Raw genomic sequence first — 288,358 nt, forward strand, 5'->3', positions numbered from 1 at the left:
AAGTTTGGTCATTTCAGAAATGTGATACCCTCTGAATAATCTGATAAGAACAATTGAATTTGCTGTTAACATTAAAAAAAAGCCCTAAAGCCCTCCTGTAAGCTGTTTTTCCCTTGCCTGACACATTGTGGTGATTATATGTCTTTTTGGCCACTCATAACGTACAGGACTGAGACTCCCCCCCGCATCCTTCTGTGCCTTTTCCTGTATTACTTTCATGCTGCTTTTGGCCGTTACCGTCTAGACACATGTGAGATGATGCATTCAAGACTTAACAAATATGCCTTTATGATTTCTCACCTAATATTCTACAGTTCAGTCTAAGGCCTTGGGCAAGATGAAAGTGTTTATACTGTAATGTTTTCATCAAGTGGTATCAACTTGAACTTTTAGGCAAATGTGAAGAAACGCTATGCTTAACTGTATAATTGTGGGGGGTTTTAGCCATTAGAATTGAAGCCGACGTCAGCCAGCTGACCTATTTGTTTTACCCAAAGAGAAAGATGTTTCCAAAAATATTTTTTGCTGTAGACAGTGTAAAGATAAAAAGGAATTATATAATTTATTACATGAAATAAATTTTTAATAAATCATTGAGTGTACATTATATTATTTTACCTAATTTCTACAGATAAAACCTGCAAGTACAGATAACTAACACAAAATCACTTGTCCATTTTTTATTCAGTCACTATCACCTTGTCTAGATTATCAACAAGAAAAGTCATACTTATAATGAAAATCATGAGTCATGGGGGGTGGGGGATGGTAAAGTTTCTTTTTTTAAAGAGTAAGGAGATGACATTCCAGCAGACTTTTCGTAAAGGATCTATTAACTATAGAAGGTTGGATGCTTAGAAGTTAATCTTTTCTTAAAAAAACCACTTTGTCTTTTATTTGAAAATAAAGTAGATTAAAATCTTCAGCAGATATTATTTCTAAATTGTGCTATTTGAATTTTGCAGGTAGTTCTCATTGCATTTGGAGTTAGATTTCTGCACTGGTGCTTAGTATAACCGTGTGAGCTCACACACTTCATCTCTCTGAATCTTGGTCTCATTGTAAGTGAAATTGGTACAACCTTATAGGATTGAGGACTAAATGAGATGATAGTACGTGTAAAATGATTAACTCAGTGCCTGAAACATAGCACTTACTGTTAATAACTGCTATAATGCTCTGCACACAGCTGTACTGTACCAAGGGGTGCTAGATTTTAATCAAAATATAGTCACTGTCTAGTTTAGTAGAACTTTCAGGAGAATTTTTTTGAGAGGGAGTCATCAATGAGTTTTGTCTATTCTCCAATGGAAATTAAAGTTGGTTTTAGATGACCATCTTTTTTTATTTTCAGTTTTTCAATTTTGGTTTCTATGAGTTACCTTTTGTTTTGCATTTATATTTGAGAATATTCTAAAGAAAACCATGTTTAAAGTGCATTAACTATTTTATGTACCTGAAATGTCAGGCCGCAGCCCAGGAGGGATGTACAGAAAAGGTTTGTGCCTCAATGACTTACACATCGGTTGCATTATCTGACCAAAGTTTTTGGTGTAATCAGATCTGCAAGCATGGCAGTAGTTCATTATATTTAGCCCTGTTTTTAGATGACTACAGTGGAATGACTGATCATGGCTCCCAAACTTACATTGAGCAGACCTCCGTCCTGAATTCCACACTTGTGTGAAACTGCCTGATCATTCCTGGATGTCTTAGTAGACATCTCAACTTCTACACGATCCCTTGGTCTCCCCCCTAAAAACCTGTTCCACCCACAGCCTTCCCCATTTGAGTTTATCATACTTCTGTTCTATCATCTGCTTAGGCCAAAAACCTTGGACTCATCCTCAACTTCTCCTTCACATTCTACATCAATCCATCAAGAAATCATGTTGGATATACCTTAAAAACTTATCCAGAATCAAACCACTGCTCAGCTCCCGCTCTGCCACCAACCAGGTCTGAACTACCAATGTTTCTTGTCTGGGTTACTGCAGTAGCTCCCAATCCCCACCTTGCTTTCAAACGCTGCAGGCACTTCTCTGCCTTAGAGCCTTGACTGCAGCTGTTCCCTCTGCCTGCGAATGTCTCAACCCAGATGCTTGGCTGGCTCCCTCACCTCCTTCATGTTTTTAATCCAAGTTTCCCTTTTCAACGAGGTCTGCTAAGACTATACTTTTAAATACTGTAGTTATCTCCCCCACTTTAACATTGTCCTCAATTCTACTGTGCATAAGAATCACGTGGGGTTCTTAGTAAAATGCAGATTTGAGTTGAGTAGGTCTGGAGTGAGGCCAGCATTTCTAGCAAACCCCTGTGTGATACTGTTGGCCCATGGACCACACTGAGGAGCAAAAGTCCAGCACCTTGTGTAATTCACGTATTTCTGTGTCCTATTGTTTGTCTCTCTCTTCTGTAGAGCATACGCTTCACCAGAGCAGGATCTTAGTTCTGTCCACTCACGTCTCAGGCACCTAGACACCTGGCACATGACCGACACTCGACTCTTTGTTGTGTGAATGTTCAATAGGCATTATTAAATATTCACGTAACTGTGAAATCCCATCTTGTCTGAAACTATTCAGTGGTTTCCATTGCTTTTAGAACAGAGCTCTAAATATTCTATTCCATGTGGCTCTGCTCTTCCTTCTAGAAAAGACCTGCTACCCGCTGCAGGGAGTGTGCTTAGCGGACAGCCTCCCTGCTGTTAGCTCCTTCAAGGTTGGCTCAAAACTCGGTGTTTGAGCCACAGTCAAGTTCTTTGGTTTCAGAGCAAGGTGGTGCTATAGGGGCCTGGCTCTCTCCACCCCATGCGACTCCTCTAACAGGCAGTCTTTGCTTCAGGGCTCCCCTGGGGGCTGGCTGAACTTTGTGGGGTCTGCATCACAGACTGATGGCTCCCCCTGCCCCAGCCTGCTTTTACCCCCTTTTTATAGGGCCTTACTCCCCCATAAACCTTTGTTCTCTTTTTTTTAGCTTTAAAAAATTTTAAGTTAGAGTCGACATACAATATTATATCAGTTTCAGGTGTACAACATTAGACATTTATATACCTTAAGAAGTAATCATCACGAGAAGTCTAGTAACCATCTGTCACCATACACAGTTATTACAATATTATTGACTATATTCCCTATGGTGTACTTTCCATCCTTTTGACTTATTAAAAAGCTGAGTGTTATTCCACACTCCCCCCTCCAAAACATTTGGTCATAGAGGCAGAAAGTACTTATAGTTAGAATGCTGTCAGAAAAAAACACACAAAGCAAAAACAAACCTCTCTTTGGAGAAGTGAACTGGAAATGTGCCGTCCAGAGCTCCTAGGATACTTGGTCTAATGGAACTCCCCCTTTGAAGCTGTCTCCAGTAAGGAAACTGGTGGCTCTGAAAATGACTACCCAGAGTCACATGGCTAATTTCAGGTTAGAGCCTGGAGCCACCAATGGACCAATGACAAGGCAAGGGCTGATCTGAAGCAGGTTGAGAAACCCCTGGCAAGGTAAAAAGTTGGTCCAGAAAACATTTCACACCTTTTAGGTAAACTTTCTTTGTTTCCCTGTAAGATGCATCCATTTCTCATTGTTCCTTCAGCTTCCCATGCCTGCTCTCACTGCATCCAATTTATCCCCTATTTGTCATTGCCAGTGACTCAAACCTTCCAGGGGGTTGGGGTGGGGTGGGGTAGGGTGTTGAGGGGTCAGGGGTGGGAGATAGGAACCTTTTGCACAGCAACCCCTGCTAATTTTTCTTGAAGGCCGATAAAAATACTCCAGTTTTCATCTACTAATTATAAGTAAATGGACCTTTTCACATTAGGAAATTCAGCATTTTTTGTCTGCCTTTATGATCATTGTCTATTTTCCATTTATTCCCATCTATTTGCATTAAGTGTATTTTTGAGCCAACTTGGTTTATGCTGTTCCCCAGGAAAAAAAAAGAAAACCCCACAACCAACCAAACTGCTTCTATAGCCATCCCCATGGAGCCCAGCGTTTCCTAGGCATGAAATTGACTGATGCACACAAAGGCAGCAGGTGCGGGGCCACATGCCACTTGCCGCCTTTTTTTTAGTGTGTGTTTATAATCAGTAAATGGCTGTGGATGTTTAAATGGTTCCCTAATACTGATGGAGAGCGGATGCCATTATAACATGAACTTGTATTGCCACGCAGATGGTGGAAATAAACATCCAATTCTGCACACAGTTTTGTTTGTCTCACTTTTCAAAGATCGGCTGAGTGTCAGGCCTGCACGGTGCCAGCGGGGGGACTTGGGCGGGGCAGGGGCCTAGGAGAGCAGCCCTGCTGTCAGATTCCAGATTGACTTTTGTGTTGAGAGCCCCCAGGGCAGCAGGTCTCCAGTAAGGGGGGAGGGAGAGTTACTGTGGCAGTGGACCCTGCCCAGAGGAACCAGCCAGCAGTTCCAGATACCCCTTCACACTCAAGATGCGCCTCACACCCTTGACGCTCCCTGTTGCAAAACTATTCCAAACCTAACCACACCTCCTGGGACTCCCTGCGCCTTGCTCTGCATCTTTCACTTTTTTAGACACCTTGAGAAATGGGGTTGGTGCTACACAGTTGTGATGGCACCAGATTTGATGGCACCCCCCTGCCTCCCCTGCCTGTCCCTCGGATTGCCTCCTTTTGAGGAACCATTGATCTACTTACATTTTCCTCAGCACACCGGAGGACTTTAGTAACTATAGGGTGTCCCAGAAAAATGTGTACACACCGTAACAGCTGAGAGCTCGATTTTGAAAATGAAATGTATTTTGAGAAACACTGCCTTTATAATTATTCCAAGTGTGACACCCTATATTTGTTGAACAAATGGACAACTAACTTGTTCACACTATAGAAATAACCAATAGGGTTTAATGTCAGCCTATTTCAGACATATTTGTTTTAACAAGTTCCGAATGAAGATAGAAATGAATCTGGGCATGTCTGGGGAAGGGAAGTCCTCCTAGCACCTTAAGGTTCCCCAGGGACAGAGGTGGTGTTGCAGGGACCACACCTTGGGAAGTAGGCCAAGCCTGGGAAGGCTGTGAGCCATTTCTCTGGGACAGTGGTCCTGGCCCCAAGTTTGAATACTTAAGGGGTGATTCTAGTCTTCAGGGCCAAAGAAACTGCTACATGAGCGGGGGGGCCTGGGGCTTACGACAAAGGCCATGCCTAGCAGGTTTGGTCTGTTTTATTAATGAATCATGGAAAAGCAAGGCAGAACTGCCCCCTGCCCCAGTTGGCTCGTTTCCCTTATCCCAGCCTTCTTTCTCTGAATCCAGCCATGCAGTAATCCTTCCCGTTTCTATAGAGTGCTTTCCGGATTACAAAATGCTTTCACATACATTATCTCGTTTTCATCTGCTGACAGTCTTTGGAGCCAGGCAGGGCGTGATGATGATTCCTACTTTGCAGTTAAGCCTCAGGGAAGTTGGGTGATTTAGATGGCTTATCTGGCCCCATTCCAGGGGAAGGATCAGAAACCCAGGCGCTCAGGGCTCTGATGCCGGCCTTGGAGCTTTCTTGGAAACTTTGGAATAAGTATTAAGATCCTACACTTTGGGGCAGGGATGGGTAAGCTTATTTTTTTATTTTATTTTATTTTTTTTTTGGTAAAGGGCCAGGTAGTAAATATTTTAGGCTTTGCAAACCATTCGGCCTCTTTTGCAGCTACTCGAAAGCAGCCACAGACAGTATGTAGATGAATGGACGTGGCTGTGTTCCAATAACACTTTATTTATGGACACTGACATTTGAATTTCATGTAACTTTCATGAGTTGTGAACTGTTCGTTTCCTTTTGATGTTCCCCCCCCCCAATCATTTAAAAGTGTAAAAACTATTCTTAGTTCATGGGCCCTCCAAAAACAGGAGGCTGGTTGGATCTTGCTCATAGGCTGTTATGTGCTGACCCTCTTTTAGAGCTGGTTGCCATTTATTAAGTGTGTAACTTGGGGCAGGTTACCTAGGTAAGCCTCAGTGTCTGAAAGACAGGAGAGTAATGGCGATTTCTTCCTTCAGGGGCTCGAGGAGGGAATGCAATGACTGCACAGCGTCTGGCATAATGTTTGTTATCCAGTTGGCCCTCAGTAGCTGGGAGGTGTCATGATTTGATGATTGCTAAGTTTGGCGAATGGTGTGTCCTCATAAAACACACAGAAAGGAGACTCTGATCTCTTTAAAACAACCTCAGCCTTTTCTGCACCTGGTGCTAATGAAAAATTGTGTGTTGAAGGGAAATCTAGACATACCTATGGGACAGGATTACGTTTTGTTTTTTTTTTCAAACCAAAGATAAGTCTTTAAAAAATTATAACTTGTCAGTGACTGAAAGGCCCAAACAAAATGAAAACAGGCTGCATGTTCGACCAGCTCACAGGAACTCAGGATAAGGAGTGTCCACTTGCTGGCCTTAGTTTCCTCATCTGTAAAATGGGGATAATAGTCTCTACCTCGTAGGACCGAGGAGAAGATGAATAGGGTAATGGTTGTCTAGTGTTTAGCATGTTGGGAGCCCAATTCCAGAGCATGTGAAGAACTCCCTCCAAGCTCAGGTTCTGAAGAGACCAGTGTTGGGTTTAATTGGGGGGGGGGGGGAAGGGGGGGCAGAAGGTTGTCTATTAGCCAGAAATGCACCTTTTATACCTGAGGACTAAGAGACTGTGGACTTTGGAAACTCCCCTCCTGCCACCCAGAGGGTTCAGCCCAGGCCTGGGGTCACGGTCTGTGGGCTCTGGCATCACCAGAGGAGGCTGGGCTGGAGGCAGGTGGGAACTGCCTGTGAGCACAGAAGGCTGCTGAGGAACTGAGTTCAGGAAAAAGTCCTGATCTGTCCACTTAGCATGTATGAGCCTGGCCTAGATTTGCCCAAATCTGGCTCCCTGCTCTCCCCTTTCAGAAGCAGAAGCTTGTGACTTGGCACCTGTTTTTGGAACCCTCTATAGACCAACCTTCTTGGATGATTCTACACCTTTGAGCCGGGTGTGGGGGTTGGGGGTGGGGGCGGGGATTCGGTCCAGAGGAGAGAGCAGGGCCCTTGGGACCCAAGAGGCCGGTTGGGGTGTCTGCCTCTCTGGCCTGAAGTTCCCCATTCGTCAGCTGGACTCTGCACCTGCCCAGAGGACTGCTGACGCTCCCACTGACCATGGCTGCAAGGTGACATTTTGCATCCTGAGGTGGTGGATGAGGTGGACCATCACTGATGAAGCAGATGACATCCTGGGGTGAAGTGCATCTCTGTCCTTGGCCGTCCCCGCTCTGTCAGACAGCCTTACTGTTGGTCAGTCACCCTTCCGGGCGCAGGGACAGCTCTGGCAGTGATGTGGGGGCCTTCTGTATGGGATGGAGGGGGGAAGCCAGGGACTGAACTGTGGCTGCTCTGCTTCCCTGAGCCAGCCTCCTACCTTCAGACTCCCACTCACTCAGCAGCAGTCACAGCCTAGTACAGGCAGGGCTGGCACAAATTACAGGTCCACTGGCCTTCAGGTCAGTGGGACTCCCCAGGGCATGGTTGAAAAGGACTGCGGCTGTTGGACCGTTTATCTAACAAAGATTTACTGAGCACTGGCCAGAGAAGGCCAGTTTCTCCCCAACTTTAATGGAATAATGGCCCCCTTTCAATGGATTAAATTTCCCGGCTTGCCTTGGAGTTAGGTGTAGCCACCTAGTAAGTTCAGGCCAATGAGATGGGAGTAGAGTTATTGTGTGGGATTTCTGGAAAGTTTCCTTAAAGAGAAGCAATACATATTTTTGTGCTTCTTTGTTCCTAATGCTGGATTCAGATATGATGGCTGGAGCTCAAGCATCTATCTTGGACCATGAGGTGGACATGCGTATTGCGGTGGAGGTGCTAGAAATAGTTCGGGTCTCTGACGGCAGCTCCACGAAACTTTCCTGGGCTGCACACCTCCAAACATTTTTTACGAGAGGCAGAAACACTGCTACTTTTTAAACCACTGTTGTCATGAGTTCATGTGTTGCATACAGCCAAATCCAGTCTACACTGATGCAAGTCCCCACCGTGTGCCAGATATTCCTCTGGGTGACAGTGACATAGCAATTAGGATGGTACACATGGCTCCAAGAAGTGTCAAGGGATGGTTCATGGATCAGTAAACATAGGAAGGGTCTCAGGAGGTGCCCTGGGCGCCCATGGCTGTTCCACCCAGACACTGCCCAGGCCATCTGCAGCTTGGGACAGCTAGGCTCTGGGCAGCTGAGAAGATGACTGGAGAACTATTTCCCAGAAAAGGGGAACAATGGGAAATGTGGTTTATTAGGGGGGAAAGGTGGGGAGGAATCTGGAGCTAAAGGAAGGGTTTGATTTTCAGTAAGAAGTCTTCCCTCTTGCCTCTCATTCTTCCACTTGCTCTGACTGAGAACAAAGCACTTTTTATACATTGAACAAACGCTTTGTCCCCAACAGTTTCTTGGGAAACCCCTCTCCAAACTCCTCCTGGCTGTGACCTTACAACACAATGGCAGAGGAAGGGCCCTTTGCCCTGAGCATTTCCCTGCTTAGAAATGGGAGGCATGAGCAGAGATTCAATCTCAGCCTGACTTTGCTCCATTACAGAGCTGGACTCTGCTATCGTTGTCCCAAAACCCCAAACCTCTGAAACCTAAAAGTTTAAAACAATCTGACTTGACAAGCTGTGCAAGGCTCTTTCTAGTCTTCATTGATCCTACTTTGTATAATCATTCCTCCATTTTGCTGCAGAAATATCAATGTGTTTGTGTACAGGAGGCTGGTCATGATGATCCCTTACAGAATTATTAGACAGTCTGGGCACACATGTAGAAGAAAGGAGTGACCACCCAGGACTATCATGGGTCCACTACGAACAATTCATGCCAAACCCATGTCATGTCTTTTGGTGATGGGTTAATATAAACCTGGAAAATGCTAAAGACCTGGTGGACCTTGACCTTTCAAGATATTTATCAGAGACACTCCCAATAGCCTGTTGGACAAGAGGGAGAAACACAGTCTGGCTATATAGCACACGTAAGTCTGTGCCATATTCATCGGTTGTAGCCAAAGAATGTTGAATACCGGCCTGTTTGAGGGGAAGGTGTTAAGAGCGGAGTCCTGGGCCCAAACATCTCTCTGTTGCCTTTTAGAGACAGATAGCAGCCTTCCCTGCACGGGAACTATTATTCTGGCCCCGGTCTCCAGACCTCTGAATATAGTGTTAAAGGTTTTGGGTTTATTTTTTGTAGAAGCACCTTAAAACCAACAACAAATGTAGGACAGTTTTTTATTTGCATTTATTCTTATATTTTCTCCCAATGGTGAAATGTTTCATCAAAATTCAAACAGTTTGGTGCTCATTTCACGGTTCATTAATACTGAAGTCCCTGCAGAATCTGGCCCATGGAAAAGGAAGCCACTTGGTCAACAGGCATCCTTTTCTGCTGTTGTTCTTTCAAATATATATATATATATATATATTTTTTGCTTATTACCAACTACGTGCCAGGCGTTGTGCTAGACACGAGCGAGTCACAAGGTCAGAAGGAAACGAGATTTTTCAGAACAAGCAAAGAGGTGTTTTCCTGATATACTGGAGCTGTGGAAGCATTTTAACAAAAGTCTGCGCTCTCCAGCCATCCTCAAAGGTTCACAAGCTTCCCTACTCTTTGTGCTGGGGTTTTATTTTTGAAATAAAAGCTGATCTCAAGGGAGAGGCCATAAAAACAAAATTGCAGTCCAGGCATTTTTCTTTAAAACAAGGAAGAATGTTCAGAAGGGAACTTCTGAATGATTTGGCCAACCTCGGAAAGCAAGTACCCTATCCCCCCCATCCCCCATTGCTCCAACAGCTAAAAAAACAGATGAAAAAACCAGACGCGGCTGCTGGCTCCGGCCCTGTCTCAGCCGGTCCCTGGCCCCGCTGCCCCGTGCCCCGTGTGCGGCGGGACCAGCTGGTACACCCGGTCCCTGCACAGCACCGGGAGGGACGCGTGTGCTTGCACGGAGTGACCAGAACGTGGATCACAGCGGTGACAAGCCAGGAGCCACCGTCTCCCCGAGTCTCCGACTGCAGCTGTATTTGGTTACTTCCCAGTACCAGAAACCTTGTCTTCTAAAAATGACAGGCCAAATGGAAAGGGGAGCCTCTCCTCTTTGCACCTAGCCCACCCCCCTCTGGATCAGACGGCAGCTCTGTCAGCCAGGGGCGGGCTGGACCGAGTAATCCAAATGCGGGGTCTAGTCAAAGTTAGGGTTGCCCTGAGCTGCCCGGAGTGTGGACTCACATGGTTTTGTGCCAGTGGCTGACGCCGCCTGAGAGAAATAAGCACTGTGTTCTACACGATCTCTGGCTCTCCATCCTGCCTACCCATTAGGAGTGTCAGGGGAGCTTTAAAAAATATCAATGCTGCCAGCCAGGCGTGGCTCAGCCGTTGAGCATTGACCTGGGATCCAGGAGATAGCGGTTCGATTCCTGGTCAGGGCACATGCAGGGCTGTGGGCTCCATCCCCAGTCGGGGCGTGCAGGAGGCAGCTGATCAAAGAGGACTCTCATCATCGATGTTTCTCTCTCCCTCTCCCTTCCTCTCTCTGAAATCAATAAAGATATATTTTAAATAAAATAAAAAAATCAATGCTGGGTCCCACTCCAGACCAAGTGACCCAAATCTCTAGCTTCTTAGCATCTTCCCAGGTGTTTCTGAACCACTGGGTAGCGAGAGCTTGGGGTTCAACATCAGGGAGATCTGGATTCAAAGCTTGATTTTACTGCTGCCTCTTGAGGGGGTCCTCGAAGAAGCTTCTTCATGTCTTTGAGGTTGTTTCTCAGCTGTAAAGTGGAGGAAAATTGAAGCTACCTTTGCAGGTGGAAAGGACTAGGAGAGACAAAACATGTGAGTGCCGGACTCACAGTGAGCGCCCGGTAAATGGTTGTGGTTGATGCTATCCTCAGGGTTGCAATGGTCACCAGGTGCTTGTGGATCTTGGGCTGGAATTCTGTCTCAGTGCAGCCTCCTCGGTGTTCCGTGGGCTGTGTTTGAAGGTACCAGGCCCCATCCTTTCTCCTTCCTCTGCTCTGCCCAGGGATGTGTGGGTTTCAGTCTCAGACTCCACGGGGACATTAGCTCTCCTTCTAGCACCTCTCATGTTGAAGGCTAGAGTGAAAAAGTGAAAATCCAGCTCACAGGGTGTAATTGGCCCCTGTGGTGTCACACATCCACCCTTGACTCTACCAGTGAGAGTGTGAGGCTCTGGTTGGCTGGGTCACATGGTCCACCAGAGTAGTGGTGGAGAGCAAACTGGAGAGCATGGGCTGGAACTGGAGAGGGAGTGGTTTCCCCGAGAGAAACCATGGATGGGGTTTAGCCGACGCTGGGCAAACACAGTAGATGCCTGCCTCCTGCAACCTGCCTCACTCAGCGTCAACTGTAACTGCATAGAAATAAGTCAGACTACAGCAAGCTGAAAGGTGGAATAGGGCAAGAAAGAACCAGGGTACCATGCCCCTTGTCTACTCTGTTGGTTGGTGTATTGCTTGCTAATTCTTTTTTTAAATATATCTTTATTGATTTCAGAGAGAGGAAAGAAGAGGGAGAGAGATAGAAACATCAACGATGAGAGAGTCACTAATCGTCTGCCTCCTGCACGCCCCTGACTGGGGATCGAGCCGGCAACTGGGCATGTGCCCTGACCGGGAATCGAACTCCGACCTCCTGGATCCTAGGTCAGCGCTCAACCGCTGAGCCACGCCCGGCCGAGCTGCTTGCTAATTCTTTACACAGCTACAATACAGTCCTGGCTGCTCCCTGAACAGATTCTAATCTCTCTCTCTTTGCTCATGCTCTTCCATCTGCCTAGTGTCATGCTTTTCCGCCTTTATCTGCACCCATCCAAGTTCTATTGATCTTTCAAGATCCCACTTCAAATTCTTCTCCTCCAGAAAGCCTTTCACGAGACCCTTGCGCCGTCACCTCCTCCCCAAGGCCAAGAGAAATGCATCCAGATTCCCAGCACTATTTGCCTGTTGGATTGCACTCATCACTTCCTAGGTTGCACTACTATTCTGATCCACACTATGGTTTCTACCACTAGCCTGTGATCTTCTTGAGGGCCAGGTTTATTCCCCCAGTCCCTGCATTGTTATCACAGTTAATTTGCTGTGTCAATTTGCCTAGGACGTGGTGCCCAGATATTTGGTCAAATATTATTCTGGATGTTTTTCTGAGGTGTTTTTGGATGAGATTAACATTCAAATCAGGTGATACTGAATAAAGCAGATTGTCCTTCACAGGGTAGGTGGGCCTCATCCAATCAGTTGAAGACCTGAATAGAACAAAAAACTTGCCTCCCCTGAGCAAGAGGGAATTCTGCCAGCGGACAGCTTTCAGGCTTGACCTGCAACATTAACTCTTCCTGGGTCTGCAGCCTGCTGGCCCACCGTTCAGATTTTGGACTTGTCAGCCTCCCTAATCACAATAGTGATTTCCTTACAATAAATCTCTCCCTTTATATACATACATCCTATCAGTTCTGTTTCTCTGGAGAACCCTGGCTAGTACAATTACCTAGCAGAGTACCTAGAAAAAAGTAAGAGCTCTGTGTTTGTGAATACATGAATGAATAAAAATGGATGGATCCTACATGGCCCTTAGGCACCATGCATCTAAGGAAAAACCTTTTCAACTTCAACTGAGGTTAATGGGACTATACCTGGAAGCACACTGGTAAAGGGCCAACCTCTCCACAAATGTTTGTCATTGTAATTGTTACTTCTTCCACCACTTATCACCACCACTGTGGCTTCTGGCTCTAGGGATTGTGCCAGTGCTGGCCTTAAAGTGTCAGCAGCTCTTGCCCTCATGGACTATCAGATACTCTGTTCCAAATAACTACCCTTCTCCTCTTTCCCCAACTGCCTAGTACTGAGTTGATCAACTGGTGTTTAATTTCCAGTCTCCTTCTTACATCTGGGGCACGCTGTCTGAAGCTGTGGTTCAATTTGATGAAAGGAAGCCAGGGTGGAGTGGCGGGGAGGGGACTGTTCACTGTCATCCCCTTTTCTGCCTCATGAGCAAATCATGTGGCCACGAAGAACCAAACTATGTCAGCAGGTAGAGGGGGCCTCTTTTGCCAATATGTCTGGTGGTAGGAGAAAACCTACCACCACGCCAGACTCATGATGCCGCCAGGATGTGTTACTGTGTCTGCTAAAAGCCTTTTCTGACACGATGGAGACAGTGAAGAGATCTGTGGGTGCCGGGGCGGGCTGGGGGACATGAGTAGGCAGAGCACAGAGGGTTATTATGGCAGTGAATAGATGATATTATGATGATGGATACATGTCATTATACATTTGTCCAAAGCCACCGAGTGTACAACACCAAGAGTGAGCCCTAAGGTAAACAAGGGACTTCAGGTGACCATGTGTCAACGTAGGTTTATCCTTGGTGAACATGTACCAGTCCGGTGAGTGAGGCTGCTAATGCGGGGGGCTCTGCATGTGGGGGTAGAGGGTATGTGGGAAATCTCTGTGCCTTCCCCTCAGTTTTATCGTATACCTCAAACTGCTCTAAACAAAATAAAATCTTTTAAAAAAAAAGCTTTCGCTTAATGAGAACAGTTTCGGAAACCAACGACAAGCCCCAGATGAAAAATCACCCCGATTTACTGCAAGTCAAACAGCTTGGCTCGGATGAGGGGCTGGCACCATGTCTGCAGAACAGCTGTGAGATCAGTCCGGGTGTGGGTTTATTAGCCGTGAGTCGAGCTTGGAAGGGTATTTTGGGGGAAAGGGGTCTTGGGCAGGGGACGCACACTGCTGACAGCACACACGGTGGCCGGGGGCGTTTAACTGCCTCAGCTGTGCCTCATCCGTGGCCAGTTCGACGGAGCCTCGGTAGATAAGAAACGACAAGCCAGGGCCAGGGCCAGCCGGCCTGCTGCCAGCCTGATGTGGGGCCGGGGTGGCTTTCACTTGTCTGATGGCCGCTGCAGCCTCTTAGAACTTCTGAGTTGGAAGAGGCGCAGGGAGGTCACGGAACCCAGTGGTTGTCAGATTAGAGGGGACCGTGAGTCTCCCCGAGGAGAGTGTCAGGAGGGCAGCAACCACGCAGATGCATAAGCTGCCAGGGGCGCCTACCAAGCGCCAGCCCCTGTCCCTGCCCTCCAGGAGCTCCGGCCCTCCCAGGGCAGTGTGAGGGAGTGCCAGGCCTTCTGCGAAGACGGTTTTCCTTCCCAGGCAGTTAGTAGTTAGTTCCCTGGTTGAACTTTGATGCCATTTCACTTTTTCTTCATGCATTCCTTCATTCTGCTTACAGAGATAATATTTGCATTTGTGTACATGCCCTCATAGGAAGTGTAAATACAGACGGGAGAAAGAAGACTGTGCAACTCCACCAACCAGAAGCAGCTCCTGGAACATCCTGACTTTGGACAGTGGCGTCTTCCAGGCCTTTCTCACGTATACACTCATGTTGACACCTGTGTGTCACTCAACAGAGTGAGACTTTTTCCATTTCCCAATTTGCATTTTTTATTCAACAATGTCACAGAAACATTTAAAATGACTGCTTAGGATTGTGTGGCATGGCTGTATCAATACGTAGTCTCCACCATCCACATGGATGCGGGTTTAGGTTGCTGCCGCCTTTTGCTCCAAGAGGCCCCTCCGAGGTGATTCTCCTGGGACCTTCCACACTCTGACACCCTCCTGCCCCTCGGAGTCACAATGCCCAGTCACTAGCTCCCAGTCCTGTGCAGACCAGGTTCTTAGCTGGTGTTTGGGGAATGACCTGAGCAAACACTTTTGTATCTTCATGCTGTTCTCCTCAGGGAAAGATCCCAGAACTAGAATTTTAAGATCAAAGGGAAGAGACATTTTATTTTAGTCACATATTGCCAGATTGCCCCTAGACGGTTCCATACTCATTGTCAGAGCTCCTCCTAACCTCTGCCAAAGCTGGGGTTTCACTTTTTTTAACCTTTCCCAATCTAATGGGCTCGATGCTTTATACTTTAAGCACCATTTATCATTTTAGGTTAAAATGATTTGTCTACCTTATTGCTTCTCCTCACTAATAGCTGGCCAAGGGTCTGGAGCGAGGTTAGTGTTACTATACATGCAGTGTCGTTGCTCAAGAATATGTATAAAGCTCATCAGCATGCTGGGCACCGTCGGACAGGAAGAGGAATATGGCAGCGTGTGACTCGGTGTGGGGGGGGCACCTACCTTGGGGGGGAAACAAGCAATGCTGTGGGAGGGAGAGAGGTAGGAAAGTGAGGGTTGTCCCACGTGGTGGATCGCAGAGGATGTGTCCTGGGAGAAGCCAGGAGGTCTAGGGGTGAACAGGAGGACTCAGGGGACATCCCAGAGTTGGCATCCTTGCCGTCGCCTTGGAGGAGAGCTTCAGTGTGGAAGGAAGGGACTGTGTGTGTGGCAACCACAGGTCTTAAACTACAGCTGAGAGCCACCTATAAGAGGAGCCTGCAGAGTGCTTGTTCAAAATGCATTTCCCCGAGTTCATCTCAAAGCTATGGAGGCAGAACCCCTAGAGGCTGGGCAGGTCTTGACACAGCTACCAGAAAATTCCTTTATGCACCCAAGCTCAGGAGCCATCACTCGAGGTGACACCCACCTCACAGGTGTCAGAGTGGAACAGTCCGAGGAAGAAGATTTGGGAGTTACATAAAAGCACATCACCAGCTTCTGTGGCTCCCATGTCACTTGCACCCCCATGTCAGCCCATTGCCCTGGGGTCAGGCAGATGGTAGAGGAGCTCTGCCCCCCTCCCTGGTTCTTGTGTAACCTCACGGTGGGTGAGCATCCTTTGTCTGAGGGATTTAGAGGACTGGCCACGTGCAGGTGCTAATGTGTCTCCCCACAACCTCTCACCATGACACCCTGGGAGCCTCGGTGTGGCTGTGTTGTCAACAAGCCGGGAAATTCTCTTGGGCTTTCTCAGGATACTCAGGGGAGCGGGGGGCTCTGTCCACCTCTTCTGTGGCCTGAGGGAAGAGCACACTCTTACCCCTCTGTCTGTCCCCAGAGCCACGATTCCCTTCCTGGGTAGGGGCAGGGGCAGGTCTCCCCAGGGGAGTTGGCCAGGGCAGAGCATGGGGGCAGTAACAGCTGCTGGAACCTTCCCAGGTAGCTGCCTGTAGAACTGAGGAATGAGCCTCTCAAATGAGCATACTGTGGAAAATTCAATTTCTGCTTGTTGCCTCCTGCAGCTCTCCACTGGCCGGCTGCAGAGGTAAAGCCAGGAAGAGCTATGGAAATGTCAGAAAGCAATTGACGCAGCTAAATCATGGCTGTCATCGCCGGGGCGTCCATACGTCCCGATCGCGCTTTCCCGACAGTCTTGGCTCGGGACCCAACTCCTGCTGGAGGAAGGGGTGGGGGGTGCAGGGGGAGCTGTGCTTTCAGAGAGGCTGCCAGATGGCAGTGAGAGGCCCGGTGCACACATGTCACGCCGACTGACAGCGTTGAGAATTATGCAGACGGAGAAGGAGCCCGTTAGCTACAGTGGATGGCGCTTCTGCAATTCACTGAATGCCGACGCGCAGAGTAATGCACCTTGATAACTGACCGTGAACTCTTACGAAAGGTCTGATATGCCGAGACCGGGGCGCCGTGATGGCTGGTACAGTCAGCGTATCAGCATAATGTTCGCTGGGGGCCATCTTTCCCTGGAACCAAATAAAGCAGTTGCTCTTTCAAGTTCGCTGACTTAAGGCCAGATGAGTGAGGAACAGAAACAGGGCCAACGGCTTTGCCTGTGAACTTCCTACCCCTTCTTGCTCCTGCCGAGAAAACATTCTTCCTGTCCTTTAAATGCCAAGGAATCTACCCCCACCTTCAAGAAGTCCTCCTGGATTTACTGAGCTCAACTGGCCAATACCCTGTCCTTAGAATGCACTTTAAAAGACCCAGTCTCCAGCGCTAGATCTCTAGCTTCTTCTACAAACTGCATGCCCTTGGACAACCATCAGGGCTGTTGGGAAGATGGAATGAGTTAATATGCAAAGAGCATAGAACTGTGCCTGGAATAGAGTAGGCTAATTTACTATAACTAGTATAATATACATAACACATATTATGTGCAAAATATAATATTGCATATATACAACATAATGTATGTATATATAATATAATAATAATAATTATTAGTTCAACAAATATTCAGTATAAGTGCCTGCTATGTGCCAAGCATGGTGCTGGCTGCTGGAGATGAGGGAATAAACATAGAACACAGTAAAATGCCTCCCCTTCCCATCGATGTGTCACACACCTGGGACAGGAGCGGGAGGCACATGCCACTGGCTCTCACATAAAGCTGAACAAAACCCTTTCCAAGCAGAGGAGGTGGGATGAGGCTCAGGAGAAGTCAGAGAAGATGGAAAGACAACTCCCCACAGATGACAGAGTAGGAGACTAGAACCCAAGTCTTTGCAACATTATTGAGAAGCTAAGTCAGGCCTCAGACTATCAACCTCCAGACTTTTTCTTGAGGAAACCATAAATGTCCTTATGGTTTAATCCAACGTTAAATAGCAGGGTGTCTGATACTTGCGGCAGAGCATATTTTAGCTGATGGACATAGTGTGACTCAGGGCTTAGTCAGCAAAGCAGAAAGGACATCAGCTACTTTTAACAGAGATTGTTTAATACAGGAAATTGAACAGGGTATTGAAAAGGCAAAAAAGGAACACTCAGGTATAAAATAGGTAGAACTAAGGGGAGTAGGAAGAGGTGGGAGTTACTGGAAATTAGCGTGGAGGGGGAGCTCTGCAGAACTGGCATCCGGGCTGCATCTGGAAGGGTAGAAAAGACTGGACCAAGCTGCGGCCGCCCGGTTGCAGGCTCTTGCCGAAGCTACGCAGATGGAACAGGAAGAAAATCGGAAGGAACAAGCTCCTTCTCCCTCTCCCCTGCCTTCCAGTTTCCTTCAACCAGTGAATGTGGCAGAAGCCACAACAGGCATACTCTAGAGCCCAGGCCTCAGGAGGCCTTGTGGCTCCCACCTCATCTTCTTGGAATTGCCCCGAGACCACCATGGGACAAAGAACCTGTGAGGAAAGACCACATGGAGAGTGACACCCAGACCAGACAGCCCACTGCCCAGCCCACCCGCCAGCTGAGTATGAGTGCATCAGGGAGCCCAGATGAGTCCATTTAAAGAACCAATCAGCCAACCAACGCACGGAATCACGAGAGCTAAATGTTGGGGTTTACCACGCAGCAATCCACAGCTGAAAAAACGCGCAAGGAAGAGACCAGTGGAGGAAGGCAGGGCACCCCGCAGCAGGACGTGAGGGTGCTGGGCAGGCGGGAGGGCTGTGGGGAGGGGCAAGGGGCAGGGATGGATGTGAGAAGAAAGGCCTGCGCCTGGCTGGGCTCTGACCTCTTCTCAGTGAGTCTTACCCGGGCCACAGGTGGTAGGGGCTGCTTTGGTTTGGAAGCTCCTGCTCCCTCTCCCTTGCTCTCCCTGCCTCCCCTTGGCAGTGCGGCTGGGAGGCTCGTGTGGGCCCCTTTCCTGCAGTGCTGTGTGCTGACCCCTATCCAGCTAATTCTGTGCTCTCACTCAAAAGACCTGAGAATCCTCTACATTGTCAGCTTCTGCTGCGTCCTCAGAGCAGCCCTGGATCCTGAAGGAGGTGCCCTGTAGGCTCTCTTAATATACATTGAGTTTTCCTACGTAGCACTCATCTCAATTTGTAATTATGTATTTATTTGTGTGTTTCAAATTCCAGGCTCAGCAAGACCTAAAGAACTTATGCTCTGAGACTCTACAAGATGTGATGAGTGACATCAGAACTCCCCAGGCCCTTACTTTTCCTGTCAGTTTTTCTAGACCATTGGTTCTCAAAGTGTGGCCCCCGATCAGCATCCCTTGGCGTCATCTGGGAACTTGTCGGGGATGTGACTTCTCAGGCCCAAGCCCCGTCCTGAATTGCAAACTCTGGAGGCGGTCCTCAGCACTCTGGGGTTTAATGAGCTGTCCTGGAGATTTTGATGACTCACTGAATTTTGAGAACCGCTGGTCTAGGAGAAAGGTGAGCTGGGAAGGGAGCAACGAATGAGGAGATGGGACCTGGAAAAAAGGCAGCCCTATGCCAGCTCCCTACTCTGCTTGGTTTGGCCCAATCAGGGCATGGAGTCAGAAATGCCAGATTCATTTGGAGAGGATGGTCCGAATGCACAGGAACTTTGCCCAGAGAGAGAGAAAAAGAAAGAGAGAGAGAGAGACAGACACAAACATGCCCCCATTTAAAAGTGCAGAAACAGAGCTTTAGCCAGATTAGGTAACCTCCTAGATTCACACAGCTAGGGGGTGGCAGGGGCCCTACTACTTGACCTCAAGTCTATCTGTCCCTTAGCTCTGCTAGCCAGCCTGCTCCGTTGCCAGTCTGTCATTATTGGGAAATGCATTTCACACTTTTCTTAGAGACGCAGTAAAGTGAGCATCTCTGCAGAGAAATACCCAGCACAGCAGCGCTGGCTCTGAAGGTAAGACTGTCAGGGGCTCGTGGGCAGCTGGCGGCTCAGCTGTGGACTCTCACGTATGGCTGTGCTTCCCTTTCCTCTCAGTCCTTTGCTCCAAGTGCTGAGAGTGAGGCCTGGGGGATAAACAGCAGCCAGCAATGCATCTCCCCGAGTTTATTTACTAAAGCAACATTTTTTATTACCAGGACATGTTCGCAGCGAAAATATGACAGCCTACATTTTATGTCGCCATTGATCTTTAATCCCAGCCTGCCTTGAGGTTTCCTATAAAATCAGGGCTTCCTGGCCCCAAATGTGATTCCAGCACTGGAATGAATGACGGCCCGGGCTGCTCTTTTCTCATCTGAAAAGGCTGAAATTGCTTTGTGTAAATGGGTGGAAAATGCTGATATTTGGATTCTATAAATAGCTCGCCTCCTGAGCGAGCCAGCGCAGGGTTTCATCTGCGGAGTCTCCTTGGAGTGTTTGGGGCCTTATCACTTTTATCCAGGGTGCGGCATATAAATCAACCCCCCACTGAGTGCCAATTTGGAACATTTGGGCACATCTGCGGGTCAGGAAGGAGGGATGCTGCTGGAGGAACAGGACCTGGCCCGAGCGAGCGGCGGGGGCCTGGAGATGGGCACGAACCTCCCTTTAGGGGAGAGAGAGCGGCACAGCCTTCTCCCCACTTCCATTTGCAGCCTGCGCCTGCCTGCGTGGGAGAAGTTCTATCTATAGCGCGCTATTTTTAGCTCCATCATCTGAAGAACCTGACAGCCAGTTAATGACTGGGACCCATCGTGTCTGCCGCGCTGTGCAATGCACACCCCAGGAGCAGATGTGCGGAGGCTCAAGGTTGTTGCATCTGCAAATGCCCTTCCTTCCCTCGGAGGTGGGCTGTTTGAGGCGCTGTGCCCCCCACTTCCTGAGAACCCTCCTGTGTCAGGGAGGGGGCATCTTATTCATTTCTGGTGCAGTAAATGACATCTTCCAAACCCAGGATCCCATTCCTGTTAACACAGCCTGGACAGATGGAGGGGACCTGGGGTGGCAGCCCCGGGAGCTGGGAAGGGAATCTCATTTCACCTTGGGGAGATCAGAAACCCTGGAAGAAGGCCAGTGGACAGCCAACCTAGTTAGGGAGCTGTAATTTTCCCCAAAGAGGGAAAACCCTGTTTCAGAGATTTCATGCCCTTCAGAAGCTGTAGTCTGCAGTGGCTCTAGTCCCTGAGTCTATAGATCAGGTGCCACATGCTCAGAGAGGTCCAGGGACCTGCCCAGGAGCACACAGCATGCCTCTCCTCTCCCCACACCTTCTGCAGCCCCTGCGTCTAGAACCAAGTTACAAGTCAGTGGGCCTACTTGTACTCAGTGAATGAACACAGGGATACGTTAGCGTTTGCGCATTCATTCATTCATTCTCTCCCTCACCCTACAGTCAGGGGCCACAAGGTGGGCCAGCCACTGAGCACAGCAGATCAGACTCAGAACAAGGAGTGGATGGGAACACCGGCATCAGGGCCCCAGCCAGGGACCCTAGGTACAGTCATAGGTGGACTGAGGGATAGTAGAGCAGATGTGTCCCGTGAGGGCTCCCCTGGGGCTTTGGCCACCTGTCAGGCCTGGATAGCATGGACAGCTGACACACAGCAGGCAGCATGTGCCAGGGCATTGTTCTGAGCACATTACTTGAATGGGTCTGGTTCTCACTGCAACCCCAGGGGATGGTATCCTATTACTGGCCCTGTCTTACACATGGAGAAAGGGAAGATAGGTAACTTGTCCTCAGTAAGTGGGGGATCTGCGATTCAAACCTGGGCTGACTCCATGGTTTGCGCCCCTAACCATTCATCTATATCTACTCCAGCTCAGGCCCATCTGACTCGCCCCACTTAAATCGGGCCAGACGTGAGGTGCTTGCAGTTCTGAACAAGCTCTCTCTCTCTCAGGTGCCTCTGGAACAGCGCCATCCAATCAGTGCCTAGCAATGAAGGAATGTCCCATGTCTGTGCTGTCCCCTACCAGAGCCACTGCCCCAGGTGGCCACTGACTAATTGATATGTGGCCAGTGTGACAGAGGAACTAAATTTTTTATTTTATTTAATTTTAATTAATTTCAATTTCAATGACAATAGGGCTACCACATTGGACAGAGTAGCTCACACCTTAACCTACTGGGGAGCTTTTAAAGATAAATGCTAGGATAGATGCCCTGAGGTGTTGATTGAAGTGGTCCAGGGGAGGGCCTGGCATCATCATTTCAAAAGATCTTCAGGTGATTCTGATGTGCAAGTTAGGGAACCACTGGGCAGTGATATCCTGTCATTCTAGCCTCTAGTAAATGCACCCCCCCCCTTTTTTTTTATTGTGGCAGGTACTGTAGGTGACTCATTCAACACCATTCCCAAACCTTTTATCCCCTACTTTTCTCTACTATAGAGGCTAGAAAGCTAAATACTTAATTTCTCTAATGGCCATGCAGCTGGGAGAGGCCATGTGACACTGTTCTGGCCAAAGAAACATAAGCAGAATTCTGCTGGTGTTGCTCTTTTCCCCTTCTTCCTGCCTAGAGTACAGTTAGATGCCCGGAGCTGTGGCAGCCATGTTACAACCACAAGGTAAGACCAGGAGAGTAGCAGACAACCATCTTGACATCCTTGTGCTGCTGAATCAAACCCAGTAGCCTTCCTCTGGACTCCTTGTTTTGGGAAAACATACAATCTTTTTGCTTAAGCCACTCTAGTTATGTTTTCTGTCCCTTACAGCCTAAAGCATTGCTAATACTGCTATCTTTTAATTTCCTTAGCATTGAAATTGCTCTAAAGGCTAAACATGTTGATGTATGTGAGAACATTTTGAAAACTGTAAAGCACTCAGCAAATGGACAGTGTTTACAGTTGGTTTGGAAACATTGCCGATCTCCACTGCAGGCAAGAACTCCAAACTGAAGGGCTTGAAGTGCACGCTATTCCAGGGCCAGGTGGAGAGGCTAGGAAACGTTCCCAGTGTGACTTTGGTGAAGTTAGGGACAGAGTCTAAGGTGAGAATAAAGTGACTAACTTGTCCTGCTTGTCTAGGGCTTCCAGGTTTCAGCACCGAGAGTCCTGTGTCCCAGGAAACTCTTCAGTCCTGGGCAAACCAGGAGAGTTGCTCACGCTGCCTGGGAGCATGGGACACAGAGACCTCTCTTCCATGAAACATCTGCTCTTTGATTAGGTTGCTGACTACTTCGCAGGCCTGGCCACTTGCTGGACAACCCATCAGCTGATGCACACTGTTCCGGAGCATCCTCCACTCAGCATTTCAGTTCTGGTGGCTGAAAATGCATTAGTGGCTCTTAGACATGCTCGTACACTTCTCTCAAAGGCTTCACATCTTCTTTCTCTAAGAAAAAAAGAATCTGACACTCCAGGGGGACAGGGCTGGCCTGAGGACCGAGTGTCCAGCACCTCACACGATGCCCAGTGCAGAGCCAGCCTCCCAAACACATGCTGCTTGAGTCAAGTGCTAGGCTGGTCTTTCTCCCCACCCGCAGCTGTTGTGTCCACGTTTTGGCCACCCCAGCCCTGCCTCTCCTAATCCCACCCCTGCTGACTTCTCACCCCTTTCACTTGAATGGCGAATTCTGGCTGCAAAGAAAGCTCATGAGTATTATCTCTTCCGCTTCTTCTAATAACCCTGGGAGGTGGCTCTTCACTTCATCTCCATTATATAGATGAGAAGACTGAGGCTCTGGGAAAAGAAGTGAACTTGCCAGTTTCTCTCCAATTTCTGTCTGCTCTTGCTGAGGTGTGAGAGGTGGCTCTGGACAGGGCTCTGGAATCTGACAGATCTGGGTTTGAATCCTGCCTCATCTTCTCTGCTGTGCAATTTTGGGCATTTCATCCCCCTGAGCCTCACCCCTTGGTGGTCCAGAGAAGTAGTCAGATAGTATGTGTGGAGTTCCCAAGACAGCGCCTGGCAGCCCATAGGGGATCAGTAAGTACCCTTTCTTCCTTTCTCCTTCCCCCCTCACCATCCCTTCCATCATGTTTAAATTTTAACAAGCTTCTAAAGGACTAAAAGTCCTCAATAGCAATAGCTGACAGCCATGTGCAAGGCACAGTTCCAAGCATTTGTTAATTCTCCTAGCCCTAGAGGTCTATACGATCTTCATTCCCATCCACAGATGAGGAAACTGAGGCACAAGAAGGCTAAGCAATTTGTTTATAGCTTTAGAAAAATACTGATACCTGGGTTCTACCTGCAGAGACTGACTTAGTTGGTGTGCTCCATGTTTTGCTCCATCACTTGTGAAGAGGTGAGCAAGCTGCTAACCTCTGTGAGCTTCAGTTTCCTCATCTGTAACACGGGTACAGTAATATGCCTGCCTCTTCTGATGGTAGTGAGGAATTAATTAATTAATTAGTTAATTCATGTTGAATACTTAGAATAGTGTCTAAGTGTTAGCCACTATTATGCTATTCAAACTACTTTCATGATGATCTTTGGAAAAATTCCTAGGGCAGGGTTATAGTGTCTAGCTGTTTATTGGTTGAAACCTACAACTAGAATATTTGCCTTGAACGAACCTTTCAGAGGAGATACTGTAGAAACTTCTACAAAGAGAGGGAGCCAGAACTTGAACTCGCTTCCAGAAGAAGCTGAAGAAGCTGCTTTAATGTCAACTTGCTAATAACTGTGTAGATAGTAGATTTCAGTCTGGAACTTGCTTTCAATGCAACCTGGTGGGAAATGTGTGGAGTAGAGAACTTTGGCCTATACCTACCTTTGGTTCAGGGGTTTTTATTCCTTTTTAGGGCCAGGGCCCCTTTAGCAGTCTGGGGAAGCTTATAGATACCATCGAAGGAAGGGTAATGGTTCTAAATGCATAAGACAAAATACTAGTATCACAGAGGAAATGAATTACATTGAAGTATAGTTATCAAAATATCAATAAACAAATTTATTCTAATAATGTATGCACTTCTTTATTAACACCTTAAATAGCAAGGTCTAAGCAGTCGGTAGTGATAAACAGAAGAGATATTTTAGGATACTTGTTAACAATTGTAATGTGGTATTAAAAAAACCTATCAGTGATTTCTAGGAGTGACGCAGTCATAAGCACTCTTAGCTTATACTACTGTGGTTTGTTGCCTCATTTATAATTAAAGACAATACTAAATTTCAGTAAATGGTTCATGAAAATAAAGATGTTATTTTTTTTTCTTACCCAAGTTCTCATACCTTTTGAAATCCATGACCCTCAGGTTAAAAACCCCTATTGGAAGGCTGCTAATTAGCTGCCCAGCTAATTGGGTGTGACTAAATGGGCTTCGGACAGACTGCAATGTCACATAAAGGAAAGAAAATGTGCCAAAAGAGGATTTTTTTCCAGTTACCATTGCTATACAACTTCAAAACTTACTGGCTTAGAACAATGATTTATGGATCTCCTCATGGTTCTGTATGTTACATATTTGACCAGGGCTCAGCTGGGCGATTTTCTGCTGGTGTCACTGTGGTTTTCCGTGTGTCTATATTTACTTGGGAACATGGCTACATCTGGAGCTTCCAAGTTGGCCTCTCACCCTATGTATTAGTCTGCTCTGGCTGCCAGAACAAGATATCCTAGACTAAGTGGCTTAAACACAGAAATTTATTTTCCTCACAGTTTTGGAAACTGGAAAGTCCAAGAAGTTTCTGGCAGCATTGTTTCCCTGTGAGGGCTTGTAGACAGCCACCTTCTTGCTCTGCGCTCACCTGGCCTTTCCTTGGTGCATGTGCCTGGAGAGCTCTGGTCTCTCTTCATCTTCTGGTAAGGACACTAATCCTATCAGATCAGGGTCCCACCCTTGTGACCTCATTTAACCTTATTTCCTAAAGGCCCTATCTTCACATACAGTCACACTAGAGATTAGGACTTCAATATGAGTTTTGGGAGGCAAGCAATTCAGTCCAGAGCATCCTCCCAGACCTCTCTCCATGTGCAAGCTCTGATCTTGCCTTCAGCTAGCCTGTGCTTCCTTACAGTGTGGCATCTGGGCTCCAGAGACACAAAGAAGAACCTTTCTGTCCTCTTCAGGCCTGGGGTTGGACGTTCAGAAATTGCTTCCACAGCCTTCTGCTTATCAAAACAAGTCACAGGCCAGTCCAGATTCCAGGGGAGGGAAGACAGACCCACCTCCTGATGTGAGGAGCAGCACATCAGGGAGGGGAGAAATGATTGGGGACTGTAGCTGGAGTGTGTTCACTGCAGAGACCTACCAGGACCAGTGACTGCTCATACCCAGCGAGGAAGGAAGGGGCGAGTCAAAGCTGCCACGGAGATTTTCTGGTCCAGGACTTGCTTTTTATGTTCCCACAGCAGGCTTCTCCCAGAGTTCCTAATAGGATCCAGCTGAATCACCAAAAGCTATTCCTGAGGCTTGAGAAGTGTTAACCTAAGTGAAAAAAATGTGCCAATTTTATTAATACTCATTAACAGACTTAATTATGCAGTGTGTCCTATACTGTTGATAACTAAGGGGTTGTTACTTTACAAATACGAATTAAGGGAACACTTCTTTCATTATCTCAAAATGTCTGGCTACCACTATCTAAGCAGAGGATACTCTCCACTCTGGGAGCTTTGGCTGAGTCCCACCCTTATCCCAAGGCAGAATCAGGTTGCCCTCCCTGGGCTCCTGTAACTCCCACTCTTGTTTGTTTGTTTGTTTGTTTTTACCAGATTTATTGAGATATAATTCACACACTATCCATCCATTGCCTGTTCTAGCAACACTGGATTGGAATGATCTTTTATGTGCGCCTTTGCCAGGTCACTGGCTCTCCCCTTGGCTGCACATTAGACTCCTCTGGAGGATTTTAAAAATTACTGCCACCTGGGCCCCACCCCAGGGGTTCCGATTTAATGGGCCTGAATGGGTTGGCATTTTTAAAGGCTCCTCACAGGGACCACGCAGGCATGGTTTTCTGGGAAGCTTCCACCTAGAGCACCTGGAGGTTTCAGAGTCTCAGGCAATGGGCTCATCAACATTGTCGGTGAGAACTGGGCACCAAAGTGCACTCAGGACATGTCCTGGATTACTCATGAACCCCGGCCTCCCTCCACCTTACCCTCAAAAGGATCTTTCCCAAGAAGAGGACTCTGGTAGGTGATGGCTTGACTTGTATTTAATTTTACACTTAAGTATAATAACTAAAGCAAGAATAAAACTCATATAATAACTAAAGCAAGAATAAAACTCATATCCACTACAATGACTGGGAGCAGGCTGAGGGTCACAGAATACTGGCAATTTTGCTTCTGGGCTTGTCCTGCTCTGACCAAGTTCAAGGTCACTCCACCCCTAGGCTAGCTCCTGGAGCATGTTCCCAGCCTCCACCCCTCCATGCCCCAGCTGCCTTGAGGTTCCTATCAGTGCCAGTGGCCTGCCCCCCCAACCCCGCCCCTACCCCCAGCCCCCATGCCTCTTGCCTCAGCCTGTCTGATTGGTTTGTTTAGGGAGATTAAGACCCAAACCTGGCTTAACTCAGACCAGCACCAACTTGTTACTACTCTGTGCTCCTAAGCTTCAAACCAGCCTGAACAAATTCTGGTAAGCCATGGTTAAAGGGACACCCCCATCCCCTCCATGAAAACATTCCTGTCACACTTCTTGGCAGGTGCATGCCTGGAAGAAGTCCGTATTTGATTATTTATATCTCTGTTTGGTTTAGCTTAATAGGATTTAGAAGGCTCTGAGGGAAAGCAGCGCTTGAAGAGAGCAGCAGGTGGCGGGCGGGGGAGGGGCATGTTACGGGACAACAAGGGATGGGCCCTTTTCTGCCTTTGACAGAATCCTGATGGTCCTGGTGGATCAGGCAACAGGCTGCAAGCCGAAGAATTCCTGTGGGAAAGGGGCAAGCCTGGCCTCGCAGCAGGAAGTGTTCTTAATACAACAGGCATCCCTGCTGCTAAACCCTAAACCGCGGAGTAACAGTAACAGGGGGCGTTCACAACAGCATGTATCAGTGTCCTAAGCACTTGCTGTTTCCCACCCAGGATCTCAGCCACTTTCACTGTACAGATGACAAGACCAAAGACCAGAGAGGTTATCCGACGTGCCTGAGGCCACACAGCAGGGGCCCCAGGATGAGAGTGAAGCCTGAGTCTGTCCCAAGCACCCCCGCTTTTAGGAGCTCTGCAGAAAGGCAGCTGGGAACCAGCCAGAAGAAGGGATTCAGCACTTTTCAGCCTGGCTGCACATTACCATCAGCTGGGGAGCTTTTCAAACAGCCCTGGCGCCCAGACCCCACCCCAAGCGGCGGAGTTAATTGAATTGAGCTGAGGCCTGGGTATCAGCACCTTTTTAAAGCTCCCCAGGTGAACTGATGTGCAGCCAGGGCTGGGAACTCCGGCTGGATGGCGTGGGGCTGGGATTCGGTCCTGAGGTGACCTAGATTGAGGCAAGACTCCGAGGCGGAGGAAAGCCAGCCAGCACGTCTGGGGCGCCTGGAAAGAGTGACAGGTTGTCACTACTTTATGCCTCACTGTTTTTCTTGATAAGTGACTCTGCATTCGAGATGGACTTTAAGAACTTTAAACACCAAGTTTCACAGTAAAGCACAAAGAGGGCGAATCATCGAAAATGTCTTCACTTCCCAGAACTAATCTCACTGACATTTGACACAAATGCCACTAACCAGTTCTCACCCTGCCCTAGAGCCAGGTTAACTCATACCTACTGTTGAACAAAATTATTTATTTAAAAAATTGTGGCAAAGTACACATCACATAAAATTTACTATTTTAACCATTTTTAAGGTCAGTGGCATTAAGTACGTTCACATTACTGTACAACCGTGATCACCATCCATCTACAGGGCATTTTTTCACCTTATAAAACTGAAACTCTGTGCCCATTAAATAAGAACTGCCCATCCCCCCAGCCCCTGTAACCACCATTGTATTTTCTTTCTCTATGAATTTGACTACAACCCGGACTGAATTTTATAACAGCTTAATTGTGCCTATATCAGCTCAAATTTAAATAACAATCACTACCTTTGCATGAGCAATGAATTACACAGCAGCACATCAGTACGTTGTATGGCATCCCCTTCATTGCACAGGCCCTTACGCTGCGTGGCAGGGATGATGCTATGTGCTCATGCTGGAGGCCACCTTTTCTAGCCTCTGACCATTAGGTGGGGCGGTGCTACTGGGCCTGGCCAATGGAAATGGGCAGGGTGATGCATGTCATTCCCAGGCCTGGCCCTAACCCCCCCTGAGCTGCCTGCCACACCCTCATCCCCACAGAAGCCATGTGTTTAATGTGGCAGTGTCAGAAACGGGGGAGGAGCCTGAATCCTTGAGTCCCTGCTTGGAGCAGAGCCACCAAGAATTGGAGACTGACCTGCATTGAACTGGCACGTGAGCAAGAAATCAAACGGGGCTATTGGGCGCATTTGTTACTGCAGTGGAGCCCATCCCAGCCTGACTGATACACGGGTTCAGTAACTTACCGCAGTCTCACAGCTAATAGTCACTGGAGCCGGGATCCAACCCTAGCTCTTTCTGATACCACACTTTGTGATCTTCCACACTGTGCTCTGCTGCTATTGTGTTCCCCTATATTTGCTCCCGAACTATTTATTAGAGGTAAAATACGTGGTCTTAAAAAAAGACAGGGCTTCCTTCTGTGAAAAGAAGCGAGGCATTTTCATCTCTCCACACACAACCTGCCTTCTCTACATCACACCACACCCCAAAAGAAAAAGAAAAAGAAAACAGATTTCTTCAACTGAGCCCCATCCCTCCAGTTGATAAAAATCCTGGCAGCTCCTAACGCTCAAGTCAGGCAGACGCTAAAAGCTGCTCTTCTTCAAGAGACGCTTCTCTGGCAATTTATTTTCTGTCACTGCTTGTGTTTTTGCCTATGAAGGATGATATTTTGTTCACCTTTGGTGCCTTTACCCCATTGTATTCTGCAGTAAATGTCCCCAAACAATGCCTGCACTATCCATTAGGTAGGGCTGCCTTGACTGGCTGTCACCCAGCAAGCCTGGGTTTCCCAGTCGTCGGTCTAAACATAATGTCATTTCTTTTTAGCATATCACCCACCACTATCTTCTGTCGAGTGAGTGTGTGTGCATTAAAAAAAAATGTTCCAACACAGTATTTTTTCTCTACTCTGTATCAATACAGCACTCGTCAGAGAGAGCAAGCCCGGGGCTTGATAACCCTTCGAAAACTTTGAAGAGAAAGGTGTGGGATAATTGACCAAGAGGTAGCACATAAATCTGGGAACTTGGAAACAGAAAAGCAAAGCTGCGTATAGAACAGCAACAGCACTAAGAAGGAAAATGCCAGAAAACTTCACATTCTGAACTGAACAGGACAACAAGGCAAGTATTTTTTGACCAACCACTGAAATAGAGGGGGAGCGGTGGCCAGATTATGCAAATAAACACATGCGATGGCCGAGAGCCTCTTAGATGCTCGGTGCTGTGGTGTGTACGCTCCAAACTGATTTGCTGTGTGACTTTGGGTGCGGTGTCACCCTCTCTGAGCCTTACTTTCCTCACCTGTAAAATGGAACCAATAACAGCTACCCTCAGGATTCTTGGCGGCATTAGTGAATGGCGTGTGAAGCGCCTGACACATAGTAGGTGCTCTCCCTTCATTCAGATCACCTTTTCTGTGGGATTATGTGTTGCAAAGTCTGGCCTCTTGAAAGTGTGGAACAGCCCAAGGCACCGGGGGCCTTGCTCAGGAGATGAAGTAGGAGGTTTGGGAGGGCTGGAGGAGAAGTGGCACCCTAGGGAGAAGCAGAGGGTCTGGAAGAAACCTTCCCTTTCCTTGAACTTCGCCCTGTGTGGGCGCCACCAGCTTTCTGTTTTAGTGAGCAGTCCCCACTGAGAAGGTACCTTCTATTTTCTCCCCAACCATCCCCTCTTCTCTGATTTACTGATGTGTGGATTTTTTTTCCTAGAGGCACCCAACCTCTAAGTCAATTAGAGTCTTCAAGTATTTTGGGGGCACCTACCACATACATTGGGTGGCAGGTAGCAGCGGGAGACACATATAGGACTTAAATGGGACCAGAGTCTTAGGCAGAAGGAAAGGCTCTAATGGAATTTTAAGAGCTGGGCGGGGCACTTCTGGAAGCAGGAGGAGTTTTCCAGGGACTTGGATTGTACTATATCATTCTTTTATTCAATAGGTATTTTTGAGCACCTATTATGTCCTGGTCCCTATACAGGGGACTAGAGAGGTAGATGAAGAAGACTCAGTTCCAGTCTTGCATCTCCTGGTCCACTAGGCAAAGTGTTAAACACGATGCAATGTAGCAGGTGCTGTGAGTGCAAGAACAGGGTGCCATGGGCGCGGAGGGGGTCAGCCAACTCAGACCTGTGGGGGTAAGGGAAGGCTTCCTGGAGGAGGTAGCATTTGACTTAGGTCTTGAAGGAGGTATGGATGTTAAAGAGGGGGATGAGACAAAGGAGAAAGACATTTCAGGCAGAAAATACAGTGCACACAAGAGCATGGACCAGCTCGATAAGACCCATGCAATAATAAAACAGTATCACCCAAAATAGTAGCAGCCGGCATTTCCTGAATGCTCGCTGTAAGGTAAAGCACTTCAGACAAATCATCTCATTTAACCTCACAGTGGTCCTTGGAGACAGCTGGTATTCATTTTCCCACTCTCCAAATGAGGAAACTGAGTCATGGGGAAGTTGGGTGATTTGTCTACATTTACAGTCTGTTGGCTCAGAACTTACCCTGCCTTTTCTACTCCCAGAGCAAAACTCTTAAAGCCCCTTCCATGCGTCCTCTGAATCTTCATCTGGAGCGCTGAAGCCAAGAGCAGCGTCCCTGAGTCATCTTTCTACATAGTTGCTGTTTTCTCTTTAATGTGGAAATCGGGCCGTCTCAGACCCAGCAGTCCGGGTGTGCATCCGACCCGTGGACTCCCTCCCTGCCCTCTCACTGCCCAGTGTGCCGGCCATCCATCTTCACAAAGCACCAAGTCAGAGAAAAGTTCTGGGAAAAACAAAATCGATGGCCGATGTCACCCCCAGGCCTTTAATGAAATTGCAGCGATGCTTGACTTGCGATGCCTCCCGCTGCCCAGCCCGGCTCCCCGAGCACTTCGCCACCCTATCGATTCCCTGGCTGCTGGAGCCGGGAGGGAGCCCATCGGAGCACTCGCTGGAGTCTGTTAACTTGCTTTCCATCGCCGCTTGCCTGTTCACTTGTTGACTTAACTTGTCTCATTTGAAAATAAATAATATAGTAAAGCTAAAAAGAAAAAAGAAAAAAAAGAAGTGTGTTGGCTCAGTTGCTCCCGAATTCCTTCCCTCTTTCTCTCTGCTCTGTATGAGAGGGAGCCAACACACTCTGTTCCATGGTTGAGTAAAAAATCCTGTTTAGTTCAGAATGTGGCAAGTTTTCTCGCATTTTTCTTCTTGGTACTGTTGCTGCTCTATTATCTGCTTTATGACTTTTATTCACATCTCTAATACCACGTTTAGGAATCTATCCCAAGTTAAAAACCATCTCTGCTTATTTACTTATATGAAAATTTGAAAACAGCCTGTCCGAGGCAGCTTTGCTGTGTAGCAGACAATCATAGCATCTCACAATTACAAATATATCTCACAAAATCCTGCAACAATTACAATACAGCGTGATACATGTGCTTCATAACAAAGGTTAGGGCAAGTAAAAACAAGAATCCAGATAAGAGAGGGACCACTCTGCCTGGAGGAGTCAGGGAAGTCCCAAAGAAAAGGTGATATTTAAGTTGGGTCCTGAAGGATGGATAGGAGTTTACCAGGTAGAGCAGAGGAGGGTCCAGGCAGAAAGAAGATGTATAAATGTGGGGGAGGCCTGAAAGAGCACATTTAAAGAGCAGCAAGGAGCTTGATGTGGCAGGAACTTAGATTGTGCGTGTTGGGGGAGGGAGGGAAGGTGAAAGGGGAGAAGTCAATTGGGGTCAGAAGGGTTTTGGTACCATCCTGAGACTGAGACAAAGGAGGATCAATTTGGATTTACAAGCGGAACTGTGGAAGGATTCATTCTGTTTCAGGATGGTCATGAGGCCTCCTGGAGGCAGAGGGACAGTCAGGAGGCTCTGGAGAGAGGCCAGCTGAGGTTTGCTGAGGTTTGGTCCTAGGCAAAGGTGGGAAAGGGTGAGAGAGGTGTGAAAAGCAGGACTGCCAAGGTGAGGATAAACGACTGAATTCCTAGATTTGCAATTTTTTGAGACAAAAGAGAACAAATAATTAGAATACAATTGCACTCAAGAATTTGAGGGGTGCATATATTCTTTCAAATCAGTGTTTCTGGTTTCTTCGGACATATACCTAGACATGGGCTTGCTGGGTCAAAAGGCAGCTCCATCTTTAATTTTTTGAGGAAACTGCACACTGCCTTCCACAGTGGCTGCACCAGTCTGCGTTCCCATCAGCAGTGCACCAGGGCTCCCCTTTCTCCACACCCTCGCCAGCACTTGTTTGCTGATTCATTGATGGCAGCCAATCTAACAGGTGGGAGAGTGATATCTCATTATAGTTTGAATTTGCATCTCTCTGGTGATTAGTGACATTGAGCATCTTTTCGTATGTCTATTGGGGAAGTATGTCCTCTTTGGGGAAGTGTCTATTTGTTATTTACAATAGCAAAGATACAGAAGCAACCCAAGTGCCCATCAGCCGACTAGTACATAAAAAGCAGTGGTGCATACATACAATGGAATATTACTCGGCCATAAAAAAGAATGAATTTTTACCATTTGCAACAGCATGGATGGATGGACCTAGAGGGTAGTATGCTAAGTGAAATAAGTCAGAGAAAGACAAATACTATATGATTTCACTTTTATGGTGTAAGAAGGAAATAATCTTTTCTGTCAAAAGAATTAGAATCGGCCCAACTGAATAGACACCCACCTCAGCACCCTCCAGTTTACCGTGGCAGCCTCCATTCTGCACTCAGTCCATAGGTGCCCAGCTGCCCAACACAAGGGTCCGCTCTGCAGGCGCCTTTTCCACATTAGCTTGGGGGTTTAGCTTGTGAAGCCCCCCTAACCAATAGGCCATGATACAGTGGCACTGGCCTTAGGGATGAAAGCCGAAGGGACCCCCCTCCGGTGTGCTTGCCCGTCTGACTGGGTAGCTCGCACCCTTCTGCAGAAGTAAAGCTTGCCTTGCCCAGTTACTTTCCATTTCTTATGTCTTTATTTGCGGCAGGGTCGAAACTTATTCCCAACACATGGAATCTAAAAGCAATTTAAACAAACAAACAAAACAGAAACAGACTCATAAGTACAGAGGGAAGACTGCTGGCTGCCAGAGGGGAGGGGAGCTTTTGGGGACTGGGTGAAAAAGGTGAAGGGACCGAGAAGTACAGATTGGTGGTTACGAAATAGTCATGGGGATGTAAAGTACAGCATAAGAAATATAGTCAATAATATTATAATAACCATGTATGGTGCCAGGTGGGTACTGGAAGTATTAGGGGGGTCACTTTGTAAAGTACATGATTGTCTAACCACTATGCTATACACGTGAAACTAATATAAAATAATATTGAATGTGAATGGTAATTGAAAAATTTAAAAATAAATTTAAAAAAAGAATGTGAGAGGTAGCAATGAGGAAGACAGTAGAAATGGAAATTTGGGAAATTATTGCCTCAAGCAGAAGGAATGCCAGAAGAAAACCTTCACACCTGGTGCCAGCCTTATCCAATGAAAGGAAAACCCCTGGTCCCCTCTGGAATACGTCCAGGAAACAGTCCACACCCAAGACCCTAAATGGGCAGGTAGATGTCCACGTGTTTCTAGTATCTACCTTGTTCTAGCCTTTCCTCCATTAGTTTTGCTTCATAGTTAAAGTTGAAGAAATTAAAGTTCATAAAATACCACCTTTGAATTTGCTACAGATGAGGGAGTTGGTGGACAAACTCAAAATATGGATTTTCTGTGAACATCTGCAGTAACCCCTCCCTGAAATGGATGGATAATTTTGGACACAGGGAATTGGCTGTGCACTGGCGTACACACACGTGTGCACGCATACACACGGAGCACTCTACCCCACCCACCCTGCATACACTTTTGCCTTCCTTTAAAGGCTGACCATTTGCAAAGCTGATCTGAATGCCCATGAAAACAGTCCCATAGCTTACTGTGACATTCTTCATATAACAAGAGAAAAAGAGAGGGTTGGGGTTGGCTTGTGGGGCTGCAAGCTGTGTCCGGTAATAAGTCCCTCCGTTTATAGGTTAATTCTGCCAAAAATATCCTTACAGAGGCTGCCCCTTCAGGCATGTCAGAGGGAGGGGAATTTATTACCCACGGCACTGCTGTCACCGGGAATACAGGTAAGTAACTGCACTGCAAATGTGGTGTGAAGGGGACAGGCTTCTGTTGAAAGTTGCAAGCTGGGGGGATGCAAAGGGAAGCTCAAGGCCTAGGAGACAGGGGAGAGAAAAGACCTCCCGGCTTATGTGTTTGGACATTTCCCATTTGAGGACACTGTCATGGTGCCTTGGGGAATTCAGACATTCATCCCGGGGTAAGCCCGGGAAAGAGAGATGGCTGCACGTTTTGGAGCCTGTTTCCAAACAGCACTGTCATTACTGAGAGCTTTAAAGGAGCGGTAGCCCGGTGACAAAGGGGATTAAAATGCCAAGAGTGTGACCGTTGAGTAAAAGCTGGTAATTAACCTCCATGACCCCTATTATCCACTGGTTTTCTCAGAATTAGATGCCAACCTCAGATGAAGTTTTGACCCTACAGTACAGGCTCATAGTTTATGGTGACAATTAACATTCTGGGCCCAAGTGCCTTGGCAAAGCTTGAGAAATGTCTTTTCCTAACTTGTGCTCCACTTTTTTACCCTAAATACCCATCTTTGGGGACCTCTCCCTGCAGCTTCATCTTGTGGGGACCCCATAATTTTTTAGGGTAAATGCTAAACTATTGCAATGATACCAAAAAATACAGAGCCAGTAAAACTTTAGTGACAAAAACGAGTGGTGGGCTGGATTTAGCCTGTGGGTGGTAGTTTTCCTTACCTGGATCTGGAGCAGTCCAGTCCAGTGGAAATATAACATGAATCACATATATAATTTTTAAATTTCCAGTAGCCACATTTTAAAAAGTACAATGAAGCAGGTCAAGTTCATCTTTGTATTACATTATATTTAACACATATCTAAAATTTTATCATTTCAACATGTAATCAAAATAAATATTAGTGAGATATTTTACATTTTTCTTTGGTACTGCATCTTTGCTGTCCAGAGTGTATTCCATACTTACAGAGATCTCAGTTTGGATGAGCCACATTTCACGTGCTTGGTGGCACATGTGGCCAGTGGCTCTCCTGTTAGTGCCACCCTAGAGGGTTGCTCTTGTCCCTTGGTTAATGCTGGCTCATTGAAGGGGTGCCCGTGCCCAATTTTTGTAGAGTCAAGACTCCAAAGTCACATATGTCACTTTCCTTAACTTAATATTGGTAAGAATCCAGTTATGTGGACACACCCAGCTGCAAAGGAGAGTGGGGAACGTAGTCTCCAGCTGGGTGGCCACGTGCCAGCTAACACTTGGCAGGAAGAGTTTTGTCACTTCGCTAAGGGGAGACAGGGGAGAAAAGGAATTGTTTGATATCAACTGTCGCCACACCGGTTAGGTTTCACCTAACTGTTCGACAGTCCTCGCTCTGATTCTGAAATCATGCTTTGGCCTAGGATGGTTCTGAAAGTCAGTCTGTTGGGATGGGAGTGAAGGGGGGTTTCTGTTCAGATCCTGTCTTTCTCTCCTTGACACCGTCCATCCCTCTGCCATTCTTCTGAGACCCCCTCCATCCCTTGCACCAGCACTCCATCTGCATTAGTGTCTTAGGGCTGCTATAACAAAGGACCACAAACTTGGTGACTTCAGCAACAGAAGTTTATTCTCTCATAGCTCTGGAGGCCAGAAGTCTGAAATTAAGGTGCCAGCAGAGCCATGCTCCCTCCAAAGTCCTAGGGGAGAGTCCTTCCCTGCCTCTCCAGCTTCTGGCCTAGCTCCTGGCCCTCCTTGGCTTGTAGACCCATCGTTCCAATCTCTGAGTCCACCTTCAACATCATCTCTGTGTCCTCAACTCTGTGTATAAGGATGCCAGTCATTGGATTTAGGAAGATTTCTTCTCAAGGTCCTTAATTCATCACACCTGCAAAGACCCTATTTCCAGATAAGGTCACATTCTGAGGTGCCAGGTGAACATGGAGTTTGGGACACTGTTGAATCCACCGCACTATTTTACTAAGACTCTGAATCATGGTTAGGCACTTTCCAAGCACTTTTCCTCCATGTCCCCGAATTTCTGCTGTCCTAAACCCCTTGCATGTAGGAAACCCAGCGCCAGAGAACAGCTCAGGAAGCTTCTTGAGAGCCGCTCAAATGGCAGGAGGACCCAGGAAAGACTGGAGGAGGGCATGCAGGGCACAAGGCCCCTCAGCACTGCAGGTGGCAGAAGGGAGTGAGGGACAGGGAGGGTAGAAGCAAACCTGACACTTGGCATATGTCCACTAGGATTAAGTAAGGGTACCCATCATGCCTCACGGGGAGCAAATATATAAAACACGTTGCATCCTGACATAAAATAACAATGAAAACGACTAGAGAACAGGATCACCCTGTCTAGTTTTTGTACCCAAAATAAATAAGTCCTTGAGCATTTCCTGACAGTTGCTGATTACCTAGCAAAATGTCTTTATCCCTGACTTGTGCAATGTTGATTTCTACAGATGTGGAGATAAAAATCACATCTGAAAATTGCTCTTATTCCACCATGAACAGACAAACGGGAAGTTGGCAACCTAGGCAGTTTTGCAGGTTTTTTTTTTTTTTTAAATACCTGTTGTGGGTTTTTTTTTGCTTTCTGACTTCCTTGCAATTCTTTGAAAATAGACTTCTAGCTTTTCCTGAGTTTCCTTTGCAGGTTTTTCAGCTATGAAGGGGGAAGAGTGGTGACAGTAACTGAAATGAGGCCTTCCCCTCTCTCTCCAAGTCCTGTTGGTTTTGTCTCCCATCTCTATCCACTTCTCTCCACCATCCTTTACAAGTCTCACCTGGACTATTGCAACCATTCTAATTGGCCAAACCGCAGCTTCTTGCCTCCCTACAATCCACTTTCTCTATGGAGGCTAGAATGACCGTTTTGAAACCCAAACCTGATGGTTTTACCTTCTTGCTACTAAGCTATGCTGTGTTCCTGTCACCCTTAGAATAATAACAAATATGTATATGGCACTGAACGTGTGTCAAGCACTGTTCTAAAAAATTTTATACACACCAGTATTAATTAATTTAATCCTCTCATGATATCCTCATATTTCACATGAGCAAACAGAGAGATTAAGTAACACAGCTAATAAGTGATAGAGTGGGGACTTGAACCCAAGGAGACAGGCTTCAGAGTCTGTCCTCTTACCTGCTGCTTTGGACAGTGGCCGAGTGGCCTTTGAATTTCTCTATGATGGCCCCGCCACTTCGCCAGCCTCCTCACTTCCTGCATTCCAGTAACACTGGCCTGCTTCTGCTTCCTTGTATCTCTCCTGCTCTCACTCACCACAGGGCCTTTGCACACACTCTTATCTGTTGAGCACACTCCTCCTTTATGTCAGCGAAAGTAACTCTTCCCAGACCTCGATTCAAGAATGCCATGCATGATCTCCCCCAGTAGATCAAGTCTCCCTAGAACGGCTTGCAGGGCACTGAGAGCTTCTGCACACCACATGCCCCAGCTCTGTCTCTCGTTGGTTAGGGGGATTAGTAGATAATGCCCCTGCCTCCCCTCCCCTCTCCTCACCTCCCCCAACCTAGGCGTCAGCTTCATGAGGGCAGAGTTCTGCTCTCTGGGGTCCCTCCAGGGCCCAGCATGGGGTCTGGCTCACAATATTTGCAGAATAAGACAATGGCTGAAGAGGATGTTGATGAATCAATGATATCTGACATCAGGTTTAGAAACAGTTACTTCCTGCTGAGGATTACAGAAAAGCTAGTGAGAGCTGGAGGGGACTAAAAGTATGGTTTTGTTGCATTGGTTCTAGTTCTTAGTGTGACCTTCCCACGGCCATGAGGGTAGGAGCAGGGAGCGAGCAGGCTGTTGTGGAGAGAGCCTGGGTCTTAGGAGCAGAAAGACCTCGAGAGGAAGCCTTTGCTCAGGGCTGATGTTCTGCCGTATTTCTGTGTATTTCAGATGCTCTATTTTTCCTTCAGATTTTAATGTTTTTGAAAGCACAATCGATCTTACAACAGAGCTGTACACTTAATGAAGTGTGTTTTTTGTTGGTCCCTGTAAAACACTTATGAAATCAATGGTGAGTCCCACAGTCAATGGCATTTTGGAATTGAGGTAATTCTATTTGTGGCCTTGGGTAAAGTCTTTGCTTTTCTGAGTCCTAATTTCCTTATCTATAAAAGGGCAGGGTTGTCGTAAATATTGGAGATGAATATAATGGCCTCAGTACAGTGACTGGTAGCTCTAATTCATCAACAGCAAGTCTATTATGGGTTTCATAAAATATGTGTCAGATTAGTGTTTTGCTAGAATAATCCATATCCTCGCATGGTCAGTCACACATTTGGCTACTCACAATTTTAAAATGGAAATGAGAGCGATTTTAGGGGCTCTTTCTTCTTTACATTTTAATTAATGCTGTATCAAACCTCTTTCTAGCCTCTCTGCTTTGTGAGGCAAGCCTTCCTCGCTAACTGCCCCAGGGGGAGGCGCTGTTCAACTGGTCACCAGGGTGTGCTCTTAAAGCTCAGATTTTTCCTTTCCCTCGCTTCCTAAAGACTCTACAAATAATCTACACAGGACCTTGCTTCTACCTTCCATTAAAAATTGTATGGAATCTGACTCTTCTACAAGGCGCATCTTTTTAAAAGTCAGGGCAATTACTTGCTCTATTTCTAATCCGATGCTCTTTCCAGTTTATTCTTGGTGCGCATTAGTCAGTGTAGCTATATTTCAGTAAAGGATTCTATTTGCTCTAAACCAATAACTGGAGTTTAATCTCGGGAAAGTCATCTACAGTCTTCATTGACGTCACTGTTGTTCATCAGCTTGAGCCAGGACCCAAGAAATGATATAAATTAAGCCTGTAGATGATTCTGTGAAAAATTATGCCTTTGTGAAGGCCTTGCCTTTACCCTTAAAAATATCACAAGACCAATAAATAGCACTTTTTAACCATATTTAACTTGGCAGACGCGTGTGTACTAAGAATAATCGAGAAAACGTATATTTGGATTAAAAACAGAAAAAGCAACTGCTGAGTGAGGGCAGAGCAGGATTATAAAGTGGACTGAGCATACTTTTCAAGTAAAGAAACCCAAATCCCCTTTCTGCCGATTGGGGGAGTCAGCCATGGGGAAAGACAGAGTTCAGAGCATAACTTTCTCATTGACCAACTTTTGTGGATGTTAGCAAATCATTTTTTCTGTCTACTTATGCTGCTATGATGAGGTTTTACATTATTTGCCATAGAACACATCCCTCATCTTTTAAGAGTTGATTTAAAAGTTTTGGAAGTAGGAAAAAAACATTGAGAGCTAAGTTGGGCAAATAAAGTAAGTTAATGAATATATGTGTGTGTGTGTGTGTGTGTGTGTGTGTGAGAGAGGGAGAGAGAGAGAGAGAGAGAGAGAGATTTTCCTAACTGACAATAAAGCAATGAAACTAACTGTAGTGGGTTGAATGGTGTCCCCTCCCCAAAAGATCTGTCTGTGTTCTAATCTGAGGTACCCATGAAGGTGACCTTGTTTAAGAAGAGGGTCTTTACAGAGGTAACCAAATTAAGGATGTCAAAATGAGATTATCCTGGATTATCCAAGAGGACCTTGACTCCAATGACAGATATCTTCTAAGACAGAGGCGAAGAGAGAGTTACGACAGCTAAGAGGAAAAGGCCATCTGAAGATAAAGGCAGAGATTGGAGAGATGCAGCCATGAGCCAAGGCCCATGGAACCACAGGAGCTGGGGCGAGCAACAGAACATTCTCCCTCGCTGCCTTCGGAGGGTGCACAGCTTGTCACGCACTGATTTCAGGTTTCTGTCCTATAGAACTAGGAGGATAAATCCCTTTTAAGCTGGCATATTTGTGGTAATTTGTTTTAGCAGCTCCAGAAAGTTAAAACACTGGTGTTCTTTGTTGGCTTAAAAACTTGGTTTTAAGGCAATTCTCAAAGAGAAAGGAACTTCAGAACTAATTTGAGCAGTGACAGTAACATTGAAATAAATGTCTATTTTCTTTTAAAGTCTACTTAAAGTAATGTCTCCCTACCTGTATCAATCAGGGTCCAACTAGGAAAATTCCCTTACAGAAGGGAATTTATTGAAGGAATTTGTTACTGCATCGATAGAGAAGCCAAGAAGTAGAAAGGGGACAGGGAGGAAGCCCAGAGGTGAGAGCCCCAGGAAGCCCTGGCTGCCCCGGGGGAGGTGGTGCACCGGGGTCAGGGTCGCCTACAAGGAGCTGGAGCTGTGGTGGGCTGATGTGGGGGGGATGCCACCTGAGGTGGAGGTGGAGGGAGGGAAGAAATGCCCCAGCTTCTCCTGCCTCTGCCCTCCCATCCCCCTCAGTCCCTCTCATTGGCTGAGCTAGAGCTAGACAATCATTAGGGTTTACTTAGGTGAGGGCCGGGCCAGCGGGGTGTGGAAAGGCAGAGAGCCCCAGGCAGAGGGAATAGTTGGGGCAGACGCTCAGGTAGAAAAAAGCACAGCTTGTGGCCTGAGCCCTGGGCAGTAACAACACACCAAAGGTGGTCCCAATGAAACATTTCTCTGGCAGGAAGTCGTTCAAATCCTGTGGGGTCAATTCCTGCATTGCCACCCCTGGCTGCTGAGAGGCACCGTAGTATAAAACCATGGACATGGACAGTAAAGAAGAATCGAAGCCAGTCAACAGTTTATGGGGAACATTGCGTATAAATGAAAGCTCAGAGTAAATAATCTAATAAACGCAATTGTAAGCAATTCAGGCACACTTGGAAGATGAGATGAGCCTTTTACCAAATTTAATGATTTCAAATTACTAAAACACTCCAGGGTACCCCCATGAGTTAGTGGTGGCTGTGACTTTCAGGTGTCCTTTTCATGACGGACAATAGGGCCAGTTTTTATTGGGTCAACGGAGATAACCCCAATGACCCCACAAGGCTTTATTGAGTAGAAACCCAGCAAGACCCACCAGATTCAAATCTCTACCCAGAAGAGGAATCCTCCCCCATCTAAACACAGGACATTCTGAGCTGAGAACATGGCTGAGCTGAGAACTTTACCAGAAAAGGTGACAGAGAGAATTAGATTCATTAATTTATTTCAGAGCTGAGCCCTGCTGCCTTTAAATACATCTGATTTCTTGTGAAGAAATTTCCTCTATACTTTGAAAAATGGAAATGTAGATGTTAGCACTAGAATGGCTTTTTGTTTGTTTGCTTCTAGTTTTAAAAATTGTGGTAAGAGCGGCATACAAGGGTATAGTTTGATGCTTGTGTGCACTACGTGGTGTCCACCCTGTAAGTCTAGTTACCGCCCATCACCAACAGCTGATCTCCTTCACCCATTCTGTCGTCTCTCAACCTCTCCTCCCTTCCGGTAACCACCAGTCTGTTCTCTGTACCTGTGAGTTTGTTCTTGCTTTGCTTTGTTTGCCTGTTTTATTTTTAGATTTCCTAGAAGAGCATCTTTGAGGCAATCCAATTTTGCATGCGATCTAATTCTCTTCTACCTCCGTGCTCTATGGAAAGCTTGAACCACTGAAAGTTCCCACAGCATAGTGTTACCACTCATTCATTCATTCATTCATTCATTCATTCATTCATTCATTCATTCATGTAACCCTTTATAGAGCCTAGAGAGGTTACGTGATTAAGGTCACAGAGCCAGTTAGTAACAATCTATTCTTTCCGGCTGAAGCATCACTCCCTATGGGGAACCCAGCCGTCAAGCTGTATGACCGAGGCCCTCGCCTTAGAGCAAAGATCCAAATGACTGCAGGGGCCTCGAGCATCTGCTTCTCCCAACTTCCCTTCCTCGAGTTTTTCCTCCCCATCAGTGCCCACTCCAGGAGCTCCAGCTCCCAGTCTGCCTGGGACTCTTCCTCAGTCACACTATGGGGATGCTGGGGCAGACACTGGTTCTTCCTTCCTTCTTTTATTTATTCGTCCAATGATATCTGAGAGCCTCTGATGTATCAGGGATCGTGCTAGGCGAGGGGACTAGAACAGTAAACCAAACATCAGGGTCTCTGCCCTTGGCCCCCCCACAGCCACGTGCTGTCTCAATGCCTTCCGCTCACCCACTCATTCCCCAGGACTTACTGAGTGATGTTTCCCTAGTATTTATCTGTTCAGGGCCAGGAGCTTTGATAGGCCTTCTCTGCAGAAGAGAACAAGACAGACAAGGTTTCTGCCTTCATGGGGGTCACATTCTAATGAAAAAGTCAGTGTTAAATTAAGCAGCTGATGAATAGGGACAGTGTCAAGTAGTGGGAACTGCTTACAAAGAAAAACCTTTGTGAGCCATGGAGGGTGATGGAGGTTCCACTTTAGAGGGGCTGGGCAGGGAAGGCCTTGCTGAAAATGAGACACCCAGGAAAGATCTCAGTGACGTGATAGGTGAGCCATTGCTCAGTGGAGATGCACAATGCGTCAGTTATTATCCCTCCTGAGGGAAGAATTGACAAAGAAGGAATGTGTCATCTCAGTCCCTGTGCTATCCTAGTGGGGGATGGATTTATCACTAAGGTGGGGCGTCTTCCCAGTGCCTCCCAGCCTGCCCTTCTGGGCTCATGAAGTTGTGTCTGAAGTTGCCCCATGTCGTCTCCAGCTGGAGACTGCAGTTGGGGGGCTGTGGGAGCCAGCTGGACTAGTCAAAGTCAGAGTGACAGAAAGGAGACGAGCCACATGAGATCACATCCCTCCTGCCTCCCGGCAGTCCTTCATCTATGTAGGAGAGGGGAGCCTCATTTCCCAGAGCTGCTTGATCAGAAGCTAATTATCCCCGGAGCCATGAGCTTGAGTGGTGGGGTTCCTGCCACCTGGGGCTGGGAAATGGGTCAGCAGTCAGGACAGAATGTGCTGCCGTCACATACACGTCAGGACCGGTCACTCAGCTTTGGTACAGAAACGTTTTTCCAACTGAGCACCTATGCCTGACACCTTATTAAAAAAAGGAATTGTGGACACAATGTCCTAGACAGGAGGCTGGCAGTGTGGCCCTACTACTCTCCCAGAGGGCACTGCCTCTATCCAAACCTGGTGGCAACTCTAAGCATGTGACAGCACTGGAAGCTGCCTCCTTGTATCTCCTCTTTGCATCCAGGACATGTAGGTCTTCCTGCCGCTCCTACCTTCCTGCCCATTCATCCCTGAAGCCCAGAGCTTCACACATTGAAAAGCTCGGGGGTTGTGTGGTCTGCTGCTCCGGCTCTGAGACAGGAGACCCAGAGGCATGTGGTTGATTTTTCTGACGCCCAACAGCTGGTTCAGGGCCGGGCCAGGCCCCAGGGTCTTCCCCCTGCTCAGTGTCACCTCCATCACCTCTCTGTTTGGCCCTTTGCTTTCTTCTCCATCGAGCTTCGGAAATGGTGGCGAAAGTTCCATCAAGGGCCTGCTCTCGCTCAGCCGGGGCCTCCCGTTCCAAGGAGAACTTGGCAGATTTGACCTGAATCTCCAGCCTGTGAAAGGCCGGAGCCCTGCCGGTGATTTCTGCAAATTCGCGGGGCTTGGCTGTCAGGGTCCCTCGGCCGTGGGCCCCTGCTCTGAGCACCGAGTCTCTGTGTCACCCGTTGTGGGCCTGACATGAGAGACTCCATTGTTGGTTTTTATAAAAATAAATAAATAAAATAAAATAAATAAATCAATCACTCATCCGGAGCATGTAAGCTTTTGATAGTTTTTCCAAAGATTGGGGAGTCACGAGGACGGATCACGTAGGTAGCAGAGCCTCCCGCATCCCTCTGTCTCTGTCAGACCTTCTCCATGTTTTCTGTCCCACTTTCACTCCCAGGAAAACAGATTCTGTTCCTTTCTACAAGGCCTTTGCCAACCTTTAGAGTCGCACCCTCACAGTTTTTCTAAGCCAGCCACTGTTCTCCTTGGTAAACAAACAGGTCCCCACTTCCTAACACAGCAACGATCTCTCCCAAACCCCTCTCTAGCCCCAGTCTCCTGTCTGCATCTCAGACGCACATCTCTGCCTGGCTCCTGGGCACGTCTGCCCGGCTGTTCCCCAGGCAACCCAGCCCTGGGCCCGCAGCTCCGGAACCCTCCTCCTCCCCGCCCCGCCATGTGCGCTCCCTGCCAACAGTGTCATCGGTCTCAAATTCACCTACATGAGGGTTCAAGGACAGCATAGGGTTGGGGATGGGCTTTCAGATCAGAAAACTCAGTTTTGAATTCTGAACCTGCCACCGCCTGTGCGCCCTAAGGCAAATTACCTAACCTCCCTGAGCCTCAGACTCTTGCGCTGCGTGTTGCGGATACTAACACCTTCTTGGCAGAGGCATTTTGAGTCTCCCGTAAGATAAACTCACATAAAGGGCTTGGCACAAGGAGGCGTTAGAAAAGTGTTGGCTATTATTCTTGCTGTTGTTATTATCAGAGGCTTTGCTCACTGCACTTCCTCCGTGCAGAACGGCCTCTCCTCCTATCTGTCTGATCAGATCCTACCCACTGGCCATGGCCCAGCTCCAATGACAGTGGCCCTGGAAGCCTGTCCCCTGAAGCCTTGCACTCCCCCTTCGGTGCATTCATGGCCCTCTGGGTTATTAACTCCTGTTAAGCAGTGAATTTATAAGAAGAAATTATTGCTACTAGTCTCTTGGGTCCAGAAAGACCCGAAGATCTTCTTTAACAACTTTTACTGAGTTCCTCTAATTTTCTGTCAACTGCTCAAGCCCAAATGGCTTTCTTTTCAATAGCGATTGTCATATAATTTCTTTAGTTATTTAACGGTTGTTTAAGTGCTGGCTCTTTGAGGGCAGGGCTTAAGTGCCAGGAATCTCGGTAGCCTCAGTCTTTCACCCAGGATTTGCCATGTTCAAGGAATTCGTAGATATATATTAAAAATACTCAATAACTGATGGTTGCCAAAGGGGAAGAGGGAGAGGGTGAAGAAGGTAAAGGGGAATAAGAGGTAGAAATGACCACTTACAAGCCAAATAAATCATGAGAATGTAGTGTACAGCTTAGAGAATATAGGAACTAATACTGTAATAACTTTGTATGGTGACAGATGGCTACTAGACTTTTAGTGGTGATCAGACCATAAGGCATATAAATGTTAAATCACTATGTTGTACACCTGAAGCTAATGTAATATTGCTGTCAACTATACTTTAATAAAAAATAAACATAAAATGCTCAGTAGATATTTATTGAATCAACCAATGAACTATGAGAAATGGAATTCAAGAAGCAGCAGTTATCAGCTCCTGTTAAACAGTGAACTTCAAGAAAGAAGTCACTGCTGATATTCTCTTGGGCCCAGAAAGTCCTGGAGATCTTCTCCAACAGCTTTTCCCAAGCTCCTCTTCGTTCATGTCAACTGGCAGAGCCCAAAGGTCTTTCTCGCCAAGCTTAGCAGACCTGGGCAATCACGGCTCAGATGTCTCTTCCTGAAAGGCCTGGATGCCCAGCGGCCAGGGGTCAGTCCCCAGCTGTCAGCTCCTCTGGATCCTTCTCCGTTTGTAAGCTGAAGTCCCTCTTCTCCCAGGAGCCCCTGGACTGTGACCGAGCAAGTTGGTGGTACAGGGCCAGCTGTTCCTGTCCACTGTGGGACTTCTCCACTGGGCAGCCTCTGCTTCAGAGCCCCCTGCGGGCTGGCTGAACTCTGTGGGGTCTGCATCACAGACTGATGGCTCCCTGCCCTGGCCTACTCCTCCCCTTTATCTGTTACAGGTGTTAGTCCCTGATAAGCTTTTGTACTTCCAATTCCAGCTAAGCCCCTGCTTCCCAACGATCCTAAGCAGCACACCACTGCAGACCAGTGTCCCGGGGAGCCTAGGGAGAGCTGGAAGGAAGGCTGACCCCCCCTTTCCAGGAGCCGTGCGCACTACGGCCGGTGAAGGAGTACAGAACCTCGAGCTGACCTGACAGCCCCAGTTTTGGCCAAACTCCGGCCAGTGAAAGCCTTATCCAGTGGCCTGCCCATACATCAGAAAGGACACTAAGGGTCCTTTGGTTTTTATGGGGAAATCCAGCTGTAATTACATTGTCTAAAATATTATAGTAGAATCGATCAGAGGGAATGCTATTCGGGTGGCAAATTTCCTGATTTCCCAAATGAGTCTAAAAATGAGACATTATTGATGAATCCTATTATTCCTTTCAGAGGATAAAAGATAAAAATAAATAGTGTTGTCTTAGGCTGTACACCCCGAGGACTCATCCTGGAACGGGGAGGGGTGCGGAGGGTGGCTGGGGGCAGTTTTTCCAGCTGGCCCTTCTTTGGTCTGGAGGCTTCCTGGAGCATTTGTGATCTCCAAGTGTGACTGTGTCTTTTCTTCTCCCTGCCCTTGTCACCCTTCAGCAAGTCTCTCGGGCTCCTGGGGATTCTTGCCCTGAGCCAGGCGTCATGTGCATCAAGGGGCAATTTGTGGAGGACTTCCATTCTGCCACTGGCCCTTCTGCACTCAGCAGGTGCTTCCTGGGATATTTGGACAAGTTTATCTTGTAGGTCATTTGTGGCCTGAACATCATCAAGACCCAGCCCTAACAGCGTGCAGAATAGTCATATTTAACGTTGCTTTTAGACAACAGTCCAAATCAGAGACATGCTTTCACTGACAGACACTTGGATCATTTCTACATCATGGCTGCTGTGCATGATGCTGCAGTGAACACGGGGGTGCACATACCTCCTTGAGATCCTGATTTGATTTTCTTTGGCTATATACCCAGTAGTGCGACTGATGGATCATATGGTAGTTACGTTTTTAATTTTTTGAGAAACCTCCGTACTATTTCCCATAGTTGCTGCACCAATTTACATCGTCACCAACAATGCACAAAGGCAAAATAAAAATATATGTCATTAAATACCTTGGGGCAAGTTGGAGGAAGAAATGGCAGGGCTCCTGCTTTCTAGAATCTGTGGACAGCACTGGTACATTTTTTTTCCAGTGCATCCCAAACCCTCCCACCATACCCTCCAGATGGCGACGGAGTAGGACAACTCCGTCTGTAGCGGCCTTTGGCACTTTGACATTGGCTGCCCGATCTTGGGAGGACACTTGACCTATCCACACCTCAGTTTCTTTCTTCTGTGACAGGGCAATTGCGAGGCTACAATAGAGATAATGGGGGTGAGAGGCCTTGTTAACTGTGAACCTGCTGTAAATGTCAGATCTCATCATGGTCCCCTTCTCCTGCCACAGAAGGGAAATATCCTTGAGAGAGAAACACTCCGGGCCTTTTTTTAAACAGAGGGCAAGCCTTTGTCTGACCTGAGCTAAGACGCGACTGAGGACAAACTTGGGATTTACAGCCGCCTCTTCCCGAAACAACTGCTCCTGTGGGCCAGTGGTCAGGCCAGCGGACACACCCCCTTGCCCTTCCTTAAATGACAGGTCACCTGCTCTCCCACAGAATCTGCAGGAGCCACATCAGTTCTAAACTCCAATATCATTCTAATGACTGGGAACAAGGAGTTGTGAAGTTTGTTTAAGAGATGAATATTTGTCCTAGCGCAGTGGTGGCCTGCTCTTGTCCTGGTGTAAGGGGAGGTGGAGCTATGTGCACTGGTGTCTCCACCATCTTGCCCCTGCCTGGGCTCCTGAGCTTCTGCCCAGTCGCCTGCGGGCTGCTGATCCAAGGGGACAGGATGTGCACTGGGATTTGCTGTGTGAGAATCAGGGCAGGCTGAGGGCAGCAGGAATCCACAGCTGGACCACATCTGCCCTGTCTGGCACTGTATCCTCAGAGTCTAGCACAGCGCCTGACTCTGTGGAGCCACTCAATAACATTTGTTGAACAATTAAACTAATCTTTCCAGTTTTCAGATAAATGCACAGATTCTATCTCTTGGGGTTGCAGAAGAACTAAGACACTTCCAAGGTACTAGCAGGCTACTGTAACATAGAAAAGTCTTATTTCCTTGGGTACATCTTAAGCTTCTTGAGGAGAATATATATAAATATCTGTATCTATATCCATATCTATATTGACCTGTATCCATATCCATACCTATAGCTATGTTTATATTTATATCTATCAATATTTATACCCATATTTATATCTCCCTGTATCCAAATCTATACCTATCTATACCCATATCCATGTCATTGTCTACACTTATGCCTGTCCATGCCTATATCCATATCTGTATCTACAGTGACTTGCAGCTCTCAATGACCAGGTAGGGACCCACCAGCTAAGCACTTTATTAACTACTTGCACAGCTTACAAACGGTCTTCACATTCTTCAACCCATTTCATCCCCCAAGCAGCCCAGCATGACGTGCATTATCCTCTCTCATTTGCAGAAGAGGAAATCAAGGCGCCTGGAAGACATGACCTGCCAAAGTGATCAATGATGAAACTGGGATTCAGGTCAGACCCTTTGATCCTGTATTCCATGACCCCCTTGCTACACCAGTGTTTCTTACTACTAGATTCTGAAGAGCTCAGGAAGGGAGACATGGGCCAGGGTGGGGTAGGATTGGGGGCTGAAGATAAGTTTTGGATACTTTTTTTTTTTTTTCAGAGCAACTCTTCCTGTAAGACATAGGTGGGGTTAAGAGGGGAGACCCTTAGCCAGGCCTGTAGGTAGCAGTGGAAGCCTGAGTCCATTTTCTGATTTCAGGGACTCTCTGAAATCCCCCCCCCCCCTTGGTTTTTAGTTTATTTCTGAGAGTGATGTCCAAACACAAATGTCCTTGGGAAGAGCAGTCAATGAATGAACAGCCATTGGGATTAAATGTGGATGCGTTTCCCATACTTCTCTCAGAACATATTTTGATGTGGGCTGGGGTGGTCTGAGCAGAGGGTGTAAGAGCACAGAATAACTCAGGTGCTATAGAATGGAAAAATCATGAGCCCCAAATATCTTTAATTTAGCCTTGATTAAAATTAGGTTGAGGCCAGAGGCCACAGGTTTCAGTAGCGGGAATCTTGAGAGAATATATTTCTTTTGAGAACACAAAGCATTGAATTACTCGTTGTTTATGGATAAGGGAAGAGCTAGAGGATATTTACAGACCCATTATTATAAATTTAAGTTAAATCTGTGTTCCTTGTGTAACTTGTTTTAAAGTAGAATTTCTGTTTGCTAAGAAGAGCCAAGAGATTTCCCATAAAATTATTATGTTGACTTGTGAATGTGAGACCATGAAAGTTTGTTATGTAGAAAACTGTCCTTATGTTAGGGGACTGACTTTACTCAGACCCACTGTCTGTGACTCACAGATGTATTTCCAATCAATTCAACCCAACTAAAAGATTGAGCTCCTAGAACTAGGGACATAGCTAAAGGCATTCTGTCTTATAAATATAAAGTGATGGATTAGTCAGGGTTCTCCAGAGAAACAGAACCACTAATATATTAGCCGACACAGTTGTAGAGGCTGAGAGATCCCATCATCTGCCACCTGTAAGTAGAGGCCCAGGAAAACTGGCCTTGTAATTCAGCCTAGTCCAAGGGCCTAAGCATCAGGGAGGAGGTGGGTAGGGAAGGTCCAGTATGATGGTGCCAGTCCTGGTTTGAGTCCAAAGGCCTGAGAAACAGGAGCACCAGTGTCTGAGGACAGGAGATGACAGATGTTTAGTTCAAGCTGAGAGGGAGTTCACCCTGGGTTGCTCCAGTTGGATAATGTGTTCATCACTACACTAGTCACTGTGGCTGGAAGGGTGGAACATTCTGGAATGCTTTAGCTTAGATCATGTGCAATGGGAGATGGAAGCATTTATCAAATGAGCCACATGAATTGAATATGGAGGAGTCATTCTCTCCCAAGCACACTTGTGTCCTGTTGTCATGAGAGGGGGCAGCTGAGGCTGGGTGACAAATATCCTGGAAGTGTCCATTACACTGCTGGTGCGGAGGAGGTGGCAAAGGTCACCAGAAACCATGGCTGGGGGCTTGAGGGCCTTTCAGCTGATTTAGGAAACTGTGTGAGGTATCCATCGGTGGCCCTTCAAGAACATGATTGAAAATCAAGAGGCCACCTTGAGGCCCATTCAGAGCCAGCTCCAGACTTGTGGCACCCACTGAGTTTATGAAGAAAGGAAATGATGGGAAGCCAGAAGTGGCATCTGCCTTTGACCAGCAACCAACCACAAGAGTGGCATATTGGGGTGACGTGGTCAAAGAGGGATTGGCAAATTCTCTTATAAAAAGATGGACAAGAAGGTTTTTGTTTTTTATTTATTTATAATTTTCCCCCAGGGAATCCAATTTGTAGCCATTTAAACTGAGTGCCTTTGAGGTTTGGATGAATCGTGTTTCTTGCGCTGTTACTGAGCATCAGAGCCAGAAGTGTCAGATAATAGTGAAAGCTTTCCAAAGCTTAGAGTTCTCGTGAGAAGACCAGCTGCAGGGTAGAAGTCGAGCTTGGTTGGAAAATAGGGGAGGGGGATTAGAAGCATGATGAGGTCTCTGAGATTTTTACGCCATGTACAGTTTAGTTTGAAGATTATTTTTTATAATCCCCAAACGGCAGTGTTCCTAGATTCACCCTCTTCTATGAGATTTCTGTTATTTCTTGCTGATTGAATCTGAGAAATATTTTCTCTTTAATGTTTGTATGTCCAAAATGCCATTCATTCATTCATTCATTCATTCATTCATTCATTCATTCACGCATGCTTTCAGCCAACCAACACTACATTGAGGGCTTACTGAGGGGAATCAGTGTTTCATCTAGGGTATGGACATTTCCCATCTACCCCCTCCCACTTCTTCCTTACCATCCCATCGGTCATCTAGCTGCCAACCCAGCCGCACATGGATGCCTCCTAGACATTTCAGAACCAACATCTCCAATGCCAAATTTTTGATATCTCTCTCCCAGCCAAACCCTTTCCTCTTCCAGGCTTTTTCATCTCCCAAATTGGTGTCTCTATCCACCCACTAGCTCAAGCTAAAACCTGGGAGGCATTCTTCACCTTTCATTTGACTTCAAAGCTAAATCCAACCCGGCACCTAGTAGACTCTCAATGAATATTGACTAAACTGACATGTGGTTAAATGAGCTGGGGAATGAATGAACAATGCTTTGAGCTGCCACTCCAGCCGGCACCATTTCAGTCCCTATAGGGATGACTATGTGCTCGTGTTCTGGAGAAGCTTGAGAAAGTCACTGAACAAGGATTTTTACATCTCGAAAAACTCCTGCTATTTTTTGGAAACAGATTGTGTTTCTCTGATTGTCTATTAAGTTGGGTGTTTTTTTTAACGGCTGAAGATTTTGGAACCAAACCAAAGTAATCTGCATTTCCATTTTTATATCTTGATTTATAAACTGCACCTTATAATTTACAAGCACTCAGTGTCTCTAACAGAGCCGAAACAAATACCAACCCTGCCAACTATGCTACCCAAGTCTTCTCTCGGCACTCTTCCTATTAGGAACTTTCTAGTTTTTCAGGTTAGAGAGGATGGATTGGAGTCCGCCCTGGCTTGGGGAGGGTAAGGACAGTAATAATGATATGTTATATTTATACAGGGAAGAGAGAGGAGAGAGGAAGGTCTCACTGTCTCCTTACTCCCACTTTACAGATGAGGAAACAGAGGCTGAGCTGGGAGCCACGTGGCTGAGAAAGTTTGCCGATGAGTGGTGGAGCCAGCCCTAGAATCTGTATCTCTGGAATTCCTCACACTAAGGGTCTTTCCAGGACACCAGGCCTGGGCCTCTCCACCTAGGCACTCATGACATTTTGGGTTGCACCATTATTTGTTTGCATTGCAGGATGTTTCACAGCATCCCTGGCCTCTACACTAGGTGCCAGTAGCACCTATCCCTCTGTGACAACCTAAAATGTCTCCAGACATTGCCAAGTGTCACCCCTGATTGAGAACCACTAGGCTAGACTGTGTCCTTGATTATAAAGGAGGCACAAAGGTTAAGAAAACTCATCTCCTTTCACAGCCCCTCCCCCCACCCCTGCTGATTCCCTCCAATCACAGGGGTTAACTGAGAACTGCCCCTTTCACAGTATCACTCAGAATTCTGAGCAAATACCCAGTACCTCCTGTGTGGCACTGGGTGCTCCACATTCTTGATCACATTTAACCCCCAAAGTGGGTACAACTATCTCCGTTTTACAGAGGAGACTGCGGCTTAAAGAGATCATAGCTTGCCTGTGATCACACGTTAGTGAGTGACATGCTGGGGTGCTAACCCAAACCTGTCCAGTACTGGGGACAAAGAGTTTACCTTCCCCAGCCTTCCTCCTCTCTCTACTCCAACACAGTAAGAACCAGATTTTCTTTCTTGGGTCAGCAGGAAGGGACTGCATTACAGAGGTCTTGCCCCCTCCTCCCTCGTAGCCGATCCCCCTAAAGGCAGGTGTGTTTCAGGCCTGCAGGACACACATCCATGATTGTGGGCCCAAGTGCTGTCCCCTGTCGCCCTACCCAGGTTGTGGCCTGCGTTCTCAGCCCCAGCACTGGGCCTTGCTCAATAAAGCATGTGTGGAACACAGCACTGGGAATGCCTCAGCAGCAAGAAAGATCCTCCTGGCTGTGTTCTGGGGAAGCCAAAAACACCCTGAGCTCAATTTTCCCATCTATTAAATGGGAGACCTACTTCTCAGGGAAGATGTGATGATTACATGATGATAAATGCAGACAGACTGCTTCACATCCATGCTAGGCGCTGGATAAACGCTTCCTGCAATGAATGGCCAACTACCTCTATGAGGTTGCCTGTGACAAACTCCCTTTCAATTCCTGAACCCCTTTAGTCCGTCTGTGACCCCCGTGTAGTGGGTGCAGTTACTTCTTTAGGGCTATCTGCCCAGCTAGATTTCAAGTTCCCTGAGGACAGGGGCCTGTCCCTTTGTCCTCTCCCACAACAGCCAGCCTCGGACGTGCTCAGAGTGATTGCTGAAGAAGGGATGGTAATGATGATTGCTATGGTAATAACCTTTTGCATCGGGTGCTGCCTTCTCTGGGTGTATCTTAATGTAGGAAACGGTTTGCCTTGGTTAGCAGCCTGGGGACGGCGCCCTGGGATTCCCTGTTCTGAGCCTCTCCGGCTCTGAGCCATCATTTTGGTTCTGCTTTGGCCATTTTCTTTGATTTCCCCAGCTGACACTAGCTTGTCGAAATGAGATCCAAGCTCAGCGTAGCAAACATGCGGAATGGGAGAGGGGCTCAGTAGGGCCTGCTTACAGCCATTGGCTCCTGAACCACCAAGCAGTTACCGGTGCTTTCGTGCCTCAGTTTCCTCACCAGTAAATTAAGGATACTAACAGGGCCTGCCTCAGTGGGTGAGGAGGAGATTAAATGAACAGTGCTGAGAATGTATCACGCCCTCAATCTGTATTAACAAAGCACCCCCGTCCTTTAACTGCGGTGGGTGGGGTGTGCCGGGAGCACGCTGAGCGCGGGGAAACTTTCCCTGGCTCTCTAGCTGCAGGCAGCGGCGGGCCCAGGTAGCGGGGCGCACGCCCTTTCCTCCGTTCCTGCAGCCGGGAGCCGGGCTGGCTCCGGGAACCCCACGGTGCCTGGGGACAGGGTCAGAGCCCCCCGCCCGCGCCCGCCGACGGCGAGCGAAGCGGTCCTCGCCGGGCTCCGGCAGCGTCCGTTTCAGGGCTTCCTTTAGCATTTATTGAGGCCGCTCCAGTTCTGCCCCCTCCAAGCGCCCGGGACGAAATCTCCCCGTTCAGCCACCAAGCCAGCTCCCCGGGCCCTACTTTTCCCCGCTCACGTTCTAGCGGGGGGGCGGTGGAGGGACTGCGGGTATCTGAACCCCACGGCTCCGCGGGCCCCCCGGGGGTCTCCGTCCGAGGCCGGCCCCTCCCCCAGGGTCGCCCAACTTTTTCTCGTCCCGCCGCTCTCGGGGAGGGTCCGGAGGGCTGGCGGCCCCGGGGCGCGGCGGGGGCGGGGCGCGGGCCCCTCTCCCGCGGGGCGGGCACCCGCCCCGCATCCTCCATTGGCCAGAGCGGGCTGCGGGCGCGAGTGCTGATGTCAGGCGGGCGCGAGTGCGGCGGGCGCAGCGGCGGCGGCCGCCCAGCAGCCCGGGCTCGGGTGGGGGGGCGCCGAGTGGGGGTGGCGGCCAGCATGCTGCTCGGCTGCGGCTCGGCCTCCCACACCCGCGGCGCCCTCGTCCTCGGCAGCGGCGGCGGCGGAGCAGCGCGCGGCGCCCGGGTCTGCGGCGGCGCCGGGTCCGAGCGCGCGGCGCGGCGGCGGGGCGCGGGGCGGGGGGCCGGGCATGGCGCTGCGGAGGGGCGGCGGCGGGGCGCCGGGGCTGCTGCTGCTGCTGCTGGGCGCCGCGTGCTGGGTCCCGCCGAGCGCGCAGGTGAGGCGGCTGGCGCGCTGCCCCACCACTTGCAGCTGCACCAAGGAGTCCATCATCTGCGTGGGCTCTTCCTGGGTGCCCAGGGTCGTGCCGGGCGACATCAGCTCCCTGTGAGTGAGTGGGACCCCTCCGGCCCCCGCCCGCCCCGCCCTGCGCCCGCGGCCGCCGGGGAGTTGCTTCTGGGGTTGGGACGGCGCCCCCCGACCCCACTCCTCACCCCGTTTCTTTATGTTTGGGTGGGGGCGCGCTGTGGGACGTGGGTGGAGTCTGGGGCCCCGGGGAGGAGGGAGGGAACCGAGACGCAGAGTCTGAGAGGCCCGGCAAGTCCCGGCAACAGTGCTTCTCCAAGTGTGGCCCGCGGGCCACCTGCGTCGGACCCTCCTGGGGAGCTTGTGCCAATGCAGGTTCCCGGGCCCGCGCCCAGTGAAGCAGGGGCTCTGGAGGGGAGCCTTGGAGTCTGCATTGGGCGTTCCCAGGTGATTCTGAGATGCATTAAAGTTTGAGAGGATGTGTGTATGTTTTTTGGGGGGTTTTTGGGGGGGGGGGTTGGTTATGGGCGTGTATGTGCAGTGAGCGAGGCTGGAGTGAGTACACCCGGGAAGGGGCGAGGCCTCACTGTCCCGCCTCAGGTCTGGGGCTGTGGTTCGCACCGTGGCCTCACCCCACCCTCTCCACAGTTCAGGTTGGGTAGAACCTGGTAAAGTCATAGGGCCTCTGGAAGTGGGGGCTGTCCCTGGTGGCCTGGAAGAGCGCTGACCCCGTGGGGCACCCAGCCTAGTGGTCAAGTGCGGGAAGTCAGCCTGACTTCTTGCCCTGCGTCCACAAGGGCTTCTCGCCCCCTCTCCACACCAGTATTATATTGGCTGCGTTTTCAGTGCTGGAGGAACGGATGGGAAAAGGCTCCTCATCATTAATCCACCTGCTAAGAGATGCTTTCAACCTGCCCGCACACAGCGACTCCAGCCACGTGACCAGCTCTTGTAATGGCTGTGAGGCTACTGGGCTATTATCTTTACTGTTGGGAAACGTTTCCCGCTGAAATGACTCCCTCCTTCTAGGCCAGGGTGCTAGGGGAAGCCCACTCGATGGCAGAGGCAGGGAATTCCCGGGCGCAGCTGCTATGCTCAGGGTACTTCCTCTTGCACTACACTGGCCTGCCTCCTGCCCCTGGCAAGACGCAGAGGCCAGGACCCAGGAGTGAAGGGCTTCCTGTTTGCATTTATAGAAAGTTAGGAGTCTGGCTGGCAGGCGAAGAGGGCCTTTTTGGTTCCTAATATTGCTAAATCGGGGGACGCAGAGGATTCCAGAAATTAGAATTCCCCTTGTTAAATCCTTTAGACCAGCAGCTGCTTAATTTATCTGCATGCTAACTGAGGTAATTCTGAAATCACGTGTTGAGGTCCTGCTGAGGGCAGAAAGGATGGGGGACCTGGTGCAGTAATAGAGCCAAGCTTCCTGCACCCAGGTTGACCGTTAAATCTGGCAGATGGCATTGCCTCCCACTGCACATTCAAGTTCAGGTGTCTCTGAGTTTTCCCCAAGGCTTTCACAAGTGCATTTAATCAGAAGTGCTCTGAGTGTCTTTCAGAGATGGGCTCCCAAGGGGAATGCTTAATCCTACCCTGGAGTTTCGTCGGCCAACATTAACGCTGTGTCTACACAAACAGAATCATGGGCAGAGGTGGAGTAATCATCCATTTGCAGCCAGGGCTTCCTGTAGTAGAGAGGAAGCAGGGGTGGGAATTGATTTAAACTGGTGGAGAGAACGTCTGTGGAAGGAGCTAGACTGATGGTAAAGGTTTCTGTTATTCAGACTAGTTTTCATATTGATCCAGTTCATTGAAACATGAACTTGACTCCTCTGGTTCCTGCCCCGAGAAGCCCCTGGCCAGCTGTTTAAGGCTCATCCGGGAGTGGAGGCGTTTGAAGTACAGGGGGAGTGTAAGGCTGATTGCCCATCCTGCCCAGCACTTCTCAGACTACCCAGGCCTCGTTTTGTCCCTCTTTTGCCTGTAGGAGCCTGGTAAATGGAACGTTCTCCGAGATCAAGGACCGAATGTTTTCCCATCTGCCTTCCTTGCAGCTGCTGTGAGTATAGGAAGTTCTCCCTGAAAATGGGGGGCCTGGGGGTATGGTCCTGGGGGGGGGGAGTGATCTCTGCGTCTTGGATATCAGTTCTTCCTAAAATACTCAAGCTCGTGAGTAAATCATGGCTGGCACTTCGTGGTAACTTGGAGTGTGGTGTTCCCACCAAGCTGGGTCTGACGGCTCTTTGCCCTTTCCTTCTCCTGGCACATGTTCTCCTTAAGGACCTTATGGTGGATCCCAACCCCACATCTGGCAACTGAGAATGTGGTTCTGTTGAATTTTGACCAGAGCTTCACCTAAATGAACTGTTCCCCTCACTTTAAGAGAAAGCCTACAGTTTAAACTCAGCGTTACTCTGGAAATAGCAGTATTTCTAGTTGAGTGAGTGCATAAACTGCTGGGAAGCATACTCTGCATTTACGTGCAACATTTTACTTAATCATCCTATTATCCCCACAAGGAGGGTATTTTTATTTCCCCATTTGACAGATGAGAAAATTGAGGCTCAGAGAAGTTAAGTAAGTTGCTCGAAATCACAGCCAGAATTCTAAGCCATATGCGTAACTGCTCTGCATCCCGGCCCCTCTTGGCGAGTCCTATGTTGTGCTCTGTTGCCCAGGTCAGTTCAGGTTTGAAAAGAAATGTCCAGAAAGCAGCTTTTAAAAGTAAATCAGCCTGGCCGGGCATGGTTCAGTGGTTGAGCATCGACCTAGGATCCAGGCTATTGGGGTTCGATTCCCGGTCAGGGCACATGCCCCCGGTTGCGGGCTCGATCAATGACTCTCTCATCATTGATGTTTCTATCTCTCTCTCTCACTCTCCTTTCCTCTCTCTGAAATCAATAAAGATATATTTAAAAAAAAAAAAGTAAATCAATGACAGGCAAAGTCATGAGTACATAGCTCACTCTCTGTATCTGTATTGGTTTCTTAAATTTGAGATGAGATAAAAATTAAGCAAAATATGAAGAAATGGAACAGAAATCACTACTCATCCCAAGTAAACTTAATATTGATCTTTTTGTTCTTGTTATGCACTGATAACATTAAATTCTGATATTTCTTAGGAATTCTAGTTGTATTAAAATATACTTTCCATATGATGGGAATATAGCTTTAGGTATTTTACCTAATAGACTTCAGTGGTAACTATATAAACTATATAAACTTTTACCAAGTAGACTTAGGTGGTGACTCATAAAAGAACTATTGGTGATAAAGAGTCTTCTGAAGGTTTCCTAAACTTTTAAAAATCATTCCTCATGGAAATGTATGATATAGTAGAAAGGTTTAAAATTTTTTTTTGGTCTCAGCTGTGTGACTTTGGTAAAGTCACTTAACTTCTCTGGGCTTAGATTTCTCTAAAAATGGAGCTGGATTAGCTCCTTTTAGATCTGTAATTCCATGACTGCTTGTGCATCACAGAGCATTCCCTGGCTGTTTAGTTGTGCTGGCGTTAGAATGTTTTGAAATAACAGCCCTCAGGTCAGATTTACTGAGACCCACAGGGGAGAAAGGGTAGAGTAAAGGGGATGACCAGAAGACCTGGCCAAAGGGGTTCCACTTGCCATTTTCTGTCAGCATCTGTGAGTTGGGTTGTGCATCTAATGGGCAAGTCTTAGGTTGAGAAGAGCCCATATTTGCCCATGGATCAGAACATAGGAGAAGAAACAGAAATAGCTTCACTGTGGGACTCCAGTTTTATATCTCTGTATTGAAACCTGTCCCTTATTTTCAGATTGCTGAATTCTAACTCATTTACGGTCATCCGGGATGATGCTTTTGCTGGACTTTTTCATCTCGAATACCTGTAAGTGCTGTGCTTTGTGTGTTTGCTGAGCATTTGGTACATCAGTGGAATTGCTGTATTGCTTTCTAAGCCGAACAGCATCTCTTGGACAGAAATTAGGGGTGGAGAAAACAAGAAAACCCCATTCTCTTTTCAGCACTGACCTTTTATAGTTTACTTGTGTATACACATGCTGGGACAGGAGGAGCCTGGGGACAAAGGGGGGAAAGGAAACAAAGAAGGCAAGATATTCATTCATTTTCTGCTGACATTTAATTTGTCATGTAGTAAGCACAATTGGAAATTGTGTTGGATATTTTTACCTCTCATAACTAGGCATGGATTTGCTGATCAACCAGAAATGAAGCTGAAGGATTCTGAGGGTTACTTATTTTTAAATAAAGTGTCCCTATATGGGAATACAACTTCATGTTTTTAATTCAGCTGCCCTATGTCCTGCTTACAGTATCTCGTGTTCACTGCTGACGAGGGTCTAATTTTCTTTCTTCTCTTTTCAAAAAAGATTATTTTCCCCTTTTCAGATGTGCAGTTTTTCCCCAGCAATGAGCTTTGCCCTCCCTCTGGTTCCTGCCCTTTCTTGTCTTTTTTCTGCTTCAGTTCTTTCACCCTTGCCTTTTGTAACTTGTAATAATATCAATCCGGCTATCAGATGGGATTTCCTTAGGACGGGGGGAAAGCCTTGTCTCTGCTTTCGTATCTGAGGTGAACAGGTAGATGTTTGGATTCCAAATGCATCCTGCAGCTGAGGAAGCTCTGCTCTGAGTTTATGGCCTCAGGAAGGATGTTTCTGGAATTCTCGCTCCCGAGTGCATATCATACGTGTGCGCTCGTGACGCTGTGATAATATACACTGAACGTGAAAGATGGGGAGCACTGAAGCACTGAGTCCATCTGGGTTCCCTCAGGGCACGTGAACAGGCCACGCAGGGAATGAAGGTGAAGCCACCTGTGTTCTCTTCTGAGCAGCTCATCTCACTGTCGAGGGGATCGAGGAGGGGGTGAGCTCCGTTTACACTGAAGTCTATCACCGAATAGACCCCTGGTTTTTAAAAAGCAGGCATCGGGAAGGTCTCAGGGCAGGAATCAAGAACGATTTCACTAACCCACGGCCTGGTGTCGCGCAGCCCCTCCCTTGGACCCTCATCACGGCCCTCTCCCACCTGGAGAAGTGTGACGCCTGAGCCCGGCGGCAGGTCTCTGCGGCCCGAGGGCCTGGGCGTGGTGCAGGTGTTTCTCACTAAAGCGCGGCTGGAGTTCTACTAACGCGGGATCCTGCTCGAGCCCTAAGATGCCTCGGCGCGGAGGAGGGAGCCTGGCCACACTCAGTGTCATTCTCCTTCCTGCCTCCCGGCGCCTCTGAGACCTAGAGAGGACCCTGCCCGCCACCCATTTGTTCAGACGTTAGACCGTGTAGGACACGATGAACTCAGAGTTTGCCAGAAGCCAAGCTTAATGGATTTCTCCCTCAGCAAAAACTTTGATAAGGAGACGTGGAATAACGGGCTCCCCTCAAGGGACAAGGTTATCAAGGAAGCCGGCACAGGCAGGCTGGGAGCGTGAGGCGGCCGCGGCCTGCGCGCCTCCCGGCTTGGGAGCTGTGGACGTTCCTGCCGGGCCCAGTGCTTCCTTCTTTTCCCCCACGATGCTTCTCCCCGTGTTGTCCACCCTGAATTTCAAGACATCCACGCTGCTGCCGCAGAGAGCGCAGACATACACTCATGGCCACGCTTGTAGATTTTATTCCAGAAACATACCAATATCACTTTTGAGAGCTGTCAAGCTGAGAAAACTCAGTTTAATTATCCTGCTGTTCTCCTTAGGTTCATCGAAGGGAACAAAATAGAAACCATTTCAAGAAATGCCTTCCGTGGCCTCCGTGACCTGACCCACCTGTAAGTCCTATGAGAAGTGTTGTCAGTCCTTTAAGGTGTAAAATAAGATTCGCTTCCTGGTGTTTCTCTTTCTCTTGACTGTTTGTCCGTGTAACAGCATCTGAGTGAAACTAATTTCCAGGTTGCCCTAGAGGTTTCTGTATTGTCGATCAGTCACCAGCCCAAGGTAATAAAGATGCGCTGGTCTTGGTCGTATTTTCCATCATTCTGGATTGTCGTCATGGACCACGCCTGTCACGTAGGGAGCCCTGCGAGCTGCGAGGGGCCTCTGTGAGTGGTGGAGAGGTGGGAAGGAGGCTGACACGTTTTGTACACCTACTCTGTGCCAGGCACAGGTCTGGGTGCTTAGTGAGCCTTCTTCTCGTACCTTTCACGATGATCTGTGAGTCCCTATTTTACAGATTTTAGGAGCTGAGGCTTACACGACTCCTAGAAGAATGTTGAATGGAGGATCAGAATTAGGACAAAATGGAATAGAGACATTTTCTGTGGTACCTTGAATTTGAATGCAAATAGCTTTTTCTTTTATGTTGGATTAATCGGCAGCTTAAGCTAAGCTCTCTGGGATTTTTAATAGCTTTCTGGAGAAAAAAATTTAAACAAATTGATTTGAATTGGCATATCAGAATGAAGCAAGTGCTCACACTTAGCAAATGTAGAAAACTGGAAAAAATAGGGCCTGCGTTTATGAAAATGTAAAAATCGTCATTGTCTTGGTAGGAGCCATTTACTAGCCAGGAACCAGGTCCCATGTGTGTGATAGATATTTGGTATTTGAGGAAGATGACATGTCTCATCTCACAGTCAGCTGTGCGGTAAAAAGAGAAGTAAGGACACTGGAGGGCTTTGAGTGGGGTGTCGGGCAGGAGCGGTCATACCCTTAGCATGTGTCACCCTGACTGATACAGCATCTGAAGAGATAATAGTTTACATCCAACCCTGATGTAGGCAAAGGTGTCTGTCACCTGGCTCAGCGAGCACTGGATTCTGGAATCCTACCAAGCAGAAGCTCTGCCTGGGTTCAAGCTCACAGAGTAAGGAGAGGAGGGGGCAGAAGCGGGAGGCCCAAACATCTGGCTGAGCACAGCCACCCTGGAGAGCACCCACTCTTTTTGGCATTATTGCTCTAGGTTTACTTTTCTTCCTGTAAAAGCCTTGATTTTTTTTTTTTTTCAAATTAAACCTAGATTCTGAATCCTCCCATTCCTGTAGAGGCTAAGACAATGGGCTTGGAGTCACATAGACTTGGGTTCAGATCTCAGGGCCATCACTTGTTACTGTTGCTTAGCTTTGCTGAGCCTGTTTCCTCATACTTAATATGGGGACGATGGTTCTGAGCCCAGAGGATTGCCGCACGTAGTGGTTAATGCTTGCTTGCAGAGCACCCAGCACACCAGCCGGGGAAATGCTCAAGGTATGGTGGCATTGTTATCATTATCAGCGACATCCCTTCCTCCACTCATTAAGCAGTTTCCATTTTCTCCATGGACTGCTGGTAGCCTTGGCAGTTTCGGTGGCCAGACAGGGTCTGCTATGCAGACAGCTGTGGACATCTGGAGAGGAACAGCTATGGCCAGATAAACCCAGTTCCCAGAAGTCAGGAATGAGGGACTTTGTTTTAAGCAAAAACTCTGGGCAGATTGTGAACCTATAGCAAAGTCCATGTGACTGAGTTAGCCTAGATGTCAACTTTCATTTGACCAGTTGGCTGTAGTCTCACCTGAAAACAGGTGAGAACATGCAGGTATTGTACATGTATATTTGCATGGCTTTGCGCATGTGTCCCCATGGGTGTATGGACTTCTCTACGTGTGTGTACATATGAGTTTGTGTGTGCATGCTTGTGCATCTGCACACAGAACTATGTGTGTATATTAAATGTGCATATGTGTAAGAGGCACCTCCTTCTCTGTGTGCATGCAGAGGGAATAAAGCAGTCCTCTGCTTGGGTCCAGAGTGCATCGGATACATTAGTACACTCATCCCAGCATGTATTGCCACATGACAGTCAAGCCCCCAAAGGGCCCCGTCTCCCCAGCTCTCCAGCCTCATTTCCCTAAATGTCCTCAGAACACTGACTCTCAGGGGGCTCCCAGGCATACCCAACTCATCCTATTCCTGGGCTTTCCCTCACATCCTTTCTCTTGCCCTGGATGCTGTTTCTTCTGCCTGTGATCTCCTGGAATCTGCTTTTTCTTCAAAGTTCAGGTTAAGTTCTATCTCCCACATGGAGCCATTCTGATCTCCCCTTCATTCCTCTGTAGCCCTCCCGATTGGCTCCACACACCCAGCACTTTACTGTGGGCTAAGGCCATGCTGGTTGGTGCTGTTTCATGGGTAATAGTTTTATCTCCCCAGCAGCACTGAAAGAGCCCCAAGGGGAGGGCCCATCAGGATCTCCCATTAGCTCTGCTCTTCTCCCAGCATCTAGCACAGGGCTCAGCCAGCAGGACATTCTTTCTGATTCACCAGTTGACCAGTGGGTTCCTTATTGAGCCAGAATTCTCATATAGACTACTTCTGGGCAAGTCAGGTGACTTTTAAAGTGGACTCCTCCAGCCCTAGCCAGTTTTGCTCAGTGGTTAGAGCATCAGCCTGCAGACTAAAGGGTCCTGGGTTCAATTTCTGGCCAAGGGCACATACCTTGGTTGCAGGCTCAATCCCTGGCCCAGGTCAGGGTGTGTGCAGGAGGCAACCAATTGATGTCTCTCTCTCACATCGATGTTTCTTTTTCTCTCTCTATCCCTTCCACTCTCTCTGAAAAGCAATGGAAAAAATATCCTTGGGTAAGAATTAAAAAAAAAAAATTAAAGTGGACTCCTCCAGGCTGGAGAAGTATATAGTCATTAAAACATTTAATACATTGTTAAGAATGAACTGATCCTTCCATCTCCCACCCCTTTTTTGTAAACTTCTAAGTAAAGATCACACATCAGCTCTCTAAAGTTCACTCCTGTGATGAAGGAAATCACTATCTGGAGTTTACTTGTTTAAGTATCTGATTTTTATCTTTTATGAACTTTCCCAGCACCTGCAGGGTCACATTTATATGTAAAGAAACATGGTCAGGTTTCAGAGCCCTGAGGAGCAGTGCCAACCTGTAAGTAAAATCTAGGACAGTTGTTTTCGGCAGGCCCGGAAAGCCCAAGGGACAGGTTGCTGTTAAGTAGTTTTAGAAATGAAGTAAGTGCCATGAATTTGTAGATAAAATGAAATGGAGAATGAGATGTTATGCGCTGAGTGTGTGTGGGGTGGATGGTCCATCTAAATAATTCAGCTTCTGAAATCCAAATTGAGCATTTGGAATGGTTGCTGAACAGTCTGCTTTTTTGGCCTTGACCATCTGTATATTCTTATCACTTTAATATGATACATTTCAAGTAACTAAAAAAAAAAAAAAAAACTAGCTGAAAAAAAAAAAAGAACCTTTAATTAGCTAAAAATTTTTGTACTTTACTTTTCAGATCAAATAACTATCAACCAGAAAAAATAATCCAAACAAATATGTTCTTTTTTCAGAAAGCTATTCTAGAGTATGTTCAGTCTGATTACATATTTGGTCTATTTTCCAACATCTTTAAGAATGTACAGATAAATCACTTAGGAAAGAAAGGTTTAAAAATAGATGAAATGGTAGTTTAGTCCATTTGTGGTCATCTAGATGGGAAGGGGTGTCCCCATATTCTGTTAGTATCTTGAAGCAGGAATGGTTGGTTACAACTGGGCTCAAAGTTTTCTACTCAAGTTGAGTCTAAGGAAGAACGCTCATTTCTTTAATTCTTCTCTTTGGGATGGGTCATTATGATGCTATAAAAGGCTAATTTCTTATATATATTTCATATATGTATGTATATATATCCATCTCTACATATTTGGTGATGAATTGCCTACATGTTTCTCATTTATAGTTTTGCTATTTGTACTCATGTGTAAAAGAAAAAAAAAGTAGCCATCAGTTTCTTATCATATCAGAGCACAATGCCTGGGGGAAATCACAGGCTCGATGTACATCATTTCAGCACCCAGCATCTTTCAACATCAGCAGCCCAGCCCTGTGGACATTCATCTTTAGCAGGATGGTGACAGGGCACTGCAAAATCCTGACTCATCCGAGGAAGAGTTGATGGTGCTCATTTGAGTTCGCTTCTGGGAAATGGGGTGGGCTAGGACGTTTTAGAAAGTGCTTCAACACTAAGAGCAAAAATGCAGCATGGTTTCTGGTCAACCTTCATTAGAGAAAATGACACTGATCACCATTATTCATTTCCTGAATGGGGTTCATTGAGGTTTTATATTATTGCCAGGGTTAGAGTTGAGGGTGTTTAGGTAAAAGCATATTTACTAAGTGCTTTCTTAGAGTCACAAGTGATAGAATTTGCTTAAATGGACCACTAGGGAACTTCTTGGCACAAGACTCTACATCTTTTTTATTTTTTATTTTTATCATTGTCATTTTAGTGCATCATTCGTTCATTCAACAAAGATTTACTGAGCACCTACTGTGTGCCAGGCACCGTTCTATGAGCTGAGGATACAGATGCGGACAAACAGAAATCTTTCCTCATGTTGCTTACATACAGGAAAAATGCATAGTCAATACACAAGTAGATAAATAAAATGCATAGTGAGCCAAGTCATGGTTGTGCAGTGAAGAGCAGAGCAGGGGAGGGAGATGCGTGGAGGTCAGGGAAGGTGGTGAGAGTTGAGGACAGATGCAAGGAGGTGATGGAGTGAGCCGCGGGGTATCTGGGGGAAGAGCATTCTAGGCAGATGGACAGCAAGTGCAGAGATCTTGAGCTGGGACTGGGCTCCTCCTGCCTGAAGAATAACAGAGGCCAGTGCAGCTGGATCTGGGCGATTTAGATGTGGCCCTGTTGGTAGGCGGGAGTGGAGGTAAACTAGACAACAGGGGGTCTTACACACCATCAGAAGGACTTTGGCTTTTATCCTGAGAAGCACGAGTACTCCCTGAGGTTTACAAATGTATACCAAGAGCTTAGTAAATACTTGTTTTAAAAACAAAACACAAGACTTACTAGTACTCCAGCATTTATAATGTTATTTTTGTATAATTAAACTCATCTCTTTATCTCAGTATCGATGACCAAAACCAGAAATTGAACCACACTGTGCTGAAGACGTTTAGAGCTCTGTTTGAAATCATTACTTTATTTAAGGGACTTCAGAGTAATAGGCCATGAAGATAATAACCACATTAAAATGTTACTTTTTATTCTAGCTCTTTGGCCAATAACCACATAAAAGCACTCCCAAGAGATGTCTTCAGTGATTTAGACTCCCTGATTGAACTGTAAGTGATGAAAATAAAATTGATGTCTGCTTGTCATTGCGCCCCAGTTAATCGTGTCTTTAAATTCTCTCTCCCCCTTTGCTGCATTTCTTTTATGTTGTAGCTAAAAAATCTTTGAGAGTCGTGCCCACTGGGAAGCAGCATAGAGTCTGTATTGGGTTGGATTGTGCCATTTTAAAATATAGGTACTTCGTAGCATTAGGCTCTTTCCTGGAGATAGTGTATCCATCTGTTTTACCTTCTAGTGTTTGTCACTTTTTACTGGATATAGCTTAATAAGATCTTAGCGTTTCAACTGTGTTTGTGAAAACCAGCTTCCTGTGATGACCTGTTTTTGTTTGTGCGAACCTGTGTTGGGTGGTGGTCTTCCGTTGTTGTTCCCCTTTGTCCAGCGTGGCCTGGTGACAGTTTTGGGAGCGTTTGGAGAAATGGTGGTATGTTAGCTCTGAAAGCTTTCTCTAGGCCGTACAGTTAAAACCGTAGGCACCGAAGACTATTAAATAAAGTCAGTGATGAGAAGAAGAAATAGGATGTATGAAATACAAAATTTTTTTTACATTACATTTTTTGGGGGTATTAAGTATATCAAGATGTTAATAATTCTGGAGTCTCATGTTTACTGCCCAGACATTTCAGGCATGCCCGTTTCCCTGTGTCTGTATTTCATTTTAATTTTTAGAGATCTAAGGGGCAATAGGTTTGAATGCGACTGCAAAGCCAAGTGGTTGTATCTGTGGTTGAAGATGACAAACTCCACTGTGTCCGACGTGCTGTGCGTCGGTCCCCCGGAATATCAGGAGAAGAAGCTGAACGACGTCACCAGCTTTGACTACGAATGCACAACCACAGGTACTCAGACCCTCCGTCACCGAAGACGGTTATTTAGGAAAATCCCTTTGTTTTCTTTCAGATTGTCAACAGGGAGTGGAGAAAAGTAGGTGTAAGCATTTTCTGTCAAAAGTATTTTAGGCAAAATTTAAGCTCTAAAAGATATGTATTGATGTGGTAAGGAAAATATCTCAACAGTTTAGATTTTTGTTAATTTCACTGGCTTTAATTTTGATATTTTGTTTGTTTTTTTTTTTGGTCTTTACAAAATTTAAATTTTTCTAAAGATTTTTTTTAAAAGAGTGAGTTTGACATAAAAAAATTTTCAGATCAGTTTGGGTTTCCACAGAAAGCCAGTGCAGAGAGGCCTAAATTACTGTTCTCTTGATTGAATTATATGAATTTTATTGAAAACTTAAGTAATAAATACCAGACTTTAAAATCTATAAATTGGGTTCATAGTTCCATATAAGAGGTGATAACTAGGGAAATTATAACCATTGGCAGAGTAGAAATGTAAGTTTACAGTTGTCAAAAGAAAAAATTCACATTGAGGGAAAAAAAGTTTGATTCCATGTTTCAGGCTATAAAGATAAAATTAAAATACAAACTGCCCTGACTCTCTACACATCTTGTAGAGAGCAGGTGAGTGTCTCCATGTGAAAGCTTAGAGGGAGTTGCTGCAGCTTCTAACGCCAGATTTTAAAGGAGAGAGGATCAGTCCACAGTGTGAAACCTGCTTATCAACTTAGGAAAATAAGCATTTAGGCTGAGATTTGATATCTACAGGGCTTCAAGGCATATCGGTGGGAGCAGCAAGAATGAGAACTCAGAAAATAGTTACAGAGACTCAAAAGACAAAAGAACTTTAAGAATGAAAGATCACATTTAGGCTGGCCCTGCTGCCTAAATGAACAAACACAAAGTAAAAATTATGTCTTTGTAAATAAGGGGCCCTACAAGTCCTGTTCTTTTCTGAGAGCAAACCTGAAATCGTATGGAAATGACCTCGTCTTTCATCACTGAACAGGAGCTTATTCGGCTGTGTCACTGGCAGGTGCCCGTTAGCCAGTGAGGCCACTCGCAGGCTATTTGCTGTACTGGGGAGCAGTGCAATAAATCAGAGGCCTGGTCAATGACATTTGCTCCAAGAGGTGGCATGCAAAGCCATTGGGTATGAAATTCTAAACCAAAGCTCCTTGGGGCTCCTCTCTACCTCTTCTCCAGTTTTTCTGGAGAGTTCTTTAAACCCCCAGGTAAAGTTAGCAGCTTTTCCATTGTTCTAGTCACGCCTGGCCATGATGTGTGAAAGGTTTGCCAAACTCCGAGATAAATGACATGGGCTGTAGAGGACCTTGGGGAACTGGGAATAACTTACCTGAGACAAGTGATTTCTCACCTTAGAGCCCTGTGGGTGGTTCTGAAAATGACCCAGGCTCTGAGAATTGTCCTGGGCATGGAGGGGGCTTGGAACCCAGGTAGCCAGGTCCTGAAATTTGTCTTAAACCCAGAATCCATGGGGCAGTGTGAGCCCCTCACACATTTTAGGGCGTTCTCTCTCTTACATATGTCTTTTCGAAAAAGCTTCCTGTTAAAGTTTAGAAAGTCAGCACTCCCTGGTAACAAGGAGAAGATGATTCTGTCTTTGTTATTGTTTTATCCCTTTAAGACTCATGAGCAAATTGACTCTTGCTCCCAGTTTCTTCTATCATGAAAAAAGTGGCACAGCCAAGTTGTGACCTATCCCCAAATACTGTCCCTGCCTCATAAGAATATAGGTCAATAGAATGTAGTTTTTTGGGTTCCCATCTCCTGCTCAGAGCGAGCATCGTCCTCTGGCGTTTCATTAAAGGCTGGGGTGGGAATCTGTGAGGAAGAGGGAAAGCCCATTCCCAGAGACAGGGCACTGTTATCACATCCTCAGCAAAGATTTCGGAAGAAGCACCTTTTCTTAGTGCATTATTCCCCTCTTAGCTCAGATTTTCAGGAAAAGGGTAAGTTTTTCAGGTGGAAGAGGGGAGGTAGACACTGCTTTTCCAGGGACAGGAAGGTCCTGTTACCATCCTGTTCTGGGCACAGGGGTGTAATTAACACCACGGAGCAGCGCCTGGACTGTTTTAGCTCTCTAGATTCATCAGTCCTTCCAGAACCCTCCACCTCAAGTCTATTTTTAACCACCTCGGAAATCCCTGTTACCTGCTCATGATTCCCTGTGTTAGGTGGATAATTCACTGAATTCCTTAGAGGGAGTGAATTCTGCATCCTAATGGTCCTGTTAGCCTCCCTATTTCGGGGCTGATGAAAATGCAGAGAGAAATAATGCATTAATGTGCAGTTTCTCTCCCAATAGGCTAGGCATCATGTATAATTTATTTTCTGCAAGTGCTATAAATAGCTGTGTAAAAATCTGTTGATTCCAGTGGGAGCCGTGCGGAATTGGAAGAGTCCCACTGACATCATGAACCGAATCCAGTGTGAGCGGACATGGCAGGCTTCTGCAGGGATACCAGTAATACTTGCACACTAGTAAATTGGTGTCAGATCAGTCTGCGCATTCTCTGAGAGCTTTCCATATGAATGTGCGTTTGTCATTTGTGAAAGATAAATTAAGATGAGATGGAAGGAGATACTTAAATTTGAGCTCCCTCCCCCCAGGCACGTACGCAAGTACATAGGCATCGATCATTTTCTAAATATGGTTTTATTGATTTCAGAGAGAGAGGAAGGGAGATGGAGAGAGAGAAACATCAGTATGAGAGTCATTGATCGGCTGCCTCCCGCACGCCCCCGACTGGGGATCGAGCCCGCAACCCCGGCATGTGCCCAGACCGGGAATTGAACCTCCATCTCCTGGATCCTAGGTCCACGCTCAACCACTTAGCCACACCAGCCGGGCTGCATGGATCATTTTCTTCCACCAGCTCCTTCCTCTTTTTCTTCTCTGCCTCCTTTTTTTATGGGGTGGGACCCCTGGGCCACTTCTTGCTGTCGGGGTACAGAGGCAGCCTGCTCTTTGCTTCTCCCTCTTCTCCCTACACCTGCAAGCATCATTTGTTCAGCCCCATCTCCCCCCCACCACACTTTTCAGAATGAGCCAGCCCTTCCACACTCATTAAGCCGGCAGCATTTATTAAGCACCTACTGTACATGGGGAGGGACACCTCTGAAAGTTAGCATGCATTGAGCAGTTCTAAGTGAGTATGAATCACAATATACAATGAGGAAACTGAGCAGAGATGTTTAGTAACTTCCCCAAGGACACTCAGCAGGAAGGTGGAGTCTCAGCTCTGGTATCTTACCTCAGATGTCTTTAAAATGGACACTCCCCCAAGAGACAACTCAGTGGTGGCTAGGACAGAGGAGGAGGACTGTCCTTTCTCGGGCCTTAATTTTATATTTATTAAGCAGCTACTATGTGCTAAGCCCTAGGGCAGGCATTTCCACCAACATTACCCAATGTTTCCCTCTGCCATTAAGCTTGGGAGGTAAATGTCATTGTCCCCATATTGTAGATAGGTAAACTGGGGTCTTGTGAGGGGAAGTGTGCACCCAGGGTCTCCAGCGCAGGCAGTGGTTTCAGGTGGTCTGACTCCAGGCACAGTGCTCTTCCCAGTACCTCACATTGCCCTCACTCAGCCCTGCCCCTCTTTCCTGCCCCTGACTGCCACCTCCCCTTCCCGTTATCACACTTCCCACTCCAACACTTGCTCAGCTGTTCCATCTCCTTTCCTGCCTCCATTCCTTCAGCACTGTTTCTCTTTGCTCACTACCAAGTGGCCTGTCCCTTTATTGCATTTCTTGTGTAACAGCTTCATGAGGCTTCCAAGTCAGGGTTATTTCTGAGTGGCTGCCATGGGCTCATGCCACGGGGGGCTCTGAGAAGTGTGAGACCTAGGTCTGACCGTAGGAAGCACTTTGTTCAGGAGGCACACCATGCTGTGTGTCCATGGCCAGACGTGCACCCTCTCTGGGCTTCTGGCTCTGTAAAATGACTCAAGGCTCTAAGATTGCTCCCATTCTCCAAACTGACTCCCCTGTCGCTGTGTTGAAGATTCAGCCATGGATAACAAGATGTAGACAACAGTGCCTGATTGTGTGTCCAGTGGAGTAGGAGGAGTCCCGTGGGTTGGACCAGTCAGGGAAGGCTTTGCAGAGGAGGTGGGGCTTGAGTGGCACCCATATGACCGTGTGGGGAGTAGATGGGCAAAGCCAGGATTTTCTCATAGGGGTGACTTTCCTTAGCCAGGCGTCCACCATCATGTCACCCTGGGTGCATTTAAGCTGCCAGGAAGCAGGGCTCTCTGGCCAAAGAAACACCTTTCCTTAAACTTCATTAGTGTCTTTTTCCCCCTTTCTTTGTTGGTTCTCCAGCTACCACAGACACTAACTATCCCAGCATCCGAGGGCATCCTCACCCTGTTTCTTGATAAAATTGTGCATTTCCTACTGAGATTTAATACAGTGAGTCAGTTGTAGCTCAGGGGAGCCGTGTAGACGAGGAGTGTTAATCTCCCACTAAATGTAAGAGTCAAGCACATGCTCAAATTGGACAGGTTCTCTGTTGCTTGAAAATGCAATAGAGCTATAAGTGCTTGCTGAGCTGCAGGAGTCCAGCCCCCAGGCACAGCCGTTGCTCACTGCGCCATGTCCGGGAACTGGTGAATGTGCTTAACTTCCCCATAAGAGGCCTTTATAAACCTCTGAGACCACATCGAAGGTTTGGTTTGGTTTCCAAATACGCAGTGTGCCGTTTGGGAGCTGACTTTCCATTGAGAACCTGCCGTGCAGCTTCCCCGCCAGGGTGATGCAGGCCTGGGGATGTGCTACCGGGCGGATAAAAGGAGCCCACTGTCAGGCAAGCTTGCGGACCACCACAGCCAGCAGAACCGAACGGGTTTCTGTACTCCCCGGGCTCTCCTGAGAGGGCTGGAAATACAGCTTTTCCTGAATGAGGTTCTCCCCGCTGGCCTTGTTCACGGAGGAGTTTCCACGGTGGAGTCAGGAGCGCTGCTCTGTGGCACCCTTTCTGCTTGCTTTTTGAAAGCCAGGTCTCACCAAATGTGTTCAAAACATGGAGATCCATTAGCCAAACCCATGAGATGTTTATCTGGAAGCCATATTAGAAGCTGTGCATCCAGTCTGCTAACCCTGTGCACAGAGCCTCCTGGAATCCCCCGGAGTCATACGCGCTCTGATGTTTGCGTTGCCTCTCTCCTGCCCTCCCCTTCCTCTTTGTGGCGCTGATGGGAAGAAGGAAAGACGGGCTGGCTGATGATTCCCACAGGAGATCTCACAGGGCTTTCTCTTTAAACACCGTCCCCAGATTTTGTGGTTCATCAGACACTGCCCTACCAGTCGGTTTCTGTGGATACGTTCAACTCCAAGAATGACGTGTATGTGGCCATCGCTCAGCCCAGCATGGAGAACTGCATGGTGCTGGAGTGGGACCACATCGAAATGAATTTCCGGAGCTATGACAACATCACAGGTGTGTTGTATTGGCCTCATTTCAGTGAGAGAAGCAGCGTCCTCTGCTGCACCAAGGGGCCGCTTGGCTCCCTCACTCAGTTAGGTGTGGGGGACACACTGTGGCCCGCCCCCGTCTGTCTCTTTGATTCTTTCACGATATGGCCCATTGTTGGCGAGAACAGAAGCCTCAGGTGGTGAGCCTGTTTATTGTTGGTGATCCCCTTGAAAAGGGAGGGGGTGATGGGTTGCATGTGGTGGGAGGCATTTTCCTGGAGTGGTGAGAGGCCACCTCAAGAACCCCTTGATCTTGAGCAGTTACCGCAGCCAAGACTGCACTAGCGTAGCTGCTAAATGACTCCTTTGACTTCTGTTAAGTGGATTGTTAAATAATATGCTAATGAACACATGCACACACATATATGCATGCACGGACACACATGCACACACATGTACAGATACACATGCAGGCACACATGTCTGCATGTACATGTGATCATGCACAAATGCACGTAAACACACGTACCTCCTCTAGCTGTTCTTCCTGCCCCCTTGCCAGGTCCTGGTGATCACTGCTTCCCTTTAATAAGTACAAACAAAATAAGGATGCACGGCTCTTTAAATCCAGGCCTCTGGGACAAGACTTAATTAATGCTTCATTCAGTGCTGGCAGGGGATCCCAGTGTCTTAGTGCTACTAAAAATGGATGGTCTATTTGCTTTTTAAATAAGTGGATAAAGTTAAAAAAATAATCTTTCAGACTTCTCATTTATCAAGTGCAACCTGATAGTAATACTAACTTTATAAGCAGCACCACAATGGCCCAGCGGTTACCCCGCAGGAGAATTTCCTTTAGCGGTTCCCGATTGGGAGTTAGAGCAGCATTTTGCTGTAGCAATGAGAAACGTATCTGGGTAGAATTGCCGGATGGGGAGGTTCCTAGGAATCTCTCCGGCACCAAGTAGCTTCCCAGCAGGTGCAGGGATGGAGAGAGGCAGGGAAAGCGTCGTAATGAGCCTCATCTAGCAGCCCTGAGAGGTCTGTGAGATGCACATGCAGATGCCACCAAGAGGCCATTTCAGATGAGCTGCGTTGCTGTTGGGCCATCTGGCCACCTGGTGCTGAGCTCACATTCCTGAGAGCAGCCTGGCTCATCTAAGTGCACGTTCAGCACAGAGCAGCAAAGGTGAACCTGTCAGGGAAGCCGAGGCCTTCGGACCCCAAACCCAGTCCACAGTAAAGGCAAAGGGAGGCGAGAGAGGGACTCGCTGCCCACGTGTCTTTGCTTCCCTCTCTTTCCTGACTGGGAAGGTAGGTGAAGGGTGAATGAGCCGGCCCCTCTGCCTTCTCCCCATGATAGGAGGTGGGAGCAGAGTGAAGCTTGGCTCTAGTGCTGGGAGTTCCAATGTCAGTGCTTGTTGCCAGTGCTGGTTGTGGGCCTGCGAGGTGCCAGGCGCTGGTTTGTCTCATTGGAAACTCACAGCAGCTGCTGGGGCTATTACTGTGGGTTGCATGCCCTTAGGTAGAGAACAAAAGCCCTCAGTTCAAGGGGGAGCTGGCATCAAGACTACAAAGAGCTCAGGTTCTACTCCTGACCCTGCCATGTGCTAGGAAGTCACGGTGGCCCCTGAGGCTCAGTTTCCTCATCTGCAAAATGGGCAGATGTACCACATGTGGATGCTGTGAGGATTCGATGAGTGCCAGGCACAGTGCAGGCAGTTCTTCATGCCGGCTTCCTTTTCACACCCTTACAGATGAGGCTCAGGCACCCTGAGTCACTCCACTGTGACTTCTGAGGCAGAGCCCAGTGCCTGTCACTGTTGCATCCCATCCCTTCCTTCTCCCAGGTTGACCTTGGTAGGAAGGGATGGCACTGCCCTCCACCTACAGCTAGTGGCATGCCTGAGTTCAAGTCATTCATTCATTCACTCACAGAGATTTCTTGAGCACTTACTCTGAGCCAGATACAATCTTGGTGCTGGGGCCATAGCAATAAATAAACCAGATGAAAACCTGTACCTTCAAGGAGTTTACATTCTAACAGGAGAAAGAGACAATAAAAAAGACAAACATTTGTAACACATATAACACTTAGATAGCAGCATGCTAAGAAGTGAAACAAAGGTGGGGAAGGGAGCTTTGGAGTGCTGAATATGGGATGATTGAAATTTTAGGTAGTGTCTGGAAAAGGCCTCATTAAGAAGGTGTTATTTGAGGTAGACCTGTTGGACATGAGGGCTTGATTGACATGGAGAGCTTGGGGAAGAGCATTTCAGACAGAGGGAACAGCAAGTGCAAAGGTCCAGAGGTGGGAGGGTATCTTCCCTGTTTGGGTAATTCAGGGGGCCAGTTTGGCATGAGCAAAATGATCCAGGGGAGAGTTGCAGGAGACAAAGTCAGAGAGGTATGACGGGCTGATTACGGGGCCTTGCAGGCCCCACAAAGGCCTTGGGCATTTACCCCGAGAGCTCTGCAGATCCTTGCAGGCTTGGTGCAGAGGTGGGAGGGCTGCACAGGAAGAGGCTGGTGCCCAGCACAGAGTGCTGGGTTGTGTCCAGCTGGGTTGAGTAGCCTGTGGGAGGAGGAACAGAGATGGAAAGAGAGTGAGGAGTTGAGAGGCTGTTGCAAGAATTTCAGGTAGGCACCGATGTCCTGGACCCAGTGGAGGCCACCTAGGTGGTGGTTAGGAAGTGGTCAGTGAGATCAGAGAGGGTGTGGTCATGGCCAGAGCCAGGGCTGGACCTTGCTAGTTCCCTGAGGTTCCTCAGCCCCTCATTCTCAAAGTCTGAATCTCCTGAGAGGTGGGCAGCCAGGCATGAAGCCCACTGGGATTCTCTTCATAGCCAAGCCCAAGAAATGACTCCCAACAGTGGTAGTTAAGTTTACAAGCTCCAACATTATACTGGTGTTTGATAAAGTGGCTCTAGATCTTTCTACCTGATGATCTGGGCCAAGTTAGTTAACTTCCATGATCTTCTTTTGTTTGTAAAATGGGAATTTCATGAATTCCCATTCCATCTGTAAAATGGGGCCATTGTAGTATTGGGCCCATGGGAATTGAATGGGCGTGATGTATATAACACTTAACACAGAGCCTGGGTAAATTCTCAGTGAATGTTGGGTTATTGGTTGGAGGTAAAAATGGGTATTGGATTACCATTCCTCCTACCACCACTAGGGGAAGCTACCTGCTTCAGATTGTTTACACTTTTTCACAAAAGCACACAGATGTATATACCAGAGTCCCAAAATACCTGCCTATTGTGTATTGCCCGTTTTATGTCACTTACTGATTTCTGATCACATCTTACAATTCAACCACCTCACTTGCTTATATTTCTCCCTTTACCTGGGTCTCCAGGCTCAAATGCAGCCTCCTACAGGAAGCATTCCTTGATGACCTGAATGGAATGAAGTATCTTTCTTCTCTACCCCTTAGTACATGAATTTCCATTAAACACAAATCACATTCATTGTCACAATTTTTCACTCAAAGGAAGGCAACTAACATTTATGTACTCAGTGATTTATAAGCCTTTTCTCTTGTAAACCACATAACTTCATAACACGTACTGCTGTGCTGTCTCCATTTTACAGTGACGAAAAACGGGTAGGCCTCCTTTCCCCATAGACCCTAACTCTTTGACTTCGATGAAAACCTCTCCACAGCATTTATAAGCATAGGGAATGGCAGGGACCAGCAGGGAAGGGCCTGGGGGAGGCAGGGGAAGGGGGTGTTTGCAGAAGTAGGTGGACTACTTAGTGCAGAAAGGGGTGTGGCCAGCTGGACTCTAACCTGCCTGAAGGAAGCCTTGCAGCACCGGTGCGCTGGGCAGACGGCAGATGGATAAGCAAGGGGACAGCCACAGAACCACTTGTCTTGAAGAAACTGAGGAATGCGTGGGCTAGTCTCCCATCACGGGGCACGCATGCCTCATTTGTCATCTTGTTTGATCACGGGGTGATCCCGGAGTCGGCGAGGGCTGGGCAGGATTTTCTCGATCCATGCCTGGTAGGACTGGAGCTCCGACGAGGGGAAGGGGCACCTGCTTCCTCCCTTGGGACCCCAGTGGGCATGATGCAGAAGGGACAACTCCAGCTCTCCACCTTCTTCTAGCGGGAGAGGGCAACCCATGGTCATGTTCACCCCAAGGTTTTACTCCTCATATTTCTTTCCTACATCTCTTCTCTGTTCTCCTGGGTTTGTTTGTTTACCTTCTGATTATATACAAAGCATGGTCCAGTCTCTAATCTCCCTTTCCTACGTTAAGCTACACACACACAGACACACACACACGCACAATGATCTCTGCTGCTACTGACAATTCCTTGGGCTAAAGTGTTCACCTGGACAGAGGCATCATGGAGCATTTCTGAAGAATGAGTTCTTTCCATCTCACATGCCCCGCGGCTGAGACGGCCAGGCCTGGGGGATGCTCTGGGCAGCAGGGCCTCCACGCCAGGCGGTTCAGGAGGGAGACCAGAAGCATGCACGCTCGAGTCGTGCTGGCAGGGGGGGAGTCCGTGCAGCTTTCGAGGAGCAGTGTGGTAGTTGAAAGCCAGAAGCCTTGAAAATGTATGCAGTGTTTGACTCAGCAAACATGTAAGAACACTGCCAGATGGTTTTCCAAAAACGAGTTCTCTACAAGGAACCATGTTACTTACAATAATGAAAAGCTAGAAATAACTGCAGTGTCCAACAATAGGGGATTAGTTAAACAAACTGTGGTGCATTCATGCAGTGGAATCTGTGTAGTATTTAAAAATCTAGTTATAGAAGATAAAATAACATAGGGAAATGTTCACAATATAGTGGTCAAGTGAAAAAACATAGGTTATAAGAAGCCTATGTATATATACTATAAATTCAAATTTATTTTTTAAAAATGTGTTTGACTATGAGCATAGATTGATGATTAAAGAAATATATCAAGATATTAAGTATTGTTTCAGCATTTGCAGTACAAGTGATTTTGATTTTCTTCTTTGTGCTTTTTGGTATGTTGTTGGTGGAGGGTAGACTGGAGCCAGACTACCTAGGCCTCCTTTGGCTCTGGAAATCAGAAGAGGCCAAATGTCTTCAAGAGCCCTTATTAAAGTTTGTTTCTCCTGCTCATGAGACCTCACTCCTCCCCTTTAATACCCGCCCCCCATCCAAGAGAAGAATCCCATTTACTTGCCTCATTCTGCCCTATGAAGTTGGGAAGTGCTTTTTTTTTTTTTTTTTTTTAATATATCTTTATTGATTTCAGAGAGAGGAAGGGAGAGGGTGAGAGAGAGAGAAACATCAGTGATGAGAGTGCCATTGATCGGCTGCCTCCTGCAGGCCCCCGACTGGGGATCGAGCCCATAATCTGGGCATGTGCCCTGACCGGGAATCAAACTGTGATCTCCTGGATCCTAGGTCGATGCTCAGCTGCTGAGCCCTGCCCGGCTGGGCATTGCTTTTTGAATAGCATGAAGATAATGCATTTGGTGTGTTAGTGAATTTCCTGACTTGTACACCTGCCTCTAAATTCTCGGGGACCCAGGTGACCAGCATTTACATATTTCTATGGAGCCACCATTTATAAAAAGGGTTAAAAAAATTTTTTTATTTATGGGAAAATAGACATAGCATAAAATTTACCATCTTAATAATTTTTAAGTGTACTGTTGTGTTAAGTATGTTCACATTACTGTACAACCAAACTCCAGAACCCTTTTCATCTTGAAAAACTGAAAATCTATACCCATTTAACAACAACTCCCCATTTTCCCCCTCCTCCCAGACCCAGGCAGCTGCCCTTTACTTTATGTCTCTATGAATCCGACTACTCCAGGCACCTCATATAAGTGGATATATACAGTATTTGTTTATTTGGGAACTGGCTTATTTCACTTGGCTAATGTCCTCAGCATTCATCTGTGTTGTATCATGTATCAGCACTTCTTTCCTTTTTAAGGCTGAATAATATTCCGTTGTATGGATAGGCCGCATTTGTTTATCCAGTCATCCATCAGTGGACACTTGGGTTGCTTCCACCTCTTAGCTATTGCGAATAGCACTGCTATGGACATGGGTGTACACAGATCTCTTCAAGACCCTGCTTTGAATTCTTTTGGCTAAGGATCTAGAGGTGCAATTTCTGGGTCATATGGTAATCCCACATTTAATTTTCCAATGGTTTAATTCTTCAGTGGTTTCCATAGGCGCTGCCCCATTATACATTGCCCACCAGCAGTTCCTGGGGTCCCGGTGTCACTGTGGAGGAGCATCCTAACCGTGGCTGCCCTAATGCTCTCTCCTTTCTTCCGGAGCATAGGTCAGTCCATCGTGGGCTGCAAGGCCATCCTCATCGACGACCAGGTCTTCGTGGTGGTGGCCCAGCTCTTTGGCGGCTCTCACATTTACAAATACGACGAGAGCTGGACCAAGTTTGTGAAATTCCAAGACATCGAGGTCTCTCGCATTTCCAAGCCCAACGACATTGAGCTGTTTCAGATCGAGGACGAGACGTTCTTCGTCATCGCGGACAGCTCGAAAGCCGGCCTGTCCACGGTGTACAAGTGGAACAGCAAGGGCTTCTACTCGTACCAGTCTCTGCACGAGTGGTTCAGGGACACGGACGCCGAGTTTGTCGACATAGACGGCAAGTCGCACCTGATCCTGTCCAGCCGCTCGCAGGTCCCCATCATCCTGCAGTGGAATAAGAGCTCTAAGAAGTTCGTCCCCCACGGCGACATCCCCAACATGGAAGACGTGCTGGCCGTGAAGAGCTTCCGAATGCAGAACGCCCTCTACCTGTCGCTCACCCGCTTCATCGGGGACTCCCGGGTCATGAGGTGGAACAGTAAGCAGTTCGTGGAGGTGCAGGCTCTCCCGTCCCGGGGGGCCATGACCCTGCAGCCCTTCTCTTTTAAGGAGAACCACTACCTGGCCCTGGGGAGCGACTACACGTTCTCGCAGATCTACCAGTGGGATAAAGAGAAGCAGCTGTTCAAGAAGTTTAAGGAGATCTACGTGCAGGCCCCGCGCTCCTTCACCGCCGTCTCCACGGACAGGAGAGATTTCTTTTTTGCGTCCAGTTTCAAAGGGAAAACGAAGATTTTTGAGCACATAGTCGTTGACTTAAGCCTGTGAAGGTGTGCTAGGTGAATGTACAAGACACGCAGCACTGGCTCGCACGCGAGAGGACCGAGAAAATACATTTCAAAAGAAGCCAGGTACAGAGGCCTGACGTTAAAACGGCCTTGGGGAAACAGTTAGACGGTTTCGAACTTTTAGAACTCACATTTTAATCAGGGATTGCACTTATTGGCTAACTGCATGACATGTCCATCTTCCCATTTCAAATGACATCGTAAAGCCTGTAATTCCTGACAAAGAGGACAGTAGTGACTTACCATCTAGAAAGCAATGCGCTTTTTTTTTTTTTTTTAATGAAGGAGAAAATCGGATAAGATGGGGCAGCTCTTATAATGAAATTTTTTAAAAGACCAAACAAACTATGGGCCCTTATCCCATTTTAGCAATCTTTCTGGTAAGGACTCTTAAAGCCAAGGTCAGCTGAAAAGATTTGCTGATGGTAAGTTGAAAAATCGGGTAACACTCAGCATTGCTATTTTGAGCCATCCCAGTTTCCTGACCCCCCCCCCCCCACTGGCAGAACCCTGGCTATTCCATTGGCTCATATGGATGCTTGTCATGAGCGTGTCAGCCAAATAATGTTTGACACACTGCTTCCTCTGCTACAAAGAAAATATTCTGCTGACACATGTCTAGGCCCAGCAATGGGCTGTGGGCCCAGGAGGGAGACAAAGGAGTTTCTCTTCTTCTGATGGTTCAGAGCTGACCCTCGTGGCGGCCGGAGCAGCGATGCCTGTTGGATGCCCTTCTGTGACTCATCCACTTCTCTGAACCCATCCTTGGAGCGTTCGGGTCACCAGCAGACAGCCCAAAGACTGAATGGTGCTTTTTACTCTGTCCTTTCGAGCAATAGAACAGGTGTCACCATCTGATGAGAATTTCTGCAGTAAGTCTGGAGCCAAGGAGGACTTGACACACACCTCGATGCACTTTGAAACCTGGAGATGGCCCTTGGGTTGATGCATGCCTTTGCCCTCTGGGCGACTTAATATTTCAAGTAATTGAATAGCAACCTACCTACCTGCCCACTGCCTACCTCCCTGCTCATGTAACAGCCTGCTTTGTTGATTTGCTGATATTGCCGCTGCCAGCGTAGCGCTTTCAAAGGCGCTGTAGCACCAAACTGTAGAAGCCGGGGTTCTCAGGACCGCGCACTCCTCCCTCTCCCTGTTCCTTGCTCCCTCGGGCCATGTGCTGCAAGGGGCCTCATCCTGCACAGGATGTGGGGGGGATCACTGACCAGTAGGGACCAGCTTTGGAGCCAGACACTCGGAATCCCTCGGACCGGGTCTGCACTGAGGGGCCCAGATGGCCTGTTCCAAATGGGCCCCTCTGGTGTGGACCATCAGGAAGAGTGTGGGGGTGGGAGGGTTTGGTTTTGTCGAAGGTCCAGGTGGATGCTCTGCCTGGTTAGCTGGTTTTCTTCAGAGTATGGAATGAATGCTTTGAGGAGTGGCTCTCAAAGAGGAACCCCACAACCTCTCTTCTAGCCATGAACGTAGCATAATCATTGTACTGTATTATTTCTTTTTAATGATTTTTGTTTGCCAAGTCTTGAGTAGGTAGATGTTTTGCCACAAATATGAATGTTTGTTGTTTCTAGACTTTAAGCAACGTGGATCGAGGCAATAAATAGCACTTAGAGAACAACGCGTTGATGTCACAGCAGCTCTCTTGGGTACATTCTGGGACAGGCTGAGGGCTTCCAGCCTAGGACACCAGGGACTTCAGTGAACTAGCTGGTCCACAGTGGTGGTGTTGTTACTTAAGACGTCCTACTAAGCACCAAGTGAACCGGGGGAAAGTGGTGTTTTCATTTTTTAAGCACAGATGGCTTTCTCACCCATGTTTGTTTGCCTTCCTGGTTATTTGAGCTGATTGAAATGCCCAGATCCCTGCATTGGAGGCTGAAAGTGGGACAGCTCCACCATTCCTCGGGCTGTCAAGATGGGCAAACTATTCTTTCTGGTACGTGGATCCCCTCCGATAAGGCTGGGTGGGAAAACAGCACTTGGCAAGTAGCCGAGTAGGAGACATTTAGACAGCCCCAGCACTGGGCCAGATCAGAATGATGCTCCTGATTCAGACGCTCGCAGAGAAGGTGACTGGGCCGTTACAGTGCTGCCTCTATGGAGCGGCGCACCAGCTTCCCAGCCTCACCTCCAAGGATGAAATCAGGGCTGACCACGTGCAGCCACCACCCTGGTAACCACTGTCCAGAATCTGGGAACCCAAGGATCACAGGGTGCCAGCTGGGCACGCGGGGCTTGCTGAGTCCAGGGGAGACAGGATGAAAGAAAAATCTAAAGCTTATGATGAAGGTGGGGGTTAGAGGGTGAGAGGGCGGGGAAGCCACCCAGCTGCAATCAGGATTTCTTCTCTTTTTCGTTTTAAAAACTTTTAGACAAGATCCGAGTCTGCAGCCTGTAGAATCCCCACCCTGAGGGAGGAGGTATTTGTTCTGGCCGACTTGCTTAAGGAGTGTAGATGTTATTGGCACGAGGTGATGGAAGCTTTGCTTCACTAATCTTACTGCTCCATCCCAAGGGTCGCTCAAGTTTTAAACAATTTCTGCCAGAAGATTTCTTCCAGTAATAATGTAAGAGAAGAAAACCAAGTAACAACAGAAGTCCAAAGCAGAGAGTCCTGGGAGACCATCCCCGTGTAGATAGCTTTAGGAGGGGCTGGGTTCTTCCTCCATTCCTTCCATCACCCACTGGTTGATCATCTCAGCTGCTTTCTTCTTTACAGTCTTGGTGGCTAGGTTCCTAGTCCCTCCGCATAGCCATGTGGCCAAGACACACAGTCTTCAAGTGAGAACTTGTCCCCAAACTCTGAGGAATCAGGAATAGATCTCTTATGAAGACTCTAAAAATAAGCCTTCGGTGTGAGTGGCGCTGTGTTCTTGGCCAGTGGATAATAGACTTCCTTGCATTTCAGCAAAGCTTTATATTTTTTCAATGTACATTTATGTTTATCTCATTTGTTCATAAACAGTTCTTCAGTTTATTGGAGGGCAGATATTATTCCATTTTCCATGAGAAGGAAATAGACACAAATTCGAAGTCATTTGTCTGCGCTAGATTAGTGAGTAGTTTGTGGCAAAACTAGACCTTTCCCTCTGACCAGCAGGCTTTGTATTTTCTTTCCATGGCTCTGCCATGCCCTCCAAATGAAAATGTTTTAATCATGATTTTGAAGATAGCAGCGCCTTGAGAGAATAAAAAAATGCAACAAAACGTGCACAGCCAGAATGAAAAGAGTGCTGGCTAGGCACCATCCAATCAGCCGGGCCATTTAACAATTAACCACCACAGAACTGCCGTTACACTCGAGGCCCCACTCTTGAAAGTCTTCCAGAAGTTTCAGATAATTTTCTGTTCTAAAGAGGGTTTCGAGTTGCCTCTCCCCCCACACAGCTACGGGAAGGATGCTGAGGTTGAGACGCATCTGGTTCTTGTCACAATGGCCACAAGATAAACAAGAACAGTTCCGGGAGGGAAAAACTGAAAACCTGAGTGCAGGAGTGATGATGAATTGCTCCGGGCCACAGTCAGCCTTCGGGGAGCACACGGGAAATGGCAGGGTTGCATTTTCTTCCCCACAGAGTGAGAGGCTGTGTATTTTTAGGAAAGAAATCAGCGTGGGATGCTGGAGGTTTGGCTGCCAGGAACACTCACGATGGAAATTTCTCCACCGGGGTGTAATGAAAGAGAGATGAAGGTCTGCGGGAGGGAGCCTATTTGCATGCTTCGTAAAGAAAATCTCTCGAGCCGGCTTCCTGATTCCTCTGCACAAGTTTCAGCCCCTCACCCTCGGCTTTAGAAGAGTTCTGTAATTAGGCAGTGAGCGGAGATCCTGTTCAATAGCACCCTGGAATAGAATGCAGTGATCCAGCTCCTGACACCGTGAGTAAGATGGTCCAGACTTGGGGGAAAGGGAAAGGAAATGGGCAGAAAAGCAGGGCAGATGGCTGTGGGGAAAACTCTTTGGGGAAAGTGGAAACGAACTGGAAGAAAAGAAAAAGTCATAATGATTTCCTTTGCCTCAGCCAGGCAAGTAGACAGTGGAAAGACCAGGCACATGAACAGCATCCCAATTATTAACGAAGAGAACCAATTATAACGCTAATTAGAATAATTATCTGGGAAAGCTACTGAAATCCAAACAGAGACACTCTTATCCTTCCACGATTCCATTGCCTGTATCAGAACCCTCCTTTTTTCTAGTAGTAGACTCATTCCCATCACGCCCTTTGACTATCAGGAATGAATAAGACCTGTGATAAAATACGCCAGTATGCCATTTGGTACCATTTTAATGTATTTTAAATGCATAACTTAGGCAAAATAAGAATAGTTTATATGTATATGAAAGCAAATTTTGCAGTATGCAAGCTATGATGAATGCATTTAAGGCTGAACACATATTTAGCTTTTTGGTAAATAGAGTTAAATGATATGCCTCTTAATTCACTATATTCTGTAAACCTATCAATAAAAAGTAGCTCCTGCCTATTCTGGCTTTGATCTCTGGTCTGCTTGAATACGGATACGTCCACCTGAGCCGTAGAGTTGAAGGGATGCCCACTCCTGGCTGCTGAGGAAGAGTGGGTTGTGCCCATGTATCTTATGGCTCGCTACCTGTTTAAATGGAAGATGGGCACCACAAGGGCCCTGTGGGTCTTCTACTTGCAAACTCAAAAGTCACAAAACGTCACTGAAGAACTTTCCAGTTGCATTTTTACCTGATCTGTGGAAGCAGAATTTGACGGACTCACCAAAAACTAGGAATCTTTGGGTGTCTCCCGATTCTGCAGGTAAGGAAATGAGATCACAAGATCTCACTGGTTAGATTAAACCATGAACAACTAGCGGGCAGGATTTTTGACTCGCTCTCTGCGTGTCTGGGGGATAACCAGGCACACAGTAGGCGTTCAGTAAAACTTTGCTGCACACCTCTATGTCTTTAATCTAAGGTCCATTTAGTTTAGTTGGACAAATGAAGGGTCAAACACTCAAATTACATATGACCTCATCCCTACTGTGTGCCAAGGACTTTGATGTGCTGTGCTCATCAGAGTTCTTGCCCTCCTGGGACTTACAATCCAGTGAAGAGGAAAAGTCATAATCGCCCAAGGCTATAGTCACAGCACAAGGTCCAGGTAACATTCTGTGTCACAAAGCGGTGTGTGGCTAAGTGTGCAATGAATGAAACAGGGGTGATAGCAAATATTTAACTACGGGTATGGCATGTGCACTGAATTTGGTTTTTATTGCTGTGTAACAAATGACCACAAATGTAGTGGCTTAAAACAAAACATGTTCGTGAGCTCACCGTTCTGGTGGGCGAGGGGTCCTGGTGCAGCTCAGCTGGGCCCTCTGCTCAGGGTCTCACAGGCTGCAGTCAGGGTGTCGACCGGCTCATTCTCATTTGGATCCTCAACCAGGGAGAGATCAGCTTCCAAGCTCATTCGGGTAGTTGGTAGAATTCATTTCCTTGTGACTATAGGGCTGAGGGCCTTGATTGTCTTGTTTTACGGCAGTGAAATTTTTTTTTAATTTACTTTTAATTGTAGTTGGTATACAATATTATATTAGTTCAGGTTTACAACACAGTGATTCAACATTTATATATTTACAAAATGATCACAATAATTCTGGTACCCATCTGTCACGGTACATAGTTATGAAATTATTGGCTCTATACTTTACATCTCCATGACTTATTTTATACCTGGAAGTTTGTCCTTCTTAATTGAGGGCCTCCTTTTCTTGCTGGCTATTGGTCAGGGGGCCTCTTTCAGCTTCTGGAGACTACCCACCCACAGCTCCATGCCAGTGGCCTTCTCCATAAGTCCTCTTACAACATAACTGTGGGCTTCTTCAAGGTCATCGGAGTCGTTAGTATGACATCCCATCACCTTTGCCCTAGTCTGTTGTTTCGAAGCAGGTCACAGGTTCTGCTTTCACTCAACAGATGGAATTATAAGGAAGCCCAGCTGGCGTGGCTCAGTGGTTGAGCATCGACCTAGGATCCAGGACATGGCAGTTTGATTCCTGGTCAGGGCACATGCCCGGGTTGCGGGCTCAGCCCCTGTGCAGGAGGCAGCTGGTCGGTGATGACTCTCTCATCATCGATGTTTCAGCTCTCTCTCCCTCTTCCTTCCTCTCTCTGAAATCAATAAAGATATATTTAAAAAAAAAAAAAAAAGGAAACCGTGGTCTCTCTCTGCTCTGCTCTCTGTCATGTGAGGATATAAGGGGAAGGTTGCCATCTGCAAGCCAGGAAGTGGACTCTCATCAGACACTGAACCTGCCAGCACCTTGGTCTTGGACTTCCAGCCTCCAGAACTCTGAGAAATAAATTTCTGTTGTTTATAAGTCACCCAATCTGTGGTATTCTGTGATAACAGCCTGAACTGACCAAGACACAAGCCCCTATTCTTTAAAGACTCCACCTATTGAGAAATGGGGGAATGCCAAAATAGCACCTTTATTATTGATAAGGGTTATTTTGGAGACTATGACTTATTACCTGCAGCAACTGGGTTTCCTAACACTGAACCCGGAACACAGACAGACATGCCTGGTCGCAGACTTACAGTATGGAGGAGCAGGGGACACACTTGTGCTCTGCGTGCAGACCCGGAGGTGGAGGGGGAGACTTCCTCTAGCATGTCCAGGTTCTCTGTCCTAACTCACCAGTCACATTAGGACATCCCATTGGCTCAGGTGGAGAGAGGAGCATGCAGGTTGGCACTGGGATTATGTTCTTGGGGTCTCCTCCACGTGGAAGGAGATATCAAGAGTAGGAAGGAAGACTTTTTTCCCTTGAACATCAACAACTCAGGTGAAGGCAATGTGTCTTTATATTTGAACAGGTCTGGGGAGCCCAAGCTTCCTATTTCTTAATGTCTATTGGTAAGTTGTCCACAGAGACCAGAGAAATGCATCTCAACTACTTGGAAAAGACCTTTTTGGGATGAAAGAGACCAGATGACAAGGGAAATTTGCCAGCACTGAGAGAGGACCTGTTTTGCAGGTGACAGGGGTTGATAGAATTCAGCTCTGTTCTTTTCCACAACCCCTTTCTAGATTTTTATTTGCTATTTTATCTTTTCACATTGAATATAATGAACTATAATGTCATTTCAGGATCCTGAAGAAGAAACAGGTCAACTTTAAATTTCTTTCAGTAACACAGAAAATCAGGAGAATCTTCTGGCATTTCTTATTTTCAGCAAAGTGGAGTGCCTGCTCTACTTACTAAAAATGACACTTTCTCCTGCCCCCTCCAATCTGCATTTACGTTCTGCAAGGACTGCTGAGGTAGCTTTTCCCCCTTATGTTTACTGCCAGTGTATTTGCATCTCGGTCACAATAACTAACCCAGTAAAACCCTCCAATGAATAGGTTCCAGAATGGCTCTTCCTAAGCATGGAAGTAAGGACAATGGCTTATAGTCATGATGGCTCAGAGGAAGAAAATAGTGGACATTTGCAAAGAAAAAATAAATCAAAGAAAGGTTCACTGAACTTCTGTTAGGAAATTAAAGATGAAATTGATGTGGGATTTCTATAACCAATAGAAATGGGTGTGGAAAGAGGCCACAGCAGGAGGAAACTCATTCCAGAGGCTGTACATGAGTCCATCACCACTGTTTCCCTAGCACCCAATATGTGGCCTAGCCCAAGAGGGTTCCCCAATTACTATTCTCTGAAAGGATGTGATTGAATGAATGGTTGGCACTAGGTAGGGGGTGTTACATCTCTTAATTCGCTTATTCTCACAACTATTCCATGAAGCGGGCACTCTCATATCCCCATTTCACAGATGAGGAAATGGAGGTGCAAAGAGGTTGAGGGATTCCCTGGGTCATGCAGCTAAAGACCAGCAAAGCCAGGAAACTGTGGCTCAGAGCAGTCAGGTAACTTGCTCAAGTTCGTGGAATGGGTAAGACCTGGGATAGGAACACATCTAGTGGAACTCCAGAAGATGGTGGAAAATGTAGGATGCCCTACATTTTGATTTGTTAAATTTGATTTCAGATAAATAACAAAAATTTAAAGCATAAGGATGTCCTAGCTATTGCATGGGATATACTTATGCTAAAAATTATTCCTCTTTTTCTAATATTCAAATGTTAACAGATACAGCATCCTGTATTTTTATTTGCTAAACCTGGAGACTCTAATCCAGAACCCGCACTTAGTACATGTGAAGAAAAGGAAGCCGGCGAGGGCTAAGCAAGTTGTTCAAAGTCAATTAGCAAGTGAGTAGCTCAGTAGGAATTTGAACAGAGCTATCTGACTCTCAAGTTGAGACCAAATAATGCTTTCGACAGGCCAGGCTAAGAAATAAAGTCAAGTTATACATTGACTTCCACACTATCCAAACAGGTAAAAAAATAAGCTTCTGTACTTGTCCTCTGATTAACCTAATATTTTTTATGGACTCGACCCCACTGGGTAATGAGTAGATGAAATGTAGGCCAATCCAGTAAACTCAGTCTAATGGAACAATTTAAATACTCTCCTTAGATCATCCAGGCTGTGTTAAGTTAAACGTACCATTTTTCAGATTCCCTCCCTCTGGGTATCTCCTTCAGGAGACTTTTCAGGGTCCTCGTGGCAGATGGAGTGGGGTAAGATTTTTTAGATATTCCCTGGCCTTTACCCTGCCCTGGTTTGGTATCTGGCCTTGGGGCCACTAAGGTCTGGCTGATCCTATATAATCTCCTGAGGGAGATTTCCTTGGGTAGGTTTCCTCATCTGAAAAATTGTGGTTGTAATGATACCGACCTCACAAGCTGAATTCAAAGATTAAATGAGATAATAAATGGAAAGCACTTCAAGCAAAGCCCCACATTTAGCAACTGCTCAATACGTCACATGTTGCTGTGTTGGCCAGGCCCATCACTGGATCTTGGCCATGTGCCCCAGTCCTAAGCATTTACCTGCAGTGGCCTTTTTGTTCCCCTTGCAGTCCACTCTGCCAGCCCTCTCAGCACCTGCGATCACCTCACCAGGGCGCACAAATGGTGGGATCCCCCAGGGCCAGAAGTGCTGCTTTGCCAGGGCTGTTGTCCCTCGCCTTGTGCCATGTAGGAAGAGGCCTCTTGGTGCTCCCCCTAGACCCTGGCAGCCTCTGCAGTGGCTCTGTAGAACCCTTGGCCCTCCCCTCAACCTCTGCAGCACCCCCGCTCCCCCTCCAGGGCCTTGCCCCTGTTTCTCTCCTCTTCCTTCCACAATTCCCAAAGTAGAAGGCATGGGCTTCTTTCTCCTCTGTCTCATGGTAAAACTATGGTCCAGTTGGCCAATGAAACCAGAGGAATTTAGAAAATTCTTCCCTTTTGACAGCGCCTAGTGGTCAAGACTATTGTCTTGCTAGAGAGGTCAAGGAAGGCAGTTTAGAGATTCAGGTTGATGAATGGTCTCTTTCTTCAGGGTGGACCGTGCCCTTGCCTTCCCTGGGGCAACTGTGAGTTATTATTATCCCCAGGAGAAGCACTCCGGCAGGTCCACTAGGTGGGGATGTTGTAGAAGGGAATAGAGCCTCAGATGCCTGAATGTCCCAAGGTCCTTCCTGCCTGGGGGCACCCGAGAGGGTGACCTGGCTGACGGGGCTCTGAGGGCACCTCTGGGATTCCAGCCTGGGGCCAGGGCTCTGGATTTTTGCTTTCTCATGACGACCCCATGAGCAGTGCAAGTCCAGACTGGGGGTTTCTCAGAGCATGTACACCCCTGAGAACTGGCAGCGTGAATCTAATTTAGGGGCCACATCACAAGGTGCCAAGACTCACTTCCAGTTGGCGCACTATGCTCGTGCTTCCCCAGGCTCGGCCAGTTGAATCAGCCACCAGGAGCAGCAAAGGTGAGTGAGGGAATAGCTATAAAAGGAAATAAATGTTTCTACCTATTAAACGAGAATGTGCCTGACTGAAGAGTCATCAAGAGTGGAGAGCATGTTCTGAAAAGCCTGCTTTCTAATAATATTGTGTAGGTTGGGGGCTGTTCAAAGGGACAGAGAGGCTCAATCAGGCCTCAGTAGAAGACCAAGGAGTGGGCATGTGGTGTACATGACAATGATGTAAATGCAGAAAGCAAGCTAGGGTTTCGATTATGAGCCACAAATTAAAATTCAATTATGTAGATGACACAGGCTGTATTTTCCAGATTTGGCCGCTGCAATACCTCCCATCCAAGGTTGGATTGGGGTGGGCTTACGGCTTACTTGCACCCAATAAAACGCAGCAGAAGTGGTGCTGTGACTTTCAAGGCTGAATCATAAAAGATGAGCTAGGTTTCTCTGTTGCATGACAAATGACTACACACGTCGTGGTTTGTCACGATACTATCATCGCACGCTGTGGGTCTCATGTTCGGTATGGCTTAGCTGGGTCTCTCAAGGATGAAATCAAGGTAGTGAATGAGCCATGTCCTTTGCAGGAGGCTCAAGTGGGGAAGGATACACTTCTGAGCTTCCTTGGATTTTTGGCAGAATTTACTTCCTTGTGACTGTAGACTTCACGGCAGTTGACTTCAAGGCAAGTGCATTAGTTTGCTAGAGCTGCTATAACAAAATACCACAGATCAGGTGGCTTAAACAACAAAAATTTATTTTCTCACAGTTCTGGGGGCTAGAAGCTTGAGATCAAGGTGCCCACAGGTTTGGTTCCTTCTGAGGTCTGGCTTGCAGATGGAGGCCTTCTTGCTGTCCTTGTCCTCACATGGTCCTTTCTCTGTGTACACGCATCTCTGATGTTTGTCTGTATGTCCTAATTTCTTGTTCTTGTAAGGTCACCCACCAGTTGGATTGGCTGAGAGGCCACTGTAATGGTCTTCTTTTAACTTAATCATCTCTTTAAAGGCACTATCTCCAAATAGTCACATTCTAAGGGTTAGGGCTTTGACATAGGAATTTAGAGGAGATACAGTTCACCCCATAACAGCAAGCAATGGACAGAGGAAGTCTCTGCCTCTTGGAGCCTCTCACTTCAGGAAAGGTCTAGACCTTCTTTCATTCAGGATCATGAACTCAAAGTTCAATGATTAGAGACATTAACTGCATCTGAAAAATCTTCACATGTTTGCCATTTACATAATCATGGGAGTGGCAGCTCATTGCCCTACCATAGTCTATTGGTTAGAATTAGGTCACACTTCCTGCCAATCTCAAGGGGAGGGAATTCCACAGAGTGCAGATATTAGGGGACAAGAATCATGGGGCTTCTCTAGGGACCATCCACCACAAAAGGTGTTACAGCTTCTGTCTGGTTGCTGGGGCACCCACCTGGAGCTCTGTGCCATGCTGTGAGGAAGCTCAAAGTACTCCACGTAGGGAGACCCCCTAGAGAAACCCTGAGCCTACATGAAGAGAAAGACAGATGTCCCGCACCCCAGCTGCTGCAGCCTCCCTCTCTTGCAGCTCTAGCCCCCATATGACTGCACTGCAGGAGAGACCCCAAGCCAAAGCCACCTAGTCATGCACTTTCCAAATTCCTGGCCAATGGAAACAATGTGAGAGGGTGAAATAATCATTGTTTTAAGCTACTACATGTTGGGGCCATTGTTTATGCAGCAATAGTAACTGGAATAGCAGGCATTCCAAATGGGAAAGAGTTCATGTATAACTCTCTGAGATCAACATCATACAGGATATATCTATTCAGCCACCCTCCCTGGCCTCCTGCATCCTGGCCTCCTAGCCTCTCTGTCCCCTGGACCCCCCCATGTAAATTCCACAATAACAGGGCTTTGTTTTTTAAAAATTTATCTTTATTGTTGAAAGTATTACAGATGTCCCACTTTTTCCCCCCAGTTGACCCTTTCCACCTCGCTCCCACCCCCTCCCCAGGCCTTCACCCAGTTATTGACTGTGTCCATGGGTTATGCATATATGCATATAACTTCTTTGTTTAATCCCCCCCCCTTCCCTTTTCTCTCTGAAATATGATTGTCTGTTGCATGCGTCAATGTCTCTGGATCTATTTAGTTCGTCAGATTCTTTTGTTCATTAGCTTCTTCTTAAAGAAGACCCTTCAACATTTCCTGTAGTGCTGGTCTGGTGGAGATGAACTCCTTTAGCTTTTTCTTATCTGTGAAGCTCTTTATCTGACCTTCAGTTCTAAATGATAGCTTTGCTGGGTAGAGCAATCTTGGTTGAAGTTCCATGTTTTTCATCACTTTGAATATTTCTTGCCACTCCCTTCTGGCCTGCAAGGTTTCTGTTGAGAAATCAGCTGACAGTCATATGGGTGCTCCCTTGTAGGTAACTAACTGCTTTTCTCTTGCCGCTTTTAAGATTCTCTCTTTGTCTTTAACCTTTGGCATTTTAATGATGATGTGTCTTGCTGTGGGCCTCTTTGGGTTCCTCTTGTTTGGGACCCTCTGTGCTTCCTGGACTTGTAAGTCTATTTCTTTCCCCAGGTAGGGGAAGTTTTCTGTAATTATTTTTTCAAATAGGTTTTCAATTTCTTGCTCTTTTTCTTCCTTCTGGCACCCTAATAATACGAATGTTGGGCCTCTGGAAGTTGTCCCAAAGGCTCCTTATACTATCTTCATACTTCCGGATTCTTTTTTCTTTTTGCTCTTCTGGTTGGGTGTTTTTTGTTTCCTCATGTTCCAAATTGCTGATTTGATTCTCAGCATCCTCTACTCTACTGTTGATACCCTGTAAATTATTCTTCATTTCAGTTCCTGTAGCCTTCCTTTCAAATTGGTACTTTATTATGTCATTGATTTTCTCAGTTGTTTTTGTAATACTCTTACTAATACGGTTGAGCATCCTTATAAACAAAATTCTGAACTCTGAATCTGTTAGCTTGCTTGGTTCTCTTTCATTTAGTTCCTCTTCTAGAGATTCCTTCTGTTCTTTCCTTTGTGACATGTTTCTTTGCCTCCACATTTTGGCTGCTTCCAGGTGTTTGTTTCTATGTATTAGGTAGAGCTGCTATGTCTCCTGGAATTTGTAGAATGGCTCTGTGTAGTAGGTGTCCTGTAGGGCCCAGTGGCTCAGCCTCCCCAGTCCCCTGAGCTGGGCCTTCTAGGTGCTCCCCTGTGTGGGCTGTGTGCACTGTCCTGTTGTAGCTGAGCCTTGGTTGCTGTTTGTGTCACTGGGAGGAACTGACCCCCAGGCCAATCAGCTGTGAGGACCAGCTGCAACTACAGCCAAAGAACTGCTGTGCTGGGGACACCCCTATGGAGCAGGATTTACTTCAGTGGAGCCTTGGTGTTCACCAAGTGAGCCCCTTGAGTGTCACTCATGGATGTGGTAGGGTTGTAATCCAGCGTGGTCGAGTCTGACCACCAGGTGCACTGCCTCTGGGGCCTCCCGGGAGGTGCAAAGTCAGCCTGTGCCAGTGCCTTGCCCAGGGCCCCCCAGCATGAGCTACACAGCAAACCGTAGGTGGCTGCTCCTTGTGCTGGGCTTGGAGGAGCCCAGGAGAGGCCAAGCTATGAGCCAGTGCAGCTGCCGCTAGTGCCAGGCCTGGGGCCGCTTATCAAGGCGTATGGGGCCCGCTGCTGCTTGTTTGAGAGATTTTAGGAAAGTCCTAAGCATGGGGCTCGAGAGGCCACGTGCACAGAAAAGCCCCTGGAAATGGCCCGGATGAGCTGCAGGTGGGGGGGCGGGGCCTCCGGGAATCACGGGGCGGGGCCAAGGATGTGAGTCAGGTGCTGGCGACTCAAACATGGCGCCTGCCTGCCGGCTGTGCGGGGAGGACTCGCCACAGGAGCCATGGCCTCCGCCAGCCCTTCTGCCTGGGAGGAAGCCGCCCTCCGCCTCTCACCCGGATCTCAGGCAGGTTAGTTCCCCTCCCCCGAGTGTCCCGGGTCCTTTCAGGCTGCTCCCGGCGCTGGGCTCAGAGGGAGCGCATCCGAGTGAGCCCGCGCCAGGCCGTTTAAGAGGAGCTGCTGGGGCTCCCCCAGCCTCCGCGACCCTCAGGGACAGTCCCCCCTGGTTTCACAGCCCGGAGTTGTGGGGACGTCTCTTCCCGGCCTGGAGCCCGGCCTGGGGGCCTGCTGTGGGGCTGGGACCCCTCCCTCCTCCGGGAAATCTCCGCCGCCGAGATTCCCTCCCGGGTTTAACCTGTGGCACCGGGTGTGGGCCGCGGCCTAGTCTCTGCGATTCAGCCCCGACCCGCCCGCATCTCCACCCCTCCCACCAGTCTCTGTGCTGCTTCAGTCCCCTGGTTGTGGGGCTTCTGTTCATCCAGATTCAGGAGGCTCTGAGTGATGGTGGTTCTGTGCTTTAGTTGTAATTTTGATGCGGTTGTGGAGGCGGCGGGTATGCGGTTACCTCCGCCACCATCTTGTTTCCTCTCCAGGGCTTTGACTCTTCTATCAGTGTCTGCAAGGGTTGGGTCCTCAATGTGCACGCTATTATTTTAACTATCCACGGCTGCTCTAACAGCTGGAGGGAGACCAGAGTAGAAAAAACAAGCGTTCCAGGAAGGCCAGAAGGTCAGAAAACCACACAGAAATAGAGCCGAGCTGGACCCTGGCGAGCGCACAGTTCAATGCCACGTTTAATCCTTGAGGAAACGGGGCCCAGAGTAAAGGACTCCAATGACACCGGGGTTAACGGTAGAGCCCTGCCTGGAGCCAGGTCCCTGAGCCTCCCAGGGTCCTGACCGCTAGGTCACATCCACACAAAGGTGCCCACATCCACACTGCTCCCATGGTCTTCCGCAGGAGCTTTGCCTGAACTCGTACACATTGCAAGATGTTTTATTTTTATAGACTGCTCCTATTATTTCTCCATTAAGATACAGTTAGGGCATTATATTGATTTTTAAAAACTGTGTGGATGTAGGTTTTTATGAATGAGTTTCATCTCAGGAGAGTCATGGGATTGTCTTGGCTGGGTCCCCCGGCAAGTGGGACCTGAGCCACAGGCTTTGTTGGAAGGGGTTGCTGTTGGGGAGTGTGATCCATGGAGCAGGAGTGAGGATCAGGAGGAAGAAGTGGGGTGGCTGGTGCGATGAGGGCTGCCTCCCGATCCCACTAGGACAGTCTAAGTGGCCGTGTGGACTGGGTTTCTGAGCTGCCTGCAGAGGGATGAAAGGGAAGAATTGATCCTTTAGCTCTCATCTCCTTCTGGCCATAGTTGGCCTTGCAGACATTCACTGTTGCCCACTTCTGGATTGGATAGCCTCTGGGGGTGCCCTGTAGGGTGGCATCAGGATGTACATTCTCCCAAGGCAGGACAGAGGTGCGTGTCCCACACAGCATGTTCTGTCACCCCTGCGTAAAGCTGGGCAGGGTCTGCCTGGAGCTGGTCCCAGCAGAAGTGGCTGGAATTAGAGGTGAGGCCCAAGGACTTTAAGGGGCAGTCATGAATGGTCTGCCTGACCCCAGTCCTCAGTTCTTTCCAGTGCAGACAGGTGTCTGCAGTTCAGACAAGGGAGGCAGCTCAGAGCCTCTGCAATGAGCCTGTGGCATTTCTGACTAATCACATGGCCTGGATTTCTCATCTAGGAAACTCCATCTGCAGCATCAAAGTCAGAGGAGAAGTTCAATGGGCTTTTCTATTGGGAAAGAACTGAACCAAAATTCATTCACCTCTGGGAATGAATTCTTAGTTGCCCAGGGTTTCCCACTTCCTCGGTGCTGCAGTGGGTGTCAAATGTATTCCCCCATGGGCCCTGAATATATGGAGGTTAGAGCGGGACCTGGGAGCTTTGCCTGTCAGGGAAGATGCCACCGAAAATGAGCGGTTATCATTTGCTGAGAATGTAATGTTTCCAGGCACCAGGCTAAGCACATTAGACCCATTTTCTCACTTAATTCTCACCGCAAATCTTTCAGGTAAATATTATTTCCATCTTCTAAAGGAAAAGGCCTGGCTCAAAACCTTTCCACAATATCCCACTGTCTACACCAGCACCGTCCAATAGAAATGTAACACAAACTACAAATGCTCGCTACGGCTGGACTTTCCCACTTCCTAGTAGCCACATTTTAAAAAGTACCAAAAAACAGGTGAAATTAATTAAAACATCTTAACACAATATATCTAAGGTGTTATCATTGCATCATCTAACATTATGTAATCAATATAAAAAATATTCATGAGATTTCTTCTGTGTGTGCATGTGGCGAAAATTTAAAGCCCAGTGTGCAGTATTTCACACTTCTGGTGCATCTCAGTCCGACTAGCCTTCTTGCCAGCGCTCTAGGTCTGCATGTGGCCAATAGCTTCCATCCTGGACAGCACCGGCCTAGGAAACGTGCATGTGGCCGATAGCTTCCATCCTGGACAGCACCGGCCTAGGAAACGTGCTCAGCTGGGTATTTGAAAAAGTACAGGGGAGTCGGGCTGTCATATGACTGAGGGATCACCAGTTGTTCTCAGTGGGCAGAGATGCTGAGGTCCTGCAAGACCCTTGACAACCATGCAATGACCAGGACAGTCCCAAAGAGGGTGAAGAACTGTCCTGCCCGAACGCCAATATGCTTCTATTGAGAATCACTCCTTTGATTTATGGAAAGTGCTCAAAGCAGTGCATGGCTCATAGGAAGCACTCAATGCAAGTTTATCATTATTATTATTGTTAGGCAGTCAAGTCCAGACTTCATCTGGCATATAGTTGTTATAGCTACTATTCTACTATATAGGTTGTGTGTGTGTGTGTGTGTGTGTGTGTGTTGGGGCTCTTTATGTTTCATTTCATCGGTACTCAGATTTGCCATTGGAGTAGGAGATAAGTATTATTAGTCCCATTGTACAGATGAGAAAACTAAGGCCAGAGGAGTTGAACTGCTTGCATAAGTTCACACAGCTAGTGAGGGCCGAGCCATGACTTCGTCTGTCTTGGTTAGAGATTATTTATAACTCTGGGAGCCAAACCAATACCAAGGCCATAGGCATCATGGTGGAAGCAGACCCATCTCCCATTTCCAAAGAGCTGCCAAGCCCTTCCATGGGTGACACACCAGAAAACAATTCTCCCCGCCCTAGGCCTCAGGCTCACCGCACAGTTTCCCTCCTGTCCTAGAAACGAGCTTGGAGCAGCCGACAGAGAGAAACATACCGTGCAATTGCAGCCTCAACAATGACAACTGATGAGGCACAATAGCAGGATCTGGCCTGTAATCAGCCTCAAGCTATACTCAGCTATTTAGGCGTCCATTCTGCTGGCTCTGAGAGAGTGCGGGAGAGGCACACACCCCTCAACTTCCGCGCACCACGCGGAAGAAGGACCCCTTTGTGACAGCAGCACAAATTACAGCCCCAGCAATCTGGAGTCTCAGCCAGAGCAGATTCTTCCCTCCCCCAAAAGAAAAATCTGTTTCAGGCTTAATTATAGTCTGTCATTACCCACAATCTTGTAATGATCCAAAGTCCCTAGCAAAATGATAATAATAATAAAAAAGATAGAGAGAGAGAGAGAGAAGGAGAGAGAATCAATTCAAATATCAGCTGAAAAGACTCAGACAAGTGCTGGGAAGGTTGGTGATGGTGGCATTCTTCAGAAATAATTGTGGAATGAGGATCGGAGCTTCAGAATGGCAAATAGTCATTGTGGCTCTATTGTTAATTTAGCAGGCCCAAGGGCTCAGTGTTAACTTTACTCACTTTCTGAAGCTTTAATCTTGTTGCTCCAAAATTCACCCGGTAAAATGTAGGAGCAGCTCCCAAGATAAACCGATGCCCAAAATCGAATGACCTAGATTTAATAGGATAATGCTTCTTACTTAGATCCTGAGAGGATGCACTGAACAGGCTAGAAGTGTTCAGTGATAGTTATTGGCATGTTAGCAAGAAGATGCTGAGGTCTATCAGAAGACACCTTTTAAATCAAGTTTTCTTTGTCACTTTCTATGGACTGGACTGTAATTTCCTTTCAGGTACAGCCAACCACTGGGGGCTCCCTCTTGTGGCCATATCAGGAATGGAACTGTATCAATCCCCCCCCCCCCCCCCAATTCACCCCCAAAAGCAAAACTGAGAAGACCAAGCTGGTGGGTCTGGGATTGGATACTAGAGAGGCAGGTTTTTGGAGAGTCTCAGATATTATGCTAAATCTTCCTGGAGCCTGGATGTCCTTCTGAATTCATGAAATTTTGTGAAATGATGTGAATGGCAGGAGAAATTTCTTCTCCTGTTTAAATTCTTCCTTAGGTATTTTTCGTAAGTTATTGTGGAAATAATTATTTTATATTGTATATAAAATATATGTATTTATATTGTATGGAACATGGTATTTTCCATTTATTGCTCTGTGAGAATTCTTCGAGCATCAAAGAAACATTTTAAACTTTGTATTTCCACAGGAAGGTTTTTGATGTGATTCTGGGATAAACACCAATGCATTGGACGTAAAGTTTGGTTTGGAACATGGAGCTGACAGAGACAGTTGAGTGAGTTCCCAGCGAGGTCCCCTTCACTGGAAAGGCTGCTGGGTCACAAAACTTGGCCACCATTTCATGCAGCTCCTCATTTTCGTACCATTGCTCTCTGGTTCCAGGAATGAAATGATGGCATGACTTACCCATCAGCCCTGTTCCCTGATTTTGAAACCACAGGGAGTCTTCTAGGTAGTGGGAACAAGGTTAGGAAAGAAATGAGTTAGGAATCATTATGCTGCAAATAACAGAAAAGTCAACTCAAACCAACTTAAACAGTACATGGAATTTATAGGTGCAGATAAATGAGAAGACTGGGTAGGCTTCAAGTAAGGCTTGATCCAGTAGATCAGAACCATCGCCAAGGATCCCATTTCTCCCTATCACTCCTCTTTGTCTTCGAAGGTGTAGCCAGCACTATCTGTGCTTTTCCCATTTCCCCTCAGCCCTTCTTGAAGCTCACTTGTAAACATTCTCCATATACTTTAAGGAGTCCCTACATCTTTCTTACTGAGGGAATTCTCTGTCCCCAGAAGTATACTCAACACACTGGAAATACCAGAGAGTTAATACCTCCAAACTGACCATCAATTTTAAAAATAAATGGAAGTTAGTGAATAAATAGCTAGCCTACTAACTCCTAGTGGGATGATTATGGTATGTGCTTCACTCCATGTCTCAAAGTCCCCCAAGGAGCTGAGACCCCCGATGCCCACAATGGTCTTATCAACCCACCCTTTATTGGTTTCCATCCTTTCCCTGTGTCACATCCCTACTACTTCAAAGTGCTTTTTGGGGTTACCTCCCCCCAAATCACTTGTACCCAAATCCTTGTCTCAGGATCTTTCTGGGGTAACCTTGCTTCCAGAAAGGGGGCAATGGACATTGGACAGCAGACCACAGAGGTCACCCTATTGAGAAATCCAGAGGACATACCCCACTCAGAGAAGCCAGAAGAGCTCCTTTCTGGATGTGGTCCTTTGAGGGAAGGAAAGCAGTGAGCAAAGTAGATTAGAATCTGCCTCCAGATTGCCAGAGGTTTCACCATGACCAGTGTATAGGATGTGGAACCCATTAGATTCTGTAGAGTATGGTGGGGGGTGAATGGCAGGAGACAGGATAGGAAAAGGGAAGACATTCCTTTTTATTCACAGGGAATTAGACACAACCACCGAGCAACCAAAGCAGACTGTTTTCAAATGCTGTCCCTCCCCACCCCCATGGCCTGATCTGAGGTTTACTCCGGACTCACAGATCTCCCACACCAACACACCACCCCTCAAATGTAGACCAGCAGTGTGCAATAGAAATATAACGCTAGCTCCAAATGCAAGTCGCATATGCAACTTACAATTTGCTAGTATTCACATCAAACGAGTGAAATGAAACGGGAAATTAGTTTCAGTGATATATTTTACTAAACCCAATGATCACAGATAGCATCCTTTCAACAGGTAATCAATATAAAAATTATTAATGTGATAGTTGCATCATTTAAAAAAAATGCTAAAAGCCTTCAAAAGCTAGTGTGCATTTGCACAGGGCATATTTCAGTGTAGATTAGCCATATTTCAAGCGCTTTGTGGTTACATGGAGCTGGTGGCTACCGTGCTGGGCAGCACAGTTTGGAACATAGCTTGTTGCTGTGTAAGTTCATAATGCTTTCATGTGCTGATTTCCATTTGGTCAACATTCCTAAGAGGCAGACCCCTTGGTATTATCATCCCCACACTGATATGACCTTAGGGGGGGAGGTATTATCAGGGGATGTTTAGCTATTTTATACCCCTTGGGGGTAGCAGGGGTGGGGCTTGAGCTAGATTTTAGTTCTGTGTGCCTTCCATCATATGACGTGTATTTCACCTGGATTCATATCATCTTTTTTATCCCCTTCAGTTTCTAGTAGCTGCTAGACAAGGCGACATCTCCTGGAATAGCTGACAGGGAAGTGGTGAGGGATCCCTTGGTGGAATTCAAGGAATTTTCATCCCTCTGGGTTCTGAGTTGTGTGGGGATACACCCATGTGGAAGTGGGGGCATGGAGCCCACAGAGTCCCATGGCTCCTCCAGGCCTGTGAGTCTCAAATCACAGATGGCTGATTGGTGGGTACAGGAGTTGCACCTGCAGGTCACCTTCGGGAGCAAACTGTCACAAGCAGTCGTGCCTGAGGCTGACCTAGTTTGACAGTGGGCCGCACACAGGCGCTCTCCTTTTCAAAGATTTGTTCCAGGTGTTGTTTTCTCACAAACCATTCTATTTGCCACTAAAAATACTCCTCCAAAACAGATGTGCAACTGACCGTGACTCTCAGCAACAGCAGCCCAGCCCAGGAGCTAGGGAGCACTGAAGCCTCCCCTTGGGCCTCTGGCTCAGGGGCCACATGGGAGCAGGGCTCCACCTTCCTGCCCTAAGACAGGCAGCGCTGGTCACTCCCATCGCCCCCAAACAAATCCCTCTCCAAGATATGTGCCCGCCCGCGAACAAGGGCCTTTCACTCTCCCTGGCTGGCTATGAACAGTATACATGGAACTCTTCAGTTGCGACAGAGAAAACTCCATTCAAATGGAGTTAATCTCTCTCTCTTTCTCTCTTTCTCTCTCTCTCTCTCTCTCTCTCTCTCTCTCTCTCTCTCTCTCTCACACACACACACACACACACACACACACACTCGCGCGCGCGTGTTGCCTCAATGAGCAAAAATTCAAGGGATAGCTTCAGGCACAGTTGGATCCAGGTGTTCAGTGGCTCACCAGAATCTGGGCTTTTCCTGCTCTTCTTTTGGTTCTGTTCCTTCTGTGTTGGCTTCACTCTCAAGCAGGTTTTCTCCTCAACATGTCAAGACGGCTGCCAGTAGCCTCAGGCTTCCACACTCTTACTCTGAGTTCAACCCAAAGAGCGTTGCTTTTCTCTGATAATTTGTAAACAGTTTTATTGGGGTATGATTGATATATAGTAAACTGTCTGTATTTAGAGCGTACAATGTGATAAATGTTGATGCCCGTATACACCCATGTAGCCATCACCACAGTCAGGAGAGTGAGTATATCCATGACCAAAACCTTCCTTTCCAATTCCCCCTGCTCACTCCTTTTCTTCCATCCCAAGGAACTACTGATCTGCTCTCTGTCATGTTATATTGCTGCATATTCTAGAGTTGTACGCACATGGAGTCGTCCAGTATGTATGGGGGGGTCCTGGATTTTCTAGTTTAATTAGCCCTCGTTATGACTTCCTATTGAGGTGGCTGACGGTCTTCTTGTCCTGAATTTCTTGGTAATGCACATTAAACGGTACCCTTGCTGTGTGTTCATAGGTCTTGCCTTTAGAAATACCAGGTCCTGTGAGCCAGGGGGTGGTGGCGGAGGCCTGGCGTAGGTGTGAGTGTGGGGTGTGTACGGTGAAGAACTGAACTAACAGATTACCAAAATAATTCGCATGAATAGCCTGAAATGGCCTAGAGCCGGTTCAGTCCACAGATTCAGCCTGGAGAAGGGAGTCCGAGGCTGTCAGCAGCCTTTAAACAAAACAGGACAGCTTTAGAAGTCACTTTGAAAGTCTTTACATATGTTAATAGAGGGTCACCCAGGGGGTGAGTTGGGACCATCAGGCCTGGGGCAAGTTCAGAGAAATCCTTGTTATGGGGTCAGGCTGGGTTAACTAGGTTTTCCGTCATCTCACAAGAAGCACTCCGCTTCTCCCAGCAAAGGGAGAAATGACTCAGCACAGGTCCAATTAATGTGGTAGAAGACACATGAACACTTTGAGGTTTATATTTTTGCCTCTCAACATTCTAACAATTGCGCCCCAATTTTTTCAGAGCCACCTCTAGAGTCTCAGACATTCATTAAGCTTCCTGTCATCTTAGGGGAAGATGAAAGCAGAAACGGTTTTCCTCTATTTTTAAATTAAATGCATTGGGGTGACATTGGTTAATAACATCATATAGGTTTCAGGCATACAATTCTATGATACAGAATCTGTAAATAGCATTGTGTGCTCACCACTCAAAGTCTACTCTCCCCCGTGACCATATATTTGACCCCCTTTACTGCCCTGCACCCCATTTTTCTCTGTTTTGGGAGGGGGTGATGTCGTGTAACTGAAGTTTCTAGAAGAATTTTATCTTTGTTTCTTCAAAATGCCTCCTTCAAATGTAATCTAGGTATGACGCTCCCCCCTCCTTTCCTTTCCACCAGGGGGATTTGATTTAACTGTCTCTCATGCCCGGAAGAAGTTACCTCGCCACTGCGGAGCCATGGGCCTCCCAGGGCTGACGGAGACCTGGGACAGCCCTTCAGTCATGCAGGCAGTGGGAGCGGAGGTTGACTCCAATGGCCCTCCAACCAGAGGCTCCAGCAGCGGTCCTTAGTCTTTGCCCAGCTGCCACCCACTTGCCAGTCCTTTCCGTGGACTGGGCAACAGTAGGAAGGGGGACAAGTTCTGCCAATGGGGACGTGAGCCCTTTGCTGGAAGGCCGGGCGGATCTCACGGAGTGTCACAGAAGTATCAGTTACACCTCCAGTGACCACAACTATCTCCTAACAGAAATTCTCAAATCCAATCTCCTTATAAGAAGTTGTTACAAAAAGACAAATACTCTATGAGTCCACCAATTTGGGGTGTCTGAAGTAGTGAAATTTATAGGAACAGGAAGTCGAATGGTGGTCACCCCGGGAATGGGGAGTTATTATTGTTTTGGGGAATAGAGTTTTAGTTACAAGATGAGATGGGATGGGGGTTGGGGTGGGGGGCTGAGTAGCAGAGCACAGAGGACTTTTAGGGCAGTGAAAATGCTGTGTTGGACACTGTAGTGACAGGTACATATCATTACACATTTCTCCAAGCCCATAGAATGTACAGCACCAAAGAGGGAACAGTGCTATAAACTATGGTCTTTGGGTGACAATGATGTGTCAATGTAGGTTCATCAGTTGTAAGAAATGGACCTTCTGGTGAAGGAATGTTGATGATGGGGGAGGCTATGCATATGTGGGAACAGGAGGTGTAGAGGGAATCTCTGTACCTTCCTCTGAATTTTACTGTAAACCTAAAACTGCTCTAAAAAGTCTTCATTCACCCACCCCCGAAGTTCTGGAAATCTGTCTCACAGCAATGTGAACACCCCTAGCACTACTGTACTAAAAAAGTGGTTACGATGGTAAACTTTATGTTATGTGTTTTTACTACAATAGAAAATACTCTTAAAAAGCCATTTAAATTTCACCAACTTCCAAACCCGGTGGCCCCAGACAGCTTTTAACAGAGTATGCATACCTATAGATAAAGCCAGATGTTCAAGGGGTGGACACATGTACACACCACACTTGGATGTGAACACAGATGCCCCATAATACGGTTAGGAGGGTGGAACTGTGATCTTCTTAAGCCCAATGGAGAAAAATTGTCGGGTACCCTGGGAATCAGTGGTCCTGAACCCTAAGTGATGAGAAAGGGGAGGCTCTAAGCCAACAGTGGTCTAGTTGAGCTGAACGACTGAAACAGAGGGAAATGGGCACCCCCGGAGGAGAGGATTGTTGCAAAGGGAGAAAGGAAAGACCTTGCCCTTCATGGAAGCTCTTTGTCCTCCAGTGTCCAGGAGCCACATCTGAATACAGCGCCGACCCTCTGTGCCTGGCCCTTAAGTGGCACCTCTTCCCGAAAGGCTTCAAAGAGCTTTACCAAGTACTGTTCCAAACACAATGCTGCCTCTCCAATAACACTGTGTGGTATAAACAGCCACAAAAACGATAGAAAATGAAACATTTAAACACAGCCACCATCGCAGGTGCATTTGGGATGGGAAATGTACTTGGTCGGAGAAATCATTATCAACGAGCCTTTCCCTCCTTTTCTCCCCTTTAAGCCACCATAAAAACCAGGGTAAGTTACCATGAAAAGCTATAATAATGCTAATTTTGTTCCCATTTCCTGGCTTTTTCCACTAGACTTGAGGCTGTTTAATATGACTTTAAAATTTTCTTCCATTAATAATAACCTTTCTTCTTGGCCTCTGCTCTTTTGAAGTTGTATTATTATTTCCCTCTGTGACTGACTGCAGCATATTTGCTGTTCAAAATCAACTCCCAGTGCATGAAAGCACATTCCCAAGGGCCACGCTGTCCACCTGAAGTTTAAACACTTCCAGAGATGAGTGGGGAGGCATCATTCTGAATGAACATTCGGGGCAGCTCGCCCTGAAACCTCCCCGGGAACAGGCAGATCTGGAGCACGGGGGTGCATCTGAATGAGGAGGCGTGCGTCTGATCTGTCACTCACTGCCTGTAGTCCTGGTGACTGCAGGCAGGAGTGTTACCCACACATGCGGTAATCACCCAGCACGCGCAGCAATTTCCGGCACACTCTTGCCCCCGGTCCCTTTCCTTCCTCCCCAGCATGGGCACAGCTGCTTTTTCTCCAGAAGGGGTCCCTGAGCGTCCATAGGTGCTGAGCTGGGGTGTCAAGGGAGCCTGAGTTCTTGAAGGCTGGAGCTGAGAAGCACGGGTCACACTCTACTCAGAACCGAGAGTTAGGTCAAGTTCCCGTGGCAACGTAGGCCTGGTCCTTCTTATCGGAGGCCCCAAGGGGCTGTTATATGTGCCTCAGACCCATCCTCAAATTGTGAAACAAGTTTGTCACTTTAATAAACACAGCTTGCATAGCGGAACAAACCTGTTTAGTGAATCAATGAGTAAATGAGTCAATAAAAAAATAAAGGAATGGTTTGCATTAAGCCCCACTGTAACCCTAGGAGGTAAACACTATCGGTATCCCCATTTTATAGATGAGAAAACTAAGGATTGGAGGAGGTAAGCCCTTGCCTGGATCTCAGACCAGGTTTATGGCAGAGCTGAGATCCAAATATTTCTCGTCTTCCAAAGCCTGAGGTGCTCCACCTCCCTTCCAGCCTTGTGCCCATTGGCCACACTTCTACCTGTAAGCCCACTTGGTTGGGGGCCGTCTTGAAGTATTTTTACAATGTGGCCACCAGGAAATGAAAACAGTGAAGGGCATGGATGTAGCGCATACTCTGTGCCAGGCGCTGCTCTCAGTCCTTTGTGTCTGTTAATTAATTAAATCTTCACAACACTCCTCTCAGGTAGGGTTAGAATCTGCCTCTACAGATGAGACTGAAGATAAATATATTCCTTGTCAGCAAGTGGCACAGACTGGACTCAGACCTGGGCAGTGTGGCTGCGGAGGTCGTGCTCACAGCTTTGCGCTGTCCCCTGGAATGAGGGCGATGCGCCTGCACATCCCCCTCTGCCTCGTGGGGCCGAGGAATGTTGGGACCATCCTTGTCTCCCCATTAGGAGGAACACGCTCCCTTCTTGTCTCCCCAGGTGGAGAGAGACCACCCAGAAGAGTGGTCCTGACATGCCCTGGTGCCTCTCTGATCCTTGGCATAACCCATTGACCCTGTCACCTATCCTTCTGCTCATAGCCACTTCTGCCACCCTCTCTGTGGACATGCAGGTTTCTAAAGCAACCATCCACCTCAGCCAAGAGCCCCGGGGTGTCTGTACCTGGGTCCCTGACAGCATCTTGGGGGCAAGGCCATGTCTGTCTCATCCTTCTGCCTACTCCCCCTTCCTCCAGACGGTGTTGGGTCCTAACTGCACAACTGACTGTTTTTGCTTGGAGGTGGGGCTTGCCTGCTACCACGGCAGTTGACAGAGACAGAGCCCCCATTTGGTGACTTTGGTGTAGGCAGGAATGAGAGCTGTCTACAGGGCCCCCTCTCCCAGGCCGTGAATCGCACAAAAAGTATTTGGTTTTTGTGTCTGTGGAATGTGTGAGCTCCCTGAGACCAGGAATCACATCCTATTTATCTCTTAACCTCAGAACATAGCACAGATTCTGGCCCATTGAGGTGTTCTGTTGATGACAGTTAATAAGTGAATAAATGAATATAGGCACTCAATCTATTTTGATTACATTGGATAAGGGGTCCCCCTACCCCCGCCCCCCAGGTGATGACTTGGAAAGAAACAGTTTGGAAGTTCCTTCCTGCATGAGACAACCCCAGCCCGGGGGATGGGACATATTGCGTGCCTGCCCCAACTGGAGCAGCTTCTCCCTCATCTGTTTTACCTAAGAAATTTCTGTAAAGCATCAGTTCAGGCAGGAAAGAGATGTGACATTTCCACGGGGTCATTGGGGAGAATTCAATGAAGAGGTTATTTACAGAAGTAGAGTTAAAGGAAACCCCTAAGAGATGATGAAGCTCTTGAGACTAACAAGAGCAGTTGCTACCCACGTCTGAAGGGATAAGGTTGGGGGATGGTTCTGGAACCCAAAGGGTCAGAAAGAGAGGTGGGGCTGAAGGAGAAGGCCACCAGGCAGGGACGTGGCCACTGCCAACCAGTGACCTGGCAGGGAGAGAGCTGGGGGAATATATACCTTCATCTCTCACTTCTCCCATCCTTCAGTCTCCTGCTGGGTTCTCCTACTGGCTGACACTGAGTTCTCATAGGGAGCCTTTGATGATGTAGTCTCAGCATCCTGGAGCTCGGGGCAGGGTGAAGAAGGCTGGTGTCTTAGTCCATATGAGCTGCTATAACAACAACAAAACAGTCAACCCATAGGCTGGGTGGCTTAAACAGCAAACATTTATGTCTCACAGTTCTAGAGGCTGGGAAGTCCAAGATCAAGATTCCAGCTGATTCAGTGTCTGGTGAGGACCCTCTTCCTGGTTCACAGACCACTCTTCTCACCGTGACCTCACATGGTCTAAGGGGAACAGGAGAGCCCTCTGGGGTCTTTTTTGTAAAGGCATAAATCCCACTCATGAGAGCTCCATTCTCACAGCCCATCATCTCCCAAAGGCCCCACCTCCAAATACCATCACATTGGGGGTTAGGTCTCAACACATGAATCTCGGGGGATCACAAGCATTCAGTCCATAGTGACTAAAGTATAGGTCTGGAGAAGCAGACCAAACATCCAACACTGTAAGAAGAATCCGTTGATTAAAAGCCTCCCACTATTAACAAGACAAGACAAAACAAAACGTTGAAAATCATGGCTCTCATCCATCCCCCTTATTTCACAGTGAGGTAGAACATAGGGTCTTGAATTGATCCAAACTGCAAACCTAGAACCCTAGCCACCTGATTGCATATCCCTCATTTGCCCACAAGAAAATCCTTCTAGCTTTTTCCCGCAGACATACTTCAGAGTCACATGCTTCTCTAAGCATTGGTGTTTGCAACCACTTGCTGATTTTTTGTGATAGGTCTCTTAAATCACCTGCTATAACCCACTGCCTGGCCACTCCGATGCCTCTGAATTTACAGTCCCACTTAGTCACATCCAGGAAAGGGGCTCCCCCCATCCCTTCAAGCCCCCAGATTGATTTGGTGCTCACAGTCACTGTTATATTTTATACTGAGCCTTCTGAATCAGTTCATTGAATTTCAGCTGGAGCTATATAAAATCTTCTCCACTGAAATTATTTGGCCATATTGCGGATGGTTCTGCCATGATCTATCAATGCCACTAACTATCAGCAAAAAGAAAAAAATTATCCTTCTTTTCTTTGCATTGTAATGAATTTTTTAAACTCGGATTGAACCTTGGAAGGTGCTTTACTGGATTTTTAATTTTTAAAAGGTAGCATTCTGTATTTTAGATGAAATACGCAAGATGGGCGGTGGCAAGTTTTGGATATTTGCTGTGCTGTAGAGAGCTGCTGGGGAAAGCTTGGCTGGGATTTCTTGGGAAGAAAGGATGGGCTTGGGGCAGGCTCGTGGGAGTGAGGTTTGACTTAAACACGTGCGATTTGGTGCAGTTCAGGAGAATGGAGCTTGTGAGGCAAAGAGCAGGTATGAAAACCTGGCTGAGGTTATTTCAATGCATTAATGCACTGATAAAAAGAAAAGAAGTTGCCATAATCTATCTGAAGGTTTGAAACAATACATGGTCATCTTGCACAGGACCCTGATTTCCAGGTCAGGCAGGAAGCTATTGGTGCCGACTTTATAATAAATGGCATTGCAAAGTGGCTTAGGTGGAGGGAACAGATGGTGTCCCAAAGAGGAGGAAATTTACAGTTCGGGGGAAAAGCTATGCGTGCATATGAATTCTTAGATACCACCGATGACTGTGTATGAGAAACCCAAGTCTTAAACTCTAAGAGTACATCTGGAGTTAATATAAATGAGAGTTTTACGGCAAATCTTAGATTGATGACAGAGTTGGAGTTAATATTAAGTCCCCTAATAGTATAACAGAGAGGAAATTCTCACCTCCTGGTAGGATGGCGTCACCTCATATTCACCAGGACTGTGGTCTTTTTAGACAGTCACTTAATATGAGTTCTCTCCTCAGGGGAAAGCCCGTTAGTTCATCAACACTGTGTCTTCTCACTGTCTCTACCATGGGATAGACAAGGGCATTTTAACCAATGGAAGACAAGCAAAAATATTTTAAAAATACCACTTCAGAAAGCACACTGCTTTTATTGTAACATGTGCATTACTTTTATAATTAGGGAAAAAACACCAAGATACTTTAATTGAAAAATTGTTATGTTTGAGTGATAAAAAATTGAAGAAAAAGGTTAAGGACTCATTCCTCTTCTACCTAACTAAGCGTGGACCACTTCCAGGACACACATGAAGGCTCTAAGGCAGAACCCCTCCTGGTCTCCTCCTCGTTTCTGGCGGTTGCTGGCGATCCTGGCGTTCCACTGTTGGCAGATGCACCACTCAGTCTCTGTGTCTGTGGTCACGTGGCTTTCTTCCTCTGTGTCTCTTCGCTTCTTAGAAAGACACCAGTCATCCTGGGTTTAGGGGTCACCCTGATTCAGTATGACCTCATCTTCGCTAATTACATTTGCCAAGACCCCACTTCCAAATAAGGTCTGGGGTTCTGGGCTTCTGGGGTTCTGGGTGGACAGGAACCTCGTGTGTGAGGTGGGGAACACTATTTAACTCAGAAGGCTCATGAAATGTAAATTCTCAGGCCCAACCCTAGACCTATTGAGTCACAAACTGTGGGAGTGGAGCCGAGCCATCTGTGTTTCAGCAAGACCTCTGGGGGACTTGAAGTCCTTCACAGTGTGAGAACCAATGTTCCAGAAGGAGCTGCACATGCATCTCCCAATGTCAGCATTCAGGCCTCATAGAAAACATATAGAAAGCTATCACTTTAAGGAGAAAGCTCTCATGAATGGGATTCATGTCCTTATAAAAGAGACCCCAGAGCCGTCTTGTTCCCCTTGTGCCACGTGAGGGCACAGCAAGACGATGGCATCTATACTCCAGAAAGTGGGCTCTCACCAGGCATCAAATCTGCCAGTACTTGCTCTTGGACTTCCCAGCCTCCAGAGCTACGAGGAATACATTTCTCTTCTGCATAAGCCACCCAGCCTATAGTATTTTGTTATGACATATTTTTATGGTATTTTGTTATAGTAGCCTGAACAGACTCAGACACTGTTTGTTTTTTCCTTCACAGCAATTATCTCAGTAAGAAATCACACAATTATTAGTTCAGCTGCGTACTGTTCATTATCTGTCTCTCACTCTGGAATATAAACTCTGCGAGGAGCAGGACTTGGTCCTGTCCACCACACCATTCCCAGGGATTGCTTGGTACAATCCCTGGCCTATTTTAGGACTCAGTAAATATCTGTCATGGGACACCTGGCTGCAAAATAAATAAGTGAATAAAAACTTGTGCGATATAAAAATAAATACTTGTCGAATAAATTAAAATACCAAGAACCCTAACTGATACGTGAGCCTTACTTTTCTGCAAAAATCATGTCCATCTTCGTGGAAACATTTTTCTTTAAATCCAGCAGCCTTTTAAACCAGAGATCTCTATCAGGGTACTAGGAAAACTTTAGACTTTTTGTTTGTTTAGAAAATACTTCGGGTCAAGATCTGGAGTGCATTTTAAGGCAACTTGGGCATTATTACCATACACTAGGTAGTGCAGAGCAATCCTGCGGGCAGGTTAATGACAAAGTACCACTTAGTCCGAGTCCTTTCAGGACAGACTTCTCCTGCCACCCAGCTCCTCCCATTTAAATACATACAAATCTCCACTGTAACTATAGAGCATCTAAGCAGGGGCTGACAGTTCCTTATTAATTCCTGAGATCCCACCAATTTTTCCATCATGGCAACCCAAGAACAGGCCCCCCCTTGTTAGTCATGGAAGGAGTCATTTTCTAGTCTTTTTCCGCCCTGACTCACTGGCCCTCATTCGCGTAAGACACCAGCCACGCCACGGCCACACTGGGGAACGCCCTCCCCTGAAACAGGTCGACTGTGCTTTCGTTCATGCCTGGTTGGACCACAGAGCCATACTTAGAGTGAGGCTCCTCTCCCTGCTCGCCCAATCCCAGTTCTCTCTAAGTGAACAGGATCTTTGCCTTTCTGATTGTAGACATGGGAGACTGTCCACTGCGTTCCTGACACATCCCTCTCACTACCATCTCCCTGGTGTCTCAGGTACTCTCCCCTATATGCTTCATTTGGGGAGCCACATTGCTAGGTTGTAATTTAATTTTCCTAAATTTAGTCTGTAGAAGGCTCAAGGCCAGTGGAAGGGGATTACAGCTTACCAGGAATCCACATTTAAGCAAAGGGAAGTCCTCTCCGGGGATCTGGGTTTATTTACAAAGTTTGGGGACTCAAATGAAGACCAAATAGGTTGAGCGGCCACACTTCCCTATTGCAACTTAACAGTCTCTTAAGCACAAAATCAAACACAATGTAAATAAAGTGGCTCAAGTCTTTCCTCAGTGTCTTACCTTAACTTCTGCTGCCTCCTGTCTTGTTATCCCCTAGATGTCCCCAAAGACCCCATTTTATCTTTTTGAAGACCTGCAGCTTTTTAAGGAGAAACAATCGTATCTCCAAAAATGCTTCCTGATACTTCAGAAGCAATCTGCAATGCAGAAGGTTGTATTACTGAAAGATCAGATCTGTAATCGTGTGTAATACCTTTCAGAAAACCTGTTGTGTACCTAACACTGTACTTGGCATTATGGGAAATAAAGCAATAAATCAATTGTATATCTTAATCTCTGCTAATAAGGGACTGAAAAAGACAAGCCGTAATGTAGTGGAGTAGTTCGGAGCATGCACTGTGGAAGTGAACTGGCTGCGCTAGAATCCTGGCTGGAATCCGGTTGGAATACTTAGCCTCTGTGCCCCAGTCTCCTCATCTATAAGTTGGACACAGTAAGAGTAACTACCTGCCAGGGCTTATTGTGGGGTTTTAAATAAGTTAGTAAATGAAAACAGGGGAGTGGTCTATAGTGGTCCTTATCTATTTTACATAGGTAAGGGTGTGTGTGTTCATACAATGTAAAAAATACCTATTATAAGGAAGGGGCACAGAGAGTGCTATCAGAATCCAGAGGCAGGAGACAGTGTTTGCAGCTGGAGGGAACCTGGGAGGTGTTCTAGAAAAGTAGCAAAGGCGGAAATGCTCACTAAATACTACATTTGATTCTCCTATTTCCCAGCTCTTTCTTCAGGGTCGCGTGACAAGTTCTGGCCAATAGGATGAACGGGGAAGAGCTGGGCTTATTTGGCCCCTCCTGTGGCAGCGAATGAGAAGGCCACTGCTCCCAGATATTGTAGCTACAAATGGTAAAAAGGCCTTCAGCCTGGGTACCTGAGTGTCAGCGTGGAGCAGAGACCTCCTTTGACTCAAACACACACACACACACGTAAAATCCGACAATGGATATGCAGCAGGAGCAAAATAAAACCCTTTCATATGCAAAACCATTGGGACTTTAGGCTTAATTTGTCACTGTTGTGTAACCTTACCTGTCTTGACTAATATAAAATTTTATATACATTATAAGAAAACCAAAAATCATGGCTTTTGCACCTTTTCCCAGAAATACTAAAACCTGTTATATCGGTGAAGGTAATCCTAGCTACTGGAACAAACCCAAAACTGTGTAATGACTCCAACATGGTAGACGTTTATTTCTTATACAACATCCTAAATGGTATTCCTGACTGGTTGGTGGCTCCTCTCCATGTGATGACTCAAAGTCTCAGGCTCCTTCTATTTTGTGACTTTGTCATCTTCCAGACATAGTCCCTGAGGACACCAGGCTGACCGGTATCAAGCTGGAGAGAGTGTGGGAGGTCATGTATGTAGGTGCCATGGGCCAGGCCTTGGCGCAGTACCAGTCATTCCTGCTCACTTCCCTTTGGCCAGAATACACTTATAGGCTCTCCTTTAACTGCAAAAGAGGCAGGTCAATGCCTGTGCCTCCAGGAAGGAGAGGACAGATGTTCGGGGAGTAATAGCAGGCTCTGCCACACCTGCTGCTGTCCCCAAACACTTTCCTCTTGCTATATGTCTATCAAAGAGCAAGTTAGTAACCCTCTAGTTTCTCGATCTTTCAATAGACATCAAACACCTGCTCTGTTCAAAGCATGTGCTTGGCAGCTGGGGTGTGAGGGATGCAGAAAAGAATGCAACAGAAGGTCTCCCTCGGGGAGTTTATAATCTAGTAGAAGAAAAAAGATATACACGTGTGTGTGTGTGTGTGTATGACACAATCTCCACGAGCGGTAAGGCTTCTGGGAGAGGGGTCGATGGAGGCTTCTGTGATGGGAGGGGTCGCTGTAGGCACAGAGGAAGGGAATCGGGGAGTGTTTATGGCAAGAAGTCAGATTCAATCAGCTGGAGTGAAGGGCGTCAGAGGGGAGGGCAGGTTTAAGCTGGAAGTGTGTTGGGTGCAATGGCCTCACGCTCACTCATCACACACCAGGAGTGCATTTCCGAGAGAGGCTGTTCAATCACCTATCTCCACAGTTTCTACCCCCCGCCCCCCGCCTATTTTTCATTAAGCAGGTAACCTGCTCTCTTTCCACTTCAAATAATTAGGAAGATGACTGTGGAAATGATAGTGGTGGCGATGCTGGTGATTAGGAGGGAGAAGAGATTTGGGGAAATTTCCTAATCTACCCAGAAGTCTTCCTGACTCACCCTGAGAAGAGGCCTCGAGCCCCATTCAGGAGCTGCCCTGGGCCAGGTTCCGCTCCGGGGAGCCCACCCGAGAAAAAGTGCAGCAGATTATGGGCTGCTTTTGAGAATGAGAGGAGCAGGGCTGTGGGACACTCAGTTTGGAGCACACAGAAGTCACCAAGCAGCACATTTAGGCCAGCTCTGAATGGGACCAAATATTATCACCAGACCCCAGGGCTGAAAACCACCCGGGTTGGGACTGCTTTTCTGCACCCTCAGCTTTTCCAAGAAGCATCGATGGATACGAGTCAGAGCACCACGCTAACAAGGGCGCTGCTTCTTCATTTAAACCAGGCCGGCGGACCAGCTAAGTGCGTGACACTGTAGCAACCTGGCAGACGAAGGTGAGCAATAATTCTGGTTCACCTTAGTTGAAATGTGCCCTAAAAATGGACGTGTGCTGCCCAGCCCATCACACGGAGTGCTACCTGCGCCTCTTACTCTGTTCCTTCCTTACCTCCCAGACTCATTTCAGCCCCCAGACCCATCAGGAATGACAGGGAAACACCTCTACTCTATGAAGACCATGGCACATCTCCACTGGTGTCCTGGGGCTGCCACAACAAAGCACCACAAACTTGCTGGTTGAAAACAACAGCTACTTATTCTCTTGGAGTTTTGGAAGAGCTTTCAAAGCAGAAGGAACCATAATTGCGGAGGCTCTGAAGTGGGAGGGCACCTGGCCAGTGTCGTTAGAGCAGAGAAAGCGAGGTTAAGGGCAGTGGGAGCTGAGATGGGAGTTTTGGACAGCCTAGTAATGGTCAAGGTCACACATTATCTGTGGTGAGGAGGCAGCAGGTTAATTAAGAAAGAGAGAGATACACATCCATTCTTTTGGAATTCCTAGGCATCCTTCCAAACCACCTTGTGTCCCTTTTCCCTGACTCTACCCCCCTTCCATCTTGGACAGCTGCCCCATCTACACACATTACTAATCTTGACCTCTTTTGTGCCAAACCATACACTGTACGTCTCCCTAGAAAAGCACTTAGCATGTTGTTTTGGACACTGTAAGTACTGAGTGGTATTTCCTTCTTTAGCTCTTAAAATCCTTACGACAACTTTAGGGATTTCCCCTGCAAATCAAATTCGAACTGAGTTTTTAGAGAAGACCTAGTTTATGTACAAAGACATAAAGGTGGACTAGAATCCTCTCAAAGAGCTCTCTTGACGATGCTGACTTGTAGGAACAACGCGTTCCTGACATTTTCAGATTTGCAAACCAGAGAAGAATCTGATCAAAGGGGGAAAGGGTGAGATTGTGTTTTTATTCATGGGGCAAAAGGAAGGAATTCACGTAGAGTACAATCAACTTCGAATCAACTTGGGCATGGGTTCCTACTTTTTGTCCAAGTCAAGCCTTAGCTATAGAAAATATACTTGTTCTGTACAACAAATCTAAGGAACTCTAAAGGAATCCAGAGGGATACAGGAAATTTTGTGTAGTGTGTGTGTGAATGTGTGTGTGCATGTGTGTGGGAGAGAGAGAGAGAGACTGAACTCGTGTATGTTGGAGACAGGAGGGAGTGGTTGATCAAGTTGACTTGAGAAAGTGTAATGAGCATTTGACTGCTTAGACAAATATAGAAATAGTACCTAGAGAATGACATCATTATATGGGAAGGGGCCGTTTATAAGCCGGACACTTCAGGGTAGGAGAAGGTCTCAGCACCTGCTTTAATCAATCTTACAACTATGTTTATGAAGATTTACACATATAGAAGTTTCGGTAGTTTTCTCAAGTTCCTTCCCTTTGCTTACAGTTTGTCATTTTTCCATGTTTTTGGACGCAAATAAATGCAGCTGTTTGCTCTGTGAGCGCTATGGAAAACGCATTTATGCTGCATTTAAGCTAGAGAATGTTCAAGTGAGACTGAATTTGGCTCCTTGCCTTATGTTTCTTTTTTTTTTTTCCCTAATAACATAAGGTCCTTCATTGATGCAAATGATGCTATTGACTCATCAGCATGGTATAGCAAAGAAACAGGGGTCTGGGCATAAAAACAACTGCGTTTCAGTTCTGCTTCAGCAGTAATGACCTTCCTGGATGAGGCAGGTTATATTTTCCAAAGGTGACCTCGAAAATCTCTCAACCCACATTCTTCTTTCAGGAGGAAGAGTCTATGTCCCCTCCTCCAGAATCCAAATCGGCTTGTGATTTTCATGCAACTAATGGGATGTGGCAGAAGTGGCCATGCATGACTTCTGAGGCTGAGTCATAAAGGGCATGTAGCTTCTGACTTCTTGACCAGAATTTCACACTGGGGGCTGGGCTGCCATGTGAGAAGCCTGACTATTCTGAGGGCACCATGCTGCGAGGAAGCAAGCAGAGCGGAGGAGCGGGGCACAGGCGCCCCAGTCAGGAGCCTCGCCTCCGAGGTCTCCCGGGCCAGGCGCCAGGCTGATTGAAAAGCCTTCAGATAATCCAAACTTGCAGTTGTGGTGTCACTTCCAACCTTCAAGTATTTCCAGCTGAAGCTCCAGACGGGGCATACACAAGCTTTCCCTGCTATGTTCTTTCTGAATTCCCGATCCACATAATCTGTTAGCATAATATTTTATGCCACTAAGTTTGGAAGCAATAGGAATGGAACTGGCAGCAACAGAAACAGAAAATCTGGAGTCTAGAAGTGGGGCAGCTACTGTAACAAAAATCTAAAACATATGGCATTAGCTTAGGGACCCAGCGGTAGGTGGGTTCTGGAAGCCCTTCATGAGGGCAGTTAGGGAGACCTCGAAGGGCCTCAAGGAGAGTGCTGATGAGGGTTTAAAGCAAACTGAGGAAAATTTATTAGAAACTGAAGGAAAGGAGATCCATGTTATACAGTAGAAGAAATTTCAGCAAAACTGTTTCTGTGGTAACGTATAAGTAGAAAATATATCTATGTGATCTAGTAAACTTGATTTTCAGGCAGAGTATTGAGGGGGCTGCCTGACTTCTAGTTGTCTATAACAAAATGAGAGAGGAGTAAGATAGACTAAAGAATGAACTTGTAATGTAACTGACCAAGGTTTGGAGTTCAAGCTTATGGCCACAGAAGTAAGCAAAAGATGAACTTGCCCAACTGTATCAACCTACAACCTTGGCTTCATAGTTATTATGCTCACAGATCAGCTGAGCTCACCCCACCAGGCAGAAGGCTTCCTGACTTTGCGCTCTACGGGCCATCTTGATATCACCAGGGACACTTCTGATAATAGAATCTCTCTCTTTAAAAAATTGGTTTATGGATGAAAAAGTCCCAAGTATATAGGATGCTGAGTTTAGCAGAATTTGTATGTAAATTGGTATTTGGCTGGTGATCAATCTTGTGCTAAAAATGGAAAATCAATAAAAAAAAGAGAATCTAAGGGGAAAAATAAGTTGTAGACATTTTTGGTCCAATGAGTTTCCAAGTCCTAGGACACTGCCTCTGAGACCAAGGTTACCATCTATTCCAAAGGGGTGTGCAAGAAAACCAGACGATCATCTCACATACACAGAATATAGCTGAAGCTCCCGGTGAGAGACAAATTCCAAAGGCAATGCTTCCCGTTGCACTTTTCTGGGAAAGGCCTTTGCAGTATCTCCTTGGGACTCAGAAAGGAGTCACCAGACATGAACAGAAGTTCCAGGATCTGTCAAGCTGCAGAGTTCACTGGACTGCTGGAGGGACAAGACCTAACCTCATGTGCTAGAGAGTGACAGCAGCAAACTTAAGGATACTGAAGTAGCATGAAAAAGGAATAGATGAGTAAAAAAACACCTCATCTCAGTGCCTTCCACTAGATATTAAAATGGATGGGGACAATCCATTCTATTTGCACAGTAGAAAGGTATGGATTGCATGGGTGAAGGGCAAATGTTGCTTAGCAGCCCCAATTCAAACCACTTCTGATTGAAGTAAGGGGGGCAGGAAGCCTTGGGGATGGCTAAGTATTCATTGAGAAGCTAGGGGACCCGGATAATTTACGTAGATGCCTAGTTAATTCTGTCATACAGAGATGTGAGAAGTCTCATTGAAAAGAAAATAGCTGTTATGGGTTGAATCGCGCCCCCTCACCCTCCTCAAATATTACCAACCTGTAAGCATTGGGAAAGAGCCAGGGCATGGGGAATCTAAAGTCTGGGCTCTCGCCTCAGCTCTGTGTCCCTAACAAGCTTTGTGACTTTTATCACTCCTGGCCTCTCTTGTATAATAAGCTTCCAGATCGCTGAAATTCTTCATATTTCTAATGATCTATGGCTCTGTAATCTCTCTTCGATGATATGAACACCACCTTCACTAACCTTTTGTACGGAGTTCCATTCAAATGCTAATTTCTGCTTTAATTTCATAGAGGCACAGGTCTTCAAGGTCATCGGGCCCAGTCTGCTCATTGTATAGATGAGGAAAAGTCACAGAGGTGAAGATGTCCCAGCCCTCACACTCACTGCTTCGACCCAGTCTCCCTTTCTAAAGTTTTTGTCCAATTACTCCTTCCTTCACTTTGGAAAGGGGTCACTGCTTCCCCTTTTCTAAATGCTCTGGGATTTGGTGAGTAAACTTGCCAATGTGTGCTTTCTGTGCCTTTGTAGTCTTTGATCTTGCCCTGTCCCAGCTTTCCACATGGACCTGGTTTTTCACTTTTTGTGTTTTTTATTTTTTTCAAAGATTTTTTTCTTTTACTTTTTTTTATTATGGAAAAAAATATATCAAAATTTGCCATTTTAACCATTTTAAGTGTACCAAACGGATCTAGTTCCCACGGTCCATTCCTGGTCCTTGAAGCCTGTATGACCCATCATATCTGAAGAGGCCAGTTCTGAAACATCTCTCCACATTTCTGCAGAGCTCAGCTGCTGGAGGCTACTGACTAAGAGCCTTGAGGACAGAGGACCAGGTCCAAACCTGGTTGTCATCTCCATGGCCTAGTTCAGTGTATAAATGCTCAAGAAATGGTTGTCGTAGACTGAGGAATCTCAGAGGGAAGGTGGGGGCAGGAAGAGATTAATGAAAGAACTTATATGCCTATACGCATAACTCATGCACACAGGCAATAGTGTGGTGAAGGCCTGGGGAGGGGGTGGGAGTGGGGTTGAGCGGGTCAAAGAGGGCAAAAAATGGGATATCTGTAATACTTTCAACAATAAAGATAAATTAACAAAAGAATGTTAGTCATGCCCTGGCTGAGTTGGTTGGAATGTCATCCTGTACACCAAAAGGTTATGGGCTTGATTCCTGGTCAGGGTACATACCTAAGGTTGTGGGTTCAATCCTCGGTCTGGGTGCATACAGGAAGCAACAGATTGAAATTTCTCTCTCTCCCCCTCTCTCCCTAAAATTTATAGGCATGTCCTCGGGTAAGGATTAAAATATTTTTAAAAATTAGAATTAAAAAAAAAGTTTGTCGAATAAATAAATGACCCTATATGTTAAAAGAGAGTCTCCTAAGACTCTCTTATATCATCTTAAAATTACTTTTCCTGTTTCATGGGAACAAACAGAGTTAATAAATGGCAACTACTGTGTCACATGAGTGCCTGTAAGGGGCATATATGTGCCTCTCTCTCTCCAAAGGTGAACTCCTCAGTGCGACGGCAGGGACATGATAGGCTCATAAATACCCCCGGTGACAGTCTCTTTTTAGAACTCACGTTTACCTGCCATGCTGTGTTTCTGTTAGAGAACAAAGAGAAATTTGCCCTTTGGTGACTGAATGAGGTCAAAGCATTATAATCGGTGTCACCAAGGGCTGACAAATTCTGCCCCATGAATGTAATAAAAATGAGCAGATCACTGCCATCCTTTGAAACACTGACTCAAATGTGCCCACAAACCCTGGCCGTGGGCTCCAGCGGAACACCTCTTTGTCTGCCTCCAGGCCAGGGGAGCCGCGGCAACTCGGGGCCCACAACTGGACATTGAAAGGAATCACAGCTTTGGCAGAAAGCAAGAATATGTGTCTTTCATGGGAATGAAGGGACAGTAAAACCCTTTGGCCTGGCTCTTTTTCTGCTGTCTTGAATCTCTTGTCTCACTGCAATTCCAAGTTGCAGAGGAAGGCCTGGCCCAGAGAGACTGCCCGCAAGCTGTGAACGGCTGTTTGCTGTCACGGTCATGGCCAGGCCGGAGAGGCTGCGGCCAGCTGGGAGAGGTGCCTCTTTAGATAAATGCCATGACCTGGTTTGGGGGGAAGATAAAACTCAGCCTTCAGTGTTGTGAAGGACAGCCTAATGGACAGTAAATATTTTACCGGCTCCGGCCATTTATATGAAATGCCACCTTTTCACCCTCTCTAGCAAATTGTTTTCTTTGTTTTTTCTTTTTTCCTCCCCAAGCCCATTACTCTTTCATAGTTCAGAGCAAGAAACAACATTTCTGTCACTTCCCTGGCCAATTCTGTGTACACAGTAGGTTCTAGTTAAGGTTAATTTTCTTCTTTTTTCTCTCCTGACCATCTCTACTGGATAAAAATTGTCCCCCCTACCCTAGGACAAAAATCAAACAGGAGGCCAATGTAGGTGATTCCACTTTAGACAATCATCAGGCTTTTTTTAAAAAAATAAGCCTTCCAGAGCGACAGGGTGAGTCCCTCTCTTGGCCTGAAGTTGAGGCCAGTGGCCCCCAAGTCGGCCGCTTCTATTTTCAGCTCCCCAAGTCCAGAGAGTGGTAACCTTGCCTCCGGGAGGGCCACGCAGCCAGCCCGCCAGCAGCTCCCGCCTGCAGCCTCTCTGCATCTACATTTCCATAAATTTACATCAAATTTGTGCTGAATCATATCCCCCCCACGCAGAAGAAATGAAATACATTATCAATAAGTACAACAAATTTGAATAATCTGAGAGGCGAGTGACTTTCCCTGTCTCTTTTCCATTTAACTCCTTCCTTGGACCACTGCTCACTCCACTCCCCCCGAGAGCCTATGTTGTCTTTGACCCCAACCAACCCTGTGCCCAAGCTTTTCCACTTTTCTCCCCTGGTTCTTGATTTTCTGGCCTCTCATTAGGAGCCCCAGACCCCCCATCGCCTTCTGTCTCTCTTTTCCCATCTCGCCTCCTCCGGCAGATCGCCCATTCCTGCTGACATCTCCTTTCCCCATCCTGGAACTCTTCCATCAGCAGAAGGAGCTGCCCCTCTGCTTTTGCTAGTCCCCGCCCCTGCCCCACAACACCCCAGCCAATCATGCCCACGCCTGGGCCCCCTCAGGATGACAATTTCGGGTCCCCAGCCTGCCAGGCCATCATCAGCCCACTCAGTCATTCTGAGCACCTCCTGGTGGTTCAGCGGGGAGTGGAACTTACTTCCACCCCCTATAGCTGGGCTGATTGGCAGCCAGCGGGGCTGGGGGGAGCAGCCAGCAACTGATTGTTTGCTGCTGGGCAGGGAGGGCTTAGTGAGGGCAGAGTGAGGGCCCAGGAGCTCAGGGGGCTAAGAGACAGAGGATGCTCTGAGTCAGGAACCTGGCCAGGATCCCCTGCCTGCCTGGCTGGTGTCTGACTGCTGCCCCTGGTAGAAAAATAGATGAGGCCCTTTGCAGAGTGTCCCCAGGTAAGGGGAAGAGAGGAGGTTTATCTTTTATTGAATTGAGGCCAGGGGACCTCAGGTCTCAGGGCTCTGCAGGAAGCCTGACTGCAGTGCATCTTGGCACCTGCAGTCTCCTGCCCCTGGATGAAATCAAGAACAAAGGAAGGCATTTAGTAACTAGCCCACAGGGGCTCCTGGCAGGACCTGTCAAAATGGCCCTCCCTTGACAAGAGCAAGAATTGGGGACCTTGGCTCACATGGAGCTAATTTAAAAAATACATCTATAAACCACAGTCATTATGAATCATTTTCTTTCCAGGTCCATCAAACTGGGTTTCTTAATTCAGGCAGGAGAAAGTGACTTGGGAAAGGAGTGGCTGAGAATATTGCCCAGTTGTATAGTTCAGAGAAAAACTGAGCCAAAAATCTCTCCTAGAGACTTGCTTCGTTTCCTTTAATGAGAACTCTGACGTTTTTGCTCGGGCAGCCAGAATTTGAACTGCAAATGCTGTTGAGAGAAGTTGTATCAAAAGCTTTAGGGATCCCCCTGTGTGTCTGGGTCTCTTGGGACTTGGCCAGAGTCATCCTGCAAGTCAGTAGAAAACCTGTAACAAGTTCACGTTGTCCTTTCCCAATCTCTCCAGAGATTTTGTTGGTTTCTTTTGTTATCATCAGTATCCGCTGGTTCAATTTCTTAGATCAAGCTATTTTGGAGTTTCCACATCTAAAACTCTCTTCAACTTCTGAAAGTGAAAAGCATCCCTCACAAGCATCCAGGCACTTCTTCTAACACTATGGGTGCACATAAATAAATAAATAAATAAATAAATAAATAAATAAATAAATAAATAAATAAATAAAGCTGGCCCTGGGGCTATGAATCTATATGGGAAAATTGGGTCCTTAGAGATTTCTCAGAGAGCTAAGGGAACATGAGAATAGAGGCCAAAAAATAAACGAACAAGCAGAATGGAAACAGGCTACAGAGAACATACTGCTGGCTGCCAGAGGGGAGGGGTTTGGGGGCCGGGTGAAAGAGGTGAAGGGACTGAGAAGTACAGATTGGTGGTTACAGAATAGTCATGGGGATGTAAAGTAGAGCACAGGAAATATCGTAATAACTATGTGTGGGGCCAGGTACGTACTGGAAACATTGGAGGGACCACTTTGTAAATATATTATCTAATTACTGTGCTGTACACCTGAAACTAATACAAAATAATACTGAATGTGAACTGCAATTGAAAGATAAAATAAAAATTAAAAATAAATATCCTCTGATGTGGACTTTCAAAATACGTAATTAGTATTAACAGAATTTTTTTTACATTTACAAAAGGGTGGAAAATACAGAATAATCACGCCAAAGTAAAAATCAACTCCCCCCCCCCCCCCGAGGAAATGCGGAGAAAAAAATATGAGAAATAAGCTAAAATATTTATAACCATTTTCCTAGGTCATGGGAGATTTTACAGTCTTTCTACAGCAAATCAAATAAAATGCCATTTAACTTTAAAACAAAGAAAGAAAATAGAGGCTAAAGTCATGTGTTGATACTTATAGTTCCACGTGGGAAGTTTAAGTCAAGGGAACCTGGTTATAAACTGGTTCTGTGCAAATGGACTGTCGGATGAAACATTTCATGTACTGCTTTCATAGGAGGTAAGGAGAGTTGGTCAGCAGCTTTACTTATTTTTTTGAAAAAAGCTAACCAACAATATAATTAGCTTTGTTTTTGTCAGCCCAGGCTGCTGTTGATGAGGTGTCTAGAGGCCTTCTGGTATAGGTGCCTAAAAGCCTAAATGGCATTTAATTATTATTATTACTCAATGTCAGGCTCCATAAATGAAAACAGATAAAAAAGAATTGCTTGCAGCAACACTGCCTTGGTTTGTGATTTCATCACATCTCACAAGCTAAGCAGGTTCGAGCTGGCAGGTGGGGCATGAAACCTCTAAGGAAAACCCAGCAACGGGAGATGCTGTTTCAACTGAGTGGGAAGTTTCTCGACATGCAGGGGAGGGAAGAGGCCTGCCACTCTTTGATTTTCCTCCCCAGTTTTATTTTAAAATACCTTCAACATTGGCCAACTAACTTCAAAGGAAAGCAAATAGGAGAAATGGCGTCGCACAGAGAGTTGTTTTAGTGGTTGGTATGTGGCCTCTAATGTAAGATTGCTTGGCAGCTGGTGGCCGGAAATATCAGGGAACACTCCCAAGGAGCAGAGGTACTGAAAGCCTCAGCTACACATGGCAACTGGAAGGGGCAGGATGCTTTCCCACCTGAATGCCAGCCGAGAGCAAGGCACAGAGCAGGAGGCAGCGGAAGGCAGATGGACCAAGTTATGTCCAGTCTTCCCACAGTCTATTTCATCGACAGGTCAGAAAGAAACCAGATGGTTTGCCAGAGGGCAATATATTGGCAGACAGTACCTGCTTCTTCGCATGAGACATCAGGCCGTTAGGAGCAAGAGCTTGGCGCAGAGTTAACCCTAGACGTTCAGCTCAGGGATGACCTTCTTTCCACCTCCTTGGATTAAAGAGAGAATAATTAGGTGGCCCAGCGTGGTGAGACCAGAAGCCTTAGGTGCATTCTAGCCCCTCCTTTTTCTCTTTTTATTCCCTAGAGCAAAACCTCACTGGTAAGGTTTGTAAACCCTTCAGGTCCCAGGACAGGGACCATGGACTGCAATGGTATTGAACCCAGGTTGAGTATAGGATTTGTGTACAACAGGCACAGAATAAAGGTGCTGACTAGCGGTGTCCTAATCCCTGGCTGCCAGATCTGTTGTAGAATCTTCTTTAGATGAAGACCCAACAGGCTGTGATACCAGGGCTATTGCTTTTTAAGTGCTGCCAGGGAGATTTCAGGCCATCCAGGCTCTTCATCGCTACCGTCACCATTTATATCAGTTATTTGTTGATATATAGCAAACCCTCCCAAACACTGGCTTAACACCACAGCAGTTTATGTAGCACGTGATCTGTGGGGCAGCAAATTGGGCAAAGCTCAGCTGGGTAGTTCTTCTGCTAATGTCATCCATGGCAGCTGGGGGTCAATGGCCTCGCTCACACACATGGCAGTTGAGTTGGCCATGAGTCCATCATCCTGCAGGCTTGTTTGTTTCTACGGTGGGGACCACAGGTTCCCAAGGACATGAGCAACAATAAGTTTGACTGCACAAGTACTTTGCAGGCCTTTTTGTGTAGCATATTTGAAAACATTGCATCAGCCAAAGCAAGACACCTGGCTGATCCAAGGGTCAAAGTTACAGACATTGGCTGGGACACAGGCAGGAAATTATTCACGTAATTTTGCAAACAATCTACCACAGCAACCAAAAAGGGCCAACAACAGGGTTCAATCTTTCCAGCTCCCAGGGGTGATATTTCATTTGCACATTTCAGAGATGCTGAAGAGGGCCTCTTGGAGCCAGATGCCCTAGTTGAGCCTGTTTCTCCACTTTTCAGGCCTCAGTTTCCCCATCTGATAAATGGGAATAACATCCACCTCACAGGGTTGATTCAGGATCAATAGGGGCTAAAAGTAACAAATAAATATTGGCTGTGATGCTTTACACCCGTAAAATGGGTTCACAGCTTCTTCTCAGCCGACCTGCTCATCTCCACAAGCAGGGCTTCTGCAGGTAAGAAAGCTCATTATTGCTGGTGGTGCCTGAGAGGGTTCTAGGTGGCAGGGAAACACCTTGAATAACATCAGCTACTGTGAGGCTCACCTGCTCTGTCATTTTCTTTCAGTGCTTCCTCTTAGAGGAAGTCTCAGTGTGATGCTTTAAGGCCTCTCCTGCCACGTGTTAAGCATCACACTCAGCTTTTGGACCTATTCAGAATTCAATATCATTTTATTTTTAATTTTTACATTTTCTTTCTATTTATGACAGCTGACAATTTAAGAAATAAATATAAATAAACCTTAGTAGCTTGAAAAACAATGTTAAATACATAACGCCTGCTTCATTCATTCAGGTGCTCAACAAATCTTTGAAGAGCGCCTGCCATGTGCCAGGCCCTGTACCCATCTTTCACCGGCCAACAGGGCAAAGCCCCTGTTGCGCTTACAGCCTCAGCGCGGGAGCCTGAGGGCGGTCAGGAAAGGGCTGGGTTTGGGGATGCGCTTCTCGTTGGGGACACACAGGTGCCCGTCCCGCCTGCTGCCCGGAGCCTGCAGAGCGGCAGGGCCGGGGTCAGGGGTCACCGCCGGCTGGGACCGGGCCGCCTCCCCGCTGGAGCCCGGCGCGGGCCGGGGTCGGGGTCGGGGTCGGGGTCGGGGTCGGGGTCGGGTCCGGGCGCCGCGGGGCGGGCCGGGCCGGCCGGGCTCCTCCTCCCCTTCCTCCCGCCGAGGCTGACGTCGAGGCGACAGCGCGGGCGGCCGCTGGAGGCGGCGGCGCAGCGGCTCCGCGGCTCCAGGCCCTCGCGGGCCCGTGGCGGCGACGGCGGCGGCGCAGCAGGAGGCGGAGGCGGCGGCGGACGCGGAGGAGGCGGAGGGCGGCGTCCATGCGGCCCGCGCGCGCCTGCAGGAGGAGGCCATGAACGGCGACCGCACCGAGAGCGACTGGCAGGGGCTGGTGAGCGAGGTGAGGCCGAGGCGCCGGCCAGGCGGGATGGGCCGGGCCGGGCCGGGCCGGGCGCCGCCAGCCCCGGGCGCGTGCTCCCCGGTGGCCGAGCGGGGCCGGGGCGCGCGAGGGGGACGCGCACCGGGTGGCCGCGCGCCCAGCCCCCGCGCGCCCTGCCCCCGCGCGCCCTGCCCCCGCGCGCCCTGCCCCCGCGCGCCCAGCCAGGTGCGCTGTCCCTGCCGCACGGTCAGGGCCGTCCCGGCGCCGCTCTCCTCCACGCCATCTGGTGACAGCCTTTGGGGAGGGGCCCTCCCTCCGGCAGGGCTTGGCCCAGGATTGGAGAGAGCGGCCGGGGATCCGGGAGAAGGAGCCAAGCCCCACCTGCCCGCCTAGTCACCACTGTTTTGGAGCCAAGCGATTGGATGCCCGGTGCTGAAGCGGAAAGGTGGTGCCAGGGGGAAATCCGGGCCCTGGGGCACCACCCGGGCCAGGAGGCCTTACGCGCGGCGGAGGTTTGGGGGGATAGTTCAGGGTCCTCCGTAACCTTCCTTCATTTACTAGTCAATTAAATCAGCACGTGTTTACTGTCGGCCTTTTAAGCGAAACACAGGTGCAGAGTCGTTTGATCTGTGGAGCAGAGAACACCATGCCCCCCTATTTTGTCATAAACACCCCAGGGTCCGATTTGGGGGACTCCTATGCTATTGCCTCTTCAGGCCACCCTGAGAGTTTTGGGCTTGGGAGGAGCTGCCTGACTTCTCCAGGCAGAGGGGTTGCTGATGTCTCATTCTCACAGGCAGGTTGCTTGTCCTGACTTACCACCACCATTTGTGATGGCAGTTACGCACGTCACCGAGCCCGGCTGACCACGCACCAGAAACTCTCCCTTCTCTCCCACCTGAGACCTGTCCTCCATCCCCAAGGCCCACTGGGGCTTCTTTTCCTTTACTCCTGTGCACACATGCAGCGTACTGACTTTCTCTTCTAAATATTTTCTGGGCCGCCAGGTCAGCCTGATAACAGAAGTGAATGTCTAATGTGTGCAAAGCATTGCATTTCTAAAGAGGAATGAGATGTCATAGCTTCTTCCTTAGTTTAATTTGTATACTCTTGGTTTAGTAATTGAAAACTCCTAACTGTATACTATTATGATACATTGTATTGCAGCCTGTCCCCATGTCCCCTCACTTTTCAAGCTCTGTGTCAAGGGATGGATCCTCTGGGCATCTTTTCTCTTGGCCCATCAAGAATCATACCCAGGAGTCAAGGAGGCTGGAGGTGGTCCTTCAGAGAAGTCCAGTGTTGGACTCTGAAATAGCAGCAGAGCATTCACCCTGCCCACAAACACTCACCAGATGCCGATTAGGAGTCTGGTTCATTGCCAGGTCCTTGGGATTCAGTGGTGGAGAGAGAACCTTTCTTGCCATCAAAGGACTCCTGGAACATATGGTACAGTTTGGGAGGGGCCTTCCCAAACTATACTGATACTAAGAGAATACACAAGAATGGACTGTGAAGGATGGAAGACCAAAGGAAGGAGGTGCACTGTGTTGTGATCCGTCCGCCTCCCTGCTAGGCTGTGTGCTTTATTTGGCTTTCTTCTTGTGGCCTACTGAGCCCCATACACAGCAGGTATGCTTGCAGAATCAGTTGAGATCCAGGACTTGTCTTGCCTATCCCAGCTGCGTTTCTCCAGTGATGCCTTCTTGCCTCCCACAGACATTCATTACAGGCTTAGGATGTGGAAGGGACGCAGCGAGGGGCTGGGGGATGTGACAGTGAATGCAACATGCTTCCTGCCGTCACGATAGCTAATAGCTATTCCTTGTGTCCATCTTCGATGTTAAGCATTTTACATGGCCCATTCTCATTGTGGCAAAAGGGAGAAATTATTTCTTATTTTACAGATAAGGAGACTGTGGCTCAGACAGGCTAAGGAACTTCCTGGGAGCCCCACAGCTAGAGGGGCAGAGTTGGGAACCCTGGTCTGCCTGACTCCAGCGCTTGGGATCACTAGGCCACACTTTGTGTTTTAATCATCTGTCCCTCTGTCTGTACCCTCCCCTAGACGCTAGGTTCTCCAAGGGAGAGGACCATGTCTTATTCATTGTTTAATCCTCAGTGACTGGATTAAATGTTTCTCAGAAGATGATTTACAGATCACCTGCATCAGAGTAATTTTAGGAGGAAAGAGCCCAAAGAGCCACTCTACATTTTGGGGGAAAATGCAAGAGTTTGAGTCTCACCACAAATCTACTGTAGTGCATTGAAATCTCCCTCCCCACCCTCCAGTGGATACACTGACCTAATGCCCCTCCCCCTCCCCGCATGAATGTGAACTTATTTGGGAATAGGGTCTTTGAAGATGTAATCAAGTTTAGAATCTCAGGGTGATATCGTCCTAGCTTTAGGGTGGCCCCTAAATCTGAGTGGTGTCCTTGTAAGAGAAGATAGAGTTGAGACATAGAGATACAAAGGGAAAGGCTATGAGAAGATTGAGACACACCCAGAGAAAGGTCCTATGAAGACAGAGGCAGACGTGGAAGTTACGCACCCCCAAGCCAAGGAATGCCGAGGGTGGCCCGCAGCTACCAGGAGCTGGAAGAGGCCTGGGACACATTCAGCTTCAGAGCCTCCAGAAGGAACCAATCCTGCTGTCACACTGAGTTTGGACTTCTGGCCTCCCCATCTGTGGGAGAGTAAATTTCTGTGTTTCAAGCCACCCGGTTTGTGGTAATTTGTTATGGTAGCCACAGGAAACGAATCCACAGAGGGCATGCGAGTGCCTGAGGCTGTAGCTCCAAATCTGCCTTTTTCACAAACCGAGCCACCCAGGTGATTCCCCTGCCCACTCAAGTTCAGCTGGCCAGGTGTGGACCGGGCTTGGCGTGGAGAACTGGCTGGTATTCAGCCAGGTGGGATTTAAGGAAGAGCATAGTCAGTGGCCAGAGGTGCTTCAGTGAGATTTTGGCCCCCAGCCAAAGGAACTGAGGAAGCCGCTCCCAGACATCTGAGCTGGGCCGAATGTGCTTTCTGACACACTCACACCTATTTCTGCAGAAGTCCCTGTTTCTACCTCCCATGCGGGGTCCGCACTCCAGTTCCCTTCCTGCCCAGAGCCCTGTGCTCTCTTTCAATCAGTTTGCTTCCTTAGCTTGCCTCTAGGAAGCAGTTTTCATTTAAAATGATTCTACAGAGATCAGCTTTATTTTCATATTTTCAGTGTAACAAGCTAAAATTACAGCCTTCTCGCAGGCCCTGGAGTAAACGTAGCTGTGCATGTGAAAGGGGCATGGCTGGTGGTCTATTTTGAAAATTAAATGTCTGGGTAGGGGGAAATGTTCTTATCACCACCTGAGGTGATCTTTCAAAATCAGAAAAATCTTGAAAGGTAGCTATGCGGACAATCAATCACTTTTTTATTTCCAAGATAAAAATCCTGGTCATTGCTCAGCCTACTGCCCTATGATAAACCATGCCTAATTCAATTTCACTGTTTTTGAGTTTTGGTTAATTAATTAGATAGCAATCACTGTTGTATTTCTCGAATGTGTTGTATGCAGTGGCTGTGAGGCAGGTAGAAGACAGTACAGCCACTGACTTTTGGAGGAGACCCTGTTAAGAAAATGGAAAGACAGACCATATACTGGAAGAAAATGTGTGAACACATAGTTTACATCTGGAATATATAAAGAACCCTCTCAACTCAATACTGAGAAAACAAACAACCTAATCTTAAAAATGGGCAAAATTGTTAACAGAAACTGCACTCAATAAGATATCTGCATGGCAAATAAGCATATGAACAGATACTCAATGTCATCAGTCATTAGGGAAATGTAAGTGAAAACCACAGGATGCTGCAACACACCTATTAGAATGGAAAAACAAACTAAAAGATGAACAAACCAAGTGCTGACAAGGGTGAGGAACCCTGGACGTCTCATATGTGGCTGGAGGAATATCAAATGGTCTAACCACTTTTGAAAACAGTTTTGCCGTTTCTCATCAACTCATACATACACCTAACCAAACAACCCAGCAACCCTACTCCTAGGAATTGATCTCCTACTCCCAGGAGAAATGAAGACGTGTTCATACAAAGACTTGTATGTGAATGTTTATAGCAGTCTTCTTTATAATTGCTGAAAACTGGAAATAATCCCAATGCCCATTAACTGCTGAGCAGATGAACTGTGCTCCATCCCTTGACAGAATCCTGCTCATTGTTGAAGTGGAACAGACTACTGATCCATGCAAAAAGTTGATGAATCTTAACATTTGGTAACTGAAAGAAGCCAGAGACTCAAATGTACCTACGATAAGATTCCGTTTACATGAAATTCTTGAAGAGGCAGAACAAAAGCCAGATCACTGTTTGCCAGAGCCTGGGAATGGGGTGAGCGGATCCACTACAGGGGAGCACGCAGGAACTTTGGTGCGATGGACATATTCTATGCCTTGATTGTGGGGATGGCTATGAGACTATAGGTTTGCGAAAATTCATAGAATGTTACACTTGAAAAAGGTGAATTTTTCTCTATTTAAATTATCCCTTTAATTTACATAGAGAAATTAATTTTTTTTTAAAGCGGGAAAAGGGTATTCAAGACAGCTCTCGTTACAAAGCCTTTACTCCTTACCCCTCTAATTCCTCAGCCCACCAGCTTTCCATCACAACTAGCCATGCTCCCCACCCCGGCCCCCCAGTTCTTACTCTCCTCTCCCATCCCGTGCTGACTGGGCAAAGCTCAATGTTTTTTCTCAGAGACTCACTGGTAACCAAGCTCCTCTTCCTTGCACTCTGATTCTGCCCTTTTTCCAACTTTGAGATCTTTTCTAGTCTTGTTTTTTGGTGGTTGGGGGGGGTGTCATGGGGAAGGGAGCTATTGGGGAGATTCTTCTGTGCCCTGATGTCTTAAGTACCAGGCCTTCAAAACGGAAAAGCTAGTCACGTTGTTACCGGCATTCTACTGGGCGCTCCCCTCCTTGGAACACAAAGGCAGAATGTCTGGCTTCTACCAAGGGACAGGACTATGCAGAGAGAAGTAGCGTAGGGGTTGCAGGAAATGGAGGAAAGATGGATAGATAGGGTATCAGTTAATATTTCAAAGTATTACTTATATTAATACTATTATTATTAAATGAAAAAGTGCACAGTCTAGTGAACAATGTATCTTAGGCACGTATTAAGGGGTTGGCGAGGCTTTATGAAAGGAAAAAGCTCCTTAGAAGTGGAACTTGAACTGGGTCCTTCCCTTCTGTTTGAAGAGGACGTGTGCGATCATGGCAGGAAACAGGCATGAACACTGGGCTGGTAGTTGGCCTTTGAGGAAATGCTCCAGATAAAGACAGAAGCTAGTAGGGTGAGGTAAGGCAGACATCAAGGTTGGCTAGCCAGGTGCACCAGGTGGTGAACTTCAGAAGACAGACAGAAGGGGAGCTGGCAACAGAGACACTGAGTGCTGGTCTAGCTGGAGTACAAGTTGATGAAAATACTTGGGATTTGTTTCCACTGAACTCAACAATCACTGAGCCTTTATCATCTGCAAGCTGTTATTTACCAACTAAAGACAAATTTGGTAACTTTGCCAGGAATCAGGGAAAGACAAGATGAGAGATCGGTAATCTAGTTTTTCCTGTCATCATCAACATTCCCAAATTTCCTATTGGCACCTATATCCTTCCACTTATCATATGGTTTTCTAACTAACCCTTGACTTGTCTCTGTCACCACTAGACCCAAAAGATCTAAAACTCCTTGAAAATAGGGACCACATGCTATCAACTTGTGACCTTAGCACTTGGCAGTGTACCTTGCCCTTTGTAGGTGCTCAGTAAATGTAGAATCTGTGAATGCTTGCATGTTTGAATGCATGAAGTGGATACAGCATCAGTGGGAATAGAGAAAAAGGCATGGCAATGAGACATTTTTAAAGGATGACCTGTACAGGATTTCATAGCCAGCTGGCTTGGGAATATGGAATAGAGTGAGTCCCAGACGACCCCTGGTGGGTGGCTAGAGAGTGAGGTGCTGGGTATGATAGAAGGTTGGGGGGTGGTCGAGAGGAAGATGAGTGCTGTTTAGAACTCTGCATTGTTCCGTTTCCCAGGAGCGCTTGAACTCTTCTGAGGCAAGTGCAGTGCTTACTGGGAGCGTTTTTGATGAGCAGCTCTTCCTAGAGGCAGACTAATTCCAGAGAAAGTTTATTAAAATTAGCGTGTGGGGGAAAGTGAGCACAACCGCTATTTTTATCTGATGGGATTCATGTTCTCTCCTGTGCAGGGAAATTCGCATATGTGCTTCTAAAATGGACAGTTTCTACCCTTATTATGTTAAAAATTAATTTACTGACTCTTACACTGAATAAAGTAATTGGCTGAAGATTAGGAGAGGACTTTGGCTAGTCCCTGAATGAAAATGACGAGAGTGAATGACGCTTCTTACTCACGGCCTGGTTTTCCACCAAGAAAACCTTCTTGGGGCTTTGGGTATCTCAGGGCAGGCGACTTTGCTTAGTGGAGAGTCTGTCTCTCGCCCATCAGGTAAAGTGGCGCCAGTGGTAGGGGATGCCTGGCCCCAAGGAACACAAACCTTTGGTTAAATATTTATTTTGAAGTCTTTGCATTTTTATTTCACCTCTTCTACTCAGTTTCCATTATCTTGTGCTATTTTATTATAGCACACATCTTTTTAAAAAAGAAATTATTTTGAAATGTTTATTATGTTCAGAACAAAATGTAATCATAATTTAAGAAATACAAAATGAAGAGAAAACAAAACATCTGAGGAAAATAATTACAATATTCAGATATTGAATGAAAAGACACTGAAAAAGAGTACTTGTTGAAATAGTGATGCCTGATAGAACATTAACTAGATTATTAAAAGTTGAAAAAGCTACTATGTTATTATATAATGGCTAGGAGCAGCAATATTTGATCTGATGAAGAATGATTACGCTTCCTATGAGACTTGCTTTGGGAAAATCAGGTTTTGAAACACTACACATCTTAATGATGTTCAGGTTATCAGATCTTCTTCAAGCCAGTCTGCCCTCTTTCTATACAACTGACCTATAGAGCCACCTTAAAAAAACAAAACGCTTTTCACCAGGTTCTCTTAGTCAGAAGCCTTCCATGGCTCCCCATTACTGGTAGTCAAGGCCCTCCTTGAACTGGCCTTGACCTTCCTAGCCTGTGTCCCACTGCTCCGCTCATAAATCGGCTACTCCAGCTGAACGGATGCCACGCATTCCAGCTTCCACCCTCTTTTCACGCCCTCACCTCATGCAGGTGGGCCTTCCACATCTCCCCTGTCACAGCTTTTCCTACTGGTCCTCGTTGGTGGAAGGGGAGCCCGCACCCTCATAACGTCACCCAGGCTTGAAGTAAAGCATAGCCTTGGGTGAGGGTTAAAATAATAATAGTAATAATAAAATAGAATGGTAAGCTTCATGCGATGGTTCAAGAGGAGCAGGACCTGAGTGAGGACACTGATAGCGTCCCAAACCGACCAAATTCCGCCGCATTTAAGATGAGATTACATTGTGAAAAGTGTTTTAAAGTCGCCAGCCCTCTACAGCTGAGGTGGTGGTCCTGTCCTTGCCTGGGCTTTAAGAAAACCCTTCCCGGCCCTCAAAGATGCTTCTGCAGAGAGAGGTGATGTGTCAGCTGCCGGCTGTCAAGAGGATGCCACTGAAAATTCATATTGATGGAGCACAGATTGACGGATCTGCTGGCTCTGCCATCTGCAGACCCATGACCAAGGCAATATTGGAGGTGGCAGGGATGGGACTCCCTTCTCCTAGCCTGCTCCAATTTGCTTTTTAATTTGCTCCAGCCTGGTGAGTCCTGTCAGGGTCACTCTGTCACCTTCTCTTCTTTCCCAACAGTCTCCCGTGTTGCCAGACCTTTGAGCACACTTGTAGCTTCTCAATCAATTCCTGAGGACCTTCCATCCCCACGGCCTCTTCTGCGCGCCTCTTAATCACCTTCTGATGCCGTACCCCTCTTCCTGGCCCCCAGGCCAATCTTCTGCCCGAATAGTTCGGCTTTCCCCATTTGTACCCCTCTCTGGCTGCAACCACTCCACTTTCCTCATTTGCTGGAGTCTTGAATAGGCCTCCTCCTATTAAGCTGCTGCTGATGCTCAGGAAAAGACAGCACTAACAGTAACCCTCTCCCCCCTGGGTTCTTGCAGGGGGGCCTCCAACAGCCTTCCTGCCTCCTGCATCTCCTCCGGCCTTTCCAGCCCACCCAAAATCTCGGGTCCTGACCCTTCCTTGTTCAAAGACCTCCATAGCCCTGATTGGCTCTCACTTTGGTTCAGACCCTGTTGTCATTTAAGGCCTTTCTTACTTTCATCTAAACCAGACGTTCCAGCCTTTTTTGCATTTCCCCTTTTCACATGTCCTGCGCCCTCTGTCTGGAGAGCTTGTCCTCTTACCCCTCCTCAGTCCTCTGCAAGGCTTGGTCATGACCGCCTTGCCCCCCAGCTGGAAGCTCCCTTGCCTTCTGCGACCGCCTAGCATCTAAGCCCGCCTCTGCGACTGGGGTCCCCATGGCCGCCTTGTGTTGGAAATATTTATTTTCCTGCCTCGCCTCCAGCTGGGAGTTACTCCGAGCAGGAAAGGGCTGAGTCATCTGTGAATCGCCCACTGTGCCTAGTGCCAAGTTCCTGTGTGTAGTTAACAAATTTAAAAGAGATGACAAGCCTGTTGGGTTCTCAGTTAACACTTGAGTGGAAAAACTACTGAATTAAAACAAGGACAACCATTTATTTTTGTCAGAACACAATCCTTCTGTTTCTTTCCCCAAAATCCTCTTACATCCATTTGATCTCACAGACCTGAGTTTCAAAAGATTGTGATCTTTTAAAGGTAGTTGAGTCAGATCTCCTTTTAATACGCTCTAAGGGATTGGTGAATTTACTACAAGGCCGTTTCTTTCTCCTTTCTTTTCCTTCCTTTCTTCCAAACTGGAATTTTATGGTCTCAGACATATTGCTTGGAAAGAGTCAGACAGAGGCTGTGGGTGGAAATCATTTGGTTGTAAGGAGCTGCTTTCTGTGATGGGCTCTGACCTGTGTTATGGTGGCTCTGAAACACGCCAGCCCTGAACTCTGCTCTGGACTATAATGTGAGCTTCCTCCCAGGCCATCTGCCACCCACCGTTGACTCTTGTGCAAAGAGACCGTGTAATTTCTTTGGTTCCTGTGGTCATCGTCTCTTCATGAGAAATAATAAAAAGAATCCCTTACATTTGACTTTCTTCCCCTGATATTGAAGAGGACTGACTGTCCTGGGCACTTTGCTAAAAGTTGGAGTGCAAAGTGCAGCAGGATTTTGCCACCTTCCTCTACATTCCCTAATCTAATCCCCATAACCACCTTGTCAGTTAGGATGACTTTCCCCTTAAGGAAGCTTCCCAGAAGTCCCAGGACACCTCTGCTTCCAGCACTTTGTATGTATGTGGGAGTCGTAGTAGGACCTATGTCATAGGGTCTCATTGTGAGGATCAAGTGTGCGAAGTGCCCACACAGTGCCTGGTCACAGGTGATGGGAGAGGAGTCTGCCATCTGTGTTTTGACTGATGCTTCCTTGGCCATATCTGGGACCTGGGCCCATCAGGCTTCATAGGACATTTCCTACCAAGCAGACAGCAATCAGTCCTGATGAGTCCATAAAGAGGATGATTATGGATGTTGGTGATGGTGATAAAGATACCTCTTAGTAAATGCCAGCTAATGCCAGGTACTGGGCTAGACACTTTGTTTTAGTATCTCCTTTAATCTTCTCAAGAACCCTATGATGTAGATACAATCGTGGTCATTTTACAGATCCAGGGTCTTGGGCTCAGCAGGAGATGGATTAATTTGCTCAAGGTCATTGAACAAGATGTGGCAGGGCAAGGACTGGACCCCAGGAACATTAGATCCCCTACACTGAAGGTTTCACTTGGGACCACCATTGCCTTCACTACCCTTTTAGGTCTCTGCCTCTGAAACTGCATCTCCTTTGGGAGGGTCAGCCACTTCGTCTTGATGGTACTATCTGTAGTGATCCTGATTGTTATTGAATTTTCTTTACTGAAAGAGAAGTGCCCAAACCTTGACATTACCTGCAGCAATGATGTCTGTGTGCCCTTCTCCAAGGAAGTTTTTAGGTGTCAGGTCTTAGTTCTGTACTTGGAGAAGAGTAAAATGGAGCAATCTATTTTATTGTCTCTTAAATACTCTCCTGATGAACGGTGATGACAGAGGTAGTGGTGGTTGTGGACACATGGACTGTCAAGGAAAGAGAGTAAAATCATGCCCCATATTGCCTTGAGGTCCACTGGCGATATGTAGCCAATGAGGATTTTGCCATCTTCCCTGAAAGCCATAATTAACTCAGGCACCCAGGGGAGCCTTCGCCAACATAGTCAACTCATTTGCACAGTTATCAGTTAGAGAAACAGACCTGGACAGAGTCCCCGCCTTAAGAAATATTTACAATTTAATCTGTCCTCTGAAATCTCCAGGGATTTGAATCACCAGGATTGCACACCCACCTGTGTTCTGGAATGAATCTCCACCTAACTTTTTGCTGTGGGGCTGAGTTCTGAACTGACAGTTCTCGCTGAGGAAAATTTCTCACCAGTCACTATTGCCTGGAGTTGGGAGAAAGTGAAAATGACGATGAAGTGCAGGAGGAAATTATCGGTCTCAGAAAAATATGAGCAAGGTGTAAAGAGAGGGGAAAAAACAGCTCCCAGCCGCCAGCTTCAGCTGGGGAAACCTTCACCCTGCAGGCAGAAATTTGGGCCCAAGTGGCCCTTTAGTGATGACTCCGTGGTTCTCATCCAGAGAGAACCATTGGGGGAGCTGTAATGATCACGATTGATTAGCATCTGGGCCTATGGCGGTAAGAGCTCTATTTACTTGGATAATTAAAGTGGTGATGGATTTGCATGGCTGATTTCAAGATCTCTAGTCTGCAGATGATGCCTTTTGGGGCGGACTGGGATGGAACAAACACCTCCTTGCTTTAGAGTACCTGCACCTGACTCAAGTATCTCAGAGATGGGAGCCGGCAAGTTTCCCACAAGTGCTGCATCTTGAGTTGAATCTTCAACTTGAGGGCTCTGGCCCTTCCATGGAACTATTCATCCCGGCAGGGGGAGAATATTTTTCAGGAAGGCAGTGTCTGCTGGCAAACTGAGGAATAGAGGTGGTTTTCTTTCTTTGAATAGGACCGACACAGTTCTTATGACTGTGATAATAAGATTGGTGCCTTTAGAATTTATTGTTGTTGTTTCTTTTACATGAATTGTCTTACAGAATCCTTAGACTCTTCTGTGAGAGAGGCAGGGCATTGGCAGAAAGGGCATGGGACAGGCCTGGGTTCAAATCCCACCCTCTGTCCTTACAAGCTGCATGACTTGTTTAAACCTCTTAGAGCCTCAGTTTCTTGATCTGTAAAAGGAAAAATAAGATTACCTTTTGGGATTGCGATGATTAATGATTCATATATGTGAAATGCTAAATCATCTTGGGTGCCCAATAGCCTCCAAATGATGATGATTATTCATATCATCGTTTATAAAAGAGGAAACGGAAGCACAGAGGAGGTGAATGGCTTCTCATGCCCAGTGGAAGGTGATGGCAGTGAAACCCACATTTTACTCTAAATCCCAGTTGCTTCTGTTAATGAGGCCTTTGTCTCTGTACCTTTGGAACACCTTTTATTAAAGGACAGTCGAGGAATCAATTCTAGTTCGGCAGATGCCACCCCTTGAGCCTCTCAGGACCTCATCTATAGAGTGGAGGTGCTGCTCCAGGTCCCCTCTGCCTCATGGTGTTTGGGGCCGACTAGAGAGGGTAAGAGCTGATAGATATGCAAGACAGGTTTTAGGGCCTTCTTATGATTCCTTTTTGAGACAAGGGAAAAATGAGCCACCAAAAGTTGTCCATGCCTTCCTGGCTTTTCACTGCTACCCAGCCCACAAGAAGAGCCCTCTGCACCTGAATTGAAGGATCATGTAATGAAATGGCCAGAGAGCCCATCACATGCCACACGTGACTGTTGTATAATGTCATTGCATGTGTGAGAATTGGTGACACGGCTTGTCCCCTGTACCCAGCGTCTCCCAGGCCCCTGGCAGCCCGGATGGAGGAGGGAGAGCCTCAGGTGCCGGGGTAGTTTTAGTGCTCCATCTCGAACGCCTGCTCTCTGAAACAAGCCGGAATCTCACGCCAGCGTCAGTATCTCCGCCCGAGGCAAGGTCAGATGGGCCCAGCAGTGGGAAGACGGCAAACCCACTCTGGGCGGCGGTGGTGTTTAAAAATACACGCGCTCCTCAGCAAATGAGATGGGGCTTCCCAGCCTGTGTGAGGCCAACTAGAAGGAAAGCCAAACTCTTCCCCTTGCATTTCCTTCTCTTTATGGGCCTGAACCAGCAGGGCCACTCTCTGTAGATTGTAGAGACAGAAGATGGGGAGAGGGAGGAAAGGAGAAATAGCAGGAATGAAGGATTGAAATAGATATTCAGGCAAACCTTCCTTATTCACAACTCCAGTTAACCAAGACTGTCAGTGAATCCCACATACCCCCCAGCTACTATAGTTCACATTATAAACTCTCCCAATTACCTGAAATCTCACTTAACTTAAATTTCAGCACATCCCCTGGGGCATTCAAATAATCAAAGTTTGCCTGTCGAAAATAATACCGGAGAGGGAAACCACCAAGACGACTCCTAGAAAGATAGATTATTTTAAAAAATGATCTTAGAGAATGGCATTAGAAACATAAGTTACCAACCTGAAATTGCTTGTTACCTAAAAATTACAGAGGCAGACACAGATTTAGACAAAGGTTGTGGAAATGCCCAGGAAGCTGTACAATTGGAAGCTGAGGTGTGGACAGGACAGGAGAGACACATAATGAAGGCGCTGGCCAATGTGTTGCGGGGCTGGGACTGCTGCAGGCCAAGGACTTCAGCACAGTGTGTGCCAGGGCATGGTTGGCCCCACGTGGCATTTTACGCTACAGATGCCTTAGCTCAGTCTGGCCAGGTTAAGTATATATGCATCTCCAAGTGACAGTCCTTTATGCCTATCTAGAGTGGCGAATCTGTAAGACTTTAAAAGTTGAAGGTAGCTAATTGAGTACATGGCCATGTGATGTAGGGAGGTGTCCATTTTAAGTGATAAAAATGAAGTTAAATACAAATGCCATTTGGTAATCCTATAGGATCTATCCTGTGACCTCTCCATCATACACATGAAATTTATGTAACTGGACTTTTTTTTTTCTGAACATGATGCTAAAATGGGATTCAGAGATTTGGGCTTAATACATTGATGGCTACCTTACAAAAATATATATTATAAATATATAAATAAATTTTTATATAATAGGTTTATATATGTTCTTTTCAGCTTAGTGAAAACAAATTTATTTCACAAATATTTACTGAGCGCTCACTCTGGGCCAGGAGCTGTGCTGGGCTCTGGAGATGCAAAGGTGAATGAATGACCTTGGCTGCAAAGGGGCCTCGGGCAGGGGGCGGGTGGCGGTGATGCAGTGTGTACTCTAATCAGGGTGTACTCGTGGCCATCGGGAGCTAGCTCTTACTCTGCCCCAAAGGCGGCAGAGGGCTTTCTAGACAGGGACTTGTGAGCTGAGTCCAGGACAGGGTAAGAAAGAAAGAGAGGAAGGAGATCGAGGGCGGGGTAGCTGTAGGTGGGACTGATGGCAGGAAAAGCCCGAGAGGTGGACTGCGGGCACACACTGAAGGGCTCTTGTTTGCCAATCTCCTTGAGATTTTTAAAGAAGAGTGCGAGGACCTAATTGATGGTTTTCAAAGAGACTGGCACCGGGACTAGACAGGTAGGGAGATAAGAGGAGGCTGTTGTGATGGTCCCGGCCAGCGATCACTGGGCAGGCAAAGTTGGGGTCCGGGAATAGAGGGAGTGACTTATTTGAAGTTAGAGAAGTTGTGTTGATTGTTGAATTGGGTTTCTCCGAGCTGCTTATTGGACAGGGAAGGAGGTATTCCTGACGGGGGAGGGAGGGGAGGACAGGAGGAGGGCAGTAACAGAGTAGAAAGTTGAGGGGGTCCAGGGGAGCAAAAACCTCTAAGAGTGAGTCTGCAGTTGAGAAGTTTCTTATTCCTGAGCATGAACCCTTCAGCCACATGTGTTCGTCAGCGCACTGAGAAACCTTCTGGATTAGCAGGCCGTGTTCTTGCAGCGGTTAATGAGAGCTCGCCCAGTCCCATCAGTAAAAGTCTCCAAGGACCTGGAGTCATTGTTAGACAGAGGGGGTCACTTGCCGGAGAGATGTCCCCTCCCTGACATCCCGCTACCTTCGTCTCTCCCCGCAGTTATCTGGTTGTAAAGCCATCCAAATAGTAATGTAGGATGTCAGATAGTCATTTAATTATTATGATCTTCCTTGTAGCAATTATGACTTGCTTTATTGCAGATAACAGTAAACGGGTAGATAAAAGCCACTCAGTAGTGAAAATGGTGATTTTGGATTCTTCAGATGATAAGCGCAAGGCTGCTACCTTCATGGTGTCTGCGGGCGGGCATGAATTAACATCAACACATGAGTTATGAGCTCTGCTTTAAAAATGTAATTGGAATGCAATTCAAAAGAAAACTGTTTTTGAGAGGATAATAAAAATATTTCATGATATCTAGTATATATGCCAAAAACTGGGCATATTTTATCAAGTTTATTCCATTTAAATTTCACCGATTACCCAGTCTAGCTGGTGTGTGGTCTTTTCCTCTCTAGCTGGTAGGTGTACGCCCCACAACAGCTGTGTAAACTTCGCCACTCTCGCTGTGTTTCTGTGTATGATTAATAGAAACGCCGAGATTTCATAGACCACTAGAAGGGGAACCTTAGCAAGGTTGAGAAAGAAGGTGGTCAGTAGAATGGATCTGCCTTGGTTACTGTGATGAGCATTTATTGTTTTCTTACTTCCCAGCATTCATTTCTCTTTCTCAACTGCACCCCGGTTGGGAGGGTGTTACCACTGGATGTAGTCTGGAGGGACAGATTGGAGGGACATGCTCTGGGTGTCCTGTCCTCCCCCAAGGCACAGGATGGCAAGTGATCTGCTTTAGGCAGAGAAACAGGAAGACTGAAACACAATCGAGTTTGGTGGCTTCTGACCTGAACTTTTTTCACTGAGACCTGGTGGTCCCTGGTCCTGCCTTCAGCCTCCAGAGTCACCTCGCTGCCTACCTGTTTCTAACATTATTTCTCTGTCTTCCTGCTGGTTCTGTGAGTGCCAATATCCTTCCAATAGACTCCTCTGTGAGAGTGTCAGTTGCTATTGCTTATAGCCCAAGGATCCTAGTTGGTGTATGCAGAGAATGGTCTGCCTCTGCTGCTTATTACCTTTGTGATGGAGAAATAGACCTCTCTGTGCTTCAGTGTCCTCACCTCTAAAATAGGGCTAATCTTACAACCTGTTGCATAGGGCAACCGCATGGATTAAATATGTTTCCAGTAGTGCATTTAGCACAACTTAGAAAATAGTAATGTTCACTAAATAATGGCTGCTGCATTTATTGTTATAATCAAATAAAGGTCTTCTCATTATTAGAGTTCCTAACAGTGCCTGGCACATAGTAGACATTCAAAAAATACTAACTTGTTTTCTCCTTCCTCTGTCCCCAAAACAAACCCAAACCTTCCTTTTCTAGGGTTAGAGAGGAGAGCAAATATCTCTGGGCCTGACACTGCACATGAATTTGACAAGCAGAATGACACCTCGACTAAAAAGTAAAACAAAGGCATAAGGAGAACTGAGTGTATATCCCTTGGCCCCCACCTGAGTGACCAGAAAGTGGGACATTTTTCTGTGATTTTCCCTGCTCAGCTCAGCCCTTTTGGATGTGGTTGGGTGGCCACATGACCCAGTCACCCACTAATGTGATTCTTATACCAGCTGCCTTGGCTGAAGCTAAACCCAGGCGTGCATTGGGCAGCAACCTGCCAAACAGTATTGTGCCAGACAAGGTGATAACTGACCCCACATAAAAACAGCAAAGCCAGTATTTGCTCTGTAGGCCTGACAGATCAGATCCAACTGCAAGACCCAGAGTGTGTCGGCAAAGTGGGGGCCTGAACCTCAACCACCTTCCCTTCCCCATGTGGGCTTGGCAACAAATTCTACCCAAGCTGTACAGTCCAAGAGAGTGTGTACTGCATGATTGTCAATACAAGCAGACCCGGGGAGGAGCCCCCAGACTGAACATCGAACCCTGTAAGCAGCGGGTGGGAAAAAGTTTTTGTCCCAGTTGTCATAGAGTGTTGACTATCAAGTGAGAGAGTGTCCGTGACAGTGTTTAAATGCTATAAAAATAATACTTTTAATTTTGAAAAAGTTTACAAAGCCGTATTTTAGCACATCCCCTTTCATTTCAAGCTCACAGTAACTTCAGCGAGGTGGGCAGAATAGGTATTAATTAATCAGAGTTGTGCCTCAATCCCAAAGAACTGGATAATTATTTCCATTACATAATGGCCTTTGTTTAGTGCCTTTTGTACCTACTTATCACTCAAAACTCATTTCAAGCATCATCTTCTCGGTGTAGCTTTTCCTCCCGGCCCAACACCTATCCCCCAGCCTTACCCTTGCCCCTCTCGGTGACTTTCGCTAAATGTTTGTTGACGGAATGAATAAATGTGCAGGGTGGCTTATTATAGAATAGTAGTTTTCAGGCTTTTTAAATGGCGGTCCGCAATAAATGTGTGAAAACAGGTACACACATATTTTTAAAAAGTTTCATGAAACAATACTTGCCTTTACTGCATGGGATTCATACTGATATTTTCTGTCTTATTCTGTACCTTTTTTTTTTTTAAATGAGAGTTGTCCTGGCTGCGTAATTGGGTTAGAGCATTGTCCCGATACACCAAGGTGGCAGGTTTGATCCCCAGTAAGGGCACATACAAGAATCAACCGATGAATGCAGAAATAAGTGGAACAACAAATTGACGTTTCTCTCTCACTCTCCCTTCCTCTCTCTCTCTAAAAAAAATAAATTTTTAAAAAAATGTTTAAAAAGAACAAAATGAGGGTTGCAATTGAATGGATTTCGCTACCCAGACTAATGTATCGTGACCCACAATTTGGAAAACACTGTATGGACTATGCCGGCTGCCAGGACCCTTGTTCTTTGTGTTATCTGTGAGGTTTTCCCAGCTCCAGCATTCATGCTCATTCTAAAGAAAAAAAGAAATTAGGAGGCCGTGGGGATAGCAATTCAGCACTATGGCAGCCTGAACATTTACTGCATGGAATGGACTTTCAGTTTTTCCTGGACTACATGAGGAAGTCGAAATCTAATAAATGCTTAGGCTTTGGGCAATTACTGTTTGAGAAAGATTTGATTTTAGTCACACATATGTCATCGAGACCATGTAGAGATTTGCAAGGGTGACTTTCAAATAAAAGTTAGGTTCCCTGTCCAGAATCCTTGGGCCCCAAATGTTTGAGATGCAGGAATTTTGGGCGCCCGAAAGGAACTGCCGTAGTTTGCTGTATATTTTGTGTCATCCCCAGTCGAGGCAGGCGGCAGCCTGCGCTCAAACGCATTGATTTCCCTCAGCAGATGTGTGAAGGAATCTTCACACTCAGCGGCATAAAGACCGTAAGCGCCCTCACTCCAGCTGAGGTCATTAACAGTATGAATACATTTGCAGTTTTTAGAAATTTGGGGGTTTCCAAAAAACCCATAAGGGATATGGAAGTAAAATTTTGTTCTCCAGGTTCCATGTTTCTCCTTTTCAAAATCAACAGGAACCTTTACCCCTTTAGGAGACCAATGCTTGGCTTAGCGCCTAACCCATAGAAGGCACCCAGCGAGTATTTGTTGAATGAATCTTGGAGACCCACCCACTACAGCTTATAGAAAACCCGTTATGACCAAGCTGCTTTGGAGGAGAGCCCTCCGGCTCCCCTCTGCGGCCCTCTGGTCTTATCCCGCTTCTTATACGTGGATGGAAACCCATTGCTTCCACTTGGCTGCCTCACAAGGAGCAGAGGGGAGAGAGGCTTGTGGATTCTTTTGTTTTTTTCCCCTTTTCCATTTTTTCCCCTTGCATCTGAGGAGAGGAGACGCAGGCCCACTAGTTTTAGAGAGAGGGGTTTGGGTGAAGCAATAAAGGTTTTACTCATTTGTTCTAGGTCTAAAAAATAGTCAAATTCAAAACTGCCCTTTCTTAGCTTCCTTGTGTGTGGGAATACCAACTCCAGGAATATTCTGAGTTTGGGGGGAAAGGGCAGAGAATGCTTTGTTGGTCAGGAATTAGGGTTTCACAGACTTTTGGCTCTACAAAGATCTGGGTTCAAATCCTGGCTCTGCCAATCCCTGGGCACATGGCATAAACTTTAAGTGCCACATTCTCATTTAGAAAATGAAGACAAAAGGTGATCATACGTGGAAAGCATTTGTCACGAAACTTTGTTTTTTCTTTTGTTGTTGTTAACAGTGAAATGTTATTCTTGGTCATCTGTGTGGTGGCTCAGCAGAAGCACAAAGCAGGAGCGAGTATAATCTCCCCCAGTCTCCGACCCCCCATGCTTTGATATGGACTATACCAGTCAGGATGGGCTAAGTTATGATCTAGTAACAAACACCCCCAATCTCTGACACTTAACACTACAAAAGTTTATTTCTGGATGGCACAGATTTCTCTGTGGACCCAAGTGACTCTCCGGAGCAGTTGTCTGTGTGTTGGTTCCATGCCCCAGGCTCTTGTGGCACCTCCACAGCAACACATCCTTCCACAGCTGTTGCCACAGGGAAGGAGAAAGCTTGGCAATTCTTACCTTGACTCTTAAGTGCTTCTACCCTGGAAGTTTCTCATGTTTCTTCCAGTCCCATTTTATTGGATCAAGCAAGTTACATGTCTTTGCCTTACTTCAAAGTTCCTCCACATGTCTGGAAGCAGAGGAGAACTGGAAATATTGGAGAGACACTAATGTTGACCACACAGACATTAGCCTTTCCTCACGCCATCATATCTGCTCTTGCAAACATATCTCTAGCACCCCTTCCAACCAGGTGGCGGAAGCCTGCAATGTAGAGATTCTGGCATTGCCACAGTCGTGAGTGATCTTTCGAAATCACTGAACCAGGTCTGTCCTAGACAAGGCAGAGGAAGCAGTTTTTGGTGCTTGAAGCGAGTCATACCTCCAGGCCTGGAGCCCCTCGCCCCCGGCGTTTTCCCTGACACCCTTCACCCCCAATGATATTGGATGGTGGTGTTAAAATTGTGGGTTCCTCAAGTTGAAGGGTGTGGAAACTGAGGCCCAGGCCGGGTGTGTGTTTTGTTCCTTGTGTTCTGTGGCTTCCCCAGGCTCCCAGTGCATCATGATTAGCTCATCGCTAGACCTGCATCTGGTCGGGCGCCTCCTGCTGCTCGCTGCCTGGTGGTTTCTGCTGCCCACCTTCTCTATCATCTACACTCACTCATGTTGTGTTAGGAGCCCACACGTCCACACTCGCTGGCCTGGCTTTCTGTGCTCTTCTTGGTCCCGTCTAAGACTGAGGAGCAAATCCATGAATTTGCTGGTTGGTTAGATCTCCAACAGGAGGACCTTCAGGACCTTTTTCTTTCCTTCCAGGTCTTTATTGTTTGTTTCCAATTAGAGAGATAGGAAATGGGACCTCTTAACAGCTGCTGTCACAGGGACCAAACTGTCATCATTTTAAAATGAGAGTGAGAAATCCCACCCCCTTCCCTAATACCCCACCAAAGCGCACCTCCCAGAGGCTCCCATTGTTACTTTATTGAGACTCTGCGTATGTAGGATCTTTGGTCAGATGCAGTAAAATATAGTCTGTGCTTATGCTTGGGGTTTAAAAAAATAATAAATTTATTGAGCTAACATTGGTTAATAACATTATATAAATTTCAGGTGTAAAACATTATAATTTGATATCTATATACTCTTGTGGGCTCACCACCCAAAGTCTAGTTTCCTTCTGTTACCAAATATTTGACACCCTTTACCCATTTTGCCCTCCCCCACTCCCCTTTCCCTCTGTAACCACCATTCTGTTGTCTGTATCTGTGAGTTTGTTTTTGTTTGTTTTGTTTGTTACTTTTTGTTTTATAGTCTCACATATGACTAAAATCATTTGATTTTTCCCCTTTTCCATCTCACTTATTTCACTTAGCATGATATCCTCAGGATCTATTCATGTTGTCCCTAATGGCAATGTGCCATCTTTTTTATGGCTGAGTAGTAGTCCACTGTATATACGTACCACCGCTTCTTTATCCTTTCATCCCTGATGTACACTTCATTTTTTTCCACGTCTTGGCTATTGCAAATAATGCTGCAATGAACACAGTGGCACCTCAACATCACTAGTTATTCGGGAAATGCTCGTACTTGTTTAGAACCCCTCTGTGCTACAGAAGGTGGCACAGACACCCCCAGGATGATTCTGAGACCATTCCTTGGTCCTGAACTTGTGGGCTGCTGCTAGCCTCTCAGCCCTTCCAGACGTTTGCAGCTGGTTCTAACTTTTGAGACACCATGAAGCTGGAGGTCTGCTGAGCCTGAGTTTTCAAAATGTAGATGGGAGTGAGAGTCACCTGTGCCATGTGCTCACAGTTCAGATTCCTGAGCCAGTTGCCAGAGACTCCGGTTCACTGGGCCTGGGCTGTGGCCCAGGAATCTGCATTTTCTCAAGCATCCCAGGTGATGCAGAGCAGTCTTTTCCAGGGCTCCTTGTTAATGTGGCCACACCAGGGGGAGGCGTCCCACCTTCAGCCAGGGCAGCACCACTATGAGCTGCTTTAGAAATGAGGTTTCAGCCTAAGATTTGTTCTACTGATAAAAATAATTGATGTGGAATAAAATTATTGAATGTCACTGTTCTAGACCATAGTAAGCAGAAGGAGCATCCAGCAGTGGCTTTGTAAAGACCAGCCTTTTGTGGGTGTGGCTTCACCTGCTCTACAGAATGCATTTGCTTTCTTACCCTTTAGTGGAGTCATAACTGTTCTGTTTTCCATGCCCTGAGGGGAACCGAGCTGCAGTGACCCTGCACCTCGTATCCTGGTCACTGGGTCTTTACAGAGGCCTCTATGCCTGTTTTCTGCCAGGTACCTTAGACCCAAAGGCAGGGAGTCACAGCTTCCGAGGCCCCCTGTGGACCAGGCCCTGGGAGAGAAACGACTTCTGTCTTGGACCCTAACTGATTGAAGTTCAAGATCAGGGAACTCGAATTTCCACTTTGCCAATAGTGGTGGCCCTGACCTGTTCCCCTTCAGTAGGCTGGATGTTACAACTCATGTTGCCTACTGCTCCTTACAATGTCCCCACGCCACTGGGATTTTCTTCCCCAAAGTCGGAAGACACTGAGTATCTTTGGGGCCTCAGATTTGGATCTGATAAATGGAAGGGACAAAGGTGGCTGTTTCGGTGCCACTAATACTAATAGCACTGACAACCGAGGCTGCTGATTACAGACAGAGAACTGAAGGCACAAGGGCAGCTCTGTTCAATTGTGTGTAAACGGTATTTTTTTCCTGTGAAATCTCAATACCTCCCTTAGGACATAGCAGCTTAGGTTTCTCAGCCACTCGCCTTTGATATTTACTCATTGGGGATTTTACTCTTGAGAAATCACTGTGGCAACAGAACCATTTTGCCTCCATGAAGATGGTGTCAAAGTCTTAAAATCCAGGACATTTTAAGGCAGGATTCCAACCTCATTACTGCCCGGAGTAAGATTCCTCCAAGGTGGAAGCGTCCTCTCAGAACTCAAATCCGGCTCAGAATGGCTTTTCTCTCCCCTTTGTTTTGGAAGCTAAGCAATTACATTTTTTTTTTTAAGGAAAAAAAAAAATTGTGCTCATGCACAAAACTCTCTTTTTCCCCTTTCATTTATTTGAAATTGAACTTAACAAAGTCGGTTCCGAGCAAGCACTATATGTGAGTAATGCTTTTTGTCCATAAAAGAGCATTGACTCCAACGTTTCGGGAGTGCTGATTCTCTCCGCTTTGTGTGAGCGTCCATAATGACAAAGTGCTCGTGTCAGAGTGTATAATGAAACTATAAATTGTTTTCATGAATGCTCTGAATTTGGTCTTTTACGGGGCAAATTCAAAAGGTATTTAATGCCACATTTCACATACGTGAACAGCACCAGACGGTGCCGCACACCCAACAAAGGTAGAGAAGGCCCGGGCAGGGCTCGCGCTGGCCCGTGTGCTGGGTGATTGTCAGGCGGGGTGGTTCAAGGCAGGGGCGGGGGGAAGGAGGGACAGGGAGCTTCTGCAAGGTACACCTGTTTGGGGGTAATTCAAAATGTGCCCAGAGTACTTAGCTCAGAAAATTGGTCTCTGGTGGGACAGGGGAGGCTGCATTAGAATCACAGAAGCTGTGCATATCTTGGCCAAGTTGGTGAACAAAAATTCTTAAGCGAGAAAATATCTGCTGTGTTGTATGGACAGGTGCAATCTTTTGCAATGGTTTGTGGTTCAATTAAGTTATTTTTCTTAACATTTTTTGTGTGTTTTTAAAATTATAGAAGCCATATGGGTTTATTTTAGAAAATTTAGAGAACAGAAAAACATAAAAAATAAAAATTTTAAAACATGCACATAATTTTGCTACCAAGAGGTAATTGCTGGTAATATACAAATATCTTATTAAATGTCTTTCTGTGTATATCCTTTTGTAAAATTTTAACAAAATTTTACATAATCGTATCTGGATATAGAAATCCTTTTTAAGCAAATTGGGGTCCAGCTATCTATTTATTTAGCTATGGAATTAAAAAAAATATTCTACTGTTTTACTTATTTGTCAATGAAATGGTTTGATCTGCCCCAGTTTGACAAAGCCCATGAACATCCAAGGCTTGGGTGCTGTCATGAGGGATAGGTCAGGTCTGTAGCAGCCTTTAGGTGCACGTGTCGGTTGCTAACAAGCGTCTCTGGGGAGTATGATCCGGAAAAACAAAACAAGCAGCGAAACAAAACAAAAATCCCACCCCTGCAGGGTGTGGCGGATGGAGTCCCGTTGACCTTCTGACCAGGCCTGGATTTATTTTGCAGTACCTGGTGTGCAAAAGGAAGCTGGAGAGTAAAAAGGAAGCCCTGCTGATCCTGTCCAAGGAGCTGGACACATGCCAGCAGGAAAGGGACCAGTACAAACTCATGGCCAACCAGCTCCGAGAACGCCACCAGTCCCTGAAGAAGAAATACCGAGAGCTGATCGTACGTATTACGCCAGGGTGGCTTCCCTGTTCCCTCGCTGGCACAGCAAAAGGGCATTTTAACATGCCGTTTATTCAAGATAGGGTTGAACTCCAACAGTTCCAAAGTGGGAAAGTTAAGAAGTGAAAGTCGTCAGTCCTATTTCCAGTCCCAGCCCAGTGCCTCCCGACTGCTGGCTCCCACACCTGGGAGACACACGTGTGTCTGTGTGTGTCGGCTTATCCATTTGTGCCTATGGAGCCTTTTTAAGAGGATTCGTATTATGAATCTGCACTGTCTGCTACAGAAACCACACGTGGTTATTTAAACTCCATTTTTAACTAATTAGAATTAAGGAGAATTGAAAACTCGGTTCTTCAGTCTCATTGCATTTTATGGACTTAACTGGCATAGGTGGCTGGCTGGTGGCAACTGTAGTAAGCTGCATGGCGATGGAACGGCTTCATGGGGGCAACTATATAGGATGTGTCCACCCCTGCAGGGTCCTGTTGGACAGCATTGTATAAATGTTGTTCTAAAACTTGCTCCTTTTCTCAACACTTTTATTTTGGACATCTCTCTAGGCCATACATACACATTTAGTTCATTTTTAAACACAGTTGCATAGTAATATTTTCATAATTTTTTAACCTTCCTCTAATCATGAGCATTTAGGTTTTCTCTAGGGTTTCTTATGGCAAGATTTTTAAGGATTTAAATGATACCAAAATGGAGGTACCAAGGCAATGTACTGTTTTGCATTCTTGCTTCTTTGTTTCTCATGGAGACAGCCTCTTTTTAAAGTGCTGAAACTATTGCTAACATTTAACCGTTTGTGCTGGGCTCCTCCTGCACTGCCCTGGAACAGAAACAGAGTAGAACGATTCCTCAGGTTAAAATAACGTTGACCTGTAATGGACAGCGTCAGATAAAAGTGTACTCATTTATTGAGCATTTACTCATTTACCTAAGATATTTGAATTCCTGGATGACCCACAAGGGAGAGAAATTGAATCCTTTGAAGACAAAAAGTCTGATGGGACTGGAAGTTCTCAGTTAATTTTCTTTTATTTTGAGCATATTTCCCCCCCCCCCAAATTATTCTGTTGATAAAGAAAACTCAAGTGTGTATGTATGTCCATTAATATTCCTTTTGATCTATTTAAAGAGGAACTCAATTGAAACCAAATGAAATAAAAGTTTGGCTCTGTTCAAAAATAATTTTGATAAATCTAGTTTGTTTGTTTGTTTGTTTGTTTGTTTTGGCTCACATCGTTTTAGAAAATATATGGGTTTGGTCTTAAATGAAACTGATTCCTTAGAGGTTTTTCCAAAATAAGTCTGGCTCAGGTTATAGTTAACTTTTTAAAAGCACATTTGAGCTTGGTTCAGCACGTTACTGGTTGCACGGGGTGGGACTTGGGAGGGCCTGAATTTAGTTCATAGTTTGGTTCAATGTAGTATTTGTTTCTTTGTAGGATGGAGATCCATCACTCCCCCCTGAAAAGAGGAAACAGGTGAGACTTATTCCTGATCTTGGGTAACTCTCAAATTGTTCGCATTGGCACCTTACAACAGTTAGGGAGACGGGGGAATCCCACACGTGTAGAGAAATCTTTTATTTTCCAGAATCCGTTTGTCCTACGGGGAAGAGTGGGTGGTAGGGCAGTTCTGACTGCAGAGAGGAGTTGGGGTGGGGGGAAGGGTGAAGGAAACCCAGTGAAGTCCAACAGGGTGGAAGGGGGCACCCCTTTCTTGTTGGGAATGCTGCTGGGAAACCAGGAGTTGAAGGTGCATGACTATAGCCCTTCAGCTTACTGTTCCAGGATGGACTCTTACTGTTCCATGGATGGGAGAGTTTTACTGTTTGTCTTCTGCCACTTCAGATTTTTAAAGATTTTGTATTTTACTTTATTTATACTTCATTATAGTGAGCATACAATATTATATTAGCTTCAGGTGTACAACATAGTGATTCAACATTATATACCTTACAATGTGATCACCACAATAAGTCTAGGACCCATCTGTCACCCTATAAAGTTATTATGATATTATTGACTACATTCCCTGTGCTGTATATTACATTCCCATGACTTATTATTTTTTTAAATATGTTTTTATTGATTTTAGAGAGAGAGGAAAGGCGAGGGGTAGAGAGTTAGAAACATCAATGAGAGAGAAACGTCTGTTGGCTGCCTCCTGCACGCCCCCTACTGGGGATCAAGCCCGCAACCCCGGGCATGTGCCCTGACCGGGAATCGGACAGGTGACCTCTTTGTTGATGGGTCGAAGCTCAAGCACTGAGACACACTGGCTGGGCCCCTGACTGATTTATTTTCTAACTAGAAGTTGGTCCCTCTTGCTCCCTCCGCCTCTCCGCCCAGTCCCCAGCCACCTCCCCTCTGGCAACCACCAGTTTGTTCTCTGTTTCTATGAGTCGGTTTTGTTTTGTTTTGTTTGTTCGTTTGGTTTGGTTTTTTTAGATTCCACATGTAAGTGAAATCGTACAGTATTTGTCTCTCTCGTTCCGACTTATTTCACTTAGCATGCCACCTTCTGTGTCCATCCGTGTTGCTGCAGATGGTAAGATTTCAGTTTCTCCGCCTTCCTGAGAGATGTGCCATTGCGCATATGTACCACGCGTTCCTTGTCCATCTATTTGTAGGCACCTAGCTCTTCAGGCTTTTAAAAGCCATCTTGCCAGCAGAACTCACAGGCCACTCATGCTCTTTTCTCCTACATGGTAGCTAACATTGTTTATTGAAAAATTCAGTGTTTCCCTGTGGATTTTAGATGCCTGTATGAATGAACAGATTCTTGGATAGGTACATGGATCAGTTTCTGGACTTTCTGTTCTGTTCCTTTGAGTTTTCTATATAGTCCTGTGGTTGTACCACATTATTCTGGTTTTACTTTATAATACTTTCAACATCTGTTTGGGCTCATCTCCTTCCCTTTGCTCATTTTTAGGAAGATAAACTTAAATATTTTATTAGGTCCTCCTCTGATGTCACACACAACCCCCTGACCCCCCCAAAACCCATGCCTATTGGTATTTTGATTCAGAGTTTTTTAAATTTATAGATTAACTTGGGGACAGTTAACATTTTGATATGATTATGTCCAGGGATATTGTACATCAAATTTCTTTTAATACAGTTGCATACGTATACACATATATATTGCTTTTTCCAAAGATACATTTGTTAGGACTTTTCTTAACTTCACAGTTATTCTGTACTGACATACCCTATATTATAGCCCCTTTTAAAAAATATATGTTCTTATTGATGACAGAGAGAGGAAGAGAGAGGGAGAGAGAGATAGAAACATCAATGATGAGAATCGTTGATTGACTGCCTCCTGCAGGCCCCTGACCAAGGATCGAGCTGAAACCCAGGCATGTGCCCTGATTGGGAATTGAACCGTGACCTCCTGGTTCGTAGGTGAACATTCAACCACTGAGCCATGGCGGCTGGGCCTAAATTATAGCCCTTTATGAGCTTGAAGGGAGCCCAGATGATGGTGATGTTAATGGTGTGTGTTCCATGCCATGGGAAGTCTCTGCACCAGAGCAGGGCTTCAGAACTGGTGGATGCACTTGTCTGGTCTCTTCAAAACGGTAATGCCTAATGCGACATCTTGACTTTGTTCATTGATCATATACCTGGTACTGCATATAAACATCTTGGGTTCATTACCTTTTGATTTTTGATGCTGCATAAACAGTATGCCCAAGACACACACATGTACACGTGCATTTACCCTTAAATAGCAATTCAGCCCTGTGGTGACCCCTTCAGTCATTCAGTTCTACTCACTCCCATAACTTCCTTGCTATTTTATTTGATTATAACGCTTCAGATTTGATCTAAAGTCAAATTTTTCTATGGAGCTGATTGATTTTTTTTTGGAAACAAAATTACATGGAAATTTATCATTAATGTCTACAAATTGGGATCCCTCATCTGGAATTGCTATGTGCTTTTGTTTTTGTGGTTTTGGTGGCTATGAGCAGTCATCTTTGGCATGACTTTAGAGTTTGTTAGTATTCATGAAGGAGTTTTACAGTGTAAATGAATTCACATTCTATGACTATATAATAAAAAATTTACATTGACTGAGGAGAATCTGATGAATTCCAGGAAGTGTGTCAAGTTGCATTCTTACAGCTCCAAAAAAAAACAAAAACAAACACACAACAAGTTCACTGTCCTACATTGGCTTTGTAGCTTTTAATATGGTGTTGAGTTTCTGTCCCGCTAGGATTTGGTATGGTGCTTTGAGCTTGCACTCTGCACCCTTCCTGCTGGGGTTGGAACAACTGACTTGCTGCATGAGGTAGGATGCATTGGGGTGGAAGTGACAGAAATTCTAGACTGCTTAAACAGTGCAGGAATCAGTGACCTTGCATAACCAAGGTTCAGAGGTAGTGCAGGCTTCAGGTGCTAGATGGTCGTCATGTACTGGTTCTCTCCACTGTGCTATGCTTAGCAAATAAAAATAAAAATAAAAATCCAGGGCACCCAGATAAATTTGAATTTCAGATAAGTAATACTCTTTCAGTAGTATAAAGGTATGCCCCACATGCATTATTAGAGAGATACTTATGCTAAAACATTATTCATTGTTTATCTGAAATTCAAATTGAACTGGGCATTCTGTATTTTATCTGACCACTCTACCACTGTGCCAATTTTAATGTCAGCTTCCTCTTATCATAAGCTTTCTCCTAAGGCTGGTTCCCCTAAGCAGGAGAGGCAGAAAACCCAGCCATGGAATATAAGTCTAACTGGGTGAGTGTTGGACATACTCCCGTGCCTGGTCTACTAGCATTCACCAGGAGAGCACTATACATTTAGTGCCTTAGATTAAGCACCTGGGATGGAAGAGCTATGAGGGAGCCAGCAGTGACCTCCATCAAACTAATTGTGTGGCCTTGGGAAGGTTGCTTTGGGTGTCTGAGTCTCAGTTTTCTCATCCATAAAATGGGAGAAAGTGGTGCCCACTGCCTAGTGTGGCTATAAGGAACAAATGAGATATAGCAAGTGGAGTGTTTTCAGTTCCATTTTTCTGGACCAGTGATTCTTACACTCTTGAGGATCAGAGAAATCTCTGAGAATACGATGAAAGCCATAGCCTTTGCTCCAGAACTGGGACACATACATGCCCACAATTTTTGCATTCAGTTTCCTAGATTAAGAGACTGTCTGCATCCTGTCCATGGATCCTTGGGGTTCCTTGGACTGCATTTAAGAGCTGCTCCTCTAACTGTATTAAGGGTTCTTCTCAGATATAAGTAGAAATACTATACCCTCTGTCTTTGTAGTGCTTTGTGCTTTTCAGTGATGATATATGCACGATGAATGGCTGTCTGGCTGGCTGGCTGGATGGATTTGTGGATAGATAAATGGATTGTAATCACCCAACTATCTTCTGAGGTCACACTGGCAAGTTACATCTTTCGAAGAGTCTCAAGGAAACATGACGGGTGTCATGGATTCAAATTTAACCTAACCACTTGCTGGCTGGGTGATCTTGTATAACCTGAGACTCAATTTCCTTCTCTCCAAAATGAACATAATAATGCGACATCAAGTTCTTATGAAGAGCTGGTACGATAACTCTTATAATGCTGACTTCCTTGAACTTGGTGAGTGCTCCATGGTGAGTGCAGAAACGGACTGGCTACTTTTTATTTTCCCTGTGACTTGTCCGAGGTCATGCAGTAGGTTAATAGAGTAGGACTAGAATCCAGATCTCCTAACTTGTGGTTCATGGCTTGAGTTCAGGTGTTTTCATTCTACATTCGATTCTTAGAATGTTTGAGTGGGGAGGAAGCATAATTAATATTTAATCCAACCCATTCTGAAAGCCCAAAGAAAAAATGCTCTATTTGAAGCCCTGTGCTTGACAGTGGTGGAGAGCCAGAAACTGACCTAGGCATTGCTCCCTAAGCCAGTGTTCTTTCCTGCAGCAAACAATATCTGCTTTTTTGTCTCCTCCTCGGAGGACAGACCAGAACTTTCATGGTTGTGGTGCTAGAAATATAGTTGTCGAGGTTTGCTTTTAGAACTTCGGATCCTTCTGAAAGCAACTCAGTTTCCAATGGTAAATCATCCCTTAAAGAACCTGTGAAGGAGTCATGACAGCGGCGATGCTCTAATAGCTTCCGTGGACTATTCAGATGGGTTTTTCTTCCTGATACTGCAGGCAGAACCATGCCCGGAGCACCTCTTTGCACTGTAGCAGAGATCACTGAAAGACCTCAGGTGACCCTAATCAAGCAGCCTCTCCAGAGGAGACAAAGGGGAATTTAAATGATCTTGGGTTAATCTTATAAAGTGGGATTTGGGGGGGCAGGTCATAGCAGCCCACTTTCCCCATGCAAATTCCTCCTTGAATAAGTAACCAGAGGCAACTTTGTCTTTTCCAGTTTTGATTTCACCCAGATGAACCACGGGAGGCTTCCTCCGGCGGCTGCAGGAGCGAATCTTTGCTTCCTTCCCTTAAAAAGTGATGGCTTATTTAGATGTTGACATGCGCCAGGATGACAACCCTGGAGAAATCAGAGCATGGAGGGGCCCTCGGTGAGGTGGGAGGGAGCCTTTCACTTCAGTAGCAAAGTTTCCCGGTCAATCTTACTTTAGTCCCCGGTGACTGCGAGTCAGAGCAGCTTTGTGTCTGTGTCCCGGTTTGATGCTCGGAACGGAAAACTTCCTTCAGAGATCGCGAGCGCTTTGAGATTTTCCTTTCATAACACTTTGAACAGTGAGTACGACTTTACTGTCACACCAGGGGAACTGGGAAGACATCCAGGGTCCAGCCTGTGAGAAATCTCCCAAAACATTCCGGGAACTTCCTTCTGAGCCCTCATGCCTCCTGCTATAAGCCCCTAGAATCCTTGCAGCAGTAATGTGAGGAGGGAGAGGACACCCTCCAATTTACAGACAAGGAAATTTAGACTCAATGAGTCTAAAGAACTTGGGAGCTGTTAAGGGAGCCACTAAGTGGCAGATGCAGAATTATAATGAGCAAGATTAAGGAAATATTTATTTAAATAGTAACCTATTGAAGAGTGTTTGCCCCGGTCTGGAAATGCATTTATTCGCAAGTGTGTGTTTTGAGATTATGCGGTGGGAGTAGGCTGCTGAGGGCTCCTTGCACAGCCAACAAATTTGTATGGAATAATCTCTCGGGTGGTTGTTTTCTGTAAATCAGAAAGCTGTCGCTGTAGTCGAGGTCATCACTTTGGCAGTTGCTATGAATAGGGGGCCCTTGCTCAGCAAAACAATTTTCACTCTATTACTATTAACACAGGAGTCGCCGTAGACCAAAGCAGCCGAGTAGAAATTGCAATTAAATTTGCTATCAATCACACTTCTCAAGTAAGCTTGATGTTTCATCAGATGTGTTTTTCCCCCCACATAGTCTAGTTTCACGTAGTATGTTCCCCTACTGAAGGTGTAGGTTGAGGGGTCCAGAGTATCCAACTTTTTAACACCACGTAGTTGAGCAGCATTTTCTAAATCTGGTCTCGGTCTCTTTTTCTGTCTCACACTCTTTTTTCTTTACTCTTCTTGAGGAAGTGCCTAGGTCAAGGTTTTACCTGTCTCTCTCTGATTTCCCCTCCCATTTTTGATTTCCAGTTTTGCCATGTCAGCAAATGCAGAAGTGAGGCCCAGGGCTCTCTGGTAATGCATCATTTTTACACTACGGTGCGGAGTAACTTTTCTATGGCTAGGTTAACTGAAATGCTGTCCATCTAATGGATTACCGAGATGCAAGGTGATTGAGGGATTGTTCCTGGAATGCTGCCCTTTCCTCTCCTGGTCGCTGGTCTGAATTATTTAAGGACTCGGGTGAAGACACGGACTCTTCCCAGTGTCTGGGCTAGCGCCAGGTTGGAAGGTTAATCGTAAGCTTTTCATCACTTTCTTTTCATGGTTTTATTTTTCCTCTGCCCTCTTAGGTTCAGTGAATGGGGGGGCCTACTGATTTAACTAACGAGAGAGAGATGAACAGGAGCAAAAAGCATATGATTTTATGAATATTTTAGGTGGAAGGGAGTTCACAGAAAAGTGAAACTCAGAAGTGATTTGACTTGGGGGCTTATATATCATTCTAACCAAAGGATGGGGGTTTGAGCTTTAAATGATGATAAACTGTGGGAAAGTGACTAGGAAACACATGTGGAAACCGATGGGAGATGTGGGTTATTTTAGTTAGGGTTGGTCACAGCGTCAACTCACAGTCTCCTGTGGTGTGAAAAGAGTTGCTCTCCCCTTCCTGGTACTGGAGATGATGGGACACGCTCGCAGCAGGAAATTTATGCCCTGCTTTTAGCAGAAAAGGGAAGGAAAGAGAACTTTCTGTATCTGTTGATTCTCAGTTGCCTTCAGCTCAAAATAATCCTTATGACAAGTGGCATATTTTGAAGTGACAGTTCTGATCCGCTCATAACCATCTTTTCATTTCTTACATCAGGGAGAAAATGGTACATGTGGATCTTTTCTCCCCATCTCAGAGAGTTAGGGCTGTTTCCTCCAACTCGTAGCCCGGAATCCCTTCCTCGGACCCAGTGATGACTGCTTGCTCACTGAGAACTGGAGTCCTTAACCATGTCGTCGCCGCCAAGCGCGATGCGTCATTTTTAAAAAATCTCCCATCACTTTTTGTAAGTTTAAAAAGCATCTTGTATCTAGAATGTAAAGTGTTCTGATGTATTTTGTGGCATTTCTAAGGGAACTGAAGCGGTGGTAGAGGCAGGAGCTCGAGTTTAGGGTGCAGCAGGACCTGAGGAGGGCTCTGGCCCACAGGATGAATCAGCCTCAGTGGGAGTTTCTGCAGCCAGATGGAGGGAGCGCTGGGGTGAGATGCTCACTGGCCTCTCGCCTCCCAGCTCTCTGCCTTCGCAACAACTGCCGGGAGCTGTAGTCTTCATCTCTGTGCAGAGAGAGCTTCCATGAGCCACGTCGTTCCCACAGCGGGGCTGGCCTGGCAAACGCTTCTGCAGACCTGAGTGGTAACTGGGGGCTGAGCTCCTCCCCGACAAAGGGGGGTCTGTCGCAATGGGGAGCTGCAACACACTCTCAGCCTCAGGTCTCCTGGCTGTATTTTCATCAAATCTCTCTTCCCTCCCTTCCGCATCCTTCATTTATAGATAAACTTCTAGCCGAAAAGAGTGACTTAAATACATATGGATTCTGCAGCATATTCCACGGTATTCAGCATTCCACTATGATCAGAGCTAAAATGTCAACCTTTGCCGTCGGCCCTGGCTAGATCTGAATATTGAAAAGAAGCTTCTTTTTAAGCCTTTTCATGTTTTGCTATTTATGCTCTCACCTGCCCCAGAGATTTAGAGGAAATAAGCTCTCGGTTTTGTTTTCTTTCCCTGTGAAATCCTTCCCAGCGCCTGCCACTGTCTCCCTGCCATTTCCTACACCCAGTGCTGCTATTCTAAACCGACAGTCGCAGAATCTCTCCCGATAACACAGAGACAGAATTCTCTAGAATCCCTCTCAGTAACACGGAGACAAAATTCCCTGCAGGTGACGAGTTATGAGCAGGCCTCCCGTGTTCGCTCGGTGGGCTGTTACAGTGAATGTGTGTGAGTCACGGCTGTTATTTTTGGTCCAAAGAATTGTGAGAATTTTCTTCCTCTATTTTGGGTGCTTTGAAATGGACTACTTTTCTTTCCTTTCTTTCTTTTTGTTCTTTAAGGTGTTAGGCACCCTATCAGAATAGTCATTTTCTAGTTTTCAGAGTTATTGTTTCGGAGTTGAGGAGGTGGAAGGGCTGATGACTAGGAAAGAATTGTGTGCTGACAAGTCCTCCATCCTGTGACATGTAATAGAAAATTACAAGTCACTTGCTCTAACGCGGGACACCCCCCCACCATGAGCCTACCCCAGGGGTCAGTTTTAAAGCTGGTGTCGATTTACTGTGAGCTCACGTGGAAGCAATGTGGTTCTGATTGACTGTTCTGCAGCGCTGTAGACACGCCTGATTTTATTTTGGATAGATTTCTTCTTAGCCAGGCTGAGGAGTGAATCATGTTTGACAGTCACATCACTGGGTCTCTGAATCACTGTTTTCTAAAGCAGCCCTGTCCTCTGCTTTCTGTGTCACTCGAACCTGGGAGGTATGTACCAGGTTCCCAGCATGTTCTGATGTCTAAATCCCAGGGAGATCGCGGAGCTCAGTGCTGTTCAGAGTGAGGCCCAAGGACCGGGGCCAGGCTCGAGCTGCTGTTGCTGGACAAGCTAAGTGCAGAAATGAAGTGTAAGTGTTCGGAAACTTGGATAGCAATCGGACAGCAGGATTTTTGAATCTAACAAACACTTGGGGTCTTGATGTCTTCTTAGACTCATTTTCCGAGTAATTGATTTCTATTGTGTTTTGCAAATGTACCGGTTTGTGACGGAGTAGAGGTAGAGAACTGGTCTTTCACCACAGATGGAATTGTACGGATTTAGATACTGTGATGATGTTGGCGGGTGAACACCCACCCACCTGAGGGGCTCAGGCTGTTACTGATTCAAAAAGGGAAGGTTAGGGACATTGTAGTTTCTCAAGTTGTTTATCTTCTATGATGTTTTCACTGTTACTCTTACCAGCATGTATCTTCGAGCATCTCTTTTGCCGTTTAGGAGAAGGTGGGTGCTGTGAGGTGAGTTCTGCTGTGTGTCCTGACGATGGGGTGCTGAGATACCTGACCGTGCGCAGGGGGTGGCGGGTTCCTGGGAGGCTGCCTTCAGCCCTGGTCTCCTCTCCCCTCCGCTGGGCTGGTCACTGGGCCGGGGCCTGTCCCTCCCTCTGAGCTAATGTCTGGGAAATGTTCCGGAGCTGCGTGGAGGAAAGGCGGAGGCTGCCCACCTGTGACAGTTTGTGCTGAGGAAGGAGAGCTGTGGATGGAGGGGAGGAAGCAGGAAAAGAACTGATAAAAAAAATCCAGAACTGAATCATCTCTGTCCACGTCGCTGCAGCCTTTGGGGTGAACTGCCCTCCAGAGTGGAAGTTTCTCTGTGAAGGGGAGAGGGAGAGAGGGAAGCCAGTAGCTGGACCTTGCCCCTGGGTTTCCACAGCTCTCACTCTCTCTCCTTTTTCAAGTCTTGGCTGAGTGTGGCTGTCCCGGCAAGGCCTCTTGTAGCTCTTTCCCCTGGCGCACTCAGTTCCCTTTGCCTGCTTTATTTTGCTCCGTAGCACTAACCATCCAACTACTGGGTCATTATTTATTTTATTATAACATGACACAATATCATCTGTTAAAATGTACGTTTACAAGGGCAAGGGGTGTTACCTGTATTGCTCACTGCTGTAGCTCCAGAGTCTAAAACAGTGCCTGGTGCATGGTAGGTGCTCAGTAAATATTTGTTGTATGAATGAATAGATGAGTAAGGAACAGTGAAGAGGCGGGATCACAAAGGAGCCAACTGTGTCCAAGGAGGCATCTGGCCATATCTACAGCGGTTCACTGCATGGCTGAGCTGGGGCAAGTGGGAGAACATAGTCAAGGGGAGGCAACCAGCCTTTACCAGCACCAATGTGTGCTGAGCACTGTGGTAGGTGTCCTGTGTTTATCACTGAATTCTAGCGTCAAGTCAAGTCCTCACATGAAGTATGTCTGGTGACTCCATTTTACAGATGGGGACACTCAAGAGGTTAAGAAACTCACCCAAGTTCGTTCACTCAGTAAGTGGCAGAACTGTGGTCCAACTTAGCCTTTCTCATTCCATCGAGAGAAATTTCCAGAGAAAGTTTGTTGGTAACAGTGTCTCTACTTTCTTTGCATTCCTCCCTGTAAAATGGGCGTTAACTTTCCTCATCGTTCACCAAATTTTCATCTGCTGAGGACAGAACTTGGGAAAATTGGAATGCAAGTATTACAAGATATGAACTTTGCAAATATGAGGTAGAAAAATGAGGTCACACTATTGAGTAATGTCCACGAATGAGTGAGTAGAAATCAGGGCTTGGTTAAACCCAGCCCACGGGGAGGAGGGAGATTTTTTTATGCAAGACTGCATACCGGGTACTGGTCGGTGTTGGTCATTGTTGTCATTTATTCCAGATTCCTCCCTAGGCTGAGATCACAATCTCCAGGCTCAGCATATTGCCTCTCATTAAAAAAAATATTTATGGAGTATCTACTAGGCGCCTGAGGTAGATCAGTCGAGCAAACCAAGTTCCTTACCCTTCATGTAACTTCCATTTTAGTACAGAGGAAGAGGCAGGAAATAAGTATAAGCCGTAAACCATAGAGTGAACTACATGGTATGTTAAAAGGCGACAAGTGCTACAGAAGAGATGAAGATGTAGCGTAGGGGAAGGGCTTGGAGGTCAGGGTGGAGGTGGGCAGGTGGCTGTATTAGAGGAAGTGGTTTAGGGTCTGGAAAAGGTGAGAGTGTGAGCCAAGAGGTGTTCTGGAGGGAGAGCATTCCAGTGAGAGAGAACAGTGCGATAGCGCTGAGCTGGGATCATGCCTGACAGATACGGGCAACAGCAAGGAACGTACGGGGAGGGAAGCTGATGGTGTAGGGGTACCCTGAGGGTAGAGGCGCTAGATACCCCGATAAGATGGAATGTGGGGGATGAGATAGAGCAAGGAGTCAAGAATGAGCCCAGGTTTAATTTTCACATTCTTTCGCCTTTATTCTCTGTTTAGTACCTAACATAACTGAGTATTCCCCAAAGTAGTAGCATTGACGTCTTTGGAGATTTAGCCACTGCAGTTCCACTCGTGTCCTAAGGGCTCTGGACCTGAGTTTCTTCAGCTCTAACACGGAGGGATGCTGCAAGATAATCTTTAAAATCCCTGTGTGATGATTCCTGATCGATTCCTTTCCAGGAGTCGTATTCTGATTGCTTGCCTCCTTCCCTCCTCCCTTCCCTCATCTGTTCATCATGAGTCTTTAACACATTTGCTGGAACAGAGGCTTCCCGCATCTGAGGACGCAGAGGACAGAATCTCTGCCTTCCCGTAGTTTGCAGTCTCCTCCCTAACGTTAGACAAGAGCATGGTGAGTGAGGTGAGAACTGGAGCAAATGACAGCTAGCAAAATACAAACAGTACCACGGAACGGGAAGCCACGCGAGGCTCCGTGGATTGGTAAGTTAGGGGCTTGAGTGGATGACAGCGTGTCCGTAGCTGGGAGAGCGAGCAGTTCCAGTTTGGGGAACCCGAGGAAGGGCTCGGAGCGTGGTAGACGGTGCCCGCGTGTTATGGGGAAAGGGCAGTGATGGAGGGAGGTGAAGTGGGATTGAGAGGGAGGGGAGGCGGCTGTTGGACGGCCTCCCACACAGGCTAGAGGGCTGCGGTCAGCGCAGGATGCGTCTTAAGGAAGGGGTGATGTGAACATGGGACCGGCAGGCGATTGTCCTGGCTCTTTGGAGATACAGAGGTGGGAAAACCAGCTCAGGGGACTTGAATTATCTCTGGACCCTGACTTCTGAAATTGTGGCTCATCACTCATCTCATCTCTGGCTGATTCCTTTTGTGCTCAAAATTCTAGGTATTGAGGTAGCGAAGAAAAGTTCACGAAACAAGATCTATTTGAAGGAAAAAAAGCAACAACAATGATTTGAACAAGAAAATGAAACTTTTCCTATACTGTTGACCCAGATTTTATAATTAAACTCTGTTCACTTGCAAGATTTTTAGTGGAGAGCTCTTAAATTTTTTTCTTTTTAAGTCAAATACAACCCGCTCTTTTATTACTTGTCTGTGAGCCATTGTGGAAACAAAGGTCATCCCCCCATCAAGGTTCACGGCCAACTTCATTTCCTGCATGCGGTCGTATTGGCGTGATTTGCACACTCTGCATTCATAGACACATTTACTCTAATGGGCTTTGTGTGGTTCAGCAGGGCTTGGATGGCAGCCTCCCTAAGCCTAATAAGGCCTCCCATTTATCCACTCCTCCTTTTCTGATTGTATTTCATAATGTGTTGATATTTCCAGGCTAACCTTGTACAACTATTGAGAGATTCTCAGGACCGAAATAAACATCTGGGAGAAGAAATTAAAGAACTTCAGCAAAGGCTCGGAGAAGTCCAGGGTGACAATAAGGTACCGTGAATACTTACAGGGAAAAGGCTCTGCTGAGTCATTGTGCGCCAGAGGTTTATGGAGAGCTCATCAGGAAAATGCAATGCAGCATTTGCTGAAAAATTCGTTTTAGATTTTTACATTCGCAATAAAAATCCACAGTTGAGTATTTCTTATCTTTATGACATTCCCTTTGTGCGTGTTTGCGCACGTGCACGTGTGTGTTTCTGGGTTGCTCTAAAATATTGTCCCAACTCGTCGTCGAAGTTTCATTACGTTCAGCTCGGTGGTAAATAATATTGTGGTTGAGGCAAAATAAAACCCAAATGCTATACTTTTCCCCGTCTGTACAAATAATGGATTTGTGGCTCAGATGATTTGGAATTATTCACATTCGGTTTTGAATTTTAAGTAGTCATCCTACTAATTATGTTCACATAACCAATTTATTTTATTGCTAAATTTGGCAATTTGTATGGAACATTGCTCAAAATCCACTGCTTGGTATTAATCAAACTCCCCTGTTGGCAACGTTAATTATAAAATATGAACTCATAAACTCCAAACTAAATGTGCGCTCTCTCTCTCCCAGCTGAAGCTGCGCACCAAAGTATAATAGAGAAAAGGAAGGACTACTGAAGTTTAATTCCGTCCCCACAAACAATTTCCCATTTTGCCGAGAGAGATTTATTTTCTATTCCCTGCCAGAGGCCGCTTCTCAACAGAGATGACCGTTGGAATTTAACTCAAGAAAACGACCTGGTGGGGAGGAGGTGCTGTCATGGGAAACGGTTTTTAAACTTGACCAAGTTCCTTGACAGACTGTGGTGATGGTTATTTTCTGGGAGTTGTTGGTTGTTGGAAGGCACCGTTTTGAATGATGTTCACTTTTTAAAAAATGCACGGAAGTGCCTGCTTCCCCAAGAACCTCTTCCACAACAAAAGATCAGACAGGGTTGTGGGTTTTTTCAGCCCTCACCTGAGGTTATTTTTTCCATTGCTTTTCAGAGAGAGTGGAAGGGAGGGAGAGGAAGAGAGAGAGAAACATCGATGTGAGAGAGACACATCAATTGGTTGCCCTGACCGGGGCCGGGGACCGAGCCCAAAACTGAGGTACGTGCCCTTGGCCTACATGAACCCTGGACCCTTCAGTCCTCGGGCTGATGCTTTTACTACTGAGCCAAACGAGCTAGGGCTCAGACAGGACTTGAGTGTACTGCTGGCTTGAGGCTCCCTTTGTGGGAGGTTTTCTTTACATAGGCTCTTTTCCACTTCATCTGCCTCTAAAAATTTTTTTATACCCCTTATATTTAATATTTATTTGGAAAATTAGGCTCTACTATTTCCGGTCATGACTAAGGGGTGGGAAAGAATGCCGGAGAAAGGTTCTAATTAACATGGGACAAGCTAATCCGGCCTCTGGTGTGGTTTTATGCAGCATGTAAAGGATTTAAGCTCTGTAACCTAGGTGTTTGGTTGGTAATTAAAGGCCAGCCCTTCGCTGTCACTTCCTCAGTTGATAACAGCAGAGCAAGATTTCCTAGAGAATAAAGTGAAGTTTGTGCAGTAGTTTCCTTTAAACCCCTAAAAATAGGACAGGGATTTTGGAGACATTATAAACACACAAAATACTGAAACATTTTATAATGTGATTTTTGGATTCATGGTTCTTCTCGACTGACTGCTTTTTTTTCTTCTTGAGCTACTCCCATTTCTAACTTTCCTAAGTACATCTCATCTTTTGGCCACTTTTAATTGTATCTCCTTTTAGGCGTGAGATACGTATTTTAGGAATTGATGTTAACAACTGATATTTCAAGGAGAGAAGGGTGTGTGTGTGTGTGTGTGTGTGTGCACATATGCACAGGAGTGTGTATAAGCTTGTGTGTGTGCACATGAATGTGTGAGTGTATGTGAGTATGTGTGTGCACATGTGACTGTTCAAAAGTGTGAGTGTGAGTATATGTGAGTATGTGTCAGTGTGTATGTGAGTGTGTGAGTGTGTGCACACATGACTGTGTTTGTGAGTGTGTGTGTGTGTGAGAGTGTGTGTGTAACACTAAGCACTAGTCCAGGCTTCTTTTGCTTTGACACAGGCTGAACTTCATGGTTTGCTTGTGCTCTGGGTCTTTACTCCAGAAGCTGGACACATTCATTTATCAAACTTTGTTTTCTCAGCCAAGATTTAGAATTTAGTGACTCAAATTCATGGCCTGTGAACTAATTTGCCTGCCGAACGTGCAGGGAGCATGTTATAACATTTAGCAGACCCCACTACCTCAGTGTCCAGCCTCCCCCTCAAAAAGCACCAGCCCCAGTGAGCCCCAGTGAGTTCATTTATCTCATTTGCATCTGAAGTTGTAGGGATGGTTTCTTTTCAATCCTCTGTGAGTCATGATCATCCCACCCTCCCCCATCCCCAGTCATCAGCATTGAGGCCAGATTACTCATTTGATAAGGATCCCCGGCATCCTGAGAAACTTAGAGGCCCCTGTTGAAAGTGGCCGTGACTGTGTGATGGAGAATGGGGTAACCCTTCATTATTATTATTTTTATTCATGTCACTCTCTCCTCCAACCTTTCTGCGGTCCTCTGAATCCAGTCCCACCTTCTTGCCAGAGTGTGCTAGGCCTGCCATCGTTTGGCCCCTACTGGTTTCTCCAGCCACATCTCTAATCACTAGTCTCCTCACACTTCAATGCTGCAACAGTAATTTAGCCCCTTTGCTAAACTGAACTGCCTTGTGCCTCAGGGCCTTTGCACCTATTGTTTGCTCTGTCTGGAACATTCTTCCACTTTACTTCTCTGGGAACTCCTGCTTATCTTTCAGGTCACAGGTCAAATGCAGCCTTCTCGGCCTCTTAGGGGCAGGTCCTACAGGTGCCCATAGTGTCCTGTTCTCTTCCCTCTGCTCCCCAAGGGTAAGCTCTTCTCAGGCCAGATTCCTGACTGGTATACTACTGCATCCCTAGGAATTAACATTCTTAGTTCCCAAAAGGTAGACATTATTTGATAAACCCTTATGAAGGAATGGAATGGAAAAGCGGGTGAGTGCATGAATAAAGGGAATGAATAAAGGGAATGAAAAGAAGAGCAAAAGTGTTCAAAAAAGGAAAAAGAATATGAGGAAATAAGTGGACTTACTGCCACTCTGGTTGTCATCAGTAATTCTCCTCTTGGGGAGAGGAGTGTGGTTAGAAATTTGGAGAAGGGAGCTGGAAAAGCAAACTGTTTCATCAGAGCAAAAAACCCCACCCCACCCCACCCAAGGTGTGAGACCTTGGGAAGCCCCGTGGAGAGAGCATAGGGTTTGGATGCTGAGCCCTGGTGGACACGGGGGAAGGTCCTTCCCATTGGCTGGCTGAATAGCTAAAAAAATTCAAGAATACTTAATAATTACTGCTGTTGGATGCCTCACTCCCCACCTTCCAGAGGGCTGATGGCATCATTTTATGAGCGGCCATTAAAGTAGAAGCTTTTTATCTCCTAGTTGCCGTTTTAACTGATGACCCTTGTCCAAATTTGGGAAGCCCAGCTTCTGGATGTTAAGTACATTTAAGAAACAAGGTGATAGGAAATTACTTGCCTTGGGCATTTTAAGGTAGACTAATTTTTCCATTTGTTCAGCTAGAGCCTTGTAACCCTATGTGCCATAAAGCATTTTCAAACAGCCTCTTGAAAGATTTGTAGCCACCTTGGCTTACAAACAGCTTAGCATCACGTGGGGCTGGGATGTGTGTTCTGTGATAGTGTGGGGGGTTCCTGCGATCACACATCACCTGCTGTCCCTCTGAACAGTGCCCAAGAATTTCCTGGGGCTCCCAGATGGACATAAACCGCCAGTGCAAACCAGATGAAAGGTGTGAGGAGGGAAACCTACTAGACACCCTCCCCTGCCTTGATAATTGTAGTTCTGACAGGCTAAAGAGGAAAGAGGAGGCCTGTGGGGCTAGGAGGACACACACCTCCTCAAATCATCCTGAAAAGGGGCTCTCAGTGCGTCAGTTTATAAGGGCTGAAGGCCAATTAATTATGTGGAGAGACCCAGATCATGCTGGGCCTCGGGTCTGAAAAGCAGCCTGCTGAGAGAGTGGCTGCCCCCCTTCCTGCCCCAGAGGTCTGCCTGCTTCCTCTTTTGGGCATTAGGAAAAGTGTGGGCTCAGGGGAAGGGAACCAGGAGGAAGGAGGTTTCTGAGAATTTAAGGATTAGTAGGAGTCAATCAACAGAACTAGCAGAGCACATTTGAATCACAAATATCCAAAGGTGAGCTGGTGGACCAGCTGGGTCTCCTGAAGAGGAAGCCTGGCTGGTGTCGCCTTCCTAATTTCCATGATGGAACTACCGATGCCAAGACAAATATCAGGCCACCACAGCGAAGTCACTGAACTTGAAAGATGGGCACTCCAGGAAGAGCCAGCCCAGCCCGCCACTGCCAAGTGGCACCGTGTAGCACAGCAGGTCTTTGAATAACGTCATTTCATTATAAAATTAATGAGGGGGAAGAAAATCACTTCCTGGCTGGGGCCACTGTCCGTGTGGAGTTTGCATGTATTCACCATGTCTGCGTGGGTTTTCTCTGGGGAGTCCAGTTTCCTCCCACATTCCAAGGATGTGCACATGAGAGTCTACACTGCCCCACTGAGTGGGTGTGGGTGCGAGTGGCGATGCGCCCTGCGATGGAAGGGCGTCCTGTCCAGGTGGGTCCCGTCCTGCGCCCTGAGCTTCCAGGATAGGCTCCGCACACCTATGACCCTGAACTGGAATCAGTGGGCTGGAAAAGAACTATCTTCACTCGTTTCTATTAACCTTTCTTAAATGTATGTATAGTTCATGTTTATCTCAATACTTAATATTATAAGCATTTGCGGTCTTTATTTAGAAATTTGGCCATGTTTATTTAACTGGTTTATATCAATTAGCCTATGATAAAATTAGTTTTGCTATACATTGTTTTGCTTCAAGTCAGTCTCCAAGAACCTATGGATGACATTAAGTGAGGACTTACTGTTTAGTCCAAAAGGTCCATCTTTGGAAATGTTTAGACCCAGGTTTATATTCTAGCTCTGCCAGTTACTGTCTGTGTGGCCTTGGGCAAGTCAGTGTTCTCTTCAGGCCTCAGTTTCCTCATCTGCAAAAAGGGACTAGTAGCAGCTCTGATAGAATTGTTGTCCGGTTTCATCCCTCACTCATCAACACATAACTGGGGACTTGCTATGTGTTGATTAATGTCCTAAGATTTAAGGAAACATGAAGGAATGTCGAAGACAAGGTTCTCATTCTCACAGAGCTTAGGTTCTAGTTGAGAAGACAGAGTGTAAGAAAAGGAATAGATGAGTAAGATCACTGGACAGTGGTTAGTCCTGGGGACAAAAAGATAGCAGGAACAGGAGGTTTAGTGATTGTGTGCACACACATGTGTAATATTAAGTGTTTGTAAAGTGCGTAGCATAGAGCCTGGTACCCAGGAAGCACTCCGTCGAGGACAGGCGTCGCTGGTATGTTTAGCACGACACAGGCCCAGATCGAGTCCCAGCAGGAATCTTTCAGGGTCTTCCTTCCTGCTGATCGACTGTCTCCAGTGGGCTGGGTATGTGCCACCCCACAGGGACAGAGACAAGAGACTGGGAAGAGAAGTCAGGCTGGCGATCCCCCAGAACTCAGCCTCCTTGCCCCCACTGCACGCTTCGCCAGCACCCAGCTTTACTGCCTGCGTGCAGGGTTCCGGAAGCTTCCTTGCACTGTGTGCCCCTTGTGGAATAAGCCTCCGATAGATGCGCCAGGAGCTGCACCTCATGTTCCCGTGGAGACAGCCAGCAGCTGGTTTTCCTGTCCACTTGCCTTTGCTCTCCTTGGTCTTGTGGAGTGTGGCACGTTAGCGCAGGAGAGCAACAGTGCAGTGCGAGGTATTCCAAGCAAGAAGGTTCCGGCGGACACCGCTCCTGACGGTGTCCTGCATTCGCGCTTCCCCGGCCAGTTTAAATGGAGCTGTTTGTGACATTGCACAAACACTGGGTTTTGCCCTCAATAATGAGCTTTATGTTACACTGGCTGATGTCTTTCTGTACCTCTGTTTTATCTGGTGTTGGCACAATATAACGATAGAGCCCTTCTGCAACCATACCTCTACTGACGTGGGACTTTTGGATAGATTCAGGGAGCAAACCAATTAAGTCAAAGCCACGAGCCAATAGAGACAGACCAGTGAGCATGCAGGTGACTAATTAAAGTATACTTTGTTTAAAAAGAAAAAGAGCTCAGCTGTGGATGTTTGTAATGGTCCAGGATGAGGGATCAGAGAGCGCTTTGTAAATGGTTCCTTTTTATGCTTTAAAGAAGCACAGAGATGTCCCATCCTGTAGGAAACCCAAATGAAGAGGGCACTCCAGTGAGAAGCTCTCACCTTGGGGCATTACAGAAATTAATTACAAAGAATTGAAATGAGTGATAAGGGCCCTTCACTCGCTCCAGCCCCATCATATCTCACTGTAACTGGGATCTTGACTATGAACTACAGGTAGCATTCAGCTGGTTCAGTGAGCAGCCAGACTGGTTCAGTGTTCCCTGATGTTTTATTGGTAAATGAGTTAGATGCGTTTGGTCTCAGAGACCATGTTTGAGTCTGTCCTGGCTTAGATGAGCTTGCAGCCTGGATGGCCCATTTAACCAACACAGCTCGGTTTTGGACTTTAATCCCATAGACCATGCGTTGTAATTACACTTCTTAATAGAGAACTGGTTCTGAAAGATATCTCAGCCCCAAAGTTATTTTATAGTAACCATATCCAACTTTTACTAAAGTTAAAGGAAACTGAAGCAGCTTTAGAACTGTTCGGTGGGATACTGTAAAGATTGTCACTCTGGGAACCGTGTGTACTGAATTGTCTGAAGGTTGTTCAGGGACTTCCTAGCTGTGTGATCTTATGTCAGTTGCTTGACTTCTCTGTGCCTCAGTCCTTTTCTGTACAGTGGAGATAATAGTAGTACTTGCCGTATGGAGGGTGGTTCAGTTCATTTCAACACATCTTTATTGAGAACCCGACTACATACTCATGGGGCTTCCTTTCAAGTGGGGACAGGTGTAAGCAAATAAATATTTATTTATTAAACAAACTTATCATATTCCCTAGATTCTGAGATGCACAGTTTTCACATTTGATACAGTAGGTGGTATGTAGTTATGATTGGCACTTCTTATTCTCTTTAGAGGCATAATGGCAGGTCTTCAGAGTCAACAGAGACTTACGTTTGAGGAAACATGCTAGTCCCTCCTTATCTGTGGTTTTGCCTTCCACAGTTTCAGTTACCTGTGGTCCAGAAAGATTAAATGGAAAATTCCAGAAATGAACAATAAATTTTAAATTGAGGGTAGTTCTGAGTATCGTGATGAACTCTCGAGCCACCCTCCTCTGTCCTGCCTGGGACATGAATCGCCCTCCCCCCCTTTGTCCAGAGTCTCTGCACCGCAGACACTCCCCGCCTATCAGTCACTGAGTAGCTGTCCCGGTTATCAGATCATGATGTCACAGTGCGTGTGCTCAAGTCACCCATATTTTACTTAATAATGGCCTCAAATGACAAGAGTAGTGATGCTGGCCATTTGGATATGCCGTAGAGAAGCCGTAAGTGCTTCCTTAAGTGAAAGGTCTGGATGTACAGGAAAAAACATGGTACGTACAGGGCTTGGCACTACCCGCAGTTTCAGGCGTCCACCATCGGTCTTGGAACGTACCCCCGTCAGATAATGGGCACCGCTGCATGACGTACGATGCCAGAAGGCGCGGAGTGCTGAGTAAAAAACAGGCTCTGTAGAGTGCAGCCGCGGTGGAAAGCGGGGCACTGCTCCTCGGGCGGTCAGGGGAGGAGTATCCGTGCACGTGCCCTTTACACGGAGATCTGAGGGAAGCGTGGTGGGGGGTGGTCAGATAACCCAGGGGTGAAGTCAGGAGACCCTGTAGCAGAGTGAGCTTGGGGTGACAGAGGCCCAGCCTGGGGCCAGTGAGCCTTTTGTGAGGGTGAAGTAGGAGAAGTTACACAAAGCACAGAGCACGCTCCACGGTGGGGGCACTGCGCACTGCGCACTACTCTTGTTGTGATGGAGGAGGCAGCGAAGCATGCACTCTAGAACCCTGGGCTGCCAGGGCCCTGCCATTTGTGAGGTCTGAAGTGGGCAAGTTACTTGGTGTGTCTGTGTCTCAGTTTCTTACCTGAAATTGAGAATAGCAGCAGTACCTCATAGGGTACTAGTTGGACTTACGTGGGCTAACGTGTGTAAGCACCCAGGACAGGGCCTGGCGGGTAGTTCTGCGTGGGGGTTTGCTCTGAACGTTAAGAGTGCAGCCTTGGGTGAGGGCTGCTACTGAGCTGAGCATGTCCCCTGGTCAAGGAGACCTGGCTTCAGAGCCCTGTGTCAGCCCCTCGGGGTTCTCACCTGCAGAGAGAGGAGGACAGTGTCTGCCTCCTGGAGTTGTAGAAGCATCAAATGAGAGGTTCCTAATTTAAGGAGCACTCGGGGACTCCCTGTGGCGAGCCAGACACTGCTGCTGGCCAGGCTATTTCAGTATAGATGACAAGCAAGGCTCCTGCTGCGGAGGAGCTGACAGTGGGGAGGCACGAGCAGGTGAATGAGGTGACATCTGTAAATATGATGAAGACAGTGGGGTAGGGCGGTGGGAGGGAGAGTAACTTGGGGGTGAACAGCTTCAGTGATGGTGTCCAAGGAAGACTTCTCAGAGGAAGTGACATTTAACCCGAGACCTGAGGGAGACAAAAGAAGTGGGTCCTGGACAGACATGTCCAGGCAAGGCTAGTCCAAGGGCAGAGGAAGTGCAAAGGCCCAGGGGCAGGCAGGAGCATGGTGTATTTGAGGCACTGAAAGGAAGCCAGCACGGCTGGAGAACAGAGAACAGGGAGATGGTTAGCAATGGGGTCGGAGGGTGGACAGGGAGCAGCTCATTACCTCCTAAGGGCTGTGGCATTTATTCCAGTGCAGTGAAAAGCCACTGAAAGTATCATGTGGAGGAAACTTCTAGCATGTTATTTGGCCCAAATTGGGTGCTCATTAGCTGGGAAACATCGATGTGCACTAATGAGCGTGTGCACGATGATCTCCCAGAGCCCGGGAGAAAGAAAAGGAAACTGTTTTTATTTTTATTTTTAAAGTGATAAATGCTTTTGTTTAAAGCCAGATCTGGACTCTGGTATACATGACAGAGTGGCCCACTTGGGGCCTTTTTACACTCTCGTGTTCAGTTTTATCGAGGGTATCTCAAAAGTCAGGGGCAGTTGGCAAGGGTGTGGAGAAAAGCTGCAGGAGAAGTGAAGACAATCAGGACCTTGTTTGTTATGTTGCCCAGCTCAGCACTATGCCAGGTGAATGTTTAATAAATGCCTTTCGGTGCTGACCTCTTCCTAGGCGTGCTGTTTGCCTCAGTAACAGGAGTGGGGGGTGAGCAAGGGCTGGCACCTACACCCTGTTAACAGTTCTTTCATCTGGTCCTCCCAGGAACTCTGGCAAGTAGAGTCCCTTCACACGAACTGTGACCATACCAGCTGTGATGGGGATTTCACTTGCAAAGCTCTGCATCAACAGTATAGTTACATCCACAGTGAGAGTCACATCAACAGTGCTCCTTGTGGTATGTCAGCAATTTTCAGCCTTTTCCATCTCATGGCACATGAACTAATTACTAATCACTAATTACTAAAAGTCCGTGGCACACCTAAAAATATCTTTTTTGCTGATCTGACAAAAAAATAGGTACGGTTTGTATTCATTCTCGCTGGACGGCTCTTGTGTTGGCTGCTGTCATTGTTTTTATTTGACAATCTCAGGGAAAAGAGGTCGGTGCCCCTGACTAAATAGTCAGGTGTTGTATGTTTAGGTACTCTGGCGGCACACCGGTTGAAAATCGCTGCATTGTACCTTCCCCTGGGACGATGGAAGCCCCAGAGTGGAGCTGTGCGGTGTGCAGGCTGAGCAGCTGTAGACAGCTGTCCTGTCTCCGAGGCGGCTTTATTCTTACAGACTGAACGTGGCCCCATAAGATCCATCATTCAACCTAATCCCCAGGGTGATGGTACGGAGGTGGGGCCCTGAGGAGTGACTAGGTTATGACTGCAGGGCTCTCACAAATGGGATTAGTGCTCCCATAAAAGAGACCCCAGTGAGCTCTGCCACGTGGAAAACAGCCATCGGTGAACCAGAAAGCAGGCTCTCACCAGACACCAAGTTGGCTGGCACCTTGATCTTGGACTTCCCAGCCTCCAGAACTGTGTGGAATATGTGTCTGTTGTTTGTAAGCCACCCAGTCTATGGTATTCTGTTATAGCAGCATGAATGGACTAAGATAATTCCCATTTTTAAAAAAGTCCCCTGGGGCCCAGCGAGGTTAGATGGCTGCGGACAACGCAGGGCTGGGATTAGCAGAAGCAGGATCTGAGCACAGACAGACAGCGCCTGGAGAGTGTAGCTGCTCCCGCCCCGGGGCCTGTCACTGTCGGGAGGGGAAATGGAGTCAGGAAGACGAAGGGAAGCCGAGAGGGAGCGTTGAGGGCCGTGGGGAGTGAAGCCTGAGAAGAGATCCGGGAAGGAGCAAGTCAGTCCAAGCCAGGGGCCATCAGGGGGACCAGAGTTTGGGTGGGGCTTCGGGGGAGCAGTTGGACTCGATGGGCAGGGTGCAGGATGGGCACCGAAGAGCCATTAGGTCCCATCATTTCACAAGCAAGTCCCTCAGCCACATCCCAGCTGCAGCTGCACCTCGTCCGTAAGCTGACGACTCACACCCGTAATTTACTCATAAACGTTTATCTCCATCTAAGTCACCAAATGAATGCATCCGCTGATGGCAGAGCGTGCGCCGCGGGGCACTGATCCTTGTCAAGGGCTGGCGAGGGGAGGCGGCCGGGCAGCTCCGACACCACGTTTGGGGGAAGTTCCCCGAGCAGTTGCTTCCTAGCCGGTTCCAAGAGGGGAAATCGGCGCCATCGCCTGCAGTCTGCAGATAAGGCCAGTCTGGGAGCCCTGCGTTCCCCAGCTGGGGGTCTTTGTGGGGAACTCACGTGGAGGATGACATTGACCGCCATCCTAACAAGAATCATAATAGCAGCTAGCATGCATGGGGCACTTTCTACGTCCCGGGGGCTGTGCTAAGTGTGGTAGAGAATTCCCACCTTCTCTCACTTAGGATTAGGTTCTGAAGTCAGCCTGTGAGAGGCAGAAACCTGTGCCTAGTCAACATTCCCCTCGAAGGACCCTAATTTGTCCATAAGTTTCAGGGCACGTGGTTGTATACACCTGAACAGTGGTATTAAGTGTAAATGTGAACAGTATGATTTTGCCCATCTCTCAGCCTAGGACACTGAAAGCAGGGCTGCTAAAGCCACCCAGTTTTTCAAATTTTTATTTCAGCCTTTCTTCTTTCTCTCTCTTACTCTTCTTTTTCTGCCCCCCATCTCATTGCCAAACACATGTATTTGAATGTCTTAAGTTGAATGTGCATTTAATGCAACTCTACTTTCTGTCACCTGACAGTAAAAAGCTATGCTATTACTGTCATATTTTTCCAGTGAAGGATACTAAGGCTCAGAGACATTAAGGCACATGCTTGAAGCTGCACAGCTCACAGACTGTGGAGCCAGGACGTGAACCCCTTGGCAGAGCGCCCCCAGAGCCTATGAGCTGTCAGCTGGGAAGGCAGAGACCTCTTGCTGGGCCCTGCTGTTCCTGCTGCGGTGGCCTCCTTGGGTCCCTTCGGCTGATTGCACCTGAGTGTCAGACCCAGCTAATGATCTAGCTATTACCAACTTGGGCCTCACTTTAAAAATAAGTGTTTCAACCATCTAGCCCTGAGATTTAATAGCCGATATTGTATGCACATTAAACACCAAATGATTGTTAACATATTTATTGAAGCTTAACAGGCATCCAGTATATAAAAGATGACTCTCTTATATGGCTGTCAGACCTGAATAAACATGTTTAATAATTAATTGGCATTAAGCAAACATAATCGTGTGATTCTAAATTAAGTGTTCAGTGAAGTGGATTGTGAATGGGAAGCCACAGTAGTGTTTTATTACTTAAAGTTCAGGCTGTCAGTCTGGCTTTTCATATATCAAGAAAAGAGCCCCACTTTCAAAGTCAGGCCTCAGCCCTCCTGTTGCCTCAGACCACAAAAGGCAGAAGCCTACCTATTCCTAGACTTTTGAATTGAGAAAAATTTATTATTTGGTTAGCTGTTTGTCTTTCTGTATATCCACTTAGGGTTCTGATAGTCCTGAGACAAGCAATTGTGTAATGTGAAAGAATTTTCATACATCAGCTTTCCGTTGAATTAACCAGTGCTGCTACAAACTCTACCCTCATACCCGCCAAGCCCAATACAGCTGATTCTCATTATTTATCATAGTCTAAAGTTGCTGCAAACACTGCATTAACAAATACTGAACTACTGCTCCTAGGGAAAATACAGGGTTAGGTTTTTCAGCCCTCAGAAAGAAGATACCTGCCAAGAAGGGCTCCTGTGGCTAACTGGACTCAAATTTGAAAGCAGAGCCTAGCAGCCATTTGTAAACAGGGGACTCTCACCCAAGCCATACTTTAGGGAGAAGCCTGCACTAAACCGCCTGCTCTTGCACTGTGTCCCTGCCATCGGAGCCGGCCCTTAAACGGGGGTTCCTGAAGCGCCGTTTCAACAAATAGAACTGAGGCCTTCCCTGTTCAATCAGCTGAACAGCTATAGCTCCGTTAGCATTTTCACTGACCAATCAGAGTGTGCTTCTTGGACCAATCAAACTTTGAAGATTTGGAGTCCTCATTTGCATGAGGACTGACCAATTGGGGACCAGGGCTGGGACTTCTGTCTACATAAGTCAGCTCCCCTCTGGCTGAGGGGGGGAGAGCAGTTTCTCCCAGCCCTGAAGTATCGCAAGCGAGTGGTTTGCACTGAATAGTTTCCTTCTTCACCACACCCCAAATTGGGGATTCCTATTGGCACTGAACTGGTGCCAACATCAGCTGACAGGTTTCTGTGAGCCTCTGGTCACAACATTTTTGTCAAAGGGTCAGTACATAATTTTGTTTTCTGTGTATGCACATTATTTAATGTATAGTGTTGATTCATTAACATTGAACTCACAGCCAGTTGCACTGTAATTCACTCTTGATTGAAGCTTAGCTAACATGCATATTTTCTTGGTAAGACACATCACAGCCTTCTTGTGTGTAGGAACACTAGACTGCACTTCAGCATTATGCACGGCGGCCGTTTTAAACAGCAAAAATCAAAAAAAGCATAAAAATGTGGGAAAATGCAGCACCAAATAGACCATGGAAAGGACACTTGCGTAGAGAGCAGAGTTCTGCGCCTCGTTCAGCCTCAGCTGGGAGCCAGGCTGATGGACAGTTCACAGTTTTTGCAACTCTGCACTTGTTCACCCATGCCGGTGCGGGATTTGGAAGTGCTACGGGTGTTTATTTTGAGGTTACAAATAAATTTGGGCAAATTTGAAAATACAGAGTCCTTGACTAATGCGGCTCGACCGTGATCAGATTCCGTCAAGCACAGCTGTCTGTGTACAGCCTCTGCCAGGTCTTTCCATAAGCCGTTCTGCTGCCTGGAACATGGTTCGCCCAATCCCACTGATGCTTTAGCACATAGTAGGTGCCCAATAAATACATGTCCAATTCAACCGAGTAGTTTTTAAATAAGGACCCCAAGTCGATGTCATTGGAAAATGCTCTTCACTTTTCTCCAGTTGTCATTTCTTTTCAAAGTTTGTTGTTATTTCAATCTAGTGAATATTCTACCTCACCTTTCAACTTTCTATCTCTCACCTGCTCCTAAATCCTTCGGAGACTTGAAAATAAAGCCATTTTCTCTACGGGCAACAAATCCCTCAAGATTCAAGAAGCGACAAGGAAAAGTGTGCCCCAAGCAGACACTGCTGGCTGAGTTGGATTTGTGGGACAGGGAAAAGCAGTCCCCAGGACCTCATTGTATATGAAGCCCATCCACACACCCTATAGGGAGGTGGGGGAGTCAGGCTTACAACCCCTTTAAAAGAAGCATCTGGAAGCCGTGCCGCAACTTTAAAAAGTCCCTCTCATGGCAACCTGCTTGGTACTAATGGGAACACAAGGGGTCCTCTGGGACCAGCGGTGGAAGGGGAAGGTTTGGCGCTGCAGGTGGAACCTTGGCGCTGCAGTCTGGGGAAGCGATGAATTCTGTGGGGATCTTTTGGAAAATTGCATTTCTGAAGACTGGAATTATATCCCTAAGGATTTAAAAACATGTAAATAAACATGTTATGAAAGTCATACATTCTTATTTTAAAAGTTAGAAAACTGCAAGTGTTGGCAAGGATGTGGAGAAAAGGGAACCCTTGTTTGCTGTTGGTGGGAATGTAGACTGGTGCAGCCACTGTGGAAAGCAGTATGGAGTTACCTCAAAAAATTTAAAATGGGCCTGCCATTTGACCCAGTGACTCCACTTCTGGGAATGAATCTGAAGAAACCTAAAACATTGGTTCGAAAGAATATATGCACTTTACAATAGCTAAGCGATGGGAGCAACCCAAGTGCTCATCAATAGATGAGTGAATAAAAAAGCAGTTGTACTTATGCACAATGGAATATTACCCAGCCATTAAAAAAAAGAATGAAATTCTACCATTTGCAACAGCATGGACCTAGAGGATATTATGCTAAGTGAAATAAGTCAGTCAGAGAAAGACAAATACCATATGATGTCACTGATATGTAGAATCTAAAGAACAAGGTAAATGAACAAACAAACAGAAACAGACTCACAGACACAGAGAACAGACTGATGGCTGCCAGAGGGGGGGTGCTTGGGGACTGGGTGAAAAGGTGAAGGGATTAGGTAGTACAGATTGGTGGTTACAAATCAGTCACTGGTTGTAAAGTGCAGCGTGGGGAACATAGTCAATAATATTGTGATAACTATTAGGACGCCAGGTGGGTACTGGAAATATGGAGGGAGACCACTTTGTAAAGTACATGATTGTCTAACCACGGTGCTGTACACCTGAAACTAATACAATGTAATATTGAATGTACACTATAATTGAAAAAAACTTAAAAATTAAAAGAAAGAACAGATAGCATATGCACATACACACATACACAGTCTCACCATCACCTAAACAGACACATTTTAGTATTTTGATATATTTGGTAATTTTTTTCTTTTGTTGATGGATTCACAGTATAATTTTAGTCCTGCTGCATATAGAAGTTGGTATTCTTCTTTTCCCTCCATTTAATGTGGCATTCGAAACACGTCAGTGGGATTACATAGTTCACATTGCCCTTATTTAAAACAGCTACAAGGTAGCCCATTAATTGATTGCCTTATAGTTTTCTAGCAATCCCACTATTGTTAGAGGCTGTTTCTAGTGGTTTTACTCTTTCTATAAATAAAGTGCAATCTACTTTTTCTTTTTTCCTAAAGCTAGTCCCTGTCTGGGATTATTCTTAGCCCAGACTGTCAGAAGTAAAGTTACTGGATCATTAGGTCGGGACATTTTTAAGGCTCTTGATAATAGAGCCTCATTGCTAGGAGTGTGGAAGCATGCTTATCTCAGCATGTGATATCATTTTTTTAAATGTTTGCTAAGTTTAAAAGAAACCCAGAGTTGGTTTCCTCACCATGGCTATACTACACAAATGCCCCTCAAATGCCCAGGCCTGTGTTCCTATAGCCTTAGACCAAGTATGCATGCACACATGTATGGGCATGCATGGGTAAATACAGTATTTTATTTATTTATCTTCACTTGAGGATATTTTTTTCATTGTTTTTCAGAGAGAGTGGAAGGGAAGGAGGGAGGAGGAGAGAAGAGAGAGAAACATCGATGTAAGAGAGACACATTGACTGGTTGCCTCCCCCATGTACCCGGACCTTGGGTGAGGAGCCAACCTGCAACCCAGGTACCTGCCCTTGACTGGGAATCGAACCCGAGACCCTTCAGTGCACGGACCAGTGCTCTAACCACTTAGCAACACTGGCCAGGGCTACAATATATTTTTTAAAAACTCATGATATTGTAAGAAATGACTTTGTCTTATTTTATTCCTGGCATCTCTTGAAAATCTTTCAAAACTTTCTGCCTAGTATGCTTGGGTTTTGGGGTTTTTTTAGAAAATCTATTCTTTTTAACTCTCTCTCTCCCTCTCTCTCTTTTTCCTACTAATGGAAAATGCAGCTCTTGAGGATGACAATCGCCAAACAGAGGCTTGGAGATGAAGAAATCGGTGTACGGCATTTTGCAGCCCATGAGCGTGAAGACTTGGTTCAGCAGCTGGAGAGGGCGAAGGAACAGGTTATTGCTAACATCTGTTCAAAGCAGGGATGGATTTGCACAGCTGGACACATCACAGAGAAGAGTGGGCTGTGTCCCCGTTGCCCAGAGGGTGTGGGGTGTCTGGGATGCGAGTCGGGCGGGGGGGTAAGGAGGATCCGAGCCCAGAGCTTTTCCGTCCTTGGTACTCCACCAGGTTCCCAAGCCGCCTGTGTGCGTCTGGCTTCCAGCAGGTCTGCTCTGTTACTTTTGGTACCAATGCTCTGAGCACAAGAAACTCCCCCCGTACCCAGGATAGACAAGGAGAGAACAAAACGTGACAAACTGGCCTTAATTTGCAAGTTTCCGCTCAAATGCTGAGCAGTGTTTTTTAGGCAAAATCTCAATGGATAGAGTCCTAGTTAGGGAACAGCTAAGAGAGCCTAGACTTTGCTTTCCTCCTCTTGCTAATTGGTTTTGAAGAGCAGAACAAGATTTCTGGGTCTAGAGTGGGTTGAAAAAGCGTGTTTGTTAGACACTGGCTGCTGTTGCCAGCGTCAGGTTTGCCCTCTCGGAGCCTCTGATTTTAGGGCACGCCGCCCTTGGTAAGGGATCAGTTGTTTTCCAAACTGGTGCACCCCTCCTGCCTCAGATAGAGTGTCTGGCAGGACGTCACCTCCTTCCTTTTAGCTTTAATTGTATTCCAGTGAGTGGCTCTTACGATTTTATAGCATGCGCTGGTATTAATAAGCTCTCTAAAAGTCAGTCAGCCACGCAAAAGGCTCCATCTCTGGCCGGAAAGCCGGTTGCTGTCTGAAGAACATCTTGAGTAAGGGCGCTTCCTCTGGTTTCAGATTGAGTCCCTGGAGCATGACCTGCAGGCGTCTGTGGATGAGCTTCAGGATGTGAAAGAAGAGCGGTCCTCCTACCAGGACAAAGTGGAGAGGCTCAACCAGGAGCTGAACCACATCCTGGGCGGCCACGAGAACCGCATCATCGACGTGGACGCCCTGTGTATGGAGAACAGGCAGGTGGCCGGGCCCGGGCCTGCAGGCGGGTAGGATGCCGGCTCCCCACCGGCCCGCAGGCCGGGATCTATTTGCAGCCCTGTTCACATTTGAGAAAATTGCCTCACAGTGAAAGGAAAGTCACAACCCCCAAACAATGGTATTCGTGTCACAGATGATTAGTCGTAAACATCAGAAAAGAAGCACCGCACACCTACACGCCCACGTGTGCCCCTTTCTCTCTGCCCCCAGTTGGGCGAGCGCAGGGAACCAGTGAAAGCTGCTTGTGACTGCTGTCAAGGAGAGAGGAAAGAATAAGGAAATAAATTGAGAAATTCCCGGAGCTGCTTCTGCTCCCCGAGGCGAATTTCAGTGTGTGTATGTGTCTAGCTCAATGTTATGTCTGGCGTCGCCTCTTCCCGCCTCCCCTCCCAGTGGAATCATCTTAATGAGAATTATGTGAAAACCGTGTGGCTATCCCTTAGGGGATCTCTGCACAGGGCTCTTCTGAAGTGGGGTTTCTGTGATTTGGGCATATTTGACCTTGATCGCATCCACTTAAGCAGAGGTCACACAGAAGCTCTTTCCTTCCCCTCCCTTCGGTGGGGAGAAGGCATTATATGTAAAAGATGGCTCTTCAGGCATGTGCTTTTCTTTTCTCCCCTCCTATCTGAGTGTATGTTTTTTATTTTGCCCCCAAACACTATCTAGTTGTTTTGTGTTTTTTTCCAGGTACCTTCAAGAGAGATTGAAGCAACTTCATGAAGAGGTCAACCTCTTGAAGTCTAACATTGCCAAATACAAGGTAGCAGAGCCATGGCTATTGTACGTCTAGATGCCATCCTGTTTAATTTTCTTTTATGTGCCAAAGATATGTTAGTGCCTGCCTGCCCTCCCAGGGAGAGGCCCAAAGGAGCTTGGACTGAGGTAGCCCATGAGAATTAAACCCGAAACAGCAAAACAGCTTTGGGGAGAGCTTCTGGTGTTGCTGTTATCAGGACAGGGTGCACGGAGACCCCAGAATCCGGACGCGGCCCCTTTGCAGCCTGGGTCCTTACGACATGGGCTTTGCTAGACAATGTTCTGTCATCAGATGCTATTTGTCTCATAATCATCCATAAGAAAATGGTTTCTGAGCCAATAAAAAACAAAGATTAGGAAAAATCACCATCCAGACCATCATGTTCACGTCACCCTGAAAGGACAGAATGTCTAAATTTTCCCCGCTGTTACTCTGTCTCATTCCAGCTCCATTAGTTTGATAATATCTATTTCTGCAGATGTTACTTGTAAGTGTTATCATTAGAGAAATCTCCTGAGTTTCTCTGCTTTGAAAATAGATTGATTTCTCCTTCTGAGGGTGAAGTTTTATGGCAGTCTAGGTGCTTGGGAGAGAGAGAGAGACCCTTCTCATTTTCCTGGCTCTCGACGTGGGCTTTTTCTCAGAACTCTCCATGCTGTTCCCTCTTTCTGGTGTGTGGGGGTCACACTTTAGTTTATACCAGTCTATATATACACCCACGCAGGCAAAAAAGATTGCAGCTTTTAAAGATGTATAATTAATACATAATTTAAAAATATGTCAGTATGCATTCATTTAAGAACATTTATTCAGTTCTTCTATGTGCCAAGCACCGGCTCTATAGCGTTTCAATTTTAATGTAAGAGTCCCTTCTAGGAATGACATTTAGGTGCCATGCCACATAGGTATTTCCCTTTCTTGTGTTCATGGCAGGTATCGCTGATTGATTGTGGCTTTTTTTCCCAGTCCAGCCACAGATTCCTTCCAAATGCCACTAATGACTTCTGGGCCTTGGCACATGAAAGCTAGCCTGTTCTCCATCTCATGTCTACTCAAAGAGGTTCTCTTAATCAGTGACTGAGATCTGATAATTTAACCAACGTTCATTGAGTGCCTTTTATGTTTGGGAGAGGGTAAATGCTGTCATTCTGCCAGGCACCAACTCTTTAAAAACCTCTTTATCGGGTCCATAAAGATCTGAACCCTTTGGCAGGGACTCAGAACTTAAACAGGTGGGCCGGCATTTGGAGTTTGCCGCGGGTTCTGCTGTGCTGAATTGGGAGGATGCGTCTAACCGTAACTGGGTATTTTCCCATTATTGGCTCTTCTGACAGAGGTTTTCATTTTTCTCCCAATGCTGCTTTAGAATGCTCTTGAGAGACGGAAAAACACAAAAGGCCAGGGTAAATCCAGCAGCAGTGCTCTGACGGGAGTTCTCTCTGCAAAGCAAGGTAGGGCTCCTCACTCTCCGGGTGGACCACTTAGGATCACAGACCGCTAGAGCTGTCAGTCGCATCTCGTCTTGTGTCTTGGGAACCGAACTGATCCTTAGAAACTGCCGCCTGCATCAGAATTCCCAGGAGGGCTCATCAGAACACAGATTACTGGACCCCCCCCCCCCCCCAAGTTTCTGTTTTAGTAGGTTTGGGATAGACCCTGAGAATCGGCATTTCTGAGAAGTTCCCAGGTAATGCTGATGCTGGTTTGGGGGCCCTGCTTTAAGAACCTCTGCCTTAGCCTTGGCCGGTGTGGCTCAGTTGGTTGAGCATCACGCTGTGCACCAAGAGGTCACAGGTTCGATTCCCAGTCACGGCACACACCTGGGTTTCTGGCTCCATCCCCAGTAGGGGGTGTGCATGAGGCAGCCCATTTATGTTTCTCTCTCATTGATGTTTCTCTTTCTCCCTCTCCCTTCCTCTCTCTAAAAATCAATAAAAATGTATTTAAAACAAAACAAATAAACAGACCCAAAAAACCCCTCTGCCTTAGAGATTTTCCTAATAACTAGCCCTTATTTGTGTCCCTTCCCCTGCACTGTGCTCTTCTTTCAAGAATGTGGTCCCTTCTCTGATCACCAGCTTAGCATCTCCGAGTACATGTTTCAACCTCATTGAATTTCCCTTTTTCCTGGCCTGTTTGAATAGAAGTCTCCCAGCTGCTGAAATCATTTTATTATGGAACATGTGCCTTTTTCAAAGAAGCTTTTATTGATTGCAATTTTGTTTCTCCTTCTTGTCGATTCCAATGAAAAATAGTGATCTTCCAGGAACAGTCCAGGGGAGTCAACAGCAGAGAGGTTGCTTCTGATACTTGCTATTTGGGAATTCAGTTTTAAACGCAAGCCTCCGGTTGAACATGCTCGACTGGCCCACTTTCCGGCTGTTGGCAGTGCAGACAGCAACAATCAGATGGCAGCCTTAATCAGAGCACGCGTGGCTTAAAAAAAGGCTGCATCTCGGCTTACCTAACAGCCACAGCCCCTTTCCGGGCAGCTTCTTTTCTTTATTCCACTAGGAAAGGACACACTAGAATTGTTTTTTAAAAAGAAAACTACAATAATCTCTAGAAATGGGAAGTAGCCCGTCTATGTTTAGCTTCGGACACTCTTGACAGCATAGCATCTTTGAAAGCTGAGACCCAGCTTTATCACTGCTGTGGGGAAAGCCAGTCACGCTCAAACACCACCGCCGAGCAGTAAATCTGGGCAACCTTCCTAGATAACCATTTGGCACCCTATTATGAAATGCCTTTAACGGATAACTTCAGACCCATGCAAACATTTTGCTGCAAGAAAGCTCTTCCCCCATTAGTTGTAATAAAAACCATTGGAAACAACATATTTATTATCATTATTTATCTCTACATGAACTACTAAGCAGCTGTTACATTTTGCTTTTGGAGATACTCAGGATGCAGCATCAGGTTAAGTGAAAAAAGCAGAGCTTTTTCCCATTGTTGAAGAAAACTGTCTGAATTTGTATATCTACCTATAGGCATGTAGTGATTTTATACTGTTTCCTTTTTTCTGTCCAGTGGGAGTACTCGACAGAAAATGTAAGCCTCGGGTTGAACACGCTCGACTGGCCCACTTTGTGTAATCCCTTAGTTTACCCTTTCTAAAATGTGCATATACAAAACACATTTTGTAGTTTAAACAATCTCCTAAATTGTCTTGCTACCCACTAAAGGCACCGCGCTGGGAAACCCTGATGTAAAGGATTAGAGTCACTGTCATCAGCGTGGCCACGTGACCGCCAGCCAATGTTTTTAATCCAGCTGCATCTTGCTTCCCTGTCCGTGAATTGAGGATAAATGCTACTTTCCGGGTGGATTTTCGTTGTTGTTCATTTTAAGTCTCAAATGAGTAGTCCGTATGAAAGTTTCTTTGAAAGTGGAAATACTGGATGAATGCAACAGGTTGTTACCCTTTTAAAAACTGTTGATAAAAGTCCACGAGCGCTTCCTCCTTCCTGTTTAACCCGCACACCGAGTTTAATTGTGTTGTACTTTTGACCCTCGAAGTGGACTCTTCCGAGCAACGCAGCAGCATTTAGAAGCTGGTCCCCCTCATTGTCCAGGAAGGGCTGACACGGGTTTGCATCCCCGGGCTCCAGGTGCGTTTAAGACTGACTTGTCAATGGTCTATCCCCCCTAGTTCAGGACCTGCTATCTGAGGATCACGGATGCAGCCTGCCAGCTACTCCGCAGTCCATTTCTGATCTGAAATCCCTGGCAACGGCCTTGTTGGAGACCATCCACGAGAAAAACATGGTCATCCAGCACCAGAGGCAGACCAACAAGTAGGTGGCTGGACCTTTGGGCAGGGGGTCAGCAGGAAAGATGTGGACGATGGCCCATGCCTAAAGGGCAGCGGGTGGGAACCCTCAAATCTGGAAGGAAACTCCTTAAACTAGAGCTGTGCTCCTGCATTATGACAGCACCTTGGCTCTCAGCTGAGGTCAAGCAAGCCAATAATACTGGTCTCTGCTTATTGAATGCTTACCCTGAACGACTCCCTGAGTAATGCATATTAAATGGTGATTTTTATAGTACATTTGCCCGGGTAACTCAGCCTACCTGTCCTCCAGGTCTCCTTTAGGGCAGGCACCTCCTGTCATTTTAACCTACAGCATGACTTTGAGGGGCTCTGAATGGCAGAAACAGCCAAGCATCCACTCAAAGGCAGCTGGGCCTGCAAGTGAGTCTCATGTCGCTCTTCAGGATCAGCAAAAAAGATGGTGAAAAGGAACAACAATTAAAACAATGTCTTATTTGGTTATGAATATATTGACTGTTGGGCAAAATCAAGCACGTTGAAGTAGTCATTAGAGGTGACAGAGCCAGATTGAAATTGTTTAGAGAGTGGTGAGTAAACAATAAATTAAAGCAGTAAACGCTGCAAACGGCTGGCTCGTAGGTCAGCACCCTGTGCTCAGGACGGCCCTGCACTTGGTCTAATGTTCCTGTCTCTGTGTTAAAATTCTTAATTATTTTTCAGCAATTTTCATTTTGCATTGGGCCCTGCCAATCATGTGGCAGGTCCTGCTTATAGGACCTTCACCCAGAACCAAAATGAAAGTATGGAAGAAGTGAGCGGGCAACGAAAGGCTGGGCTTCCAGCAAGAAGGGGAGGGATCAGGGAATTGGGCCCTGGAAAATGATTGAGAGTATTGTAAAAACAAAATAGAAAGAAGAGGAGATAGAAGTGAAGGGAAGATCGAGCAGGAGATTAAGATATATATAAAAGAAGGCAGGGAGCAGTGGAGGGAGTCTGGGCAATCTCCAAGGAATGACAAGGGTAATTTATTGACAGAAGTTTCAAAAATTCTTTTAAAAGAAATCTTAACCAAAGAATGAAACAGCCAGAGGCTGAAATGTAAATGCTTCCAAGGGGAGGGAGAAGGAATGGGAATCTCCCCAGAACAGGCATGAGGTTTCTTTTTGCAGGCAGAACCCCTGCAGTGATCCACGTTGCTGTTGACCTGACACTCCCGCCTCTCTGACAGGTGGATTTCCTAATGTGTCCCTAACATTTCCTGCTGCAGCCACATGCATTCCCAAGTTCCATGGGCTTTCACCTCTTTTGAGAAAGACTGACATTTTCATTTTGACAGGTTTATTTTTGCTTTAATGCACCTTTTCATTTTTAACTATTTAATAATTTTGAACCATCTTGTGGTTCACATATAAAAGATTAAACAATGGTATACAGCAGGTCCTTGAATAACGTTGGTTCATTCAACGTGGTTTTGTTATAATGTGTTGATGTGTCATGTAGGAACTTAACTCTTGTTTATATCAATCAGCCTCTGGTAAAATTGGTTTTGTTATGTATCATTTTGCTTAAAGTCGAAGAACCAATTGAGGATGTTAAGTTAGGACTTATTGTATCTCCAAACTACGGCTGTCTCTTAGCCACCCGATTCCTCTTCCTGTAGGAAACCACCATTCCTCATTTCTTATGGATCCTTCCCAAGCATGCACATATAAGCAAATGCATAATACATTTATATAGACACACACAAATACTAATGTATATTAATATAGATTTTTTTTTTACAAATAGTAGCTAGTATACATTTTTAAAAAGTTTTCACTGCTCTGCACTTTGCCCATAACAATAGATCTTGAAGATTGCTTCGTATCAGTACATAAAGTACCTAATGTGCCATTTTTAATACTTAGAGGGTCTTAAGTTTCATACTTTCAATAAGTGTTTTATTTGGGAGCATGTAAAAAACTAAAACAACAAATGGAGTGGGGGCTAAGAATAGAATGTGAATTTCATCTACTTGCTGTTGTCCCCATGATTTAGAATTTTATAACTAAAATAATAAGATAGCTTTGTTTTGGTGGAGCATCGTAAGTAGGAATAAAGATATTTTGTTCCGGAAGTGTGTTTTCCACTGACTGTTAACCACCCACCCCTTGAGAAGGTCAATGGGAGCTGTCTTGAAAAGTTGATGACTAAACCAAGGACTTTACATTTTGAGAGGATGTTCATTTAGTAGGCATTTTGCTTGAGGTATTTGTTGCCAAAGAATTGGCAGTTGTTTGATTATTCCTAAAGAAGAGATGAGGCTCACTTGCCTTATAAACAGATGGCAAAGCATTAATAGAAGGGGCAGATGTTAAAGTACTGTTTCATTGAGCACCACATTTAGTTCTCTGGTCCTTCTCAACAAACCATCGCTTTGGCAGTGTGGGGGGGGTGGTGGTGGTGGTGGTGGCGGTGAATTTATGAAGATATACTGGCCTTTCACTACCCTTCCTGCTGTGCCTAAAACTGTTTACTGCTCTTCCCAGGCCAAGGGTAAATAGTTTGGAAGTTAAAGATCTTGGTAGCAGCACGAGCGGTCATGGATCAGAGCAGAGATTCATAAGAAGGCCACCTGGGTGGAGGTGGGGGCAGGACTCTCTCCAGGTCTGTGTAGAGCCACAGTTACCTGCTTCTTCTTCAAGCCTTGACTCTCCCCAAACCCTCACTCAGAGTTTTCTGCTCCCTGTGTTGTCCAGAAAGCCAGGACAGAGGCACAGTGGTGGCCAGCTCTTGAGTTAGCTCTGTCTTTATAGATCCCCTTTGATGTGGTTATTATCAGAAACTGCTACTGAAAATTCATCCAGAGGCCTGATATCTTGAGGATTTTCCTAGACTATTAGGTGGACATATGCTGAAATCTCCCGTATCTTAATACAAACTGTAGTTAAACAAAAATTTTGTTTAAAATCTCCCTTATCCTACAAAAATAAAAATCCTCTCTCAAGCCGGTGTGTACCTCAAGCTACTTCCCTAGCTATCTCCTTTTATTCACTCACTGCTAAACTACCTGGAGAGTCATCTATATTCACCGCCTCAACTTTCTCATAGTCTGCTTTTGTCTCACCCCTGTCACTTGGATTCTGGATTTCATTGCCTCCACTGAAACATCTCTCTCCAGGGTTGGGCACATCTTCTTTTTAGGGGGGGGGGCACATCTTCTAAGTGGCCTCTTCTAAACTTTCATCTAGAAGAATGACCACTTCGAATAAGACAATACTCACCACACCGTACTACCTGGCACTCTCTCTTCCCTTGGCTTCCAAGGCCCCACATTGCCCTGGCTCTCCTCCTCTATCTCCAGATATGCTTCTCTGGTCCTTTCTTGCCTTGCACAGGAGGTAGTCTAGTCCCCTGTTCTTCTGACTTCTTCCATGTGGTTGGTGAACAGATCCACTCCCCATCTCTGCACTCCCAGATCTTTCCTTTCTCCCGTATGTCCAGATGGATATCCTGTAGACACCTCCCATTCCTCACCTACCTCCTGGTTGCTTCCCCATTCCTTTGACTTTCCTACATCCCCACTGGCTTGTTTGGGGCCTTATCATCACCAACTTGGACGATGACCTTCTAACTGGTTTCTTCCAGTCCCTTCTCAACTTTGCATCAAGAATACTTTTCCTAAACTTAATTATGCTGCTTCTATGCTTAACACCCTTCAGTATATCCCCAATGTATAATTCTTAATATTGTCAATATGGCAACAAGATAATTAAATCTGGGTCCCTACAGCCTCTCTGGATTCATCTTTCATTTACCCTTCGCTTCGGATCCACAGTTCTACTGAAGGACTAGTGTATTTCAAGGCCCAGGTTTTGATTCTGGCCCCTGACGTCGCCAGTTATGTCACCCTAGGCATATTAGTTGACCTCCCTGGGTCTCAGTTCCCTCACCTACAAAATTAGGATGGGGCCAGGGATTAAAGGAGATAATAGCTGTGCAGTGCTTAGAGTAATATCTGGTTGATAAATAACAGCTGTCATTAAAACCTTCCACTGGCGCTGTGTCTGTATGTGCACCTGTGTGTCTGTCTCCCACCAGGCTTTTTAGTCCCTCAAATACAGGGACAGGATCTGCTTCTCTTCATTATCCCCTACAGCCCTAGTAATTGTTAACTTGGTCAAACTGAACTGAATGGACCTTGTTCCTCCACCCACCATCTCTATCTATAAATACAGCCAGCTATTAACACTCAAATAGCCCTCTTCTCTCAACTGGGCTTCGTCACGCCACGTTTGGTGGACCACCTGCCATAGTCTTTCAGTGTCAAGCCAATCAGGAGGTCCCTCTTTGTCACTGGAAGCATCTTGGGTTATATTTGGCAAGTCAGCTGTGGTTACATCCATATTTCAATATAAATGGTTTTTAACGAGAATTTGCTCCAGACATGAGGAAGTCTGTTTCACATTGTCATTACTGGGTATTGGTTAACAGTATGTACTTCGGAGGCAAACAGAGGCCTAGGTTTGTGAACCCTGAGAAGTAAGAAGAGCTCCTGGTGGCTAACTGGGCTCAAATTTTTAAAAACTTTAAAGATCAAAAAAAAAAATCAAAAGCGCCTAGTAGCCATTTCTGCACAGGGGCCTCCCAGGCAAGCTACAGTTGGAGAAGCCTCTGCTATGAAAAAGCCTGCCTGCCTCGGCTCTGAAGGGCCTGCCTGCCTGCACTGTGTCTCTGCCACCTGAGGCAGCCCTTGAAAGGAGCTCCTGGAGTCTCGTTTCAACCAATAGGACTGAGGCGTTCCCCATCTAATCAGAGCTGCACAGCTCTGACCAATCAGAGCAGCTCTATTCTGGCCAATCAGGACAGTGCCTTTGGACCAATCAAACTGAGGATTTGGCACCCACTATGCCTGGGAATAGTCCAATCAGGGACCAGGGGCGGGGACTTCTGTCTATATAAGTCAGCTCCCTTGTGGCTTAGAAAGCTCACTTCACTGAGGACTACCTGGCTGAGCAGGGCCCTGCACATGGGGCGGCCTCACGTCCTCACACAGCCTCACAGTTTTCTCAGCTGTGCTGTAACACTGTTTAACTGCTTGTGCTAAGTAAAGTTTCCTTCTTCACCGCACCCCAAGTTGGGGATTCCTGTTGGCTTTTTTTTTTTTAATATGATTTTTTAAATTGATTTCAGAGAGATGGTGGGAGCGGGAGAGAGAAACATCAATGATGAGAGTCATTGATTGGCTGCCTCCTGCATGCCCCCTGCTGGAAATCAAGCCCACAACCCAGGCATGTGCCCTGACGGGGAATGGAACCTCGATCTGGATCATAGGTTGACGCTCAACCACTGAGCCACGCCAACTGGGCTCCTGTTGGCTTTTGAATTGGTGCCAAGGATCCTGGGTTGACAGGTTCAAATCCAGACTCATCACCAGCTGAGTCCTGCTTGTGGTTTTGGTCAAGTTAACTAACTTCCGTGCCTCTAGTTCCTAATGGGAAGAGTAGACTATGGTGGGTAAGAGCACTGGGTGTTGGGAGAGGACAGACCTCTGAGTGCACTCTGTGTCCTCGGGCAAGTTGCTTAACCTCTTTGTTCCTTAAGGTTCACATGTGTAAAAGAAGGGTAAAAACACAATGTGCACTGCAGGGTTTGGTCAGGTCTGATGAGATAATCCCAGTCTGGTAGGTGTTCAGCGTGGACCTCGATTCATATCCAGGGCTTGGGAAAGATTAGTTTTGCTGTTTGTGTTAACAGTAGCGTAGTTGCTATTGTTATTGGTACTATTACTACTAACACAACTTCTGCTGGGTCCATTTTACTGCCTGTAGCCCTGCATCAAATGCCTGGGTCAGGCCAAAGAAGAAAATAGTCACCACTTACAAAATCAGACAGGTCCTCTGGAAGTAGATTGTTGGGAACACCAGCAAATTCACCTCACTCCATTTCTGGGAGACATGGCTATTATCTGGGAACATCAGAAGAAATACAGCCAAATGTCTCTCCACCACGCCTTCCAATGTCATCTGACGCATCCGTCAGTGTCCACAGAAGAGTTAAGCCTTATCTTTTGTTTCCAAGAGGCAGCCACACACGAATGATCTGATCTCGTTAAGAAACAGGCGTCAACCTGAACGTGGCTGTGATTACATCTCAAACCCATCAGCTGCTGAAAAGGGAGCTAGGATCAGAAGGTCTGAGCAAAATATTGAAAGTGAGATTATGAAGAATGGTGCTTATTGAGGGGTCAGAGTCAGGAAAGGAGATAGACCCAACAATTGGAGTGAAAATGGAAAGTAATTGATAAAGACTTTGCAGAATTGAAGACTTAAGGAAAAGAGAGGCAAAGAAAAGCTCTCAGTCCCTAGATGAAGGAAACCACAATAGTCATGTCAAAGAGTTTTTTGTGAACGCACAGGGAATATTAATTAAGATGCTGTAAGTCAATTCAGATAAAATGGGATGAATTCAAAGCCATATACGTATGTGCAGATGGATACATATTCATGTTTGTATCTATGTGGGCATGTGAAGCTATCTCAGGAATATAAAGAGAGCCGGGAGAGCAATCCTGGTGTTCGGATTTCTCCTGTTGAAAGGAATTGAAACTTTGCTATTAAGACTATTTCTGCATCATTTTAGCACAGCAATGCAAGAAAATTCCCCAAATAATATAAAGGCTGATTTTTCTATTTTCAGGCCAATGAGAGTGATTGAAGCTTTAGGTGACTATCAGGTCATTTCCCACTATACTTAATTTTGTGTGGAGCAAAGGAGGGGAAATACGTGCCCACATTGATGTCTTTTCATGTGTACAGGCTAAGTTTGACTTCCAGGTAAACAGTGTTGTCTTTTCAAATACACATTTCAGAACTTACATAGCAATGAGGCGGAATGGTCACCTTGGAAGGCAATATCATTATTCTGGTCATCCTGCAATTACTGAGAGTTCTTTAGAAATGTCTATTTTTTAAATTCTCTCCATCGATAATTACAAGCCACAAGAAAAGGAAAACATTTCTTTAACCAAGTACATTTTGAATATCTACCAGGCATTATGCTAGATATCAAGCAAGAATTGGACATTGGTCCGACATAGGTTAGGTCTAAGAAGGCAGATACTATTATTTTATTGACTCAAAGCGACATTACCAAGTATGTTCACCCATGGTATTTGTTAGACTTGATAGTTTCCAAAACTCAGATCTACCTTCAAAGAGCCAAGGTGTGACACTACTACGGGTATTCCAAATTCATAGCCATTTTTAGCAATGAGTAATTCCTAAGTAGAAATTCTGTGAGACATTTGGGCAATGGTGGAATAATTGTTTAGCTTCTCAGAGGAACTACCTCTTTGGGAGAGGAGTCACTTCAACGGCAACACTTGAGTATTTTAAAAAATCATTCACTTTATTTTTATATGTATTTTTAATAGAGTGTGTATGTGTGTGTATATATTCTCCATTTTTAGTACATTAGTCTCAAAACATTTTCTGTTAGTGCACTAGTGGGTTTCCCAAGTGGCCTGTTCACACAGCCTGGGGAGCTGACGACATGCTCATTAATCTGTCTGCTGCCATGTTCTCCCCTTTTCCAGAATCCTAGGGAATCGGGTGGCAGAACTGGAGAAAAAATTAAGAACTCTGGAAGTTTCTGGTTTGTGGAGCCTCCCCGGTAAGCAGAACTTCATAAAATTTGTTTTCTTTTTTTTTAAAAAAATGAAGCGCGCTCATGATTTGCAAAGAAGATTCTACCTTTTCAGTGCGCTTTTATTTGAAGATAATTGCTGGGAAATCTACAAGTGCTTTAAACTTAGAAACCATCATTTTGGAGGGAAATCAGTGAAGTACAATAAATATGCAGGTTCTTGTCTACGTAATTATGAAGTTTTGCTAACTTGAATTCTGAAATTGTCATTGTGTGTGCCTGTATATGTGTATGTTTAAAAAAACCCAGCTTTGTGAATATAGCAAATTGCCTCACTTTTGTTACCCATAAGTGTCTTATAAAGACTTGTTCAATTTAATCATCACCCCTACAAATGAATAAGAATATACAAATATTTATTCCGTTTCATCATAATCCTAAAAATGAAAATAAGAAAAAACAAATGTTCTAACCCAAATGCACTTGGCAACCTCCCCTTCCTCTCTTTGCCCACCCCATTTTTAATGTAGCTTGAAAATAAAAATTTCCCGTGGAGATCTTTTTTTCTCACGGTTGTACCCGGTATGAGGAAACTCTGATGTTTCACTTTCATTAGCTGTATTTATTGTTTGTCTTGGTGAAATACCCCTTTCATGAGACCATCCCCCCCTTTTCCTTACACGCTCCAGAAACTTGTACTTGACCATTTTCCATCACCTGCTCTGCCCCTCGAAGCAACATTGTACGTGTATTTGCTACTTAACTTTTCTGCACAAGCGTCTGTACCCTTGATCTGTATCAGTCGCTTCCCTGTAACGTACGGGGAATGAAAATTGCCACAGGGATGTGAACAACAACATGTTCCTTAATGTAAATCTGAATAGGTGCCTTAGGTTGCCTGGAAGAGTGTTTCATAAATTGGAATTTTTAGCAGCGATTCCTTGAACTCGATGTCAGAAGACCTAACAGAGCTAATTAGTGGCGAGTGCCGTCCTGGGGATTTGAATGATCCATTTTGCACAAGAGCCTTTTGATGCGGTTAAAACCTTATCTTCTTTGAAGGCCTTTTTTTTATTGCATTGAATTTCAACACAGTCGGGCAAACTTATCGTGTATTTGTGCAGTCAGATTGCTATTTCTGGGCATGTACTGGAGTTTTGATTTTTTTCCCCCCCCTCTCCAAATGACTTTGTGAAATTTCACAATGTTTTATTTCTACAACTTATGTAAAAAGCTGGAAGTTGAATAACAACCAATGCCGAGAATTTTCTATTTCTGGTGATGTTTGGTCTCGGTTCCAATGGCTATTGTGCAATAACAATTGTTTCTTTCCTTCCGTCTGCTGCCTGAAGGCCTGAGCTACAATGTCTCAGTAGGATTTGGGAGTATGTTCTATTCGAAATGTCTGTGTTTGTGGCTAATATCATTAGTGCATTAATATTGTCCCTGCATGTAAATACATAGAAATGCATTTCCTATGTATCCTTGCACTTCCCCTGATTACAACAGTCAATTGAAATGGAGAATTCAGTTAGTACAAAGCAAATACTGAACGGTGGAATTAGCTTTGAGGGACCCGGCTGGATGGGTTTTAGGCCATGGCCGTGTTTGTTCTAATCTCTGGCCTCCACATAGATACAAAGTGGAAGGACAGGAAAAAGAGTGGCGGTTTCCCAGTGGAACAGCACTGCCCTGGCACAGAGAGGAAGGCTACAAGGAAGCACCGCCTGGGGATCATTCTCAGAGCCTGGCGAGGGTAGGGGGTGGGCCTCTTCCCAGATAAATCAGGCCGGTCCTTCTGCCTGCTCACTGTTCTGTGGCTCCGCTGAGGCTACTGACTAGGGGAGCACGAGGCAGTGTGTCCCCCCTCCTCCTTTCCCCAAGTGGGAGCCAAATCCTAGTGTCTCAGCAGCTGGAGGGAACCGAGTCTCTGGTCTCAGAGAGTTGCTAGCTCTCTCTCATTTATCGGCATCTCGAAAGCATCAGGGCCTCCTCCAGTAAGTCAGCCCATCAACGTGCTGCTCCCTTTTCGAGCGTCGTCGCTGTGAACTGAGTTTTGCACCAGGCATTCTAGACGGGCCCCTCACCCCTGCAAGAAGCCACAGCCCCGTGAGGGAAGCAAGATGGATATATCATCAGGCAGTGGGAGGAAAGCGGGAAATGGTACATAGGGAAGTGCTGAGTGGTAAAGACGTTAGCGTGTGAGGTGTCGTCAAGTTCTAGACCTGCTGGACTCGGGAGAAGTACAGCTGAGAGCAAAACCTTCAAGGGTGGCAAATCCTCGGCCTAGGTCACCCAGTACGCACTCCCAGGACAGTGGCAGGCACCGTTAGTCAATCGCATCACTCTGCTTTGGTGACCTCACATGTGGCCCTCAGGACAGTCTTGCACCCTTGGCTCTCCAGGAGGCCACCTCCCGGTCAGAGTCGACATGTGAGAGAACACCTTTTCCCCTTTCCTGATCTAGGCAGATCCCCTCACTTTAGGTAAGGAAGTTTTCTCCAGAGAGCCCAGAAGTTAGAAGATACCTGGGACCACCGTGGCTGGTATTAGAACCCAGGTAGTCAGGTCATCATTTCATGTGCCACCTGTCCCAGGGAACTACAGTTAGGAGAAGACACCATAGGGCAGATCAGACCAGCTGGGGAACGGTTCACAAAGCAAGTCGGATTGGAGGAGAGGAAGTCGGAAGCCGGAACAGTCTCTTCTGAGACACCAAAGGACAGGAATGAAGGAGCCAAGCGCTCGTTGCCACCAGGCAGAATGGCTGCAGGGCTTGGAACATGCTGTGATTTCCCTTTGGTCCCTTCTCCCTCCCTTCTCACGCTCCCAGCCAACAGGATCCAGCTCTTGATGTCTGATGTAGTTGGGGCAAGCTTGGGATCTTGCTGGGAAGTAGACAAGTTTGACAAATGTCACGGCCTGTGGAGAAGTCATCTGGATATCAAAGCACATTCCACGCTGTTTAAGGGTCCCTGAGAGGCAGAGAAGGTGTGGGGCTACAGCGAGGAAGCCAGAGGGTGGGGCTGCCGATAAACCGGGGCCCTCGGGAAGGACTAACCCTCCCCCTCCCAGCCCCTCCCCGTCGGCCTCCCTCTCCCAGCCCTGCACTGGCCTCAGCGTGGAGGAGGGTGCTTGGGAGCTCTGGGAGGGGGTGTCCTGGATGTGCTCATGCTCTAAAGAGAGGCACCAAAAGCTGGAACACATCTGGCAAGAGCAGAGCCTGGCTCTTGGAGCTTTTCATTCTAATTCTCTCCTCTACTTGAAGCATCAGCCTGAGGAGGGAAATGTGCATTTTGAAAGTTCTTGGTCCATTTTAGAGGAGGAGATGAGGGATGTTGTGTTAGAAGGAATCAGGGGGCTTCCAGAAGCCCAAACACTGGTTGCATGGAAGGGCCTGGGTGACCTTCTACATCAGTTGTGGTTTGACTCTAGTTTGTGGGTCACCCTTGCCCCATGCCTCACCCTCCAGTCCTGCAGACCAAAGGGAAACTAAGACCAGCCGTCAGATTAGAGCTCAGTGCAGTCGATTTAGATGGAATCTAGACTGAGTTAGAAACAATAGAACTGGGATCTTCCTAAGAAAGATCTTTGAATTCTTTACATATTTTGTAAGAATGACCAAATCTTGGCATTTTGCCTTAAGATTAAGAAACGAGCCCCCCCCCCCATAGGCATTTGGGGAGGTATTTCTCTCCTCCCCGGTCCCCACCTTGATTGGGCCTGAGTGGGTGGTGGCTTCGGTTGCCCTTCTCTCTGTGCTTGTTACTCAGGTTCTCGGAGAGGTTTAGCGTTGCTAGTTCCAGCAATTTTGAGGGACGGTGTGGAATGGACGATGCCCTGTGGTTTGAGAGGGCCGCAAGACATTCTACCCTGGAGAATTCCTCACAACAGGAACGGCTGAGGATCTCAGCCAGCTCCCAGTTCTGCCCATAACTTTGATTCTTTGGCCACCAGGGCAGAGGGCCCTGGGAACGCTGGTTGGGACACAGAGGGGCAGAGTGTGCATCTTACTGAGTCCCCTGAGGCTAGAGAGCTGCCAGCCTACCTGCTAGAAAAAGATGGGTTGTGAAATGTCGTCCTTTCCCTGGCTTGAGGATAGTAATTGTTGCCTCGGTGGAAGGAAACAAAAGCAGCCCATCCTGAGGCATCAGCTCTGGGTTGATAGTAACCAGGAAGCCCTCAAGGTGTTTCCAGATGGTATCTTTGAAGCTCAAAGGGACCCTGATTACATTGACTTCATTCTGAGAGTCTCTTAACAATATCCCAGTGGTTCTTTTTGGGAAACCTCTCCAGACTGTGGCCCTGAAGATTTCTGGATTTTTTTCCATATGTAAAGAATAGCTGTTCTGGTGGAGAACCTCAGGGTGGGCTCCTATCAGATTCTGTTCCTCTGGGATGACCCTCAGATAGCAGAGCAAACAGAGTTCTGTGGCTTGTCTGCACCCTGCCCCGCGGGACACCAGTATTCCCAAGAACGCACCTGCCGTTTATTCAGACACTTATCAGACACTTATTAAGCACCTATCACGTGTGAACTCTCTCCTGCAGTCTTGGAAATCAAGTTAATAAGACAGGGCCTCATGGGAAGACAGTTCTGTAAACAAAATGAGGACTCCAAGGTAGAGTCCAGGTTCACCAAGGGAGTGGAAGTCGTCACACGAATCCAACTCTGTGCTCCGTTGAACCTGACACTGACTGAGGTCAGAACTGTAGAGCCTCTGCCCCGAGCCCCAGAGACATCTAATGACTTGGCTTTAGAAAGGGTCTTGTGCAAAGCTGGACAGCTGAGGTTGGAGCGCAGGCTAGGACATGCACCCTGGGGTGCGGGGTTGGCACGGTGGTTCCCACTGGGAGAGTCCCAAGGCCTCACGGAGCAAAGTCTGGGATCCATCCCGCCTGGGCTCCCTGCACTGCTGGGGCAGCTTCGCTTTATGTCCACACGTCTTGTGTCTGTGTTCATGGTGCTCATGTTTCAAAGCCGGACATCCCTGCTCTTCACTCCCTAGCTTGCCATGGCCTTAACAATAGCGTTGTAACAGTTTCCCTTTTCTCCTCTTTGCCTCGGGTCCTTTCTCCGTCCACTTAGGGAGGTCGTACAGATAGATCAAAGGTTTGGGCTGGCCTGGGACTGTATGTCCTAAGAGAGAGTTTCCTTATGATCGTTTGAGGAACCTCATACTATCTGACTTATGACAGTTATTATTCAATCTTAATGGCCAAATCAAAGCACATCAGATACAGTGTATGACATCCGATCAGATACAGCGGCACTGCGTATGACAGTGCTATGGAAGTGCCTTGTAAAGTAATCATTTTAATAGGTGACAGTTACTGAGTGCTGTCTAAATGCCTAAGTGCTTGCCATGAATCAGTTCGTCAAAACCACCCAGCAAGGTGTTATTTGTACTCATTGAACAGGTAAGGGCTCTGTGGCTCAGAGAGGTTAAGTGACTTGCCCGAAGTCACGCAGCTAGCAAATGATGGAGTCCAGAACCCAGTGCTGTAGGGTGGCTCCAGAGCCCACACTCCTAAGCACTCTGATGCTGCTGTTACTGTTGTTATCATTATGGTCTCACCCTGAGCAATGCCACGCAGTTTCTGGCTGACATACAGGCTGCCTCTTACTGGTGCATTTGTGGACAGCCATGTCCTGAGCAGACTCTCAGGACTCATAGAGAGCCGTTGCCTGCCCTCACCCTACAGAAAGGGCCTGCTGCCCATTTCCCTTCCCCGGTGTTACCCAGGACTGAAGAAGGTGCCTTGTCCACCAGCCAGTCCACTGTGTGGGGGGAGTGCAGCAGCGACTCCATTGAGGACCTACCATGTCCGTTTCTCCCTTTTCCGTGACAGGGGGCAAGGACACCATACTGTTCAGTGACTCCACTCGTCCCACCATGCAGAGGTCCAGATCCCCACTACTGAAGTTCGTCGAGCAGCCCGCTGAGAACACAGCGAACCCCAAGGATGGTAAGCACCCCTCGATTGCTTCATCGTTGCTGGCCTGTGCCTGGGACAGAGGAGGGCTCAGTGGACATCAGTCCCTTCCCCTTCTCACAGTTTCTGTGGCACTGCTGGGTCATCCCCCATGTTCATTTACTCCTTTCTCATTGCTTCTATTGGTTCGACTTATCTGGAGCTTCCAGCAGAAAAGTGCAGGCCCCTGTCCTCTCCGCATGGTAGCACAGAGGTTAAGAGTGAGGGCTTTGTTTGTTGAGTGGCTTGGGTTCATATCCAGCCCCATGTTATACTGGCTGTGAGAACTCGGGCTAGTAACTTCAGCCTCAGTCTCCCTACTTACGAGTGATGGTGTCAACATCAGGGAAATCTTGACACTTGGCCTGGCACATGGTAAGTGGCCTGGGAATCAGTTGCATGGAAAACAATCTCTTGACACTTGGCCTGGCACATGGTAAGTGGCTTGGGAATGAGTTGCATGGAAAACAATCTCCTCCTCTCCCAGGCGTACTTTCTGGAGGCGCAGGGTGTTCTGAAGGGGACCGTTTAGGTGCCAGGTGAGCCAGCAGATGTGAGAGCAGATCTCTTCCCATGTGTCAGTCTTATTTCTCCAACTAAACTATCCCTCACATCTTTCTAAGTTTGGCTTGTCTTCTTCCTCCATCCCCAGTATGGTTGCCAGCTTCCAGAATGGCCCCATATGCCCCCCTCCTCCTGGTATTCATGCCCTAGTGTGGCCATCTCCTGCACTGTGTCAGGGTTAATCTATGTAACTTACAGAACGTGGCAGAAGTGACGGCGTGTGACTCCCAAGGCTAGGTCATAAAAGACATGGGGCATCTGCTTTGTTCCCTCTGTCTTGGATCATTCACCCTGGAGGAAGCTGGCTGCCATGTCATGAGGATACTCAAATAGCCCTCCATGCTATTCATGTGGTGTGGAGCTGAGACCTCCGGCCATCGGCCATGTGAAGGGGTTATCTTGGAGGCAGATTCTCCAGCCCCAGTCAAGCCTTCAGATGACAACAGTCCTGGTCAACATTTGGCATACAACCTCATGAGAGACCATTAGCCAGAACCACCCAGATTAACTGCTCCCAGGCTCCTGAGTCTTAATGCTACTAAATGTTGAGGTAGTTTGTTACACAGCAGTACATGACTAATACACCCAGCATGTGGTGTCATTTCTTTCACAAACATCTACATTTCCTCTCCATCCTCTCTTGCTCAGAGTCATGCCTCTAACCATCACCTCTATGAAAATATTCTCAAAATTCCCCCACCCTGGGTTGATCTACGGAGTTACAGTCCCACATTTCCCAAAGCTCAAACTTTCCCACCTAAATACTCCATGAACTTCTCAACTTTGACATCACCAACTCTTCCTGCCACCTCCCTTTGTCGTCACCCTCTCAGCTACCCAGGTTTGAAACCGTAGTGTCATCATTGACCAATGTCAACTTTCCTTTCCCATCCACTTCTGGTCTTTAGCCAAACCGTCCCTTCAGAGATTCTTGTATCTCCATCTACCACCTCTGACTTGGTGCAGGCTCACTTTACCTCCTTGGCAGGGTTTCCATCCTAGTTTTCCCGCCTCTCAGAATATCCTGACTTCACCCTGCTGCTTTAACAGGAAGCCTCTGGAGCACAGCTTTCCATCCCGTTTATACCTGCTCAGAATTCTTGAGTGGCTCCCAGCTGTCTTCCACTTAAAATCTCAGCTCTGTGACCTGGCCTGGCCTGCCTTTCTAACCTATGATTATGTGACATGAAAACTGTGCTTCAATCAAATTGTACTAGCCAGCTGAACCAGTTAGCTATTTTTATATAACAAACCACCCCGAAATGTAGAACTTAAAGCAACAACCATGAATAATTTATCACAAGCCTTTGGGTCAGATGGGTGGGTCTGCTAATCTGAGCTGGGCTGGACAAGCTCACTCACACATCCGGACAGCTGTGTTTTGAAGCCTGTGCTAATCATTCATCATAGTGCTGGAATGGTAAGAATAGAAGCTCAGGCAGGTCTGAGATTTCAAGAGAGGTTCCCCAGGCACACACATGGAGGATTCCTGGAGAGAGCCCCTGACCTGGGTGGGTCACACACTGGCCAGAGGGCAAGGATGGGTCATCCCAACCAGCAGCACATGGCTATTGGCAAGGCTGGTCTGTCACACAGCGTGGCCCATTGTGCAGTCTGGAACATGTCTTGGCTGGTGGTCATCCCACGCCAGCATCTCGTATCCACATGGAGAGCCGAAGTCCTCTATCTGCTCTGGGCTTGCTGAGCCCCCAGGTGGGCCCGGGCCTGCTGAACCGAAATGGAGCCTGAGCCTGGCTTGATTTTCACAAGAGTGGCATAAGTAATGGCCTGATTCACAATGATAGCTTCCAGGGCTCCATCATTAGCTCTCATTGTTCCAACCCCGCCCTTTGGCAGTGCCGGGGGAGCGAGGAAGTGTCTAGGCCGTGGCTGTCAGGCCTGGGATCGCCTCCTCACTGCTGCGTCTCTGATTAACCCCAACTGAAGGCACAAAGCCCATCAGAGACCAGTTAGCAAAAGAAGACGAATGTCCCTGTTGGGCCAATGGGATGGAGGGAGAACGCATTTTTAGGGAACTAGCAATCTTTCCTTCAAAGAGCTACTGTTTCTTCATTTTTTTCAGAGAAAATATTTTTTTCTTTCCACTCTATTTGTGTCATAATGCATTTGTATTGGTTGATTGCCTCATTGTTATTAATATGTGTATTGTTATTAATACGTATTAATGATACTAATTCTGTTGGCTAAAACAGCACAGAATAATTACTGTTATTTATAATAATATTTTCCTACTCTGGGCCAGTTCAGAAATCTTTCTTTTATGAGAACGGCAATGCTATGTGTCTGTTCTCAAAGGGAAGGTGAAATTCCCAGAACTTCAGCACTAAAGTTCCAGAGTCACAGAATGAAAGGAAGGTTTTGCTCCCACTGCCAGTCACCAGAGGTCCTCGTTTGGGCTGAACAGTTGTGGCATTTTTCAATAACTTCTCTTTTCTCCTGGTAATGACTTGAAAATATTTTTTAGCTACCTGTTGGATAAACAAAAGGGAGGAATGTTTTGGTAAATCTTCTACAGACCCATTAACCAGCCCTAGAGCCTGGCCCCTGTATCTTTAAGGTCCTGAGGTTCTGAAAAGCTAGCCTTTCTCAGAAAGCAATCCCCAGTAGAACCGAACAGTAGCATTTCAGTCTTGTCCATTCCCTTTTGCAGCTGCATTTTGACTTCTGATTATAAACACAGTGTTGCTCCCCTCCCCGCACCCAAAAAGCAGTTTAAAACTTCTCCTTGCTAATCTCTGGGGCTTGCCATTTTCCAAAAGGCTCACACATTTGATTATGAGCAGACTGTCACCTAAAGAAATGGCACAAGGCAAAGTGCCAGTGACCAAAAGTCCCCAGCGTAATTTAGACCCCCCTCACTTAGGTGTAAATTAAGGTAGAGAAGATTAACCTGACCCCCAGTAAAAACACTGCAAATGGTTTAGGGGTTAGGTTGTTACTAGTAAGGTTAATTAATTTTTCAGGGCCACCAGAGTCTACTGTTAAGTGTCCTGGAAGAAGTAACGTCATAAGAGTAATTTCCAAAAGGAGTTTATTCATCTCACGCTGGTGAAAACTATAGCTGCAGAAAAGCCCGTCATTCATTCCTCTTGACTAAGGCATCTTGCTCAATTCTGGAAACTTGCTCATTTTGACTTAGCCTTTCCCATATCCCCTGTACAACCACTGTAAAAATTTTTATTTGTTAGTGTGAGAATTATGTGATCGCTTCCCTGAGCTAACTCAGAATTAGCTAAATGTTTGTGTGAGTTAGAAATCTCTTTTTCCCCCCCAGAAAGTGTCATTTCAAGAACTTTTAGGGTAGCAACCTGAATACAACCTGGAACAAAGACCATAAATTCAAGGATTGCTTTATTTATTAATGAATGGTATTTAAATGTACTAATATAGTCACTTATTCATGAATTAGTGTATATGTCCATAGATTCAAACATTTAATAAGCTATTTATTGAGTTCTACTATAGAACACAGGCAACGTTAAAAAATTAATCAGGGAAGGTTTTATACCTTAGGTGGTTTTGATAAGATAACTATATATAGGTAATCATTTAAGGGTAAAAAGAAGTTCTATATTCCCTTGGAGGCCCAGACAAGCCTTGTGGGGATTAGGACATGGGAGATTACTTCTGATTGGATTTATCGGATAGGCTTCGTGGAGGTGGTGGAGGCACAGCTGACTCTTGAAGTTGGCCATCTGGATACATAGTGGAGTGATGGTCATGGAGGAATCAGCCGCCTAAGCAAAGGTGCAGCGGGCTGGGCTGGGATGCCGTGAAGGTTTCGTGTGGCTGGAGTCTAGGGATGTAAGGAGAAGAGCTGGGGTGTCGGTGGAAAGGTCAACGATGTTGGGCCATTGAAGGCCTTGAATATCAGGCTAAGAGCCTGGGCTTTGTTCCTGTGGCAGTGGCAGTCTTTGAAGGTTTCGTCGCTGGGAAAGACATGGTCAGATTTGTGTTTTAAGCTCACACTGTTTTTCAAACTGTAATGTGCACCCAGGTTGCCTGGGATCTTGTTAAGATGCAGATTCTGAACCAGAAGGTCAGGGTGGGGCCCGAGAGCCTGCACGTTGAACAAGGTCCCAGGTGATGGAGCCGCTGCTGGTCCAGGGATGCCACTTTGAGTAGCAAAGCTTTAGGAAGGGTCCTTCTCCCAACAGATTGGACTAGAGCAGGAGACTAGAAGCAAAAGAACCGATTAGGAACTAACATAATTGTCCTGGCTGAACAAACCTGAATAGTTATATTTTTAAATCAAGGCTTGCTTGATGCATTCATTTATACATTATGAATTTCATTGTAAGTGCAAGAAACAGTCTCATTTTCAGGTACAATACTTACTGAGGTCAGTGAGTGCTCAGGAAAGTAATACATAGTTATCCAGGACTAAATACACGCTTCAGAAAGTACAGTGTAGATTTGGCCGAACTTCTGTCCCTGGGACTTCTTCTCTGGATATCAAGAAGGCTAGAGAGAAAGGAAACGGCTTCTTCTGGAGGCGAGAAGCAGATGTGTATTGGGAGGACAAGAGAGGTCCTGGGTGTGGGACGGCGGTCGCAGCCTGGCTGGCTGAGTTGAGACCCACAGTCGTCTTCCCCAGGGATGCCAGCCCGTCGACTGTTCAGTCATCACTCTGGCCACAGTCGTCTTCTCTTCCTTCACTGCGCCTCACCCTTCCTCACCTTAGTAGCTTCAATTCAGTCTCACCAACATTTCATTTCTTCTAAAGTTTCTCACAGGTGTTTTTTTTAACCAGGGCTTAGCCATTTTTAAGTTCCTTAAAACTTCAAACACTATTTTAAGTAACTAAATCCTCAAAAAACACATCCAGCTTTTAAATTAAGTAAATGGATGCTCAAAACATGTCTTAGTGTTGTTTATTTTATTTTTCAATTACAGTTGACATTTAATATTTTTTTATATTAGTTTTAGGTGTATAGCATAGTGGTTAGACAATCATATAATTTACAAAGTAATACCCTCAATATTTCAAGCCTCCACCTGGCCCCACACACAGTTATTACAATATTATTGACTATGTTCCCCATGCTGTACTTTACATCCCCATGACTATTTTGTGACTGCCAATTTGTACGTCTCAATCTCTTCACCTTTTTCACCCAGTCTCCAAGCTCCCCTCCCCTCTGGCAGCCATCAGTTTGTTCTCTGTATCTATGAGTCTGTTTCTGTTTTGTTCTTGTGCTTTGTTCTTTAGATTCCACATATAAATGAAAGAATACAGCATTTGTCTTTCTCTGTCTGACTTATTTCACTTAGCATAGTACCTTCTAGGTCTATCCATGCTGTTATAAATGGTAAGATTTCATTCTTTTTCAACGGCTGGGTAATATTCCATTGTGTATCTGACCACTGCTTTTTTATCCATTCATTTATTGATAGGCACTTGGGTTGCTTCCACGTCTTGGCTATTGTAGGTAACGCTGCAATGAACATAGGGGCGCATATATTTTTTCAAATTAGTGTTTGAGGTTCCTTTATACCTAGAAGTGGAATTGCTGGGTCATAAGGCCGTTCCATTTTAAATTTTTTGAGGAACCTCCATACTGTTTTCCACAGTGGCTGCACCAGTCTGTGTTCCCACCAGCGGTGCACAAGGGCTCCATTTCACAACATTGTTGTCAACACTTGTTGTTTGTTGATTTATTGATGGCAGCCATTCTGGCAGATATGAGATGATATCTCATTGTGGTTTTAATTTTTATTTCTCTTTTGATTAGTGACGTTGAACATCTTTCCATATATCTAGTGGCCATCTGTATGTCATCTTTGGAAGAGTGTCTGTTCAGGTCCTTTGTCCATTTTTTAATTGGACTGTTTGTGTGGGGGGGGCTGGAGGGGGTTAAGTTGTACGAGCTCTTTATAAATTGTGGCTATTAACTCCTTATCAGAAGTATCATTGGTGAATATCTTCCAATTACTAGGCTGTCTTTTTATTTTGTTGATGGTTTTCTTTGCTGTGCAAAATATTATTTAGTTTGATGTAGTCTGCTTGTTTATTTTCTCTTTTATTTCTCTTGCCTAAGGAGATATGTCAGAAAATATATATATATTGCTAAGAGAAGCGTCAGAGAGTTTACTGCCTATGTTTTCTTTTAGTTTTATGGTTTCAAGTCTTTTTTCCATTTGGAGTTTATTCTCGCGTATGGTGTCAGATAATGGTATGGTATCCATTTTTTTGCATATGCCTGTCCCATTTTCCCAGCACTATTTATTGAATAGATTGTCTTGACCCCATTGTATGTTCTTGCCTCCTTTATCTTATATTAATCGACCATATAGGTGTGGGTTTATTTCTGGTCTCTCTATTCTGTTTTGTTTACCTATGTGCCTCTTTTGTGCCACTACCATGCTGTTTTGATTTCTATGGCCTTGTGGTATATTTTGATATCAGGTAGTGTGCTTCCTCCAACTTTGTTCTTTCTTCTCAAGATTGCTGTGGCTCTTCGGGGCCTTTGGTGGTCCCATCTACATTTTTGGATTATTTGTTCTGGTTCTGTAAAAAATGCCATTGGTATTTTGATAGGGGTTACATTGAATCTATAGATTACCTTGGGTAGTACGGACATTTTAAAGACATTAATTCTCCCTATTCTTGAGCACAGTATGTGTTTCCATTTATTTATATCTTCTTCATTTTCTTTCCTCAGTGTCTTATAATTTTCCAAGTACAGACCTTTTACTTCCTTGGTTAAATTTATTCCTAGGTATTTTATTTATTTTTGATGCAACTGTAAATGATTTTTTTTTTTTAGTTTTCATTTCTTTTTTTTTTTTTTTAATATATCTTTATTGATTTTAGAGAGAGGAAGGGAGAGGGAGAGAGAGAGATAGAAACATCAATGATGAGAGAGTCATTGATTGAGCCCACAATCCGGGCATGTGCCCTGACCAGGAATCGAACCCCGATCGCCTGGATCCTAGGTCAGTGCGCAACCGCTGAGCCACGCCCAGCTGGACTAGTTTTCGTTTCTGATGGTTCATTATTGGTGTATAAAAATGTCAATGATTTCTCCCTGAATATTTGTTTTGTATCCTGCTACTTTACTGAATTCATTCATCAGTTCTAGTAGGGTTTTTTGGTGCAATCTTTAGGATTCTTTATATAAAATATCTTGTCATCTGCAAATAATGACAGTTTTACTTTTTCCTTTCCAATTTGGGTGCCTTTTGTTTCTTCTTCTTGTGTGATTGCTGTGGCTGGATCTTCTAATTCTGCGTTGAATAAGAATAGTGGAAGTGGACATCCCTGTCTTATTCCTGATCTTAAGGAAAATGCTTTTAGTTTTTACCTATTAAGTATGATTTTAGCTGTGGTTTTGCCATATATGGCCTTTATTATGTTGAGTAAGTTCCCTTTATTCCCACTTTGCTGAGAGTTTTTACCATAAATAGATGCTGGATTTTATCAAATGCTGCTTTTCTTTATCTATTGATATGATTATGTAATTTTTATTTTTCATTTTGCTTATGTGGTGTATCACATTCCTTGATTTACAGATATTGAACCAACCTTGTATTTCAGGAATAAATCCCATTTGATTATGGTGTATGATCTTTTTAATGTATTGCTGAATTCGGTCTGCTAATATTTTATTGAGGATTTTAACATCTATGTTCATCAGGGCTATTGGCCTATAATTGTCTTTCTTTGTAGTGTCTTTATTTAGATTTGGAATCAGGATACTGCTGGCCTCATAAAATGAATTTGGGAGCCTTTCCTCCTTTTGAGTTTTTTGGAATAGTTTGAGAAGGATAGGTGTTAATTCTTCTTTGAGTGTTTGGTAAAATTTACCTGTGAAGTCATCTGTCCAGGACTTTTGTTTGTTGGGAGTTTTTTGATTACTGCTTCAATTTTGTTGGTTGTAATCCATCTGTTCAGATTTTCTGTTTCGTCTTGATTCAGTCTTGGAAGGTTGTATGTTTCTAGGAATTTATCCATTTCTTACAGATTGTCCAATTTGTTGGCATATAATTGTTAGTAGTATTTCCCTATAATCTTTTGTATTTCTGTGGTGTCATTGTCACTTCTGTTCCATTTCTGATTTTAGTTATTTGGTCTCTCTTTTTTTCTTGACAACTCTGGCTAAAGGTTTATCAATCTTGTTTATCTTTTCAAGGAACCAACTCTTGGTTTCATTGATCTTTTGTACTGTTTTTTAGACTCTATTTCAACAGGTCCTCTTCTTAAAAAATACCTTTGTGCATTATATTGAAATAGAAATAGATCAGATCACACATGTGATAATATTGGTACATGTTGCAGAAATTCTAGGCTATATGATAATTCAAATGTTTTAAAATTTGTCATTTTTAGATTATATCTACTATAGATTTATGCACCTCTACATATTCAATCTTTCTAAATTATATAAATAATCCTCAAAAATTCATATAATTCTTAAAAACAGTCATCATATACCTATCACCTTCCAGTACAGACACAAACCAGAACAATACTGTAGGATTTCAATATTTGAAGTTCAAAGACCAGACAAAACCCATCCTTGGCATCTAAGTAGGACACTGGTCACTCTTGGCAGAAGTGACTAGGAAGGAGGTTGAGGGAACTTAGACTGGGACATGTTGTAGGGGGTTGGCGATACTGTGTTTCTTGTCTCAGCTGCTGGTCACATGGCATGTCCAATTTGTGAAAATTAATTGAGCTGTAGACTTAGGATTTGTACACGTCAATGTATGTTATACTGCTATCAGGAAAAAAGAGAAAAATGAGGAATTATGAGTTTTTAACATTCTTGAATGCTTAGAATGTTCCAAGCACTGTGAACAAGTCAGGTGAGATCTCTGTGTTAAAATGCAGAGCACCAAGCCTAGCACAGAAAAGCACCTAATAAGCATGAACTGGTATAATTCCCTTTAGAGAGGGGGAAACCAAATGGTGCAGGCAGACTGAAAGGCAGCCGAGAATGGACAGAAGGACACCTATAGGTGGGGAACCGTGGGAAATGGGGCTGCAGGGTGAAGCAGGGGCAGATCAAGTGGGACCGTGTGAAGAACCCAAGTGAAAGGAATAGAAATGTCTCCTAAAAGCCACAGAACTCCAGCAGAAAGTTTTAACAGGAAAATGCATGGCCAGAGAGGTCAGCTGCCTTTCTAACCTTCCTACAGTTCGGCCTCAGTTCTCCAGAGTTCCAGCTTCCAGCCCGAAAGCACCCCTGCATGCATCTCATGCAAGCCCGATGGCAGTGGGGTTCTATCTGGTTCCATTGGGAGGAGCAGGAAGTGCTCCCCAGCCCACCCCCTGGAGGGCCCAGCACTGAGCCTCTTCCATACATTTCATCTCTGTGTCCCAGGGCTGAGAAAATCTCGACTTCTGGCACCCTCAGAGTCGGGTGTTGGATTTATGTGTCCAGGTGCTAAAAGCTCGCTCCCAGGTGCTTCCCACTCTTGCAGCCCCACCTTTGCTTGTTAGGTCTGGAAGGGACCTCAGAGAGTCCTGCCTCTCACTGTGTATCAGACAGGTCCCCCAACCACAGAGCAAGGGAGTAGGAAAGTGGGGGCCAGGCCCTGGCTCTCAGCGCCCCGAGTCTCTCCCATCTCTGTCCAGTTACAGCTGGAGAATTTATATTGTACAGAGAAGGGGTTTAGGGAACAGTTTAGCTGGGGGCAGGGGGAGCCTGAAGCTGCTTTTGCATATAGTAGTTTTATTTGAAATTGAGGAAACTTCAGCATCTACACCAAAGAATGAGGTACTGATGGACAAAGGGTGGGGGACACTAAATCCCTCTCACTGCACAGTCGTGTCGTCCCCCCCCCCCCCCCCCCGAAGGCAGACAGAATCCCCTTCATTTCTAAAGGGCCCCAGGTCTGCACTGGGCTACAGAACATGCAAAACCTTTGTCCCCATGTAAATATTTAATGGCCCCAAGGAGCCAGGGCTAGAGAGTGAAGCAGGAGGTAAGGAGGGGCCTGGAAAGGATGGATTGTGAAGTGGCCCAGGTGCTCCCTTTCCGTCCCTCAGCGTCACCGTAATCACCAGAGTGCCTGCCGCTTTCTTTTTGAAGTTCAGTCCAGTGCCCCCTTCAGCCGGGGGGCTGGGGGCCCAGAAGCATTTCCTGCCTCGGCGGTGACAGTGGCAGAGGCGGGAGGAGAGGGGAAGGGAGGGCTGACTCCCAGCCAGAGGCCTGATGCTGTCCTCCGTCCGTTCCAGGGGAGGTTCAGACGCAAGAACAGGATGAAAGCTGCGCCGCTGCCGAGGTGTTGACAGCACCCGAGGACGCTGGGAGGCCTGCTGTCAGCTCCGCCGCAAACCAGAGCCGCGGGGGCCAGCGCGAGCACTTTCACCCTGCCCTGCCCCGGCTGCCTTCCGAGGGAGGAGAAGCCAGCGGGCTCCGGAGGGAAACGGTGACACTGATGGAGGAACAGGCCGCTGCGGAGCCGGGCGGGGTCGGCGGCGACAGTCCCCTGGAGGGCCTGAGGGACGGCAGGGGGCCGGGCCTGGCCTCCGGGGGGCCACTTCCCAGATGCTGCCAGGACTCCTCTGAGTCCAGCCAGCCCGCACCCGAAGCTGCCACCCTGGAAGATGGCAAGGAGCCTCCAGAGGCCGGAGGCCCAAGGAGCACCATGAAAACATGAAGGGGAGAGGGACCTGGCACGGTGACACGTCGAAGGCACTGGGGACGGTAAAGAGTTCGTCGTCAGAACAGCTCTCCGAAGTCGCTTTCTCCTAAAACACCTCCAAGTCTGCAAGTGAGAAAAGACACGGGTCCTGTCGTAAACTGTGACTACTCTGATGCCAGCACAGTTTGATTTATTAAATGCGGGTCCTCAGGCTTCTAAGTGTCATCTCTTTCTGCCGAAGACGCACCGCTGTGAACATGGCCAGGCACGGAATCGCGTCCGCCATATGGCTGGGTTTTGGCATCCGTCTTTCTGTCAGCATTTGTTTTATTAGAGATAAGACTTTTTTTTTATTAGCGTTTAATGTTGCCAATCAAAATTATGGAAAGAGCTTGAAACCAATGGGGTTTTTAATCAGATCTGCGTCTTTGCAACAGTTAGGCAGCTGGAGACCAGGGTGTAATTGAGCATAATGGGTCCAGAGGGCCCGCCTGTCCACTTCCTCGTGTCAGGTCCCGGCAGGACCCCCCTCATGGGTGTTCTTGGCATCCTGCCTGCGGCACTGTCTGTCCTGGCACCGGCTGGCAGGTGGAAAGGGGCTTAGGCAGGCTCAGAATGTGGGGCTTCTGGTCTGAAATCCACAGCCCCTGTGGAGACCTGTTTGCTGACGGCTGGAGCCGAGTGTTCCAGCCTGTAATTCTGCAGGATTAATCGACTGGACTGATGGGGGTTGGGGGGTGAGAAAGGAGGGTGGGGACTCCAGGGGTGTTTTGATTTTTTGTTTTTGAAATAAGATGAAGGCCAGAACCTGGAAATGCTGCCTCTCTCATTCGGCCTGTGCTGCATATAGGGTTTTACGGCCATGTGGGATTGGAGCAAGATACAGCTGCTTAGGCCCATTCAGTGTCCCTCCCCACCTGAAACCTCAAACCCTTCACTCCAACAAAATGTGAAGGCTGCCTCCTCTGTGCCCCCAGGTACAAGGATTTTAGAGACAAGACACAGAGCTCATAGGGTGGATAGAGAGAAGAAAACAAAATAACTTTATTCCAGCCTGGTGAGGGGGACTGTGGAACCATACATTAGCTCCAAGTGTGGGAAAGGAGGGAGTGGTCACCCCCACCTGGTTCTTTCCTTGGGGATAAAATGAGCTTTTCTCAGCAGCATCTGGCACTGCAGAAAACTGAAGGCTCATCGAACGATAGAACATTCTTTGAGCTGAACTCAGTTTCTTTCCCCAGGAAGACCTGATATCAGTTCCCAAAGCTCAAAACACTCTGAGAACCAGAATCACTCCTTTGAGAGGCTCCTGCAGGAAAAAGAGAGGCTCCTAAGGTGGGAAAGCTGGAAAACCCATCCTAAAAACCAGATGTTTACACCAGGATTGTGGTCCAGGTGTGAAACCTGCACATGCGTGGCCAGCCCACCCTAACGCTTCCGGGCCACATTTCATCTCCTGGGCTGCTCTGCTAGCAGAGCAGGAGCCTGCAGGGATTTGTGCTGTCTCACTCTGAAGGGGCAAAGTGCAGACGAGAAGGTCCAGTCCTTTGCCTTGTGCACAGCGGGGGAAACCTCCAGCTGCTTTCTTTCCACTCAGTGCAGGTCCCCCCACCCCCGCTGGGGGAATGGGGCCATGCTGGAGTCAGTGCACTGTTGTTCCTGGTGAGCTGGGCATACCCGCCCCCAGCTGCTCCAGCCTCTCCCCCTCCCCAGGCCCCCCTAACTTCCCCTCCAGGGAGGCCGCTTCTGCAGCTGCAGAGCCTGCACAGCCCAGCAGCCACAGAAATCATCTTCCTGCTGCACTAGGCCTTAATCGTCTGCAAATGTTCAGCATTACTGCATAGGACGCCAGTCACCGAAGGAAAACACAGCCAGATTTAATACAATAATAACAAGAGGAAAAATGTCTCCCCGCAGAAGCTCTGGTTTTGACACACAGTCCGCCAGGTGCACGTCTTTAGAGCCTGTTCATCACTTTCTGGAAATCAGGCTTATAATAAACCCCAACACATCTCATCATGGGCAGGGAAACTGCCATGAGCACCAGGGAGTCTGGGGTTCAGGGCAGGGAGGTCACAGAGAGCGACAACCTAAACCCTATGTGTGCAATCGGCCTAGAAAGGCTTTGTGTTATTGAGATGACATTGTGGCGTTGGAGCCAATGAGTTGATCCTGTTGTATGTGTAACCCTGACAACACCCTATATACATGTGATATTGTCCCACCTCTGCTGTCCCCACCCAACACGATTCTTTTGTCCCACGGGCATTAAAGAGAGTTTCAGCGATTACTTATGGTTGTCTTTTGTCTTTTTAAGAGTCACTGGGAAAGGCTGCCGCGTTCTCTCCCCTATTCCACCAGATAGCCTTGCATCAGTCGGTATCCTCAGCTATAATTCACACTTTTTGTTTAAGAAACTTGAACAATAGAAAAATGAATTCTATTCCATAACAAGGACTTCAGAAGTAGGGCATTCGGGGTTTGGCTTATTCAAGAAAGTCATCAAGGATCTGGGTTCCTATCTTCTTGCTCTGCCGCCTTGGTGTCAGCTACTTCCTCAGGCTAACAAGAAGGCTGCAACAGCGCCAGGCGTCACCTCTTCTCACATCTGTGTTCAAAGGCAAAGGGAAGTGTCTCCTTCTTTGTGTGTGTGTGTGTGTGTAAGAGCAAAACACCCAGTTCTTGTCACATTTCGTTGGAAAGAATTGTCACACGCCTCTGTCTAAACCAGTCTCTGACTAGAGAGAGAGAATTAGTCATGGGCTTAGGTTCATCAGGATCACTCTCTGAATTGGGGAGGGGCCTTGTCCCTGAACATGCAGACTCTAAAAGGGTAAACACAAAACAAAATCAGGTCTTGAGAAATAGAGGAGCGCTGAGAATAGATTTGAGGAGGTCACCAACAGCATTGTCACTGAACCCCACGAGTCCAGTTTGGTTTCGTTTAACCCTTAAAAAGCCAGACTATTACGTTACTGATGAGGGTTGAGTTTGGGGAGGGGTGGTGGCGGTGGTTTTGTTAGTAAGAAAAATGCCATCTCCCCTCTCCTCTCTCCTGGCTTCTTTATCATCTGTCCTGTTTTGCAGCTGGAACGCTCCCACCTTTGTTTACCTCTTCAAGTGTGTCTGTCCTTCCATTATTTTTCCAGCCTGGTTGCCAGCAGAATGCAGAGCAGTCTGGATAAATGAAACGGAGCTGACAGGTCTCTTAATGAAAGCTTGTTTGCACACACCGCATTGTTTGTGATCTCCCTGTACCTGAGAGCCTGTGGGTGAGGATTTTTACATATGACTGTTAGTCGTTCTTTTAATTAAGGCCCGTGGAAATGGATTGGATTTTGTAAACCAGGCATTTCTCATCCCTAACTCCTTCCCTCCCCACGCCGCCTCTGTCCCCCCCCTTTCTTCGCCTCACAGGGCCATTCCCCAGGTCTCCCTAGCTGGGAGGCTCCCGGTGGCACTCCGCTCAGCCCCTGCAGGAGCCTCCTCCCAGCTGGCACTCTTAAATAAGCTAAATTCGTTTTCCCATCATTGCTCCTTTGCTGTGCCCTCCCTCCCAAACACACACCACCATCACAATGCGAAGTTCTGAAAAGGGGGTGCCGGTGCTGGTTGGGCCCATTTTGGAGCACATTTTCGGATGTGTTCTTCCAACCGGAGCACTGCACCCCGATTCACGGGGCATAAAAGGTTCAATCTCCTCTTTAAGGGGTTTCAAAGACCCACTGCTTGCTCCACGGGGTTATCTTGACTGTCTCTTTAAAATTACAGCATGCTTTTGCTCCTCTTGGGTTTCTGCTCCTCCAAAAACTGGTGTTTTCTCCTGGCTCGGCCGCTTTCCTGCAGCCCGGGGCTGGCTGGGTGCCTGCCTCTCTTTGACAGAGTTCTCTACTTGAGCCCCTTCTCCCTCTGCTTTCATTCGGGAAGGCTCCATGTGGAACAGTCTCCCCCCCTTAATAATACCGAGGGAACCTTAGGATGTCAGAAAGGCAGAGGAGTCCCCTTAACTCACCGCTTTAATATATTCCCTTTTTCCAGGTGTCTTTCTAAACAGAGAAAAATGTGAAGATCAGAGAGATGCCATAGAGAGCTCAGTAGTGAATCTAAATAGAAACGAGAAGCCGAAAAAATAAGAAGGACCCATCTCTCGATATTATGATTGCTCACAAAAACAAAACAAAACGTGTTGATATAGCATGAAGGCAATTTAAGATGATAGATACGGACGCGCTGCCTTCCATTTCATATCACCTCTTTGCTAAATGGGAATGGTTTTGAATGCATAGTGAATGTCTGCGTAATACCGACAAGTTTGACTTTCCGGAACCTATGTGAGCCCAGGAATATACATATTTTGAGACGTTAGCCGAGGCCAGTGATAGTCTATTAAATTCAAAATAATTGGCTTAAAAAAGAAAGAACGAAAAAAAAGCCCTGGCTGGTTTTGCTCAGTGGTTAGAGCATCAGCCCTCGGACCGAAGGGTCTCGGGTTCAATTCCTGGTCAAGGGCGCGTATCTCAGCTGTGGTTCGATCCGCCCTCCTGGTCAGGGATCGTGTGGGGGGCAACCAATTGATGTGTGTCTCACGTCGATGTTTCTCTCTCTCTCTCTTTCCCCCTCCTTCCTTCCTTCCTCCCTCCCTCCCTCCCTCCCTCCCTCCCTCCCTCCCTCCCTCCTTCCTTCCTTCCTTCCTTCCTTCCTTCCTTCCTTCCTTCCTTCCTCTCTCTCTCTAAAAATCAATGACAAAAATATCTTTGGGAGAGGATTTAAAAAAGGCAAAACAGCTGCTATTTTGTAGTTTAATTTAAAGAAAGAAGTAACTTCTATTCATTTACAGACCTTGCTTTATTGGATTCTGTGATCATCATGTATCATGACTGTATCGTTTTTGTTACCTGAAATAAAACTGTGGTAATTTTCCCGATATAGATGATTAATTATCTTTATTATTTAGGTCATTCTCTCTTTCCACCCTAGCTGCAGGCCAATCATAGACTGAACGTTTCTTCATATTGTAGCAACTTATCAGTTACAATCTGTCACCTAAAATTATTAGCTCGTATGCTCGTCATGAAAATTATGGAGAATGTAAAGATTTTACACATTCAGTCAAAAATGCCAGATCTAAAATCAGTTGGTTTATTTCCTGCAATCTTTCAAGTTGACCAAAGCACTCACTGATTTGCTCTATTTTCTTACAGTTTTAGTATTTCCGTATATATATGCACTGAAAAGCCCAACTCAGAAAAATCTGCAATTCTGAGGAAAAGCTTATCCTAAACATCTAAAGATAGCATTTCTAATTATTGTCTACATTGTGTTTAAACTGTGCGAACTTGAGCATTATTCTCACTTTACCAGCTGTGTCTAGGTAGAGTCATTACATCAAATGCTTCTAATTTTACAAAAAGAAATCAAAACAAGTGTGTGTTTAAGTCTCGGTGACAAATGCAAACCCTGTGAGTCAAATAGGCAAGCTGATTAGCAAGCTGGCTGGGAAGTCAAAACAGCAAATGTAAAGAGATTAACAAAACAGATCTGTAAGAGGAGAGGGGTGAAAATAGCCTCCAGGGGCCAAGTGGGGTCCAGAGGGTGTGTTTAGTGGCGCACGCCCGGTTCTGTGCCAAGAAGCAGACACCTGCCTTTATGGCCCACTATCTTCCCCTCATCTTAGGTCCCCTCCCCACAAGTGCTGGGATCACTGAGTTTCTCTCAGGCAACCTAACAGCTGCAGAAACCTTCTTACAAACCTAAGGGGTGGCAAACTGTCCTTTACTGGAATCTTTCTAGTTGCATGGCACTCAGTACCTTACAAGATAGTCCAATCCATTAGTAGGACCTATTTTTCTGACCTCGGCCAGGGTTATTATTTAGACAGTTATTAGATCCTTAGATCTTCATGTTATGCTATATTCCTTTCCTGAATAATACTCGATTTAATACAGTAATCCAATGGGATAGTCTTATTTTACAAGTGAGAAAACCCAGGCCAGGAGAGGTGAAGTGACTTGCTCAGGTCACACAGCTTGTACATACGGCAGAGCTGGGGTTCCAAACAGGCCTTTGTAGCTGAGCCTGAGCTGTCAACACCATTCCTTGGCCCTGACAGTGGACTGGAATTTGCCCTTGTATTATTTCCTCTATGTTTCTTGACTCTGGAGCCCCATGGAATAGTTTAACAATTTCATTCCTATTGATGGACAGAATAGAAAGGAGTGGGTCTGCTGGGGTCTCTCTTTAGTCGGGGCGGCTGAGGTAGTGAAGAGAGAAACTAAGAACAGAAGGTGCTGTGGTCTGAGTGTCCCCCCAAAGTAAATACGTTGAAATGCTAACACTCAAAGACGATGATAGTAGGAGGTGGGGCCTTTGGAAGACCCCAAAATCATGAGGGAGGCTGGGGGGATCCAGGGGGTGACTCTCAGGAGTGAGATTAATGCCTAAGAGGCTCCAGAGAGACCCCTTGCCCCTCCCACAGTGTGAGGACACAGTGAAAAAGCACTGGCTGCGAATCCCAAAGAGGTCTCTAACCTGACCATGCTGGGGCCATGATCTTGGACTTCCAGCCTCTGGAACTGTGAGAAATAAATTCTGTTGTTTCTAAGCTACCTAGTCTGGTGTGTTTTTGTTTGTTTTTTTGTGATAACAGTTGAAACAGATGAAGACAGAAGGTAAGTGATGAAAAGTATCAGTCTCCTTCTGAAAAATAAACCCAAACCTCCCTGGAAGATCCTGAATTAACCTAAAATCTGGGCGGCAGAGTCAAAGATGGCCTGTTTGGGATTTTATTCCTCTCCATCCTGCGTCCCTATGTAATTGCTGCCCTGTTTTTGGAACTTTTAATTGTGGGGATAGGTAAACACATCCATTTGAGACCAGGAAGTTTAAAGACTCAGTTTGCTAATTCCCTTTCTGTGTTGTCCGGTACAGTTCAAGTTAATATTTCAAACCAGTGAGAACCAGTTGGTGGAGCAAAGTCACCCCAAAATAATAGCCTTTCTCTCCAAATGTCAGTTGGGTTCAAAGAAAGAATTTTCAATAACAAGCTAGTCATAGGAAGAGGTAAAAATAACCACTGGGGATGGGCTTCTGGCTCAGGCTCAGTTTGTAAGAGTCTGGGAGAAACGGGAGCTGCCTCCAACTAACCAGGGTGGAAAAGCTGCAGCTGGGAAGGGAGTCTACCCCAGGAGGTTGAAAAGTTATTGTCAGAACTTTTATTCAGTAAATGAAGGTGGATACGCAAGACCGATCTAGCCTGTGTGCAGATGGTAATTTTCAAAAAGAGGCTGCAACTCCAACAAGCTTCGAATTAAAATCAGCCGGCCTTTGGGCCCCACTGCTTCCAAGTGCCTTTGTGTGGAGAAGAGCATTGTCCTGCTTGTGAGGCCGCTGACTTCCTTTGCCAGCACCAGCCTCCCTGTAACTTGCGCAGTGCCACTGCTTCACTGGCGGGTCTCGGCCACCTGGGAAATGGACCTCACCTGCACTTAGAGGCAGATGTGAGGAGCCACAGGGCCCGAGCCAGTGGCTCTAATGTCAGAATCACCAGAAGCATATTGCAAATAGATCTCCTCTCCCTTAGGGTTCCACAGCCCGGGGATGTAGCCCAGGAAGCTGAATTTTTCCCCCTCTCACTTCCCACCGGGGACTGAACATTGTTGCTGGCAGAATTGGGAAGGGAAGGGTAAGGAGAAGTCCTAAAGGGGATTTGGGAAATATCTTTGCTATTTTCAAATAGTAACTGAGCCCGGGAGAGAAGCCTGAAACAAACAACCAAGGCCTGGGTGCGGTTCTGAGCTGCTGAGTTTTTAATGTGCAACGTGAAGACTGTCGAACAGCCCCGAGGGGTGTCGGCTCCCTGCGGGGTGGCGGTGCTGAGACCAGCTGGAGGCCGGGGGAGCCACCTAGCTGCAGGCGCCCCTGCTGGCGGGGCCACACGCTGGTGCTGGTGGTGAGGTGGGCACCCGAGGCGGCCTCAGGGCCCGTCTGAGCGCGCCCAGGAGGAATCTAAGGGGGGGTTGGGGGGGATGCGGTCCTTAATGCACAGAGTTATCTCAGGGTTCTTGGGGTGAGGGTAGGGTTGTCAGGGTAGAAAGGGAACTCAGGAGTCTAGGAGACCCTCAGGGTAGGAGGGGTAGATGGTAGAGGGGTGTGCCCCTGGGGGTTCCCAGAGCTCGGGGTGAGGGTGCCTTGAAGGTGGGGGCTGCCCTTCGGATGGAGGGGGTGTCTCAGCATATCTGGTTGGAGATCTCAGGGTAGGGGGCACTTTAGGGGAGACCTCGGCCGTGGACAAAGTGTCTCCGGAAGGTTAGAAGGTGTCTCTGGAAGAAGAGAGAAAATCAAGGTGGGCAGGATCTGGGGGCACGTGGAGGGGATCTCAGGCTGCTCAGAGGGGGCCGGATCACGGAGGGGCCCGGGCGCTCGGGAGCGGCGCCACCTGCAGGGGGCGCTCAGGCGGCCTTGCACTCGCTCTCGCGCCGCCGCTTCTTGCGCTCCGCCTGCTCCTGCGCCTGGCGCGCCCAGGGCGCGGGCCCGCACACGCCCACCACGCAGCAGGCCAGCCGCCGGCCCGCGTTGCCGTTGGCCAGGCTGGCCGCGTTGCCGCCGCGGCCCAGGTCGTCCTCGCCCTCGTGCACCACGACGGCGCGGCCCAGGATGGAGTGCGGGCCGCTGAGCGCCGCGCCCAGGCCCGGGCGGTACTTCCAGAGGCCGCCGTCCCGCACGGCGAAGTTGCCGAAGTCGCCGGGGTGCTGCGGGTGCTGCACGCCCAGCGGGTTGTAGTGCGGCCCGGTGGAGTCACAGCCCTGGCTCAGGTCCCCGAACTGGTGCACGTGGATGGCGCGGCTGGACACGTTGGGCTCGGCCGGGAAGCCCTCCAGCTGGAAGAAGGCGTCCAGCCGCGCCCCGGGCGCCAGCTGCCGGAAGAGCACGAGGCCGGTCACCTGGGGCTGGTCGGCGCCCAGAGTGGCCGACGGCCGCACGTGGCAGCAGGCGTGCAGGGTGGCGTCCGGGCCGCCGCCGCCCGGCGCCCGGCGCCCCAGCACCTCCTCCCAGATCTCTGTCACTTTGGCGTGCATGTCGCGGATCTGCTGCTCTGCGTCGAAGCTGGCGCCGGACGCCTCTGCGCCCACCCAGGCGTCCCCGGAGCAGGCCACCAGGAGCCAGCAGGCACACAGCAGCGCCCTCATGGCTGGAGTCCGGCACCTGCAGGCGCGGGGGGGGTGGGGGGGCTAGTCAGCGGAGACCGGGAATCTCAGGGACCCCAAGTGGTTGGATCCCACCCATCCCCACCAAGGGGCGTCTTTGCCCATTCGTTCTTCCAGCCCATGTTTCTCCAGGTCTTACTGTGTTCTAGAAACTGTGCCAAGTACTGTGCTTGTAAAGATGGATGACACAAAACTCTCCAGGAACTCATGGGGATCTTCCTGAGCCACGAATCTGATCATGGTTCTCCCAAGTCCTGTCTTCCTGTGTGGGGAGTCCTCAGAGCAAGGGGGAGAGGCTCTCAGGGCACATGAGAGGGGACCCCAGGGCCCCCCAGGGCCCCTCCTCCTCTTCATCTCCTCTCCCTGCTGCGCTAAGCATCCTGCCTACAGCCGTGTTAGGGCTGCCCTGCCTTCTTGGTCTTTGCGGAGCTGTGCCCTCGCTCTGAAGTGACCTGTCCCCCTTCTCTACCCTGGTCGGTAGACTTGAAGACAGAAACTCTGTTTGATTCATCAGTAGCCCTGTCATCTCGGCCAGCACCTGGCAGTGGGTAACGTTAAATATGAGCCAGGGATTGAGAGGCTGGATTTGCTGTGCCGAATGTGGATATTAGTTGGGAGGCTTGTGTTGGTGGAAGTTTTTAAGCAGAAGAGTGGGTGGTGAGAGAGCTTTTAGTTCCTTCAGTCTGGCAAGAGAAAGGACGTGGGCTGGACCTTGGGGATGGAGAGGATGGGGGAGAAGGAATGGGAGCCGCCTAGGCAGAGATGCAGACACAGAGAACGAGAAATAGTCAGAGGGCAATGAGCTAGGAGGCTGCTGCAGTAACCCAAGCCAGCAACGAGGAAGGCGTTTTCCAAGGTGGAGACCGCAGAGGCACAGGGGGCGTGGGTTGGGGAGACATCGTGGGCAGCCCTGCGGGGAAGAAGGCGGAGCAGCTGAGGATGACTGAGTTCCCAGGGGAGACTGGGTGCCTGGATAGTAGTCCGAGGCCCCGAAAAGGAGGAGAGAGGGGGAGATGCTGGTGCGTGCCCAGGTGGGATGTTCAACGGACAGCTGGAAATGCAACCGTGGCACTTGGAAGAGGCAGGGTAGCTGGGAAGGGTCTCAGGGTTCGTTGCACATGAGATTCTGGTTCTTAAAAATCAGAGGCCTAAGATATTCTCATTCTGTGGGCCAGAATTGTCTTTTTTTTTTTTTTTTAATCCATCAAAGATTCTGGGACCCAGCCAGGGATTTTGGAGTCAGATGCAGATTTGAATCCCAATCCCAACATATAGTAACTGCAACATTGTCGGGAAAGGTCTGACTATCTCTCTCCCCGACCTTCCTCTCTCTCTAAAATCAATAAAAACAAACAAACAAACAAACAAAAAAACATGTGTCCTTGGGTGAGGATTTAAAAAAATAAAAGAATGGATTCGGAAACTCGCTGCCTAGATCTGAAACATGACTCTGCCTTCTGCTCTCTAAGGGTTAGCTGTTACTGTTATTTTATTGCAGAGCAGCAGAGAAAATGCTGGGCCTCAGTTTTCTTATCTGCAAATACGGATAATTACGCTTCCTTTGGGGGTTGGCTGCGGGGCTTAGAAGAGACAATCAGAATTGCTAACATTTACTGAACACACGTGCCAGGCACTGTTAAACACAGTTGGCACATGTCAGTTCATGTGAGCCTCACGAGAACTCTGTGGGGTCAGTATTATTTTTACCCTCATTCTGAAGTGTGGAAACTGAGGCGCATAGAGGCGAATGTTCTGCCCAAGGTTACAAATTCAGTAACAGTTGAGGACAAGATTGGAAACCATGTGGTCTTCTCCAAGCCCCTGGCTTAGACATCACCACACTGAACAGCTCTCATCTAAGGCACTCAGATCCTGGTACCTAGAAAGTTCTCAGCAAGTGGCAGCTCTTTTCTCAGGGAACAGAGAAAAACTGATGGAGGTTTCAGGCCCATCAGCTGAGAGATGATACTGAAACCATGGGAAGAAGAGCCGGGAAAGGCTCCAAGTGGGAGTGGCAGGTAGGGGGAAAAGCCCAGAAAGCGACATCTGGGGAACCACCTCTGGCATGGCCTGGCGTGGCTTACTACCCTGGAGTCCGGGAAGGGGCTGCCGCAATGGGGACCATCCCTGCCAGACCTCAGCCTCCAGCTTTCCATCACTGGGGACCGCCCCCTCCTTCTGAGGCAGTCCTACCCCTCCAGGAGGGCTCCACCAACTGGAAAGTTCTTCCTTAAAAACATAGAGCAAAAACAGACTGTTCTCTTTCAAGAACACTTGGATAATAATTAACATGTTATGGAGATGTTTTTCTCTTAAGAGAAAAAGATTCTTCCTGAACCCCAGGTAAGCCCTGACTCCTGGTTTCTTAAGCCTTGGGCTTCTGTCCCTCGAGGTCAGCTCGCATGAAGCTCAACCTGCCTGCACAGCCTCCCCCTTAGTCTGAACTGTGGATGGCCAAGTGGTTTCTTTGGGACCTGCTCTGTGCTGGTCTGGAGCGGAGACAAGCTCATTCCTCCACTCACTCTTAGAAGGAGCCTGGCCATGAGCCTGAGCCGCCTCCCCTAAGCAGGGGGCGTTTTCTCAGTAGCTCCAGCCACCTGAGCCATGCAACACCCAGAAGGGGCAGCCTTGCTCCCTCCAGATGCGTCTTTACTAACACGAAAGTCCTCTGGGTCTGGCCCTGGCCGATCCAAAGGAGAACAGCTATTTCTCCCGCTTGCCTTCCTCACCCCTCTCCCCAGCGCCCCACTCGTCCATCTCTGGGAGCGGCCAGCCTCTCTCATTGTCTGTTTCTCTCTCAAGATCAAATCCTTTCCAAGACTAGGCCCGAAGCCCCACCCGGCTTAAACTCTTAATAAGCACACTCTCAGAAGAACTAAATGAACCTCAGCTTGGCACCCACCTTGCCAGCTCTTCCCAGAGAGCTTTCCCGCCCGCGAAGTGGAGGCAGCACCCGGCAGTCGTCGCAGGAATGCAGCCTGACTCGTGAGGCTGGGCTGTTTGTGGATGTCCCGGAAAGCCAGCCCAGGGGAGTGGTCACCCTGAGGAAAGAAGGTCATTGGGCCAGTTCTGGAGGGAAAGCAGGCCAGGCTGGCCTCACCTCCTCCGTTCCTCCTCCCCCAGCCCCTCCCCAGCCCTGGGTTTCCTGGCCAAGAATTTCTTGTCATGACTTCACCAGTTTGTACAGACGTAGCCAGTGACCTTCAGCACGCAGCAGCCGGGGATAAAAATCAGACAGAAAATAGCCTGTTTGGGAAGGCGCACAATGGTTTCTTTCTTGAGAGGGCCTTTGCTCTCTTCCGATTTCCTTAGCTATTGACTCATGTTCGCTGGACGCTCCTCCGATGGAAACGGGCACCTGACAGGTATACGCGATGCTTCTCAGAACTGTGCTGCGCCCCGGGCAACGCGAGAGGCAGGTGGGGCGTCACAGGCGGCAGAGCCCAGCTGCGCCCCTGGACCAGCTAGCGCCCTGTGCCTCCCTTTCTTCATCTGTAAAACGGGGCTTTAATGCTAACCGGGACCATCATCAGCAGCGTTGCTGTCGCTTTGTTACGGAAGTGATGGAGGAGCCTTTTAAGAGAGTATGTAGTCTGGGGGAACCTCAAGCCCATCCCTTGCCCGGCGGCCTCTCCTTTGCCGCTGTGATCCTTCCTCAATCACAGAGATCTTCCAGAAATGGAAGCTTTTCTTCCCCAGAAAAGCCCACGTGGGAAAAGGCAGCTTCCCTGACACCCTGTGTGTTCTCCAGCCTTCCTTCAGCAAACGTCCAGAGGGTGCTCACCGCCAGCCGGGTGCTGCACTGTGTGCCGGGTGACCGGAGCTGCAGGAGCGCCTGCCCTCGGGGGGCTCATGCTCTTGTGGAGGGAACAGCAGTGTCCGCAGGCCCGTCCAATACCGAGTGGGGAGCGCAGCTGGGGAGGGATGCACAGGGCCCCTAGGCACACAGACACTAGTCCTGGCCCCCGAAAAGCTTCTTCAAAATCCAGACTTCCGGGCCCCACCCAGGCGGAGTCGATCAGTTGCCAGCAGGAACTTCCTGGAATCATCTTTTTAAAGAGCTGGTCGTCCTAGCGAGCCGCCAAGTCTGGGAGCCACCACTTGGCAGGAAGGACTCCAACTGAAGATCTTTGGCCGGGGCAGCCTGTCCAGATGATAAGGTGGAGACTTCTGGGAACTCGGAAACTCCAGCCCCTCGGCCCCACCGCCCGCCCTTCAGGCTCGCTGGGAACTGAAGCCTCAGCAGCTCAGTCCTTGCCGCTCTGCATTCTGCGGCGGGGCGTAGTTGTCCTAGACTAGTGACTTTTCAGAGTTCCAGACACCGCCTCCCACCCCACCCCACCCCACCACACAATGTGCTGGTTTCTCATGGTGAATCTTTCACCAAATTAAAAAAAAATCTATATTTTCATTCATTCTTAAAATGATGATTATGTAAATTCATGGCTCCTGTATCAAGTGGTGCTTTCTTCATTGAATCTAATTTTATTTCTTTTAAGGTCCAAGAAAGATCTCCATAAGAAATTCTAGAATTGGTCTTAAAGTCCATACTCTCTCATTTTTATGGCCTTCTAGGGGATATTCACCCCGACCCTGGCAACATCCAATTTCCCTTCCTTTGACAATAGCACCCCAATTTCCTTCATGGAAACCACTGTGCTTTCAATCAATGCAGGGGGACATTGACTCCACCCCTTGCTCCAGAGGTGGGCTCATGACCAACCACAGCATTGCTCTGGTTCTGAGAGAATCCTCTCAATTCTGAGAGCCAAGGAGCTGCAATGACACTTTTGCTGGGACTGTTGGAACAGAAATATCCTCTCTTTCCCCCTGGACGTGAAACTGGAGGAAAAGGCTGGAATTATTGCAGCCACCTTGCCCTGCTAAAGGAGAACCTGTCTGAGGAAAGGGCCAATGTGGAGGGAAGCGGAATAAAAGTAAAGTGAAATCAGGACCCAATAGCAGTGTTTGAGCCCCTGGATCTCGCCGTGCCTGAAGCTCTAACTCTTTTTATAAGGGTCAATACATTTTTATTTTGCTGAAGTTGTTTGGGTTGGGTTTTCTGAACTTGCAACTGAACAGTTTACAAAACAGTTCCTCATATAATATGTTATTCAATGTTTTCAATGCTTTTGTGGTATGGCTATTAATTTGCTCACTATGTAGACAAGAAGTCAAGGTTCAGAGAGAATAACTAATGGGTCCAAAGTTGCAGAGCTAGAAAATAGCAGTCAAGATTTAAACTCAAGACTCTCTGATTCCTGATCATTGCACTTTACTACCTCCCGGGCTAAAGGAGAGAGAGAAGAAAAGTTAGAAACAACACATGAGTCTACACACCAGAGTTATCTGTAACATCACTGCCTGCCTTGCACATAAGACACAGAAATGTTGACATGTAAAGCAACGCTTGCCTCACCCTGTACAAAAGAACACTAAGAGAGCGCTGGGAAGCGGCTGTATTAGATGTAGATGTACTCATATCTACAGGGTGGGGCAAATATAGGTTTACAGTTGTGAGTATGGGAAACAGAGTTTATTATTGTATTACTATTTATTAATTTATTATTTTCCATATGAATAACTGTAAACCTATTTTTCCCCACCCTGTATGTAGCAGAGATCTCTGCTAAAGGACTTTGTACTTCTTTTATATAGAAATACCAGTTGTAAATAGCTTCCCTTTCACTGTGCTCAGAAAACCAATAGGATTAAATTCCACCAGGAAATAAGTAGTTACCATGAGAAAAAAAAGATTTAAAGCAACAATTAGGGTTTCAGCTTGTCTCCCTAAAAGGCTAGGTTCTGCATCATGACTTTACCTAACCAGGGTACTTCAAGACATGCCTGAAGAAACTTCGACTGTGTCTTGCCTGCCTAAGGTGCTTCCAGAAACCCCGGAGGAGGGGAGTGGAACCAGGTAACTGTGTGATTCAGTCTTGGATCCCATCATTTTGTCCAAAACACATTTGGGTAACCTGGGGAAAAAGAGATCCATGTTGGCAAGGTGGGAAGGAAGAAAAGAAGCATCATTCTTGCTAATAACAAAGTAATAACATTGGACATTTATTAAGTGCCTCTCGTGTGCCAGGCACTTATTAAACAATTTACAGGCCCCTTTTCATCGGAATTAATGACACTGCTCCTCAATGAAAAAGACAGATTGTATTCCGTGGGCACGTCACATCCTGGCAAGTGTCCTGTTCACTACGAACTTGTCATCCTTCCATTCAATGGGTTTGAGTCAGAAGGTAATGAAAACCAGTCAGAGCCAGGAACTTCCCAACTAGGTCCACTTGGCTGGCCATGTGAGGACAATGACCAGTGGCAGGACAGGAAAGCGACGCCTTTTCTGCCCAGAAGGTGAGTGTATGTAAAGTAGCCTCTCAGGAAAACATGGAGTGCAACCCCTCTGAGCTGAGTTTTCCTGGACTCTGGCCCTGCCTCCAGGTCTGCTTTCTGGCTGGGCCTGTGGGAGGAAGTGCGAGTCATTCCTGCTCTGCCATAGAAAACAAGATACGGTGTGAGTAACTAAAAAGACTGTCTAAGGTATTCTGATTTCCTCAAAGTAACTGCATATGTATTCCACTGGAGAAAAGAGAAGCCTTTTTCAGCTAACTTTCTAGTCATATTTATTAAAAAATATTTGTTGAGTGCAGGGCCACCTGCTTTCCCAGCATCTCTTTCAGCTAGTGGTGGCCATGTGACTTAGTCGTAATTAATAAAACATAATGACATGGGACAGAAGTGGTTGGTGCCACCCCCCGTTTGCCTTGAACGTGGATTGGAAGGACAGCGTGTGGTGGGTACCTTGAGACCGTCAGTTGATAAGAGTGAGAACAAAAGGCCGACATGTGCAGGATGAAAGAGGGAAAGGGGAAGAGATCCTAGGTCCTCAAAAACTTCATTGAAAAAATAAACAAAATAAAACTTAAAGTAAAAAAATGGCCTCACTGTGCACCTTCTCCAACACCAGCACAGCTCCAGTCTTCTTTCACAGGAAAAACAAGCCTCCATGTGTTCCACTGTTAGTGTGTTTCTGCTACAGCCAAATGTGTGCCAATTGATGTCATTAGGTGCCAGATCCTGTCCTGGGCATCATGACTATGGAGAGTGAAAACCATAGCCTCACCTCAAATGCTTATAGTCTATTTGCAGAGACCTGTATATGAGGGACCATAGAATCCTCCCCAAAGTCAGTCCCATGTTTTATAGGTAAGGAAACTGAGACCCACACTGGTTAATTGATTGTCCAGTGTCACGCCCGTTAGGCGCAGAGGAAGGACTTGAGCCCAGTTCACTGAGCCCTCAGGGTGGTGACTTTCTACCTCATCAGTTCTGAGGCTCCACTGACTACCTCTTCACCTTCCCCCCGCTGACCCCTCACACCCCCTGCAACCTCACTGCAGTGCAGAAATACTGCCCCCTCAGCCAGCTTGGCCCAGTCCCTTCCCTGCACAGCCCGGAATGGCCAGACTAACAGAAAACATGGACAGGAAAACCCCAGGGCGTGTGCGAAAAACTCACAAACCTCACAACATGTAGGAAACAGAATCTAGGGACAGAGGCGATAGAACCTCCTCTACTCCTAGGTTTGTGGAAAATTGTTCCTGGGAGAAACTGCAGAGGAAAGACAGGTCTTTTGATTCAGCTTCCATTTTAGAAAATGAATTAGGAAGTCTAAATGCTGAGAGGAATCAAAAGCTTCAGATTCAAGGCCCAAGGAAGGAAACTGTCAGGAAAGCAGCCACGTGTCTCACTCAGGAAATGAATGAGTCCAGTACAGTTGTGGCCGCTCTTAAGTGAGATCTAAAATGGAATGGGTCACAAGCTTCACCACAGCCTCCAAACCACCATCACCCACCAAGGCCACCCAGAGGGTAAAGCCACAGGACGTCAGCATTTGGAAGACTGGAAGATTCTATGTTATGGCCTTAGTAGCATAATTTGAATTTCATTTCACAGAATTTTGGAGCAATCTTATCAAGCGATCAAGCTCTGCACAGTGCTCCGGGCCCTGGCCCAGCTGTGCAGGGCACCATCTCGCCTTCCCAGAGAGAACATGGGAGTAGGGTTGGGTCCCAGGACATCCTCCCCATAGTGGGGGTGTCATAGGAGCTGCTGGCACCCCCGGCTGGGGATCAAGGCAAGGAACCTTCCAAATGTTTCTCCTACCATCTGTCTGTCTTAGCACAAAAACATTTTCATGCTGGTGTTTCTCCACACAGCCGTTACAGGAGAAGCAGGAGTTTATCTCTTATTGGCTAATTTCCCTCAGAAGCCAGAGCAGAAGAGATGAAATCCAACTATTGACTCAACTATATGATTTTACTCATAGAGACATATTGTAATAATCAGAGCATTGTTCTGGTTGGGGATTATTGACCAGGATAACATTAAATTTTCATTCGCGAGCACATATTCATTATATAAACACTAATATAGACTTGAAATTATTTTAAAAATGCATTTACAAGGATAGAACAGCCATTTGTAAAAGAAATGCCTATGCATAGGCTGAAACCATTGTCTGTTTTTTTGAATTTTAACCCTCAAAGTTAGATCATCTCAGACAGAACTAGAATATTTACTACAACAGAAATTGAAGCTCAAATGTCCACGGAAGCCAAAAATGAGTTAAGTAAGCCAGGTTACCTCGTTTCCTCTCTGTCTACAAATAGGCAGCCTTTTATCTACATTTTGTCTTCACATTTTAGTGGAGATGTTTACCCAAAGAAATATGTGTCTTCTATCAGAACAACAGCCCTCTGGAAAACGGCGACTCCGCCCCCGTGCCTGGGAGGCGACAGGGAAGAGTGGGAACTGAAGAGAGCGTGCACATCTCTAGGGGGCAGCAGGTGCTCAACCGTGCGCCCCGCGTGGGCACACAGCCTGCTGTTGCCACACCTTCTCTCTCAGGAGAGCCCAGAGATTCCGATTTCTAGGTGGCATCTCTCATTTTTTTTTAAGTGATGGCTCAATAGTGTTATTTTTGCCTATAAGAAATGTATATTAAATATAAGACAGAGGTAGATTGGCAGTAAAAGGATGGAAAAAGATTTACCATTTAAACAGTTGAGCATAAGATGAGCATGATTATATTCGTACCAGGCAAAGTAGATATCAGAACAAAGACTATTGCTGTAGAGAGTCAAGGCAACTGGACACTTGAGAATGATAAAAGGCACATTTATTAGGAAGACAAGTATCCTAAATATTTACATACCCTATAACAAAGCTTTAGAGTACACTAAATAAAAACATATAAAGCTAAAGAGAGAAATAAGTCCATAATCATAGTGGGACATTTTTAACATATCCTCCAATTAATTGATAGAAGAAATAGATAAAATATCAGTTAGTATATGGATTATCTTAATGGGGAGGGGCATGTAATAGAAAGAGAACCACAGTTGTTTAATAGCTACTCACTACATATATATATATATATTTTTTACTTTTTAAATTTATCTTTATTGTTGAGAGTATTACAGGTATACCATTTCCTCCCCAACTGATCCCCTCCACTTCTCTCCCACCCCCTTCCCAGGCCTTCACCCCGTTATTAACTGTGTCCATGGGTTATACATACAACTTCTTTGGTTAATCTCTTCCCACCCTCCACCCCCCTTCCCTCTTTCCTCTGAAATATGATTGTTTGTTACATGTGTCAATGTCTCTGGATCTACTGAGTTCGTCAGATTCTTTTGTTCATTAGCTTCTTTTTTAAAAAAAAAATATATATATCTTTATTGACTTCAGAGAAAGGAAAGGAGAGGGAGAGAGAGAAACATCAATGATGAGAGAGTCATTGATCGGCTAGCCCGCAACTCCGGCATGTGCCCTGACCGGGAATCGAACCCTGATAGCCTGGATCCTAGGTCGATGCTCAACCGCTGAGCCACGCCTGGCTGGGCCATTAGCTTCTTCTTAAAGAAGACCCTTCAACATTTCCTGCAGTGCTGATTTGGTGGTGATGAACTCCTTTAGCTTTTCCTTGTCTGAGAAGCTCTTTATTTGACCTTCAATTCTAAATGATAGCTTTGCTGGGTAGACCAATCTTGATTGTAGTTCCATCTTTTTTGTCACTTTGAATATTTCTTGCCACTCCCTTCTGGCCTGCAAAGTTCCTGTTGAGAAATCAGCTGACAGTCATATGAGTGCTCCCTTGTAGGTAATTAATTGCTTTTCTCTTGCTGCTTTTAAGATTCTCTCTTTGTCTTTAACCTTTGGCATTTTAATGATGATGTGTCTTGCTGTGGGCCTCTTTGGGTTCCTCTTGTTTGGGACCCTCTGTGCTTCCTGGACTTGTAAGTCTATTTCTTTCCCCAGGTAGGGGAAGTTTTCTGTCATTATTTTTTCAAATAGGTTTTCAATTCCTTGGTCTCTTTCTTCCCCTTCTGGTACCCCAACAATACAAATGTTGGGCCTCTTGAGGCTCCTTATACTATTTTCATATTTCTGGATTCTTTTTTCTTTTTGCTCTTCTGGTTGGGTGTTTTTTGTTTCCTCATGTTCCAAATTGCTGATTAGATTCTCAGCGTCTTCTACTCTACTGTTGATTCCCTGTAAATTATTCTTCATTTCAGTTCCTGTAGCCTTCATTTCAAATTGGTACTCTATTGTGTTATCGATTTTCTCAGTTATTTCCCTAACAGTTTGCTTAAACATCCTTGTAACCAAAATTCTGAATTCTCTATCTGTTAGCGTGCTTGGATCTATTTCATTTAGTTCTTCTTCTAGAGATTCCTTCTGGTCTTTCCTTTGTGACATGTTTCTTTGCCTCCACATTTTGGCTGCTTTCAGGTGTTTGTTTCTATGTATTAGGTAGAGCTGCTCTGTCTCCTGGAGTCTGTAGAGTGGCTTTGTGGAGTAGGTGTCCTGTAGGGCCCAGTGGCTCAGCCTCCCCAGTCACCTGAGCTGCGCCTTCTAGGTGCTCCCATGTGGGCTGTGTGCACTGTCCTGTTGTAGCTGAGCCTTGGTTGCTGTTGGTGTCACTGGGAGGAACTGACCCCCAGGCCAATCAGCTGTGAGGACCAGCTGCAACTACAGCCAGAGAGCTGCTGTGCTGGAGACACCCTTATGGATCAGGATTTACTTCAGTGGAGCTTTGGTGTTCACCAAGCGCCCCCCTTGAGTGGGTCACTTGTGGATGTGGTAGGGTTGTGATCCAGTGTGGTAGAGTCTGATCATCAGGTGCACTGTCTCTGGGGCCTCCCAGGAGGTGCAAACTCAGCCTGTGCCAGTGCCTTGCCCAGGGCCACCCAGCATGAGCTACACAGCAAACCGTAGTTGGCTGCTCCTTGTGCAGCTTGGAGGAGCCCAGGAGAGGCCAAGCTATGAGCCAGTGCAGCTGCCGCTAGTGCCAGGCTGGGGCCACTTATCAAGGTGTATGGGGCAGCTGCTGCTTGTTTGAGAGATTTTAGGAAAGTCCTAAGCACGAGGCTCGAGAGGCCACTTGCACAGAAAAGCCCCTGGAAATGGCCCGGATGAGCTGCAGGTGGGGGGGCGGGGCCTCCGGGAATCACGGGGCGGGGCCAAGGATGTGAGTCAGGTGGTGGCGACTCAAACATGGCGCCTGCCTGCCGGCTGTGCGGGGAGGACTCGCCACAGGAGCCATGGCCTCCGCCAGCCCTTCTGCCTGGAGGAAGCCGCCCTCCGCCTCTCGCCCGGATCTCAGGCAGGTTAGTTCCTCCCCGAGTGTCCCGGGTCCTTTCAGGCTGCTCCCGGCGCTGGGCTCAGAGGGAGCGTCGGAGTGAGTCCGTGCCGGGCCCTTTAGAGGAGCTGCTGGGGCTCCCGCAGCCTCCGCGACCCTCAGGGACAGTCCCCGCTGGTTTCACAGCCCGGAGTTGTGGGGACATCTCTTCTGGGCCCTGGAGCCCTGGGCTGGGGGCCTGCTGTGGGGCTGGGACCCCTCCCTCCTCCGGGAAATCACCGCCGCCGAGATTCCCTTCCTGGTTTCAACCAAGGCACCGGGTGTGGGCCGCGGCCTAGTCTCCTCGATTCTGCCCCGATCCGTCCGCGTCTCCGCCCCGCCTCCCGGTCTCGGTGCTGCTTCAGCTCCCTGGTTGTGGGGCTTCTGTGCAGCCAGATTTCAGGAGGCTCTGAGTGACGGTGGTTCTGTGTTTTAGTTGTAATTTTGATGTGGTTGCGGGAGGCGGCGGGTGCAGCTGTTACCTACGCCGCCACCTTGTTGTTCCTCAATAGCTACTCACTATAAAGAAGAGATTTTCGCCCGGCCGGGTGTGGCTCAGCGGTTGAGCATCGACCTAGGATCCAGGCGGTCGGGGTTTGATTCCCGGTCAGGGCACATGCCTGGGTTGTGGGCTTGATCAATGACTCTCTCATCATTGATGTTTCTCTCTCTCTCTCTTCTTCTCCTTTCTTCTCTCTGAAATCAATAAAAGTATATATATATATATATATATATTTTTTTTTTTTTTAAAGAGATTTTCTTCCAGACCCTGGGAAAATGGAGGGTATGTTGCAAGCAGAAGAACAGGCCCTGGGGATAAGGCCGCCCGGAACCCACATCGCAGACAGAGCCTATGTGAAGGGAGACAGTGTTCTAGGCTTATCTTTGTAAGGACAATGATATAATGCAAGCTCTGGGAACTCACTAACTTTAGATTTTTTTTCCTACCTACTAGCCCTGTGTAAGAGCTGGTTTGAAATAAAATGTCAGGGAGTTGTACCTGCTGCTCTATCAGATTGCCAGCTATCTGATTAATAAATGCACCACAAAGATTCACCCCCATCTCTGTTCATTTGACTCCATTAGCAGCAGGCAGCCCAGACCCTTTCATGTCCAGGATCAATCTGAACAACACTATCAGTCAACATGACTGAAATATTTTCCCAATGATTGCAAAGTAAATATTCTTTTTAAGTTTTCATAAAATGTTCACCAAGATAGACCGTATTTTACTCTATGCTGATTTCATTAAACTTAAAAAGATTAAAGCCTTACAGACTATGTATGTTATCTAGAAAATCCCCAAATATATGAAAATTAAATAATGCACAGTAAATAATTCATAAGTCAAAAAAGAAACCATAAGGGCATTAGAAAATATTTCTAAGTAAATCATAATGAAAACAACATATCAAAATTTATGGAATGCAGCCAAAGGAGTTATTAGGGGAAAAAATATAACTTTAAGTGCCTATATTTTAAAAAAAGGCTTTAAATGTTAAGAAACTAGAAAAATAACAGAAATAATACTTAAAAAATATAGATCACTGAAATTGAGAACAGATAAACATTACACAAAGTTTGAAAAGCCAATAGTGGATTCTTTGGAAAGATTAATAAAATTAATAAGCTCTAGCAAGACTACTAAATAGGAAAATCCAAATTACCAATATAAGAAATGAAAGAGGGCATATCACTTCATATTCTATAGCATTCAAGAGGATAAGCAAATATTTTGAGCAAAATTATGTTTGCAAATTCAATAGCTGAGATAAAATGGAAAGCATAACTCATTAAAATTAACACAGGGGAAGTAGTTACTTTAAATGACCTTATATATATTTTAAAAATCCATTTTGTTATTTAAATAATCCTTACCACAAAATAAGTTGTAGGCCCAGATGGGTTCACTTGGTGACTTTTACCAAACAGTTATCAGATATTTAAGAAAGAAGTAATATCAACTTTCTACAAACTCTTTTAGAAAATAGAGGAGAAAATTCCTCTCAACTCATTTTGAGGCTGGTGTAACCCTGAAACTGAAATACTGACAGACCAAGTCTCTCATAAACACAGAGAAAATTTCTCAACAAATACTAGCAAAACAAATCCAGAAAATATATAATATGGAAAATATATCATGACCAAGTAGAGTTTATCTCAAAAATGCAAGATTGGTTTAACATTTGAAAATCCATTTATACAATTCATCACATTAACAGAATTAAGAAGAAAAATCACATATTTGTCTTGATAGTTGAAGAAAAAGTGTTTGATATAATTCAAACCTCATTCATGATAAAAACTTTTAGCAAACTAGGAATAGAGGAAAGCTTTCTTAATTTTATTAAAGGCAGCTATGAAAAACCTACAGATAACAGCACACTTAATGGAGAAATAATTGACTGTTTTCTACTTAAGATTGGACACAAAGCAAGGATATCTGTTCTTCCTACCCCCATTCAAAGTTGTAACTGGAAGTCCTGGCCAGTGCATAAGACAAGAATAAAAAATAATAAAATGCATGAATACTGAGTGGGAAGAAAGTAAACATAATACAAATACCATGTTGTCCACATAGAAAATTTTAAGAATTATTTTTAAAAAACACACAACTATAAATAATAAGGGAATTTAACAAAGTACAAAGTCATTAAATAAATATCAGTTATATTTTTATACTAGCAACAAGCAATTGAAATAAGTACCATTTATAATAGCACCAAAGAGAATAAAATATTTAGAAATAAGTTTAGGAAAAGATTTTTTAAGACCTCTACACTTAAAAATCATAAAATGTACAAAATTACAAAATGTTTCTGGGAGATATTTAAGTAGAGCTAAATAAATAGAGAGGTATTTCATATTCATTGATTATAAAAGTCAATATTGTTAGGATGTGAATTATCTGAAATTTAATGCAAATCTAGTCATAATACCAGCAGACTTTTTATACAATTGCTAAAATAATTTGGGGTGGGTAAGTTAGAGGACTTATACTACCTGACTTCAAATTTTATTGTAAAACTTCAGTAGTCAAGTATCAGGGATAAAATCTTTGTGACCTCCAAGTAGGCAAAGATTGCTTAATTGAACACAAAAAAGCATAAATTATAAGAGAAAAATGGACAAATTGGATTCCATTACAAGTAAAATGTCTGCTCTTTAAATGACAACTTTACAAAACTGAAAATGCAAACCATGAACTGGGAGAAAATATTCTTAATACACATATCTGTCAAAGGGCCTGCACCCAGAATATATAAAGAACTCTTTCAACACAATAAGGTAATGCAATTTTTTGAAATGGATCAAAGAATTTAATCAATGCTTCACAAAGGAAGCTATACAAATGGCCCATAAGCATCTTCATTGGTCATCAGAATAGTGGAAAACAAAACCACAATTGAACATCACTCTACATCAATACACTTGGCTAAAAATAAAAAGGTTGACAATGTAAGTATTGGTGAGGACATGCAGTAAGTAGTTGGTCTCATATGTTACTGTGAGGGTGTAGAATGGGACAACCACTTTGGAGAACTGTTCAGAAGTTTCTTATAGGGTAAAGTATACACTTAGCATGTGATCCAATAATTTCATTCCCAGGGATTTACTTAAGAGAAATGAAAATGTATGTCTACACAAGACTTATACAAGAATATACACACAAGCTCTATTCATAGCAGTTCCACTGGAAACATCACAAATGCCATCGCCAGGTGAATAGATTACTTGTGTTATAGTCTCACAACTGAACACTATTCAGAGGTAAAAAAGAATCAACTACTGGTACATACAACAACATGGACTGATCTCAGCAACATTACCCTGAGTGAAAGAAGCCAGACACAAAATAGTACATACGACATGACTCTATTCATATGAAGTTCTAGAACAGGTGAGCTAATCTATTGTCATAGAAATCAGAACAATGGCTTCCTAGGATGGCGCGAAGGGCATTGATTGGGGGTGGGTCTAGAATTACCTCCAAGAGGACATAAGAAATCTTTGCAGGGTGATGGAAGTGTTTTATACGTTGAATATGGAACGCTGACATGAGGATTTACTTTTGTCAAAGATCATGCATTTTATTGCTTATAAACTGTACTTCAATAAATTTGAAAGGCTGAGACATTTGCAAACATTAGCAAAATAACAAGGCTGGCTGGCAGCTGTTGGGCTGACCTCACTGGTGTGAGGATAACCTCAAGTTCAAATTCTTTCCAGACAAGGTCATCTAAATGGAATTTTGTATTATATGTTGTTGGTCCTTAAAATTCAGTTTTGCAGAGATTAAGATCAGACCTCGAAGGGGCAAGCATTCTAGAATAAACAGAGAATGCTTTCTTATTCATTGCTGGGATGGTTGTCTTGCTGAGGTTCTAAACAAGCCCTGAGACAACTGCTGGGCAGCTGATGGCTGAGGGAGACCTCAAGAGTGGGGAGAGTGCTGCTCCTGACCTTGGGCTAACTAACTCACACACCCCTCACACCAGTCATCCACTCCACGCCTCAGGGTCCTTGGTCCTCCCGTGTGAAAACCGGACAGTAATTATGTAAGGATTAAATAAGAAGTATAAGTGAAAGTAACCAGCAGAGTGCTTGGCATATAGTAATCACCGCATTTTCTCCTTTCATTGCTTGCTTGTGAGGTTATTTCATTTTCTAGAGCTGGGGAACACACAAAGATCTTAGGGTGGGGATGGGAAGATTGTTGTGAATATAAAATGAATTTACATCATCATGGTTGACTATTTCTCTTTAGGAGTCAAGATACCGGTATGTTTTGTTTCTGCATTAGCTAGATCTCTTTAAGTTGCAAGGGACAGAAATGCAGTTCTTGCCAATTTCAGCAAAAAGGGGGTTTTATCAGTTATATAACCAAAAAATCCAGGATTTCATAGTCCAGTAGCTTTACAACCCCTAATAACTGCAACAGAAGTCTCAGGTTGAGTCTCATGGGACCCTTTTGGGTGCAGCTCCCACATCTGAGCGACTGCTGTGTGATGAGGTCGGAATGCAGCGCTGTCGCAGGCCTGCCCCACCAGAGCCACAAAGGAGACCCGGACAGCATGGCTCCCAAAGGGGAACGCGGGTGCCGCTCTGTTTTGGACGAGTTCTGTACATCTGGCAGGTGCTTCCAAGCACTGCGAATTGGTCCCCCCTGGGTATGCGACACTGAGTGCCACAGTGGATTCTGCGCAAGCTGATTAGTGTTCTGGGGAGAGATGAACCCGTGAAGCTGCTACACATCACATGAGCCTGCCGCTCAGCTTTCACATCTACTCCCACTGAGGCACCGGTTCTTAAAAGTCCTAAGAACATTAGCTCCCCACGGAAAGCAGACTATTTCTAGTAAGTATCCATGACTTTGTCTTGTTATTGACCAGGCTTTGGAATTTCCCCCCATTTAAACAGAGCCTGGCTTTACTTCAGTACCACCCTTTTGTACAGTGAATGTGGTTTTGGGAGGAAGAGAAGGGAGGGATTGTTGGTTTTTTCAAATATTCCATTTTTATAAGTGGGCTACTTGGTCCCTTGGGACACTCTAATTGCTTCCTGTTATGAGACCAGTCAAATAGACCAGTCAAATGAATGAATCAGACTATTCAGACGGAAGCCAGAATGGACAAGAAAACAAGTCACTTTTTTCAATTAGTTGCCAGAAAGTGTTCAAACCAATGTTGGGGCTCGGCTGGTAAAATTGTCATCATTGTTTTGTATGTTGGCTTCCATGTTTTGTAAAGTCCTTACATACTATATGTGTCATGGGCACTTTGGCTTCCTACAATGATCTATCAACCCTTGCTTTTCCTTCTATCATGTATACAGTTTGCTCAGGTATCTAAGTCTACCCAACAGGATTCAGAGGGTCACCAGGGAAAGTCGCTGACAACCCTAATTCAATTATCACATGGGGTTCCCCAAGAATGGCCAAGCAGAGAGATGTGATAGTCTGGGCCCCTGAGGCTGTGATGGTCCTGTGACTACATCTTTACCTCTGGACTTCCCACTGTGTGATCTGTTCTATAAATTAGTGCAAGCCAGGGGTTTCTTTTATTTATAGCCCAGACTAATAAAAGTGTACCATCCCCTGTGAGGAACTGGCCTTTATTCAGGCAATTTTCAATCAAGAATGCTTTTTTCTTTCTCTAGAACCCAGGCTGCAGTGTTCAATTGGATCAGCCCAAGAGTAACTGCCAGGAATACTCTTGACTGCAAATAACAGAAAATATGATAAAAAGTTGCTTAAACAGGTAGATGTTTGTCACATGGTGCAAACATGGAGAAAATCAAGTCTACAGCTGATGGGGAGGCTCCATTATACCATCAGTGCCCAGGGCCTTCCCATCTTTCATTATCACCAGCGTGTAGACTTCTGACCTCGTGCACGTTGCCTCATGGCTGTAGGTTGGCTTCAACAGCTCCAGGCCTGGCATCTCATTTCAGGCAGGAAGAAGAAAGGGGGGAAGAAAGAAAGAAGAAAAAGCACCCTATTTCCCAGATGACTTTAATTTATGTCTCATGGCCAGAAATGTATCACCGGGCATCCCTAGGCCCATGGGAATCTGGCAGAGCAAGAGTTCCTAGCTGAACATATGGCCACCCTCACAAATTGTGCATTTTCCTTGTTAAGGGGGAAGAGAGAATGTCATTAGGTAGGCAGCTAGCAAGGTCTGCCACACTAGTTCAGATATTTATCTGTAGTTCTTTAAGGAACTAAGGAGGTTCTTTAATTTGGGATTTTACAAAGACAGCAAGAAGATTAGATGAGAAGGACTAATCTCACTCGTGGAATTAACTGCTGACAGTTAACTTAAGCATGAAAAAAGAGTCCCCAAGCTAGAAACAATAATAACAATGCCTTGTATGTTCCTTACGTGAAGGGAGGGATGTAAACCTTAACCAGGTGCGGCTAAGGAAAATGTTTCTCCCAGATCTTCATCCCTCATAATCCTAAGTCTGCACCATTCACAGACCTTTGGGTACGACAATGATAAAAGGTTGTTTCCCTCTAGCAGAGCTGGTGGGCAAATTGTATTCTCTCTGCCCAATATAGACATCTACCCATCCATCCATCCATCCATCCATCCATCCATCCATCCATCCATCTATCCTTCCATTCATCCATTCTTCCATCCATCTACCCACCCATGATCCAACCATTTATTTATTCAAGCTAAGCTTTCTAAGCTCAATCAAAGTGCAGTCTTGTCCACAGACTTCCATAACTTTAGCTCTGCTAGTGCCAAGGCTACTACCACACAGGTCTGTGTAATTGTTCCCTCAATGTGCTCTTAGATGCTTTGTTTTGCTTTATCTCCATCAGAGCTGTGTGGCTGTTTCCTGCCTATCTCTGTTCTGAGCAAGCTCACTCTTCATTGTGGGGGTGGAAACAGTTTTGTTGCCTGCCCTGACTTTTGACAGGAACAGAAAGCTTTCGAGTTGAGTATATCTTGGAGGAAAAATCTCCTTAGAGAGCTATCCTTGACTCTCCAGAGCTGGGAGACGTCCAGTGCAGCATAATTACGCAATGACTCTCATCCCTTTTCCCGACCGGCCCCAACCCAGTCCCTAAGCACTGGATTTTATTGTTTAACCCCATGGGGATAGCTGCCTCTGGGCTGGACACATGGGCCTCAGGTGTCCCCCCACCTGACCACTCTCCATGGGACCACTCATCCTCCAAGATCTCTCCATGTGGCCTTGTTCTACAACAGGGGCACTCGGACATCTTACCTGGTGGCTCAAGGCACGGCAAATGCTTCCCTGGGCTCAGAAATCCCAAAACATCACTTCCTTCAAATTCCATTGATCAAAACAGTCACTGGCCAAACCAAGATTAGGTGGAAAGAAACGTATAAACAGAGAAGTTTTAGTGCTTAGAATGCCATGAAGAAGGGAACAGAAGAGAAGAAAAGGCACCAAACAAAACGTGCCTTGTTTCACAGCTTGACTTGTAGCCATCACCAATGTCCCCCTAGCAGACTGATTTAGGAGACAATCTGACTTAGGGGACCTGGGTTGTGAAACAGGGTTGGGTAAGATCTTGGAGTCAGACTCAGAGTCAGACAGTCTCTCAGTAATACACTCTTTCCTCTCAGTAATACACTCATTTCCACTCCATCGTCCCACACATGTCTTTAATAATCCTGCCCTCAGAATGAAGATCTGCCTGCTTTAAAAAATTTGAAGAAATGCCGAGAGATGGCCTCATTTTGCTTTGACCAAAGCAGCCTTCACAACCACCTGTAAGAGTAACTTATTTGCTTATTTAAGCAAAATGTGTTGATTATTTTTAGCATAACTGAAGCCCCGGGAGACTAATGAGGTGTTAACAGTGTGTGTTAATTATGTGATTTTTGTTGTCTTCATTAAAGTTAAGATCCTCGATCCTATTTGCCACCTGAGCTCCCAGAGGAGTCGCATTGCTCTTCTGACCCTGGCATCTTTCAGTCTCCCGCAGTTCGCACAATCACCTAAACATATTTCATTTCCCCCGTGGAGAAGCAGATGAGCACGGCTCACACGCTCGGAAGACCTTGAATACCCCCTTGGAAATCTGTATCCATTTTTAATCTCCGTTATTAGTTGTTGGATCTTACAGTAGGCTTGCATTGCAGGAAGCGAGCGACATTAGCTCATTTTGGATCATTTAGAACTGACTGTCCTTCAACTGAACAGAAAACTGCCAGAGAAGCTGAAAAGCAGAAGGAAACGCACAAAAATCAGCTTTCGTTGCTTTTCGCAGCATTTTCATTAACCAAGGAATTGCGCTGCGTACGCACGACGCTGGTTATTTTAAACTCCTGCAATATATGCGATGCCTCTGTCCCGAGGAACAATACCTCCCATCCGGAATAACCTGTTCTCAGGAAGAGATAATCACCTGTCCCAGACTCGGTAGAGCAGCAATCAACATCCCTTTCACCACGGTGTCTGCGTTGCTGATGTTCTGGAGAAACGTTATTTGGCAATGGTGTTAGGGGCCGTATTGCAAGTCCGGGAGGTAGTGGGGTTCAGGCTTTCAGCTGAGCACGTCTTAGCGATGGCCTCATCAGGGTGTATGAAGTTGGAGTGAAAATAGCAGGGTGATCTCACTGCAAATAGCACATTGTGACGCCTCCTAGTCATCAGAGCGGTCTAAGAATGGAATGGGCTGTCCCGTGAGGTGGGAGCCCCCCTCCGCCCCCAGTCAAAGAATCAGGGATGTTGATGTGAGGGTTCCCTTTCAGCTGGGGGTTAGCCTCCATACTCTGTGGGGCTCTTCCAACCTTCATCTAGGTTCTATGATTGCTCTAAGCCCACACGGAGCAGTACTCTTGACCTTGGGAATTTGCAAGTTAGGTTCCAGGATGGAAACCGATGGGTAGAAAGTCAGGCAGTCTTGGGTTCCAATTTCTGCTTTGACCCTTAGTAGTTCTGTGTGGCTGTGAGCAGGCTACTCAAAATCTCCGTGCCCTGTAAAATGAGGATTGAAATGTATGGCTTCCAGGACTACTGTAAGAGTTGGAAATAATACATTGCAAACAGAAAGCCCAAGGTAAGCACTCAATAAATCCCACCTCTGGTTACCCTTAGGAGCCTGGTTCTTTTACTTAGGTACTCACCATCCACTTCAGTGACAGTCTCAGTTGGTAAAAACAGAAGAAATGAGGGGGCTCACAAGGACACTGAAGAAAGTTCGTGCTAATCGCTGGACTAGGTGAACAGAGAAGCTGAGCAAATCTTCCTAAGTCACCGGGCAGAGTCTCCTGGGCAGGCAGAGGCCTGCAGCACTGTCCCCTTCCTGGGGCAGGATATTAGCATTGCTGAGTGCCTGCAGCATCCTGGGCACATCCTTACGATATCTTAATTCTCTATACCATTGCCCTAACTTCGACAGGTAGGTTTGATCACCCCCACTTTTCAGAGGAGAAAACTGAGGCTCAGAGAGGTCACATGCCTAACCCAAGGACCTGTGGCCATTCCCCAGATCTACCTCACCCATCCACCACTGGGCATTCTTCCACTTCCATCCACAGGGCAGAGTACAACCAGATGCCCAGCTGTCCTCTGAAAAAGATACCCCCACCTGATGGCATGTGGTGAATTTAGCCCAACCCATGGGCATCTCTGAAAAGCTAGTGTTTGGAGAACTGAGCTAGAGCCTTAGCTTGTAGATTCTAAGTTAATTGTGATCTGCCACTAAGTCATTCTTTACCTATTTATCTTGGGCTTTGCAGAGGGGACACATGTCTGTGAGACCTTCATACCCTCTCTTGTCCATATGGTTCAAATTTTGAAGTACAAAAAGGCATATGACGAAAAGTCACCCTTGCACCCTGTCTCTCAGGTACCCAGTCCCCTTTCCCAAAGACAATTAGTTTACCAGTCTCTTTGTATAGCCTCCCAGAGATTTTTGGTCTTGGTTTTGCAAAACGTGAAGTGAAATTCAGATATTGCCATTCGAAAGTGTACAATTCAGTGGCATCTAGTGTATTCACAATATTGTGCAACCAGCACTTCTCTCTAGCACAAAAATTTTTCACCCACCTAGAAAAAAAGACAAAAAACTAAATCACCCATTAAGTAATAATCATTCCCCACCCCCCTCCCCCACTCCTTGGGAAACATGAGTCTGCTTTCCATCTGAACGTCCATAATTCCCCCTATTGTTGCACAGCTGCTCCCATGCTGTGTCTGTTGTGCTGTGTCTTGCTCTGTTCACTTGACAATGGGTCTTGGGGATCCTTTCAGTGGTGAGATAGTAAATGTTTAATGACCAGCTCTCGTAGGTTAGGAAGTGCCTTGATCAGTAGCATTTACGATTTTCGCAGTGTAACTGCCACCATGGCCGTTGCCAGCTGCGTGGGGTCTCTGACCCCCGTGGAGTTAGGAGGAGATGTTACCAACCTGCCCTCACAGCCGGCCCAGGCCGGCTCCATGTGGGAGAGCCGCCTCGTTCCTCTTTATGACTCCAGAGCATGTCATTTTAGAATGTACTATAATTTTTTAACTAGTCCCTCATGGTAGACACTTAGGTTGTTTCCAGTCTTTTACTTCCCCAAAGCAGGCTTTAATGGATAACCTTGTGTACGTGTCATTTTGCTCATGTGCAAATATAGCCGTAGACATGGTTCCTTGACTTCATAAGCACCGCTATGGGAGGAAATTCTCAAAAGGCAATTTATTCCTTCATTGGACAGTTATGGCTGCTCGGAAGAATTCTGTGCAAAGAAATTGCCTTTTTTTTGTCCCAGTTTCCTTGTGAGTCAAATGGATGCAAATTAACTAGCACCTGCCAGCACCGAAGAATTAATGTAAAACTTTGAAATGAAATTGGAAAGCATGTTTTTCTTCTAAATAGGATTTGTGTGTAAATACAAAGTGGCATGGTTCATAGTTGGAGACAAAGGGCTCTCACAGTAGGTTGGTGAGAAAAAATACATCCCAGAACATTGTCCCCCTGCCCCAGAGTCTTGTAAAGATAAGATTTGAAGGAGAGAGAACCAATCAGCTGATCAGGAAGTAGAATAGTTAAAGCGATTTAGCCCACTTCTTACTTAGAATTTTTGACCAAGTAAGACAATGTTCCTCAACAGTGATTATATTTTAGAATCATCTGGGAAGCTTCTATAATCTTGATGCTCAGGCCACAGCCCAGACTAATCAAATTAGGCTCTGGAGGTGGGGGCCCAGGCATCTGTGTTTTCTAAAGCTCCCTTGGTGATTCCACTGTTCAGCCAAGGTTGAGAAGAGAATAGAAAGAGAGAATCAAGATAGGGAAATAGGGGAACATTTTTTTATTAGTCGAGGTTCTCCAGAGACACAGAACCAATGGGGTGCATATATACATAGAAGGAGCTTTACTTTAAAGACTTGGCTCACGCAGTTATGGAAGTGAAAAGTCCAACATGTGCAGGGTGGGCTGTAGACCAGGGAAGAGCTGATACAACAGTTCAGGTTGAAAGGCTGTCTGCTGCTGAATTCTCTCTTGCTCGGGGAGGTCAGTCGCTTGTTCTCTTCAGACCTTCAACTGGTTGGATGTGGCCCACCTGCTTTATAGAGGGCAATCTGCTTTACTCATGGTCCACTGGTTTAAATGTTAATCTCCTCCAAAAACACAGAAACATCCAGAATAATGTTTGACTACATACGTGGGTACTGTGGCTCAGTCAAGTTGAAACGTAAAATTAGCCATCACAATTTAATAGCTGTTTGAGGATGTCAAAAACTTTATCTTTAAGGGGTAAATACAGGAGTTCAGTGGTTATTTGAAGTCATATCTCACAAACAGATTCTTTCTGAAATTTCTTGGTTGTTCCCCCAAGAGGAAACATTTACTTGTCACTTGTAAGCCTTACTCCCAGAGCTTACAGATTTTATTAAAATTAAGAATTATGAGAAAATAAAGTAGTTTGTCCCATTGTCTCAGAACTGGCTGTTTTTATTAGAAGATTATAAACTTTTTTGTTAGCAGAGTGAGTGTTGTTAATTGTGCAAGGAGGTTCACTAGAGTGGATATTAAAAGGTTGATCTTAAGCCATGAATATATTCCTTTAAGAAAATCTGATTCCTTCTGCTCTCTTGAAAGAACCAGAGTATCAAAACTCAGAATTAAAAAAGATTAGTGTTGAGACTTCTATAGGTCTCAGCAGGAAGAAAACGTGGTTTATTGGGGAAATCATGGACAACCTAATTATCCTTTCTCTCCTTTAAAAAAGGGCTTTAGAGCCTTTCCAGGTCACCAGTACTAGGCTTTACTTTCTTTCATAACTAATTGGAGTATAGTTGAGAATGCAGATTTTCTCTACAACTGACCATCAAGTTGCCGGAATATCCCAAAGTGTTTGATTTCAAATAACAAGCTAGGAATCGGAGGCATTTGGCTCAGCAGCAATCTCAGCCCTGTGCTTCCACCTGTCCTTGAACTTCCCACTGTTGTTCAGTCTTCCATATCAGAGTATGAACTGAAGATATTCAGCCCATCAAGAGGATCCAGGCCATGAGGACAATGTAAGGGGTCTAAGGATCCACACTGAGCCTCTCACAGTGCCGTATGCAATGCTCCAGTTCTCAGGGACCTTGGGTTCTGCCTGAGCCACTTTTAACCTATGGAACCAGCTGACTGATAAAGCTGGGACTGCTGTGAATCAGCAGGAAACTGAGTCAGCCTCATTGATTTGGAGTGGGAGGGTGAGGGTTGAGTTGGTGAGGACCTTAGATGGGTTTTTGTGGTCATGAAAATAGTTTCATTTTGCCAGCTACGAATCAACTAGCATTCATGCAGGCCCAGAAGGAGAAGAGCTAAAGTTAGAAATAAGTCAACCTTTTATTTTTAGGCAAGGCAGAGCACAGCCCTAAAATGGTAATTGGGGCATGTGGACCTGCCTCACTTTGAAGACTCAGGGGAAAGGGGCAATCCCATGAAGCTTCCTTACCTATGCAGGAGGATATGTGGAAAGGCCTGCCTGAGCATGGTAGGTGTCCTGAACTGAAGCAGGGTTGTCATCCTTTCCAGCTCCCAACTAAAGTTCAGGGGACCCAGAGCCTCGGTTTGCTATCTGAACCCTCAAGAAATCACATCGGGGTGAGGACATCTCTGCTGTGTGTAGGTATGGTGTGTCTAGGCAGAACTGGTGTGCATCAGTACCCAGCTGCTCCAGTTGTTAAAACACTGGAGTATTTTCATGTTCCTTGGTAAATAAACATTAACCCAAGCTCTCTGTTTTCCTCCTCATTACCAGCTACCCCGACCCTTCCTCTGAGGCCTCATGGACTTTCCCAGTATCCAGCAACTAACGGGTTAATTCCTGGCACAGTGGGGCATCCAGAAAATCAGACACCCTCTGTTTTCTTAAAAGAACTCCAGTATCAAAATCTAGAATTCAGAAAGATTGGTAGTGAGTGTTTTACTGGTCTCAACAGGAAGAAATCTATATTTTATTGGGGAAATAAACTCAATTATCCTTGCTCTTCTTTATAAAGGAGTTTTGGAGCTTTACTATGTCATCAGCAATAGAATTTACTTTCTTCCACAAATGATTGGGAGCTTCAGCACCAAGGCCAGCTACATCCTCTGGGATTGGTCCTTGTCAATACAGTAGTGGTTAAATATAGTGACTATGGCCAATGAGTATGGACATAGGCGAGTTCCATGAAAGGAAGGTGTTGGGCGGATAACCCAAAGGACTGTAGTCATGGCCCTGCCTACTTAGTTAGCAGAAAATACTCTCCTATTTCACCATAGCATTTTCCAGCTATTTCAGTCCTCTGGGTGCCTTCTCCCACTGGCTCAGGCATAGGCCTTTGAGTTCTGTCACTCAGTCCTGTTCAACATGTCACCATACAGTGCCCCTGGCCCCAGTGACTCTTTGCTGGTGGCTTCACTGCTACTGCCAATCTGACCTCAATGAAGAGAGGGCTCTGCTCTTTATCTCCACTGAATCCCAAATGGAGGCAGGCCTTTCCACTTGGTTCCCACAGCAGATCAGAGACCAGGCTGTCACTCTTAATGAGACCTAGCATAGGTGTGGGGCAATGACAGCAAAGTAAAATGTAGGAAAAAAGCTCATAGCTCTGATGGGCCAGGCATCCTTAACAACTCAGCTTCCTTGACATGCACCCTTTTGGCTACTTTAGAGCTAGGACCAGCTTCCCTCAGCTGCCAAGGGAAAGATCCCAAATGTCCCCACATTCTAGAGTTTAGGCCAAACTGATTCAGCCAAACTCTACAATAAGGAAGAAATGATTTTCTCACCCAGCTTGAGGACCTACTATGGGACACTGATGGCTTGGTAAAGGGGAAAGAGCACCAGGTTTAGTCAGTCTCTCTCCAAGAATCCAAGCATCCTGCAAAGGAGTCTGACCTGGGCTTGACCAGGTACAGACCCCTCTTACCATGAGGGCATTTGTTATATTGTCATTTCCATTTTTATAGACAAGAAACTGAGGCCCAGAATGGTTTAGTAACTCAACTAAGTTCACACAGCCTATAAAGCTTCTAAGGCCTGTACCTGGATGGTCATTCCAAAACTACTCAGTCATATTATGAATGCCCCAACTCACCCCAAAACCAAGTCTCAAGTGGTTTTCATGGTGACTCTAAGTGTGAACTATAAGAAAAATAAAAGGTTAGACAGCAAAAACATCCCTTTTTCTTTCCTGTTATAAAATAAATGGAGACCGATAATAACAAAATAATTACAATAATTTCTGCATTTCTTTCCAGTGTTTTCCACACATCCATTTTTGTGTGTATGTGTGTGTATCACTTCAGTGACAGTGTCCATGCAATTCTATATCCTGCTTTTTGTACTTCATCTTAGAGAAGTGAATATGTTGTGTCAAGTTTGAAAACATACCTGCACATTCTTTGTCACTCTCTCTTAGAGAAGTAGTATCTACGTCTCCTCCCTTAGTATCTGCAGTGACTTACTGATCTTGTAGCCAATCAAATGCAGCAGGAGTGATGCTGTATGACTTTCAGAACTGGGTCAGAAGAGGCCAGGCAGCTTTTGCCTGGTTCTTTTGAGATGTGAGCTCTGGGGGAAACTAGCACCGTGTAAGAAGACAGATATCCTGAGAATGCCATTCTGGAGAGCCTACCCATAGAAGCTCTGATGGACAGCCCAGCTGAGCTCACAGCTGACAGCCAGTGTCAACTTCTCGCAGTGCAAAGGAGCCATCTTGGACATCTAGCCCAGTCAAGTCATCTGATTTTATTTTATTTTATTTTATTTTTTGCAGCCCCAGCTGACATCTCATTGCAACTGCATGAGTAACCTCAAGTGAGAACTGTTCAGCTGAGCCCTTTTCAAATTTATGATGCACAAAATTATAACCAAAATAAAATTGTTTATTTAAGCCACTAAGTTTTGAGGCAATTTTCCACATAGCAATAGTAACCAAAATAAATGTTGGTACCTGGAAATGAGGGGCTGCTATAATTAAAATGTAAAACATGTGGTATTGGCTTGGACACTGGGCAAGAGACAAGAGCCTTGAGAATTATGTCAGTGAGAGCTTAAGGGAAAGGGAGGGAAATATTTTAAGAAGCTGAAGGAAAGGAGACTGGTGTTTTGTAATGGTGGAAAGTTGACAAAATCACCACCTGCTGTAATGTAGAAAGTAAAAAATGCACTCAGTGAACTCTATGATCTAGCTAAGGAAATGTCAGGCAGAGGGTTAAAGGTGCCCCCTGGCTTTTTCTAGCTGCCTATAATAAAATGAGAGCAGAGAGGTGCAAACAGATAAACTGAAAAACCAACTATTCGGTTTTCAAGTGGAATTTGGAGGAAATACAAAGAGCCTGAGATAATATTTGTAGATAGTAGAGGGTTCTTAAAGTAAAAAAGGAGCCTCAGGGAAAAGATTTTCAAGAAAATGTGGTCAGAGGGTAAGAACGAAGCCAGAGGAGTGACTTTAAAACACTTTGTAAAAGATTTCAGAAAAATTCAAGTTGGTATCTCAAGACACTATCATCCAGATAAAAAGCACTTAAGGATCTTAAGGTCATGCTTTAAATAACAGCTCCTAGGCTCTTGAGGTTATTGCCCTCAGCAGCCTTACAATGAGTCTAAGGTAGAGAGGGGTCTGTCTCAAAGGCCCTTTGTGGTTTTTGTCAATGAAGGAAACTCTAATAAGATTCATAAAAACCCACAAAATTTTCAAGAGAATTATATTGGCAGAAGCGATACCACCTTGAACTGAAAGAGACAGAAGCAGAACAAAATGAGAAGAGGCCTTTGGATCCTCCAACCTTGAGGAAGCTACCCAGCTGCAAACACAGGCTATTTATTATGGAAAAGGAAGAACTACCCAAAGCTATCTATGGATTCAATGCAATCCCAATCAAAATTCAATGGCACTTTTCACATAATAGAAAAAAAGAATCTTAAAATTTGTATGAAATCACAAAAAACTCTGAATAAATAAGACAATCCTGAGAAAGAAGAACAAGGAAGAGGCATCACACGTTCTGATTTTAAACTATGCCACAAAGCTATAATAATAAAAACAATATGGTTCTGGCATAAAAATAGACACACAGAATAGAGAGCCCAGAAATAAACCCATACATGGCCAACTAATATTTGACAAGGGAGCCAAGAATACTCAATGGGGACAGGACAGTATCTTCAATAAATGATACTGGGAAAACTAGATAAGCACATGCAGAAGAATGATATTAAACCCCTATCTCATGCCACTCACAAAAATGAACTCGAAATGGATTAAAGACTTAAACATAAGATCTGAAACAGTAAAACTAGAAGAAAACATAGGGGGAAAGCTCCTTGACATTGCCTTTGGCAATGATTTTTTTGTATATGACACCAAAAGCACCAGCAACAAAAGTAAAAAATAAACAAGTGGGACTACATCAAACTAAAAAAGAAAAAGAAAAAAAGGAAACCCTTATATACTGTTGGTGGTTCGGTCGCTATGGAAAACAGTATGGAGGTTCCTCAAACAATTAAAAATGAAACTACCACAGGACCCAGCAATTCCACTTCTGGGTGTATTTCGAAAGGAAATGAAAACAAGATATCAGAAAGATATCTGCATTCTCATGTTTATTGCAGCATTATTCACAATAACTAAGATAGGGAAACAACCTAAGTGTTTATCAGCAAATGAATAAAAGAAGAATGGATCGAGTAAATGGTATATATACACAATGGAATATTATTCAGCTGAGAAAAAGGAAATTCTGGCATTTGTAACAGCATAGATGGACTTTGAGGGCATTAGGCTAAGTGAAATAAGTGAGACATAGAAAGACAAATACTGTATGATATCATATATAGAGTCTAAAACAGCCAAACTCATAGAAATAGAGAGTAGAATGGTGGTTACCTGGGTCTGGGAGGTGGGGGAAATTGGCGAGATGTCCATCAAAAGGGTACAAACTTGCCGTTAGAAGATGCATAAGTTCTGGGAATCTAAGGCACAGCGGTGTGATTACAGTTAACAAAACCATATTATGTACTTGAATGTTGCTACCAGACTAGATCTTAAATGTTCTCATCACAAAAAAGAAACAATAATTAAGTGACATGATGATGGTGTTAGCTAATAGTACTGTGGTAATCATATTGTAATATATAAGTGTATCAACTCAACATACACACCTTAAACTTATACAATGTTGTATGTCAATTACTTCTCAATAAAAATAAAAATAAATTACTACAGCTGCTTTCTGTTTCCTTCTCCTCAAAGATAGGTAATAAAAAGAATCACCTTTCCTTGTTTTCCTTCTTTAGGATTATTTACTTAGAATAAATTTCCAAAAGGAAAATTACCAAGTGAAAGAGTATAAACATTTTTATAACTTCTAATTCGCACTGCCAAATGACTTTCCTAAAAGTTAGTGCCAATTTGCCACCAAAGACTTACGGGTATAGCAGTTGTATTACCACTTTGCCAGCATTGGGTATTGTAACTTTAGGTATATTTAAAAGCATCACAAATTTGAAAGCTGTTCTTATGCATCTATTATAAAATTCCATTACCTTAATTTTAGGAAAGAATTCGTATACCTTATAGCCATAGAGCTCTCTCCTGCTCAGTCTAACTCAGTCCTTTATTATCTTGCTGGTATCTTTCTTTTTATCCCAACAAAATTCTACTATTGTATGCCCAGTCTCCTTCTGGAGAGTTGGCCAAGGAGAATGTTAGCAGCCTGGGCTATGTGCGACCCTGTGCACTGCTTACAAGACTCAAGAATACCCCTGAGCTATACTGACTTTCTGGTCTACCTCTCCCCTGTTACCCTGCTATTGATTGAGAGTTTACTCTGAGCCATACAAATGTTATTTCAGTCTTTCTCTCAACCACCTTGTCCCTCCTTTTCAGATAATAACTAGGGACACATAATTTGTAAGTGACGGGGACAGGGTTTGAACCCATGTGTTTAGCCTCACCCAGACTGCCAATCTATTGATTGTTTCCTTCCCACTCACCCAGGCTTCCTGGGAGGAAGGTGGAAGGCACTGGAAAATCCTCATTCGCTCCCTTCAAACACTGACCTGATCCATATTTTTGAACCATCCTAATTTAAAGTCAATGTCCAGGTTTTAACTATGTCTACATCTCCACATGACAGTATCATTAAGATGCACCTAACATTTTGTTGGAAATTATTTGCAGGAAGTAAAAGCAAGTCTGCCTATATAAATATATGATCATTTTTTCTGAAAAATTTATTCATAAGTCTAAGAAATTTTATACTTCTTAATATGAAAAGAAAAAAGGGTATTTTAAGTTATTCTACTTTTCCGCAGTCTTTTACATTTCTTCTCCTTCTTTGGGATAAGCTGTGATATGAAATATTGAAGCCAAAGTAGAATCCTCTGAGAGATTGGGGAATGCTCTGTAAACGCAACTTTGCTTCTCTGGAATGTGAAGTCCATGAAAGCAAGGGCTTTGCTTGTTCACTGCTGTGTCCCCATCATTTTAACAGCACCTGGCACTCAGTAGGCACTCATATCTGTGGAATGAATGTATAAGCTCCCTGGCTCCCTGCCCAACAGTCCTCTTGTCTCTGCCGCTAAGATAACTTGTCACATGACTTCAGGCTCAGCATCTGCCATGGAACCAGTCCGAGGCCTTGGATACTCAAAGCCTGGTTCTTGAGCCAGCACCTGGAAGCCTATCCAGGAAATGCAGAATCTCAGGCCCCACCCCAGACCCACTACAGTTTAGCAAGATCTCTAAGTGATTTGTACCCACACGTTAAAATTTGCAAGTCTACTCTATAGGCCAGTCTCAAAATATGGTCCTTAGACCACCATCATGAGCAAGACCTGGGAAGATATTAGCATCTACTGAACAAGAAACTTGAGAGAGAGGTCTGGCAATATGTGCTTATAGCTTCCCGGAGGTTCTGGTGCCCCCTAATATTTGGGAACCACTGGCACAGGCTCACCAACTTTGCTCCTAATTCCACTCAGACTTTAGATCTTAGTTGTAGTAACTAGGCTGTTTTCTGATTTTCTACAATCAAACCCGCACTTGGCCCTCTCTAGTTATGGGAAATCCACTTTCTCCTGAAGCTTTACATTTCAAATTTGGCTAATTCTGAAAGTTCTTTCTTACTGCTCCTTGTGTAGAGCATGACATTCCCTTCCAAATAGAATGAACAACCTCATTCTTCTAGCCCAACCTTTAAAGAGCCCAGATACAGAGTTCTAAATGTGGGTTCCAGCCCAGCTGGGTGTGGCTCAGTGGTTGAGCATCGACCTAGGATCCAGGTGATCAGGGTTCGATTCCCAGTCAGGGCACATGCCCAGGTTGCAGGCTGCAGCTGATCAATGACTCTCTCATCATTGATGTTTCTATCTCTCTCTCTCCCTCTCCTTTTCCTCTCTCTGAAATCAATAAAGATATATTTAAAAAAAAAAAAAGTGGGTTCCAGACCTTAGGAATTGGTCACGCCAAGGTTCTTCAGGCCCGTGGGTACAGCTGTTCCTTGCGCAAGAAGCTCCACACAAGTCCCCTGATGTACTAAGTGATTCACCTGCAGAGCTGCATCTGCCCAGTAGGAGGTCTTCTTCTAATTCACCCAAAGGTGTTGGGTGAACTAGCTGCAGTCTTGAGTCTCACTCCTGTGGCTTGTGGATGATCATTTAAATGATTATGTACAATAAGGTCCTACAGTCCAATGTGCATGCAGTGCACACAGTTCCAACCTTCTCTGCTGGGCCCGTCTGCCTTGATTACAGCTGATGGATGGTTCTCTGCTCCTTCTGATAGCTGTAGGGATGTTTGCTCTTCTAATTTCCACTTTCCTCCAACTCTACCACCAGCCTTTCGCTTGCCAGCTATTGGATCTCTTCTTTAAGGTTCTATCCCTGTATCTCCTTCCATTTCTTAGAGCTCCTACACATGATTATGCAAATTCCTTAAGAATGCTTAAATACCCTTAAGCAAATAAATGCTCAAAACACACACAGTTCTCTTATAAATAGGGAAATAGGGTTTGGACACTGTATTAATTTCAAAATATAAAACACATATTTGCTACTCTAGGTTACAATCTAATACAATTCCTAAGCTTAAATTTTTGAAAAGCAAACACAACCCAAGGTAGATATGCATAAGCCGTATAGCCATCACCTACCTGCCACTTATCAGCGTCAGTATTTAAAATTAACAACTTCGGTGTTCAAAATAATACATTCTTTGACTGGAATTATAAGGTGAAAATCCATTTCCAGATGTCCTTTGGAAAAACATATTTAAGAATTTCACATAGAGGGATACGGAATGAAAATGCATCTGTTTGCAGTGTCTGCCCAGTGAGCCTAGATCTGTCTCTGGAGGCAGAGAGAACAAATGGTATCCTTCATCCCCCTGTCAGACCTGCAGATCTTAAACACTATCTATCACCGCTCCCCTGCTCTATTCCAGACCCCTTATTTTCTCCTCTATAAATAAACGCCCTCTGTTCCTTTCGTTGTTCATCACATGGTAATTTACATCATTTCGCCATCTTCATGGTTCTCCTCTGAATGTGTTCTTCTCAGTCTATAGAACACAAAATGTTTAAGGCCCAAATAAAGATCTAATTTTCCCTGAGAAGCATGAAATAGAGGACTATCATCTCCCTTAAGAAAATATACCTTTATTAATGCTACTTAACATTACAGATTGCTTACTTTGCACCCACACCCTGCTCACATCAAGCAAAACCTCAATTATCATACATGATGTTGATAAGGAAGCCATTGCTACCCAACACTCCCTTGCATGGTTTTTAGTAGGACTGTTTCCTACCATAGCCTTCTTGGGGTTTCTTCCCAAGTTCCTTTCTCTCCAGAAAAGACTACCAGCAGTCACATCTCTCTGTGCCATGGTCCCAGGCCCAGTCACAGCAGACCACAGCAGCCTTCCTAACTACGCTGGCCGCTTATTTATCAGCAGGCTTGAAAATTCAATATTTAACAAGAGCAACATAAAAGAAGTGCTATCTATGAGGAAATCTGGTGACAATGATTTGTTATTATTACTGCTATTCCCAGCCCAGATGGTTCTCCAGATGAAATGAATAAAAATTGGATCCTCTTTGTGGCTGGTGACAGGTGCAGACTTGGCCCCTCCAGTGGGATCTCATCAGACACACAGCACACCGCCGGCTCAGGAGCTTCCCACAGGCACATGTGTGTTGTGGCAATTCCGAAAACTATCAAGTGAATAATTGGCCTCTTATCTGGAGTCTTTAAAATTCCCTTCTGCTCATCCATTGAAAAGCTGTATCAGGCAGGTTCTTTGTTTGCAAGCAACAGAAATAGGCTCTGGTTAAGGTGAACAGGAAAGGTATTTTTTGGATGAACATAAGGGTCCTCCCACAATTGATGAAACGTTAGAGAAACAGGCTTTGTGCATAATGGGAACCAGGGGAATGCTGGAAATGAAGGTAACAGGAGAAAACTGAGAATCTTGTCAGGGTGTGGCTAAAATAAATGAATTACAACCTTTTGTTTTCTGTTTTTGTATCACTGTGATCAAGATTTAAAATTTGAGTCAAGAGAGTTTGATGGCTCAGCTTGAGTCTCAGTCTAGAAGGGACTTGGGCCTCTGGTTAGCAGTCTCAGCAAAGCAGCACACAATAAAGAGATAATGACATAAAATTATCTGGAAGACATAGGATTTCCAGAATGGCAGAGAGAGGAACTCAGCAAGTTCTTTTCCCCCAAACAACTATAAAACTGGACAAAATTGTCAAAAACAGCTTTGACACACTGGAAACTGACCAAACTGGCAACAAAAATGGAGAGAGGTTTATTCAAGTAAACCTACTGAAACTTGGCTAAGGACAGTTGGGTTCTCTGATTTTTTATCCTGGGGCTCTTCCCATCAACCCTTTAGTTCCATTAGTATAGTAGGTCTACCGGGGCAAGGCAGGCTTTTCTGCCAAAGGAGGCTGACTCAATTTGGAGTGGAGTGTGGAAAAAAATCCCATGTCCCTGAAATCATGGAAAACAGTGATGATGACATAAGCAAACAAACAGGGGAGGCCAAATGTCACTGTTATACTGATGTTGTGATGTTGGTTGGGACAAGCAATAGAGTAGAAGAATAGCCAGAAATTTGACAGGGACATCTAGGGAACTAGATAGGTATAGTGGGTGTAGAAACAGAGGCTCAAAGAGCTGTGAGACTCCACTGGGCATGCCAACATACATGTAATGGGAATCTCAGAAGGAAGTAAGTGTGAGAGAGGACATAAAAATATTTGAAGAAAAAAATGGCAAAAAAATACCCCAAATTGATGAGAAATATTAATCCACAGATTCAATAAGTTTTATGAACTCCAAGTACGATAAATATAAATAGGTCTAGAATGCTAAAGACAAACTTGAAAGCAGCAAGAGAAAAATGACTCATCACATACAGAGTGACATAAATACAATTGACAGCTGACTAATTTTGGAGGACATATTGAAGTTGCTAGAAAAAAAAAAAATGCAATCATAAGAAATAAAATTAAAAATCAGCAACAGAAATAAAATTGGGAAATCCACAAATATCTGGAAATTAAATAAGACACTTCATAATAACCAATGAGTCAAAGAAAAATATCACAAGGGAAATTTAAAAACATTTTTAAATGAAAATACAACATATCAAAAATGTATGGGGTGTAGCTAAAGCTGTGCTAACAGGAAAATGTATAGCTTTAAATACTTATATTAAAAAAGAAAAAGGATTTCAAATCAATAACTTAAGCTTCCTTTCATTCCTTAAGAAACTAGGAAAAAGGAGCAAACTAAGCCCAAAGCAAACATAATTATCAAAACAAACTTAAGAAGAAATTTAAAAATATAAATAGACTTATAACAGAAAAGAAAGAAAGAAATTGAATTACTAATTTAATGCCCCCTTCTCCCCCCCCCCAAACACACACACAAACCCTTCAGACCTAGCTGGCTTTGTTAGTGAATTATATCAAGTATTTAAATAATAAATAATACGAATTCTTCAAAAACCCTTCCAGGAAATATGAGTAGTGGAAACACTTCGCTAATCATTTTATGAAGCCCCGATGTCAAAATCAGACAAAGATATCACCAGAAAATAAAACCACAGACAAATATCCTCATGAATATAGTGGCAAAAAGCCTCAACAGAATATTAGCAAAATGAATCTTGAGACATATAAAAAGAATCATATGCCATGACCATGTGGGATTTATCTCAGTAATGCAAGATTGCTTTAACATCTGAACATTAATTAATGGAAAGTGCCATATTAATAGAACAAAGCAGGAAAGCTACGTGATTATCTCAATAGATGCAGAAAAAGCATTTAACAAAATTCAACACCCATTCAAGTGAAAAACTTTCAACAAACTGGGAAAAGGAGGGATAAACCTTCCTCAACCAGATAGGCACCTGTGAAAAACATATAGCTAAATACCACACTCCGTGCTGAAACACTTAATTCTCTCTTCAAGTCCGCGAACAAAGTAAGAATGTCCTTCTCTTGCCACCTTCTATTTAGCATAGTGCTAGAGGTTTTAGCTAGTGAAAAAAGGGACCCATTTTTAACTAAAACCATTCAAATTAACAGTAATAAGTAAAATGGTCTTTATTTTGCATATCATGTGAGTCTCTGTACAGAAAAGCCAAGGAATCTATATAATTTTCTTTTTAAACTACTAGAATTTATATATATATATATATGTATATATATATATATATATATATATATGTACAGCAAGATCACAGATCGATATACAAAAGTCATTTGTAATTCAACATAATAGCAATTAATAGTTCACAAAATGAAATTAAGAAAATTGTATTCACAATAGCATCAAGAAGAATAAAATATGTTGGAACAGATTTACCAGTAAATGTAAGACCCATACACTGAAAATTACAAACCACTATTAAGAGAAGTTGAAGAAGTCTGAATAGAGAGAGAGATATTCTACATTCATGGGTTGGAAGACAAAATTGTTACATCAATTTTCCCCATACAAATCTATAAATTCAATATAACCTCTATTAAAATTTTTAGAAGTATTTTTTAGAAATTAACAAGCTGATCTTAAAATAGATATAAAAAGGCAAACATCTCAAAATAACCAAACCAATTTTGAAAAAGAAAAACAGAAATTTCACTTCAAAATTTACTCTAAAGCCATTGTAATCAAGAATGTGACACTGGCGTAAGGAGATGTGTATATGTTTAAATTAAATATAACTGAGTGTAAAAATACACACATTTTTGGTCAATTGATTTTCAATAAAGATGTCAGGACAATTCAATGGGGAAAGAATAGTCTTTGCAGCAAAAGATGCTGAGACAACTAAATTATCCACATGCAAAATGCTAATCTAGACCCTTACTCCACACCACACAAAAAAAAAATAATTCGAAATGGACCATAGACATAAATTTAAGAGCCAAAACTGTTAAACTGCTAGAAAAAAAAAACAGGAATAAATACAGGAATAAATTCTTGTGAACTTGGATTAGACAAAGACCTCTTAGATACAATACCAGAAGCATGATCCACAAAAGAAAAATTTATTAAATCAGGTTTCATCAAAATTTACAGCTGTTTATTGATAGTAGCCATTCTGGCAGGTGTGAGTTGATCTCTCTTTGTGGTTTTAATTTGCATCTCTCTTGATGATTAGTGACATTGAGCATCTTTTCACATGTCTCTTGGCCATCTGTATGTCTTTGGAGAAATGCCTATTCAGGTCCTTTGCCCATTTTTAAATTGGATTATTTGTCTTCCTGGTGTTGAGTTATGTAAGTTCCTTATATATTTTGGAAATTAACCCCTTATCAGATGTGTCGCTGGCAAATATGTTCTCTCATACAGTGGGTTCCCTTTTTGCTTTGTTGATGGCTTTTCTTTTGCTGTGCAAAAGCATTTTAGTTTGATGTAGTCCCGTTTTTAAATTTTTTCCTTTGTTTCTCTTGCCCTAGGAGATATATTGGCAAAAATATTGCTACGAGAGATGTCTGAGATTTTTACTGCCTATATTTTCTTCTAGGATTTTTGTTTACCATCAATAAGTCAACAAACAAGTGCTGGTGAGGGTGTGGAGAAAAGGGAACCACACTGCACTAATGGTGGGAATGCAAAATGATTCAGCCACTATGGAAACAGTATGGAGTTTCCTCAAAAAATAAAAAATGAAACTGCTTTTCAACCCAGTGATCCCACTTCTGGGAATATATCCTAAGAATCTTGAAATGCCAATCAGAAAGAATCTATGCACCCCTATGTTCATAGCAGCACAACTTACAATAGCCAAGATCTGGAAACAGCCCAAGTGCCCATCAGCAGATGAGTGGATAAAAAAGCTGTGGGACATTTACACCATGGAGTACTACGCAGCCATAAAAAAGAAATAAATCTTACCTTTTGTGACAGCATAGATGGACCTGGACATTATTAAGCAAAATGAGCTAGTCAGAGAAAGATAAACACCATATGATCTCACTTATATGTGGAATTTAATGAACAAAATAAACTGACAAACAAAATAGAAACAGAGGCATGGATGCACAGAACAGACTGGCAGCTGTCAGAGGGGAGAGGGAAGGAGGACTGGATGAAAGAAGGTGAAGGGATGAGCCAAATGATATATATGCATAACCCGTGGACACAGAGAGCAGCGTGGTGATGGCCAGAGGGGAGGGGGGTGAGGGCTGGGTGGACGTGGGCAAAGGGCGGTGGGGAATGGGGACATCTGTAATAGTGTCAACAATAAAAATAAAGTTTAAAAAATTAACAGCTTTTTATGTAATGGTATCTACAAAAGATACCATTAAGGCAATGAAGAAACAAGTCATAGACTTGTATATCTGCTAAAAGTATAGTATAGTATATCTGCTAATAGACTTGTATCCAGAATGAATAACAGAATAAAGAAAGAAAACAACTCAATTTAAAAATAAGCAAAAGAGCCTGGCTGGCATGGCTCAGGGGTTGAGCACCGACCTAGGATCCAGGAGATGGAGGTTTGATTCCCGGTCAGGGCACAGGCCTGGGTTGGGGGCTCAATCCCCGTAGGGGTCATGCAGGAGGCAGCCGATCAATGACTCTCTCATCATCAATGTTTCTATCTCTCTCTCCCTCCCTCTCTCTGAAATCAATAAGACATATTTAAAAAAAAATAAACAAAAGATTTGAATAGACATTATCACCAAAGAAGATACATGAATCATTGATAAGCACATGAAAAGACAATCAACATAATTAGTTATCAGAGAAATGCAAATCAAAATTGCATTGAGACACCACTTCACACCAACTAGAATGGCTATAATCAAAAAGACAGTAACGAGTTTGGGCCAGGATGCAGAGAAATCAGACCCTTTATATATTGCTGGAAGAAAAGTCAAAGGTTTACAGCTGCTTTGGAAAACAATTCAACTGTTTCTTAAATAAGTAAATAGAAACTTATCATAGGATCTGGCTATGCCACTCCCAGGAATCTTCCCAAGAAAAATGAAAACATATCTCGCCAAAAAACTTGTATGTGAATGTTCATAGCAGCATTATTTATGACAGACAAACATTGGAAACATCCACAGGTTCATCAACCGATGAATGGATGAACAAAATGTGATATATCTATACAATGAAACACTATTCAGCAAAACACAAACAAACTCCTAAAAAACAAAAAGACAAAATGAGTTATTGGTATATGCTTGGTACAAAAATGAGCCAAATATGGCCTCTGTATTGCCCCTGGGTTGTTAATTTCTGCAGGCTGAGACCCATCAGCTAAAAATCCCATCGAAACCCAAATTTTATACACCCAATTATTCCAAAACTAGCTCAAACACGCACATTTTTAGTCATTGGGAGCTTGCCTGCCTTGCATTCCCCACGGAACCTCACTGCCCCATCTGCTGGCAATGGGTAAGATACGCCCTGGGCCATAAGGACCTCAGCGGCCGCTGCCCTCCAGCGCCCCCTGGCCCAGGGGCTGCCGCCGCACTGTTGAGGGACATCACCTGGACACAAAGCCCCTCTCTGACCCAGACAGACAGATGCTAGCCCCCAGGAGTCTGCGACACGCCAGTGACCTTGGTTGAGGCTCTAGTCCAGCAAGGCCTCTCCTCGTGTATCCTGTTGGAGCCAGAACCTACCCCAGCTAATGAGCTGCTGGACTCTAGAGGTGAGGACTGGAAGGGGACTTCACTTGCCTGGAAATGGGAAGTGCTGAAGGCATGTCCTGTCATCTACTCTTAACAGGAATATATGTCCTTGGCCGTGGAACTGTAGAGATTCATAAATTCTGCCCACTTATTCCTGCCCTTCAAATGAGCCCAAAGATGCTGCTGCTCTCAGGGAGTCCTGGGAGGGGCTGTCATATTATCCATCTGAGAGGTAGGCTATGAAAATCCGTTACCAGGAAAATAAGTCCATCTCCACGTGCCGGAGGATAGACTGGAAACCACCAGTCCCTCCCTCTAGGATCTTACAATTTATTCTGGACCCCAAAACATAAAACTATAATTAATGTTGCTCTTATTTATAAGGAGTACTTCCTACATGCTGGGCACTGAGCTGAGGACTAACATGTATTCAATCATTTACTTTTATCTATATATCTATATATCCATATCTATCTATCTATATATATATACTTTCAGAGAGAGAGGAAGGAAGAGGGAGAGAGAGATAGTTGAAACACCAATGATGAGAGTTATTGATCTGCTGCTTCCTGCATGCCCCCTGCTGGGGATCGAGCCCACAACCTGGGTATGTGCCCTGACCAGGAATCGAACCGAAGCTGAATCATCATAGGTCAATGCTCAACTGCTGAGCCACACTGGCCGGGCTCAATCATTTGCTTTTCACAATAACATCACCAGATTATAGACTGTTATTGCCAGTTCACAGATGAGGGAATGGAAGCTCAAAACATTCCTAACTTGTTAAGTTTAGATAAGTGGTGGACTCGGGACCCACACTCAGCTCTGACACTGAAGCCTGCGCTCTTGCCCATGAGCCGTGAACTAAAACACACTGGAGTTAGAGAAAGAGAAAGGTCTTTGTGGGTGGGGTGCAGATACAGAGCCACAATCTCCTGAAAGTAGAGTAGCTGAAGGAAACTCACCTTGAATGAGGAATAGGATTTATTATAAGCTTTTTTTTTTTTTCATTTTTCCCCCCCAGAGTGAGACAGTGAAACACAGCAGGGGACAATGAATCTTCCAAGGTCATGCCACAAGTCACTAGCCAAGCCTGGCCTGTCACTCACAATTCTGAATTCCCAGCTCACTGAATTCAGCGGTCAAAGCAGCCGTGGCGGGGCTACGTCAAATAAGTCTGGAAGAAAACACCTCCCTGCAGTGTTATCCTTCCCTACCTCTCCCCACTGTGTGCTCTGCCCCCTCCACACACAGTCCCCTTATCACCCCTCCCACCAACACATAAACTGTCCCAGGAAATGCCAGGATCTGAACACCAGATTGGCCACGAGGGACTCGGTCAACTTCTTTGCCTTCTGGCTGTTCTAAACAAACAAAGGGCAGTGCACAAGTTATTAGTAAATACCAAGGCTTAGTTTATTGTATAAAACTTCAATCCAACAAATAAATGAGCCATCAAGTTTGAATTTATGTAGCATTCAAAACACATTAAAGTCATTTGACCATGACAAAGGCCTTTCCTGCTTTGAATGATGAAGCCGGAGCTGCAAATACCCTTCCGATGAGACATTAAGTGAGGTCCCTTCAGTTTGTCTCTGGGGACTGTCAAGGTGGAAGGTAAAGGTTCTGGCACTCTTTCTAAAGAATTCTTTTGGGAAAATCCCATCTTGGCTAAATTTTCTTTCTCTAAAAAAGCATTTGTGAGCCTATACCTGTCAGAACAGTTAGAAGCACTCAGCTGGGGGTAGTCTAGGTGGCCAACATGAGGCCCTTACTTACCTTCAGATAATCCCAGAGAGACGTCACTGAACAAGCCCTCATTAAAGGATGCCTGAAGTTGATGGCATGGGACTCCAGCTGCGTTTGTGGCCTGTCTCTGAGCAGTTTCTCCATCTGCAAATTGGTTATAAATAGTACCTCAAAGGGGTTGGTGAGAAATGAATGAAATAATACAGGGCAGAGCATTTTATCAATCCCAAAGTCCTGTTCAGATAAAAGGTGTTATTATTAATAGTATGTAAAGGTAATAAGTCAGCCCCACCTTCTCACTCCTTTTTAGTTTTTGTTGATTTTGTTGATTTTAAGTTTTTCATTTCAGCTGGTGTTTCTGCTCTTGCAGGGAGCTCTTGGGGCCAGCAGCTGCTATTAATGATAGGGGCTGACCCGCTGGAGCCGAGCTCCATCTGGCCAAGGACTGAGCCTCTCCATAAACAGGCAATTTTCAGGCAGACATTGCCAAGAGACATAGAGAGCGTAGGAAAAATTATATTTGTGTGGGCTGCTTTTTCCTATTGCACCTTCAACTGCCACCCAAATGAAGTTCAAAGACAATCTTCAACGTACCTCCTTCCCCCAAAACACCAAAAAAAAAGAGGTAGAAGTTCAATGAATCTGCGTGAGGGGTTAGAAAGGAATATTTACCCAACAAACTGATTGGATACCCACCATGGGCCTGTACCTGATCAGCTGCTGAGTTCCAACGATGAGGAAGACACAGGCCCTGCTCTCCAGGGAAGTCAGACATTAACAGGCATGCCAGTAACAGATATGCTCTGGCTGGAAGCTGTGACCAACTAGCTGTGCCTTGTGGAGTCCAGTTCCAAACCTTTGTTTCAGGGCCTTTGGGGCTAGGACTGATTCATGGGTGTCCAAGTTTCAGGTCATTTTAGCATCTCTTTCTTCCACCTGCAAGGACCTGGGTCATTACCTCCTCAATCTTAGCCTGGGGTGATTGATTTTGGTGAATGCACCATGAGGTTCAACCCACACACATTTGCTACTAGAAGGACACTGGCTAACATGAGGGAGCTAAAACATCCAAGGGTTTAAAGAGCACAAAGAAGACAGAGATCAAAGAGAACAAACCCAGGCCTTGCTCTCCAGATGTTTGAACTGTTGCGTAAGAGCTAGAATAATTATAAATATGCCATACGCTCAATCTCATTTAATCATCACAGCAACGCTGGGGAACCAATATTCACTGCCCTGTCCTACAGCTTAGGAAATGGAGACCCAGAGTAAGTGTCTTTTCCCCAAATCCATAGCTAGTGAAAGCAGGATTCGAACTCACATCTAGAGGACTTGCAATATGGACTTTGAACTGTGCCGTGTGCTGTCCCGGCCCCAGCCCCCTTTTACCTTGACCTCCTTGTTAAAGACCTGATATTTTGGAAAATATGCTTTGAAGATAAAAGCTCAGATGAGGTGATGGGTGTAAAGCACCTACTGTAATACCTGGAACCTACTAAGTGTTGAGTATGTGACAGCTTCTTCTCCTTCTACTCTTGTTATCATGCCATGGTGGGGAGCTCAGAGAACAGAACCCAGCTCTGGGAGAAAGCGTTGTGGGGCAGCCAGGCATGTTATAAGTATATTCAGGGCAGGATCCAGGACCTAGGTAAAGACAGAACTGGGCAATCTCCTGAGGCTGCCTAAGGAAAGACAGAACTTTGTGCTGAGCAACAAAGTTCCAGAGTGTGTGTGTCCATCCATCCATCCATCCATCCATCCATCCACCCAATAAAATCTTTCTAAGCACATCTCACGTGCCTGGCACTGAGTATAAAACAATGAACAAAGCAGACATAGTTCTGACCCCATGAAGTTCATAGGTGGGGAAGATGGATAACAGTAAACCCAGAAGTCAATAAATACGCCGTCACAATTGAGAACAGCATCATAAACCTGATGTGCCGGGTGCTATGTTAGAGAACAGCTGAGAAGAAAGCTATTGAGTCTATCAAGGAAGGCCTGTCCAAAGAGGTGACATTTAAACCAGACTTGAAGATGCCCTGGCTGGTTTGGCTCAGTGGCAAGAGTGTCGGCCCATAGACTGAAGGGTCCGAGGTTCGATTCAGGCCAAGGGCATGAACCTCAGTTGCAGGCTCTCCTCCAGCATCAGAAGGCAATCAGTCGATGTGTCTCTCTCATATTGATGTTTCTCTCTCCCTCCCTCCCTTCCACTCTCTCTGAAAAGTGATGGAAAAAAGATGTTCTGATGAGGATTTTAAAAAATTTAAAAATAAAACAGACTTGAAGATAAGTCGGCAGGAAGAAGGGGGTGGGCAGAGTGCAGCAAGACCTGCTGCTCCCCGAGCTGCCCAATGGGCCACCTAACAGCAGATCCTGTTGGCACAACAGCTCACCTGCAAGCCCTCAGATATGTAGGAGCTGAAGTTAGTCAATGACTCCCTGCACCATTGGTTGGAGACTAGGGATCTCTGGCTCTAAAGGTCCTGGGGACCTAGGATATCAAAAACAAGGACACTAGTAAGCACTGATAAGTTGCCATGCAAGTGCTTCCCAAATTCCCCATGAGCTGCATTGAATGAGGGGTTGGGAGTGGGTCTGGGGAACCTGGTGGGGGCAGGCCTCCCAGTGAACTCTAGCTCAGTCTGTTTTCCAAAGCCCCACAAAGAGCATTACTGCTATTTACATGTCAATGTAAATCATGCTGCCTTCTACCAGCCGGGCTGTGTAAACTTGTGTTTAATGTCAGGTGTATATTAATACTTGTATTAACAAGATTGATCGTTTACATAACAATGCATACGTAAAGTCTGGGCTAGGTCTTGGTTTACACACATTTGCATAATGTTTACAGATTGATTGATTAGACAAACTGAGCATAAATCCAAGTAAACTGCTAGTTGTTTGTTTATTTTTTATATTGGGGCTCAGGAGCCTATATCTTAATAAATGGGCTAAACTGAATCTAAGTCCTCTGTTATAACCTTCACAGAAGATTTAATAGTTCTGAAAAGTAATTTTCATTGAAAAGAATAAGATGAAATCATTGGGGCTATTTTTTCTTTAATCTCTGCATTGAGCAGTAAAGAGCACACTGGCTTTAAACTACGCTCTAGCAGAGATAAAGCCAGGCCGTAGGGGGAAAATCGAGATTCAGACTCCTTCTGCCTTAGCCCTGGTGGGGAGTTTCTCAGAGAAGTTCAGCTTTGTCAGGGACCTTGATGGGATCATCAGCAACTCTGGTTACCCACTGGTCCCAAGAAGCCAGAGAGAGTGCAGCTTCCTTTTGTGCCTTGAGCACCTCCCTCTGGCTGTAGGGAGGAGGACACCGTGCTGTGCAGGGACACCAGGGCTTGCACCAGGGGACAGAGTGAACCACAAGGGACTGTGGGAGGTTTGTCAAAAGGGTGAGGAGCCCCTGGTTCCAGTGGGGCACACAATTGGCTTGTGTGAATAATTCTTGGAGCTGGCGGGGAACTGACACCTGCTCCTCGGGGATGAGCAAGAACCACACCTGGTCTGTTTAATAAGGTGGGTTGTTTGGCTGGGGGCCCTTACCTGTGCGAGCAGTGTGGGAACCTCGGGGTTAGGCCATCTAAAAGCCTCCCGATTTCACCAAATGCCAAGGCAGCCCCTAATACAAGGCCTTACTTTTAGGCCTTACACCACACCCATATTAAAAACTGTTCCTGGTAAAAGAGAAAACAAGAGGATTGGTGGCAAGGAGATGAAGCAGAAGTTGCCATTGAGTAAGGCAGCCTAAAATTAAAGAGGTCAGCCTGCACCCGCGGAGGGGTGTGCACGGCTCTTTCCAAAATTCTTCTCGATCTTCAGGAGATTCTGTCTCATTTCAAGAGTACTGAAGAATTGGCAAGGCCGGTCTTCCTAGGAAGAACCTCAAGGGCAATATTTTAGGGCATTTGAGCTCATGAAGATTATGGATGTTGGCAGACTTGCGTTCTGGAACCCATTCAACACCTACCCATATAATACCAGTGGGTCTTGGTAGTGTGATTTTAAACACCCATAAAAATCAAGCTTTATTGATAGGGAAAACATAATCTCTCCTTGGAAGTGGGCCCTGTTTTGGGCGAAGAGCGTATACACAATGTTCCCACCATAGATAACTGACCCAGGAGTCCTCTGGGGCTACTGAGGCCGTGAGTCTAAACTCATCTGAAGAACTCGTTAAAAACAGCGATTAGCATCTAAGTCAAGTCACTCCTGCCTGCATTTCAGGGGTCAGGCGTCACATTATTTCCACTATGTGGATGCAAAGATGTTCGCAGTTCTTTTCATTTCGCTTTGCGCTCGTGTGCTTGTTATTTTGCGCCTTTAGTTCACCGAGATTGAATTCTTTCTCTACTTTTACATCCCTGCCCAGGAACGAGGAGAAGAGTGTCTCGGAGAGGCATCTCCTAGGTGCCCTTCCCCTCTACCTAACACGTGGGTGCATACACACACACACACACACACACACACACACACACACACGGCCGTATACTAACACCACAGACAGCCTGGGTGCAGCCTCCCTTTTGCCAGTTACCCTCTTCCTCTCTCACTGCTGCCAGGGAGAACATGGGCAGACATCACAGTTTCTTCACCTCCTGACAGTCCTGCTCGGAACGCTGTTCCCTGCCCCTCCTCTCATTTCACCTCGGACCCTCGCCCTTTCGCTGGTTGACCCACGGCCACTCTCCGGACCTCGCCTCCTCAGAGAGGCGCCTGGTTGAGTTCGGAGCCCACGTTCCGCACCCTGCAGCCGTCCGCGTTCAGAGGCGGCCCGGGAGGTGCAGGGAGCAGCCTCCTCCGCCGCTGTGTGGCCGGAGCAGCGTGGGCAGGGGCCAGAGAGCAGCACCGCTGGGAGGCTCGCACCTGTCAGTTCCTCCTCCTGAACTGTTCTCTCCAGGCAGCCCTGTTGCCTCCACCTGGGCTCAGACCACCATTCGTGCCCCATGAACTCCCACAGCAGTCAGTCTGATCAGGTGACTTGGCATGACCCCTACCCTCAGGCTTCTTGCCTAGGCTCCACTCTGCATGGGGCCCAGCTCTGGCTCTCCTTCCGCTGTGCCCCACAAATGGCGTGAGGAGTCACCATAGGACCAAGAGCCTTCAGGCCAAGGGGATGTTCCCACCAAGGCCCGCGTAGCCCCTTCCTCCCCCAACCACATAATACAAGACCTTGTACCCAGGACCCTGCATTCCTGATACTGCAGCTCTGAACCCATTCTGGGTCTACACAGGACCCCCCCCAAGTCCACTTTCCTGAAGGCAGAGCCAGGCCTGAGGTGTGGCCTAGGGGTAGCTGATTGCCTGGGAGTGGGGTATGGATGAAGCCTGAACATAGAGTGGAGAAAGCACGTATCTGCTGAGTGGGGCAGAGCTGGGATGGGAAGCGTCAGCAGGCTGGGGGCCCTGCAGGTGGGAGGGGCAAGCCTGAGGGTTCTCCCTGCTGGGAACCCTCAAGGACTCCTTGTTGCCTTGGGAAACCACCCAAACTCCCAAGAATGCAATTTAAGGCCCCCAAAGGTCTTTCCTTACTGTACTTCTCTAGCCTCAGCCTCTTCTCCCAGGTTCCCGCTCAAATTTGCATTCCAGGCCTACTGAACCTTTTGCATACCCTTAGCAGATAATTTAGCCTATCTTATCATTATTTCTTTACTTTCTGATCCCCTTCCTCCCCACTGCTTTTTGAGGGCTAGCGGCAGGACTTGTCACCCCTGGTGTCTCCCAGCACTCAGGATTGGGCCTGGCCAGGGGCAGGGAGGGGAGGAGGGAGGGGCCCGGAGAGCCCGGCTTCCTGCCCGGGAAATGGAGGGCACAGAACCTCTGAGCGGCTCCGTCCACACTCCACCCCTCTGAGAAGCTCCTGAGAGTGCTGTGGGGTGTAGGTCAGGAGTGGGAACGGGGGAAAGGGAAATGAGCAGAATAAAAAGCATCAGGAGGCATCTCTATTACTTCAGTCCTGTTTCCCCCATTTGTAATCGGTGTCGGAGGTTAGCAAACTTTTCCTGTAAAGTGACAGATAGAAAATGTTTTAGGCTTTCAAGTCTAAACTTCTCAACTCTGCCTCTGTGGCACAAAAGCAGCCACAGACAATGCATAACTAAATGGACATGATTGTGTTCCAAAAAACCTTTATTTATAAAAACAGACAGGGGGCTGAATTTGGTCCACTGGCCATAGCTTGCCAACCCCTGACCTTAGTGACCTGGAGCATATCAAACCTTGTCTGAAAAAAAGTTGGGGACATAATATCTACTTTATATCAGGTGAAGAAATGTTAAATGAAATTATTTTGAAAATTATAATGAAGTAAAGCACTAGAGAAGTAAACATTATTAGACGGCTGTATCAGTAACGTTAATATGCTATGGTTAGTCCTATTCATACACTTATTAACCACTGTATACTAGGTGGCTTGCATTCATGACTCTCCTCAATCCTCACAGAGATCTTGTGCAAAAGAATTTTTACCAATTTCCCGATGAGGAAACTGAGGCTCAGAAAGTGGCTCAAAAGTCACACAGGTGGTTAGAGGCAGGGCTGAATTCTAACTAGTAGCAGTTTCTGAATCCAAAATAGTGGCTCATGAAAGGAAATTAACTGGTGGGGGGTGGGTAATGGATAAATAGATGGACACATGGCTGCAGATGTGGGCCCTGTGTGTTCGGATAGGAGGCAGGACCAGGTGATGTGCCCCGCCTGTCAGGTGAGCATTTGCCCTGGCACCTGGGGCCAAGACACCCTTCTCTGGAGGAAAGAAGCTTTCCCTGGGCAGGGTCCCAGGTTTAATCCTAAACAAGGCCAGCTACCTGCAGAGGGGTCTGCCGGCGGTGAAGGGCTGGCCTTCTCAGCCAGGGGTTTCCTGAGTCACAAGGCAGCCCTCCAGAACTTTCTGGGCCTGCCTTAGCCCCGGGGCGAGGCTTGAGCAGCCGGTGCCACTTGAAAGCAGAGTCCCCTGCCTTGAGGAGGCCAGATTTAGCAATCTGTCACACACAGCCCTCCTCAGCATGACATGGGCTCGGAGAGGCAGACAGCTCGGGCAGGCAGACAGGGATTAAAGAGGACGGGGGAGGGTAATTATGGCACTTGCTTTCCTATAAAGTGCGTGTCAGGAGGAAAGGATTAAGCTAATTGAAGAAATCTCCAGCACTTACGTCAGCGGTGGCTGCAGAGCGATTGTTTTATCTCGCATCTCACCTGCTTCTGAGAGCCCAGCTCCGGGAGGCCTACCCACAGCTCCACTTTGTCCCTGGCAACCCTTTTCCGAAATAGTTTGAGTTGGCGTTAGCCACTCTGCAACGGAGAGAGGAGCTAAAAATAAGTGCATGTGAAGGAGGTTCCCTGCCTTATTTTATTTTATTTTATTTTTTTACTTCCAAAGCTCACATCAAGTTTCCCAGGGAAAGATGGTGAGTTGATTTCCCCGAGGTTTTATATATGTGTGTACGTGTGACAAGTGAAATAATGGCACCTAGAATGCATCTACTACACAGGGACAGGTGGCAGCCGCTCTCAAACTCTCCCCTTCGCTGCCTGGAACCTCAGCTTGTGCTCCTGGGTGCCATGTTCATGCTGAGAGAAAGCCCAGGCTCCAGGCCCATTTCCATCGCTCTCCTTCCCCCTGTGCCACCTTCAGGCCCAAGCAGCTCCAAACCCAGAACCAGCCTGCGAGGGGTAGCCTGCTGTCCCACCAGTGGAACTCGGTTTTTAGTTGCCAGGTGACAGATTTTGAAGTCCTCTCAGCAATGAATTAGGAAAAGTGGTAAATAGAAAAGTTTCCTCTTTTAGTTCAAGGTATTATACTATGTCTACCAAATAATATTGGACACATGGACTGCTAGTTCCTGACAAATAAAATTACACATCTGAGAAATATAGCTAGTTGCCTAATTTTTGCCATGATGCATTCCTAGGCTGCCTGAGAAAACGGATTACAAGATGAATCTGGAAACAGTCGTTTGAGGACCTCGCCCTAGAAACCTGGCGTCACTCTCTAGCTTTCTGACCTTGGTGAGTTATTTCAACACTCTGTGATTTTTTTCATTTGTGACACAGGGGAGTAATGTTCACCAGATGGAGTTGTGAGGATTGCGCGGGATGGTTCAAGGAAAGCATCTGGCACATAGTAGGTGCTCAACTGTGGGAGCTATCATTATTGTTGTCATCTGCCAGAAAATCCTAAGGCATCAGGTACTGTATTAGTCAGGGCTCTCCAGAGAAACAGAACCCATAGAATGTGTAAATAACAGATGTTTGGATTTTAAGAAATTGGCTAATGCAATTGTGGGGGCTGCTGGCAAGGCCGAAATTTGCAGGCTGGCTGTCACGCTGGAGTTGGTGTTGCAGTCAAGTCCCAAGGCAGTCTGGAGGCAGAATTCTTTCATCTGCGTGGACCGCAGTGTTGGCTCTTAAGGCTTGGAGTTGACTGGCTGAAGTCCACCCACATATGGAAGATAATCGGCTTTACTCAGAATCACTGATTTAAATGTTAATCACATCTAAAAAATACCTTCACAGCAACCTGTAGACTGGTGTTCGGCCGAGCAACTGGCTGCCATGGCCCAGCCCACTTGACTACAAAATTAACCATCACAGGTCTGTCAGCTCTTGCTTCAGGGAAAACTGTACCTGACCGAACAGTGCGCATGGAGATGCAGCAGCAACACAGAATGTACAACAGCCGCTCACCTGCTTAGCCCCTCAGAACCTACTGGAAGTCGAGAGGAAGGGACACATGGCTCAGAGCTGACGTCACAGGCTCTAGCCCCCTCCTGGATGAGTGTGTGGTTTTTAGGCAGATCCCTAATGTCTCTAAACTTCCTCAGCTGCAGCTCATAATAAACACATCTGCCCTGCCTGCTGCACACGGCGATCGTGAGAACAAAATGAGGCAACTGTTGGGAAGGGCTTTGAAAGCAAACTGTTAAATGTCCTCATATAAAGCATTATCCTGCAAGGAACGTAATGCTGGGGACAGGCTGAGTCCAGCTCTTTGTCCTAAAGAGAGAAAAGGCAACCCTATGAGGTCATCTGTTTGACCTAATTCTAAGATGTTAGCTGACATAATTGTTAATGTTTTCAGTTAAAATCAATTGTCTTGCCTTCTTGGGGTTTGGAACAGTTTCTTGGGTGTGAATTCAATGACCAAGTTGACTGAACACTAAACTTGTTTTCCCCCTCTCTCAGTACATTTTCACTGCATTTGAGCAGAAATCATTTCATTGCATTGGAACAAGGCTCAAAGCAGCAGGTCCAACAAATGTTTGTTGTGGATAATTCATTCATTACAGAGATATTCATGGAGCCCTCACTGTGTGCTGGGCACAGCTCTGGGTCCTGGCTGGAGAGGCTGGCAACTTTCAGTGCTGAGCTCAGCCGTGGCTCAGGGTAAGTGCCTGGTAAATGCCAGCTATTTACTATTTATTCCTACATTATTATGTGGCCACTTTAGAAGAAGAAAGGCAGGATTAATGCTTTAAAATAAAGACAAGACTAAGTCAACATTCCCCCCAACCTCTGAAGCTTTTTCCAAGTTCCCAGGCCTGCAGCCCAACATCAGGTCAATATCAGCAGGAGCCCAGAAGAGTAAGGGAATCGTTCTTTGGAAAACTTCACCATCAAGGGAAATTGCCCTGTGCTGTCTCTTAGAACACTTCACACTTCATTGGGAAGCTATAAAAACAATTACCAGGTCATTAGTAAAGGTTATTATATTTTTTAAGATCCAAAAGAGTCTCCCAGAATGACCTTAGCAAGCAAGCATTTCAGGGAGAGACAGTTGCTGTAATGGAAAGAGTGAGAACTCTGGAATGGAAACCAAGGGACCCTGCACTGGGCGCCCAACCTTCTCTGAGCCTCAGTTTCCTCAACCCTGTGCTAGAGCTAGGAGTCCCTGCCCATCTTAGTGGGTTGTTGGAGAGGTTGAAAAAATGGCTTTGGGAATGACACCTAGCACCACCCTGAGCACTTGAAAGGCACTCTAGAAATGTAATTCCTTCCTTTCCCTGGTTGCTTGTGTTTGGGGTCAACATATGAATGGATAAAGTGGGAAGGATTGAAATGGATACTGGGTCTATAGAGACAGGCTAGGTTGTAGGCCAGGCTGCAATAACAATCTGAAAAGCTCAGCAGCTTAAAACCACCAAGTTCGTTTCTCACTCACACCTCCTGTCCATCTTGGGTTGACAAACAAGCTCTAGTCCCTGAAGCCACTCAGAAATCTAATGGACAGAAGAGCCATCTTGTCACATGATTCTAAGATCACAGCAGGGGATAAAAGGAGCATGATGAATTATGCCGGCTCTTAAAATTTCTACCTGGAAGCGATGCACATTAATTCCATCCACATCACAAAAACAAATCATGTGGCCATACCTGAGATCAACAGGGTAAGAACGCATCATGCTCCCAGGGCAACAGGGACTGGAGGTGTAGGAACAGACCAGCATATAGGAACCTTGACTTCATGCACACCGTTGGACCAAGTCTTGTTTGTGTACAGTGAAAAGGAGATGGAACTCTAGCAAAAGTTGAGTCTTCAAATATAATCCATCATTTCACACCCACTCAAATTATTTTCTTTAACCAATAGCTTCCTTTAAACATTCAATCCTTCCTTTACTCAATAATTTGGTTACACACCTTCAATGTACCAGGCATTGTTCTAGGCTCAGTATACAATAACTAGTCCCTGCCCCTTAGGTAGTGGATCTTCTAGAAGGAAGGCAGACTACAAACGAGTGGGAGACATATACTGTCCTTTCAAAGCATAGTAAGTGCTATAAATAAAAAGAAAGCTTTAAGGGAACCCAGGATGACTAGAACGAAGCACAAGATGCAAGATGTGTGCTTGAGGATGTTGAATGATTCAATGGTATCCCCTCAAATTTTACTTTATCCCTTCTTCATCCCCTCAGTGCTTTCTGGAAGGCAATGGGACTGCCTCGAAATAATGGCAGTGACAACAATTGTCATAAACATGAGAACTACATGTTTTTTCTACTCCTCCCACTGTGGACATTAGATACCGGGCAGTGCTCCAGACTCCTGCTGTTCCAGAGGCCCCACGGGGACACAGAGCGGGAGAGATTAGGTTAAGGCAGGACAAAAACAGCCTCCACCAGTGCCCGGGGTTATGACATAACCACTGGCAAGGCCTCGCCCTTCCTGTGCATCTGCACTGATCCTGAACATCCATGTATTTACCTTCGCCTGCGTATAGACTTCTAGGTCACCGGTCAGGAGCAAAGACAGAACTAGAATAGTGGTGGGTGGGCTGTGGGAGGGCCAGATGACTTTCACTTACCAAAGACCTCCGCTCTACAGATGCACTTTCCCTGTTTAACCTTCACAACATCCTCATGAGGTAGCCGTGTTTATCCCCAGTTTGCAGATAAGGAAGCTGAAACTCAGAGAAGGAAGGTAGTTTGTTCTAAGTCACAGGGTAAGTGCCAAAGGTAGGATTAGAGAACCCCATGCACGTTCTGGTCATCTGTGCTGACTTCCAGCTCTTTGACGGGCCTACACTTTCTCCCTAAGGGGCAGCCATTGGCATCAGTAGTTCAGCCCTGCAGGTGGTTCTCAAAATGCACCTGGTCATTCGCTATTATTTACCGAGCGCATATTATATTCCAGAAACTATGCTAATGACTTCACATACATTGTACACCACAACATCATTTCCTGTGCAGTAGATTATGTGTACGCCACAGCAAACCTATGGGGCGGGCCAGTATAATCCCATTTCTGTATTAAAAACAGAGGCTCTGAGAGATGGTGTCAGACTCTAAAAGCCACACTTTCACCCACGGGGTCACATTGCCTCTAGAAACCCAAATTGCTTTCCAATAAGTCCACAGGCTGCTGTCACTCTCTCCCACAACCTGCCAGGTAGACTTTCCACAAAAGAACATTTTTTTTCTGTCCCAGACTCCTTTGAGGATCTGATGAAAAGGATAGGGTCCCTCCCCAGAAAAATGCTCATAAAAACATAAGTGGGGGAATAAAATTATATGCAATAATCTTATTACATTAGAAATGTATTTACTTCATAGGTGCTCAACTTTCTTTAAAAAATGATTATTCAAAAATGAATGGTTAATTCCAGGAAGAAAAAAAATGCAATAAAACAAAATTAAATCTCAAGTCTGCTCAAAAGTAAATTTCAATTTTAAAAACATAATGGTGTTGACCTTGAAATAGAAGTTAAACTGTAATATACAGTTTGACATCTTCTGTGCATGTCATCCAATCTGTTTGACTTTTCCTTCAGAAAATGTTAAATGCTGACTCACAAAAGAATCAGTGTCCCAAAGCTCTTTGCCAGGTGAGGGAAGACTTACGCCAAGGAGCACCAGCATTCTCTAAGACAGGGTTTGAATCACCGGTCCTATCTATTTGTTAAGCTGCTTTGGAGGGCAAGTAACGAAATATCAAACTGAAGTGGCTTAAATCCTAAGAATGTACTTTTCCCGCAGGTAATCTGAAGATGGAGAATTTCAGTAGTTCAGCAGCTCCACAATGTCGGAATTCCAGGTCAGCTTCTCTACAATTCTCTTGGCCTTACCCTCATGATCACAAGATGGCTGCAGCAGCTCCAAATAACACGTCCTCATAGGACATCGTATTAAATGAAATGTCAACAATCCCAGAGAGGTGTTGTCATTTCACAGAGGGTATTGCTTAAATTTTCTTTATTTACTCCAAGTCCCAAACAAGCTAGGTCAAATCCACAAAACAAGGACTTCCCCAATCTCTCTAACCATATATGGCTATTTTTTATCAAAGGTTGAATAAGCAGTTGTGTAAGATAGTTCAAAATGATTTTGTCCCAAGACAACACAATTCCAGCCTTTTAAAATCAAGCCTTCTCATGAAAAGTGTCCAACATATTTTCAGGATGGACAGTGATAATTTTGCCACACAATAATCATTGTGGCTTCAGGGGGGAAGTGGGGAAAAAGTTCTTATGCTCATCAGAAAATATTAAAACAAAGGAGATATATATATAAATTTTGACATTTCTTTTCATTCCATTTCCTAACTTATGCTAGGCCCAACATAAGAAAAGCAGCAGTGCACATTCAGTGAGAGGGTGTATTGTCTTCCATTCTTATCAGTGGACGCTGGTCTCATCAACAGGACGTCATGGGAGTCACTGGTGTGTCTACTACTAACCGCGCACAGTAACATCCTTTCCATCCTACATTTGTTTGCAGTGAAACCACATATCCAGAATATTTTTACATTAAAAAACATTATTTTCACAAAAGTCATTTACAAAGTGACACCCCCCCCACACCGGGATAAGGCCGGGCCCCAAATCTTATCCCTTAGATTGATTTACAACATAGGATTTTGATAAGTAAGTTACAAAGTGACACCCCCCCAAAAAGAGAAGAAGATACTTCTCTTCCCATCAGGAGATCATTCATGAACCAAAGATTAAGAAACTCTGCCTATAAACAATTCCCCTCTTTTCCCAGTGGGACAGACAGTAAATGCTCCTTTACACGTGATCTCAGAGTTTGGCCTCTAAGAACACCACCTACATAGGACAAGCTAACAGACTGAAAGGCAACCAATTTTCAACCTTTAACTCATCACTTGCTCAAGGGGAGATAAACCTGGCTGGAGAGAGAGTGAACGTCTCTTTGGAGGACCCAGTAGAAAGGAAACAGTGTGATCTGCAGAGTGACACAGACTTAGGTCACGGGTTTGAATCCTGGCTTCCCCACTTTCTACCTCTGGGACCTTTATTAAATCATTTATTCTCTCTAAATTCAATTTCCTTACCTGAAAAAAAAATAAGAGTAATCATTTCCCTCAGTGGGACTAAACATTTTTAAATTACTAAAATTTATACTGTGCTTAAGACTTTAGTCGCTTCAAAGCGATCAGAGAATGTTTTATTGTCCAAGAGTAACTGGTAAGTTCTTCAGACCAGCCTTAGGTTCCACCCACAGGCAGGGGAAGATGGAGTGTAATTCTGTCTCCGTGCTTGTTCGCAGTTTCTGTTATCCGTAGAGATCCACATGAGATGTAAGTTGAGTCCGCCCTGCCCTCCTGAGTGTTCGACTCCCTTCAGGGGCAGCAGGCGGAGGGAAAGCAATGAAGGCTCACGTTTGTAGGCAGCTCACGTCAACCCCTCGAACCCACCGGGAGGAGGGGTCTTGTCACCCCGTGGTCTACAGACAACTCAGCATAGCTGTGGCGACAACCGGCTGGGCAAGGCAACACGGGAGGCACCACCACTTGGCTTCTTTACTTGGCTTAAAAACAATAAGTTTATTTGAGAACAAGAGTGAAAGCATTTCCACACCTGACAAGGTAGAATTGTTTTGATAATAAACACCACCCATGTTCAGCTCTACCAGTATTATCACAAGCAGAACATATTTTTTCTAACAAAGGTAGAGGCATAAGTAAAGGACTATGATGACACAGAGTCAAAACAAAGGCCGGGCCCCCAATCTTATCCCTTCGATTGATTTACAACATAGGATTTAAACCACACCATCCAGTGGTTCTTGACTTGGCTTCCATCTTATTATTTAACCAAAGAATCATCCTCCCCCTGTTCACTAGATGAAGTTCTTAAACACTAGCCACCCACCTCCAACTTGTGCAAATTTCACGGAGCCCACGTTCCTTTAAAAGTTTGCCTTTGGTTGAATTCTCTGGTTTCTTGGGTTTCTGAACAAAATGAATCAGAACTCAGTTTTACTAGAGCGTTATCCATAGGGTGCTAACAAAGGCAACGGAGAATACCCAGAATTATAAAAAGGAAGCATTTCAAGTCACCCCTGAGAGGTGCCATGAAAAAAGGCCACCACCTGACTTTCCTTTTGTTTGTCAGTGTCCCTTCAATTCACTCTTCTGATAAGAGAATCTAGATGCTGGTGCTTCCCAGATACAACTGCTTATTGCTGAATCCCTGAAAAGCCAAGGCAGAGATATTTTTCAAAAATCTGGCCACTTTGATATCCACGGTGACTTGGGCCCAGTGGAGAACGTTGCTTCTTATTGCCAAATTACAAAAACGTCCTCTTGAGTTTCCCAAAATACCTCCTGGCTGAAGAGTCCTTTGCCTCCGAGAGGAAGGGTGATGGGTCGAAACAGCCACTGAGTGGAAGGCAGCAGACATTAGTCACACGGGGGAGAAGTTGCAGTTAAATTTTAAGAGCCACTGCAAGCGCGGGACCATATGGTGTCCGGGGGGCATTTTTGTTTTAGCAGATATATCTTGGGATCTCTGAAGGAATGGTTGCACTGCCAACTCGTCAATTAATCAACCGTCCCAAGGTCGCCAGGGACGCTGTGGATTGGGCCTGGGCAACAGGGGCCTGGAGGAACTGGCTTTAATTAAAGGATTTGTGCAGTAATGGAATCCTGAAATCCTTTGAGCAATGTTGCATGAACTGGGCCTTTCAATCCCTGTGTGCATTTTCCATGGCTGCAAAAATGTGACAAATATCCTGACCAAGCACTTCGAGGGAGGGTGTTGTTAACCCATTTAGAAACCCTGCTGAAGGACACACGGTTGGGAAACAAGCCCAAGCAAATGAAAAAGAAAAAACCAGCAGTCTGCAGCAGTGGGGAGGATGTCCATTCTCCAAACTCTTGCGATAAGGTCCTGATACGGTCGCTATTTTGTTAAGAAAGAATTGCTTTGTGGATGTTAAGTGTTGACATTGCCTGCACTTGAATACCCCACTGATTATCTTCATTTGAATTGTTATGATTTGGATGGAATAAGTGATATCTGAGTAACAGTCTTGCTGTTTGTGAGGCCCACAACCCAGGGATTCTCAAGATTAATTCTGCCTTAGATGTTTTTGACATGCAGAATATTCTTGCAGGGCATCTACTGGCTTCTGAAAAAGATCAGCTACCTTCCCTGGACCAGGTGTGTCCCCCCCTGGGCCCACTCCACACACAGCCCCACTTGTTTGGCTTTTGAAGATATTATTGCTTTTGTGACCTTGACTAGATGTTTTTCTGAAGCTGGGCTAACCCCTTTTCTTTCATCTGCACGTGTAAAATCCACACACACACACACACACACACACACAAACACATATCATGCTCTCATGAGTGTTTCAACTTGTGGGCTGCAGCTCAGAAAATATGGGCTGGGTGCAACACCGACTCCTGGATGCTAACAGAGACTCCACCTTGCAGCTGATTGCCACACTTCTCTTATCAAGTCCCGTTGCCAGGAAGCTCGGACCCTGCATAATATGACCTGGTTCCAACATCCCTTCAAAGAACTGTGATTGAACTTTCAAGCATCAGCTTTTTATCAGGAGCTGTTACAAGGTCATCTTTTGTGTTTTGAGAAACTGCTATCAAATTCTCATATATTGTTCAATGTCTCTTATCTAAGTGACCTGCAGGCTGGGTTACTCTGAGAGCTCAGAACTGGAAAACAGCTTGTTTTCTTTCTTGATAACCAGACATGTACAGTACATGTCTTAGTCAGCTCAGGTTACCACAGCAAAATACCACAGGCTGGTGGTTTAAACAGCAGGAACTTATTTTCTCACAGTCCTGCAAGCCTGAGATCAGGGTGCCAGCAGGGCCAGTTTCTGGTGACACGCCCTTCCTGGCTTGCAGATGCTGCCCACTCAATGTGTCTTCAGGCGGCAGAAAGAGAGAGAGTTCTCTGGTGTCTTTTTTAATAAGGACACTAACCCTATCAGGTCAGAGCAATACCCTATGACTTCACTTCACCTTAATTGCTCCTCTAAAAGTCCTGTCTTCAAATGCAGTCACATGGGGGTTAAGGCTTTACCATATGAATGGGGGTGTGGAGGGGAGACACAATTTAGTCCATAGCAACACAATCCATTTGATTTTCTTTCTTCCTTGATGTTAATGAAGAATATCACGGCAAAGTTTGGGACTCAATTCCATTGACTTCTTGAACCTTCTAGAACACATCCATGTGCCCTGTCGGGCGTGGCTCAGCGATTGACCTAGGATCCAGGAGATCACAGTTTGATTCCTGGTCAGGGCACCTGCCCAGGTTGTGGGCTTGATCCCCAGGCGGGGGCGTGCAGGAGGCAGCTGAGCAATAACTCCTATCATCAATGTTTCTCTCCCTCTCTCTCTCCCCCTTTCCCTTCCTCTCTCCGAAATCAATAAAGATATATTTTAAAAATAAATAAATAAAACACATCCATGTGTGTAAATACATGCTAATGACAAATCTTCCAAATAAATTCTGGAGGCTGATACAATGTAAAAAATGATAAATACGAGAAAAGATTTATATCATGACACCATGAGGAACGATACTCTTCAGAAACCCTTGTTTGACTCGGGGATCTGCTGAGCTTGTTCTGAAGGTCTTAGCTTGCAGCACCCCAAGCACTGAAGTTGGCTTGTTGAAAGGCCCAGTAGCAATGGGTGGTAATGCTGAAAAACATGAACTCTCTCTTCTGTACTTTTTTCCGGAAAGTTACTCCAAACAAAAGCGTATTAGGAATTAGTAATATGACTTAATAACCAGTCATCTTTTGCTTCAAATCATAGCTAGTTGACCAGTAACCAAATTTTTTCCTATTCATGCTTCACACCCAACCTGCTATGAGTTTCTGCCGAGACCACCTCCTTCCTATCTCTCAAATACACTTCTCTTCTTCATCTCCTCTACCCTCGCCTTAGTTTGGGTCTTCGCCTGCTTTTTCATGTACACTGTTAAAACAAGCTCTGTAGTGGGCATTTGTTGTCTTTTTAGACACCTTTTTCTATATTTTGGAAATGTCTTTATCTTCATTAGACAGAAGCCAAAAACTGGTTTTCCCAGCATCCCTTGCAGCCAGGACATAGATATTGACTTGGCCTCAATCAAACATCCACACAGGAGACTTTGAATGAGATGTGATTCAGTGAAGCTTGTGCCACATTGAATCGCCCAGCAAAGATGAGGTCAGAATCTTCTGGTTTCCAGAAACCGTCTCCCTCGAAGTCATGCTCAGCATCGGTGCCCAGTGATGGCTCAGTGATGGTGACGGAGGCATCACCACTGCAGCTGTTCCCAGATGTGGTTGGGGCCTGGTTGCTGGCTTCACAACTCCTTTTGGGTTCTCCAAGAGCTTCTAGGGCTTATTGACTATCCTCTAATAAGTCATGTTCTGCTAAAACCTGCTTGGGTGTTTTTCTGTTACTCAACACTAAGAACTCTATTCAGACAAGATTTTAGCTTTAAACAACAGAACTGGCTCTGGCTGAGTCAGGAGAAAAGTAGCTTATTAGAAGGATACGGAATGAATTCCGTTTTTAGGAAGGTGCAGTAGACATTCTCTCCCCTACTTTTCCTACCAAGTACAGCCAAAAACACTAGGCATTACACAGACAGGTATGAAACGTCTCTGAAAGAAAGCTGCCTGGTTAGGGAACATGAGATCCAAGCAATGACATGATGGCAAGATCCCTGGGTCATCTTTTTGCCTCTCATACCCCAGATTGGATATTGGAGAAATTACAGATCCAGCAACACCAATGAGAACAGACCAAAGGTGCCAGCAGAAGCCTGCTCTCTCTACCAAAATGACTGGATCAGAAAACTTTTCGGCAATAACTACCCCACTCCAACCAAACACCACAAGAAAACATGGTGGCTCCCCCTCTACCCCTGCCAGCAAAGGCCAATAGCCTAGACTGCCCCTCTTTGCCTGGCCATAGTGTGGTACCCAGATTTCCCTCCTGGGGTGGTGTCAGAAAAGGCCAAGCAGGGAGCCAGATTTCATCCCCAACAGGTAGTAACCTAAGCGAAAGAAGGAAGAAGCCACTATTTCCCAGCCCACTCCCTGCAAGGTCTGGCTCTGCTTTCTACCCTTGAGTTCTATCAGATTCCTTGCTTTTAAAAAATCTCGCTTTTAGCTTAAGCAGTTTAAATAGGTATCCGAGTCTCAGATCCAACCACATCCCTGCTCACGCACACGAAACTCATCAGGACGCCTGGTCCATGTACACGGAAATTGTTCAAAAGATAGTGTTGGTCGTACACCTGCCTCTTAAAGTCCTCCCCGCGCCCAGCACCACTTCCTTTCTCCAGGGAAACATCAGTTGCACAGAGGGGCTTCTCTAAACTGATGCCTCAAATCAGGCCTCCAAGTGCCTCTGTTCCCCCGCAGAGTCTATTCACAGAGGTCACATACCCAGCAAGATACAAAGCACGAGGTACGCAGTAGGTGCTCAATAAACAGCTCTTGAATGAATGAGTCTCTGAAGCAGGAGCAACACCCATTCCCTGAATACCTCTCAGGCCCCTTGCGATGACAGGGGAGGTGACACAAGGCCAGGTATGCAAATGTGGGAGGACAGCCTCTTAATAATAATGTGCCTTCTGGTCCCCTCCCTGCTCCCTGCCAGCCTGCTCCCCTCAAGGGCAAACTCCCAAAAAGGAGGGCCTGACTCTGATCTCCCTTCCCCATTTATTCCATCTTCCCTCGGAAGGGACAGGAAGACAAAAGGCAAGGAGGCCACACACACAGGCCACTTTCCCGAGGAGGGGCCTGGCCCGAGTCTGCGGCTGTGCCCAGGCATGACTCGCAGCTCCTGCAGCCCTGCCAGGATGCAGGAGAATAAACTCTTGATGACCTGCAGCCGTGAACTTCATGCCAATGTCGAAACAAACGCCTCCATCTCCCAGAATTCAAAATACCGGTGTCTTTTTGTCGACCTCCATCATTTTAAATTGGTCACATAAGGAGAGCGTTGCACTGGCCGTTGTTTTTAAGTGGCTGGAAGATGCTTTTGCACTGAGCCCTCTCCTTGGCCTGCTGCTGCCCGGAACAAATGTGGCGATCAAATTACCGTCCCCTGGAAATAGCAGCCTAAATGGGAAATGCTGACAACGTCTAACTTGAGCCGTGCAAATGGCATTGATAGAATATCTGAAATAAATGAATGCAGCCAAAAAAAAAAAAAAGCCTGAGGTGTGGGTTTCCCTAACACAGCAGAACCTTGTGGCGCTGGGCCCTCTGTGAATGGGAGGGAAGGAGCCGCCGCCTGCGGTGGGGAAGCCTTGCTGACCTTAGCAGAGTATTGTGTTCCCACAGCATTGTTCTAAGCAGCACAAGTGGCTCTGTGATGAGGGCTGGTAACCAGAGAGGCTGCAGAGCTCCCCAACCATGGCCACAGGACTGTGCCTTTGGGACCACAGAGAGTTCAGGTGATCTCCTGTGCATGAGGTCCTGCATTTATAGAGCTTTTTATCTCGTTCGGGTTCTTTTTGAAAGAGACATGACGGGTATTTAACTCTTCATTTTACAGGTAAAGAAATCAGCACCTAGGGCACTGTTCATCCAAATCCGGAGCTCAAACTTGATGATCCCTAACCCAGTGCTCATTCCTCCAAAATCATGTTTGGAAGCTTGAATAATGATAGTGATCATTATAGTGGTGATGGCTGACATTTATTGAGCACTTGTCATGTGACAGGCACTGCAGTAGGTACTGCAATGACATTATCCCATTCTTATGAGGTAGGCACTGTCATTACCTACATTTTATGGGGGAAGAAAAAAGCCCAGAGAGGTTAAGTAATTTGCCCAAGGTCACGCAGCTAGCAAGTGGAAGAACTCAGAGCCAGAGCTCTCAACCCCTGTGCACGAGGCCCAGCCAAGTTCACCCTTAAGAGAACGGGTAACACTGCTTAATTTCTGCATTTCGTTTTATTTACCCTTCTCCTTAGTCTAAAAGAGACTTAGTTACATGGTTTAGAAGTTAAGGGAGGTTCCCTCAATGGACTCTTCCAGCAAAAATTGGAAGTTGACTTAATAGAAAGGTGTACCTAATAAACATGTACATATAAAAGCAGGGTACAAAACTGTAAGTACACCAGAAGCACAACTGCATAGGCAAATGAAAAGCTATGAAGAAACACCACATCACTATCAGCAGTTGTACCGGAGTGGTGTAATTATGTTGTTGTTTTTTAATGTTCTCTATGCCTAAATTTTCTGGGTTTTTAGTGTGTGTTTTTGAAAAAAATTTAAGGAATTGTGGAAAGCCTCCCAAAACATAGCTTGACTTACTGAATTTACTGTCTGGCATTTGGAGAACTACAGAGAAAAAATTGTGAGAAAGGTGGGGACAGCTCATATTTTTCATTTTTATTGTATCAAAACTTCAAGGAATTTGCCTTGACTATATGAGTAAAAACTTGTCCTCCTTGCCGAAAGAGAGAGAGGAGGAAGAGAGGAGGAAGGAAGGAAGGAAGGAAGGAAGGAAGGAAGGAAGGAAGGAAGGAAGGAAGGGAGGGAGGGAGGGAGGGAGGGAGGGAGGGAGGGAGGGAGGGAGGGAGGGAGGGAGGGAGGCAATGGGGAGGGAGAGAGGAACAAGAAAGAAAAGGGGTGAATTTTGTTGCACAGCAGAACCATGAAATTGCATCGCTGTGTTTGGGAACTACTTAACGAGTCCACAAACACTAATCTTGCTGGGTAATTAAAAGAGTGTAAATGTCACTGTTCCAATCTTTGACATTTGGTTTGGGTCCTGACAGGGCACAGTGAATTATAGAGGAGTCGTCCTGTTGTGAGCACATGTGTTAATAATCCTGGCACAAGGCTTTAATATTCCTCTAGATATCTGAAAAAAATCGGTACAGCTAGATGCATGCCCTTCCTTCCACACTTCATCAAGTGCTGCCGGCAGCACCTCTGCTGCTGTTTGTATTGCTGCGTGGTGGCCTTGAATCATTTAAACGTCCGCCACGTGAGTCTGGGCTTGCCCTAAGCGTGGCATCTTCCCAGAGGGCGCCGGCTGTGTTCCATTTCTTAGTAACACGATGCCATAGACACCAAAGATGGTCAGCCACGTTTCAATAATAGTAATAACAGCTACCATTCGTTGATCACTTCCCATGCACTAGGCACTGTGCTTTTTGCTTACCAAACACTTGCTCATTTAAAGAGAAGCAGTGTGCACAGTGCTTAGAGTAGGCAGCAATCCCAAGTCTCCGACTTACGAGCTCTGCAATCTCTGACATATTTCTTCGCCTCCCGTTTCTCAGTTTCATCCTCAGTATAAGGAGGAAATAATGGTACCTTACTTAGGATGGTTACAAAATTGAATGAGTTGGTTTAGGTAGAGTGCTTGCACACGGTAGGCACTCGATAAATATTAACCTTGCCCGGCTTGGCGTGGCTCAGCGGATCCAGGCGATCAGGGTTCGATTCCCGGTCAGGGCACATGCCTGGGTTGCGGGCTAGCCGATCAATGACTCTCTCGTCATTGATGTTTCTATCTCTCCTTCTCCTTTCCTCTCTCTGAAATCAATAAAGATATATTTTAAAAATAAATAAATAAATATTAACCTTTATGATGCTCATTTTATCACTCTTCCTGTTCATTCTTACAGTGAGAGAACTCTGTCCTCTCCCGACCCTGATTTCTACCCTAGACCTCCCTATCTCAGTAGATGGAACCACCTTCCTCCTAAATGTCCCTGTCAGAACACAAGGCATCATCCTGAGCTCTCCGCCCTCCTTCAGATCCGATCATTTCACAAGTTCTGAGTCATCCCCCCGGACTCCATCTCGAGCATTCTGCCGTGGCTCGGCTTGAGTAAGGGGCCTGCCTCCCCCACGCATTATGCACCATGTGATAATGGACCAAGTGCTGAGATAAAGTAGAGCCTACATCACAGGGTTGATGTGAGGACACAGTCTAATAATCCACACAAAGCACTTGAGAGAATGCCTGAGTAGAGAAACCACTGAGGCAGTGATAGTCATTATCCTTGTTATTACGTCCATTAATTCCAGGTGGGTCCGAGCCGCCATCAGCTCTTACTTGGGCTGAGGCTGCAGCCTCCTAATTAGTTTCCCTACTTCAGTTCTTACCCTCCCATCCCTTCACCTCACAGCCACAAAGAGATCTTGTTAACATGTAAATAAAACCATATCCCTGCACTACTAAGAATCTTTCAATAGTTTTCCATTGCACTTGGATAAAAATCTAAACCCTTAGCTCTGGCCTGCAAGTCCCTGTATGAGATGACCCTGTCTACTCTGACCTCAACTAGGACGGTTAGCCTCCCCTCACCAGAACCCAGGGGCACCAGCCATTTGTTAGTGCCTTGAATGTGCCAAGCTCCAGTCTGCCCCAGGGCCTTTGCACTGTTATCTCTGTCCCAAGAATGCTCCTTTTTATATTCACCAGTGCAAATATTATCTCTTCTGCCAAGATTTCCTTATCCTATGTGGAGTTGCCCCTCCCTCCTTTCCTCCCAGTTACATCACCCTATTTTCAGTTCTTTGTATCCATGTTTGACAGTATCTTATTTGTTTACTTGTTCACTGGCTTATGTTCTATCTTCCCAACTAGCATATAGCTTATTCTAGTCACAAGGGTGGCATGACAAATCACTTCAAAATTCGTAGCATAAAACAACCATTTAATATGCTCACAGATTATGAAGGTAAGGACGTCGGATAAGGTACAGTGGGCTTGGCTGAGCTCTCAGGGCCTCGGCAGAAAACTCGAAGGCTGGAGACTGAAACAACTGGGACTCTTTGGGCATCTTTTTCTGTCTCTATGTCATCTCTCCATGTGATCCCTCCAACATAGCGGCAAAAATGTAGATGGACTTCCTAGATGTCAACTCAGGGGTCCCAAGGCACGTGTCCCAAGAGAGAGGGCCAGGAGAATGTCATCTCACCTTTCATGACACAGCCTTGAAGGTTATGCAGCATCACGTCCACCATAGTCACAGGCCTGTCCCCTTCAAGGGGACAGACCACAGACCCCACCTCTCCATGGAGGAGTGCCAGTGTCACAATGTAAGAAGAGAATGTGGTATACACATACAATGCAATGTAATTCAGCTTTAAAAAAGGAGGAAATCCTGCCATTTGTGACAACATGGATGAATGTGAAGGACATTATGCTCAGCAAAATAAGCCAGACACAGAAAAATATTTCATGATCTCATTTATATGTGGAATCTAAAAGAGTCAAACTCATAGAAGCAGGGAGTAGAATGGTGGTTGCCAGGGAGTGAGGGGAAGGGGAAATGGGAGGTGATGGTCCAAGGGTACAAAGAAAGTTTCAGTTCCACGAGATAAGGAAGTTTTGGAAATCTACCATACAGCATAGTGCCTATAGCAACAATGCTGTGTTGTATTCTTAAAATTTGCTAAGGTGGTAGATTTCATGTTAAGTTACAATAATGATGATGATGATGATGACGATGAAGATGGGAAGAAACTTTAGAGGCAATGGTCTTATTTATGGTCTTAATGGCGGTGACGGTTTCACGGGTGTATTCTTATCCTCAGATTCATCAAGTTGTATACGTTAAATATGTATAGATTTTGACATGGCAAGCACACCTCGAAAGTGGTTTTAAAAAAACAGCAGGCATTTATTCATGATTTGGTTTGTTTTTATTGTTTGCAAGGGTGTTTAACATAAAATAAAAATCAAGTTAAAGAAGAGGAGAGACTGTGGAACGGCAGGTGCCGATACAGCCATCCTGAAAATGCAGCCCACCAGAGAGCTCCGTGAGAGCGGCGACCTCGCCTCGTCCCCACTGTACTCACAGCTTTCGCACGGTGTCTGTCACATAGTAGATGATCGATAGTGTTTGTTGACTTAGATGCCCTTTAAGTATATCATCTTCATTTTACAGATGAAAAGTTGCAACTCAGTGAAGGGCTCAGGTAGGAACCCAGGTCTGGCTCCAGCAGCTGTTTCTTAACGAATTCTAGGCTTCGTTCCCTCCCCGGTACTGAACACCGAGTCAACAAAGGAAAGAATGAGGGTTGAATTAGTCTATGTCTTCCCTAGTGAAACTATTCGAATATGACTGACTGACATTCACATTCTATCGTGTCGCCAATTTTCTTCCCAGATTTTTCTTTCCCAGGTGTTTTAGTGCTGATTCTTAACACTGGGACGTACCAAGCATCCTTTGTCAGTGGGATCACGTGGTGCCTGGTCTCAGGATGCCTAGGACGGCTGCCTCCAGGTAACGGACCCCGAGATTGGTGAAACATTGCTTTCAATGGACTCCAGCCAAGGGCTGTCTAAGCTGCCTTGGAAACCGAAAGCATCTAAAGACGCCTTTCCTTGTCACTCTCAGAAGGCAGGGCCTTTCTGTAGGTTAGTTTCTGGCCTCCTTGGGTGGTGGGGTAGCGGGTTTAGGTCCTGGTTCAGAGGAAGAGCGCCACCTACTGATGACCTGCTGCAACTTCAAAACCACTACAGCTGGGCTGAGTTCCTCCCATTCAGGGTCAAAAGGGTGTGCAGAGGTCTTCTGAGCAGAACAGCGGGGTCTTGGTTTTGACCTCTAACTCTAATATTTAAAGTAACTCTGAGAGAGGCAAAATCATAGCACATTGAATACAGGGCAGGCCAGTGTGGTTCTGTGCAGAAGAATGGTAACTCAAGTAGGACAAGAGTCTTTGCAAAATATAGCTTGCACTTTTCCGGCAAGCCTCTCCACTGAATGTTACTTCATTCAGGAGAATAAGCCTATAGCATATTTAATATTATGCTAGCAAGGCATTAACTAGGTTATTATTTCCAGTAATAAAGCGATGCCTTCACTGCCATTTTCATGTGTTCCTGAGAAATTCCAATGTATGACATGAGGCAAGAAAGATCAACCTTCAAATACTTCTTGTTTCCACTAGGAAGATTGTAGCTACAAGTAACAGAAAGCCATGGCAACTTGACTAAGTAAATAGTTTGTACAGTATGACTCCATTTATGTGACATCCTAGAGTGGCCAAAACTAATATACAGGGATAGAAATTAAAGCAGGATCTGGAACACAGGAAGGGGAAGGGTTAATTGCAGAAAGACACAAAGGAAGTTCTCTGGGGATAAAAAGTTCTATATCTTGATGGGATTTGGGTGTTACTCTGAGGTACATAGTCAAAACCCATCAGGTGGTGCAATTAAGATTTGTGCATTTCTTTTTTTTTAATTTACCTTTATTGTTGAAAGTTTTACAGATATCTCCCTTTTTTCCCCCATTGATCCCCTCCAACCCACATCCACCCCACCCCCCAGGGCTTCACCACACTATTGTCTCTGTCTCTGGGTTATGCATATATGCATATAAGCTCTTTGATTAATCTCTCCCACCCGCTCCCCCACCCCCGCCTTTCCACTGAGATTCATCAGTCTGTTCCATGCTCTGTGTCTCTGGATCTATTTTGTCCCTCAGTCTATTTTGTTTATTAAATTCCACATATGAGTGAGATCATGTAAAACTGAATCAAGAAGAATCAGAAAACCTGAATAGGCAAATAACAACTGATGAAATCAGAGCAGTAATAAAATAACTCCCAGCAAACAAAAGCCCTGGTCCATACAGCTTCACAGGAGAGCTTTCTAATTCTTTAAGTTGTAGGGTTAGATAGTTTACAAAAAATTTTTCTTCCTTTTTGAAGTAGGCCTGTAGTGCTATGAACTTCCCTCTTAGGACTGCTTTCGCTGTGTCCCATAGATTTGGGGTTGTTGTATGTTCATTTTCATTTGTTTCCAGGAAGTTTTTGATTTCTTTCTTGATCTTATTGGTAACCCATTCATTGTTTAATAACATGTCATTTAGCATCCATGTGTTTGAATGTTCTTGAGTGTTTTTACTGTAGTTGATTTCTAATTTCATACCATTGTGATCTGAAATGCTTGATATGATTTCAATTTTCTTGAACTTGTAGAGACTGTTTTTGTGTCCTAATATGTGGTCTATATTTGAGAATGACTCCATATGCACTTGAGAGGAATGTATATTCTGCAGCTTGGGGTGAAATGTTCTGTAAATATCAATCAAATCCATCTGATCTAGTGTGTCATTTAATCACTGTTTCTGTGTTGGCTTTTTGTCAGGAAGATCTATCCAGTGAAGTCAGTGGGGTGTTAAAGTATACGACTATGACTGTATTACTATTGATCTCTCCCTTAAAATCCTTAAGGTTCTTATTGATAGGTTTGTATTTATTGTCATTTTAATTCTTTATGCCTATGTTTCTCTCTTATTTCTTCTTATTATTACAGCAGTCCCTTTAACATTTCTTGCAATGCTTCTATTTCTACTTCTAATTACAGTAGTCCCTTTAACATTTCCTGCAGTGCTGGTTTGGTGGTGATAAACTCCTTTAGCCTTTTTTTTTTGTCTGGAAAGCTCTTTATTTCACCATCTATTTTGAATGATAGTCTTGCTGGATAGAGTAGTCTTGGTTTCAGATCCTTGCTTTGCATTACCTTGAATACATCATGCCATTCTCTTCTGGCCTGTAGAGTTTCTGAGAAGTCATTTGACAGCCTTATGGGAGTTCCTTTGTAGGCAACAGATTCCTTTTCTCTTGCTGCCTTTAAGATTCTCTCTTTGTCTTGAATTTTTGGCATTTTAATTATGATGTGTCTGGTCATGGGTCTCTTTGGATTCTCCTTGTTTGGGACTCTCTGTGCCTCCCGAACTTATGTGACTTTTTCCTTCATCAGGTTAGGGAAGTTTTCTGCCATTATTTCTGCAAACAGGTTCCTATCCCTTGCTTATTTTCAACCTCCTCTGGTTACTCCTATGATGCAAATATTTTTATTTCATTCTGTTCCACAGCTCCCTTAAATTGTCCTCCTGTTTTTTAATTGTTCTTTCTTTTTGGATCTCTGATTGAGTGATTTTTGCTACCCTGTCTTCTAATTCACTGATCTGATACTCAACTTCCTCTAATCTGCTGTTTATGCCTTCCAATGTATTATTTATTTCTGCTATGTCATTTTTAATTTCCTTCATAGTTTCCATATCTTTTTCCATGCTGTTGAGCGTCCTTACAATCAGTATTCTGAACTCTATATCTGCTAGATCTCTTATCACCATTTCATTTAGCTCTTTTTCTGGAGACTTATCCTGTTCTTTCATTTGGGGCTTGTTTTTTGTCTCCCCATTTTGGCTGCCTGTTTGGGTTTGTTTCTATGTATTAGGTAGATGTGCTAGGACTCTCAGTCTTTTTGAGGGTCTCTGGTGCAGGGCAATATCAGACGCAGTTTGTGACTGGCCCTGAGTACCCTGTTTGGAGCTGTCAACAACCCTTGGCTTAAGGTCCTTTCTGCTGGGACTAGGTGTGGTTGGACAGGACCAAGATGCACACCAAAGTCTGCTTTTCCAAGGCCCAGGTCCAGAAGCAGATCAAGCAAAGACTCAAAGCACTCTGAGGTCTGCCTCTGCCTGTAGGCTGATTAATCGGATTCTCTTAATGAACCTCAAGCTGTAGAAACTCCATAGGGTGGGGCAGCTGGTTGTTATCTGTCTCTTAATGAGCCTCAGGCTGTAGAAACTCCTCTGGTTAGGGCAAGAGGTTTTCCAGCAGGGTGAGGCAATTGCTTCCTCCCCTCCCAGGCAAAAGCAGCAAAATATCTGCCTGAGAAAGATGTCCTCTGCAGTATGGGGGAATCCAGATGAGTGCTTTCTGATCTCTATCTCCAGAGCCCACAACCATAGATCCTCTTCACGCAGCTCCAGTCCACTCTGCCCTCCCTCTGCTGGAGCCCAAGGTGAGTGGCTACACAAGAAACTTTGTGTTTTGGCTCTTTAAGAGGGTGCCTGCATTTCCAGCCACCTCTCCCTGGCAGACAGGAACCCTGATGCTTTTCACAGCCAGATGTTATGTGGGCACCTTTCTCAGTTCTGGTGCTCTTGTCTGGGAAGCCCAGCCTG

General features: G+C 46.0%; 3 protein-coding genes across 3 annotated transcripts; 2 read left to right on the forward strand and 1 right to left on the reverse strand.

The window, feature by feature from the left end:
• Window positions 1-54,878: 54,878 nt before the first annotated feature.
• On the forward strand, window positions 54,879-81,138 carry LGI2 (leucine rich repeat LGI family member 2). Its single transcript, XM_087827986.1, has 8 exons — window positions 54,879-55,075; window positions 56,982-57,053; window positions 58,791-58,862; window positions 60,683-60,754; window positions 65,994-66,065; window positions 66,745-66,914; window positions 72,217-72,381; window positions 78,665-81,138. The coding sequence occupies exons 1-8, from the start codon at window positions 54,879-54,881 to the stop codon at window positions 79,480-79,482; spliced, it is 1,638 nt and encodes a 545-aa protein (XP_087684112.1). The 3' UTR covers window positions 79,483-81,138.
• A 43,733-nt stretch (window positions 81,139-124,871) lies between these two features.
• Window positions 124,872-211,173, forward strand: CCDC149 (coiled-coil domain containing 149). The gene is made up of 12 exons (XM_087827990.1): window positions 124,872-124,937; window positions 148,014-148,175; window positions 149,633-149,671; window positions 162,124-162,231; window positions 178,439-178,555; window positions 179,368-179,540; window positions 180,253-180,325; window positions 181,689-181,773; window positions 183,978-184,122; window positions 191,677-191,753; window positions 197,580-197,696; window positions 208,474-211,173. The coding sequence occupies exons 1-12, from the start codon at window positions 124,890-124,892 to the stop codon at window positions 208,896-208,898; spliced, it is 1,569 nt and encodes a 522-aa protein (XP_087684116.1). The 5' UTR covers window positions 124,872-124,889; the 3' UTR covers window positions 208,899-211,173.
• A 6,157-nt stretch (window positions 211,174-217,330) lies between these two features.
• On the reverse strand, window positions 217,331-221,032 carry SOD3 (superoxide dismutase 3). The gene is made up of 2 exons (XM_087817005.1): window positions 220,989-221,032; window positions 217,331-218,084 (listed from the first exon to the last, which is right to left on the reverse strand). The coding sequence occupies exon 2, from the start codon at window positions 218,066-218,068 to the stop codon at window positions 217,331-217,333; it is 738 nt and encodes a 245-aa protein (XP_087673131.1). The 5' UTR covers window positions 218,069-218,084; window positions 220,989-221,032.
• Window positions 221,033-288,358: the final 67,326 nt, after the last annotated feature.

The sequence above is a fragment of the Miniopterus natalensis genome, chromosome 1, assembly GCF_054644295.1.
Source record: "Miniopterus natalensis isolate mMinNat1 chromosome 1, mMinNat1.hap1, whole genome shotgun sequence".
NCBI lineage: Eukaryota > Metazoa > Chordata > Mammalia > Chiroptera > Miniopteridae > Miniopterus > Miniopterus natalensis.

Coding starts and splice junctions, on each gene's coding strand:
- LGI2 (XM_087827986.1), top strand. CDS start 54,879: ATGGCGCTGCGGAGGGGCGGCGGCGGGGCGCCGGGGCTGCTGCTGCTG. Junction 66,915..72,216: donor CTACGAATGCACAACCACAG/GTACTCAGACCC, acceptor CACCGTCCCCAG/ATTTTGTGGTTCATCAGACA. Junction 72,382..78,664: donor GAGCTATGACAACATCACAG/GTGTGTTGTATT, acceptor TCCGGAGCATAG/GTCAGTCCATCGTGGGCTGC.
- CCDC149 (XM_087827990.1), top strand. CDS start 124,890: ATGAACGGCGACCGCACCGAGAGCGACTGGCAGGGGCTGGTGAGCGAG. Junction 162,232..178,438: donor AAGTCCAGGGTGACAATAAG/GTACCGTGAATA, acceptor TGGAAAATGCAG/CTCTTGAGGATGACAATCGC. Junction 181,774..183,977: donor AGTTCTCTCTGCAAAGCAAG/GTAGGGCTCCTC, acceptor TATCCCCCCTAG/TTCAGGACCTGCTATCTGAG.
- SOD3 (XM_087817005.1), bottom strand. CDS start 218,068: ATGAGGGCGCTGCTGTGTGCCTGCTGGCTCCTGGTGGCCTGCTCCGGG.